The 288358-nt window shown below is 45.2% G+C and overlaps 1 protein-coding gene across 3 annotated transcripts; it reads left to right on the forward strand.

The window, feature by feature from the left end:
- Nucleotides 1-17127: 17127 nt before the first annotated feature.
- MDM4 (MDM4 regulator of p53) lies at nt 17128-224946 on the forward strand. 3 transcript variants are annotated; one of them, XM_077481258.1, is made up of 12 exons: nt 17138-17287; nt 28520-28602; nt 46746-46853; nt 93542-93616; nt 108055-108188; nt 142038-142087; nt 164736-164797; nt 166513-166588; nt 166785-166936; nt 206286-206438; nt 219450-219533; nt 224070-224946. In XM_077481258.1, the coding sequence occupies exons 3-12, from the start codon at nt 46776-46778 to the stop codon at nt 224598-224600; spliced, it is 1395 nt and encodes a 464-aa protein (XP_077337384.1). In that variant the 5' UTR covers nt 17138-17287; nt 28520-28602; nt 46746-46775; the 3' UTR covers nt 224601-224946. The 3 variants fall into 3 exon arrangements, with proteins under 3 accessions (XP_077337383.1, XP_077337385.1, XP_077337384.1); XM_077481257.1 differs by lacking the exon at nt 28520-28602 and having other exon boundaries at nt 17128-17287; XM_077481259.1 differs by lacking the exons at nt 28520-28602; nt 46746-46853 and having other exon boundaries at nt 17128-17287.
- Nucleotides 224947-288358: the final 63412 nt, after the last annotated feature.

The raw sequence follows: 288358 nt of genomic DNA on the forward strand, positions 1-288358 counted from the left end.
GCTCACTGATATCTGGCGGTGGAAACATCCTACTGACAGGCAATACACATGTCACTCAGCCACTTATGCCTCATTTTCGAGGATTGACCTGCTGTTTGCTGCTACCCCGCACTGTAGGTGTGGAGATTCTGCCCAGAGGCATATCCGATCACGCTCCTATGCTGCTGCGGTTCGAGGTGGGCCCCAACCTGGGGCCCGCCTTGTGGCGGCTCTCAGGATACTGGGTGGCGGATGAACGGGTTGCCCCGGGAGTGGAGGCGGAGCTAGGGTCCTATTGGGGGTTGAACAGAGGTACCGCGGCTTCCACGGTGCTCTGGGATGCCTTCAAAGCTTATGCCAGAGGTCAGTACCAGATTTACATTTCTAGGGCCAGGAAGAATTCTAGGCTGGCATTAGAAGAAGCGGAACAAAAGGCGCAGGAGCTGGAGAGGGCTTACACGCTGGGGGGCGACGGAGCGACCTATGCTGCCTTACAATCGGCTCATTGGGAGATCTCCTTGCTTAGGGCGGAGGATAGCAGGAAGATATTGCTGGCCCAAACACAGCGCATTTTCGAACAGGGGGAGAAGACGGGCAGACTTCTGGCCTGGTTGGCCAAAGAGAGGGCTTCAGTAGCGCATATAGCCAGAATTAAGGGGGAGCGGGGTGAGATGTTATCGGACCCCTTTCAAATTAATGATAGATTTGTGCAATATTACAAGGCCCTGTATGCCCCCAGAGAGGTCTTTACCCCGGAGGCACTTGGTAAATTTTTGGACCGGGTGGACTTCCCGATGCTCTCTGATGTCGACCGCAGCCGCCTGGAGGCTCCGATCTCTCTTGAGGAGGTCCAGGTGGCTATCGCCTCCCTCAAAGTGTCAAAAACTCCGGGTCCTGATGGCCTACCAGCGGAGTTTTATAAAACCCATGCTGAAGTGCTTGCACCACAGTTTCACAACTTGCTTTGCATGTTGATGGAGGGGAACCTCCCACCCACTATGTCCGAGGCGGTGATCGTCGTTATCCCCAAACCGAATAGAGACCCTGAATGTTGCTCCTCCTACCGCCCGATTTCGCTGCTTAACCACTTGCCGACCGCCTAACGCCGATGTACGTCGGCAGAATGGCACGGGCAGGCATAAGCACGTACATGTACGTGATTTGCCTCCCGCGGGTCGGGGGCCCGATCGGGCCCCCGCCCGGTGCCTGCGGCGGTCGGTTTTCGTTCGGGAGCGATCCCGGACGAGGGGACGGCCATTCATTCATGGCCACCCCCTCGCGATCGCTCCCGACGAATAGAAATCCCCGGTGACATCACTTCCTCTCCTGTAATGTAAACACAGGAGAGGAAGTGATGTATTCTCTCCTCCGTGTCGGTATTTTTCGTTCCGACACGGAGGAGAGCGGATCAGTGAGTTGCACCAACACATCCCACACACAGTAGAACATGCCAGGCACACTCACACCCCCCCTTTACCCCCCGATCACCCCCCCAATTACCCCTGCCCCCCAGTCACAGTGACACCAATGTCATTTTTTTTTTTTTTTTTTTTTTTTTTGCATTGGTGTCATTTGTGACTGTAATAACTGTTAGGGCAGTTAGAGTTAGCCCCCTTTAGTTCTAATGTACCCCCCTAACCCCCCCAATAAAGGTTTAACCCCGTGATCACCCCCCGTCGCCAGTGTCACTAAGGCTGGGTTCACATTGCAGCGGTTTATGAGAACGAATGTGATTCGCACCGCACTGCAGTGCAAATCACATCCGATCTCTGTGCGATTCGAGTTCAGCCATTCGCCGCACCCGCCGCACCCGCCACACCCGCCGCACCCGCCGCAAATTCGCACGGGACCCTTTTTTTGGCCCGCAGCAGAATCGGATCGCATGGGTGTTCACACCATGCGATCCGAGTTTGCAGATCGCACTGCGATATGCGAACTGATCTGGGGGTGTCAGTAACATTTCACTGACACTCCCAGCAGTTCGCATAGGGCAGTGTGAACTGCCGCCGGGAGGCATGCGATGCGGGAACCCGCCGCGGATTCGCGGCGTTTCCGCATCGCTCCAGTGTGAACCCAGCCTAATAAGCGATCATTTTTCTGATCGCCGTATTAGTGTCCCAGGTGACGCTAGTTAGGCAGGTAGGTATTTAGGTTCGCCGCAGCTTTTTATAGCGCCAGGGACCCCCATATACTACCGCATAAAGCCCCCTGATTGCCCCCTAGTTAACCCTTTCACCAGTGATCACCATATAACTGTTACAGGTGACGCTGGTTGGTTAGTTATTTTTTTATAGTTTCAGGGCACCCGCCATTTATTACCTAATAAAGGTTTAACCCCCTGATCACCCGGCGGGTGTCATTTGTGACTAATAACTGTTAGGGCAGTTAGGGTTAGCCCCCTTTAGTTCTAAGGTACCCCCCTAACCCCCCCAATAAAGGTTTAACCCCGTGATCACCCCCCGTCGCCAGTGTCACTAAGGCTGGGTTCAGATTGCAGCGGTTTGAGAACGGATGTGATTCGCACTGCAGTGCAAATCACATCCGATCTCTGTGCGATTCGAGTTCAGCCATTCGCCGCACCCGCCACACCCGCCGCACCCGCCGCAAATTCGCACGGGACCCTTTTTTTGGCCCGCAGCAGAATCGGATCGCATGGGTGTTCACACCATGCGATCCGAGTTTGCAGATCGCACTGCGATATGCGAACTGATCTGGGGGTGTCAGTAACATTTCACTGACACTCCCAGCAGTTCGCATAGGGCAGTGTGAACTGCCGCCGGGAGGCATGCGATGCGGGAACCCGCCGCGCATTCGTGGCGTTCCCGCATCGCTCCAGTGTGAACCCAGCCTAATAAGCGATCGTTTTTCTGATCGCTGTATTAGTGTCACAGGTGACGCTAGTTAGGCAAGTAGGTATTTAGGTTCGCCGCAGCTTTTTATAGCGCCAGGGACCCCCATATACTACCGCATAAAGCCCCCTGATTGCCCCCTAGTTAACCCTTTCACCAGTGATCACCATATAACTGTTACAGGTGACGCTGGTTGGTTAGTTATTTTTTTATAGTTTCAGGGCACCCGCCATTTATTACCTAGTCTCACTAGTGTACCCCTAAATTTAGGGGTGTCTACTTTCCAAAATGGGGTCATTTGGGGGGGGTTTGTGCCATCTTGGCATTTTATGGCCTTCAAAACTGTAACGCCCTTAGAAAGCCTGAAGGCGGTGCTTGGTTTTCGGGGCCCCGTACGCGGCTAGGCTCCCAAAAAGTCCCACATATGTGGTATCCCCGTACTCAGGAGAAGCAGCAGAATTTATTTTGGGGTGTCATTTCACATATGCCCATGGCATGCGTGAGCAATATATCATTTAGTGACAACTTTGTGAAAAAAAAAAAAAAAAAAAAAAAGTTTGTAATTTTCCCGCAACTTGTGGCAAAATATAAAATATTCCATGGACTCAACATGCCTCTCAGCAAATAGCTTGGGGTGTCTACTTTCTAAAATGGGGTCATTTGTGGGGGTTTTGTGCCATCTTGGCATTTTATGGCCTTCAAAACTGTAATAGGTAGTGAGGAGTGAAGTCAAATATTTACGCCCTTAGAAAGCCTGAAGGCGGTGCTTGGTTTTCGGGGCCCCGTACGCGGCTAGGCTCCCAAAAAGTCCCACATATGTGGTATCCCCGTACTCAGGAGAAGCAGCAGAATTTATTTTGGGGTGTCATTTCACATATGCCCATGGCATGTGTGAGCAATATATCATTTAGTGACAACTTTGTGAAAAAAAAAAAAAAAAAAAAAAAGTTTGTAATTTTCCCGCAACTTGTGGCAAAATATAAAATATTCCATGAACTCAACATGCCTCTCAGCAAATAGCTTGGGGTGTCTACTTTCTAAAATGGGGTCATTTGTGGGGGTTTTGTGCCATCTTGGCATTTTATGGCCTTCAAAACTGTAATAGGTAGTGAGAAGTGAACTCAAAAATTTACGCCCTTAGAAAGCCTGAAGGCGGTGCTTGGTTTTCGGGGCCCCGTACGCGGCTAGGCTCCCAAAAAGTCCCACATATGTGGTATCCCCGTACTCAGGAGAAGCAGCAGAATTTATTTTGGGGTGTCATTTCACATACGCCCATAGCATGTGTGAGCAATATATCATTTAGTGACAACTTTGTGTAAAAAAAAAAAAAAAATTTTTTTTTTGTCATTATTCAATCGCTTGAGGCAAAAAAATAAAATATTCAATGGGCTCAACATGCCTCTTATCAATTTCCTTAGGGGGTCTACTTTCCAAAATGGGGTCATTTGGGGGGGTTTTGTACTGCCCTGCCATTTTAGCACCTCAAGAAATGAGATAGGCAGTCGTAAACTAAAAGCTGCGTAAATTCCAGAAAACGTACCTTAGTTTGTAGATGTGACAACTTTTGCGCAAACCAATAAATATACAATTATTGACTTTTTTTTTACCAAAGACATGTGGCTGAATACATTTTGGCCTAAATGTATGACTAAAATTGAGTTTATTGGATTTTTCTAATAACAAAAAGTAGAAAATATCATTTTTTTTCAAAATTTGCGGTCTTTTTACGTTTATATCGCAAAAAATAAAAATCGCAGAGGCAATCAAATACCATCAAAAGAAAGCTCTATTTGTGGGAAGAAAAGGACGCAAATTTTGTTTGGGTACAACATTGCATGACCGCGCAATTACCAGTTAAAGCAGCGCAGTGCCAAAGTGTAAAAAGACCTCTGGTCATTTACCAGCAAAATGGTCCGGTCTGAAAGTGGTTAATGTCGACGCAAAAATCGTGACAAAGATTTTGGCAAATAGGCTTAATTCTGTGATCTTGACCCTAGTCCACGGTGATCAAACTGGCTTTATGCCGGGCAAAGGCACTGACATTAACATAAGGCGCTTGTATACTCACATCTCCAGGGCAAGGACTGGGCAAGGACAGGGAGTCGTTGTGTCGCTCGGCGCGGAAAAGGCGTTTGACTCTGTCGAATGGCAATTCCTCTGGGGGGTTTTAGAACGCTTTCACTTTGGCCCTAAATTTATATCCTGGATTAGGTTGCTTTATAACAGCCCCGTAGCCAGAATTCACACCAATGGTATGGTGTCTGAGGAGTTTTCGCTGGGCAGGGGCACGAGGCAGGGATGCCCTCTGTCCCCTGGCCTATTTGCGCTGGCAGTGGAACCCCTGGCCATACTTTTAAGGGCATCGGAGGAGTTTGAAGGGCTACGGGTGGGCCCCCTAAGGGAAAAAATATCTTTATATGCGGGTGGCGCCCTCCTATACCTCCCTGACGCATCCTCCTCATTACAACAGGCCCTGTGTATCATGGACGAGTTTGCTTCCTTCTCAGGGATTAGGATCAATTGGGATAAATCCTTGCTATTCTCACTCTCTCAGAACCCCCGGGATATGAGCATGCCGACGCCCCTGAAATTTGTTCAACAATTCCGATACCTAGGGATAGTAGTGCGAGGGGACCCTAAACAATATTTGGACGATAATGTATACCCAATCCTAGATGACCTGATTGCCAAATGCCAAATGTGGAAGTCTTTGCCTTTATCACCGGTGGGTAGAATCAACCTTTTAAAAATGACCTTCTTGCCAAAGTTCTTGTATGTCTTTCGGAACACCCCTACCCCGATCCCGAACTCCTTCTTTCTAAAGGTAGATAGGGTGACCACTGCGTTTATATGGGCCGGAGCGGTGCCCAGGGTGGCGAAGACTGCCCTCCAGCTACCCCTGTCTGCTGGGGGGCTGGCCTTGCCGTGCCTGAAACAATACTACTGGGCGGCGGTGCTAGTGACGGTGCGGTGGTGGTTTGTGCAATCGCGGTCCAACCCGTCGGTCAACTTAGAGGCGGCAATTCTGGGGTCTTATGCCGCACTTAGTAATCTGGTCTTTAGAGGCCCTAAAGCCCATCCAGCCATCACGTCCACTATGACAACGACGGTGCGTGTGTGGATGCAGGTGTCGACAAAACTTAGTGGCCCCTTAGATGTCTCACCCCATATGCCGTTGTGGGGCAATCCGCAGTTGCAACACTTAAACTCTGTTCCGGACCCTGCACTGTGGGCTAAATATGGCATTACGACCCTACAGCATGTTATGCCTAGGGGGGTTCTCCTCAATTTTGACACCCTAAAAGCGGAATTCGGGCTACCGAATAAAATGTTTTTTCGATACCTGCAGCTGCGCCATGCGACACGGGCCCAATTCCCTGACCGGATCTCCATATGTTCACACCAGATTGAGAAGTTCCTAATTTCCAAGCAGGCGGATTGTATTCTTTCCTCCCTGTACCTTAGGCTCTCCACTTCAAAACCCGTAGAGGAGACTGAGCTTTTCTGCAAGTGGAGGTCTGACCTCCCGTCTCTGAGGGGGGAGGATTGGATGGAGGGGATTCAGAATTATATCCCCCTGATGATCTCGGCGCGGGATAGGTTTATTCAACTGAAGTTTATCCATAAGGCCTACTACACTCCACAGAGACTATCGAGAATATACCCATTGTGCTCCGATAGGTGTCCGAAATGTTGCACGGCAGTTGGGACATTTATGCATGTAGTGTGGGAATGCCCAGTTATTCAGACCTTCTGGACGGAGGTGGTGGGGGTCCTGAACTCGGTGGGGGGTCTCTCGTTGGGGCTGGATCCTATGGTCCTGCTTTTGGGGGTGTGTGACGGAGTGGCAGTGGGTACACACAAGCAACTCTTTGTATTTTATGCGGCATTCTATGCCAGGAAGACCATCCTGCTTAACTGGAAGAAGGCTGACCCCCCTGGGATCTCTCAATGGAAGGGGTTGATTGACTCTTCCTCTATACAAATTGACGTATATGAGTCGGAAATGTCCATCCAAATTCGATAAGATTTGGGGATGCTGGGTGGGAGTGTAACTATTGTATTCTGATGGTGGTTTGGTAGTAGGGTTTGCGGTACTTTCTTATAATCACCTGCTAGAATGTGGTTACTGGGGGAAGAATGATGTATTGCTGAAGAATGCTTTCTACTATAAGCCGTATCCGGGCTCCTGACTTCTGTTCTCCCCTCCCCCCCCCCCCCCTCTCTCCTCCTCTTTTTTCTCTTTTGTTTCATCTCCTATCCTCTTCTTTTGACCTGATCCTGTTGATATGTAATGACTGAAAAACTGATTGTACACTAAACACTGTGCTTTGTTTGTATTGTACGATGCGCTGTTGTATTGTACCAATGATTTTCTCCTAAATGGAGACAAATAAAAACGTACCTGTTAAAAAAAAAAAAAAGTTTATGCAGTGCCGAAATTGGCACTCGCTTTACCCTCTCCAGTGCCAGTCCCATCATTTGCTTCCCCCTCTCCAGTGCCGATCCCATCATTTGCTGCACCCTCTCCAGTGCAGATCCCATCATGTGCTGCACCCTCTCCAGTTTCGATCCCATCATCCACTGCACCCTCTTTAGTGTTGATCCCATCATCCGCTGCACCCTCTTTAGTGTTGATCCCATCATCCTCTGCACCCTCTTTAGTGTCGATCCCATCATGCACTGCACCCTCTCCAGTGCCGATCCCATCATGTGCTGCACCCTCTCCAGTGGCAAACGCTGTACCTGCTCCAGTCCTGAGACCGCAACCCACAGCACCCTCTCCAGTGCTGACACCACCACCCGCAGCACCCTCTCCAGTGCTGATACCATCATCTGCTGTACCCTCTCCAGTCCCGATACCACCACCAACAGCACCCTCTCCAGTGCTGACACCACCACCCACAGCACCCTCTCCAGTTCTGATACCACCACCACCCGCAGCACCCTCTCCAGTGCTGATACCACCACCCGCAGCACCCTCTCCAGTGCTGATACCACCACCTGCTGTATCATGTCCAGTGTCAAGTACACTGTCCTCCACATCTTTGCTAGAACACACATATACACTGCCATCTGTACCAGCCACAGTCAAAGTATATGGGAAATTTGTGAAATGCCCTCAGTGTAGCATTTGTCTTCTCTGGAAAAACTTCAAAGTACACATGTTAAGAAAACATGCAGATGTGGCACAAAATATTACCCAGGCCTGTCATTTACAGAGTGTAAATGTCGATTAGACAAATGGCATATTTGCTGTGCAGAGAAGTAAGCATGGATTTTCCATGCCAGTACATGTGCAGAGGAAGAACGAGGGGAAGACTCATGTAGTCCATGTATCATGTAGATTTTTTGTAAAGGTGAACTTACACTTTAAACTTTAAAATCCACCTAACTACCCCTGTAATAAAAAAAAACTTTCTGCTAACAAAAAAAAAATAAAAAATTTGATTCATACATTTTTTCTAAATGTATTCTGCTACATGTTTTTGATACAAAAAAAAACAATAAGTGTGTATCGATTGGTTTGCTTGAAAGTTATAGTGCCTACAAACTATGGAATATGTTTTTTTTTAAATGAAAGAAGTTTTTTTTATTAAAGATTAAAATGTTACATGCCATAGAAAGTCAGAGAATGTCAAAGTACAATAAGGCAGTCAACGTCGGCCATACATGTTACAGTGGTCCACAAAGGACAATTATGGAGTAGATAAACACGTTACTAATGGCAGTATAGCACAAAAACATAGTTAAACAGAAAACTGAAAAAACATTCAGAACACATAACACACCCGGGCTATAGGATTGGGTACGTTCCTTGAACCCCAGACGCCTGCCACTATTTGACAGGGTGTAGCCCCGCCTACTGTCAAACCTATGGATAATCGGTAAGTAATAGTTCTCCAGACCATAGGTCCTGTCACATCTGGATTATCCCTGTAACAATCTATATTTGATCAGCTGATGAGGCGCCAGCCCCGGAACATCCAGCCAATTCTGCCACATTGTGTAAAATTTGTGTGGTGCATTTCTGTGCTGGTAGGCCAACTTTTCGCTGATTAGCATTTTGTTCACCTGATCGATCCACTGTTGCCTGGTGGGGACCCTGGGCGTAATCCATAACTGCGCTATAAGTTTTCTGGCTACATAATGTAGTCGGATTATCGCTGTATGGGCAGCTGGAGTCAACACCTCCTCGTCCAGGGCTCCCAACAGGCAAACCACGGGGTTCTTTGGAATGATGATCGAAAACACTTGAGAAATGACCTCGAGGATCCCATTCTAGTAACGCACCAGTTTTGGACACCTCCAGAACATATGCAGGAGATCGCCATGGTCCCTCATGCACTTAGGGCATAAGGATGTATCACGGAGGCCTCAACTATGTAGTTTGGCAGGTGTTCGGTAAACTCTGTGCAGTAAATAGAGATGGGACAGTTTTTGGGAGGCCGATACTGAGACCAAGGGGGCAGAGGCTAGGCAAAGATTCCACGTCTCTTCATCCATCGGTCCCAGATCACCCTCCCATTTTCGCTTACACGGTAGACCGGCAGAGTCCTGGAGTGCATTAAGAATAATCCCATACCCTCTAGAGATCATACCATTAGGATCAATTGCACAATGACATGGTCAGTCAGTCGGAGTGGCATGAGTCGGGACTGCAATTGTAATGCATGTCTCAGTTGGAGGTATTTTGAAAAAATCGTTGCGTGGTATGCCAAATTCCGCCTGCATTTCCAAAAGATTTTAACACATGTCCACTGTACAATTGTGGCAGGTATTGGATACCTTTCTCCCTCCAGGTGTTAAACCCCTTAATTTTAAGAAGTTTGCTATAACTAAGGCCGCGTACACACGGGCGGACTATCCGTCCAACTAAGTCCGTCAGACAATCTGACAGATAGTCCGTCCTACTTTTGAATGAACGGACTTGACCACAAACGACGAACAGACAGTCCGCTGAAAGCTTGCGTGATGACGTGTACAGCACGTACAACGGGACTAGAAATACGACGTCCAATACACTGCAATGCAACCTTCGGCCGTGTAAATCCTTTCTGAGCATGCGCCATACTTAGTCCGTCGAACTAGCCTACTCACGAGCGGACTGTCCGCTGAAACCAAGTTTGGACGGACAATATTACGGAAATTCCGAAAGACTTAGTCCGCCAGACTGTCCGCTGAAAAAGCCCACACGTTTCAGCGGACCAAGTCCGTCAGACAGTCCGCCCGTGTGTACGCGGCCTAAGATTCCCCCAGATAGGAGTGAGTGTTAGAAAACCGCGCACCTGTAGTAAATGTTTAACATGTGACCATAGGGTATTTAATAGGTTTATGGTTGGGGAGCCTCTGTCTAGGTGTGTATATCCTGCCTCCAGATTAGAGAGTGCTATACCTGCATCTGTAGAGCTGCCCAATATTCTACCTATTGGGTCCAGGGGATTTTCCAATCAACTTTGGAATATGTACTTGAATTTTTTTTATACTACAAATGGTAGAGATCAACGACTTATTGTGGGACTGTAACACTAACTGCCACCGGTGCCTGTGGCAGTCGGTATTCGTTCGGGAGCGATCCGGGATGAGGGGGCGGCCATTCATTCATGGCCACCCCCTCGCGATCGCTCCCGACGAATAGAAATCCTTCGTCACATCACTTCCTCTCCTGTAATGTAAACACAGGAGAGGAAGTGATGTAATCTCTCCTCCGTGTCGGTATTTTTCGTTCTGACACCGAGGAGAGAGGATCGGTGAGTTGCACCAACACGACACTACACAGTAGAACATGCCAGGCACATTCACACCCCCCCGATCACCCCCCCCAATTACCCCTGCCCCCCAGTCACAGTGACACCAATGTCATTTTTTTTTTTTTGCATTGGTGTCATTTGTGACTGTAATAACTGTTAGGGCAGTTAGGGTTAGCCCCCTTTAGTTCTAATGTACCCCCCTAACCCCCCCAATAAAGGTTTAACCCCGTGATCACCCCCCGTCGCCAGTGTCACTAAGGCTGGGTTCACATTGCAGCGGTTTATGAGAACGAATGTGATTCGCACCGCACTGCAGTGCAAATCACATCCGATCTCTGTGCGATTCGAGTTCAGCCATACAGATAGTATGGCTGAATTCGCATCGCACCCGCCGCACCCGCCGCAAATTCGCACGGGACCCTTTTTTTGGCGCGCAGCAGAATCGGATCGCATTGGGTGTTCACACCATGCGATCCGAGTTTGCAGATCGCACTGCGATATGTGAACTGATCTGGGGGTGTCATTAACATTTCACTGACACTCCCAGCAGTTCGCATAGGGCAGTGTGAACTGCCGCCGGGAGGCATGCGATGCGGGAACCCGCCGCGGATTCGTGGCGTTCCCGCATCGCTCCAGTGTGAACCCAGCCTAATAAGCGATCGTTTTTCTGATCGCTGTATTAGTGTCACAGGTGACGCTAGTTAGGCAGGTAGGTATTTAGGTTCGCCGCAGCTTTTTATAGCGCCAGGGACCCCCATATACTACCGCATAAAGCCCCCTGATTGCCCCCTAGTTAACCCTTTCACCAGTGATCACCATATAACTGTTACAGGTGACGCTGGTTGGTTAGTTATTTTTTTATAGTTTCAGGGCACCCGCCATTTATTACCTAATAAAGGTTTAACCCCCTGATCACCCGGCGGGTGTCATTTGTGACTGTAATAACTGTTAGGGCAGTTAGGGTTAGCCCCCTTTAGTTCTAAGGTACCCCCCTAACCCCCCAATAAAGGTTTAACCCCATGATCACCCCCCGTCGCCAGTGTCACTAAGGCTGGGTTCACATTGCAGCGGTTTATGAGAACGGATGTGATTCGCACCGCACTGCAGTGCAAATCACATCCGATCTCTGTGCGATTCGAGTTCAGCCATACAGATAGTATGGCTGAATTCGTGTCGCACCCGCCGCAAACTCGCACGGGACCCTTTTTTTGGTCCGCAGCAGAATCGGATCGCATGGGTGTTCACACCATGCGATCCGAGTTTGCAGATCGCACTGCGATATGCGAACTGATCTGGGGGTGTCATTAACATTTCACTGACACTCCCAGCAGTTCGCATAGGGCAGTGTGAACTGCCGCCGGGAGGCATGTGATGCGGGAACCCGCCGCGGATTCGTGGCATTCCCGCATCGCTCCAGTGTGAACCCAGCCTAATAAGCGATCGTTTTTCTGATCGCTGTATTAGTGTCACAGGTGACGCTAGTTAGGCAGGTAGGTATTTAGGTTCGCCGCAGCTTTTTATAGCGCCAGGGACCCCCATATACTACCGCATAAAGCCCCCTGATTGTCCCCTAGTTAACCCTTTCACCGTGATCACCATATAACTGTTACAGGTGACGCTGGTTGGTTAGTTATTTTTTTATAGTTTCAGGGCACCCGCCATTTATTACCTAGTCTCACTAGTGTACCCCTAAATTTAGGGGTGTCTACTTTCCAAAATGGGGTCATTTGGGGGGGGGGGGGGTTTGTGCCATCTTGGCATTTTATGGCCTTCAAAACTGTAACGCCCTTAGAAAGCCTGAAGGCGGTGCTTGGTTTTCGGGGCCCCGTACGCGGCTAGGCTCCCAAAAAGTCCCACATATGTGGTATCCCCGTACTCAGGAGAAGCATCGCATCGCACCCGCCGCACCCGCCGCAAATTCGCACGGGACCCTTTTTTTGGCGCAGCAGAATCGGATCGCATGGGTGTTCACACCATGCGATCCGAGTTTGCAGATCGCACTGCGATATGCGAACTGATCTGGGGGTGTCATTAACATTTCACTGACACTCCCAGCAGTTCGCATAGGGCAGTGTGAACTGCCGCCGGGAGGCATGCGATGCGGGAACCCGCCGCGGATTCGTGGCGTTCCCGCATCGCTCCAGTGTGAACCCAGCCTAATAAGCGATCGTTTTTCTGATCGCTGTATTAGTGTCACAGGTGACGCTAGTTAGGCAGGTAGGTATTTAGGTTCGCCGCAGCTTTTTATAGCGCCAGGGACCCCCATATACTACCGCATAAAGCCCCCTGATTGCCCCCTAGTTAACCCTTTCACCAGTGATCACCATATAACTGTTACAGGTGACGCTGGTTGGTTAGTTATTTTTTTATAGTTTCAGGGCACCCGCCATTTATTACCTAATAAAGGTTTAACCCCCTGATCACCCGGCGGGTGTCATTTGTGACTGTAATAATTGTTAGGGCAGTTAGGGTTAGCCCCCTTTAGTTCTAAGGTACCCCCCTAACCCCCCAATAAAGGTTTAACCCCGTGATCACCCCCCGTCGCCAGTGTCACTAAGGCTGGGTTCACATTGCAGCGGTTTATGAGAACGGATGTGATTCGCACCGCACTGCAGTGCAAATCACATCCGATCTCTGTGCGATTCGAGTTCAGCCATACAGATAGTATGGCTGAATTCGTGTCGCACCCGCCGCAAACTCGCACGGGACCCTTTTTTTGGTCCGCAGCAGAATCGGATCGCATGGGTGTTCACACCATGCGATCCGAGTTTGCAGATCGCACTGCGATATGCGAACTGATCTGGGGGTGTCATTAACATTTCACTGACACTCCCAGCAGTTCGCATAGGGCAGTGTGAACTGCCGCCGGGAGGCATGTGATGCGGGAACCCGCCGCGGATTCGTGGCATTCCCGCATCGCTCCAGTGTGAACCCAGCCTAATAAGCGATCGTTTTTCTGATCGCTGTATTAGTGTCACAGGTGACGCTAGTTAGGCAGGTAGGTATTTAGGTTCGCCGCAGCTTTTTATAGCGCCAGGGACCCCCATATACTACCGCATAAAGCCCCCTGATTGTCCCCTAGTTAACCCTTTCACCGTGATCACCATATAACTGTTACAGGTGACGCTGGTTGGTTAGTTATTTTTTTATAGTTTCAGGGCACCCGCCATTTATTACCTAGTCTCACTAGTGTACCCCTAAATTTAGGGGTGTCTACTTTCCAAAATGGGGTCATTTGGGGGGGGGGGGGTTTGTGCCATCTTGGCATTTTATGGCCTTCAAAACTGTAACGCCCTTAGAAAGCCTGAAGGCGGTGCTTGGTTTTCGGGGCCCCGTACGCGGCTAGGCTCCCAAAAAGTCCCACATATGTGGTATCCCCGTACTCAGGAGAAGCAGCAGAATTTATTTTGGGGTGTCATTTCACATATGCCCATAGCATGTGTGAGCAATATATCATTTAGTGACAACTTTGTGAAAAAAAAATAAAAAAAAATTAAAGTTTGTAATTTTCCCGCAACTTGTGGCAAAATATAAAATATTCCATGGACTCAAAATGCCTCTCAGCAAATAGCTTGGGGTGTCTACTTTCTAAAATGGGGTCATTTGTGGGGGTTTTGTGCCATCTTGGCATTTTATGGCCTTCAAAACTGTAATAGGTAGTGAGAAGTGAAATAAAAAATTTACGCCCTTAGAAAGCCTGAAGGCGGTGCTTGGTTTTCGGGGCCCCGTACGCGGCTAGGCTCCCAAAAAGTCCCACATATGTGGTATCCCCGTACTCAGGAGAAGCAGCAGAATTTATTTTGGGGTGTCATTTCACATATGCCCATAGCATGTGTGAGCAATATATCATTTAGTGACAACTTTGTGTAAAAAAAAAAAAAAAAATTTTTTTGCCATTATTCAATCGCTTGAGGCAAAAAAATAAAATATTCAATGGGCTCAACATGCCACTTATCAATTTCCTTAGGGGGTCGACTTTCCAAAATGGGGTCATTTGGGGGGGTTTTGTACTGCCCTGCCATTTTAGCACCTCAAGAAATGAGATAGGCAGTCGTAAACTAAAAGCTGCGTAAATTCCAGAAAACTACCTTAGTTTGTAGATGTGACAACTTTTGCGCAAACCAATAAATATACAATTATTGACTTTTTTTTTACCAAAGACATGTGGCTGAATACATTTTGGCCTAAATGTATGACTAAAATTGAGTTTATTGGATTTTTCTAATAACAAAAAGTAGAAAATATCATTTTTTTTCAAAATTTGCGGTCTTTTTACATTTATATCGCAAAAAATAAAAATCGCAGAGGCAATCAAATACCATCAAAAGAAAGCTCTATTTGTGGGAAGAAAAGGACGCAAATTTTGTTTGGGTACAACATTGCATGACCGCGCAATTACCAGTTAAAGCAGCGCAGTGCCAAATTGTAAAAAGACCTCTGGTCATTGACCAGCAAAATGGTCCGGTCTGAAAGTGGTTAATTGCCGGATAAGCAGCAGTAGAAAATAATATTTATAAAAGTGGAGTAAACAGTTCTCTTGTTAGCACTGTCAGGGCTGGCTTAGTTCTTCCTCCCCTGGGCTGGCCGCTCAGCTGTCGGCTAATTGCCAGCTCTCTTCTCTTTCCACAGTTACCAGCTGTTCACGATGATGCTCGTCTGACCTACCTATTTAAAGCCTTCCTGCTCACTTTTTCATTTGCCTTTGCGTTGGTCACATCACTAGGAACCATCTCCTGCTGTTTGTTTCAAGACTGGCTTGCTGAAATTCCACCTGGCTTCTTATCCTGCTTGCGGTTGCTCTCCTTGGATCCCTGACTACCGGCCTGGCTGATTACCCGATCTGGTTAATGAACTTTGGACTGGCTGACTACCCGATCTAGCTACAAGACTCTGGCTATGCTTGACTATGCTTTTTTCTATTTACCTTTTATTTTTTATTTAAGTGTGATTTGATTGTACTTCTGTCTCAGTCTGTTTCATGGTTCCTGACAAGCACATAAGGCAAATATTCAGTCCATTTACCAAAGTTATAGAATGCAGCTCAGTAAACTGGCACTATAGTTACTATTCCTCTCTTCAGGCACATCAGTGGTATGCAATGCACATTTTGATTACTTGCCATAGGCTGGAGTCAATAAGCAGGTTCCACAGATGCAGCAGAGAACAGGAAAATACACTGTCTGCAATGATTTTCTATCACAAGCACCGCAGCAGTGCTGATAGGCAGGTCTCCTGAGGATCCCTGGTTCTGTCCCTGCAGGCTGGAATACTCTCTCACAGGCAGTATAACCTTTCCCTCACTCATTTCACACATGTCTGTCAAAATGGTGGCTGGGCCTTCTTTTATATGGAAGCTAACAGAAAAGCATGGACAAAATCTTGAGAGAACCAGTACCAATCAGAACATGAGCCTTCTCCAAGATGGCTGCTGGAGTCAAGTTCAGAGAATGTTACGGACTCAACAGGATTTCACAAAACAGCAGGAAAACCCAAACATGTTCTGAATATAATATGACATTTCTGCATAAGAAAGTAAGTATGATACAATTGTAGTCCCACTTCTCCTCACAGCCAGCAAGACTGTCCTGTCACAATGTGCGGAGGCCAACTAGAAGTGTGCATTTTTATACTAATGTAGCATGTCGATTTTGCTTGGGTACAATGTTGCACGACTGCGCAATTCTCAGTTAGAGCGAAACAGTGTCGTATCAGAGAAAATGCTCTGGTCATTAAAGAGGGATTCCAACTACAAAAAAAAAAAAAAAAGCCAGCAGCTATAAATACTACAGCTGCTGACTTTTAATAAATGAACACTCACCTGTCCCGGGTTCCAGAGATGCTGGCAGCCGAGGCCGATCGATCGCTCGGCTCTCGGCTGCTGCCGCCACCATTCTAAGTGAGAGAATCAGGAAGTGAAGCGAATCGGCTTCACTTCCCGGTTCCCTACTGCGCATGCGCGAGTCGCGTCGCGCAATAGGAAATCTCCGCGCTGTCACTGGGACCCGTGTGTGTCCCAGCAGACAGCGCGGCAGGGCAGGAAATGGCGTAGACTCCCACGGGACTCTATGCCCGGAAGTGGGTGTAAATACCTGTCTTTGACAGGTATCTCCACCCCCTCCCCCCTGAAAGGTGTCAATTGTGACACCGGAGGGGGGGAGGGATCCGATCAGCGGAGGTTCCACTTTAGGGTGGAATCCCGCTTTAAGGGGCAAATCCTTCCAGGGCTGAAGTGGTTAAACAATTGATTTTACAAACAAATCCAGTTTACAAAACCTCCCAAAAATATCTTGTATTTGTGCAAATCCCAGGCTCCAGTTCAAGACTCCACTTCCTGTAATATTGTCTATTTGTTGTTTGTTACATTAAAATTAATTTAAAAATAAAAAAGTGTGGAGTTCATATGTTTCTTGTGACAGCGGAGCTCCAACTGCAGAGTTTTACAATAAAGTTCAGTAAAAAAAAAAAAAAAAAAAAAGAAGTGGAGGACACATGCTTCCTGTCATCAGTGGAGCTCCATTTTGCAGCCCGACCCCCTTGCTTATCCCCGCCCAGTGTGTAACGGTTGGTTTGAACGTTTCCCCTTTACGGGCGGAAGTACACAGGACGGTGGTAATGTTCCGGCCCGTGTGGTTCAGGCATCTCTAGTTGAGGGAAGAGGCGTCAGTGGAATAATGCGGTGGTTAGGGGATGTTGTTGGACACGTTTAGGGTAAGACCAAACATGATATTTAAACTTTGACCTGGGATGTGAATCTGACTTGTAAAACCTGGGCTGATTGCGAGAAAAGGTGAATAGTGGCTGCTGGGTCAGAAAGATTTGAAGAAAGTCGTAAAGTGAAATTGTCGGTATTGCTTACCAGCACGTGGTTTTCTTTACCATGTGAGCGCAGGTGTGTGCTGTGACAGGGCGTTCTGTTCACCACAACCAGCATAAAGCTAGAGTTACACTAGTAGTGTCCAAGGCAGGTGTGGTTTGTGAAGCCTCGTGAACTGTCAGTGCTCATTTCTTTGCATTGCAGCGGATGGTGTTCACATGCTTGTGTTTGCATTGCGTCAAAATGAATCTGGCGTGTAATCTTCAGCTGGCTTCCTTGCTACCCAAATGGACCCATTCGTGTCAATGTAAATACACGGCAGACATGCCACAGAAGCCCTTGTGGTGTTTACAGTGTGTTTCAGATGAAACTGTTACTAGCCGAGATGATAGAACATGAATCCATACAATAGGACACTAACACAGAGCAGGCATCTGGAAAGTGTTATTTAATGTAATACAAATGCATCAAAAATGCACCAGTCATGCATCTTAAAGCGTAATTCCACCAAAAAGTCAAACTTCTGCTCATCTGTCACCCCCCCCCCCCCCCCCACGGTGCCGCATTTTGCACCTTTCAGGGGGGAGCGGGTACCTGTGTTTGACAGGTCCCCACTCTTGCCAGACTTCGTGTGGCGAGGTACAGCAGAGGTCGCACTCCCTCCTCTTCCTCCTTTCCCTGCTGCTGGGCCAGCAAGAGCGTGCTTCGTGCATGCGCAGTAGGGACTCGGCCATAAAGCTGCAGTGCTTTGTTGCCAGGTTCCCTTATTGACAATGGTGGTGGCAGCACCCAACAGGTGATGGATACAGCTGTGATGCCGACGTTGCTGGGCCCCAGAACAGGTACGTTTCCTAATGTTAAAGGTCAACTGCTACATTGTGTGTAGTTGCTGGCTTTTAATTTTTGGAGGAGGGGGGCGGAACTCCGCTTTGATGCTAGAGCACTTTCCTGGACATCCATGGTATCTAAAATTTCAAAGCTTGTTTAAGGGCAGATTCACACTACCCACGGATAAAAAAAAATCAGTTTTTCTCTTTGGGTAGTTATCACAGCTGCTGGCAAAAGGGACATTGGGGGAGAAGCGCAGTGCCTTGTGTTTTTAAAAGTAAGGCACGGTTTCCTCCCCCCCCTTTTTTTTTTCCTAAATTTTAATTCAATGTCACATTCCATTTATCTGTATGCATGGCAGCTCAGCTGCTGTGCAAAAAACGCAGTGTCATACGTGCTAAAAAAATGTGGACAGCTGTAAGAAAGTGAGAACGGGTCATGGGAAAACCACTGTTTTCTTTCTGCCCTTGAAGAGAATTGTGGGAAAATGCAGCTCTTCACTGAAGTGTGAACCAGCCCCGAAGGATCCCAAATTTTATGACAGTGAGCATGTAAGGGCAGGTTCACACTTGTGTGCGCACATAAAAATGCAGATAAATGCTTTCACTTAGGTTTTAAATGCTGCATGTTTTTTATGTTCATTTTCAGGAAGCTGTCTCTGTACAGGTCATTTATCTGCCAGTTATTTTTTATTTTTATTTTTTTGCAGATCTCTGCACCCACAGCTGACAACTGTGTTGAAGTGTGACCTGAACAGATTAAAAACCATTGTTTTCTGTGTTCCCTTGGGGAGAGCTGCTTTTTTTTTTTATGCAGAAAAATGCAGCTCTCCTCACAAGTTTGATCCTGCCCTTAAGCATAGTACACATGGGCCAAATGTCGCCCGACATTCAGACCGTATATACTGAAGTCAGGCCGGCTTCTGTTGAAAGAGCATGACCAGAAATGATCTGCCGATCAGTACTCTCAGCCATTGGTTGTCTCTTCTTTCAAAACACAATAGCACAGTAGGGGAGATAATTGTACTAACATTGGGTAGTTAGTACAGCGGCTCCTCCCGAACTGTTAACTTATAAAAATGTTTTATTTTGGTCAGCCCTTCCGTGTTAAACAATAAAATCTATTAGTGTGTACTAGGCTTTAGGCTATGTTCACACCTGTGCAGGTGGGTGCTGCTGCGGGATCCACACAAATTCCCTGCAGCTGCACCTACCCACTCAGTAAAACCTGTAATCCTAATCATACGCTGTCTACACTGGAAATTGCACCTGTACTGGGAACTGCGCTGTACTTTTGGTTCCTGTGCGGGCTGCGATTTCCAAACTATTGCAGGGAACGCTTTCCTGCAGTTCATGGGGCCATGGCAGCCCATTCAAATGATTGGCCTGTCATGCCCGAGCCAATGCTGGCTATGTGAGTTTGAACCTAGCTTTAGGGCTTGTTCACACAGTGCGGTGACTGGCAGTGCAGAAAAACACCAGTCACCACTAGGGCACATAGCAAACAGTTGTTTTTTTATGTGCTCCATACACACTGCAACCTGGGGTTGCTGTGCATTTAGCCATGGTAAAATACAGAAATACTGCATTTTACAGCAGTGCACAGGTAAACACTGCATGTTGCTATGTGGAGACATGAATGAAGTGTCACTTTGTGCACTTCAAATAAGCATAAAGAAAAGTAAACTGTGAATGCTGAAACGCCCTCCTAATGTGACTCACTGCAGTCCAAAACTCATAGCTGTCTGCAGGCTATAAAGGAGGGCATAGCATGTAGGCAGTGTGAAAGGTCTCAAAATGAACACAGTAATGGCACATTCACACTGTGTGTGGTGACCTGCCTTTGAATGTTTTTGTGTGATGTGCAGTGTAGGAAAAAAAGCAGCATGTCTGCATTTTTTTTTTTTTCAAAATGTTACCACACTGAAGCACAATGCATCGTGCCATTGAGCGGAATTCACACTGATAGATGCCTTCATCCTAAAACGCTGCATTTTACCTCGTGGTCAATTTGCTGTCTAAGAATAAAGGATCATTCACACTGGCCATGCATTAAAGCAGAACTAAGCCCATTGATTTAACGATTTCCAGAAAAAACTTTATATTCAAGGCTTGCCATGAATAAGTATATGTACAAAACAATAGCAGCTGCAGATCAGAGGCAAAGATGGCAGCTTCTTTGGCTATGAAGGATAAGAGAGTTCTGCTTTAAGACCATATTCTCACCTATGCAATCGTATAAGGCAGCCCAATAGCTTGAATCGTCTCCCCTAAACATGACGAATTCACCTGAGATGCTCATGTACTTTTTTTTTTGGCAAGGAGCTAAATGCATTTTCCCCCTTCATCTTCCAGGACGGCTTACTTGGAAGAGATGATTGGCTCTGCCCTCTACAGGAAGCACAAGTCAGAAAAGGTTTAAAAGTTCTCTCCCCTCCCTTGTACCTCCGTTGTTTTGTGTTTCCAGACCCTCCAGGAATACACACAGCAATGTTTGTTTTGCTACTCTGATGCTCAGACTAGGTTTACCTATGCTCTGTACATTTATGCTGGAAGGCTCCCCCTATTTTGTGTGGCATTTGCCTTCATTAGATTTTGAAGCCAACTACCACAGCTAGTCTGGTAGCCTTGACCCCTGGATGTGCTTCTGTCGTGTTTCTACTGTTTTTTTTTTTTTTTTTTTTTTTTAGGTGGGGCACTTATAACCCAGCTAGTGGCCAAGGAAGGGGTTAAATGCACCTGTGAAGCGCTGCTGCCAAATCACATTGCAGGCGCTTCAGCAGCGGTGCCCATTCATTTCAGTGGGCAGGAGTGGTGGAGGAGCGGTATACACCGCTCCAAGGAACACCCTGCCAGCGCATCGCCTCAGTGTGAAAGCAATCGAGCTTTCGCACAGAATGCAGGGAAGCCGTTTTGAAGGCAATTTACAGGCACTATTTTTAGCCCAAAAGCGCCTGAAAAACGCCCCAGTGGGAAAGGTGTCTAACTTAGATTTTATGAGATGAAGGGAAAAAAATCGGCATCATATATTGGCCACCGGCTGCTGCGATTTCGAAATATCGGCATTGGCCAGAGAAAAACCCATATCGGTCGACCTCTACATTCCTCCCCTCTCCTTAAGTGAAAATGGAGTCTTGCAAAAACACGCTTGGGGAGTCTTGGACCAAAGTGTTATGCAGGACCTGTATAGCGGATTTAGTTGAAGAGATGTCCTCAGCTACATCCGCTACCCAGCCTGGAGAACTACTCGGCTGTTCCTGGACATGTTTGAAACTTTCTGTTCTTATATGGACAAAGGCCCAGGTTCCACAGCCTAACAGTAGAGGGTTGTTAGCCATCCTGTTCTCATCTAAATATTTCTGCACCCAGAGGGGTCAGCGATTCAAAGGATGAAGGGGGGAAGTATTTCTCTAGGTTCTGAGGAAGAAGATGACCTGGAAAAAGAAGCTTTTTCTTTACACTACAGATTATCTCTAGAAGGTGGTTGATCCATTAAAGACCCTCTATACGACTTTGAGCAAAGCCCAGTTATCTTTACATGACAAAATGTTTCAGGGCTGGGGGGGGGAAGTTAAACCTTGTGTATTCCCAGTTCATAAATTTCTGTTGGAAACCGTGAAGAGAGAGGTGTCATGGTATACAGACCTGTCATTTGAAGATATGGGTGTCCAGAGTGGATTTGATTTAAATCAACTTGGTTAAAAAAATATTTTTAAAGAGAAACTGTCATCTCTGTCCCATAGCGGCTCCTCTCACCCGCTGTTGACTTACCGACAGTCCCATTCACTTTAATAGTAAGGCTGGTGATGCGACAGTGACACAAGGTGAAGGATGTGGCTGCAGCAGGTGAGTGGAATTCCCGCTAACAGGTGCTGCAATAAAGCATGGCTTGACAAATTTGGTTAGAATCTAGGAGCCAGCTGAAAAAGTTAGGAGCCAGTTATTTAAATCCTCTGCTCAGCAACCAGAACTGCATGTCTGGGGCATCGGGCAAAAATAATTGCTCATGCCTGATGCCTAGAGAAAAAAGGATTATATAAGAAATATAAAAACAAAAAACAAAAAAAAAACTTTTGTTTTTGTTATAAGATTTTGCAAATATGTTTTCTCCTTCACTGATGTGCTCTGATGGGCTGCACTGATGGGGTGGCATTGAGTTGGCACCGATGGTCAGCACTGACAGGTGACACTGGCAGTTGGCACTAGCAGATGGCATTGGCACTAATTGGCATTGGCAGGTGCCACTAATTGACACTGTCAGGTGGCACCGGATGGTACTGCTTGGCACTGGCAGGTGGCAATGGTTAGCACTGGCAGGTGGCACTGGTTGGAACTAACTGATATTGGCAGGTGGCACTAACTGGCAGGTGGCACTGGATGGCACTTGCAGGTGGCACTGGTTTGCGCTGGCAGGTGGCAATGGTTGGCAGGTGGCACTGGCAAATGGTATACAGGTTGGCACGAATTGGCAAGTGGCACTGGATTGCAGTGGTTGGCGCTGGCAGGTGGCACTAACTGGCACTGGAAGGTGGCACTGGTTGGTACTGGCAGATGGCATTGGCAGGTGGCACTAACTGGCATTGGCAGGTGGCACTAACTGGCATTGGCAGGTGGCACTGGATGGCACTAATTGGCAGGTGGCACTGGATGGCACTAATTGGCAGGTGGCACTGGGTTGCAATGGCAGGTTTCACAGCCAATCGTGTAACTGTGGAACTGAATGCTCTCTGCAGTGCTGCAGAGCGTGAAACTGTATGGAGAGGAGCAGCTGACAAATTCAGCGTGATGTCAGGTGGGCGGGACCCAGCAGCTCTCCAGCCAGTGATTGGGCTGTTTAAGAAGGGGGCGGAGCCACATATATCGGCACGCCCAGATCCCATCTGATTGGCTGATTTTGGATAGCTGGGTCCCTGCCCACCCCAACATCCAGCCTCAATTTTGACAGCTCCTCTCTACTTAGTTTCACACACTGCAGCGCTGCTCTGCCAACAGTGTGTGGAGAAGGGAGGAGGATGTCAGTAGCTGCTGAGCCGCTCTCTTCCTGCTCCATCCCGACTACCAGACAGTGCTTTGTGTCTGGAGGGCCTCCACTCTCCCGGCCAAGACCCCACAACCGGCCCTGTAGCAGAGGCACCTGTCAGTGACAAAAACCCAGGCAATTTTTAGTTGCAATGGCAACCTAGTGCCTGGGATTTGTCGAGCCCATAAGGGTCTGAAATGACAGGTGCTCTTTAAAAGTAAGCACTTGTTCTTGCTGGTGGTTAGGCTGTCGGGTTAGTAAAACGGCAATCTCAGAAGCGATCAAATCATAGAGTCTTTAGTGTACATAGATTTGCAAAAAAAATGGAATAAAGGAATATTTCCTTTTTTTTTTTTTTTTTTACAGTACAAGTTTATTCAAGAACTGAATAAAAGAAAAACAATACAATAGGTACAGACATAGATCCCTCTATAAATGCAGGGTATTAGCAGGTCATACATTAGAAATCTGACAAACTTGACTACAACTCCTGCTCAATTTACTCCACACACGTTTCCAAACTCTCTGCCCATCTGTCCCAGACTTTGTGATATTTGGCTGGGCAACCACGATGCCTATAGACCATTTTAATATAGGGTAACTTGTGATTAATATCTATTATCCACTCACGAGCGGTGCGTGTAGCAGGATGCATCCAGTGTTTGGCCACCAACTTTCTTGCGCTGAATAGTGTTGAGCGCAAGAATGTGTCTAAGAATTTATCTACATTTAGTATCAGGAAGTATGTTGAGTATATAGATTTTAGGATCCAGTTGTAGGGGTGAGCCCATGTGATCGTGCAAAAACTTAATAATCTGACCCCAGTACTCCTGGATCCTTGGGCATTGCCACTTTAAGTGGTAGAACGTACCCTCAGGGCTGGAGCATCTGGTACATCCTGGGTTGTAATCAGGGTGGTATCTAGCGATTCTGACAGGGGTGAGATATAACTTGTGTATAATGTATACCTGTGTTAAGCGGTCAGGTAGGCTAAGTGATACCTGTTTAATATTCTCTAATGCGTCGTCCCATTCCTCCCCGTCCAAGGGGCCCAAATCTTCTTCCCACCTTATCTTAGCTCGTTTGGTGATTTGCGCCACCGATCGGGCTCGCAGCAGATTATACAGGGTCGAGATTAATTTAACCGGGTCATCGCCCACTATCGGATCTAATAAGGCTAGTGGTTGTACACCTGGGAGGCCTTCAGCAAACTGCGATCGGAGCACATGTCAAATTCCGCCTGCAGGGAAAGAAACTCCCGAATTCCCAGAGGGGACAAAACTTGATGTAGATAAATAAGGGCGACACAGTGGTGTAGTGGTAAGCGCTCTCACCTAGCAGTAAGAAGGGTTGCTGGTTCGAATCCCAACCACGACACTACCTGCCTGGAGTTTGCGTGTTTTCCCTGTGCCTGCGTGGGTTTCTTCCGGGTACTCCGGTTTCCCCCCACAGTCCAAAGACATGCAGGTAGGTTAATTGGCTTCTGTCCAAAATTGGCCTTAGTATATGAATGGGGACCTTGGATTGTGGGCTCCTTGAGGGTAGGGACCGATGTGAGTGTGCAATGTACAGGGACACTCACTTAGGTTGAACTGGATGGACTGGTGTTTAACCTTACTAACTATGAAACTATGAAACGCCCCTGGAGGCCAACAATTCTGCAGCAGGTAGACGGTTCAACTCGTGCAATAAGGGGTTGTGCCATAGCGGGGTATGTGAGTGGTAATAGTCCGCTCCCACTAATCTAAGGGCTAGTCTCCAGATACCCCGGTGATGTGGTAGGATCCGGGCCCGGGCATCCCCCACCCCACTGCCACAGAAAATCATTTTAAGGGGGGTATGCGTATGGAGTTCAGCACCCCTACCCACCAAGGCCTGATATCTGTGTCCGTCTAACTTGTGCAGATGGTAGAAATGAGAAAGTTGCGCCGCAATGTAATATGTGCTAAAATCAGGGAGGGCCAACCCCCCCCATAGAGGCCGGGTTTTTGAGAATGTTCCACGCCAATTTATGCCTAGATGGGCCCCATATAAAGGTGTTTAGAATACTGTCTAGTGTTTTGAAGAACTTCAGGGGGATCATAACAGGGGAATGCCAGAGTACATACAGGAGTTTTGGCAGCAGAATCATTTTTAGTAAGGTTGACCCGTCCCATAACCCCAATGGAGAGACGGACAAAGCCTGCGTCCTTGTTTTCACATAAAGAAGCAACGGTTCGATGTTGCGTAGAACATAATCTCGAGTCTCTCGGGAAGGGATCCGACACCCAGCCAGTAACTGCAACTCTAGCCATCGGGCGGTAATACAAAAGGGTGATCCATTTAACAAAATTGGGGCCAAAGCCAAATTTACCTAAGCACTCCCAAAGGTAATTCCATTCAATGGAATCGAAAGCCTTAGCAGCGTCTAGTGACACCACTGCCCTCGACACCACTGTCTCATGCCCGGCCTGAATGTTCATATATAGGCGACGGATATTCATGGCCATGTTTTTCCCGGGAATGAATCCCGTTTGGTCTGGGTGAATAAGAGATAGAATGATACCACTCAAGTGGGTGGCAAGTACTTTAATAAAGGAATATTTCTGAACTTTGTCTGATCACTTGGTAACTGTAAAATTGTGTGAATGCCTCAATGCAGTAAATGTCATCTCAGCTTGCAGAGCTTAGATTCATTGAATGAGTTTACCAAAAAATTTAATATTGCAGAATATACAGCCTCATGCTACATAACCAAGCTCCATTTTGTGCTGAATAAACTCCATTATTAATGTATATTAAATGGAAAACTCTTTAGATTTTTACTTAAAAAGCATTTTATTAAAATAAATTTGATAAAAATCATACCCGATTTTTATTTTTTTATTTTATTTTATCCACCCTGTGGGTGTCCTGAAAGGTGCCACAAATAAAAGGGCAGATTCCCTGTTGAAAACAGCCTTGGATACGACCTTAGCCAATTTTAAAACCAGCTGTGGCTTCAACTGTGAGGGCCAGGAACCTAGAGCACTGGCTTGAGCAGTTGAAAAGCTATATTGAAGCAGGAACCTCCTGCAAAGACCTGTTGGACACTGCCAGTATTACAGAAAGTAAGAGGGTTCATGGCAGACACCCCTGCAGAATCTACGAAGATGTCTTCAAGATCCTTAGCCCTGACAAACTCGGCGTGTAGAGCACTATGGGTTAAAACATGGTCAGAAGATACTGCCTCAAAGACCAAGTTATGTGGTCTTCCGTTCAAAGGGGATTTAGTGTTTGGCTTGGATCTTGAAGCAGTGTTTGATAGGATGGCAGATAAAAAAGGCCTTCCCATTAAAAAAGAAGTTAACCCCTCAGGCTAAGAGAAATTTTCGCCAATTGCTATACACGAAGGAGACGGATGCAAGAGACCCTGGAGGTCCCAGAGAGGGCCGCGCAAGTCGGGGGTGCTATTCCATCCTAACCAAACCACTAAAAATCAATGACAGTCTGGCTGTGGGAGGAAGGCTGCAGTCCTTTTTCCCACAGTGAAAGACAGCAACAACCAGTCCGTTTATCCTCAAGACAATATCAGAGGACTACAGACTAGAGTCCTCAGTCCCCACCTAGTCGGTTTTACATAACTACGACTCCCGAGACCACGAAACGTCCCTAGGAATTGGTCCTATGGGGGGGGGGGGGGGGGGGGTCATTGGTGAAGTTGTATCGAGATTCCCTCCTGGGTTCAGAGTAAGTTATGATGGAGGAGACAGTCAAACTTGTTCAAAGGTCTGCTCTGGACATTGCCAGTAGACAAGAGGTTGATAACAGATGTGCGTTCTTGGGGTTGGGGCGTCCATCTGGAAAGACAGCTGGCCCAAGGGACAAATGGAGGCCTAGATATCCTCCAGTTGGAGGGAACTAAAAGCCATTCTGGGACTGTGGGCCTTCAAGGATTGGGTCAAAGGCCACCACATTCAAGTGTTGTCCGACCAATGCCACGGAAGTGGCCTACATAACAAAACAGGGAGGCACGAGAAGCAAAGTGTTGCAGTCCTCGCCTCTTCAGATTCTGTTTTGGGCACAAGGCAGCTTAGCATCCCTAACGGCGGTACACCTGAAGGGTGACCTATATCTAGTAGCAGATTTCTTAAGCAGGGAAAACGTACTAGAATCAGAGTGGAGTCTGAATACAGAAGTATTCCAGATGCTAATAGGTCAATCTGCGGAGTTCCCCATTTTTCTATTTGTATCTCAGGCCAATGGAAAAGGTGGTGGTTTATTTCTCCCTGAAGAAGCGAGATCAAACGGACGGCCTGGACGCACTAGCTCAGCAGTGGACCTCCTGCTTTGTGCTACGCTTTTCCCCTTTTCAGTTTATCCCATTGGTACTTAAAAAGCTTCAAAAGGAGGCTACAAGCATGATCTTAGTGGCTCTGTTTTTGCCCAAGGGGGCATGGTTTTCAACCTTGCAGAAGATGGCAGTGGAAGCCCACTGGCTCCTTCCATTGCGAAAAGACTTTAACTCAGGTGCTCATTCAATATCCCAATGTCCAGCATCTCAGATTGACAGCCTGACTACTGAGGAGCAAATCCTAAAGAGAAAGGGTTTTTCCAACAAACTAGTAAACTATTAAATAGCAAGAAAATGGTCACTAGAGCCATTCATTTTAAAACATGGAAGTTCCTGGTGTACGACTAAAGTTTTTTCACTACAGGAAGTTATTTCTGTTCTTGAATTCCTCCATAAAGGACTGGAGAAATAGTTGGCGGCTAGTACTTTAAAGGTCCAAGTGGCGGCTTTATTGGTATTCCTGGAGAGACAGTTATCTCAGGATCCGCTGATCTTAAATTTTTTTTTTTTTTTAAGGCATTGGCCAGAGCTAGGCAAGAACCATTTTTTAAGTTTTTTTCCCAAGTGGGATTTATCAGTGGTATTACAGGGTTTGACAAAAACACCCTTTTGAACCTCTGAAAGAAGCGACAACCAAGTTTTGGTCGCTAAAAATTAGCATTATTAGCGGCGGTTATGTCCGCTAGGAGGGTGAGCGAACTGCAAGCTTTGTCTATCATTGAACGTTTTTTTTTTTTTTTTTGTCTTTCTGGATTGGGTAGTGCTAAGAACTGACACAGATAAAACCTTTGGTAGAAAACCTGGGTTTCACAGGTCGCACGAAAAGTTTTTCCAACCTTTTTGCCCTATACCATCCGGCACTAAGGTAAGATCTTTTCATAGCCTGGATGTAAGAAGATGTCTATTGCACATCTTGAGGTCACAAGAGAATTCCTAAGATTGAATCCTTTCTTCATATTATTTTCAGGTCTTCGTAAAGGGTACAGTGCCTATAGGAACACTATAGGAAGATGGCTGCGAATGGCCATCAATGAAACCTACAAGGCTTAGGTAAGATAAGATCCTCCTGCGGGGGTAGATAACCATTTAAACCCAGGCAGTGGCCACACTTCCAGGGCGGAACAAGCGGGGGCTTCACTGGGATGAATCTGCTAGGTGGCTATGTGGAGGAGTTTTTCCACCTTTACCCACCCCTAAAGGTTGGACTTCCTCTCAGCATCAGGGCATTTGTTTGGCAGGAAAGGACTACAGGTGGTGGTCCCACCCTAGTGTAAGTACTCTTATCTCTAGGTGCTGTCCTGAAAGACTGTGAGAAAACCTTAGTTTGGTATTTCTATGAGTCTTTCAGGACAGCACCGATGATGATGGTGTTATTGCTATATTCTGTTGCTTATCTATCTAATTTCAGCATGGCTGGTGGTACACTATAAACTGAGGCCATGGTGGAAGTGACCAGTCTTTAACCACTTGACCACTGGGCACTTAAACACCGTTAATAACCAGACCAATTTTCAGCTTTCGGTGCTCTTACATTTTGAATGACAATTACTCAGTCATGCAACAATGGACCTATATGAAATTTTTGTCCTTTTTTTCCCAAGTGTTCTTCCAGGACAGCCCTTGAGAGATGGAGCTCCTCCCATCGACACAGGAAACACATTGCCACAGTTCAAAAGGCGGTCCCTCAGGTCCCTGGTCAGTCATTTGTGTTTCCTCCGTCGGAGGAACATGTTGCCAGGAACCTGGAGGCCCCTCTCAGGGGCTGCCTGAGAACCTGCAAGCCTAAGGGACCGGGTCCTGGTTTATGGCTGCAGTTTGGGTCCATACCTTTTTTTTCTTTGGCTCGGGTACCGTCCAGCTGAACCGGAGCAGACCCGTTACCCTCCTCTTTCCAGTGCCGAGGTGGCCAGGGGCAGAATGACGCCGGTTTCCCCCAGGAGTGGTGAGTGGAACCTTCCATCTTCCCTCCTCGTTGCAGGGGGTCGGAGACGCCGAGCGTTCACTTCCGGCGGAACCGCGTCATCACTGCGTGCCGAGACTTCCGGTTCCGGGTCTCTAAGGGTACAAGGAGGAGAGGGAGAGCCAGTGCTGTGCCTGTAAAGCCCGACCAGCGTCCAGCTATACCGGATTAGCGGCGGGATTCGGAGCGTCAGAGGGGGACCATGGAGGCTATTCCCCAGGATACTCCGGCGGAGACAGGCACCAGCCAAACCCAGGTAGGCTGCTGGGCATGCTATTACTCTGGTGGAGTGGTGGTGTTTGTAGGCTGGGCCCTGTAGTACCCCACGGTGGCGGTTTACTCACAGTGAGGTTGTTTGTTAGTGGTGATTCTAAGAGGGACATGGTGCTGACGCTAAGAAATCCTTTGTCTTCTTATTTTCAGGCTAAAGAGATGCCAAGGGAAGACAAGACAGGCCGCAAAAAGTGTCCTTATTGTGGGAATAGGTTGTCCTCTGGCTCTAACAAAGCCCTATGCAAGCAATGCATTGCAAGCTTGCTTAAATCTGAGGCAGATTCCCCTTTAGCAAAGTTTTTGGGCTCCTTTAAAGAGGAAATGGCGTCGACCTTTAAGTCCCTCCGGGAGTTAATCACTGACGTGGGATCAGCTGCAGCTGCCTCCACGAGTAAAACAACTATAATCTCATCACCATGCCTTACAACACCCAGCTCAGGGGAGCCCCGTATGGTCAGGGAGCCTAGCCCCACGTTGATTAGCCCCGAATCCTCTGACACTGACTCGGGTCAGGAAGAGGATCAAGCAGCATCTAAAGCCTCAAAATATAGATTATCTCTCGAGGAAGTAGATGAGCTAATGGGGGCTATCTATGATACGCTGGAAATTGAGGAGGAAGAAACTCAGTTATCCAGACATGATCAAATGTATGAGGCTCTGGGGAAAAAGAAAGCAAGGGTTTTTCCTATACATAAGGTGCTTTCTGACCTTGTCCTTAAGGAGTGGTCTGAACCAGACAAGAAGGTTTTCTTTCCTAAATCCCTTAAGAGAAGGTTCCCTTTTGATGAGAGCCCAGAGGCGGTCTGGAATAAAAATCCAAAACTAGACGCCCCTCTGTCCAAAATCTCAAAGCAGGCTGATCTGGCCTTTGAGGATATGGGCCACCTGAAAGATCCCATGGACAGGAGAACAGACATTGTCTTAAAGAGGGCCTGGGATGCCTCTATGGCAGGCTTAAAACCAGCTCTAGCCACTTCCTGTGTAGCTAGAAACCTGGAGTTCTGGTTATCGCAACTACAAGAACACTTAAAGGCAGGCACTCCTAGGGGGGAGCTTTTGAAATCTTTCCCTATGCTTTTTAAGGCCACCAGTTTCATCTCTGACGCCTCCACGGACTCCGTTAAATTTACGGCTAAATCTGCAGCACTTTCAGTGGCAGCAAGGAGGTCAGTATGGATGAAAACCTGGGGGGGAGACACGGCGTCTAAAACCCGCCTGTGCAGCGTCCCTTTTACAGGAGACTTAGTCTTCGGGCCTGAATTAGACTCCGCCTTAGAAAGGACGGCGGACAAAAAGAAAACCTTTCCTGCAAAAAAGAAAAATTTTCAAAGAAAAATTTTTCGTCCCTTTAAGGAACCCTCTAAATCAGAGAAGAGTTCAACCCCCAAAAAACATTGGTCGGGACATAAAGGGAAAGGAAAAGGGGGCATACTGTTTAGCCGCCCCAATCAGGATCCCAACCCCCAGTGACGTCAGGGTTCCTGTGGGAGGAAGATTAAGCAAATTTCTTCCTCAATGGGAAGAGACAACCTCGAACGAGTTTGTCTTAAACATAATAAAAAGGGGTCATGCGCTGGAATTTCACAGCAACCCTCCTTCCAAGTTTCTGGTGACAAAGCTTCCAAGTCACTCAGAAAAGGCCAGGGCCTTACCTTTACTAATAGGGGAAATGGTAGATCAAGAAGTATTGACACCAGTCCCTATTCAGGAACAAGGGGACGGTTTTTACTCGCACATCTTTGTGGTAAGAAAACCGTCAGGGAGATTCAGACTAATTATGAACCTCCGTCCACTGAATCGCTCCATCCGTTACAAGAGATTTCGGATGGAGTCCATTTATTCCATAAAGAATCTCCTGCAGAAAGAGACATTTATGGCAACCCTGGACCTAAGGGATGCTTATCTGCACATTCCAATAAGGGAGGAATGCCAGAAATTCCTTCGGATGGCAGTGCAGATAGACACAAAGGTTTACCACTTTCAGTGCAGAGCACTTCCCTTCGGTCTATCATCCTCTCCGAGAATCTTTACCAAGGTTCTCGGAGAGGCTTTAGTTCCTCTGAGGCTTCAATCAGTCTCAATTATCCCCTACCTAGACGATCTGCTCCTAACAGCCCACTCAGAGAGTCGTCTTTCTCAGGACCTAGAATTGACTCAACTCAGTCTGAGTCGATTAGGGTGGATTGTCAGTCAGGAGAAATCAAAGACAACCCCAACACAGGAGATCCTGTATCTGGGGTACTGGATCAAGTCTGTAGATCAGAAAATTATACTGCCGGAAGAAAAGATTTTGAATCTGTGGCAGAGAATATCTTTTCTTCAATGCAGCCCCAAGTGTACGGTGAGGGAAGTAATGTCGGTCTTAGGTCTTATGACGGCAGCCATTCCAGCCGTACAATGGGCCAGGTTCCATCAAAGAGAACTTCAGGGTTTTCTGTTAGAACAATTAAAAGGCAGAGATCTGGAGGAGGAGGTATCGATCCCCTCAAGGGTAAAACGCTCCCTCTGGTGGTGGAAGGACAGGGAGAACCTAAACAAAGGGGTTCATTGGGTCCTTCCTATCACTTCAACACTAACAACGGATGCGAGCAGTTGGGGCTGGGGAGCCCACCTAGGCTCAAGCTGGGTCCAGGACAAGTGGACCCCGGAGGAGAAATGTTTCTCTTCCAATTGGAAAGAACTAACAGCAATCCTGAGAGCTGTTCTAGCTTTCCACCCCGCAATACAGGGTCACCATCTACAAGTCCGTTCAGACAATACGACGGCTGTAGCATACATAAACAAACAAGGAGGAACCAGAAGTCCTCGTTTGATGTTGGTAGCCAGACGCATTCTCCAGTGGGCAGAAGCCAATCTGGAATCCATTTCTGCAGTTCACCTGAAAGGGGAGTTGAACAACAAGGCGGACTTCTTGAGTCGACAGAGGATTTCGAACCAAGAATGGTCCTTACACCCAGAGGCATTCAATCTCATAACAGCTCACTGGGGAGAACCAGAGGTAGACCTTTTTGCGAGCAGGAAAAATGCAAAGGTTCCCAATTTTTTCTCGCTAAACCCAGGAGATCAACCCCTGGCGGTAGATGCCTTGCAAACTCCATGGACTTTCAGTCTGGCGTATGCATTTCCCCCTCTTCATCTCATTCCGAGGGTCCTAGCAAGATTCCTCAAGGAAAAAACCTGTTTGATTCTAGTAGCACCTTTTTGGCCCAGGAGACCGTGGTTCACAACGTTGCTACAATTGACAGACTGTCCGCCTCTAAGACTTCCCTACAGACAGGACCTCCTGTCGCAGGGACCTCTTTACCATCCGCAGGTCGCCACACTGAAGCTGTCAGCGTGGTTACTGAGGAGGAAATCTTAAGGAGTAAGGGCCTGTCAGACGAGGTAATTGCGACCTTACTACAGAGTTGCAAACCAGTCACGAGAGCTATTTACAAAAAAGTCTGGAAAAAATTCAATAGCTGGCTGAATGGCCGGGACATAAATACGGCTAATATTCTACAGTTTTTACAGGAAGGTGTAAACAAGGGTTTAACCCTAAGTACTATTAAAGTACAGATAGCTGCCTTAAGTGTATACCTAGATGAACGCTTACAGGAAAATCCTTTTGTCGCTAGATTCTGTAAGGCAGTCGCTAGACGCAAGCCAGTCAGAATCACAAAAGTCCCATCCTGGGATTTAGCAGTTGTGCTAAAAGCTTTCTTGGGGTCACCCTTTGAGCCTATCTCAGAGGCCTCCCTAAGGCTTATTACCTTTAAGACAGTTCTCCTGGTGGCAATCACTTCAGCCCGTAGGGTCAGTGAAATCCAAGCACTTTCCATCAGGGAACCATTCCTACAGATCCTAGAAGACAGAGTCATTCTAAAGACAGACCCTGGGTTCTTACCAAAGGTAGCATCTAGTTTCCATAGGTCCCAAGATATTGTCCTCCCTTCATTTTGTCAAAATGCAGCAAATGAGAAAGAGGAACGTTTTCATTTATTGGATGTGAGGAGGTGTATTCTAGAATATCTTAAAATAACAAATCCATTCAGAATCTCAGACTCCCTTTTTGTCCTTTTTTCCGGACAGCGTAGGGGACAGAAAGCTTCAAAAGTAACCATAGCTAGATGGATTAGGCTAGCTATAACAGAGGGGTATAAGGCCTTGAATAGAGATCCTCCTGAGGGTGTTAAAGCTCACTCAACAAGAGCGTTGTCTGCATCCTGGGCAGAAAGAGCTGGTGCCACCCCGGAGCAGGTATGTAAAGCAGCCACATGGTCAAGCTTTTCCACCTTTACAAGGCATTACCGACTGGACTTAATGTCTAGTCAGGATCAGGCCTTTGGGAGGAAAGTCCTCCAGGCCGTGGTCCCCCCCTAATCTGGTAAGTACTTGGGGATCCTCTCAAGGGCTGTCCTGGAAGAACACTTGGGAAAACTGGAGTTAGTACTTACCGGTAACTCCTTTTCCGGTGGTCTTCCAGGACAGCACGATCCCACCCTTTATTTGATTGTAGTGATGTACTAATGTTATTACCTGTTATGGTTTATATGTTTTTCAGTTCCATCCTTCGGTTCTTGGTGAATGACTGACCAGGGACCTGAGGGACCGCCTTTTGAACTGTGGCAATGTGTTTCCTGTGTCGATGGGAGGAGCTCCATCTCTCAAGGGCTGTCCTGGAAGACCACCGGAAAAGGAGTTACCGGTAAGTACTAACTCCAGTTTTCACACAAATAGAGCTTTCTTTTGGTGGTATTTAATCACCGCTGGTTTTTTTATTTTTTGTGCTATAAAAGAAAAAATACAGAAAATTCTGTAAAAAAAAAAATGATTTTTTCTTTGTTTCTGTTATAAAATTTAGCAGATTAGTAATTTTTTTTCTTCATAAATTTTGGCCAAAATTTATACTACTAAATATCTTTGGTAAAAATAAGTACAAATTGGTGGATATTATTTGGTTTTTGTGAAAGTTATAAGAAGACATTCCAAGGTATTTAGTAAGAGGCATGATGAGTTTTTTGAAGTTGTCATTTTTTCCCACAATTCTTTGCAAAATCAAGATTTTTTTTTCCACAAAATTGTCATATCAGTTTCTCACACACAGCATATGCATACCACAAATTGCACTCCAAAACACATTCTGCTATTACTCCCGAGTACGGCGATACCACGTGTGAGACTTTTACACAGCGTGGCCACATACAGAGGCCCAACATGCAGGGAGCGCCATCAGGCGTTCTGGAGCACCCAGGACAATTCTGACATTTCTCTCCTACATGTAAAAATCATCATTTATTTGCTAGAAAATTACATAGAATCCCAAAACATTATATATATATATATATATATATATATATATATATATATATATATATATATATATATATATATATATATATATATATATATATATATATATATATATATTTTTAGCAAACACCCTAGAGAATACAATGGTGGTCGTTGCAACTTTTTATCTCGCACGGTATTTGAGCAGCAATTTTTCGAATGCCTTTTTTTTGGAAAAAAAACTGTTTTTTGTGCTTAAAAAAAAAAAAAAAAAAACACAGTAAAGTTAGCCCAATGTTTTTGCATAATGTGAAAGATGAAGTTATGCTGAGTAAATAGATATCTAACATGTCACTCTTCAAAATTGCACACGCTCATGGAATGGCGCCAAACGTCGCTACTTAAAAATCCCCATAGGCAACGCTTTAATTTTTTTACTGATTATATGTTTTGAGTTACAGAGGAGGTCTAGGGCTAGAATTATTGCTCTCACTCTAACGTTCACAGCGATACCTCACGTGTGGTTTGAACACCGTTTTTATATGTGGGCGGGACTTACGTATGCGTTCGCTTCTGCATGCATGGGGACAGGGGCGCTTTTAAACATTTTGACATTTTGACATTTTTTTTCCCCAAAAATAAATTTTTTGATCACTTTTTTATTCCTATTACAAGGAATGTAAACATCCCTTGTAATAGGAATATGGCATGACAGGTCCTCTTTACAGTGAGATATGGGGTCAATAAGACCCTTACATCTCACCTCCTAGTGTGTAGAAACAGAACGAAACTCTGGATAGCCGCACTTCGGATTGTGTAAAAATTAGATGCCTTTATTTCTTCAAAATGCAAGTGCAAAACTTCATTGAACAAAACGTCACAGCAAAAATGGAACAAAAAAGGATTTTTGAATAAAATAGCTAACGCGTTTCACGCTACAAACAGCGCTTACTCATAGCTAGCTTATGTTCTGAATAACAAACAAATATATACTGTTCATGTATAAGCACACCACAGTGAAATCAGAGGTAAAACCATGACAGCTGATAAGGCTATCATCATAGATTCTCCACACATGCATTCCACACCCAGTTGTTGGTTGGTGAAAATAACTGGGAAAGGAAAAAAGGTGAACATGTCTGTGTGTTGAAACGTGATTAGATGAAAAGTATAAATATGTAAAAAAAAAAAAAAAAAAAAAAAAAAAAATATATATATATATATATATATATATATATATATATATATATATATATATATATATATATATATATATATATATATATATATATATATATATATATATATATATATATATATATATATATATATATATATATATATACACATACACATATATACACATACACACATACACATACATATATACGTACACATACACATACATATATATATATATATATATATACGTACACATACATACATATACACATACATACATATAGAGGTGAAAATAAAAATGTATATAGGCGTGTATAAATGTGTGTATATAAATATATTGGTGTAAAGGTGATAATAATACATGTAATTGTGCACTAGTGCAGAGTAACCTTTTAATGCATAGATAAAGAATATGAATAAATGTCATAAGATTCAAAGTAAAACAGTATTGAATGTTTATATGTATGTAAATAAACTCAAATATTTAGAGAATGAACTGTTATAACAGTGACAGGGATGAACCTGCACTAAACAAAATCACATCAGATCGATGGCCATATTTATGTGAACTGTTGGTGAAAAAAGAAAGGAATAATAATGAAAGAACCAATATGAAACCATACAATTGATGGACTTATTTCGATGACAAGTAGTATGCATGCATGGAAAATCCAAGATTCAGAAGCAGATCACAATTGCCAAATATTTCTAAAGTTGTACATACACCAACCAATCTCGTGTTTTTATCGATGTGTAAATGAATGTAAATACACCAATCAATGCATAAAATAAAGTATGTACCTGCAACTACCACTACAAAAACACACAAATATACAAATATAACATGTAAAATAGTTGAATAAAAACAGAAACAAAAAAGAAAAACAAAAAACCTTTTAGAACCCTCACGGACACTAGAATAAGCCTAGACGCCTCAATCAAGTGCCTAAAACAGTAAATGCACCCAAATCAGGCGTATGCTTTAGGCAATCAACCATCTACTTGAATATTCCATAGATATTACGATTAATGGGCAAGAAAAGGAACAAACATTTTGACCCCTTCCTTCCTAAACTATAATTAACTCATGTTGTTCACACGGGTCGCCCATATAAAAACACCAATACAGCGACGTGCAGAAATGTCTGTAATACAATAAATGCAACTAGTGTACAGACACCAACTGTTCTACATAGAATAGTGATATATAGTGTGTAATCGCAGTGTATATAAAGTCACTTAGACATTTTTATATAGGTTGTGTAATATGAAAAGGAAATATCTCACTATAATGCTGTGAAACATCTCCTTTTCTTTGAAGACCAATGACCTGAGTGAATAGTATAAGAGAGTCTATGATGGAATAGAGGCAAGGATGCAATGGCTATAACGGGTGATTGAACATGATCAATTCCGCATAAGATAAAATGGTGATATATATAACCACAATATGTATAAACTCATGTGAACACGGTTTGTGGACTATATATATGCAGAAGGGATCACGCTACAATGCTATGAGATCTCTTGATTTCTATTTCTTATTTTTATTATTATTTATTTAACCTAATGTAAATGACACCTCTCTAGATTATGTAAAGTGAAAAAATATATAAAGATTTACTTGTTAAAAGACTATAGTCGCGGAAAAAGAATATTTCCAGATCTGTACAATGGTTAAATGTGAAATGTGCTGTGTATAAACCGCATCAATAAATTGCATAAACCGCAAAGTGTGTAATGCGGTATATACAAAATCCCCAATATCTGGGTTATATCAGTAAACCACATACATGTAAAATAGTGAGTGTGTCCCATATCTATGAGACTATACCCATATAATATATACTGTATCTGAAAATATCTATATATGGGTGAAATTCACAAACTAGACAAAAACCCCCCTCTATAATCTTAGTAAATATGGGGAAGAGATGTCAATTACCACCCACTTGGTGTGTCTGACTAGCGCACACATGTATAATTTTAGACATTCACATGGATGTTATCATTTTGATCCCATGTGACAAGCTTGTAGAGGGTGTTATTGTGAATGAACCTATGACTATTATAACGTTAGATTTTGGGATGGCTGAAAAAGCTGATGGAAAATAAGAAACAGAACTGCAACACTAGTATATCATAAAAGGTAACATTAAATTGGGGTAATCTTAATCCTGAAGGGGAATTGCAGTGTTTCAAAAGATTTCTCAATCATAATAATATGAAACATCGCAATCAAAGTTTAACCCTGTCGGAATTCTGGTTTCTAAAAAGAATATCCAGAAAACCTCACGTTTACAGAGTATGAGAAATCTGTCACCTCCTCGCTTGGGGGTCACCACCTTCTCAATCCCCTGTATGAATAGATTTGAAACATCCTTCTGATGTACAGTGTTCCAGTGTCTAGCCACATTAGTGGATTTGTTCTTTTCAATGTCATATAAATGATCATATAAGCGCTCTTTAAGTCTGCGTGTGGTGCGTCCTACATATTGTATATGGCAAAGATTGCATGTGATGACATAAATTAAATTCTTAGTGTTGCAATTCATGAAAGATTTAATGTCAGCAATTTTATTATTAACACAAGAAGTAATCTGTGTACCTCTCATAATATGGCAACAGTAAGCACAACCTGTTCCACCGCATTTAAAGTTACCTGTAAATCTTAACCAATGTTGGTCGGATTTGCTACTTGTAAATAAACTGGGGGATAAGGTATGTCCTAAAGTAGGTGCTCTACAAGAAACCGTTTTTATACCTCTGGAAAGGATTTGATTGTATGCAAAATCGCTAAATAAAATAGGGAGATATTTAGTCACTATTTTCCTCACGTCATTAAATTCTGAACTATAAGATGTGGAGAACACAGGGATGTTTGTCCCTAAAGAAGAAAATTTGCTTTTATTGCTATTTCTACTGGAGGAACGTTTATTTTGTAACAAAGTATCTCTTGGGATGGTACTAGCTGAAACCAGGGCTTTTTGTATATTGGCGGGTGTATATCCTCTTTCCTTGAATCTATTGGCCATCTCTTTGGCTTCCAGCTGAAAAATTTCTGGGGTGCTGCATAAACGCCTCAACCTCAAAAATTGTCCATATGGTATCCCTCTGATAGTATGACCAGGATGGGCTGAGTCTGCTCTTAAAAGTGTGTTACCTGCGATTGATTTTCTATGTAGACCAGAGACTATGTTTTCTTCTGAACCAGTCAGATTGACATCTAAAAATTCTATGGTGCTTATTCTCATGACTCCAGTAAATTGTAAATTTAAATTGTTGTCATTGAAATAGGTAAGCCAATTTTCCAAACTGGCACACTCATCAGATGAAATAAATAACAGATCGTCTATGAAGCGCCCAAAAAATATGGTATCTTTGCGGCGGGGGCTATCATGTCCAAAGATGCGGGACCTCTCCCACCAACCTATGTACAGGTTGGCTAATGAGGGTGAAAATTTCGCTCCCATGGAGGCCCCGCATCTCTGGAGGTAATAGGCCCCATCAAACATAAAGAAATTATGTGTAAGTAAATATTCTAAAGATGACAATATAAATTCTTGAAGTGTTAGAGAAAACCTCCCAGATGTTTGTAAAAAGTGAGCTACTGCTCTTAAACCCAGTCGGTGTGGAATGCTGGAATACAGACTGGTAACAGCACAGCTGATCCATCTGTATGTAGAGTGCCACTTTAGATTCTGTAATTTACTCAGCAAATCACCAGTATCTCTGAGATATCCAGGTAAACTTAGGACTAAAGGCTGGAGTAAATTATCCACCCACTCTCCTAATCGTTCGTTAAGAGAGCCTATTCCTGCCACTATCGGTCGACCCACAAGGGGATTTAACCCCTTGTGGACCTTAGGAAGATAGTGAAAAATAGGCATGACTGGATTCTCAGGAATAAAAGAGATTTTGTCATTTTCAGACAGAAGACCAGCCCTGACAGCTCTATTCAACAAATTAGAAAGTTCAAGTTTAAAGGAGGCAGTGGGGTTAGATCGCAGTAATTGATAAGTGTTGGTATCTGAAAGTTGACGCAGTGCTTCTGCTTTATAATCACATGAATTCAGGACCACCACACTGCCTCCCTTATCCGCATTCTTGATAACTATGTTTTTATCTGTTGACAATGATTTGAAAGCATTTCTTTCAGCATTTGTTAAATTATCAAGAAATGGTTTTTTATGACAAGTGCGAGCAAGGCGGGTCAAGTCTCTCTCCACCATTTTTTGGAATAAATCCAGATCCTTGCCCCTTGACTCGATAGGGTAAAAATTGGATCTAGTCTTAAATGACATTTTTAGGGAAACATCGATAGGGTCAAGGGGGAAGGAATCCGATTCCATAGCAAGATCCTGTAAATCTAATAATGCACAAGTATCACAAAACTTGACAGGTGAAGGAAGATCAGGAGACTGATTTTGTTTAGTGCAGGTTCATCCCTGTCACTGTTATAACACAGTTCATTCTCTAAATATTTGAGTTTATTTACATACATATAAACATTCAATACTGTTTTACTTTGAATCTTATGACATTTATTCATATTCTTTATCTATGCAGTAAAAGGTTACTCTGCACTAGTGCACAATTACATGTATTATTATCACCTTTACACCAATATATTTATATACACACATTTATACACGCCTATATACATATATACATTTTTCTTTTTATTTTCACACTTTGTTATTTTCACCTCTATATGTATGTGTATATATATTTTTTTTTACATATTTATACTTTTCATCTAATCATGTTTCAACACACAGACATGTTCACCTTTTTTTCCCCTTTTTTCCTTTCCCAGTTATTTTCACCAACCAACAACTGGGTGTGGAATGCATGTGTGGAGAATCTATGATGATAGCCTTATCAGCTGTCATGGTTTTACCTCTGATTTCACTGTGCTGTGCTTATACATGAATAGTATATATTTGTTTGTTATTCAGAACATAAGCTAGCTATGAGTAAGCACTGTTTGTAGCGTGAAACGCGTTGGCTATTTTATTAAAAAATCCTTTTTTGTTCCATTTTTGCTGTGACGTTTTGTTCAATGAAGTTTTGCACTTGCATTTTGAAGAAATAAAGGCATCTAATTTTTACACAATCCGGAGTGCGGCTATCCAGAGTTTCGTTCTGTTTCTACACATTTGGCTTATGCAATCAGCCTGCACCTGGAACCCCATTTGGAGAGCTAGCAGCCTGTCAGTGGTTTTGATTTGGAGCGGTGACATCTTTGTTTGTTTTGTCGACTTTCTGGATCTTTTTGCATCTCACCTCCTAGGATGGGAAGCCTGAAATAAAAAAAAAAAAAAAAAGATTCTGGCTTTGATCGTATTGGCGAGTCGGTAGAAGCACCGGAGGGGGGGGGGGGATGTCTATGGCTGGGTATTGCAGGGTACCTCCGAGTATGGCTGGGTATCTCAGAGTATGGCAATTTATGGCAGGGTAATGCAGAGTATTGGCTGGAATTTTACTGCAGAGTATTGGCGGGGAGTTGAGGGGTTAAATTTTCGGTGAGCAGCGATGTGGGCACTGCAGATGCAGCCCACAGCGCTGCTGACACCGATCTCTTCCCCCTCCGCTGTACCGATCGGTACAGAGAGGGGGAGGGAGGAACCGGCGTCATAACATGGGGGAGGGAGGAACCGGCGTCCTAACATGGGGGAGGGAGGAACCGGCGTCCTAACATGGGGGAGGGAGGAACCGGCGTCCTAACATGGGGGAGGGAGGAACCGGCGTCATAACATGACGCCAGTTTGTTTACAAGTGATCACTCCGTCATTTGACGGAGCGATCACGTGGTAAACGGCTGCAATGAGCGGCCGTTTACTGTGATCCGTGATGCGCTGGGTCCTGTGGACCCGGCAGTCATGGATGCTCTCGAGTGCGCACCCCAGGGGGCGCGCGAGAGCGGAATTCTGGGAGGACGTCATATGACGGCCTCCCAGAGTTAAACAACCGCCGTGTAGCAGTCATTCGGCTATGGGCCGGTTGTTAAGTGGTTAAAGAAACTGATTGCACTGTTTCCTGGAAAAAAGGGTGGAGCTGCCCTGAAAGACTCCTAGACATAGTGTTACAGGTAAATCTAACTAAGGTGTTTTTCTTTTTTTGCTAAAAAAATGACTTGGATCCCCCTAACATAATACGTGTGTGTGTGTGTGTGTGTGTGTGTATATGTGTGTATATATATATATATATAATATGTGTGTGTTATTGCAATACTTTGTCACACAGTATTTGTGCAGTGGTCTTAAAAACACAATTTTTCTTTCTTGATAAAAGTGCACTATTTTATATTGTTTTCCCTGTAAAAATAACAAACATGTTTATACTTGCCTGCTCTTTGCAGTGGTTTTGCAGATAACTTGTGTCTGGCCACTCTACCATACAGACCTGATTGGTGGAGTGCTGCAGAGATGTTGTTCTTATGGAAGGTTCTCCTCTCTCTACAGAGAAACACAGGAGCTCTGTCAAAGTGACCGGTTCATGGTCACCTTCCCGACTAAGGCCATTCTCCCCTGATCGCTCAGTTTGGCCAGGCGGCCCGCTCTAAGAGTCCTGGTTTTCCCAAACTTCAATTTACGGATGATGGAGATCACTGTGATCTGTGCCTCTATACAATCCTGTCTGAGGTCTACAGACAACTCCTTGGACTTAAAGCGGGGTTCCACCCTAAAGTGGAACTTCCGCTGATCGGAACCCTCCCCCCCTCCGGTGTCACAATTGGCACCTTTCAGGGGGGAGGGGGTGGAGATACCTGTCAAAGACAGGTATTTACACCCACTTCCGGGCATAGACTCCCGTGGGAGTCTATGCCTCTTCCTGTCCTGCCGCGCTGTCTGCTGGGACACACACGGGTCCCAGAGACAGCGTGGACAATTCCTATTGCGCTGCGTGACTCACGCATGCGCAGTAGGGAACCGGGAAGTTCAGCTGATTCGCTTCACTTCCTGATTCCCTCACCTAGAATGGTGGCGGCAGCAGCCGAGAGCCGAGCGATCGATCGACCTCGGCTGCCGGCATCGCTGGAACCCGGGACAGGTGAGTGTCCATTTATTAAAAGTCAGCAGCTGTAGTATTTATAGCTGCTGGCTTTTAATATTTTTTTTTTTTGTAGGTGGAATCCCTCTTTAATGGCTTGGTTTGTGCTCTGACTTGCGCTGTTAATTGTGGGACTTTATAAAGACGTATGCCTTTCCAAATTATGCCCAATAAGCAGAATTATCCACAGGTGAACTACAATCAAGCTTTGTATACATTAGGGCTAAAACAACTAATCGGTCGACAACTTATCGATTTTGAAAATCGATTACTATTTTTATAATCTATTAATCGGCCAGTAACCTAATGGGGTTAAAAGAAAAACTAAAGAGCCCTTTATAGTACAAAAGAGCAAATAATCGCTACTGTAAATATTACAGTTCTACAGTAAAAAAATGTAGTGATCATCTGATTTTTTTTTTTTTTTCTACTATAAAGGGCTCGTTTTTGTTAACCCCATTATGTTACTAAACGTCTTAGACCTGGTACACATTTATGTGTTTATTGGTGCTTTTTGCAGAAACGCACTACAGTTCATTTACATGGTTTCCTATGGGACACATTCACATGTGAAAGGGTCAGGGACTTTTAACGCACAATGGTGCTTTTATTAGTTAGTTCAATATAGTTCAATATACTTCAATGGAGAAGCTGCAGAAAAGCACGTAATGCGTTTTTGCAGCAATTTTTGTTTTTTAATCTGCCCCAAAAAAATGCAAAAAATGCAAATTGCAGTAAAATCATGTGCACAAAAATCAAAACGTACAGCAAAAAGCACTGCAGAAACAGATCAAAAGCAAACTGCATAGGTGTACCGAGCCTTATGCTGGCCACATGGATCAATTTTCAGATGAGAATATTCAGACGAAAAATCTTTGTACATTTGCTGAGTGAAAGAATTTTGTTTGAAATTTTCACTTGTTTTTAAAATGAATGTAATATCTGAACAAAAACCACATCCACTGTCTGAAAATACCTTTGACTAAGAAGTTTTCTATTTCCAAATTTTCCCATCACTGTGGTTGAAAATGAACGTCAATTTGACCCGCTTTTTTTATTTTATTTTATTTTTTAAGGTTATTAATCGATTAATTGAAACAATAATCGGCCAACTAATCGATTATGAAAATAACCGTTAGTTGCAGCCCTAGTATACATTTCAAGGATGATCAGTGTAAACAGAATACGCCTGAGCTCAATTTTGAGTGCCGTAGCTGTGAATCCTTATGTGCATTATAATAATTTTTTTTTTTTTTTTTTTTTTATTTGTAAAAATTTCAAACATCTTTCATGCTGTCATTATGTTTTTTTTTTTTTTTTTTTCTTCTTCTAATGTTGAGTAAAATAATCCATTTTAATCCATTTTGGAATAAGGCTGTAACATAAAATGTGGAAAAGGCTGAGCTATGTGAATACTTTCCGGATGCATTGTGTAACTAGTTTGAGACAGCCTAGTGTGGTACCTGGTTTGTACTGTTGTGTTTCTATGAATGAAATTGCTCTTCTCCTGCTGCAGTTATGCACAGTACAAGCTGGCAGTTTTCAATTTCTTCCTGCCCCGAATAGCAGGCTGCAGGTTCAGACTCTGTGTAAACTACTGAGGAGAGGTGAGGAGACATATGTCTGTCAGCTTAGGAGGATAGTAATGGGTTTTGTGTGTACACTGTCTGGTCACACCCCCTCTCCTTTTAACCACTTTCAGACCGGACCAATTTGCTGGTCAAAGACCAGACCACTTTTTGCGATTCGGCACTGCGTCGCTTTAACTGACAATTGCGCGGTCGTGCGACGTGGCTCCCAAACAAAATTGACGTCCTTTTTTTCCCACAAATAGAGCTTTCTTTTGGTGGTATTTGATCACCCCTGCGGTTTTTATTTTTTGCGCTATAAACAAAAATAGAGCGACAATTTTGAAAAAAACGCATTATTTTTTACTTTTTGTTATAATAAATATCCCCCAAAAATATATAAAAAAACATTTTTTTCCCTCAGTTTAGGCCGATACGTATTCTTCTGCATATTTTTGGTAAAAAAAATCGCAATAAGCGATTATTGATTGGTTTGCGCAAAAGTTATAGCGTTTACAAAATAGGGATAGTTTTATAGCATTTTTATTATTTTTTATTATTTTTTTTTTTTTTTTTACTAGTAATGGCGGTGATCTGCGATTTTTATTGTGAGTGCGACATTGTGGGGGACCCATCGGACATTTTTGACCCATTTTTGGGACCATTGTCATTTATACAGTAATCACTGCTATATAAATGCAGTGATTCCTGTGTAAATGACACTGGCAGTGAAAGGGTTAACCAGTGGGTGGCAGTGTAGGGGTTAAGTGTTCCTAGGGGTGTGTTACTAACTGTGGGGGGGTTAGGCTTTCATTTAGTGTACACTGATCTCTGCTCCAATCACATGGAGCAGAGATCAGCGTCACTAGTTGCTAGGCAGAATGGAAAAATGTTGTTTACACAGCATTTCCTCCATTCGGCCGCTCCGTGAGACGATCGCGGGGACGTACAGACGCATATGCGCGCGCGCACACGTACAGACGCATATGCGCGCGCGCACACATACAGACGTACACACACATACAGACACATGAATAAGCCCAAGTTAACACTTATCTAGCTTTTAGAATAGTACTGTACCTTTCCAGCTTCCTCATTCAGCCGGGTACTGCACTGTAGGGGGAAGCGGAGAGCACAGCACAATCCTCTGCACTTTACTTTCACTTTTGAAGCTGATGGAGCTTCTCACAGTGCCGGGAATGGGCTCCTCTGACAGCCCTGGTCCCGCGGCACACTGGTTGAGAGAGGGATAACTGCCCTAGGTATTTTAACAAGTTCATTCTTTTTCTGTTGATGTATTTTATTTAAAGTAATACTTCATGTACCTACCCATTAGAGCTGCACGATTAATCGTTAAATTGCGATCTCCCATCAACAACATTCCTTAGCCTCAAAGAGATGTGTATATATGTGTAATATAAATAAATATATATATATATATATATATATATATATATATATATATATATATATATATGTGTATATATATAATGTATCATTCTGTTCATTTACCAGATCAAAGGGATGCACTTCAGTCTGTAAATGAGGTCATTTTAACTACATAAGGGGTTTAAATCAGTATATTTTTTGCTAGAAAAATTACTTGGAGCCTAATTTTTTTTTTTTAGCAGAGACCCTAGAGAATAAAAAGGCGGTTGTTTCAATATTTTGTCACACTATATTTGCGCAGCAGTTTTATAAACATAATTTTTTCAGTGAAAGAAATGCACTTCAGTGAATAAAAAAAATAGTTATTTTATTTTTTTATTAGCAAATTGGGATTCTCATTTTATCTCGAATCCTGCAGTAGTTACACATAATTATATTTGAATTTGTTGGTTGTAAGTCATGGTAATAAACTTTATTTATTTTTTTCCTTGTAGGTATTGTTACTATCAGTTATCACTGCCACAATGTCAACTTCTACCTCTTCGCAGCAGTTTCTAGGGTGTCATTCTTCTCATAGCAGGATAGACAGCGATGGGAATGCGGTATGTTACCTAATCTCTCTCTTTTTTTTTTTTTTTTGTAAAACCCTGCAGTATGTTATGTCTGTTCTCTGTAATCGTTACTAGGTGTGCAACGGATCGTCACCGAACCGTGATCCGAACGGGTCACCCTGTTCGGATCGGCACACGGCCGCGATCCGCAGAGTGTGCCTCGGCCTTAGGAAAAGCTGCAGCTTGGGCCTAGCTCCGCAGCGGCGGTCATCTTGGTGCACCCATTGGCTGTTTATAATGTGATCCTTTAAATTACAGAGCGATCACTTTAAACAAACTGGCGTCCTCTCTCCCGTCTGTGTACAGATCTGTACAGTGGAGGGGAGAGATTGGATGGCGGCAGCGTTGTGGGCTGGATCTGTAGTGCCCACAGCGCTGCTCTGTCACAGCCATCGCTCCATACCATGCCAATACTCTGCCATACCCGGTGATACCCAGCCATGCTCAGCCATACTAAGCCAATATTAGAGTGGGGGAGATATATATTACAGTGGGGAGATTGTGGATATTACAATGGGGACTATATGGTGATGGAATTTTGACTCTGATCCGTGAGTTTTTTTGATCCGTTGCACCCCTAATAGTTACTATGATTAAAATTGTGCAATCTTGTGTAGAAGATTGTAAGAGTCAGAAGGTCCTACATAATGCTAACCAGGAAACACTGCAACAGTGCTAAGGTCTGCTTGTTTACAGTATGTCATCTCTCTGCAATTTACTGCAGCCACAGTACAAACCCATTTACTGAGTTAATAGGAGTATACTTTTTAAAGGCCTGTGCTCTGTATAGTTAAAATCACTTTCTATATATAAACATTCACATTAAGGCCTCATGCACAGGGTTTAATCGGTTCCCTAGCAGTTCACCTTTGTTTACTGGGACACAGTGGCACCCCTGCGTGAAACCCCGTACGGGGTTCCCTTTAAGAGCCGCCGGAGAGTGCGCGTGGCCGGTGATCGCCAGCACTGGGATTTGTCTGTGTGTGTAAACGCACAAGTCCCTGTGCTGTCAGAGGAGAAGAGACATGTAATTTGTTCCTCGAAAGTAGAAACAACACTATGTCTTCTTTCCTACTCAGTCCTATCCCCCATACAGTTAGAACACACATTTAGCCCCTTGATCGCCCCTTAGTATTAACCCCTTCCCTACCAATGACATTTACACGGTATTCTAGTGCATTTTTATAGCATTGTTCGCTGTATAAATGTCATTGGTCCCAAAAATGTGTCAAGTGTCCGAACTGTCCGTCACAATACCGCTAAAAATCGCAGATCACCGCTATTACTAGTAATAATAAAAAAAAAAAATAATGCCAATAAATCTTTCCCATAGTTTGTAGACGCTATAACTTTTGCACAAACCAATCAATATATGCTTATTGCAATTCATTATTTTTTGAAGAAAAGGAAAATGTCGAAGAATATATATTGACCTAAACTGATGAAGACATTTTTTTTTTTTTTTTTAATTGTTGGGGATATTTATTAAAGCAAAAAGTAAATGTTTTTTTTTTCATATTTGTTGCTTTTTTTTGTTTATAGCGCAAAAAATAAAAACCACAGAGGTTATCAAATAGCACCAAAACAAAGCTCTATTTGTGGGGAAAAATGACACAAATTTATTTTGGGTACAAGCAGTCCCCTAGTCAGGAAATCAATAAGGACTGTAGGTTTGTTCGTAAGTAGGAACAATGCATTTGTAATTGTAACTTCCACCTGTGCATGGATGAGGGATGTTCCGGGCACTTATGTGATCTTGGACTCAAATGGCCATGTAGTACTGCAGTGTGGTATGTGTCCGGAGGTGCTTGGAGGTATCCAGGACCACCGTGCAGCACAAGCGGCCGGCATTTGAGGCCATTCGTAAGTCGGGGACTGCCTGTACTTACTAGAGTTTGAACTGTGGCTGTATCCCATTGTGCTATTGTTTGTGTCTGCCTGCCTTGGGAGCAACCTATTATGAGATGTGTATGTTGATACATCTGTGGGATGGGGGGGGTTGATTTCTCCAGCAGCCCCTCCAAAAAATGTCTACCATTGGAGAGATGAATACACCTGTCTCATGCTACTGGTGGAGGTAAAGTTTACCCCACCCTTTGCATAATGACAAAGAAGAACTTGCATATTTATTTTTACTAGTAAAGGCGCTGATCGTCACCATATAGCGGGACTGCAACCTTGCGGTGGACAAATAAGAGAATTTTGCATTTGATTTGGAAAGCAAAGTCCCAGAGTCTGGAGAAAGAGTGAAGAGGCACAGAATCAAAGTCACATGAGGTCCAGTGTGACGTTTCCAGTGTCAGCGATGGTTTAGAAAGCAATGTCATCTGCTGGTGTTGGTTCACTGTCTTTTATCAAGTCCAAAGTCAACGCAGACCTCCTACCAGGAGATTTCTGGAGCACTTCATGCTTCCCTCTGTTGACCAGCTTTCATGGAGATGCTGTTTCATTTTCCAGCAGGTCTTGGCACCTACCCACACTGCCAAATGTACCAATACCTGGTTTAATGATCAGAGTATCACTGTGCTTGATAGGCCAGAAAACTTGCCTGACCTAAACCACTTAGAGAATTCATGGGGTATTGTCAACAAGAAGATGAAAGACACCAGACCCAACAATGAGGATGAGCTAAAGTCCGCTATCAAAGCAACGTGGGCTTCTATAACACCTCCGCAGTGCTTCAGGCTGATCGCCTCCATGTCACGCCGTATTGATGCAGTAATTAATGCAAAAGGCACTCTGACCAAATAGTGAGTGCATACTATACATGGACTTGGTTTTCAATAAGCCAACATTTCTGTATTAACACCCCCCCCCCCCTTCTTCCTTTTTTTTTTTTTTTTTTTTTTTTTATTGATCTTGTATAATAATCCAATTTTCTGAGATACTGAATTTTGGGTTTTCACTAGCTGTATGCCTCAATCAAAATTAAATATCACTCTGTGTCTAATGCCTATACAGTATCTCACAAAAGTGAGTACACCCCTCCCCATTTTTTGTGAATATTTTATTATATATTTTCATGTGACAGCACTGAATAAATTACTTTGCTACAATGTAAAGTAGTGAATGTACAGCTTGTATAACTTTGTACATTTCCTGTCCCCTCAAAATAACTCTACTCAGCCATTAATGTCTAAACTGCAGGGAAAAAAAGCGAGTAACCCCCTAAGTGAAAATGTCCAAATTGCACCCAAAGTGTCAATATTTAGTTTGGCCACTATAATTTTCCAGCACTGCCTTAACCCTCTTGGGCATGGAGTTTACCAGAGCTTCACAGGTTGCCACTGGAGTCCTCTTCCACTCCTCCATGACGACATGACAGAGCTTTGCGCTCCTCCACCTTCCATTTTTAGTATGCCCCACAGATATTTAACTAGGGTTCCGCTCAGCTTCTTTAGCATGGCAGTGGTTGACTTGGAGGTGTGTTTGGGGTCATGTTGGAATACTGCCCTGTAGGCCAGTCTCTGGAGGGAGGGGATCATGCTCTGCTTCAGTATGTGATGGTACATGTTGGCTTTCATGGTTTCCTCAATGAACTGTAACTCCCCAGACCAATGCAATCCCACCAGCATGCTTGACTGTAGGTAAGACACACTTGTCTTTGTACTCCTCCCCTGGTTACCACTACACACGCTTGACATCATCTGAGCCAAATAAGTTTATCTTGGTCTCATCAGACCACAGGACATGGTTCCAGTAATCCATGTCTTTAGTCTGCTTGCCTTCAGCAAGCTGTTTGCAGGCTTTCTTGTGCATCATCTTTAGAAGAGGCTTTCTTCTGGGATGACAGCTATGCAGACCAATTTGATGCAGTGTGCGGCCTATGGTGTGACACACCTTCAATCTCTGCAGCAATGCTGGCAGCACTCATACGTCTGTTTGCCAAAAACAACTTCTGAATATGATGCTGAGCATGTGCACTCAACTTCTTTGGTTGCCCATGGTGAGGCCTGTTCTGAGTGGAACCTGTCCGTTTTAATCTCTGGTCTTGGCCACTGTGCTGCAGTTCAGGTTCAGGGTCTTGGCAATTTTCTTATAGCCTAGGCCTGTGATGGCAAACCTTGGCACCCTAGATGTTTTGTAACTACGTTTCCCATGATGCTCTACTACACTGCTGAGTGCATGAGCTTCATGGGAAATGTAGTTCCAAAACAGCTGGGGCTGCCAAGGTTCCCCATTATTGGCCTAGGCAATCTTTATATAGCACAACAATTCTTTTTTTCTTATTGTACATCACGGGACACAGAGCCATGATAGTTACTATGTGGGTTATAGGCCACCTTCAGGTGATGGACACTGGCACTCCCTAAGACAGAAAGTGTACTCCCTATATAGCCCCTCCCGCTACTGGGAGTACCTCAGCTTTTTCGCCAGTGTCTAAGGTCTTGGTCACGAGTAAAGATGTGCTTTGCTGAGCTCCACTGGAGCAATCTTTGCTGGGGCTAGCCATGCTGCTGGATCCCAAGTGTCTTTTAGGCCAAACTGAATGGTATCCAGGCCTCAAATCCGAAGAAACTAGGTTTTGCCTGTAAACGCTTCTCTTTTTAGAGAGCTTGACCCCAGGATCCATTACAGTTTGGTAGTAAGGCCATAAAGTTTTACTGGCGGTGGTGCTATTATAGGTCCAGGATTGGGGGTTTTCTCGAGGATCCCCAGCTCCTGAAGGTTTAATGGAATCCACAGTGAAGGTTGAAGATTGGGTCTGTTGATTTACCACAGAAAACCCTGTGGCGGGTAAGGTAAGTGGAGTTTTCTAAGAATTTTTTTTTTTTTACGAATGTCTCATTTAAAATTGGTAAATGCTGTCATGCCACCACTGGGGGCTGTATTGAGCATTCACTGCCTCACACTTAGAGGGCCATGCTGTGTCTGGAAAGCATGCCTCCGTGCTGATTTTCTTCCCCTCTACTTGGGTGCAGGTTTAAAAAAAAAAAAACGTTAACAGCATGCCGCTTGGTGGCTTCATGATCCATCTCAAAAAAATAATGGCATCTTCCTCTGAGATTGATATGGTTGGTCAGAGTGAGCCATCAGGAGGGGCAGATATTGCAGCTCCTGTGTATATCACCTAAGGAGGTTTTTTCTTCTACCATTTTAAGTTTGGAGCAAAAGATTAATGCTTTCATCACGTCTAGAGTGGACCTAAGCGTAGCAGATCCCCTTCCACTGCTCAGGACCATCATATTGAGGAACAAGGGGCAAGAGATCATGAATTTCTCAAAGATAAGGAAGCGGCTGATGACTCCTCTGCCAAAGATCCTAATATGACAGGATCAGCTTCAGAGGGAAGACTGTTAGTACGGTCTTTCACTGAATTGGTCAGCTCGACTTTTTTACTGCCCATAACGCAGTCAGTCGATGAGCCCACCTCTGGTTTGGGTTCACTGAAGCCTCCCAAATCTGTTGATACCTTTCTGTTAAAAAGTTTTCTATACTTTATCCTATGGAGGAAGAATTCTATAAGAAATGGGGGATTCCAGCAATTGACGCTGCTATATCCTCTGTAAACAAAAACCTGACTTGTCCTGTAGACAATGCTCAAATGCTGAAGGATCCAACAGATGTTGGAATTTCTATTTAAAAACATATTTCTCTCGCAGGTTCAGTTGTTCACCCTGCATTGGCAGTGTTTGAGGTATCTCAGTCCTTAACTACTTAAGGACCGCCTCCTGTATATATACGTCTGTACTTTGAAGTGGGATATCTCGGTAAGGGCAGCAGTTGCTGCCACAACCGAGATGTCCCTCTTTACAGGAGGCGGTCCTGTTTACGATAATGGTGGTCACCGTTATCGGAGGAGGGAGAGTGAGGCTAAGATGGCCCCCACTCTTCTCTATACCATAGGAGGGCAGAAGTGACGTCAAAACGTTACTTCCGCCCAATACCGCTTAAAAGAAAAAAAATTTCAATGTCATTTTTTTTTCAAATTCCTTTTTTTATAAATTTTTTATTGCATTTAAGTCCAAATATGAGATCTGAGGACGTTTTGACCCCAGATCGCATATTTAAGAGGACCTGTCATGCTTTTTTTCTATTACAAGGGATGTTTATATTCCTTGTAATAGGAATAAAAGTGATCTCTTTAACCACTTAAGGACCGCCGTATTGCCATTGTACGTCATCACAATGGCACAGGCAGGCACAAGCACGTACATGTACGTGCCTGCCTTCCAGCGGGTGGGGGGTCCGATCGGACCCCCTACGGCTGGATACGGTGGTCCGGTTCGCTGCAGAAGCGATCCGTGATGAGGGGATGGCCGTTGGCCACCCCCTCTGGATCGCTCCTGGCCAATGACAAACTTCCTCCCACTGTGTATTGTTTACACAGGAAGGAGGAAGTGATGTCATTCTCCTCGGGGCGGTCTTTTTGACCGGACTACGAGGAGAAGACTAAAAGTAAGTGTGCACCAACACTACACTGACATGTAGGTAGACACAGGCACACAAACCCCCCCGCCCCCCCCCCCCCCCCCCCAGTCACAGTGTCACTGATTGCATTGATCATTTCTTTACTGATCAATGCATTCAGTGTCAGTTGTAACAGTTAAAACTGTCAGGGCAGTTGGTGTTAGGTCCAGGGTAGCCCCCTGTCACCCCCCAATAAAGATTTAACCCCCTGATTGCCCCTAGAGTTAACCCTTTCACCCCCTTTTTCCAGTGTCACTAAGCGATCATTTTTCTGATCGCTGCATCAGTGTCGCTAGGTAGCTAGTTATTTTTTTAGGTTCACCGCCAGGTTTTTATATCGCTAGGTACCCCGATATACTACCCAATAATGGTTTTAACCCCCTGATTGCCCCTAGTTAACCCTTTCACCCCCTTTTGCCACTGTCACTAAGCGATCATTTTTCTGATCGCTGCATTAGTGTCGCTAGTGTCGCTAGGTAGCTAGTTATTTTTTTAGGTTCACCGCCAGGTTTTTATAGCGCTAGGTACCCCGATATACTACCCAATAATGGTTTTAACCCCCTGATTGCCCCTAGTTAACCCTTTCACCCCCTTTTGCCAGTGTCTCTAAGCGATCGTTTTTCTGATCGCTGCATTAGTGTCACTAGTGTCGTTAGGTAGCTAGTTATTTTTTTAGGTTCACCGCCAGGTTTTTATAGCGTTAGGTACCCCCATATACTACCCAATAATGGTTTTAACCCCCTGATTGCCCCTAGTTAACCCTTTCACCAGCGATCACAGTATAAGTGTCACTGGTGACGCTGGTTAGCCAGTTAGTTATTTAGGTTCCCCATCAGGTTTTTATATAGCGCCAGGGACCCCCATATACTACCTAATAAAAATTTGAACCCCCTGATTGCCCCTAGTTAACCCTTTCACCACTGATCACCGTATAAGTGTTACGGGTGACTCTGGTTAGTTTGCTTTTTATAGCATCAGGGCACCCACCATTTATTACCCAATAAAGGTTTAACCCCCTGATCACCCGGCGGGTGTTATCAATTAGGTTTTAGGGTCAGGGTCTGCGTCGCCCCAGGCAGCGCTAGGTTAGTGCCAGTACCGCTAACACCCACACGCAAAGCATAAACCTCCTGTAGTGGTATAGAATCTGAACAGATCAATATTTGATCTGATCAGATCTATACTAGCGTCCCCAGCAGTTCAGGGTTCCAAAAAAACGCATTGTTAGCGGGATCAGCCCAGATACCTGCTGGCACCTGCGTTTTGCCCCTCTGCCCAGCCCACCCAAGTGCAGTATCGATCGATTACTGTAACTTACAAAACACTAAACACATAACTGCAGCGATCGCAGAGTCAGGCCTGATCCCTGCGATCACTAACAGTTTTTTTGGTAGCATTTTATATTTAAATCCGGAAGGCAGTACTTGGTTTTCGGGGTCCCGTACATGGCTAGGCTCCCAAAAAGTCCCCCATATGTGGTATCCCCGTACTCGGGAGAAGCAGCAGAATTTATTTTGGGGTGTAATTTGACTTCTGCCCATAACATGTGTGAGCAATATATCATTTAGTGACAACTTTGTGCAAAAAAAAAAAAGTTTGTAATATTCCCGCAACTTGTGGCAAAATATAAAATATTCCATGGACTCAACATGCCTCTCAGTAAATAGCTTGGGGTGTCTACTTTCCAAAATGGGGTCATTTTGGGGGGTTTTGTGCTATTTTGGCATTTTATGGCCTTCGAAACTGTGATAGGTAGTGAGGAGTGAAATCAAAAATTTGCACCCTTAGAAATCCTGAAGGTGGGGATTGGTTTTCGGGGTGCCGTACGCGACTAGACTCCCAAAAAGTCCCACACATGTGGTATCCCCATACTCGGGAGAAGTAGCGGAATATATTTTGGGGTGCAATTCCACATATAACCATGGCATGTGTGAGCAATATATCATTTAGTGACAACTTTTTGTAAAAAAAAAAATTTTTTTTTTGTCATTATTCAATCCCTTGGGACAAAAAATAAATATTCAATGGTCTCAACATGGCCCTCAGCAAATAGCTTGGGGTGTCTACTTTCCAAAATGGGGTCATTTGGGGGGGGTTTTGTGCTATCTTGGCATTTTATGGCCTTCAAAACTGTGATAGGTAGTGATAGGTAGTGAGGAGTAAAATAAAAAATGTATGCCCTTAGAAATCCTGAAGGCGGTGCTTGGATTTCGGGGTCCCTTACGCGGCTAGGCTCCCAAAAAGTCCCACACATGTGGTATCCCTGTACTCAGGAGAAGCAGCAGAATGTATTTTGGGGTGTCATTTCACATATGCCCATAGCATGTGTGAGCAATATATCATTAAGTGACAACTTTGTGCAAAAAAAAAAAGTTTGTAATATTCCCGCAACTTGTGGCAAAATATAAAATATTCCATGGACTCTACATGCCTCTCCGTAAATGGCTTGGGGTGCCTACTTTCCAAAATGGGGTCATTTTGGGGGGTTTTGTGCTATTTTGGCATTTTATGGCCTTCGAAACTGTGATAGGTAGTGAGGAGTGAAATCAAAAATTTGCACCCTTAGAAATCCTGAAGGTGGTGATTGGTTTTCGGGGTAATGTGCGCGACTAGACTCCCAAAAAGTCCCACACATGTGGTATCCCCATACTCAGAAGTACGGAATATATTTTGGGGTGCAATTCCACATATAACCATGGCATGTGTGAGCAATATATTATTTAGTGACAACTTTTTGTAAATTTTTATTTTTTATTTTTTTGTCATTATTCAATCCCTTAGGACAAAAAAAAAAATATTCAATGGGCTCAACATACCCATCAGCAATTTCCTTGGGGTGTCTACTTTCCAAAATGGGGTCATTTGGGGGGGGGGGGTTTGTACTGTCCTGCCATTTTAGCACCTCAAGAAATGAGATAGGCAGTCATAAATTAAAAGCTGTGTAAATTCCAGAAAATGTACTCTAGTTTGTAGACGCTATAACTTTTGCGCAAACCAAAAAATATACGCTTATTGACATTTTTTTTATTAAAGACGTGGCTGAATAAATTTTGCCCTCAATGTATGACTAAAATTTAGTTTATTCGATTTTTCTTATAACAAAAAGAAGAAAATATCTTTTTTTTTTTTCAAAATTTTCGCTCTTTTTCCATTTATATTGCAAAAAATAAAAATTGCAGAGGCAATCAAATACCATCAAAAGAAAGCTCTATTTGTGGGAAGAAAAGGACGCAAATTTCGTTTGGGTGCAATATTGCATGACCGCGCAATTACCAGTTAAAGCAGCGCAGTGCGAAATTGGAAAAAGACCTCTGGTCCTTAAGGTGTTTATTGGTCCGGGGCTGTAGTGGTAAAAAAAAAAAAAAAAAAAAAATGTAAAAATAAATAAAATCAAGTTAAATTAGAAAAAAAGTTTTTTTTTTTTTTTTTTTTTTTTTTTTTTGTAAAAACACCCCGTCCCGACAAGCTTGTGCGCAGAAGCGAACACATACGTGAGTAGCGCCCGCATATGAAAACGGTAGTCAAACCACACATGTGAGGTATTGCTGCGATTGGTAGAGCAAGAACAATAATTCTAGCTATAGACCTCCTCTGCAACGCAAAACATGCAACCTGTAGAATTTTTTTAAATGTCGATTATGCAGGTTTTTTTGAGGTTTTTTTTCCAAAAAGTGCATTTTTTCAAAAAAAAAGTGCTATTGTAAGACTGCTGCGCAAATACGGTGTGAAAAGTATTGCAATGACCGCCATTTTTTTCTCTAGGGTGTTAGAGAAAAATAAATATATAATGTTTGGGGGTTCTAAGTAATTTTCTATCAAAAAAAAACTAAACACCGAGTCTGAAAAAGAGGCCTGGTCCTTAAGTGGTTAAAGGACCAATTTGTAGAGGTATGTGTCAGAAACCATGAACCAGACCGAGACAGAAGTACAATTAAATCACACTTGTTTATTAATAAAAAGGTAAATGGAGTAAGTATAGTTAAAGCATAGCCAGAGTCCAGTAACCGGATCGAGTAGTCAGCCAGGCCAGAGTTCAATAACCAGATGGGGTAATCAGCCAGGCCAAAAGTCGGGGATCCAAGTGTAGGAAGAGAAAGCATAAGGAGCCAGAAGGAATGTCAGCAAGCCAGTCTTTAACCACTTGCTTACTGGGCACTTAAACCCCCCTCCTGCCCAGACCAATTTTCAGCTTTCAGCGCTGATGCACTTTAAATGACAATTGCGCGGGCATACAACACTGTACCCAAATTAAATTTTTTTTCTTTTTTTCCCACAAATAGAGCTTTCTTTTGGTGGTATTTAATTACAGCTGGGAGTTTTATTTTTTGCTAAACAAACAAAAAAAGATGCAAAATAAAAAAACCGGAGTTAGACTTACCGGTAACTCTTTTTCTAGGAGTCTTCCAGGACAGCCTTTGAGATATAGGGCTCCTCCCTCCGGGACAGGAAACACGTCAAGCCAATTAAATAAAAGGTGTGGTCCTCCAGGCCCTCCTCAGTTTTACTCCAAGAACCGCCGGGAGGCTCTGAAAGACATAACACACTAACAATCACGTTAATACACATCCTCACCACTTAGTCCAATTTAAACAACTTTGGGTGGGAAGCCAGGCTGTCCTGGAAGACTCCTAGAAAAAGAGTTACCGGTAAGTCTAACTCCGGTTTTCTCATATCGTCTTCCAGGACAGCCTTTGAGATAAGCAAGGAGCTCACCTTGTCAGGGCGGGACCACTGCCTGGAGGACCTTACGTCCAAAAGTCTGCTCTTTATCAGACCATAAATCCAGACGGTAATGTCTTGCGAACGTTGAGTAGCTGGACCACGTTGCTGCTTTGCAGATCTCCTCCGGAGAGGCTCCAGCCCTCTCTGCCCATGATGCGGAAACCGCCCTTGTAGAGTGTGCCTTAACTAAGGGTGCCTGCTTCCCCTCTAACTCATAGGCTTTAACTATCGCCATTCGTATCCACCTGGCGATAGACGCTTTGGACGCCTTGCAGCCCTTGCGGGCGCCCGAAAAATGAACAAAAAGTGAGTCTGACTTCCTGAAGACCTTAGTGGCTTCTAAAAAAATTAATAGACTTCTCCTGACGTCTAACAAACTTAAAGATCTCGCCTCATCCTTGTCTGAGGTTGAGAAAAAAGTTGGCAAAATAATATCCTGTGTCCTATGAAAAGTGGACACCACTTTAGGAAGAAAACTAGGATCAGTCTTAAGTACTACCCTGTCCTCTAAGATTAACAGAAATGGCTCTCTGACCGAGAGCGCTTGTAGATCACTGACCCTTCTAGCTGACGTGATCGCTATCAAAAATACAGTCTTTAGTACAATCCACTTAAGTGAAGCTCCCTCTAATGGTTCAAATGGATCTTGGGTCAGAGCCCTAAGAACCAAGGCCAAATCCCAAGTAGGACACGACTTCATTCTCACAGGCCTGGATCTAGATAGAGCCTTGAAGAAGTTCCTGACAAATGGATTCTGCTGAAGGGAGGACTGAAGGAAAACACTTAAGGCCGCCACCTGTACCTTTAGAGTGCTGATAGATAGGCCCAGTTCTACCCCTGCTTGTAGAAAATCTAGGACTGCCGGGACCCCGGGACTTGCAATCCCCTGTTCTCGCAACCAGGAATTAAACCTCTTTCCTACCTTGGCGTAAATTGCCCTAGTAACAGGTTTACGGCATTCTAACAAGGTCTTAATCACTCTCTCTGAGAAACCCTGTGACCTTAAGATTTGTTCCTCAGATACCAGGCCGCAAGCTTGAGCCTCTCTATCTGAGGGCACAGGATCGGCCCCTGGGAAAGTAAGTCCTCCCTGACTGGTAGAAACAGCGGAGGATGTACGGCCAATCTCTTTATGCTGGCAAACCAGGGTCTCCTTGGCCAAAAAGGAGCTACTAAAATGAGGTCCGTAGTTTCCGAACGGAACTTCTGCAGAACCTCCGCCACCATCCTTACGGGAGGAAAGGCGTAACACAGACCAAACAGCCATGGATTGGCAAGGGCGTCTATCCCCCTGGCCCGATCCTGTGGGTGAACCGAGAAAAATTGTGTCACCTTCCTGTTGCCTTCTGTTGCAAATAGGTCTATTTCTGGCCTTCCCCAGCATGACACGATCTCCTCGAACACTTCCTTGTTGAGGGCCCACTCGTCCTGACCTATCTTCTGGCGACTGAGAAAGTCGGCCAGGAAATTCTGGGTTCCCTTTAGGTGAATGGCTGATATTGAGGACAAATTCTTCTCTGCCCAGCAGAAGATTTTGTCCGCAATTACCTGTAGTGCAGGGCTTCTTGTTCCCCCTTGCTTGTTCAGGTAGGCTACTGCTGTCACATTGTCTGAGCGAACTTGCAGATCCCTGCCATGTAACCGGGACTGGAAGGTTTCTATAGCTTTCCAGACTGCCAGAAGTTCCTTCTGGTTTGAGGAACGACCTGTCTCTAGGTTCGACCAGGAACCCTGGGCTAAGGTTCCCTCTAGGTGAGCACCCCAACCCAGCGCACTGGCATCGGTCGTGACCACCACCGTAGCTTGTGGGGACCAGGGAAGGCCCCTGTCTAGGTTGACCTGGGCCCGCCACCACCAAAGAGACCTCCTGACTGCCGAGGATAGGGGCATAACCTGATCCAGGCTCTCCTGCCTGCCATCCCAATAACGGAGCATGAGTCTTTGTAAAGGACGCTGATGATGTCTTGCCCAGGCCACCGCTGGAAAGCATGATGTCATCAACCCTAGGACTCTCATCACCTCCCTGATCTGGGCTTCCCGACCAGATTGAAGCTGGGCTACCGCCTGCTCTAGCTTGCCGATCTTCTCCTCCGGAAGAAATACCCTCATTTCCACTGAAGAAATCCTGTATCCTAAATACAGGACCTCCTGTGAGGGGGTCAGCTGGGATTTTTCCTGGTTTATCAGCCACCCCAGTGAGCGCAGAAACCCCAAAGCCTCCTGTATGTCCCTCTGCAGCTGTTGGGCCGACTGGGCTATGAACAGTAGATCGTCCAGATATGGGATCACTGTTATAGCCTTGAGCCTTAATGGGGCCAGTGCCTCTGCCAGAACTTTTGTAAAGACTCTTGGTGAGGCTGAAAGCCCGAAGGGGAGAGCGCGAAACTGGAGGTGTAACACACCCGTGTTCAACCTCACCGCCAACCTGAGAAATCTCTGAGATTCCGGATGAATCGGGATATGCAAATATGCATCCCTGAGATCCACTGTGGCCATGTGACAGCCCTGAAACAGGAATTTGGTTACCGAGAAGATTGACTCCATCCGGAACCGCTTGTATTTTATAAATCTGTTCAGGGGACGGAGATTCAGTATTAACCTGAACTTCCCCGAAGGTTTCTTTACCACGAATACGTGGGAGTAAACCCCCAAGCCTCGCTCCTCCTGAGGTACCTGCACCATTACTTCTTGGTCCACCAGATCCCCCAGAAGAAGAGCCAAAGCCTCTGCTTTCTCTTGGTCCCTTGGTAACCTTGTTACTTGAAAGTTTGGGAGGGGAACTGAACCAAACTCCAACCTGTAGCCGTTCCTTACAAGATCTCGAATGAACGGACTTTCGGTTGAAGCTTCCCACTGTGGGAGGAACTTCCCCAGTCTTCCTCCCACCGGGACGCAGGAGTCACTGGGTTTTAGGGGAGGGTTGAGGAGGATTGAATAAGATACCTCCTCTGCCTCTTCCCTTGTGACCCGTCCAATGCTTTTTGGGGCGAACCTCCCTTTCCTGCAGGTTTTGCTGCCTGGGGCTTCGAAAAAGGCGTTTCCCTTCAGGTCTCTTTTTCCTTTCTGGGAAAGCTTTCTTCCTATCCTGCGTGCGCTCTAACGCCTCTTGCAGGCCGGGCCCAAACAAATGGTCCCCTGAAAAGGGTAATTCACACAACTTTAGTTTTGAAGCTGTGTCTCCTGACCAGGTTTTAAGCCAAACGGCCCTTCTGGCAGCGTTCACTAGTGCTGCTGATCTAGCAGCCAGTTTGACTGATTCTGCAGAGGCATCCGCTAAAAAGCCCACAGCCTTAAACAGTAGCGGAAAGGACTTCAACAGCTGTTGCCTAGAAGTACCTGCAGAAATATGTGATTGTAACTGTGTAAGCCAACACTCCAAGTTTCTGGCCACACAGGTAGCTGCTAGGGCCGGTTTAAGCCCAATGGAAGAGGCATCCCAGGCTCTCTTGAGCAGCAGATCTCCCCTCTTATCCATAGGGTCCCTGAGTGAACCCATATCATCAAAGGCCAAATCTGTCTTCTTAGAGACCTTAGCCAAGGGAGCGTCTAATTTGGGAACCTTGTTCCAGGGATGCACCGCATCCGATTCAAAAGGGAACCTCCTTCTAAGGCTACCTGAAAAAAATGGCCTTTTTTCCGGTTGTTCCCACTCCAGCAGAATCGCCTCCACTAGCGACTTATGGACGGGTAATACCCTGTCTTTCATTACACTCGACCCTTGATACATCATGTCGTGTTTTGAAAGCTGGACCTGTTCTTCTCTGATCTCCAAGGTGTCATATATAGCCTTGAGGAGGTCACCCACATCCAAAGACAGCTTGTATCTGGCTGATCTAATGGCCTCTTCCTCCCCCTCAGATTCTGAAGTAGACTCTGTCCTAGAGGAGGCTAATGACCTGGGTAACCTCTCCCTATCCACCTCCTCCTCCTGACTTGGTTCGGATAAGGAAGGCATACTCACGGCTCTGGGTAAAGAGACAGAGGGACCCTGCATCCTATCCATCATGTTTTTAAAAGATTGGAAGGTGGATGCAATCTCATCCTTTACGGATGTTAAAACATTGTGACAAGCTGCCACCGAGTCCTCTTTTACCAGGCTACTGACACAATCTGGGCAAAGCGGCTTCTCCCAACCGGTGCCTAACTTAGCCCCACACACGGCACATTTCCTTCTGGGTAAAGGTATCTGGGCTCTGTCCTGTTTAACCTAAAAACAAAGAAAAACAGGGTCCCATTAAAATACCACCCCTGACCACACCACTGTGCTTCTAGGGTCTGTTTAGGAAGTGCCCCCCTTCACCAGCAGGTTCTCCACCCCGGGAAGGTACTACGGGTCAGAGTGACCCCCAGTTCCAGACGTGCTCCTTCCCGTCCGGCAGGAAACACAAAAACTGAGGAGGGCCTGGAGGACCACACCTTTTATTTAATTGGCTTGACGTGTTTCCTGTCCCGGAGGGAGGAGCCCTATATCTCAAAGGCTGTCCTGGAAGACGATATGAGAAATAATGTTAATAGTTTGTTATAAAATTTTGCAAACATGTCATTTTTCCATGGCAACCAGATTATCCCACGTTATTCAGAAGTTAGTGCACTATGACCAGGCAGGCTTCATACCCACGAGATCCACGGCACACAACATACGACGTCTCTATTTAAATATTCAAATCCCTGTACTGAATCCTGGTAACCGAGCCATCCTCTCACTGGACGCAGCTAAGGCCTTCGACAGTGTCGAGTGGCCTTACCTGTGGAAGGTCTTGGAAAGGGTGGGCCTAGGCAGACGGTTTATTAGTTGGGTCAGATTACTTTACGCTAACCCTGTAGCTAGGATTCGGGTTAACTCTGCAACGTCAGAGCCCTTTCCCTTGTTTCGTGGTACCAGGCAGGGATGCCCTTTATCTCCCTTGCTCTTTGCCCTGGCTCTAGAGCCTCTTGCCGCTAGGATAAGGGGAGATGCTGGTATTAAAGGATTTATTCGTGACACAGGTGTGGATGTGGTATCGCTCTATGCAGACGACACTTTATTATACCTAGGTGACACACAGGGCTCCCTGACGGCCGTTATGACTCTAATTATGGACTTTGGCGCTCTTTCTGGCTTTTCTATTAACTGGAAAAAGTCAGTACTCTTACCCCTAGACCCCATACCGACTCCCCTCCCTGACTGTGCAGCTATGATTCAAGTAGTGTCCACTTTTAGATATCTGGGGGTGCAGGTCTCCCGAGAGGTCGCACATTATGTTCAATTAAATCTGGTCCCCCTACTGGCTAAATTTAGGGAAAAATGCCATGCTTGGTGCAAACTACCGTTATCAGTGGTGGGGCGGGCCAATCTTATAAAAATGGTCTGGGCTCCCCAATTACTATACGTTTGCCACAACTCCCCGGTGTGGATACCCAAATACTGGTTTGACAATATAGATTCCCATTTCAGGGAGTTAATTTGGCGTAAAAAAGCTGCCAGGATTAGTCTGAGAATACTACAGTATGGTAAAGAGGCAGGGTGCTTGGCCGTCCCACATGCCAGGGCCTATTTTTTTGGCTTCCCAACTACAGCAGCTTGGTGGATGGGGACTGGAAGATTCGCTGGACCCTATTCGCAGGTTGCTGAGCCATACGGCTCACCACCGTGTAGCATTCTCAAACTTAGAAGCGGGCTTCCCCTGTCTTCCTAGGGGGGCTCCGACTGTGGTCTTATTGAACACACTCTGGAAATATGTTAAGCGGCTGTTGAAAATCCAGGGCTTTTTTTCTCTTACCCCTATTTGGGACAATGGTTCTTATCAGCTGCTGAGGCTCAAGGGTTTCCGCAGCTGGCAGGTGAAAGGTCTGGAATATTTGACCCAATTATACAGTGGCCCTACACTTAAGTCCTTTTTGGAGCTGCAGGGGGAGTCCGCACTACCACGCACTGATTTCTTCAAATACCTTCAATTGAGACACTCTTTACAGTCTCAGTCCAGAGCTACCCCACTTGCCTTGGTTGACCATGCGATCGTGCACTCTATCATGATGACAGCCAGTAGGAAGGGTATGATTTCTAAGGGATATGCCATTATTACTGGGGCGCTCCAAGACTCGGCTATGTTGCCAAGCAGGCGTAAATGGGAAGGGGACCTAGGACCTCTAGATGGTGAGACCTGGGATCTCTGTCTCATCTCTGCCCACCGGGTATCGGTGTCGGCCTCCCAGAGACTTTCACATCTTTATTTGCTACATAGAGCCTATAAGACACCGGCTAAACTGTATGACTGGGGCCTCCGGGACTCCCCCTTGTGCCCTAAATGTAAAAGAGACCACAGAGACCTTCTCCATATGTTCTGGAAGTGCCCTAAACTGATTCGTTATTGGACTGCGATTTTGGAGACTATTCATCAGGTGTTCAGAATCATGATTCCCACAAGCCCGGTGATCTGCCTGCTGGGGGCCCTGGACGAGGAGTCCCTTACCCCAGCCGTCCACACGGCAATTCTCAGGTTGTTTTATGTGGCTCGTAAATTGATAGCCCAGATGTGGATCACGCCCAGGGTACCCAGCAGGCAACAGTGGATTGATCAGGTCAATAGGATGCTGATACGTGAGAGGCTGGCATACCAACATAGGAACACCCCCCAAAAGTTTTATAATATGTGGCAGGACTGGCTGGACTTACCAGGCCTGGCACCGCACCAGTTGATTCAAAATAGGTTGCTGCAGGGATAATCTGACCTCGACATCTGCCATGGGTTCTAACTTACCTGTTTAGAGTGTTTGTATACAACTGTTGAAGCATGCTATCGGATGCTGATAGCTGTGGGTATTATGCACGGTACTACTTCCAAGTATTCTGTCTCTCAGGGATCTCTGACTATCTTTCCCTCCCCCTAGTCTATTCTGCTTTCTTCTCTCTTTTACTCTTTTATTTTGTTTCTTTTGCATAGAAAATGAAAAATTTGAGTACTGTGACTGCACGGAAGATTTCTCCTTCTTCCCTCTTGCTTATTATGTTGATGTCATGTTTGCTGACACCCTGTCTATTTTGTTTGTACAACAACGCTCCGGTCTTACTTATTCTCATTTAATGTACCTCCTTGATTTGCTACTTATGGGAAAAATATGATTGTTAATCTGATTTCATAATATGTGCGTTGATATTGTGTGTGGCCATCGTCATGGATGTCTTGTACCATTATGTTTTCTAATAAAAACTTTTTCTGATAAAAAACATGTCATTTTTCTCCTTCATTGAAGTGCGCTGATGAGGCTGCACTGGTGGGCACTGATAGACTGCACTGGTGGGCAAAGATGGGCACAGATAAGATGACAAGGATGGGTGGCACTAAGGGTCACTGATAGATGGGACTAATGGGCACTGCTGGGCGGCACTGTTGGGCACTGTGGCACTGGGGTGCAGCACCGTTGTTGAGGCAGATTGTGGGGACTGACGGGGGCCACTGTGGGGACTGACGGGGGCCACTGTGGGGACTGACGGGGGCCACTGTGGGGACTGACGGGGGCCACTTATTTATTAATGAGGTGGCACTGGCAGGGGGCAGTTGGGCACTGGCAGGGCTGGCCGTGATCGGGACTTTTTTTTTTTTTGCATTGGTGTCATTTGTGACTGTAATAACTGTTAGGGCAGTTAGGGTTAGCCCCCTTTAGTTCTAATGTACCCCCCTAACCCCCCCCCAATAAAGGTTTAACCCCGTGATCACCCCCCGTCGCCAGTGTCACTAAGGCTGGGTTCACATTGCAGCGGTTTATGAGAACGGATGTGATTCGCACCGCACTGCAGTGCAAATCACATCCGATCTCTGCGATTCGAGTTCAGCCATTCGCCGCACCCGCCGCAAATTCGCACGGGATCCTTTTTTTGGTCCGCAGCAGAATCAGCATGGTGTTCGCACCATGCGATCCGAGTTTGCAGATCGCTCTGCGATATGCGAACTTATCTGGGGGTGTCATTAACATTTCACTGACACTCCCAGCAGTAAGCATAGGGCAGTGTGAACTGCCGCCAGGAGGTATGCGATGCGGGAACCCGCCGCGGATTCGTGGCGTTCCCGCATCTCTCCAGTGTGAACCCAGCCTAATAAGCGATCGTTTTTCTGATCGCTGTATTAGTGTCACAGGTGACGCTAGTTAGGCAGGTAGGTATTTAGGTTCGCCGCAGCTTTTTATAGCGCCAGGGACCCCCATATACTACCGCATAAAGCCCCCTGATTGCCCCCTAGTTAACCCTTTCACCAGTGATCACCATATAACTGTTACAGGTGACGCTGGTTGGTTAGTTATTTTTTTATAGTTTCAGGGCACCCGCCATTTATTACCTAGTCTCACTAGTGTACCCGTAAATTTAGGGGTGTCTACTTTCCAAAATGGGGTCATTTGGGGGGGGTTTGTGCCATCTTGGCATTTTATGGCCTTCAAAACTGTAACGCCCTTAGAAAGCCTGAAGGCGGTGCTTGGTTTTCGGGGCCCCGTACACGGCTAGGCTCCCAAAAAGTCCCACATATGTGGTATCCCCATACTCAGGAGAAGCAGCAGAATTTATTTTGGGGTGTCATTTCACATATGCCCATGGCATGCGTGAGCAATATATCATTTAGTGACAACTTTGTGAAAAAATAAAATAAAATAAAAAAGTTTGTAATTTTCCCGCAACTTGTGGCAAAATATAAAATATTCCATGGACTCAACATGCCTCTCAGCAAATAGCTTGGGGTGTCTACTTTCTAAAATTGGGTCATTTGTGGGGGTTTTGTGCCATCTTGGCATTTTATGGCCTTCAAAACTGTAATAGGTAGTGAGAAGTGAAATCAAAAATTTACGCCCTTAGAAAGCCTGAAGGCGGTGCTTGGTTTTCGGGGCCCCGTACGCGGCTAGGCTCCCAAAAAGTCCCACACATGTGGTATCCCCGTACTCAGGAGAAGCAGCAGAATTTATTTTGGGGTGTCATTTCACATATGCCCATAGCATGTGTGAGCAATATATCATTTAATGACAACTTTGTGTAAAAAAATAAAATTAAATATTCAATGGGCTCAACATGCCACTTATCAATTTCCTTAGGGGGTCTACTTTCCAAAATGGGGTCATTTGGGGGGGTTTTGTACTGCCCTGCCATTTTAGCACCTCAAGAAATGAGATAGGCAGTCGTAAACTAAAAGCTGCGTAAATTCCAGAAAACGTACCTTATTTTGTAGATGTGACAACTTTTGCGCAAACCAATAAATATACAGTTATTGACTTTTTTTTTACCAAAGACATGTGGCTGAATACATTTTGGCCTAAATGTATGACTAAAATTGAGTTTATTGGATTTTTCTAATAACAAAAAGTAGAAAATATCATTTTTTTTCAAAATTTGCGGTCTTTTTACGTTTATATCGCAAAAAATAAAAATCGCAGTGTCAGTCAAATACCTTTTAAAAGAAAGCTCTATTTGTGGGAAGAATAGGACGCAAATTTCATTGGGTACAACATTGCATGACCGCGCAATTACCAGTTAAAGCAGCGCAGTGCCAAAGTGTAAAAAGACCTCTGGTCATTTACCAGCAAAATGGTCCGGTCTGAAAGTGGTTAAACGGGAATGCAGGAGATGGATTCTTGTGATGTGACCAAGGCGAAGGCAGAGATGAAGTGAGCTGGACAGCTTTAACTAGGCAGGTCAGACGAGCAGGAACAGCTGGTAACTGTGGAGAGAGATGAAAGCTGGCAATTAGCCGACAGCTGAGCAGCCAGCCCAGAGAAGGAAGGGCTAAGCCAGCCCTGACAGTATGCAAGGTTATTCCTCATCAGCAGGCCCAGGATTTGGCCGGTATATCAGAAGCGTTGGGTTTCACAGTAGACTGTCTAGGAAAGATTATATTCACCAGGCCTCACGGCTCATGCTGGGGCTTGTGTGTAGAATCCTATGGTTAAAAAATTGGTCAGTCGAAGCGCCATGTAAAAAGCTTTTGGCCAGTTTCGCATTTCATGGTGTACAGTTATTTGAAGTATATCCAAAGAATGAAAGAATGCGTTGAAAAAACTGCGCTAAAACATAAATCAATCGAGGGGAAAAAAAAAGGGGAAAACTGCTAATGCTCAAACAAAGTCTAGCATGAATAGTAAAACAGTGTAGCGCTAATGTACACAATAAAGTATAACAATACATGTGCCTGAATTCAGTATGTTTGTGTATATAGAAAACAAAATATATGTGAAAAACAATAATAAATGTGCTTGAACACAATCCATGCATAAATCAAACACAAGGCAACAGTCCACAGAAACGTGAAGAAAAGGACTCTTGCTGTTGAAGTGATACCAAACCAATGGGGGCAGGAAACAGATTGTCTGTAGTCACTCTAATGCCGTGTACACATGACCGAATTGTCCGGTGGACTTAGTCTGGCAAACAATCCGCCGGACTTTCTAACTAACGCACTTGGCCACACACGGACACTCCGAAAGTCCGGCGATTTCTAACGCGATGACGTACAGCATGTACAACGGGACTAGAAAAAGGAAGTTCAATATCCAGTAGCCAATAGCTTCCTTCTCGTACTTGCTTCGGAGCATGCGTCATTCTTAGTCCGCCAGTTTTGAGTCAAAAATACTTGAAGTCCGCCAGACTTTACGATAAAGTCCCCTGGAGCCCACACACGATCGAATTGTCCGGAATAATGCGGTCCGGCGGACTTCCGCCGGACAATTAAGTCGCGTGTACACGGCATAAGCCACACTTCAAAGGTAAGTAAATAAATACTCTTACCAACTGGGATGGCCAAAATATCGTACGACAGTGGGTTAAAAAGGCTCAAGATCCTATAAGGTCTGGATCAGGTGTACACGGGAGTTGGTCAACAAAATCTGATGCAGGATCCCCGACTCTTGGTCCCAAGGCTCCACAGACACTATAAAGTCAAAATGGACAAATGAACGAACGAGCTGCGAGCTTGCCCACATCACTTCCGATGCCTTGTGTTCTTGCACGCGTTCGTCACTGTCACATGACTTCATCAGGGAATCCAGTTGGTAAGGGTATTTTTTTTTTTTTTTTTTATTTTTTTTTTTATATATAATCTTTATTTTGAAAAAAATGATTTTAAACATTAGACAGATGAACATATAACATAACATACATGTTTTGCCAAGAGAAAAATAGGACAATATAAAAAAAAATAAAAAAAATAAAAAAAAATAATCAACTTTCTCCCTTCGTCTTTTAGGACAGCACCTGGAGAGAGCGCAGCTCCACCCACTTTCCCAGGAAACACTGCAGTCAGTTTTCTTTAAAGACCGGATGCTTCCACCATGGCCTCAGTTGTAGTGTTTCCTCCGCCATGGTGGAAGCACTGCAGGGAACCAGGGGTGTGCTGCGCTCTCTCCAGGTGGTGAGTATTGAGGCATACCGGTGTTAGGTGTTTTTTTTTTCTCCAGGACCAGCCCAGCTTCCTCCCTTATGCGTGGTGGATGCTCCGGTGTCCCCTCCTCTTCATACTCGGCGAGGGTCAGGCTACCGGGAGTTCTTTCTGTCCTCATAGACCGGAGGCATAGGCTTGGAAGCTTGGGTTGTTTGTATTGCGCGCCTCCTTCCCCAAAGCCTCATGCCTTCCAGGCCCCATGGGCGAGTGCGTCATTACGGCCAAGGGCGGAACTTCCGGTAGCGCTACGCGGCTTCCGGTTCCGGCCGTTGGAACGCAGGAGGAAGGGGCGGTCTTCCTTTCTTGGCTGACATCATTTCCGGCGCTCGCAGTAGCGAGCGACCCGGGAAAATTTGAAATAAATGTGCGGAACGCTGTTCAGACCTCGTGCAATGGAGGAGGAACAAACGGCCGTGGCGGGAGCAGGAGCTACCCAAGTCAGCCAGCCTCAGGTAAGCAGAGACAGTGGTCTCTGTTCATTACTGTATGGGCAAAGCACTGTTTTCTCCCTTCCTTGAACTTGGGCAGTTTTTTTTTTTGGGAAGCCTGTTTGATGTATCAGTAAGATTGTACCTATGTTTTATTATGGTGAATCTGTGGGGGGATTTACTGGCCCTAACAGCGGTGCACCTAAAAGGCGATCTGAATTCAGTGGCAGACTTTCTGAGCACAGAAAGGATACTGGAATCAGAGTGGAGACTAAACTCAGAGGTATTCCAAGAGCTAAGAGAAAGGTGGGGTACTCCTCAGGTAGATCTGTTCGCATCCCAGAGCAATGCAAAAGTGAAGAACTACCTTTCTCTAAACAGACAGGATCAAGCCAGAGGTCTAGATGCGCTAGCACAACCGTAGAACTTCCACTTGTGCTATGCCTTTCCCCCTTTTCAGCTGATACCCTTGGTATTAAAGAAACTACAGAGGGGGACCACAAGCATTATTCTGGTGGCTCCCTTTTGGCCCAAAAGGGCCTGGTTTGCAACCGTTCAGAGGATGGCGATAGAGCCTCACTGGGTTCTTCCTCTTCGCAGAGATCTCCTAACCCAGGGACCCCTTCAACATCCAAACATAGAACACCTCAGATTTGCAGGGTGGTTACTGAGAAACAGATCCTAGAGTGGAAGGGTTTGTCAGATAAACTGGTCTCAACCCTTTTAAGTAGCCGTAAAAAGATCACTGGAGCAATTTATTTTAAAACGTGGAAATGCTTTAATTCTTGGTGTATAACAAAGAAGTTTTCACCGATGGAAATCCCTTCGGTTTTAGAATTTATCCATGAGGGAATGGAGTTGGGATTGGCGTCCAGCACCTTTTAAAGGCCCAAGTGGCCGCCTTATCGGTTTTCCTGGAGAGACGTCTATCTCAGGAGCCGCTTATTATTAGGTTTTTTAAGGCACTGTCCAGAGCTAGGCCAGTGCCTTTTTAAGTTTTTTTTCCAAAATGGGACCTATCCCTGGTACTGCAGGGTTTGACTAAAAAAAACCTTTGAACCTCCAGAGAAGGCGACGCTCAAATTATTGTCGCTCAAACTGGCCCTTTTAGTGGCAGTTACTTCAGCTAGAAGGGTAAGCGAATTGCAAGCCCTATCTATTGTAGAACCTTTCTGTTATATTTTCCCAGATCGGGTAGTGTTGAAAACTGACCCGAGTTTCCTGCCAAAAGTTCCGACAGCTTTTCATAGGACGCAGGAAATAATCCTTCCTACCTTTTGCCCTACACCATCCAGCTCTAGGGAGAAGTCTTTCCATAGCTTGGACGTGAGAAGGTGTTTACTACACTACCTGGAAATCACAAGAGAATTCAGAAAGTCAAATTCGCTCTTCATTTTGTTTTCAGGACCACGTAAAGGTTATGGTGCTTCTAAAAACACTATAGGTAGATGGCTGCGGACAGCTATCAGTGAAGCGTATAGAGCCTTAGGGGCTGATCCTCCCACAGGGGTAGTGGCCCATTTAACAAGGGCAGTAGCAACGTCCTGGACGGAAAGAGCAGGTGCTTCTCCAGGTCGGATTTGTAAAGCGGCCACGTGGACGAGTTTCTCCACCTTCACCCGCCACTACAGATTGGACTTGCTATCAGCAGCAGAACAATCGGTGGTCCCACCCAAGAGTAAGTACTCTCTTATCTCCAGGTGCTGTCCTGAAAGAAGGGAGAAAACCCTAGTTAGACTTTCCGGTAACGGTATTTCTACGAGTCTTTCAGGACAGCGCCGATGACCCGCCCTAATTGTGTTCTAAAATGTAGTGTTATTTGCTATGTTCTGCTTAACAATTTTTCAGCATGGCTGGAGGTACTCTTTGAACAACTGAGGCCATGGTGGAAGCATCCGGTCTTTAACCACTTGACCACTGGGCACTTAAACACCCTTAATAACCAGACCAATTTTCAGCTTTCGGTGCTCTCACATTTTGAATGACAATTACTCAGTCATGCATCACTGGACCTATATGAAATTTTTGTCCTTTTTTTCACACAAATGGAGCTTTCTTTTGGTGGTATTTAATCACCGCTGGGTTTTTTATTTTTTGTGCTATAAAAGAAAAAAGACAGAAAATTCTGTAAAAAAATTAATTTTTCTTTGTTTCTGTTAAAAAATTTAGCAGATTAGTAATTTTTTCTTCATAAATTTTGGCCAAAATTTATACCACTACATATCTTTGGTAAAAATAAGTACAAATTGGTGGATATTTGGTCTTTGTGAAAGTTATAGAGTCCACAAGCTATGGTGCCAATATCTGAAAATTGATCACACCTGAAGTACTGACGGCCTATTTCAATTCTTGAGACCCCAACATGCCAGAAAAGTACAAATACCCCCCAAATGACCCCTTTTTGGAAAGAAGACATTCCAAGGTATTTAGTAAGAGGCATGATTAGTTTTTTGAAGTTGTCATTTTTTCCCACAATTCTTTGAAAAATCAAGATTTTTTTTTTTTTTACTTTTTTTTTTTTTTCCACAAAATTGTCATCTTATCAGTTTATTTCTCACACACAGCATATGCATACCACAAATTACACCCCAAAACACATTCTGCTATTACTCCCGAGTACGGTGATACCACATGATACCACATGTGTGAGACTTTTACACAGTGTGGCCACATACAGAGGCCCAAAATGCAGGGAGCGCCATCAGGCGTTCTGGAGCACCCAGGAGGATTGACATTTCTCTCCTACATGTAAAAATCATCATTTATTTGCTAGAAAATTACATTGAATCCCAAAACATTATATATGTTTTTTTAGCAAACACCCTGGAGAATACAATGGTGGTTGTTGCAACTTTTTATCTCGCACGGTATTTGCGCAGCAATTTTTCGAATGCTTTTTTTTTTTGGAAAAAAAACTGTTTTGTTCTTTAAAAAAAAAAAAAAAAACACAGTAAAGTTAGCCCAATTTTTGCCTAATGTGAAAGATGAAGTTACACCGAGTAAACGATACCTAACATGTCACTCTTCAAAATTGCACAGGCTCGTGGATTGGCGCCAAACGTCGCTACTTAAAAATCCCCATAGGTGACGATTTTTTTTTTTTTACTGGTTATATGTTTTGAGTTACAGAGGAGGTCTAGGGCTAGAATTATTGCTCTCGCTCTAACGTTCGCAGCGATACCTCACATGTGTGGTTTGAACACCGTTTTCATATGTGGGTGGGACTTGCGTATGCGTTCGCTTCTGCATGCGAGCACATGGGGACAGGGGCGCTTTAAAAAAAAAAAAAAAAATTGATTGTTCATTTTACTTTATTTATTTTAGTTTGACATTTTTTTACCCAAAAATACATTTTTTGATCACTTTTATTCCTATTACAAGGGATGTCCTCTTTACAGTGAGATATGGGGTCAACAAGACCCCGCATCTCACCTCTAAGCTGGGAAGCCTGAAAAAAAAAAAAAAAAAGATTCTGGATTTGATCGTATTGGCGAGTCGGTAGAAGCATCGGAGGGCGGCGGGAGGGGGGGTGTCTATGGCTGGGTATGGCTGGGTATCTCAGAGTATGGCTGGGTATCTCAGAGTATGGCTGGGTATCTCAGAGTATGGCTGGGTATCTCAGAGTATTGCGTTGCAGAGTATTGCGGGGTTAATTTTCAGTGAGCAGCGATGTGGGCACTGCAGATGCAGCCCACATCGCTGCTGACACCGATCTCTTCCCCCTCCGCTGTTCCGATCGGTACAGAGAGGGGGAGGGAGGAACCGGCGTCATAACATGACGCCGGTTTGTTTACAAGTGATCACTCCGTCATTTGACGGAGCGATCACGTGGTAAACGGCCGCTATGAGCGGCCATTTACCGTGATCCGTGATGCGCCGGGTCCTGTGGACCCGGCGGTCACGGATGCTCTCGAGTGCGCGCCCCAGGGGACGCGCGAGAGCGGAATTCTGGGAGGACGTCATATGACGGCCTCCCAGAGTTAAGAAACCGCCCTGTAGCCGTCATTCGGCTATAGGGTGGTTATTAAGTGGTTAAAGAAAACTGACTGCAGTGTTTCCTGGGAAAGTGGGTTTAGCTGCGCTCTCTCCAGGTGCTGTCCTGAAAGACTTATCGGTAACGGTATTTCTACGAGTCTAACTAGGGTTTTTGTTTTAAGATTTTGCAAATACGTTTTTTTTCTCTACTGATGTGCTCTGATAGGCTGAACTGATGAGGCGGCATTGAGGTAGGAACTGATGGGCACTGACAGGTGGCACTGATGGGCACCAATATGCGACACTGGCAAGTGGCTCTAATTTGGCACTGGCAGGTGGCACTAACTGACATTGGCAGGTGGCACTGGCATATGGCACTGGATTGCAATGGTTGGCATTGGCAGATGGCACTGGCAGGTGGCACTGGTCACTGGCAAGTGGCACTGGCAGGTGGCACTGGATTGTACTGGTTGGCACTGACAGGTGGCACTGTTGGCACTAACTGGCAGGTGGCATTAATTGGCAGTTGGCACTAACTGGCATTGGCAGGTGGCACTGGATGGTGGCACTAACTGGCATTGGCAGGTGGCACTGGATGGCACCGGCAGGTGACACTGGATTGCACTGCTTGGCACTGGCAGGTGGCACTGCCAGATGGCATTGGCAGGTGGCATTGGATGGTGGCACTGGCAGGTGGCACTGGTTGGTGGTTGGCACTGATTGGCAAGTGGCACTGGCAGGTGTAACTGGTTGGCATTGGCAGGTGGCACTAACTGGCAGGTGGCACTGATAGGCAAGTGGCACTGGATTGGATGGTGGCACTGGCAGGTGGCACTGGTTGGTGGTTGGCACTGATTGGCAAGTGGCACTGGCAGGTGTAACTGGTTGGCATTGGCAGGTGGCACTAACTGGCAGGTGGCACTGATAGGCAAGTGGCACTGGATTGTACTGGTTGGCATGACAGGTGGCACTGGATGGCACTGGCAGGTGGCACTAACTGGCATTGGCAGGTACCACAGCCGATCGTATAACTGTGGAACAGAATGCTCTCTGTAGTGCTGAAGCATGTGAATCTGTATGGAGAGAGAGAAGAGCTGACAAATTCAGCGTGATTTCAGAGGTGGGCGGGGCCTGGGGTGGGCGGACCCAGCAGCTATCCAGCCAATGATTGGGCAGCTTAAGAAAGGGCGGGGCCGCATACACGTATCGGCCCACCCAGATCCCAAACCCATTGGCTGGTGTTGGATAGCTGGGTCCCGTCCACCCCGACATTCAGCCTCAATTTTGACAGCTCCTCTCAACACACAGTTTCACACACTGCAGCGCTGCTCTGCCAACAGTGTGTGGAGAAGGGAGGAGGATGTCAGCAGCTGCTTTCTTCCTGCTCCATCCTGACTACCAGACAGTGCTCTGTGTCTGGAGGGCCTCCACTTTCCCAAGAACCCACAGCCAGCCCTGTAGCAGAGGCACCTGTCGGTGACAAAAACCCAGGCGCCAGGGCACAATTTCTAGTCGCAACAGCGACCTGGCGCCTGGGATTTGTCGAGCCCTGCCTTATGCGCAGCTTCATTCAAGACTGCGGCAAAACAGTGTTCTTTCAACTTGGAACAAGAAGATCCGAGCTTTGGACTTCCCAATGGGTTTATGCCCCAAAGTGCGTCAGGGCCTCAATTGGTGGTTGATATCCAGTAATCTTCAACAAGGGAAATCCTTTCTACCAGTCACCTGGAAGGTGGTAATGACAGATGCCAGCCTTCTGGGCTGGGGAGCAGTCCTGGAAGAACATCTTTCCAAGGGAAATGGTCCAAATCGGAGAGCACCTTGCCTATCAATATTCTAGAGATTTGGCAGTACGTCTGGACCTGGAGGCGTGTACACTCAGACTATGGAATTGTCCTGTCAGCATCCAACCTGACAGTGCCACTGCAGTGGCCTATATCAATCACCAAGGGGTCACGAGAAGTCATGCAGCCCAAAGAGGGGAATCGTGTTCTATCTTGGGCAAAAAACAATATTCCTTCCCTATTGGCGTTTTTTTTTTTTTTTTTTCTCCATTTCAGGGATAGAAAATTGGCAGGCGGACTACTTGAGTCTCCAACAATTGTTTCTGGGAGAATTATCTCTTCACCACGACCTTTCTGTCGATATGTCAAAGATGGGGTGTTCCGGATGTGGATCTGTTTGCATCCAGGTTCAATAACAAGGTCGACTACTTTGTGTCAAGGACAAAGGATCCGTTGGTATATGGAACAGACGCCTTGGTTTTTCCATGGGATCAGTTTTCACTGATCTATGCTTTCCCTCCTGTTCTGCTTCCGTACCTTCTTTGCAGGATCAAGCAGGAAGGGAAGGAGGTGATTCTTGTGGCCCAGGAGATCTTGGTTTGCCGAGATCATAAAGATGGCGGTAGAGGACCCTTGGACCCTACCACTATGGCCAGACCTTCTCTCGCAAGGTGCGCTGTTAAATCGTACTTTACAAACGCTAAATGTAATGCTTTGGATGCTGAGTCCCACATTCTAAAAAATTAATGCTAGGAAGCCAGCTTCCAGAATCATATCCTATAGAGTCTGGAATGCATATGTCTCCTGGTGTGAATCCAAGGGTTGGCACACCAGTAAATGTCATAGCTAGGATCCTTGAATTCCCACAGATGGGATTAGAAATTAAGCTGGCCCAGAGTACTATCAAAGGCCAGGTATCGGCCTTATCAGTTTTTTTTTATTTTTTATTATTTTTTTTTTTTTTTTTTTACGACCACTTCTCACTATCTAGTTTGTAACTTTATTCAGGGACTAATGCAGATTAATCCTCCAGTTAGGACACCCCTGAACCCTTGGGACTTAAATTTAGTCTTGGCATTACAGAAACAGCCTTTTGAGCCTATACAGATATTCCCTTAGTCCTCTTTTTGATTTCTAAAAAAAAAAAAATACATTCCAGAAAGAAACAAAAAAATATATAGATAGGGGTGCGCTACTCTAATCCTAAATCCCCAATAACATAATTAATTGGTACTTCATCGGTTTTTAGACAAAGTACTTATTAATTCTCTTTTTGGGGATTTAGGATTAGAGTACAGCGTCCTTACTATCTATATTTTTTTTGTTGTATATTGTTCCAACTTATAGTTGTGAACCTTGGATAGTGGTAGTGGCAGCCCTCTTGCCTTTATGGTATTTTTCTGTTACTTATCCATAGCGCAAACCCACTACTTTTTGTCTTTTGACATTCCAGAATGAAACGCATTACATGTATAATATTATTATTTTTTTTCCATGTTCCTTCAATGGTTAGTCATTAACAATCAAACTGTATGCATTTACCATGGTCCCTTCAAAACTGCCACCATCTGTACCCCACGTCGAATCATACCTTCTATCCCAAGCCACCCGCACCCCATAGCTAACTTCCGGATCTGTTTCATTCCAACTGTAACTATGGCTTCCACTACTCCTACATCCCCCCCAATCAGCCTCGCCTGCACCAGTTCCATAGGACTCAGCCCCGGCACATTGAGCCATGCGCCTCATAGTTTATTAAACTGGTCAGTATTCCCTTTATGCTGGTAAATGCACTTCTCCATTAGAAGTGTTTTACCCACATGTTGTATCCACACTTTAGTTTTGGGTGGTGTAGCTGATTTCCAGTTTAGTAATATCATTTTTCTGACCTGAAATAGTGCTCTAGCAAAAGGAGTTCTCTTCCCCTCCTCCTCTATCACCCCCTCCAGCACCCCCCAGTAAGCAATGTAGTGGTTCAAACAGTAGTCTGAAACACCTGATTCAGTGTAGCCAGAACCTCCGTCCAATACCTGTGTAATTTTGGGCAGTGCCAAAGGAGGTGAATCCGATCTCCAGGTGCCGCTTTGCACCTTTCACATAGTGGTTCAGGTTTTCTGCCCTTTTTATTTAGTTTTACAGGTGTGTAGTGGACTCTCAACAGGATGTATAGTTGGGATATCTTTTGTGCGACATTAAGGGAACAGGTGTTGACTGCCTCTAATGCTTCTTCCCACAGCTCCCCCTCAACGGGACCCAAATCCACCTCCCAATGTGTCACCACCTGCATGGGATGTCCCTCCTGGTGTGATGACAGTAGCATGTTGTAACATTGGGAAATTATGCCTTTTGTGTCTGATGCATCCTGTAATATGTGGAAGACTGGGGTGGGAGAAAATTCCATTCCATAGCCTACCCATATGCCCTAACGGCGTGTTGGACTTGCATGTAATAGAAGAGCATGTGTTGGTGAAGGCCGTATTTGGATTGCAGATCTTCAAAGGGAAGTAAAGCCCCATTGTGGAAAATTTGCCTCATGTGGGTAATACCAATTGGAAACCATCTAGGTCCCTGCTGAATTTTGGTTAGTTCTGAATACGCTTTGTTTCCCCAGATAGGACTGAATGCCATGAAACCCGTTACCTTTTGCAGTTGTTTAACCTTGTTCCACACCACCTGAAGGAGTGCGTAAGTGGGCATTGATGTGTAACATCTTGATGAGATTTGTCTTTCCCGCAAGGATTCTAAGTTTGTTCCCTATGTTTGTTTTATCTCTAAAACTAGTTAGTATAGGATATACATTTAAATTGCAGAATTCCGTCAGCGCAGGGGAGACATGTATGCCCAGGTATTTAAACTCAGTTACTATGGGTACGGGGCACGAGCGCCCCCCACCTGGTTCAGGGACCTCATCAAGGAACATTAGGGCACATATAGACCAATTTATGGTGAGGCCTGAAAAGTGGCCAAATTCCTTGATCAGGGACATTTCCCCAGTCAACGAATCATTTATGTCTTCTAAAAAGAGAAGCATGTCATCAGTGTAAAGCATGATTTTATTTTATTTTTTCATGCAATTCTCCGTACCTGAATCTCCTAATTTGAGGGCAGCTCCTCACCCGAGCCGCAAGCGGCTCAATGGCCAAAGCAAAGAGCAGGGGCGACAGTGAACAGCCCTGCCTCGTCCCCCTGCCCAGTGCGAACGTGTGTGACAGCCTATCCGACCTACCCTGAGCTGAGATCCATGCCTCCCTTGCACAATCTGTTGGGTTGGTAACATAAGCAAGCTCCAGCTGCCGCACCTGGTCTTCCACCTGTATCAATAGCTCTGAGGAGTTTAGTTTGATAGCTGCAATTTCAGCTATAAATGTGCCTCTCAAGCAAGCCTTAACGGCGTCCCATCTCAACTGCAGATTGTCATGTGTTTGGTTATCTTGGAAGTATTGTTATATTTGTTGCGCCACCCTGTCGTGTGAGGTAAACAATTTTAACTGGAATGCGTTTAGCTTCCACGGTGCCTTAGGTAGGCACGCCACAGGGTGGGTGATGAGATGTGTGACCAGCGGAGAGTGGTCAGACACCCCCCTCGGAAAGTACTCCACCTTGGCAATTACTGTCACAAGTTGGGGGGACCCCACACACAAATGCATGACAGCGATCCATGTGTCTTGGAGAAGCATGAGAATTGCTTAACGGTGGGATGTTTTGCTCTCCATATATCTGTCCAGCCCACCACCATCAGCAGCCGGCTCAAAGTAGTGCCTTGGCTCCCTAAGGGTGACTGGGCCGGAGGATGCCTGTCTAATTTAGGATCCAGGTAACCATTAAAGTCTCCCTTGATCAGTGTGGGAACCTCAAGCTTGTCGACCAGGTATGACAGGAGAAGCTGCAATACCTCCCTCGAGAATGAGGGTGGTATGTACACAAACGCAAGTTTCGCAGTCGGAGTAAACACTTTACAATACAAGAAAACATATCTGCCCATAGGGTCTATGGCTGCGTCTAGTTCCTGGTAGGCCAAGGATTTGTGCACCAATACACTTACCCCGAGCGAATACGAGGAATTAGTGGAATGGTATGCCTTACCCACCAAGGCATACTGCAAAAAAGTCTGTCCTCTGTCCTACTGTCCTTTGTGAGGTGAGTCTCCTGGAGACCGGGTGAAATTTTTCAAACCAGAACTTATGGTGCTTTTCAAAGGGTCATGAACGCCACAGACGTTCCAGCTTACAAGTGGTGTAGTAGCCATGCTAAATGTTGTAGGCAAGTGTACTCAAGGCCCCCATGTCCCAATGCCCCAGTTCTGGGGGACAGTGGGGCAGTGTACCCGCTGCGAACGCTCAGTTCGGTTATCAAGTGACCTGCACCGGTTAATTGTGGCATTGTCCTTTTTGTTGACGGCAATAAAGGATTGATGATTGAAGCACAAACCGTGCCAGTGTGACCAACAAACTTGAAAAGAACTGTCCTGAACTGTTCTGGCGGGTGCGCTCAGCAAACCTGCATGAGGTGAGGGTAGGCTCCCCCTTCCAATCTTATGCCAACAGTCGTTCAGGAAACATGTAGCAACAGGGCACCAAGAAACCTGCCCTTTTAACTGGGTCAGACTGTTGAGTCGGGAGTCACTGTGGGTCTGCTGTTCCCAACCTATGGAGGAAACTTATACTAAGATGTGGGGTATACCGGCAGTTGACGCTGCCATTTCCTCCGTAAACAAAAGCCTGACTTGTCCTGTTGACAACGCTCAGATGCTAAGGGATCCAACTGATAAAAAAATGGAATTCCTATTAAAAAATGTTTTCTCCTTGGCAGGTTCAGTAGCACAACCTGCAGTGGCAGCAATTGGAGTCTGTCAATATTTGAGAGACCATGTTAAACAGGTGCTTAAAGCCCGGGGGTTAGCTAACCTTCCAGCGGCTCTGTGTTTTGCTGTTGATGCTATCAGAGATTTTATCCTTCAGACCTTCAGACCTCTCGCCTTACGCTTGGATTGGTACACATGCCTAGAATCTTGTGACTGAAAAATTGGTCAGCCAAATCGCCATGTAAGAAACTCCTGGCGGGATTTCCCTTTCATGGTGCAAAACTGTTTGGAGAGGACTTGGACAATTATATCCAAAGGATCTCTAGTGGGAAAAGCACCCTTTTACCAGTCAAGAAAAGGAGTAAATGTCCATCCTTTAAATGGGCGCTTTCTCCAGTGCCAAGGGCATCAGCCTCCAGGCAGTCACGACGGCCTCCTCCTTCAGGCTCCAAGATTAAAACTCAGTCAACCCCAGGGACAAAAGAAGTCCTGGGGGAGAAGGTCTTCAAGACAAAACGCTAAGACCTCCTTATGAAGGCGGCGCCCCCGCTCACTTGAGTGGGGGGAAGACTACTAAAGTTCTCAGGGCTCTGGCAGGAGGAATTTCGCAACAAATGGGTGGTCTCAACAATAACTCTAGGTTACAAACTAGAATTCAGAGAATTCCTTTCTCCTCGTTTACTCAGATCAAATGTACCTAGAGTACCTAAAGAAGTCTCTCCTTCTAGCGTTGGAGCGAATATTGTTGCAAAAAGTTATCATGGTAGTTCCCATGCAAGAGCAGGGAATGGGGTTTTATTCAAACCTTTTCACGGTACCAAAGCCAAACGGAGAGGTCAGACTCAATCTCAAAGATCTAAACCGATTTCTAGAGATACGGTCCTTTCGCATGGAATCGATCCGATCGGTAGTCTCCATCCTACAAGGAGGAGAACTACTGGCATCAATAGACATCAAGGATGCATACCTGCATGTACCTATTTTCCCTGCTCATCAAAAGTTCCCGTGTTTCGAAGTAGAAAAACACAATTTTCAGTTCGTAGCTACTGCACCTCGGTGTTTACAAAGATCATGGCCCCTCCTCTGGCCAGATTAGGGGCCCAGGGTATAACGATAATAGCATATCTAGACGACTTGCTCTTGATAGACCGGTCGGTAGCCCGCCTGGACCAAAATTTGGGTCCTCAACTTAGAGAAGTCTTCTTTAAAACCAGTAAGAAGACTAGAGTATTTGGATCTGGTCATAGATACAGCCCAGCAGAGGGTATTCCTACCCCAAGCAAAGGTCATTGCTATAAGAGAACTGATTCAGGTAGTCAGGGCAAAGAAGGGTCCTTCTATTTGTCTTTGTATGAGGTTGTTGGGAAAGATGGTGGCTTCATTCAATGCAGTTCCCTACGCTTAGTCTCATTCAAGGCTCCTGAAAAACAGTATCTTATCGGCCTGGAACAAGAATGTTCAGGCGTTAGATTTTCCGATGCATCTGTCCCCTACAATGCATCGGAGCCTCAGCTGGTGGTTGATACCCGAAAAACTGCAGAAAGGAAAATCCTTTTTACCAGTTGTCTGGACAGTGGTAACAACAGATGCCAGTCTTTCGGGTTGGGGCACAGTCCTGGAACAGTCAAATGTCCAAGGGAAGATGGTCCAGGACCGAGAGGGCCTTACCCATCAACATTTTGGAGATCTGTGCGGCTTATCTAGCCTTAAAAGCCTGGACACTCAGGTTGCAGGGTTGCCCTGTCAGGATCCAGTCCAACAATGCCACAGCAATGGCTTATATCAATCACCAAGGGGGCACCAAGAGTCATGCAGCTCAGGAAGAAGTAAACCAGATCTTAATCTGGGCAGAAAGACATGTGTCATGCATATCGGCGGTCTTCATTCCGGGGGTAGAGAACTGGCAGGCGGACTACTTGAGCCGCCAGCAGTTAGTGCAAGGGGAATGGTCTCTCCACCCCAACGTCTTTTTGGCCACATGCCGAAGATGGTGGGTTCCGGATGTAGATCTCTTTGCGTTCAGGTTCAACAACAAGGTCGACAACTTTGTGTCAAGAATGAGGGATCCTCTTGCATGCAGGACAGATGCGTTGGTTACTCCATGGCATCAGTTCTCTCTGATTTATGCGTTCCCTTCTATTCTGCTATTGCCAAGACTGCTTTGCAGGATCAGGCAGGAAAAGAAGTCGGTGCTTCTGGTGGCCCCAGCGTGGCCCAGAAGAGCTTGGTATGCAGAAATAGTGAAGACGGCGGTAGGCTCTCCTTGGACCCCACCGTCCTGTCCAGACCTGCTATCTCAGGGACCGGTATTCCATCCTACCTTGCAAACCCTAAATTTTAACAGTTTGGTTATTAAAACCCACATTCTGAAGAATCGTGGGCTTTCGGGCCCTGTGATATCTACCTTGATTAATGCAAGAAAGCCAGCTTCCAGACTGATCTATCATAGTTTGGAAAGCATATGTCTCCTGGTGTGAATCCAGGGGTTGGCACCCCAGTAAATATGTCATAGGCAGAATCCTTGAATTTCTGCAAAATGGGTTAGAGATGAAACTGGCCTTGAGTACCATCAAGGGCCAAGTCTTGACATTATCGGTTCTGTTTCAACGTCCACTTGCTTCACATTCTTCAGTCCGAAGCTTTATACAAGGGGTAACACGCCTTAATCCTCCAGTTAAGGCGCCTCTGAACCCCTGGGATTTGAATTTGGTTCTGTCAGCTTTACAGAAGTAGCCTTTTCAACCGATACATCTGATTCCCTTAGTTCTGTTGACAAGCAAATTTATTTTTCTGGTGGCCATCTCTTCTGCCAGAAGAGTATCAGAATTAGCGGCCCTCTCTTGTAAAGAACCGTATCTGTTAATGCACAAGGATAGAGTGGTATTACGCCCTCATCCTAGTTTTCTCCCGAAGGTGGTCTCAGGTTTTCATCTAAACCAAGATATTGTTCTGCCTTCCTTTTTTTCCAAATCCCTGTTCTACGAAAGAGAAGTCTCTACTATCTTTGGATGTAGTGAGAGCAATCAAAGCCTATCTGGAAGCGACGGCCCAAGTTTGCAAAACGGATGTTTTGTTCGTATTGCCAGAGGGTCCTAAGAGAGGTCAGGCAGCATTAAAATCTCCCATTGCTAGGTGGATTCGACAAGTAATTGTTCAAACTTATGGTTCAAAGCAAAAGATTCCGCCTTTTCAGATCAAGGCGCACTCCACTAGGGCTATTAGTGCTTCGTGGGCGGTGCATCACCAGGTCTCCATGGCTCAAATCTGCAAGGCCGCAACCTGGTCATCAATCCATACATTCACCAAATTTTATCAGGTGGATGTGAGAAGGCATGAGGACTTCACCTTTGGGCGTAGTGTGCTGCAGGCAGCGGTACAGGGTCCTCAGGTCTGAGTACACCCTATGTTGTGTGGTTCCCCTCCCCTCAGATAGCATTGCTCTGGGACATCCCACCAGTAATTACTGAGTCTCTGTGTCCTGTTTTGTACGAGAAACAAAATAGGATTTTTATAACAGCTTACCTAATAAAATCATTTTCTTTTGAGGTACATCACGGGACACAGAGGTCCCTCCCATCTTCTAATAAACTTATATTGCTTTGCTACAAAACTGAGGTACCTCCAGTCGGCGGAGGAGTTATATGGGGTATTGAACTTCCTGTCTAGGGTGTCCCAGTGTCCAATCACCTAGTGATACCCTATAACCCACCAGTAATTACTGAGTCTCTGTGTCCCGTGATGTACCTCAAAAGAAAAGGATTTTACAGGTAAGCTGTTATAAAAATCCTATTTTTGCTGTAGTTCGGCCATTTTCTCTGTAATTATGTCCCTTATACTGGGGGGCCGACGGCCATTTTGTTGTCGCCCAGCGCAGTTTTTATGCTCACTGTTGGTCCCTGCTGCTCAGAACAGCGTGTTTTCTCCCTCAGGACACCTGGGAACTGAGACCGGACACAGGCACTTGTAGCTGAACGGCGCAGAACCCGGTCGGGGTGGTGAGTCCTGCGGTGGGGGCCCCTCAGTCTGCAGCAGCTAGGAGGTTGGGACTGTACACCTGTCCTAAGTCTCCAAGGGTGGCAGACAGGGTGTGCCAGCATGGCTTCAGAAACTGGGGTTTCTTCTCCAGAACTCCTTGCAATTGCAAACAGTGCAGTGCCTTTGGACGCTTTGTCAGCGGTCCTTGAAACGTTTGTTGCCAGGGTGGAGGTGATGTGCGGGCGCAAAGGTGGTAAAAAGCGGCGCCTGCCCCCTCTGACCTGGGGAGAGCTCTGACACAGACTCGGGCCCTGCTGAGGCTGGTGGCCCCTGCTCTGTTTGAGATGACGCTGACCAGGACCGAACGGACTGTGAGGATGAGTCCCCATATGGGTCCGTGCAAGACAAAGTGCTAGCTGGAGCACTTATCACAATTGTGCGCGATACCCTGAAAATTCAGGATACAGCAGATCCCCCTGCTGAAGTAGCGGTGCCTTTTGTGTCCCGTAAGCCAGCCCGTACACCTAAGGTGTTTCCTTTATATTATTTCAATAATTTCATATACAAGGAATGGGGAAGACCGCAAAGTAACTTTTCGGTCCCAAAAAGTATGGCGGTGCGTTACCCCTTTTGAGGAGAGCCTTCTTAAAAAATGGTTGGCTCCTCCGTTTGTGGACCCCCCAGTATCCAGGTTAAGTAAAGTAACCACGATCCTGATAGAGGGGCCTTCTGCATTTCACCACTTCACGCCCGCTCTATAGCCAAAAGACTGCTACAGAGTAGACGCTATCTGCCGGGAGGGCATCCCTGAACGTCCTCCCATTTACTTCCCCTCTGCGCGCCGCCGCGTGCGCGCATTGGGGAAGTTCTGTGTTGGCCGTGTCCCTCGGACACAGCCAATCACAGATCGTGCTAATTTGCCAATCACAGCGGCCGTTTAGCACTCGACCGGCCTGTCCAAAGAGAGGTGATCTCATATGTAAACATGAGATCATCTCTCATCGCCGGCTCCCCTCCTCACACTGACGGCGTGTGAGGAGGGAGAGCTGCTGTGCTGCTGTGCTGCAGCATCAGTGAGTACACACACACAGTGAAACACACACACACATGCCAATCTGTCCCCTGTGCCACCTATCAGTGCCATGTGTCCCCAGTGCCACGTATCAGTGCCACCTGTCATCAGTGTCATGTATTAGTGCCATCTGTCATCAGTGCCACATATTGGTGCCATCTGCCATCAGCGCCACGTCAGTGTCACGTATCATCAGTGCCACGTATTAGTGCCATCAGTGCCACGTCAGTGTCGCGTGTCATTGTCCTGGTGCTCCAGGGCCTTCAAAAGTGTAATAGGTAGTCAACAAGTTAGATGTGTAATTTATGCTCCTAGAATATGTGATGGCGCTCCCTGCATGTTGGGTCTCTCTAAAGCCCCATACACACTATCAGTTTTTCTGCTAAGTTATTCCTTCAGATTTACCAAAACCATATAATATGAGGTAAAACCTTAGGAGTTTCAATGTGTATGCAATCAGGCACGCCCTTGTACTACAAGGTTTTGGTAAACCTGAAGGAAAAACTGATAGTATGTATGGGGCTTTAGTGTCCAGGCTGTGAAAAAGTCCCACACATGTGGTATCGTAATACTCAGGAGGAGTAGCAGAATGTATTTTGGTTAATTTGTGGTACACACATGCCATGTGAGAGAAATAACCTATTGCAATGACAATTTTGTGGGAAATTTTTTTTGCAAAGAATTGTGGGAAAAAATTACAACACAAAAACCTTACTATGCCACTTACTAAATACCTTGGAATGTCTACTTTCCAAAAAGCGGTAATTTGGGGGGTAGTTGTACTTTCCTGGCTTGTTCGGGTCGCAAGAAATGAGATGGCTACCAGTACATCAGATGTGATCATTTTTTTATGATTTGCACCACAGCTTGTGGACTCTCTAACTTTCACAAAGACCAAATAATATCCACTAATTTGGGTTATTTTTAGCAAAGATATGTAGCAGTATAAATTGTGGCCAAAATGTATGAAGAAAAGTTAATAATTTGTATAATTTGATCACAGAAACAAAGAAAAATGTGTTTGTTTTTTTTCAAAATTTTCGGTCTTTTTTCATTTATAGCGCAAAAAATAAACACTGAGGTGATCAAATACCACCAAAAGATAGCTCTATTTGTGGGAAAAAAAGGACAAAAAATTCATTTGGGTACAGTGTTGCATGACTGAGTAATTGTCATTCAAAGTATGAGAGCACCGAAAGCTGAAAATTGGTCTGGGCAGGAGGGGTGTTTAAGTGCCCAGTAGGCAAGTGGTTAAGGACCCTACAGACAGGAAGGCCGAGGCAGTGGCCCTTTCCTTGTTTACGGTCGTGGGGTCTGCAATGCGACCAGTACTGGCCACAGCACTTGTGTCACAGACACTGAGTGGACAAAACTTTTCCACCGCGAATTGGAGAAGCAGCAGGCTATTCCCGTCTGCGTGGAACTACCAGACCAGTTAGTGCAAGGCCTTAAAGAGGAAGTAAACCCTGATGGGTTAACTTCCTCTTTCATTCCCTGCAAAGGTAAAGCATAATGGACTACTATGCATCGCATAGTAGTCCATTATGTGTCACTTACCTGACACAGGAGCCAGCGATGTCACCGCTGTCTCCTGTAGTCCGGCGCATCCATCTTCTCGGTGGGGTCTCGCAGCTCCGCCGCTGTCATTCGGCGGAGCTGCGATGACGTCACTCCTGCGCATGCGCACGGGAGCCGACACGCGCGGCAGCTCCATTGTTGGAAATGCTGCGCTCAGTGCGCCTGCGCACCGCTGTCTACGGCGCAGCCTTGGCTGCAACCTGAAGGGATGGCCAGGGAGGAGCTGGGTGTTGTCAACACGTTCGTTTGGTTTCGCTACTCATCATTTTTATATGTAAGTTTATGTACTGGAATAAAAAATTAATAAAAAAAAGTATTGAATTACTACACACTGGAGCCCACCATCCCTTCCTTTCTTATTTCATAGTTTGTTTGGGATAACGCTCAAGCTTGGAGATCAGAGGGCTTGATTGAACCCTGCTGAATGGTGTGACCCCATACAGATCGATCGTTTGAGTGGATTGATTGCTGACTTAAAGTTCTATCAGGCCTGTGGGGGCCGCTACTAGAGGTGATAGGCTGGGGGAAGCAGGCGGCGCACCGCAGATTGGACAGATCAGACATTGCCTGTTGGTCTGTATTCACCAATCGATTGCTGCATTTGCACCTGGTTATTGCACCTTATTTCACGGATGAACTATAGCAAGGATCTTTGGATCATCTACACAGAGACTAGGGCTGCAACTAAAGATTATTTTCATAATCGATTAGTTGGACGATTGTTTCGATTAATCGGTTAATAACCTTAAAAAAAAAAAAAAAAGTGGGTCAATTGGACGTTCATTTTCAACTACAGTGACGGGAAAGTTTGGAAATAGAAAACTTCTTAGTCAAAGGAATTTTCAGACAATGTATGTGGTTTTTGTTCAGAAATAACATTCATTTTAGAAATTTCCAACAAAATTCTCTCATGCGGATGTACAAATTTTTTTTCCGTGTGGCCGGCATAAGGCTCAGTACACACCTGGGCAGTTTGCTTTTGATCTATTTCTGCAGTGCCTTTTGCTGTGTGTTTTTGATTTTTGTGCACGTAATTTTACTGCAATTTGCGTTTTTTGCATTTTTTTGGGCAGTTTAAGCATGTAATGCGTTTTTGCAGCAATTTGTGTTTTTTTTTTTAATCGGCCCAAAAAATGCAAAAAACGCAACTTGCTGCAAAAACGCATTAGATGCTTTTCTGCAGCTTCTCCATTGAAGTACATTGAACCAATAAAGCACCATTTTGCGTTAAAGGTCCCTGACCCTTTCAGATGTGAACGTGTCCCATAGGAAACCATGTAAATGAACTGTAGGGCATTTCTGCAAAAAGCACCAATAAACACATAGATGTGAACCAGGTCTGAGACGTCAAGTAACATAGTGGGGTTAAAAAAACTAAAATTAGCCCTTTACAGTAGGAAAAAAGCAGATAATCACTACTGTAAGGGGTTCATTTTTTTTTTTTTTTTTTTTTTTTTTTAACTGTAGAACTGTGAAAGCAATATTTACAGCACCGATTTATTTGCTGCTCTTGTACTATAAAGGGCTCTTTTTTTTGTTTTTCTTTAGTTTTTGTTTTTAACCCTGTTTGTTACTGGCAGATTAATCGATTTATGAAAATAGTAATCGATTTATTAATTTCATAATCGATTAGTTGTCTATTAATCGATTAGTTGTTTCTGCCCTAACAGAGACTATTCAATATAAGTTCAGACTATTCATTTATTGCACTTTTTGCACTTACTGTACTATTTGCACATTGCATTTTTTGCACTTTGTATTGATTTGTGGGTTGCAATTTTTGCATTTGTGAGATCTTTTCATTTTTTGCAATTTTTGCCTACATTGTTTTTGCACTTTAAAGGAATGTGCATGTTTAAGAGGAATCTACACTGGGAGATAAAATATTGTTAATACAGTATCCATTGCGACTTATGCATGCACTTTGTAGTTTGTTCGAGATTAAGTATTTTTTTGAAGTTTATTATTTAAATGTATAGCAATAGGGATTAGCATTACAGTTGGGTTGGGTAGCGCCACATATTTAATACTTGTTTACTGATATTGGGTGAGAGCACTATGTTGGCAGCTTCCTACCAGTCCCAGTGTGGTTTTGTTCATTAGTTACTACTTGTGATTTATAGCTTGACAATTCTTTTGCTTTCCTCATGACTCAGAATGCAGAAACGTCAGCGCAGCACTGGATGAACGATGCAAGGGTCTGTCACGAGTCCAGAAATGCATCTCCCTTTTATACACACACTAATTACAAGCAAACCGATCACAGTGGAGGATGGTTACCTTTTTAATAGCCATTCAAACAGCTTTGTGTCAACTTTTGTATTTATGTTATCAGGCCAAAATCACCAGGGTATGTTCTCTTTTGATCAGTGTCATTTGGGTAGTTTCTGTTGTGATTATGATTTAAAAAGAGTAAACAGTTGATAGATAATAAATGGCTTCAGCCAAACACTAACCATGAGTGAAAGAAATGTTTGTGTTATCATTCATATTCCCTGTTAACCACTTCAGCCCGGAAGATTTTACTCCTTTCCTGACTAGAGCACTTTTTGCAATTTGACACTGCCTCAAATTTTTCCTAAAAATAGTTTTATTTTGGTGTTATTTGATCACCTCAGGTTTTTTTATTTTTTGGCGCTATACACCAAAAAAAATTAATAAATATGCCCAATTACTATTCTTTTTTTTTTTTTTTTTTTTTTTTTTAAACCAAAAAAATTCTTTATCAGTTTAGGCCAATATGTATTCTTCTACATAAGCGTATATTGATTGGTTTGCTACTAGTAGTGGCGGTGATCTGCGACATTGTAACCGACAGAGCGGATGCGTTTGACAAATTTTTGGAACCATTGAGGTTTATATAGCGAACAGTGCTATAAGTATACACTGATTACGATATTAATGTCACTGGCAGGGAAGGGGTTAAATGTGTGTTCTAGCTGTATATAGGACTGACTAAGGGAGCAGACATATGTGTTCCTACTTAGTAGGAACAAACGACTTGTCTCCTCCCCTGACAGAACAGTGATTTGAGTGTTTACACAAACAAATCCACGTGCTGGCTCTCGTGCACGCTATCACCGGAAACATGAATCAGGTCCTCCGCTGTGCAGTGGGCGCACGAGTGTACCCTCTTTCGGCTCTTGAAGGGAACCCCGTACAGGATTTCGGGCAGGGATGCCGTTCTGCCCCCGAAAAAAATAAATACTTGAGCTGGTCAGGAACTGGTTATAATAGTCAAGAAATCCATAGATTCTGCCAGGGTATGTAAACTTATGAGCACAAGTGTGTATGTGTGTGTGTGTATATATATGTGTGTGTGTGTATACATACATAAACAGTGCCTTGCGAAAGTATTCGGCCCCCTTGAACTTTTCAACCTTTTGCCACATTTCAGGCTTCAAACATAAAGATATAACAACATTTTAATTTTTTGTGAAGAATCACCAACAAGTGGGACACAATTGTGAAGTGGAACGAAATCTATTGGATATTTTAAAATTTTTTAGCAAATAAAAAACTGAAAAGTGATGCGTGCAAAATTATTCGGCCCCTTTACTTTCAGTGCAGCAAACTCACTCCAGAAGTTCAGTGAGGATCTCTGAATGATCCAATGTTGTCCTAAATGACTGATGGTGATAAATAGAATCTACCTGTGTGTAATCAAGTCTCTGTATAAATGCACCTGCTCTGTGATAGTCTCAGGGTTCTGTTGAAAGCGCAGAGAGCATCATGAAGACCAAGGAACACACCAGGCAGTTCCGTAATACCGTTGTGAAGAAGTTTAAAGCCGCATTTGGATACAAAAAGATTTCCCAAGCTTTAAACATCCCAAGGAGCACTGTGCAAGCGATCATTTTGAAATGGAAGGAGAATCAGACCAATGCAAATCTACCAAGACCTGGCCGTCCCTCTAAACTTTAAGCTCAGACAAGGAGAAGACTGATCAGAGATGCAGCCAAGAGGCCCATGATCACTCTGGATGAACTGCAGAGAACTACAGCTGAGGTGGGAGAGTCTGTCCATAGGACAACAATCAGTCGTACACTGCACAAATCTGGCCTTTATGGAAGAGTGGCAAGAAGAAAGCCATTTCTCAAAGATATCCATAAAAAGTCTCGTCTAAATTTTGCCACAAGCCACCTGGGAGACACACCAAACATGTGGAAGAAGGTGCTCTGGTCAGATTAAAACCAAAATCGAACTTTTTGCCCACAATTTAAAACGATATGTTTGGCGTAAAAGCAACATAGCTCATCACCCTCAACACACCATCCCCACTGTCATGGTGGCAGCATCATGGTTTGGGCCTGCTTTTCTTCAGCAGGGACAGGGAAGATGGTTAAAATTGAGGGGAAGATGGATGCAGCCAAATACAGGACCATTCTGGATGAAAACCTGTTGGAGTCTGCAAAAGACCTGAAACTGGGACGGAGATTTATCTTCCAACAAGACAATGATCCCAAACATACAGCAAAATCTACAAAGGAATGGTTCACAAATAAACGTATCCAGGTGTTAGAATGACCAAGTCAAAGTCCAGACCTGAATCCAATCGAGAATCTGTGGAAAGAGCTGAAAACTGCTGTTCACAAACGCTCTCCATCCAACCTCACTGAGCTCGAGCTGTTTTGCAAGGATGAATGAGCAAGAATTCAGTCTCTCGATGTGCAAAACTGATAGAGACATACCCCAAGCGACTTGCAGCTGTAATTGCTTTAAAATAGCGCCTGTAAAGTGCCTGCAAAACGGATCCCCTGCAGTCTGTGTGGAAGCCCCGAGTGCTTTCACACTGAGGAGATGCGCTGGCAGGACGTTAAAAAAAGGTCCTGCAAGCAGCATCTTTCGAGTGGTGTATACCGCTCCTCCACCACTCCTGCCCATTGAAATGAATGGGCACCGCTGCCGAAGCACCTGCAATCCGATTTGGCAGCGGCGCTTCACGGGCACATTTAACCCCTTCCTGGGCCGCTAGCTGGATTATAAGTGCCCAGCTAAAATGACGGTAAAGCGCCGCTAAAACTGGCAGTGTTTTACCGTCAACGCCTGCTCGCTCCAGTGTGAAAGCAGCCTTGAGGCTCGGTTCACACAGGGGCAACACGACTTTTGGAGGCAACTTGGACGTGACGTGACTTGACGTGATGTGACGTGACTTACAACACTACTTTAAGTCGCCCTAGGCCAGGTGACTTGCCGTGGCCAATCAGAGAATGAGCTCTCAGGGGGGAACTCCTTTTGAGAGCTGATAATTCTCTGAGAGTCGCCTCTGTATAGACGGAGATCTGACTTGGAGGCGACCTCCATTGAAATCAATGGGTACCAGTCGCCTACAAGTCGGATTGAAGTAGTACAGGAACCTTTTCTGAAGTCGGAGCGACTTCAGTAGTGTGCATTAAGACAGCTCTCATTCACTTACATTGGTTTCTACATGTTGTGCGACCTGAGGTGACTTGGGGCGACTTGAAGTCTGATCTGAGTCGCTCCTGTGTGAACCGGCACTGAGTGATAAAGAAAATTTCTTACATTTATTAAACAAAACAAACATCCAAACAGTTCACTTGTATGTATAATTTAGAATGAGATTTTATATAATATATATATATATATATATATATATATATAATATATATATATTACACATATTACACAAAAACAGGTAATCAAAACTTTGAAAAAAAATGGGCTAACTTTACTGTTTTTTTTTTTAATCAGTTTTTTTTCCCCCCAAAAAATTGAGTTTGAAAGACCGCTGTGCAAATACCGTGTGACATAAAATATTGCAACAACCGCTATTTTATTCCCTGGGATCTCTGCTAAAAAAGATATATATAAGTTTTGGAGGGTTCTAAGTGAATTTCTAGCAGAAAATACAGGATTTTTATTTGTAAGCATCAAGTGTCAAAAAAGATTTAGTCTTTAAATGGTTAAACTGAGAACTCTACACACTGAGTTGAGTTCATTCATTCAAGTGTAAACATTGTATCTTTTTGATCTTTTCTTGGCAGACTGCCCAGAGAGGAGACAAGTCGCTAAGTCTCCAGGCAACTTGCACTGACTTCTATTACTGAAGTGATTTGCAAGTTGCGCTGAATATATCATCAGCCTTTTTTAACAGCACAATCTGCCGATGCCGATTAATTAAAAAATGCCAAATATCGGCCGATATATCGGCCGACCGACATATCGGTCGACCTCTACTACAAAGTATTAATGCAAGGGGGCCGAATAATTTTGCACGCCCCACTTTTCATTTTTTTATTAGTTAAAAAAGTTTCAAAAATCCAATAGATTTAGTTCCACTTGACAATTGTGTCCCACTTGTTGGTGATTCTTCACAAAAAATAAAAATTTTATATCTTTGTTTGAAGCCTGAAATGTGGCAAAAGGTTGAAAAGTTCAAGGGGACCGAATACTTTTGCAAGGCACTGTATGTATGTGTGTATGTATATAATCCATCTATATCTAATCTCATCTGTATTTATGGATATAATTGTATTATTATTTAAAATAATCTTATTTATATTTTTTTTAACTATCCACCAGGTACGACCTTTGCCTGCATTACTGAAGCTCCTTCACACAGCAGGTGCAAAAGGAGACACGTTTACCATAAAACAGGTAAAGTCTTTATCAAGTTGTTTTGAGTGTCCTTGTCATTTCTTTAACTGTATATGCACCTGTGGGATAAGATCAATATTTCTGTGTAGTGGGTGTTCCCCCCCCCCCCCCCCCCCCCCGACCGACACAGCTACTCTCTGTAACTACATGGGTTGTATAGCCTGCCATTAGGAGAAACTAGGCAAAATTGTTACACAATACACAGAACTTTAATTCCACCCCAGGGGGGCGGGCCCTGTGCTATCAACCCTCCTCCTGCTGCTAGCAGCTTCAGCTTCAGTTTTTATTTTGCATTGCAAGGAGATTGAACTAGGAAATCCTGCGGGCCTCTCGGTCCATATTTTTACTGCAGGTTTGCTGCTTTTTGCGCAAGATGAGAGATCCCAAGATGTTCTATCAACTGCCGGCTGGGTGACAGACTGGTTAATGACATCCTTGTAGTCTCCCCAGTCCGGCCATCGAGCGCGAGCAGGCCGCAGCTAAGGCTCGGGAGGCCATGACATGCCTCGGCTCCAGAGGTGGTCGTGAGTTTCAATGCTCCGGGGTATACATATGACCCGGCTACTGATGTCTGGATCACAGTATACCGAGGCCAACAGCTTCCCTGTAACTGCGCAGGAGTAGGTCTGTGATGGAATGTCTCTCAGCTCTTCAGGACTGGTAAGTACGTCTCTCCCTGCTTCGGTTGGGGGAGCAGCTGGGCAATCCCTGGGGGGTCGATTCAGGGGCCACCTCACCTCCTTATCTTCTCTCCCCAAGTCCCTATCACCCCTCCCTTCCCCCTCTGAAGGGGATGTCTGCATGCGCTGCGGGCGGTGTGTGGGGTCGCTGTTTCTCACCTGTGGGGGCTCTGTGCGGTTGCTGTTCAGTCCTGGTCCAGGTCTGGGGTCCCAAAAAGCAGTTTTTGTGGAGTTTGTCTGTCAGCAGGCAGCTCGTTTTTATTTTTGCTCTCTTCACTGCATGGCGCTGTTCCGGCGGCCATCTCGGATTTGGGAAAGCTATAGATCAGGGATATGCAATTAGCAGACCTCCAGCTGTTGCTAAACTACAAGTCCCATCATTCCTCTGCCTCTAGCTGTCATGCTTATGGCTCTAAGTCTTGCTATGCCTCATGGGAATTGTAGTTCTGTAACATCTGGAGGTCCACTAATTGCCTATCCTTGCTATAGATTCCCCTGGGGAGCTTCAGCAGCCATTTTCCTTAGGATTCCTATTGATTACATTGGCGGCTAATTTGTGAAAGCCTGAATGCTTTCTTCACTGCTGGCCTCTTGTGACAGCATGACATGTGCTTTCTCTAGTTACTTCCTGTATCCACTGTGTGTGTGGGACACAGAATGGCTCTGTGCTGAACGCTGAAGCTGTTCTGCAGATCGTGGCACCGCTGTTGGAGCTGCTGCTGACAGTTTTTTCGCCTCTCTGCATCTGGGAACCTCCTAGGGACTACAGGCCCTGTTTTCGGCATTCACAGAACGCCCCAGGGTGGTGAGTCTAGCGCTAAGTACCCCCCCACGGGGCATCAGCAGGAGGGTGGGACCTTCACTGTCCTAAGTCCCCTTGCAGGTGGCAGACAGGATAGGGTCAGCATGGCTTCAGAAACTGGTGTTTCTTCCCCCGAAATCCAGGCTATAGCAACCGGGTCACCTGTGGTTAGTGTGGTGCACATGGACACCCTGACGGCATTTCTTGACCCCTATGTTGCTAAGATAGAGGCGGCACGTGGCAGGAAAGGTGCACGTAAGAGGCCCTTGCCCCCTGCCCCCCCGTCCTCTGGGGAGAGCTCTGATGCAGACTCGGGCCCTGCTGCGGCCCGAGACCCCTGCTCTGACCTATCAGACGTGGCTGACCAGGACCATTCGGACAGTGAGGATGATTGCGGGTCCAGGCGCGATAAGGCGCCTGTTGGAGCACTTATCACAGCTGTGCATGATACCCTGAAGATTTAGGAGCCAGCGGATTCCTCTGCTGATATACCGGCCCCTTTTGGGTCCCACAAGCCAGCACATTCACCTAAGGTGTTCGCGTATTTGACTTATTTTCACAAATTCATCTACAGGGAATGGGGTCGCCTACAATGGACCTTTTTGGTCCCCAAAAACTTGGCAGTGCGTTACCCCTTTGAGGAAAGCCTTCTTAAGATATGGTCGGCTCCTCCGGTCGTAAACCCCTCAGTATCTAGGTTAAATAAACTAACCACGATCCCGCTTGAGGGGACTCCTGCATTCAAGAATCCCACGGATAGGAAGGCCGAGGCGGTGGCTCGTTCCTTGTTTACGGTTGTGGAGTCAGCCATGCGACCAGTACTGGCATCCGCACTGGTGTCGCAGACACTGACTGAGTGTGGAAAACGTTTGCACCGCAAATTGGGAGAGCAAAAGGCCTCCCCTGTCTGCGTGGAACTAGCAGACCAACTATTGCAAGGCCTTAAGTACGTTTGTGACGTGGCCCTGGATACTCTCCCTCTGTTATCCAGGGCTTCAGTGTCAGCAATGGTGCTGAGGTGCCACGGGTGGTAAGAGTACACTACTCCCACAGGCCAGGAAGGCTAAGGAGCCACGCCGCAGGCAAGGGCCCTCTTTTTCCGCTCACAATCGGCTTTTTCGTCCGCCCGGAGCTTCGGCTAAATGTCCCCAGGACAACCACGGAAGGACAAAAACGTCCCTGGAACCGCAAGCCTAACAAGCCTGCGAACAAAAGTGCTACCGCATGAAGGTTGGCCCCCACCCATGCCTCGAGTGGGGGGTCGCCTTTGGGAGTTTGCATGTGTCTGCGATCTGATTTCCTCTGGCTATAAGATAGTGTTTCTCTCTTGGCTGCTAAACAGATTCTTCCCCTCCAGCATGCCTGTATCCCCGGCTCGCTGGGAGCCCCCTTGGTGGCAGTAAGGGACCTGCTGAGTCGCGGGGTGGTTGTACCGGTTCCGCAATCGAACGTTTCCTGAGGGCATCTTCCACCTCCTAATTGGAGGAGAATCTGGCGATCACCATGCAGACCCTGCAAGAATTTGGGTGGCTGTTGCACCCAAAGAAGTTGTTGATTGTACCAACCCAACGTCTGTACTACTTAGGCTTGCTGCTGGACTCCAGGGAAGCGAGATTTTTTTCTCCCTTCAGACAAACTGCAGACCTCTCAGATCTGTGGTAAAACTGCTGAGGAACCCAAAGTTGTCTTCGCTCCGCTTCTGTATGCGAGTCCTGGGACTCATGGTAGCCTCCTTCGAGGCAGTACCATATGCCCAGTTCCACACCAGAGTCCTGCAGAAGGAGATTTTGTTAAATGGGACAAATCTCAGTTGTCCCTGGATCAACAGATACAGGTGAGCCAGTCAGTCAGAGATTCACTGATCTGGTGGCTGTGGTCCCCGGTGATTCAGGCCGGGAAGTTGTTCCTACCTCTGAACTGGACAGTGATCACAACGGATGCCAGCCTATCCAGCTGGGGTGGAGTGATGGAGGTTCAGTCGGCTCAGGGCCTCTGGTCGGTGGAAGAATCAAAGTTGCTGATCAATCTGCTCGAAATCAGAGTGATCAGGCTGTGCCTCTCCACATGGTCGATAAGACTACAGGGGCATCCGATCGGGATCCAGTCAAACAAGGCCACGGCTGTGGCATACGTCAATCACCAAGGGGGAACAAGAAGCTCAACTGCCGCATGGAAGGTCGCTCACATACTTCGGTGGGCAGATCGACACGTACTGACCCTGTCGGCCATTTACATCCCGGGAGTGGAGAACTGGCAGGCGGATTATCTGAGTCGCCAGATGCTGGACCCAGGAGAATGGGCGTTGCATCCGGAGGTTTTCAGGCTACTGTGCCTGAGGTGGGGTACACCAGACGTGGAACTTCTGGCCTCCTGTCTCAATCGGAAGGTGCCGAGGTTCGTGTCCAGGGCAAGAGATCCATGGGCAGATGCTCTGGTGGCTCCGTGGGATCAGTACCAGCTGATCAAGGCCTTCCTCCACTGAAACTGTTGCCATGTCTGCTTCGCAGAGTGGTAGTCGAGGGGATCCCAGTAATACTTTTTGCCCCAGATTGGCCTCAGCGTGCTTGGTACGCAGACCTAGTGCGCCTGGTGACGGACGCCCCATGGCGACTGCCATTACGAGAGGATCTTCTGTCTCAAGGTCTGATTCTACATCCTGCTTTACCATTGCTGGCTTTAACGGCATGGCTATTGAGAGCCAGGTGTTGAGGTACTGAGGTTTGTCGGACTCAGTGACCTTAACTATGTAGAGGGAGCGGAAATCATCTTCTCGGAAGATATATCAGCTCACCTGGAAGGCTTACATCTCCATGTGAGAGGAGAAAGGCTGGCATTCTCGCTCCTTTTCTATATCCACGATCTTGCTGTTTCTTCAGCGAGGAGTAGACCAGAAATTGGCGTTAAGCACCATTAAGGGGCAATTATCAGCCTTGGCTGTTTTTTTTTCTTTTGTTTTTTTTTGTTTTTTCCAGCGACCCCTGGTGGCTCACTCATTAGTGAGTACCTTTGTTCAGGGGGTGCGACATGTAGTCCCTCCAGTGCTTCCACTGTTACCCCCATGGGATTTTAACCTGGTGTTATCGGCGATTTAAACACCACCGTTTGAGAATATCAGTGTGGACTCTTTCGTAGAAAGTGGTCTTTCTAGTGGCCATCACATCGGCCAGGAGGGTTTCGGACCTGGCGGCTTTGTCCTGCAAGTCGCCTTATCAATGAGTACATTGTATTACCATCTCTGTTTCCTAAGCCGAAGCACCCTAAGGAAGTGGCCCTTCACGCTCTGGACATGGTTCGTGCTCTAAAGGTGTATTTGTCTGCCCCTGCTCCCTTTTCTGAAGTCAGACTCAGTTTGTTTCGGTGGCTGGTCCCAATTAAGTCATGGTGGTCTCGTAGGCCACCATTTCCAAGTGGATCAGATAGATTGTCGTACAAGGCTATGCCTTGAAGGGGCAGGTGCCCCCTTTCCAGTCACGGCCCACTTTACAAGAGCAAGAGTCTTGGGCCTTCCGACACCAATCGCCTGTCGCTCAGGTGTGTAAAGCGACGACCTGGTCTTCTGTCCACACGTTTACCAAGTTCTACAAAGTAGACGTCGGTGCATCCGCTCATGCCGCTCATGCATGTTTTGGCCACAAATTTTTGCATGCGGCCGTTTAGTTGCAATTGAAGATGCAATATATTTTTTTCCTAGTTTTTCGATAAAAACGCAGTACCGTTTAGTCACTGTGCTGTTGAATTACTTTCCGCAGTTTTGGTGCGGTTGTGGGTAGTCACTCCTGTTGAGGTTACCCTGGTTTTGTGGTGGATTCCTCCATGCACTGTTGTTTTTTTGTGGGTAAAGTTTCACTAGTTCCCACTTGCCTTGGTGGATGAAGTTTTTATGCTGTTTTCCCACCCCTCGTTTGGCACTGCTTGGGGACATCCCAATGGCTATTGAGCTTTGTCGGTCGGTGAATATAAGAGTAAATAGGATTTTTTGTACTCATTGTAAAATCCTTTTCTCTGTAATTCACCACCCGACACAGCACCCGCCTCTCCCCTTTTCTCTTTGTTATACTGCTTGTTGACGTACTGATGACTGCATGGCAGGCTGGAGGGTTGTTGCCCAAGGGACCGCCCCCTTGGCAGAACTAGAGTTCTGAGTGTTGTATTACAACTAATGCCTAGTATTCTCCTGGTAATGGGCATAACAACCCAGTGGCTAAGAGAGGAGCTGTGTCGGTCAGTAAATTACAGAGAAAAGGATTTTTGTAAAATTGAAAGAAGCTTAATGCTATAAGGTCTCTCCATATTGGGGCTAAACATAGTAGATTCCCATCTAGCCCTCAGGACACTCTTATTGAGTTGCAGGAGATTGGGGATCAGGTAGATCTTCCCAAATATTTGGAAGATACTTATTTATCCTCTTCTGAGGATCCTAATATGGAAGGAGTAGCATCATGAGACAGGTTGCTTGTGTACTCTATTACTCAACCTTTTTTGTTGCCTGCAGCACAGGGTCTTGAGGAACTTACCTCTAATTGGGTTCATTAGAACCTCCCCCATCTGGGGATGTTTTTTCCTATTCAGGCATGGCGAAAAAAGCTTATGTATTCTGAATGGAAACATCTGGATAAACAATATTTTCCTCCCAAGAAATTCTCCACACTTTATCTACGAAAGAGGATTTCTATGAAGAAAATGGTGGGGGGTTCCAGGAATTGATGCTGCAATCGCCTCAGTGAGCAGAGTTTCACATATCTGATGGATAATGCACTGATGTTAAAGGATCCAACAGATAAAACGTTGGAACTTCTTTTTAAAGACAATAAGTCTTTAAAGGCAATTGGTGTATCGCAGTCCATTCAGGAACAGTTTGTGGATATACCTGAAATTCTGCCTGATTAGATGGCCCACAATGGGCTGGTGTATCTGATTTACTTTTTCTCACAGATGCTTTGAAAGACTATCATTTTAGTCTTATGGCTTATGCTTGCACTAGTGCATTCTCGCAGAGTTCTGTGACTGAAAAATTGATCAGCCGAAGCACTGTGTAAAAAGCTCTTAGCCAGTTTTTTCCCCTTCATGGGTACGGCTATTTAGAGACAATCTGGATAAGTACATCCAAAGGACCTCTAATGGAGAAAGCTCACTTTTACCAGTTAAGAAGAGGTTCAAACATTTCTCCTTTAATCGTGCTGCCTCTCCTATGCCAGGGGCATCTGCCACTAGGCAGTCTCGACAGCCTCAACCGGTCCTGTTCAAGGGAAAGTCCCCAAGGGCAGCACCAGGGTCAGAAGAGATCCTGGGGCAGAAAGCCCACAACGCAGAATGCCTAAAGCCTTCTCATGAAGGGGTACCCCCACTCGTTTGAGTGAGGGGAAAGGTCCTGTGATTCTCAAGACCTGGCAGGAACAATGTCAAGTCAGATGGATTTTTGCAGTTTTTTTCCTCTAGGTTACGACTAGAGTTCTCAGCGTTTCCGTCTCCTCTTTTTTCTAAGGGAAAATGTTCACAAGGATCCAGAGAAAAGGAAGTCTTTCTGGCCTCTGGATCAGCTATTATCCCAGTCGGTGATATCAGAGGTTCCCTTACTTAGTGGAACAGAGCACCGGATTTGTCTCAAACCTTTTTTACCAGAAAGTTAAGACCCATTCTAGATCTCTAAGATCTGAATCAGCACGTGAACATCCGATCCTTTCGTAATCCGATCGGTTGTGCCCATCCTGCAAGGAGTGGAGTTTTTTTGGCTTTGAGATCAAAAATGCATATCTCCATGTGCCAAATTTTTCCCACTCACCAGAAATTTCTGCATTTTTGAAATCTAAAATTATAATTTCAGTTGTGGCTCTGCCATTCGGGTTAGCACCACGGTGTTCTGAAAGATTCTGGCACCTCCTTTAGCCAGATTAAGGGCTCAAGGCATAACAGTCCTAGCCTATTTAGAAGATCTACTTTTCATCATTCAGTATCGGGCCTAAAACCAGAGTCTGATCACAGCCATAACTACCTGAAGTCTCTGGATTGGATACTCAACCTAGGAAGATTCTTCTTAAAACCATCAAGGAAATTATAGTACTTTTATTATTATTATTATTATTATTCACGATTTATATAGCGCAACAGTTTACGCAGCGCTTTACAATTTGTAGGGGGGGGGCGGGCGGCAACACAATTACAGTACAGTTCAATACAAAAGGTACAGGAGGGCTTGGGGCTGGTTATAGATACCATACATAAGGTTTTCTTACCCCAGACAAGAATCGTTTAGGACTGGATCCTGGATCCTGTAGGACTAATTCAACTCATCAAATCAAAGGAAAATTCCTTCCAATCGGCTGTGCATGAGATTGTTAGGGGAAATCGTGGCCTCCTTCAAGGCCACCCCTTATGTGCAGTTTTTACTCAAAAACTGCTTCAAAATACCATCCTGTTGGTCTGGAATAAAAAGATTCAGGTCTTGTTTGTTTACAATACACTTGGCTCCTGGCGTAAGTCAGAGCCTGAATTGGTGGTTATCCAGCAAAAGGGAAAATCCTTTATCCTGGAAGGTGTTAACAGATGCCAGCCTTCTAAGCTGGGGCGCAGCCATGGAATAAGATTTTGTCCAGGGCAGATTGTCCAGGTTTGAGGACCTTGCCTATCAACTTTTTGGAATATTCAGGCAGTACGTCTGGCCCTAGAATCTGGGACGGTCAGACTACGGGACTGTCCTGTCGGGATTCATTCTGACAAGACTACCGCGGTGGCTTACATCAATCACCAGGGGGGCACGAGAGGTCGTGCAGCCCAATAAGAGGTGAATAATGTTCTAGCTTGGGTAGAACACAACATTCCTTGCCTATTGGCAATTTTCATTTCCGGAATAGAGTATTGGCCGGCGGACTACTTGAGTCTCCAACAATTATTTCCGGGATAATGATCTCTTCACCCCGACATCTTTCTAGCTATATGTCAGAGATGGGGTATCCCTGACATGGACCTAATCGCGTCCAGATTCAACAATAAAATCGAGAACTTTGTGCCGAACAAGGGATCCGCTAGCAGGCGGAACAGACGCATTAGTCTTCCTATGGGATCATTTTTCAGTAAATTATTTCCTCCAGTTCTGCTACTTCTGCGCCTTCTCTGGAGGATTAAGCAGAAACAAAATGAGGTGATTCTGGCGGTCCCAGTGGGTCCCAGAAGATCTTGATTTACCGAGATAGTAAAGATGGCAGTAGGAGTCCTTAAGACAAGGTCTGGTATTTCATCCTACCTTAGGGATAGAAAGTTAACAGGTTTGACAGTTGAATCCCACTTTATAAAATTGTGGGTGATCTCCTTTGGTATTGTCTTCTTTGATTAATGCCAGGAAGCCCGCTTCCAGAAACACTTACTATAAAGCCTGGAAGGCATATGTTTCTTGGTGTGGATCCAGGGGCTGGCACCCCAGGAAGTATGTCATAGGCAGGTTCCCTGATTTCCTGCATATGGGATCTGAAGTGAAGCTGTCCTTGACTTCTATCAAGAGCCAGATCCCAGCCTCGTCAGTGTTTTTTCTATGGCCTCTTGCTTCCCACTCTTGGTGCGAGAGCGTAGCCCCCTATCAAGGCACTTCTAAATCCTTGGGATTTAAAAATTTGCCTTATCTGCTTTGCGTAATCAGCCGTTTGAACCTCCTATGAGAAATTCCCTTGGTTCTTTTTGACAAGAAAGATAATCTTTCTGGTTGCCATTCTTCTGCTAGAAGAGTATCCGAACCAGCGGCTCTGTCTTGTAAAGAGCCATATTTGATCATGCATAAGGATGAGGTGGTTCTATGTCCTCATCCTGAATTCCTACAAAAGGTGGTAAAAGGTTTTCAGTTAAACCAAGATATTCTTCTTTCTCCCAGAGCCTCAATCTAGGGAAGAGAAGGCACTACAATCCCTTGATGTAGTAAGAGCTATCAGAGTCTATTTAAAGGCGACCGTTCGGTTTTGCAAAACAATCTTTTGTTTGTACTGCCAGAGGGTACAAAAAGTGGACAGGCAGAGTCAAAATACACTTTTTTTCGGAATGGATTTGTCAAGTGTTTTTTTTTCTTTAAGCTTTAAACAAATTCTTCCTTCCTTCTTATGTTAGAGCACACTCATCCAGGGCGACTAGTGCCTCTTGAGTGGTGCATCATTAGGCCTCTATGGCTCAGATCTGTAAGGCTGCGACTTGGTCTTCGGTTAATACGTTTACCAGATTTTATCAAATCGATATTAAAGGTCATGAGGATATTGTCTTTGGGCGCAGTATACCACAGGCTGCAGTATGAGTTTTCTCCTGTTTTTTTTGGTTATCTCCCTCCAGTTGCCGTTACTATGGGACATCCCTCATAGTAACTATGTGTCCCCTGATGTAAGAAGAGAAAACGGGATTTTTAAAATGGCTTACCTGTAAAACACTTTTCTTTGATGTACATCAGGGGACACAGAGGTCCCTCCCTTCACTTCTTGCCTTAGGGTATGCCAGTGTCAAACACCTATCAGTGGCCCTATAACCCACATAGTACCTACTATGGCTCTGTGTCCCCTGATGTACATCAAAGTATAACATTTTACAGGTAAGCTGTTTTAAAAATCAATTTTTTTCCTAAATGTACACAATATAACTGGGTACTAACATTTATACAGTGGGGCAAAAATGAAAGTATTTAGGCAGCCAATAATTGTGCAAGTTCTTCCACTTGAAAAGATGGAGGCCTGTAATTGTCATCATAGGTATACCTCAACTATGAGAGACAAAATGTGGAAACAAATCCAGACATCACATTGTCTGTTTTTTGAGAGAATTTATGTGCAAATTCTGGTGGAAAATAATTATTTGGTCACCTACAAACAAGTAACATTTCTGGCTCTCGCAGACCTGTATCTAACTCTTTAAGATGCTCCTCTGCCCTCCACTCATTACCTGTATTAATGACACCTGTTTGAACTTATCAGTATAAAAGACACCTGTCCACAACCTCAATCAGTCAAACTCCACTATGGCGAAGACCAAAGAGCTGTTGAAGGACACCAGTAACGAAATTGTAGACCTGCACCAATCTGGGAAGACTGAATCTGCAATAGGCAAGCCGCTTGGTGTGAAGAAATCGACTGGGAGTGGGAACAATAATTAGAAATTGGAAGACATACAAGATCACTGATAATCTCCCTCGATCTGAGGCTCCATGCAAGATCTCACCCTGTGGGGTGAAAATGATCACAAGAATGATGAGCAAAAATCCCATAACCACACGGGGGGACCGCCAGGGACTCAGATCCTGCAGTGCGACGTGTCCCCCTGCTTAAGCCAGTACATCTCCGGGCCCGTCTGAGGTTTGCTAGAGAGCATTTGGATGATCCAGAAGAGGATTGGGAGAATGTCATATGGTCAGATGAAACCAAAGTAGAACTGTTTGGTAGAAACACCACAACTCGTTCTGTTTGGACGAGAGAGAATGCTGATTTGCAACCAAAGAACACTATACCTACTGTGAAGAATGGGGGTGGCAACATCATGCTTTGGGGCTGTTTCTCTGCAAAAGGAACAGGACGACTGATGCGTTTACATGAAAGAATGAATGGGGCCATGTATGGGTGCGATTTTGAGTGCAAACTTCCTCCCATCAGCAAGGGCATTGAAGATGAAACGTGGCTGGGTCTTTCAGCATGACAATGATCCCAAACACACCGCCTAGGCAACGAAGGTGTGGCGCAGCATTTCAAGGTACTGGAGTGGCCTAGCAAGTCTCCAGATCTCAACCCCATAGAAAATCTTTGGAATTGCATCACTGCTCTAGAGGAGATCTGCATGGAGGAATGGGCCAACATACCAGCAACAGTGTGTGACATCCTTGTGAAGACATATGCCGCGTACACACGATCAAACTATCCGGTGGAAAAGTCCGCCGGACAATCCGCCCGTGTGTGGGCTCCGGCAGACTTTTTTTTTTACCCAAAAGTCCGGCAGACTTAGCAGTTATGACTCAAAAACTGTCTGGCGGACAATACGCCGCGTGTGTGCTAGTCCCACATACTTTTGAAATGAACGGACTTTCTTACACAGAGAAAAGTCCGTTCAATTTGAGCGCAGCTCCAGGTAGACTGGACTAGCGAAGGAAGTCAATGTTGCCGCCTTCGAGTGCGCCCCCCCCCCCTGAGCCATACCAAGCCGGGTGCCCTCAACATGGGGGGTTGCTTTGGGGAAGGGGGGCCTGCACCTTGTCCCCATGTTGAGCACCCCAAAGCACCTCATCCCCATGTTGATGAGGACAAGGGCCTCTTCCTGACAACCCTGGCCGTTGTTTGTCGGGGTCTGCTGGAGGGGGTCTTATCGGAATCTGGGGGCTCCCCAGATCCCGGCCCCTCACCCTATGTGAATGAGTATGGGGTACAGTGTACCCCCTACCCATTCACCTGTGAAAAAAATGTAAATAAAACACAACACACAAGGGTTTAAAATTTATTGCACAGCTCCGGGGGTCTTCTTCCGTCTTGGGGGGTCTTCTCGCCGGACTCCTCCGCTATCTTCTGCTCTTTTACTAGCTCTTTTGCTAGTGGAGGAGCACGGCTTTCTTATTCGTCACCGCCACCCTGGGGTTTTCTCCCGACTTCAGGGGTCTTGTCCCCCTCTTCGGTTCTTCTTGCCGGGCCTCCGCGCCTTCTTCCAGCTCTTTTAGAAGCGGTGGCCGGTCTTCTATCACCGCCTTCTCTTCTTCTTGTTCTTCTTCCTTGAGATGTTGACTCGACGCGCTCTCTGGCCACAATGACAGGTGCGGCGATTTTATATAGGGACATCGCCGGGTGATGTCCCCGCCCATTATGATGTCACAGTCCAAGAAGAACCGAAGAGGGGGACAAGACCCCTGAAGTCGGAAGAAGACCCCCGGGTGGCGAAGAAGAAAGCTGGGCTCCTCCGCTAGTAAGAGCTAGAAGAAGATAGTGGAGGAGTCCGGCGAGAAGACCCCCGGAGCTGTGCAATAAATTATTTTTAACCCTTGTGTGTGGTGTTTTATTTAAATTTTTTCACAGGTGAATGGGTAGGGGTACATTGTACCCCATACTCATTCACATAAGGTGGAGGGCCGGCATCTGGGGGCCCCCTTATTAAAGGGGGCTTTCGGGTTCTGATAAGCCCCCCACCCGCAGCCCCCCAATGGCCAGGGTTGTTGGGAAGAGGCCCTTGTCCTCATCAACATGGGGACAAGGTGCTCTTGCTCCCCCCTCTCTCGCTCCCTCTCTCTGAGACCGTTTTTTACATGTATTTTGAAGTTGTAAAAACATTACACCCATTTTTGGAAAAAGCTTACTTCTATGGAATTGGTTAGTCTCCCTAAGAGTTATTTACATGTTAAAAGTCCCCACCTACCGTTGACCAGGGCCTGCATTCCAGCCTTATGGAAGCAACCCTTTTACTCTAAGTCAACAATATTGAAAACTGTCAGGAAAGCCTTAAAGCGGTAGTGAACCCGCTCATTATGAAATTCTTACCTTAGAACGAGGCCCCGACATCTGGCCCGATCCACGCCGAGGGAGCTGACATGCTCCCTCGGCGTTTCTTCCGGGTATCGCGGCTCCAGCGCTGTGAGTGGCCGGAGCCGCGATATCGTCACTGGAGATATGCGCGCGGGAGATTTCATTCCGGCCGGCCGGCCACTGCCGGATTTTCAGGCCGAGAATCCCCTTGTGCGCATGCGCCGCTGCAGTCAGTGGCGCATACCGAGGGGAATATCTCCTAAACTGTACAGATTTAGGAGATATTTTTTTTACCTACAGGTAAGCCTTATTATAGGCTTTCCTGTAGGTAAAAGTAAAAAAATTTAGTATACAACCACTTTAAAGAGGAACTGCAGTCTGCTCACATAATTTTTAATTGAAACATCTTTGCCATTCTGAAGCTTCCCTCCCACCACTTTGCATATTATTTTATATATACTGTGATTCTGTACTTGCAAAATATGCTAAAGAAATCTCCCTCCACTCAGTCTGGCTGCAATTATTTTAACTGGGCAGATGAAGATGCTGCCTGTTCACTTCCTGGATGCACACACACACACACACACCTCCAGCTCTACAGGTTTCATTGGCTCTCTTATGACTCATTCCTCCTCCCTTCCTGGCAAACTCTCACAAGAGAAAGAGCTGTGCATGATGTCCTAAGCCTAGGCTTTTTTCCAGACAAGAAACTGGAAGTGGGCCGTATAAGGCATTTACTGGTAGAAAAAAACTATTTACTATTGAAAGTTAAACAGGGAGAGTAGATTTAATAGATGACAAGATGAGAAAAATGATTGCCGTTCCACTTTAAGCTACGTTCACAGCAGCAATAGGTTGTCATGTCTAGTCTCTAAATGTAACCCCGAGGTGTTGTGGGCCCTCTGCTGCAGGTTGGGCACACCAAACATCGACTTCCTGGCTTCCAACTTCAACTTGTATATCTTGTTTAACTGTCCTGAAGCGCTGAATAAAACTTTTTCGATAGCTTTATGTGCTGTGGTTGCTCTGTATATCAGTGGAAAAACACTGTAGTTAATAGTGGTGTGCTGCTAATTACAGGCGTTGGTTCAATCTACCTAAATATTTACCTTTTGTCTGTAATGTACAATTAAATTTTTAGCCTGTTGTAAAAATGATTTTCTGTGAGAACATTACGTTAATACATGTCCCTCTTTTCCTTTTATTGCTTGTTGCTAGACTGAGGCAGGCTGGGAATTTGGAGGTGTTATGTTGGGCAGTTCTTTCAGCTTTGTTTTGCCAGTGTCTAATCTCCTAAAGGCAGCCATTGGCAACCTAGTGTACCTGAATACTCATTCTGTGGCTCATAATGTACTCTCAAGAAGGCAAAAATTGTATGTTTCTTTTTAGGTAAATACTATGGCTGCTTCTGCTTTAGCATTTTTATATTTTGGAAGTTATGTATACTGAATGAGTTGGTCTCCTTGCTCTATATGCATTACATGTAAACCTTTAACTTCTTTTTAGGTAATGCATTATTTGGGACAGTATATTATGGTTAAACAACTGTATGACAAGCAGCAGCAGCACATTGTTCACTGTGGCACCGATGAACTTGGAAAGTTATTAGGCATTACAAACTTTTCGGTAAAGGACCCAAGGTAAGGGGTTTCTGAATAAACACATTTTTATCAACGTATATAAACATAAGTATGCTATCACTGAAATGTAAACATGAATAAGCATTGTGGTAGAACAGCAGAATTTTTTCAAGTTTAGATTCCCAGACCAAGCCTAACATCACTGTGGGTCAATGACACATTTCTCTGACTTCACACAGTTGCCCATTTTTAATTCTTTGCTGCAGGGTTAATTAACATTCTCACTGAAAAGTTTTTTTTTTCCCCATGAAATAAAAAGGTGTATGTTCTTAAATTATGCAAGTATTCCAGAGGCCGATATTTTTTGATTAACCATAGCAACAATAGAGGCTGCAGTACAGTGGAGATTTTGAATTTGTAAATTATTATTATTTTTTTTTTTATATAGATAAAATGACAAAAACAAACCCTTTCTCTTTTATTCATCGATGGACACGGCGCCTCCTTAATCTTGACCATTGGGTTATATTGCCTCTGCAGGAGTAGGATGAGGCAGAATAAAAAATTCTGGCTATGCCCATGAGCTGTCCTCAGTCAGTACATAACCCCCTCCCTGCTCTAGGTATTCATTTTTTTTTCTGTCTAGTCAGAAGTAAGGACCTAGCTCCTTGCTGGTATCTTTTGGTCCTAGCAAATTTTACTTTTTGTCTCATTTTTCCATGCATTTTTTTTTTCCCTGGGAGATCAGCAATTAACTGCTGGGCGACAGGCTGGATAAACTAGATCTCCCCAGTCCAGTCAGTGAGTGCGTGCAGACCACAGCTACACGCTAGGCCAGCCACAACATAGCCTCAATGGACGGAGGCTGGCCCGCGAGTTCAACGTCTCGCAGGGTCGCCGCATACGAACGGGCTCTGGTCCGAGTCACAGCAGTCCCTTGGCCGACAGCCCCCACCTCGGTGACGAGGAGTTCTGTCTGGAGGGACATCTGCACCATGAATCGGTACATACAGTTCCCCCCTTCTCTCCGTGGGACCCTCCAGGAATGGTCTGGGACCCTCCAGGGATGGTCTGACCTGCCTGCAGGATCCCTCCTCTCATCCTAAAGTCCCTGGTTAAACTGGGCTTCCCCTTCCCCCATGGATTGGTGGAAGTCCCAGGGCAGGCAGCAGAGACCTCTCGGAGTCTCCCCTGTCATTTCCCTTCTGGGTGATGTGTTTCCTGCCCTGGTGGTATGGGGGGGGGGGGGCTTCTGGTGCACCGGAGACCCCTAGGTGCATGCCCTGCTGTTTGTGAGGTAGTGTGCAGTTTGAGGGTCCCAGTGCAGAGGACATTGTGGTGTCCCCTTAAATGTTCACCCTGCCTGGTGGTATAGTACCTTTTTGGTAGAGGGTCACCTTGCAGAGAATGCAGTAATGTGGAAGGCACAGAGGATCCTGGCAGCATACTTCAGCATGTCAAACGACCAACAGCTATTTTTGGGTGGTCTGAGGACATCACGTTTTGGTCTGCCTGGTCTCTGTCTGTCGGCCATCTTTGTGTAACCGATGATATCACGCTGGCCATTTTTCTTTTCATACATCAGGGGACATAGAGCCATAGTAGTTACTATGTGGGTTATAGGCCACCTTCAGGTGATGGACACTGGCATGCCCCAAGACAAAAAGTGCACTCCCTATGTGGTATAACCCCTCCTACTACTGGAAGTACCTCAGTTTTTTCGCCAGTGTCTAAGGTGTTGGTCACGAGTAAAGATGTGCTGTGCTGAGCTCCTCTGGAGCAATCCTTGTTGGAGCTAGCCATGCTGACCGGATCCATTCAAAGTGTCCTTTTTGGCCAGATTGAATGGTACCCAGGCATCAAATCTGAAGAAACAAGTTTTTTTGCATGTGAATGCTTCTCTTTTTAGAATGCTGGACCCTGGGATCCAGTACTTTTTGGTAGTAAGGCCATTTACTGGCAGGGTGCAGTTGCAGGTCCAGGATTGTGGGTTTCCTCTAGGGTCCCCTGCTCCTGATGGTTTAACGGAATGTGAAGATTGGGTCTGTTGGTTTACCACAGAAAATCCTGTGGCGGGAAAGGCAAGTGAATTTTTCTAAGAAATCTTTTAGAATTTTCTTATGAATGTCTCCTTTAACCACTTCAGATCCGCGCTATTGCCAAATGACGGCATTAGCGCGGACCTACATTTTCAGGACTACGTCTATTGACGTCGTCCTGGTTACGAGCGGCCTGCGCGCCCCCTGAGGGGCGCGCGCGGCGCGCTCTGTGATCGGCGAGTCCGTGAGACTCGCCTGATCACCGATCCGTGTAAGGGGTCGATCCCGACCCCTTATCACGTGATCAGCTGTCAGCCAATGACAGCTGATCATGTGATAGAACGGAGCCGGTAATCGGCTATTATTCCTCCTCGCGCTGACAGCGCGAGGAGAGAAAAAAAAAGCCGATCACCGGCGGCCGTGATCGGGACATCAGTCCTGATCACGGCCATCAATACAAGGGGCCACCTGCCACCTGCCTGTGCCCACCTGCCTCCCGCAGTGCCATCCTGAAGTAAAATAAAAGAAAAAGTAAGTGCCCCCCGTCAGTGCCCCCTGTCAGTGCCCACAGTGCCACCCACAGTGCCACCCACAGTGCCACCCCACAGTGCCACCCACAGTGCCACCCAATCTGCCTCAAAGGTGCTGCACCCCAGTGCCGCCCATCAGTGCCCAGCAGTGCCGCCCATCAGTGCCCAGCAGTGCCGCCCATCAGTGCCCAGCAGTGCCGCCCATCAGTGCCCAGCAGTGCCACCTATCAGAGCCACCTATCAGTGCCACCTATCAGTGCCCATCAGTCCCATCTATCTGTGGTACCTATCAGTGCCCATCCGTGCCACCCATCCGTGCCATCTTATCTGTGCCCATCTTTGCCCATCAGTGCCGCCTTATCTGTGCCCATCGGTGCCGCCTTATCTGTGCCTATTAGTGCCGCCTTAACTATGCCTATCAGTGCCCACCAGTGCAGCCCATCAGTGCCCACCAATGCAGCCCATCAGTGCCCACCAATGCAGCCCATCAGTGCCCACCAATGCAGCCTATCAGTGCCGCCTAATCAGCGCACTTCAATGAAGGAGAAAAATGACCCGTTTGCAAAATTTTATAACAAACTATTAAAACATGATTTTTTTTTTTTTTTTTTTTTGCATCTTTTTTTGTTTGTTTAGCAAAAAATAAAACTCCGAGCTGTAACTAAATACCACCAAAAGAAAGCTCTATTTGTGGGAAAAAAATGATAAAAATTTCATTTGGGTACAGTGTTGTATGCCCGCGCAATTGTCACTCAAAGTGCATCAGCGCTGAAAGCTGAAAATTGGTCTGGGACTGAGGGGGGTTTAAGTGCCCAGTAAGCAAGTGGTTAACCACTTTCAGACCGGACCAATTTGCTGGTCAAAGACCAGACCACTTTTTGCGATTCGGCACTGCGTCGCTTTAACTGACAATTGCGCGGTCGTGCGACGTGGCTCCCAAACAAAATTGACGTCCTTTTTTTCCCACAAATAGAGATTTCTTTTGGTGGTATTTGATCACCCCTGCGGTTTTTATTTTTTGCGCTATAAACAAAAATAGAGTGACAATTTTGAAAAAAACGCATTATTTTTTACTTTTTGTTATAATAAATATCCCCCAAAAATAAATAAAAAAAACATTTTTTTCCCTCAGTTTAGGCCGATACGTATTCTTCTACATATTTTTGGTAAAAAAAAATCGCAATAAGCGATTATTGATTGGTTTGCGCAAAAGTTATAGCGTTTACAAAATAGGGATAGTTTTATAGCATTTTTATTAATAATTTTTTATTATTTTTTTTTTTTACTAGTAATGGCGGCGATCAGCGATTTTTATTGTGAATGCGACATTATGGCAGACACATCGGACATTTTTGACACATTTTTGGGACCATTGTCATTTATACAGTAATCACTGCTATTTAAATGCAGTGATTCCTGTGTAAATGACACTGGCAGTGAAGGGGTTAACCAGTGGGTGGCAGTGTAGGGGTTAAGTGTTCCTAGGGGAGTGTTACTAACTGTGGGGGGGTTGGGCTTTCATTTAGTGTACACTGATCTCTGCTCCAATCACATGGAGCAGAGATCAGCGTCACTAGTTGCTAGGCAGAATAGACAAATGTTGTTTACACAGCATTTGCTCTATTCGACCGCTCCGTGAGACGATCGCGGGGATGCCCGCGGCGATCGAGTCCGCGGGTCCCGCGACCGGACTCACGGGGGTCTCGACCAGCGCGGGAGCGTGCAGCCGGCGGCGCGCTCCCGATGGCAGGGCGGCATCGAATATTGGACGTACCTGTACACCAATATGCCTGCCCGTGCCATTCTGTCGACGTACATCGTCGTGCGCTGGTCGGGAAGTGGTTAACATGAAAATGTTGTCATTCCTATATGTCACCACTGGCGGCTGAATTGATCACTCACCGCCTCATGCTGGAAACAGCACTGTGTCAAGAGCCAAAATGCTTCCTCCACCTCCAGCCGAACAGCAGATCCTCCGGTAAGATTAAGGGGTGGTTTGTCTCACTGCTTATCGCCCCACTATGCTAATACTCCCACCCTCGTGGGGTAGACGCGCTCAGATTAGTTTTTTTGAAAAAAAAAGTGACAGGAAGCTCAATCAGCGTGCGGCTCTGTGGCTTCTAACTATGCTATGCTTCTCTCTGTAGATCTGAGAGGACCTGTAGTCTGCCGCTCGTGCGGGAAAACCCTTTTTAAAATAGGGGGTGGAGCCATAGGCAAAGAGGTGGCATTATCAGGTTTGGTGACACGGACATTTCCTTTCACACATTGTTACTGCTGCATCAGGCTGGGCATTAATAGCAATTTTGCTCGACTAGACCTAGCAGTGTATGCATTCCTTCTGGTAGTGCCTCTACTTTGTGCATCAGGCTATGAGCGGAAGGGGGAACACCTAAAAGGGTTCTAGAGGATTGATTGTTTTACGGCAACCTAAATCCATGTCTAAAAAAAGTTATCCTCCTCTGAGAGTGATGCGGCCGGTCAGAGTGAGCCGTCGGGGGATTGGTGTTGCAGCAGCTCTGGACACTTAAGCCCCTTTATTTATTATTCAGGAGGTTTTTTCTAATACCATTTTAAGTTTGGAACAGAAGATTGATGCTATGTTTGCTTCCCATAGTGGGTCCTAGCGTAGCAGATCCCCATCCATTGCTCAGGACCCTAGTACTGAGGAGCAAGGGACAGAAGATCATGAAGTTCTTTTAAAGGATCTGGAAGACGCTGATGTCTCCTCTTCCGAAGATCCTAATATGGAGGAAGCAGTCTCACAAGAAAAACTGTTGGTACACTGCCTTACTAAAAGTTGGTTCGCTCAACATTTTTACTGCCTGCAGTCTATTGATGAGCCTACCTTTTTGGTTTCGAATCACTAAAGCCTCCCTAATCTGTGGATGCCTATCCTATCCATTCATGGCTAAAAAAGCTGATGTATTCTGAGTGGGAGCACCCAGATAAACAATTTTTCCTCCAAAAAAGTTTTCTATACTTTATCCTATGGGGAGGAATTCTATAAGAAATAGGGGATTCCAGCAATTGATGCTGTTCTATCCTCCAGTAAATAAAAACCTCACTTGTCCTGTAGACAATGCGCAAATTTTGAAGGATCCAACAGATTAAAAGATGTAATTTCTTTTTAGGAACAACATTGCTCTTGCAGGTTCCGTTGTGCTGACGGCTCTTGTGTCAATTTAAGCATCTCAGTCCATAAAGGACCAGTTTGTGGAGATACTCAATATTATTCCTGATCAGCAAGTCCAGCAATGGGCTGGCATATCAGAAGCACTGTGTTGTACAGTGGATGCTATGAAAGATTCTATTAAAGCTTCACGGCTTATGCTAGGGCTGGTACATATGCGCAGAGTCCTATGGTTGAAGTATTGGTCACCCAAAGCACCATGTAAAAAGCTCTTGGTTAGTTTCCCATTTCATGGTCAACGGTTGTTTGGAGACCATCTGGATAAGTATATCTAAAGGATTTTTTATGTTTCAATATTTTTATTAAAGGTTTTCAGTACAATACAAACAATAGTCTCATTAATGCTTCAACGTGTTACATCAAGAACAATGCATAATGGGCTAACACACCGGTCAGTTCCATAAACATGCTGGCGGCAGCGAAATAGGTGCCTTATCTAATAACCCCGGACCACATAGGATCCCAGCTGCCGGAGCTTTTACCTCTTGAGTGATATAAATATCCAATCATTTAGCTAGCACTGCTAAATGAGAGATATAAAGAATTCAACAGAGAACAGTAAAGAAAAGAGGAAAGACCCTATAGCAGGGAAAGAGAAAAGAGTAGCGAGTAGAAAAAGGTGGAAAAAAGAGGGAAAGGGGGAGAACTGGGTGGGAGGGGGGAGAACTGGGTGGGAGGGGGGGGGGGGGCGTAGTCCTGGATTCTCAAACTCATGTTACCGTGACAACGTTAAACAGCATGTGTCCCGGAACCATTAGTTAGATAGACAATCCATGGATCCCAAATTCTATAAAACATTTTCATCCTGTCTTGTGACATCTAAAGGATTTTTAATGGGAAAAGTTCTTTTTTTAACCAGTAAAGAAGTTTAAACATTTTTCCTTTTAAACGTGCACCTTCTCTGGTTCCAGAAGCATCTGCCCCCCAGGCAGTCTCGCGGCCGCCACCGTCGAGCTCAAGAGGAAGACCTCAGGGGCAGTCCCAGGGCCAAAAGAGGACTTGGAGCAGGAAGCCCACAAAGCAAAATACTAAAGCCTCCATATGAAGGGGTGCCCCCGCTCACTCGGGTGGGGGGAAGGCTTCTACAATTTTCAAAGGTCTGCCAGGAACATATACTTCCCATCTCCTGGTCAGATCATGCCCCATCACGTTATCCTTGAACCTTGGCACCCCCTCCGCCGGCCATATAACTGGAAGCTGAATAACTTCCTTCCACAACATACCCCTTCCAAAACAGAATTAGAATCCGCACTACAACGTTATTTTATAGAAAACGACACCCCTGACATTTCGCCCTCGACTCTGTGGTCCGCCATAAGGCAGTCCTTGGAGGCAGATGCATTGCTCGCTCTTCAGCCATGAAGAGGGATGCCAAAAAAACCGCTGGATGCCAAAACCGCTGGACAGCTAACTGTAAAAAAGCTAAAGACCCTAGAAGTGAAACTTCAAGTCCAACCGTCTATCTCATTACTCAGACAAATCGTCTGTGTGCGGATGACGTTTCGGGATATAGCCATGGGCCAGGTGGAAAAAGCACTGATTCGCCTCAAACAAGTATGCTATGACAAGGGCAACAAAGTGCAATCACTCTTAGCCAGGAAACTGGCAGAGCAGACCCACACATCCACACCACACCAGATTAAGAATAAAAAGGGCAACACATTAACCCACCCACAGGACATTGTTAACAACTTCGCTGACTACTATACGGACCTCTACAACAAAGCAGAAATTCCACATAACCCCCCACCGTCCGACTTAGCTGACCGAATGACCCAATATCTCAAACGTGCAGCGCTACCACGATTCTGGGATGACGACCTACAAGGTCTGAACGCCCCTATCACCGGAAAGGAACTGGCATCGACTGTAAAGGACCTCCCCGCTCACAAATCCCCCAGACCGGACGGGCTACCATACAAATATTAGTAGACCTTTCTCCCCATAGTGAGCCCACATATGACCAAATTATTCAATGCTTTTCTCCACCAAATACCGGTCTCAAGTGATATGCAGGGCTCCTTTCTATCCCTGATCCCAAAACCGGACTAAGACCCAGCCTTATGCGCCAGCTGCAGACCCATTGCCTTGCTCAACTCTGACCTGAATAGTTACTAAAATCCCAGCGACCAGACTGAACGCACCCCTCCCCACTTTGATACACAAGGACCAAGTGGGTTTCATCCCCCTACGTCAAGCAGGAGACGACACTAGGAAAGTCATAGATCTAATAGAATTGGCTAACAGAGAAGGGGCGAAATCGGTGATCCTAAACTTAGACGCAGAAAAGGCGTTTGATCACCTAAGCTGGCCCTTATGATGGCCACGCTGAACTATAGGGGATTCGGGGGACCCTTTTTGCATGCAGTAAAAAAAACTCTAGACTAACCACTCTTCCCAGGTAAAGACCCCATTTGCCACCTCACCCACTTTTCTATTTGCACTCTGTGTGGAGCCTCTGGCGGCGGTCATTAGGGGCAACCCAGACATCAGGGGGATCTTGTCAGGGGTAGAGAGTTTAAAATATCACTGTTTGCAGATGACATCATCCTGACACTGACCCAGCCTCGGATCTCCTTGCCTAACCTTCATGCGGAGCTAGATAAATACGGGGCGCTCTCGGGGTTTAAAACGAATACAACAAAATCCACGGCCCTCCTGCTGAACACCCCGTTTGAAGAGGTCAAACACCCGCAGTCCACCTTCCCCTACAGATGGGAACGTACCTCCCTTAAATACCCAGGGGTCCACATAACCCCCTCTTTCGGTACTCTGTGCCAAGCCAACTGCCCCCTTATGTTTAAGTCGATTAGAGAGCTTATTCAAAAGTGGAAGCCCCATAAGATCTCCCTTTTGGGACGGATCACGTCCATTAAGATGGTCATTCTCCCAAAGCTCCTTTACCTGTTCCAGACACGGCCCATCTCCACAAATTCCAAAGCGACAGACTGAGATATGTTTGGAACTACAAAAAACACAGGATACTAAGCTCCGTCTTGACAGCATTGCGCGCAGACTGGGGCCTGGCACTCCCAAACTTTGTAAAGTATTACTAAGCGACCCAATTAAAGGCGCTACTCTCATGGTTCCCCAGAGGTCCTATAACAAATGGACGGAAAAAGAGATAATATGGTTGGCCCCGGTGCACCGTAATAGCCTTCTATGGAATATGAATGTGGAGGTGTCTCCCGACTGAATGCTGGGACCAATAGCTCAGTTACGGCATCTCTGGCGTAAATTATCCTGCCCTGGTGTTCTTCAATCTGAATGCTCAGTGATTAACTCCTTCCTCTGTAACCCCAAAATACCATCCAGTCTCACTCACCAGATGTCCTGGCCTTGGGCTTCACGGAATTTATTCCATTTTGGTCACCTGGTCAGTCTCGGCGCTCCAAACCAAACACGATCTGCCACGACAGATGTTCTTCAGCTACCTAGATTAGGCACTTTGCCCAGACTATAGCCCCAAACTTACAATTCTTCCCACCCTCTCCATTTGAACAGATCCTACTAGAGGGGCGATATCACAGGGGACTGATAGCTTCTAAATGCATACCCTATAAGTACAAATGGCAAACAACTCCCATTGGAGGCATGGCAGGCATTTTGTAGGCAGGCAGCCAAGAGTTCCATATGAACTCTTTATAAAGAGAGCTCATATAGGATCCTCTACTTTTGGTACCAAACCCCAGCAGTACTCCACAAAATTTACCTCTCCACCTCTGACAGATGCTGGCGATGCCATTGTGACAGAGGCTCTCTCTTTCACATTTTTTGGACATGTCCCCTAATAACCCCATACTGGACTTCCATCCAACAATTACTGACCTGTCTCTTTGAGACTCCTATACACTTCACACCAAAATTCTTCTTATTCAGCCTTTCTCAACTGAAAATAGCCAAACCATACAAGAAATTGCTTAAACATATACTCACAGCAGCTCGCTGTCAAATTACCCTCAAGTGGAAAAAAATGTCCCCCCCCCATCCCAAGAAGCTCTGTATACCAGGATCAAGGACGTTGAACTCATGAAAAAAATGAAGGCCAGAATTAGGGATAAGCTGGACCAACACAATGCGCTCTGGGAGCAGTGGCATCTACGAGAGGACATGCGGTGTGCCAGGAGCTGGGACGGCAGTCTACCACTTTATCTATACTTCATTCTTCTCCCCCCCTTTTTTTTTTTGCTCTTTTTTCTCTTCTCTCCCCTCGACTCTTGTTTCCATCTTTCTCATGCTGCAGACTATCTCTGCAAGGTTATATGTGACGTTCGTTTGAACATTGTCCTCTGATTTTTCCTTTTAAGATACAGAATATAAATGACAAAACTTACACGCATGGTTCACCATGCTATTACATAGAATACAGAATGTGTACAATGTTCATTTTCAAACTTAGTACTGTTGCTCTTTGTGCAACTCTGTAACCTTTTGATATTATTAATAAAAATTGTTAATTTGGGGGATATATATATATATATATATAATGTGTCAGAAAGGGCTTTGTCTTCATGTGGTTACAGTGGGTGATGGACCTTCAGGCTTTCTAAGGGTGTAAATTTTTTATTTCACTCCTCACCGCCTATCGCTTTTTTGGAGGCCATGGAATGCCCAGATGGCAAAACCCCCCAAATGACCCCATTTTGGAAAGTAGACACCCCAAGCTATTTGCCGAGAGGCATCATGAGTATTTTGAAGACCACACTTTTTGTCACAAAGTTTTGAAAAAAGAAAAAAAAATGTATTTTCTTTCTTAATTTTCAAAAACAAATGAGAGCTGCAAAATACTCACCATGCATCTCAGCAAATAGCTTGGGGTGTCTACTTATCAAAATGAGGTTATTTGGGGGGCTTTTGTTCCATCTTAGCATTTTATGACCTTCAAAACTGTGATAGGTAGTGAGGAGTGAAATTCTAAAGGTGGTGCTTGGTTTTCGGGGCTAGAGATGGCTTTGCGGTTCGCCCGGCGGTCGGTTTGCGGCTAACTTTGCTCGTTCGCGATTCGCCAAACCGGCGGACTTCTGGCACTGTTCGCGACGGCCATATTTGTTTACATTGTGAAGAACTTTGACTCATGACACATCCATCATGGGGTACAGGACAGGCAATTGAGACATTTCAGCACATGGTCATACCCCCTACCTTATAAATAGACCTGATCTGGCAGCCATTTTACATTCTGTCTTTTGTCAGTGTAGGGAAAGGACGCTGTGTGGAGCAGGGCAGTCAGTCTAATCACTAGCTAGCTAATTAGCTATTACTATTAGGTCCACAAAAGTCCTTTTAAGGACTGGTATAGGTGTACAGTATATAAGGTTGTAATACACTTATAATAGACTTTCTTTCAAATATAGAAAAGCGTTGTAAAGCGCTGCATAAACTGTTGGCGCTATATAAATCGATAATAATAATAAATATTATGGTGCACTGCTGACTGCTGTGCTGCTAAGTGCTGACTGATTCTGCTGCTGTCTTTTATCAGTGTAGGGACTGAGGGACAGTTTGATGTTTGGAGCAGGGACAGTCTGCAAATCACTAGCTACTAGGTTCACAAAGGTCCTTGCAATCAGTAAGCAGGTTACCAAGCAATAGATTTGCCCAGGGTGGATAAAAATCATTGATTTAAAAAACAAAAACAAAAAAAAACATTTGGATTTGTTTTTTTGTCTCTTTTAATTAAAATGGTTTTGGAGTAAAAATGTATATAAAGATGGTTTTCTTTTTTTTAAGATACATTAATGTAGTTCATTTAGCATGAAATTGAGTTTATTTTTGTAGCATGAGGCTGTATATTCTGCAATATTTAAATTTTTGGTAAACTCGTTAAATGAATTTGAACTCTGCTAGCCGAGAGGACATGCACTGCATTGATATATCCACACAAATTCACAGTAACCACAAGCTAAAACAAAGTTCATGAATATTCCTTTTTCCCATTGTTTTTCAAACCTATGAACACTACAAACTGTATGATTGAATCCGTTTTGATATCACTATTTTACTAACCTGACAGCTTATTATTCTAAATAGGAAGCCTTAATTTTATTTGCAAATATTAAAGATTCTAACTACCAGCAAGAATGAATCCTTACATTTAGGGTCAGTTCACACTAGGGCGACTTGTCAGGCGACTTAGACGCCTGACAAGTAGCGTCCCGTTCTGTACAACGGAACCGTTCTAATTGGAGCGACACAAGTCTTTGGGGGCGACTTTGGGGGCGACTTGCATTAACTTCTATACAGAAGTCGTTTTGCAAGTCGCCGCAGCGGTCGTGACTGGGTCGCCTGAGGCAGTCGCGCTGTAAGTCATGCTGCCTCAGTGTGAACCAGACCTTAAAGAGCACCTGTCATTTCGGATCCATCATGGCAGCATCTGTTAGCGGGCATGTCAACAGCGGGTCAGTGGAGGAGCTGCTGGGGGACAGAGATGACAGTTGCTCTATAAACATTATGATTTAAATTGACTTGATTTAAATCAAATCCACCCTGGATTTGCCACATATGTCCATCTTTTATGTCACCCAGGCAGACTGACTAAAGGCTCCTAAAGGGTGTTAGGTTTGTTACAGCGTAATTGTGGTGTTTTTTGTGATTCTGAGCCACTGCAAATACAGTTAATTGTCAAAAACTCACATAGCAATTTTTTTTATATTGGTAGTCAGCATGTACTCCTTAATAGTGTGGTGGGCACATGCTAGGGTCCAGGCCCTAGCAGGTGCCCAGCTATCAATTGGGGCTTGAATAGTAATGAATAAATGTAGCACTGTGAATATAGATAAACACAAGTTCCTAATCACAATAAATGATAGTCCCTTCAAAAAAAAAGTGAATATAACTCTTCTTATGCTCAGTGTCTCCACACAATTCAACCTCTGTGATTATTCGTCCTCAAAAGGAGTGCATACCACCACCAGTAAAATTGCGCACTCACCTCCCCAGATGAATACAAAAACACAGGCGGATCTCCCCACGAGTCCTTTGCTTTCTTTTCCTCTTCTCAATCAGTGGTGGATACTTCAAATAGCTCTTTCTTAATGGCAACCCAGCACGCTTGCAGCCAAAGAAAACAAATCACCTCCCAGCTTTCCTCAAGATTCTATGAGTTCAGGACATAAAAATAGCAAGTATAGAGACCATAGTGTACTCTGTATACCAATTTATTCCAAGCCCCCAAATAGATAAGTTACATTTACAAGTTAAAACATTTAAAATTCACATATAAACCTCCAGAGTAGCGCCTCCGTGTACACACTCACAGTGCCTGGCTGAACATCACTATCGGCACCTCACTTCCACCATAGTTGACATACTAAAATAATAATCATATATATATTAGTTACATACATTTATATGATAACTGGAACATGAAAATATTTTAGTTAAAATTATTCTTGCTACAAAACTTTATTAATACAAAATTATATACCGCTAAATAAAATGAAAAAATAAAAATAAAATCGCAATTATAATGTGGAAATCTAAATACTTTTATCACCATTCTTCATATGTTTATGTACATGTGGGGTCGCCACTCCCATATTAAGTACTCAAAGTACTATGAAGATGGAATCGAAAATTAAAAACTCATTTAAAATGTTATGTTACCTACTGTACATTTTTGGAGGTTTATCTAAAATCACCCATTGAAAATAAAACAGTTGAGATCAAAATCTATATTGAGCCCCCTGGGCGTTAAAACCTTTGTCTCATATATCCAGGCTGATTCATGTTGGCTTAGTTGTCTTCCCCACTCTCCAGTGATGATTTACCTTCTCTATGGCCCAAAATTTTAACTGACTGGGATTTCTACCGTGAACATCCCAGAAATGTTTAGAAACAGTATTGTGTTTTTTTTTCCTTTTTTTTTTTTTAATCGTGTTGATGTGCTCACGCACCCTTACCAGCAATGGTCTGGATGTTCGATCCACATACTGCAGTTTGTCTATACACTCCAACATATACTGTATACAACCCCTTCAGTAGAACAGATAATGAAATCCTTTATCTTGTGTAACTTTCCAGTGGCCGTGGCCAAAAATTCACTTTTCTTTTTTGTGTTACTTCCTTTAGTTGTTATGCAGGCCAAACACTTCCCACAAGCATAAAAAACATTTATAAACATATTATGTGTATTAGTGGGGCTCTAAGGCTCCCGTGGCTGAAGTGTCCCTCAAGTTGGGTGCTTTTTTTTATACACAAATGAGGGGGTGCTCAGGAAGAACACCACCTAATAGTTTATCTTGTAATAACACACTCCAGTGTCTTTTAATGAGATTTTGAACCTTTTTTTGAACATTATAACTAAGAACTATCATATACTTATGTCCCTTCTTAACCACTTCCCGACCAGCGCACGACGATGTACGTCGACAGAATGGCACGGGCAGGCATATTGGCGTACAGGTACGTCCAATATTCAATGCCGCGCTGGTCGGGACCCCCGTGAGTCCGGTCGCGGGACCCGCGGACTCGATCGCCACGGGCATCCCCGCGATCGTCTCACGGAGCGGCCGAATGGAGCAAATGCCGAGTAAACAGCATTTCTCCATTCTGCCTAGCAACTAGTGACGCTGATCTCTGCTCCATGTGATTGGAGCAGAGATCAGTGTTCACTAAATGAAAGCCCAACCCCCCCACAGTTAGTAACACACCCCTAGGAACACTTAACCCCTACACTGCCACCCCCTGGTTAACTCCTTCACTGCCAGTGTCATTTACACAGGAATCACTGCATTTATATAGCAGTGATTACTGTATAAATGACAATGGTCCCAAAAATGTGTCAAAAATGTCCGATGGGTCCCCCACAATGTCGCAGTTACAATAAAAATCGCTGATCGCCGCCATTACTAGTAAAAAAAAAAATAATAAAAAATTATTAATAAAAATGCTATAAAACTATCCCTATATTGTAAACGCTATAACTTTTGCGCAAACCAATGAATAATCGCTTATTGCGATTTTTTTTTTTACCAAAAATATGTAGAAGAATACGTATCGGCCTAAACTGAGGGAAAAAATGTTTTTTTATATATTTTTGGGGGATATTTATTATAACAAAAAGTAAAAAATAATGCGTTTTTTTTCAAAATTGTCGCTCTATTTTTGTTTATAGCGCAAAAAAACCGCAGGGGTGATCAAATACCACCAAAAGAAAGCTCTATTTGTGGGAAAAAAAGGACGTCAATTTTGTTTGGGAGCCACGTCGCACGTCCGCGCAAATGTCAGTTAAAGCGACGGAGTGCCGAATCGCAAAAAGTGGTCTGGTCTTTGACCAGCAAATTGGTCCGGTCTGAAAGTGGTTAAGTGCCTTTTCTTTAATCATTAATAGCTACTTTCTTTCCATATTTGTCACCTCCTCTCGTTGTCTCCTCACCAGTTCACTATCATAACCTTTTTGTAAAAACTTCTTCTCAAAAATAGCAGCTTGTTCTCCAAAATCCCCCGCCTTGGAGCAGTTTCTTTTAAGGCCCCTTTCACACATGCAGACATTGTCTGTATTTCATCCATCCGTTTGCAGATGAAATACGGACATACATGCATCCCTATGGCATAGCAGGTGTCTGCTGATAAACATCCGCAGACACCCGCTATCGTCCGTCGCCGCTATTGTCCGATTCTGCAGACAGAGGAAAATCCTATTTTTCTATATGTATGCAGAGCGGATCAGATGAACACGGACAGACGGTCCGTGTTCATCCGATCCCCCATAGAGAAGAGCGGAGAGCTGACAGGGCGGTCCTTGCACAATGTGCTGGGACCGCCCTGTTATGCGCCGGCTTAGCGGGGACAACGGAGCGATCCCCGCTGAGCAAGTGGATCATCACAGGGCGGATCATTACTGATCCGTCCCGTATGAAAGGGGCCTTAGTCTGACAAATTGACCCCTGGGTATATTCAATAACCAAGGACGATGATGACAGCTGTCCATGGCTATATAGCCTTTTCTATCAGTGGGCTTACTGACATTTTTTTGTGAAGATCTTTCCCTCTTGTACATATATTTTCTCATCTAGGAACACCATTTTACTCCTGTCATAATAGTATAGTAACCAATAAGCTCATCAGGTTTATTATCAAAAACTACTAATGACTCCCATTGTGCCAAAAACAAGTTTGCCACACTGGGAGCAAAACGGGCACCCATGGCTACACAGGTCTTCTGTAAATAATTGTAAAAATACACTAAAGTACTGATGTGAATAAATATTAAAATATGTGAGAAGTATTTAAAAGATAACTAATATAGCTGCAATTATATATGTGAACTGGTGCATAAAAATAAAATGCTTTAAATGAATAATTGCTGTAATATTAACCTACTAATATTGCACAGTGTACCACCAAATTAAGTGAATAATTATGAAAATATAGTGAACCATACAAAATATAATATATGAAATTCCTTCTGTGTAATGGAAACAATAAAGCAAACCTTTACCACAAGTAAAATAATATCACATTCCACTGTGTACAAACCAAAGTCTCTGCCAATAAATTCACATAAGTGGGACTAGATAATTAAGCCTTTAATGAGTCTTCTGAGTGAGAGCCGGTTTCACACAGGGGCGACACGACTTCCAGGACGACTTTGTGAGGCAACTTGGAGACGACTTAGACACGACCTGGGGCGACTTACAACACGACTTTAAGTCGCCCCAGGCCAGGCGACTTTTGCCATGGTCAATCAGAGAATGAGCTCCGAAGGGGGAACTCCATGCCAAATTTATGAAAAAATATATATTTTTTTGCGTGACCCCCCCCTTCCCCAAGGCACCCCCCCCATGTTGAGGGCACGCGGCCTGGTACGGCTCAGGAGGGGGGGGGGTGCTCGCTCGTCCCCACCCCCTTTCCTGGCCGGCCGGGTAGCGTGCTCGGAGAAGGGTCTGGTATGGATCTGGGGGGGACCCCCATGCCGTTTTTTCGGCGTAGGGGGTTCCCCTTAGAATCCATAACAGAAATTTGGCGTGGAGTTCCCCCTTCAGAGCTGTTAATTCCATGAGAGTCGCCTCCGTATAGACGGAGATCCGACTTGTAGGCGACCTCCATTGAAATCAACGGGTACCAGTCGCCTACAAGTCGGATTGAAGTAGTACAGGAACCTTTTCTGAAGTCGGAGCGACTTTAGTAGTGTGCATTAAGACGGCTCTCATTCACTTACATTGATTTATACATGTTGTCCGACCTGAGGTGACTAGGGGTGACCTGAAGTCAGATCTGAGTCGCTCCTGTGTGAACCGGCTCTAACAGATGGTTCAGTCAGAGATTGCACTGCTGATTTCCAATGCTGGAACTTCCAAATTTTAGCAGGCTTCCATAACATGAAAAACAAGGAACAACCCTGTCCAACACATTGGCTGAGGAAAGTGGAGGAGGTGAAGATATTTGAGGACCTGATCCTCACAGCATAACACAAACAAGAGGCTCACAAGAAAACTTGGGATATATGGAATGCCTTTATTTTCTCTGACGAGGAACAGCGCCTACTGAGGCAATGACTAGTCCCCTCTCCCCCCTTGCTCAATTAATACACGCTGACTTCCGCCATGTCTCTGCCCTTCCTATACCCCTATCTGTCCCCTTCCCCTCTCCTTCTCCCCTCTTCCCCATTCTCCTTCTGTCTTTTCCCTCCCTACCCCCCTTATTCTATCCCCTTAGTAACCACTGACCCCCTACCCTCTTAAGGAAAGCTGGGGTATTTGGAGCAGTGAACCCTGCAATTATATTCCCCCAAGTGAACACAGCGATTTGACGGTATACACCTGATTTAAGAGAACCTTTTCATCATATGGTTTCCTGTCCACAGCTATACTGTACATTGTATTATATGTCCCTTTCCGTGATATTCTGTTGTAACCTTAGTGTTTTTTACCTACTTTTGTTTGTACTGCGGGTCCTCCGCCCCATGTTTGGAGTTTAATAAAATGTATTTTATTTGGAAAACAAGGAACAAACAAGATCATTGCGCAGATAATATAACGGTGATAAGTGATCCCCATTTAGTTAGGGTGGCCCTCGCTCACGCTTCCCTGCAGGATAGATCGCATATGAAATGATCAGTTGCATACAGCATAACGATGTCATCGCCTCATACGTTGACAGTGCACATAAACCACTGCTGGTAACCTCACAGGCTTCTCCTCCTGGGGAGACCCCCAGTCCTGTTATGTCATCATGGAGGAGTGGTAGAGGACTCCAGTGCTAACCTGTGAACTTCGCGCCCAAGAGAATTAAGGCAGCGCTGGAAAAAGTGACTGCACAAAATATTGACACTTTGAGCCCAATTTGGACATTTTAACTTAGGGGTGTACTCACTTTTGCCAGCGGTTTAGACATTAATGGCTGTGTGTTTTTATTTTGAGGGGGACACCAAATTTACGCTTTTATACAAGCTGTACACTCACTACTTTACATTGTAACAAAGTGTAATTTCTTCAGTGTTGTCACATGAAAAGATATAAAATATTTACAAAAATGTGAGGGGTGTACTTACTTTTGCGAGGCACTGTGTGGGAATGGAGACCGCTATTGGTGACTTACACTAAGCTATATTGCTTGACCACTCGTACAAAGGCGACCATTACAGTACATTGGTTTCCATGCAGTGTTCGTTGATTTTTGTGATAAGCAAGATACAATGTCCAGTATATAATCAGTCCAAACATTGAAAAGATCTCACACATGTGGTTTATCCAGAAACTTAAGAGGAGCAGCAGAATGCATTTTGGGGTGGAATTTTTAAATATATCCATTGTGTGTGTGTGTGTGTGTGTGTGTGTGTGAAAAATCTTGTGGAAAACTGACAACTTAATGCAAAAAATATTCTTTACGAATTTTCCAAAACTTATGGCAAAAAACACGATCTTCAAAAGACTCTCCATGCCGCTAAATAAAAATGTTGTGAGGGGGGTCTAACATTGCTATTGTTACAATAGCAATTACTATGTTATTTATTTGGGCTTTCTTTTTTTTAACTAAAGAAATGTAGCACAATACATTACCATCAGAAACTAAGGGAAACTTTAATGCTCACTTACATCTAGGGGACTTGGAAAATCAAATTTACCCATTCTTCCCCTACACTCCATTGGTGCAGTGTTCCTCAGTATCCTTATGACCAATGCACGGTTATGGGCTCTGCATTGGAACTAATGACGTCAGAGGGCATCCGATCAGAGCATAGGGCAGTGATGGTGAACCTTGGCACCCCAGATGTTTTGGAACTACATTTCCCATGATGCTCATCTACACTGCAGAAGTGCATGAGCATCATGGGAAATGTAGTTCCAAAACATCTGGGGTGCCAAGGTTCGCCATCACTGGCATAGGCTATGTAAAACTAAGGAATGCTACACTGCAAAAAAATATATAAACGCTTTGAAAAGGAGTATACTTTTTTTTTATTTTATTTTTTTTTTTTTTTTAGGTCTTGGGAGGCTTTTTGTTTCACAAAACTGAAATTGCAGTTCTAGGTAGACACCAGGAAAATAAACTACTTGATAGTAATAACTTTGCAGGACTCCAGAGGATGACCTTCCCACCAGAAATCATGCTACAGCAAACCCAAAGTCACACCTGTACTTTGTTTTGAGTGAACATACTCTTTTAACCACTTGCTTACTGGGCACCTAACCACTTCAGCCTCGAACCAATTGGCAGCCTAAGGACTAGAGGTCTTTTTACAGTTTCGCACTGCTTTAACTGGTAATTGCGCGGTCATGCAATGTTGTACCCAAACGAAAATTGCGTCCTTTTCTTCCCACAAATAGAGCTTTCTTTTGATGGTATTTGATTGCCTCTGCGATATTTATTTATTTTTTACGATATAAAAGGAAAAAGACTGAAAATTTTGAGAAAAAAAGATATTTTCTACTTTTTGTTATAAGAAAAATCGAATAAACTCAATTTTAGTCATACATTTAGGGCAAAATTTATTCAGCCACATGTCTTTAGTAAAAAAAATGTCAGTAAGCCTATATTTATTGGTTTTCGCAAAAGTTAGATTGAGACTGCCTATCTAATTTCTTAAGGTGCTAAAATGGCAGGGCAGTACAAACCCCCCCCCCCCCCCCAAATGACCCCATTTTGGAAAGTAGACACCCTAAGGAAATTGCTAAGAGGCATGTTGAGCCCGTTGAATATTTTTTTTTGTCCCAAGTGATTGCATAATGACACAAAAAAAAGTTTACAAAAAGTTATCACTAAATGATATATTGCTCACACATGCCATAGTTATATGTGGAATTGCACCCCAAAATATATTCTGCTGCTTCTCCTGAGTACGGGGATACCACATATGTGGGACTTTTTGGGAGTCTAGCCGCGTACGGCACCCCGAAAACCAATCACTGCCTTCAGGATTTCTAAGGGTGCAAATTTTTGATTTCACTCCTCACTACCTATCACAGTTTCGAAGGCCATAAAATGCCAAAATAGCACAAAACCCCCCCCAAATGACCTCATTTTGAAAAGTAGACACCCAAGCTATTTACTGAGAGGCATGTTGAGTCCATGAAATATTTTATATTTTGCCACAAGTTGCAGGAATATTACAATTTTATTTTTTATTTTTTTGCACAAAGTTGTCACTAAATGATATATTGCTCACACATGCTATGGGCATAAGTGAAATTACACCCCAAAATCAATTCTGCTCCTTCTCCCGAGTACGGGGATACCACATGTGGGGGGCTTTTTGGGAGCCTAGCCACGTACGGGACCCCAAAACCAAGCACTGACTTCCGGATTTAAATATAAAACGCTACAAAAAAAAAACTGTTAGCGATCGCAGGGATCAGGCCTGACTCTGCGAACGCTGCAGTTATGTGTTTAGTGTTTTGTAAGTGACAGTGATTGATCGATACTGCACTTGGGTGGGCTGGGCGGAGGGGCAAAACGCAGGTGCTAGCAGGTACCTGGGCTGATCCTGCTAACAATGCGTTTTTTTGGAACCCTAAACTGCTGGGGACGCTAGTATAGATCTGATCAGTCAGATATTGATCTGTTCAGATTCTATACCACTACGGGAGGTTTATGCTTTGCGCGTGGGTGTTAGCGGTACTGGCACTAACCTAGCGCTGCCTGAGACCCTGACCCTAAAACCTAATTGATATCACCCGCCGGGTGATCAGGGGGTTAAACCTTTATTTGGTAATACAGGGTGGGTGCCCTGATGCTATAAAAAGCAAACTAACTAACCAGAGTCACCCGTAACACTTATACGGTAATCACTGGTGAAAGGGTTAACTAGGGGCAATCAGGGGTTAAAATCTTTATTAGGTAGTATATGGGGGTCCCTGGCGCTATATAAAAACCTGACGGGGAACCTAAATAACTAACTGGCTAACCAGTGACACTTATACGGTAATCGCTGGTGAAAGGGTTAACTAAGGGAAATCAGGGGGTTAAAACCATTATTGGGTAGTATATCGGGGTACCTAGCGCTATAAAAACCTGGCGGTGAACCTAAAAAAATAACTAGCTACTTAGCGCCACCAGTGACACTAATGCAGCGATCAGAAAAACGATCGCTTAGTGACACTGGCAAAAGGGGGTGAAAGGGTTAACTCTAGGGGCAGTCAGGAGGTTAAACCTTTATTGGGGGGGGGGGGTAGGGGGCTACCCTGGACCTAACATTAACTGCCCTGACCGTTTTTAATGTCACAACTGACACTAAATGCAGTGATCAATAAATGATCATTGCAATCAGTGACACTGTGACGGGGAGGGGGGGGGGGGGTTGTGTGCCTATGTGTGCCTACATGTCAGTGTAGTGTTGGTGCACACTTACTTTCACTGTTCTCGTAGTCCGGTCCATAAGACCGCCCCGAGGAGAATGACATGACGGGGGAAGCTTCTCATTCGCCAGGAGCGATCAAGAGGGGATGGCCAGAAACCAACGGCCATCTCCTCATCCCAGATCGCTCCTGCAGCGAAACGGACCGCCGCATCCAGCTCGGACCCCCCCACCCGCTGGAAGGGAGCACGTACATGTACGGGCTTGTGCCGGTCGGTGCCATTGCACCGACGCACATTGCCATGCGGCGGTCCTTAAGTGGTTAAACACCCTTCCTGCCCAGACCAATTTTCAGCTTTTGGTGCTCTCACACTTTGAATGACAATTACTCAGTCATGCAACACTGTACCCAAATGATTTTTTTGTCCCTTTTTTCCCCACAAATAGAGCTTTCTTTTGGTGGTATTTGATCACCTCTAGGGTTTTTATTTTTTGTGCTATAAATGAAAGACCGAAAATTTTGAAAAAAAAACGTATATTTCTTTGTTTCTGTGACAGAATTATGCAAATTATAAATTTTTCTTCATAAATTTTGGCCACAATTTATACTGCTACATATCTTTGGTAAAAAATAACCCAAATTAGTGGTGCGAATCGCACAAAATTGATCACATCTGATGTACTGGTGGACTATCTCGCTTCTTGTGACCGGAACAAGTCAGGAAAGTACAAATACCCCCCAAATGACCCCTTTTTGGAAAGTAGACATTCCAAGGTGAGCTTTTTGATGTTGTCATTTTTTTCCCCACAATTCTTTGCAAAATTAAGATTTTTCATTTTTTTTCCCACAAAATTGTCATTGTAATAGGTTATTTCTCTCACATGGCATGTGTATACCACAAATGACACCCCCAAAAAATTCTGCTACTCCTCCTGAGTATTACAATACCACATGTGTGGGACTTTTTCACAGCCTGGCCACATAGAGAGGCCCAACATGCAGGGAGCGCCATCAGGTGTTGTAGGAGCATAAATTACACCTCTGACTTGTTGACTACCTATTACACTTTTGAAGGCCCTGGAGCACCAGGACAATGACAAGTGACACTGATGACAGATGGCACTTATACGTGGCACTGATGACACGTGGCACCAATACGTGGCACTGATGACAGATGGCACTAATACGTGGCACCGATGACGCGTGACACTGATGACAGATGGCACTGATAAGTGGCATTGATGACATGTGACACTGACAACAGGTGGCACTGATGACAGGTGGCACTAATATGTGGCACTGATGACAGATGGCACTATGTTACACTGATGACACGTGACACTGATGACAGATGGCACTTATACGTGGCACTGATGACAGATGGCACTGGGGACAAATGGCACTGACAACAGGTGGCACTGGGGACAGATAGCACTAACGGGTGACACTGAGGACAGATAGCACTAACAGGAGGCACTGGGGGCAGGTGGCACTGGGGGAGCATGGCACTGGGGCGGATGGCACTTTTATTTTATTTTTTATTTTCCCACTTACGGCATTGGACACGCCGATCGTGCTGTAAACGGCCGCTGTGATTGGCCGTTTACAGTGATCTGTGTTTGCCTGTCTCTGGGGGACACGGCAAACGCAAAACTTCCCCGATGAGCGCCCGTGGCGGCGCGCATTGCGGAAGTAAACACCAGGACGTCCAGGGACGGCCTCCCGGACAAAAGCGCCTGCTCTATAGCCGTCATTCGGCTATAGAGCGGGCAGGAAGAGGTTAAAAAGCATACTTTTACTGTTAAGTAAACATGGTAATTACAAGCGACATACTGTCTAAGCAATTTTATTAACTCCCCCACACCTTAAGCCTGTTTAAATCAAGTCCCACCAATTTAACCACTACAATACAGGGCATTTTCGCCCCCTTACTTCCCAGCCCAATTTTCAGCTTTTATCGCTCTCTCACTTTCAATGACAATTGCGCGGTCATGCTACACTGTACCCAAATGAAATTTTTCTCATTTTGTTCGCACAAATAGAGCTTTATTTTGGTGGTATTTATTCACGACTCCTTTTTTTTATGTTTTGCGATATAAGCGCAAAAAAAGTGGAAATTTGGAAAAAAAACTATTTTCTTTTTTCTATTTTAACCACTTTCAGACCGGACCATTTTGCTGGTAAATGACCAGAGGTCTTTTTACAATTTGGCACTGCGCTGCTTTAACTGGTAATTGCGCGGTCATGCAATGTTGTACCCAAACAAAATTTGCGTCCTTTTCTTCCCACAAATAGAGCTTTCTTTTGATGGTATTTGATTGCCTCTGCGATTTTTATTTTTTGCGATATAAACGTAAAAAGACCGCAAATTTTGAAAAAAAATGATATTTTCTACTTTTTGTTATTAGAAAAATCCAATAAACTCAATTTTAGTCATACATTTAGGCCAAAATGTATTCAGCCACATGTCTTTGGTAAAAAAAAAGTCAATAATTGTATATTTATTGGTTTGCGCAAAAGTTGTCACATCTACAAACTAAGGTACGTTTTCTGGAATTTACGCAGCTTTTAGTTTACGACTGCCTATCTCATTTCTTGAGGTGCTAAAATGGCAGGGCAGTACAAAACCCCCCCAAATGACCCCATTTTGGAAAGTAGACACCCTAAGGAAATTGATAAGAGGCATGTTGAGCCCATTGAATATTTTATTTTTTTGCCTCAAGCGATTGAATAATGACAAAAGATAATTTTTTTATTTTTTTTTACACAAAGTTGTCACTAAATGATATATTGCTCACACATGCTATGGGCATATGTGAAATGACACCCCAAAATAAATTCTGCTGCTTCTCCTGAGTACGGGGATACCACATATGTGGGACTTTTTGGGAGCCTAGCCACGTACGGGGCCCCGAAAACCAAGAACCGCCTTCAGGTTTTCTAAGGGCGTAAATATTTGACTTCACTCCTCACTACCTATTACAGTTTTGAAGGCCATAAAATGCCAAGATGGCACAAAACCCCCACAAATGACCCCATTTTAGAAAGTAGACACCCCAAGCTATTTGCTGAGAGGCATGTTGAGTCCATGGAATATTTTATATTTTGCCACAAGTTGCGGGAAAATTACAAACTTTTTTTTTTTTTTTTTTTTCACAAAGTTGTCACTAAATGATATATTGCTCACGCATGCCATGGGCATATGTGAAATGACACCCCAAAATAAATTCTGCTGCTTCTCCTGAGTACGGGGATACCACATATGTGGGACTTTTTGGGAGCCTAGCCGCGTACGGGGCCCCGAAAACCAAGCACCGCCTTCAGGCTTTCTAAGGGCGTTACAGTTTTGAAGGCCATAAAATGCCAAGATGGCACAAACCCCCCCCAAATGACCCCATTTTGGAAAGTAGACACCCCTAAATTTAGGGGTACACTAGTGAGACTAGGTAATAAATGGCGGGTGCCCTGAAACTATAAAAAAAATAACTAACCAACCAGCGTCACCTGTAACAGTTATATGGTGATCACTGGTGAAAGGGTTAACTAGGGGGCAATCAGGGGGCTTTATGCGGTAGTATATGGGGGTCCCTGGCGCTATAAAAAGCTGCGGCGAACCTAAATACCTACCTGCCTAACTAGCGTCACCTGTGACACTAATACAGTGATCAGAAAAACGATCGCTTATTAGGCTGGGTTCACACTGGAGCGATGCGGGAACGCCACGAATGCGCGGCGGGTTCCCGCATCACATGCCTCCCGGCGGCAGTTCACACTGCCCTATGCGAACTGCTGGGAGTGTCAGTGAAATGTTAATGACACCCCCAGATCAGTTCGCATATCGCAGTGCGATCTGCAAACTCGGATCGCATGGTGTGAACACCCATGCGATCCGATTCTGCTGCGGACCAAAAAAAGGGTCCCGTGCGAGTTTGCGGCGGGTGCGACACAAATTCAGCCATACTATCTGTATGGCTGAACTCGAATCGCACAGAGATCGGATGTGATTTGCACTGCAGTGCGGTGCAAATCACATCCGTTCTCATAAACCGCTGCAATGTGAACCCAGCCTTAGTGACACTGGCGACGGGGGTGATCACGGGGTTAAACCTTTATTGGGGGGGGTTAGGGGGGTACCTTAGAACTAAAGGGGGCTAACCCTAACTGCCCTAACAGTTATTACAGTCACAAATGACACCCGCCGGGTGATCAGGGGGTTAAACCTTTATTAGGTAATAAATGGCGGGTGCCCTGAAACTATAAAAAAATAACTAACCAACCAGCGTCACCTGTAACAGTTATATGGTGATCACTGGTGAAAGGGTTAACTAGGGGGAAATCAGGGGGCTTTATGCGGTAGTATATGGGGGTCCCTGGCGCTATAAAAAGCTGCGGCGAACCTAAATACCTACCTGCCTAACTAGCGTCACCTGTGATACTAATACAGCGATCAGAAAAATGATTGCTTATTAGGCTGGGTTCACACTGGAGCGATGCGGGAACGCCACGAATCCGCGGCGGGTTCCCGCATCGCATGCCTCCCGGCGGCAGTTCACACTGCCCTATGCGAACTGCTGGGAGTGTCAGTGAAATGTTAATGACACCCCCAGATCAGTTCGCATATCGCAGTGCGATCTGCAAACTCGGATCGCATGGTGTGAACACCCATGCGATCCGATTCTGCTGCGGGCCAAAGAAAGGGTCCCGTGTCAATTTGCGGCGGGTGCGACACGAATTCAGCCATACTATCTGTATGGCTGAACTCGAATCGCACAGAGATCGGATGTGATTTGCACTGCAGTGCGGTGCGAATCACATTCGTTCTCATAAACCGCTGCAATGTGAACCCAGCCTTAGTGACACTGGCGAGGGGGGGGGTGATCACGGGGTTAAACCTTTATTGGGGGGGTTAGGGGGGCACATTAGAACTAAAGGGGGCTAACCCTAACTGCCCTAACAGTTATTACAGTCACAAATGACACCAATGCAAAAAAAAAAAAAAAAAAAAAAGCAATTGGTGTCACTGTGACTGGGGGGGGCAGGGGTAATTGGGGGGTGATCGGGGGGTAAAGGGGGGGGTGTGAGTGTGCCTGGCATGTTCTATTGTGTAGTGTAGTGCTCTCTCCTCGGTGCCGGAATGAAAAATACCGACACGGAGGAGAGAATACATCACTTCCTCTCCTGTGTTTACATTACAGGAGAGGAAGTGATGTCACCGGACATTTTCATTCGTCGGGAGCGATCGCGAGGGGGTGGCCATGAATGAATGGCCGTCCCCTCGTCCGGGATCGCTCCCGAACGAATACCGACCGCCGCAGGCACCGGGCGGGGGCCCGATCGGGCCCCCGACCCGCGGGCAGGCAAGGACGTACATGTAAGCCCTTATGCCTGCCCGTGCCATTCTGTCGACGTACATCGTCGTGTGGCGGTCGGCAAGTGGTTAAAAGAAATCCAATAAAATCAAATTTTGTCATACATTTAAGCCAAAATTTATTCTGCTACATGTTTTTGGTAAAAAAAAATTCTGTTACGTGTATAATAATTGGTTTGTGTGATCAGACATATGTACGCAAATGATCATGTACATATGTGTGCAGATAATCATTGGAACATGTGATTTTAGTGGGACATATGTGGGGGACATGTGTTTTTTTTTTATTTAGGGACATGTCTTTTTATTATTTGGGGACATGTGTGATGACGTGTATTGTGGTGACGTGTTTACACTGTAGGTTTATACTAGACTAGTGATCAGTGAGTAAATAGCTGTAAAAACAGCTCATACTCACTGATCACCAGCCAGCTGCAGCTATCTGCTCTCCTCTCCTCAGCGACGACTTCCGTGTGAGGAGAGCCGATTGCCTAGCAACCGGCTGTTTACATCACATGACGGCCGTGATTGGACGTGGCCGTTATGTGATCAGGAGGGCCAATCACAGAGCCCTCCTGCCGATCTGAGATGCGCCGTGTCCGGGTGACACAAGCGCATTGGGATCGCGCCGCTGCATGGGATCCCCCTCCTTCTGACAGACGTTCCTGAATGTCCAGTCAGAAGGAGGCGGCTCCCACCCGGCCGTATGTGTACATTGGCCTGGTGGGACGTGGTTAACAATGGCTGGCCTTTGCAGTCAACCTAGCCAATTTTGATACAGCTCAGACCGATATTGCCCATTTGATACCATAATCCAAATTATACTTATGCGTATCTTTAACGCTTTTCAGCTGCCTTAGGTGCACTCATTTAAGCCAATTAACCTACCAGCATATCTTTAGCATGTGAGAGAAAAACAGATTGCCCAAAGGACAGATGCTCAATAGGGTTTAGGTCTGGAGACTTGCTTGGCCAGTCCATCACCTTTACCCTCAGCTTCTTTAGGAAGGCAGTGATCATCTTGGAGGTGTGTTTGGGGTCGTTATGTTGAAATACTACCCTGCGGTCCAGTCTCTGAAGGGGACTGTTTGCAGGCTTTCTTGAGCATCTTTTAGAAGAGGTTTCCTTCTGGGATGACAGCCATGCAGACCAACTTGATGTAGTGTGCAGCGTATGGTCTGAGCACTGACAGGCTGACCCCCCCCAATCCCTTCAACCTCTGCAGCAATGCTGGCAGCACTCATAATGTCTTTTTCCCAAAGACAACCTCTGGATATGATGCTAAGCATGTACTTTGGTCGACCATGGCGAAGCCTGTTCTGAGTGGAATCTATCCTGTTAACTGTTGTATGGTTTTGGCCACTGTGCTGCAGCTCAGTTTCAGGGTCATAGTTACATAGTTAGTAAGGTTGAATAAAGACACCAGTTCAACCTGATCGGGTCTTGGCAATCTTGGTCATAGCAAGTTCTTTGTCATGAGGTGCTATGTTGAACTTCCACTGACCAATTTCAGAGAGGGAGAGCAATAATACTAAATTTACCACACCTGCTTCTCATTCACACCTGAGACCTTGTAACACTGAGTCACATGACACTGGGAGGGAAAATGGCTAATTGGGTACAGTTTGGACTTGGGGATATACTCCCTTTTGTTGCCAGCAGTTTAGACATGGCTATGTGTTGAGATATTTTGAGGGGACAGCAAATTTACACTCGCTACCTTATATTTCAGCATTGTAGCAAAGTGTAAGGGTCCTTTCACACGGGGCGGATCAGTTCTGATCCGCCCCGTGGATGTCCGTTTGCTCAGCGGGGATCACTCCGCCGATCCCCGCTGAGCAGGGAGATGACAGGTCTGTCTCCGCACACTGCGCAGGGACGGACCTGTCACAGCGCCGCTCTCCCCTATGGGAGATCGGATGACGACGGACCGCAGTGCCCGTCGTCATCCGATCCGATCCGCAGACGGATGGAAAAATAGCTTTTTCCTCCGTCACACTTTTTCGGATCGGAGCGGGTCGGATGTCAGCGGACATGTCACCGCTGACATCCGACGCTCCATAGAGCTCTATGGAGCACCCGTTCAGGTCCGCCTGAAAAACTGACAGGCGGGCCTGAACGGGACGTCAGTGTGAAAGGGGCCTAATTTCTTCATTGTTGTCACATGAAAAGATATAATAAAATATTTACAAAAATGTGAAGGGTGTACTCACTTCTGTGAGATGCTGTAAGCCAAACAAGCCTAGCCTGCTGGTATGTGTCTGCCCCAGAAAATGCTATGTTCACTGGCCAGGAAGTATATAAGGATAAACAAAATCACTCCCAAATCACAGGGCGCTTGAGAGTGGGAGGACAACAAATTATTGGTTTTCCTGCATGCTTTATGGTGTCTTTTTTTTCAGCTGCATCATGTGCTTGAGTTTTGATTTCAGAGCACTACTGTATATATCCTATATAACGGGGCTGCTTGCAAGCAGTGATAATGTAACATGAGGGGCTTTCCTGTACTGTCTGCGTGCTTCCTAAAACTCCTCTTATACAGCACCTGTGCAGTATAATTGTAGTACAGACGGCAAGCTCTGTGAAATGGGTGACACATATAAAAAAAAAAATGGAAATGATTTTGCTTGCTTACCATAGGTAGACTTGAATACCTTGCAATCTTGCCTTTGGATGTCAGCCATCTCCCAATTTTACTCCTGGGGCATGCATTGTATAGGCATGGTCCACCATTGTCACAACCTGGAAGACTGAGTAATGATTTGTAGTCAACAAGTGTACGTAAACAGCAAATGGCCAAAAGAGGTTGAGAGTTCAGCGGAACTGAAATACAAGAAGGATGAAAAATGCTGTGTGATGGGAGTCACTTTGGACGGGTGGGCCCGTGGAACCCAGAATCCCTTGGGGAGGTTGTCTAAGTCACCCTGTGTCTCTAATAGGGGCATATATATATATATATATATATATAGATATAGATATAGATATAGATATAGATATATATATAGATATATATATAGATATATATATAGATATTTTACACACACACACTATGGCGTGCTATATGTTGGATCATTTGGGGTGTGGCTGTATTCCATTATTCTATCGTATGTCTGCCTTGGGTATTATGGGATGTGTATGTAGATGAGCTGGGGGGGGGGGGGGGGTGTTGATTCCTCTAACAGCTCTTCCTGCTGATCAGACAGTCTACTGATGAGAAGTTTGAATATCTCTGTGTACCTGTGTTTCAGTAAAGGGTACCATGTTCAAACTTTGTAACTGAGCTAGTCTCGCCTGGTTCTTAGTTACACAGCTTGAACATGGAACTCTTTATTGAGACACAGGTACACAGATATTCAAACTTCTCATAGCACAGAACATAGCTTTTAAAACTGATAACATTTCACGGATAGTGGACATCTGCAGTGGGGACAGAAAGTATTCAGACCCCCTTACATTTTTCACTCTTTGTTATATTGCAGCCATTTGATAAAATCATTTAAGTTAATTTTTTACCTGATTAATGTACATACAGCACCCCATATTTACAGAAAAGCACAGAATTGTTGACATTTTGCAGATTTATTAACCACTGCAGCCCAGGAGGATTTGTATGGCTATAGACCAGAGCACTTTTTGCGATTCGGCACTGTATCGCTTTAACTGATAGTTGCGTGGTCGTGCGACGTGTCTCCCAAACAAAATGGACACATTTTTTCCCCACAAATAGAGCTTTCTTCGGTGGTATTTGATCACCTCTGCGGTTTTTATTTTTTACTTTTTGCTATAATATCCCCAAAAAATATATACATTTTTTTTCCCCCTCAGTTTAGGCTGACACGTATTGTGCTACATATTTTTGGTTAACTAAAAACACAATAAGTATTTATTGGTTTGCGCAAAAGTTATAGCGTTTACAAAATAGGGGATAGTTTTATGCCATTTTTTTATTATTTATTTTTTACTAGTAATGGCGGTGATCAGTGATGCTTATCCTGACTGCAACATTGTGGCTGACAGATCGGACACTTTTGGCACTATTTTGGGACTATTCACATTTTATACAGGGATCCGTGCTATTAAAAATGCACTGATTACTGTGTACATGTGACTGGCAGTGAAGGGGATAACACTAAGTGGCGCTGTAGGGGTTACGTGTGCCCTGGGGAGTGATTCTAACGGGGGGGGCTGGGCTGTTTGTGACACATCACTGATCAGCGTTCCCGATCACAGGCAGAGCAGGTCAATGACACCACTAGGCAGAAACGGGAGATGCTTGTTTACATTAGCATCTCCCTGTTCTTCCTCTGCGTGAGGCTATCGTGGGTATGCCCGTGGACATTGAGTCTGTGGCACCCGCTGTCGGACTCGCGGAGCTCGCGAGATCACCTACAATAACGTGATTTCGCAGAGCCAGCCTGCTGCAGTAAAACTGTGGCAGCTGGTCTGTAAGCAGTTAAAAAAGAAAAATGTAAATATCACATGGTCCTAAGTATTCAGACCCTTTGCTCAGTATTAAGTAGAAGCACCCTTTTGCTTTTGATATAATACAGCCATGAGTCTTTTTGGGAAAGATGCAAAAAGTTTTTCACACCTGGATTTGGGGGTTTTCTGCCATTCCTCCTTGCAGATCCTCTCCAGTTCTGTTAGGTTTGATGGTAAACGTTGGTGGACAGCCAATTTTAGGTCTCTCCAGAGATGCTCAGTTGGGTTTAAGTCAGGGCTCTGGCTGGGCCATTCAAGAATAGTCATGGAGTTGTTGTGAAGCCACTCCTCCGTTATTTTAACTGTGTGCTTAGGATCATTGTCTTGTTGGAAGGTAAACCTTCAGCCCTGTCTGAGGTCCTGAGCACTCTGGAGAAGCTTTTTGTCCAGAATATCCCTGTACTTGGCTGCGTTCCTCTTTCCCTTGATTGCAACCAGTCGTCCTGTCCCTGCAGCTGCAAAACACCCCCACAGCATGATGCTGCCACCCCCATGCTTCACTGTTGGGACTGTATTGGACAGGTGATGAGCAGTGCCTGGTTTTCTCCAAACATACTGCTTAGAATTAAGGCCAAAAAGTTCTGTCTTGGTATCCTTAGACCAGAGAATTTTATTTCTCTCCATCTTGGAATCCTTCAGGTGTTTGCTTTAAAAAAAAAAAAAAAAACTCCATGTGGGCTTTCATGTGCCTTGCACTCAGGAGAGGCTTCCGTCTGGCCACTCTGCTATAAAGCCCTGATTGGTGGAAGGCTGCTGTGATAGTTGACTTTCTACACCTTTCTCCCATCGCCGGACTGCATCTCTGGAGCTCAGCCACAGTGATCTTTTGGGTTCTTCTTTACCTCTCACCAAGGCTTTTCTCCCCTGATAACTCAGTTTAACCGGACGGCCAGCTCTAGGAAGGGTTCTGGTCATTCCAAACATCTTCCATTTAAGGATTATGGGGGCCACTGTGCTCTTAGGAACCTTAAAGCTGGGTTCCACCCTAAAGTGGAACTTGCGCTCATCGAAACCCTCTCCCCCTCCGGTGTCAGTCGGCACCTTTCAGGGGGGAGGGGGGTGCAGATACCTGTCTAAGACAGGTATTTGCACCCACTTCCGGGCATTGACTCCCACGGGAGTCTATGCAGTTTCCTGTCCCGGTGCTCTGTCTGCTGGGACTCACACCGGTCCCAGAGACAGCGCTGACCATTCTTATTGAGCTGCGTGACTCGCGCATGTGCATTAGGGAACCAGGAAGTGAAGCCGCAACGCTTCACTTCCTGATTCCCTCACCTAGAACGGTGGCAGCAGCCGAGAGCCGAGCGATCTATCAGTCTCAGCTGCCGACATCGCTGGACCCTGGGACAGGCCAGTATCCATTTATTAAAAGTCAGCAGCTGTAGTATTTATAGCTGCTGGCTTTTAATGTCTTTCTTTTGTATGTGGAATCCCTCTTTAAGTGCAGTAGAAATGTTTTGTAACCTTTGCCAGATCTTGCCACAATTCTGACTTTGAGCTTTTAAGGCAGTTCCTTTTGAGCTCATGATTCTCGTTTGCTCTGACATGCACTGTGAGCTGTAAGATCTCGTATAGACAGGTTTGTGGCTTTACTAATCAAGTCCAATCAGTGTAATCAAACACAGCTGGACTCAAATCAAGGTGTAGAACCATCTCAAGGATGATCAAAAGAAATGGACAGCACCTGAGTTAGGCTGCATTCACACCTGAGCGTAGCGTTTTTCAAGCGTTTTTTACCACGATTCGCAACGGTTTTTACCGCGATTTGCCGCGAATTTGTGCAGGGCAAAAGGTCACCAATGTTAAAAGAAGAAAAACGCCCAAATCAGCCCGATTCGTCTGACAAAAAAGGGTCCGGAACTTGTTTGAGCTTCAGGCGTAGGGCTTCAGGCGACTTGGAGTAGAGATGTGAACCATCTCCATTGAGAATAATGGATTTTTTCCCCTCCAGCGTTTTGTAGCTTCAGGCGTCAAGCTACAAAACGTTCAGGTGTGAATGGGGTCTTAAATATGAGTGTCACAGCAAAGGGTCTGAATACTTGGGACCATGTGATATTTCAGTTTTTCTTTTTTAATCTACAAAAATGTCAACAATTCTGTGTTTGTTTTTTTGCCAACATGGGGTGCTGTGTGTACATTGAGGAAATAAAATTAACTTAAATGATTTTTAGCAGATGGCTGCAATATAACAATGAGTGAAAATTAAGGGGGTCTGAATACTTTCTGTCCCCACTGTATGTCCTTTTACTTACAATGTCCAAATGAAGCATAGTGGGATCTTATGAAAGGTATAAAAGTTTATGCTTCTGTGGATAGAAGTTATGCGAGTTTACTTTTCTCTGTCTGAATGCATAGTTCTGCATAGGGCATACATTGCTTACTTCAAATTCTTGTCGAGAACACAACCACAGAATAATTACATTTGGTCCTATCCAGTATTTTTATTGTATGCGATAATAGGAGCATAATCTTTTGAAACATGATCACTCTACTGAACTATAAAGCAATAAGACATTTCTTGAGTAACTTTCCTTTTTAATTTTTATTTTGTCTTTTGCAGTCCTTTGTATGAAATGTTGAAGACGAACTTGTATAGAGTGTCTTACACAGGTAAATCTCTCTGATACTTCTCATAATAGAACACATTTTATTAATATTTTCAACCCTGTTTCATTTGTGAGCTACAAACTAAAAATGTGTTTTTTTTTTTTTGTTTTTTAAATGTTTTTGTCTGGAAATTCTATCCATTTCTTCATATGGGTAAAAATGTTCAGCTTTTATTAAGTTACAAAGAATGTGAATTGATATTAAAGGTTTTAAGGGGGCAGCTTATGTATTTCACTAAAGTTTTCTTTATTTTTTGCAAATACCACTCTAGAGTCTTAAGATTCTTCCTAATGCTGAATTGACCAGTACTTGAGGTGTGGGTGGCCCTGTAGGCACCAGCTGAAGAGTGACTGCATCCAGTCAGATGAAGTCATTGCTTAGGTATTCAGACAGCTGCGGGTTGCGGCTCACTATAATAGCGAGAGGGGAAGATTTTTCCAGTTGCACAGATTTTGGCATACATGGAGAAATCAAGTGCCTTCTCTCGTTCAGCCTGTGGGGCTGAAGAAAAAAAATGCGTAACTAACCTAAGATTTTTATCAGGGCATTCAAAATAAACAAGTCCCTTTTTAAAGCGGAGGTCCACCCTAAAGTGGACCTTCCGCTCATTGGAACCCTCCCCCCCTCCGGCGCCACAATTGGCACCTTTCAGGGGGGAGGGGGGTGCAGGCACCTGTACAGTACAGGTATCTGCACCCACTTCCGGCGTAGATTCTGCAGAAAGTACGCCCCTTTCCGAAGGTCCACCGCTGCCTGCTGGGAAACACACGGATCCCAGAGACAGCGGGGACCATCCTTATTGCGCAGCGCGACACGCGCATGCGCAGTAGGGAACCGGGAAATGAAGCCGAAAGGCTCCACTTCCTGATTCCCATACCCAAGATGGCGGCGGCAGCACCCAAGAGACGATCGAGAGATCGGCTTCGGGTGCCGACATCGCGGGCGCGCTGGTCGGTTAACTGCCATTATTTTAAAAGTCAGCAGCTGCAGTATTTGTAGCTGCTGGCTTTTAAAAAAACAAATGGCGGACTCCCGCTTTAATTGTTTAAAGTAATGGGATTTTGGTGCCGCTATGGTTTGAAGCATCCATGTTTGTGGTTGCCCAAGTAAAAATGCTATGGATTTTAACGTGAATGTACTTGTAAAGTTAATGTTTGTTTTTTCTTTAATCGTACATCACAGGACACAGAGCCATAGTAATTACTATGTGGATTATAGTCCACTTTTAGGTACTGGACACGGCACACTCTAAACAGGTAGTTGCCTCCCTATATAGCCCCTCCCATTACTGGGAGCATCTCAGTTTTTTTTGCCAGTGTCTAAGGTGTGAAGATGTGCTGTTCTCCTCTGGAGCAATCCTTGCTGGGGCTAGCTATGCAGCCGGATCCATTCAAAGTGTCTTTTAGGCCAAATTGAATGGTATCCGAGCTTCTTGTCCAAAGAAACAAGGTCTTTGCTTGTAAACACTTCTCTTTTTAGAGAGCTGGACCCCGGAATCCAGTACTTTTGGTATTAAGACCATAAAGTTTTACTGGCGGGGTGCTATTACAGGTCCAGGATTGTGGGTTCCCCAAGGGTCCTCCCGATTCTTGAAGGTTTGTTAATGGAATCCACCGTGAAGGGTGACGATGAAGTCTGTTGGTTTTACCACAGAAAACTCTGCGGCGGGAAAGGTAAGTTGAGTTTTCTAAGGAATTTTTACATTTTCTTATAAAATGTCTCCTTTAAAGTAAATGTCATGCCTAACTGCCACCACTGGGGGCTGTATGGAGCACGTACCTTCTCATGCTTTGCTCAGATATCAAGCTGTGTTACAGAAGCAGCAGACTTTTTTCGTCCGACTAGCAGGCAGACCCTCCGGTAAGTTTGGGGAGTTTTGCTTCCTCTAGACACCCTCCCCTGGGCTGAACTCTAACCCTCTTCATGAGGCTGAGTTTAAGGGAGGACTGAAAACAATCAGTTTTTTCACTGCCCCTACTCGGCTGTGGCTTCCAGGTCTCCTCCATGAATCCCTCACTCACAAGCCGATCCCGTCTGATCGGAGGCCCACACTTACACGGGGAAAACTTTTTTTTTTTTTTTAAGAGAAAAGGGGGAGGCGATGCGAGGTGGGGTGGCGGGGCTTAGCGTGGTGTTGGCGTCCTCCAACGCCGGATTGTGTTTAAATAAAACAAAAAATCCATTTGTGCTGGCTGCAAAATTGTCAGAGACATAAGAGCAAAGAGGAGCGTGAAAGAGGTTTTGGTGACACAGGCATTTCCTGTTTGACACATTTACTGTTTGCATCAGGCTGAGCATTAGTGGCAGTGGCTGGACTATTGCTCAAGCAGTGGATGCGATTTCTTCTGGTAGTACATCTGCTTTGTGCATGGGGCTAAAGTCAGAAGGGGGGGTTGAAACACCCCCAAAAAAGAGCTAAAGGGTTCTCCCCCAAGCTCTGGAAAGCTTACTCTTTTCTACAAATGGCATCCTCCCCTGAGAGGGTGGTTGGTCCAGAGTGAGTATCGGGGCCACAAAATGTTTGCAACTGTTTTCAACACAGCAGCCCCTGTTTATTTTACTAAAAAGATATTTTTTCCTCCAGCCATGATAGGTTTAAAAAAAAAAAAGGTTTAGCGACTTTAATCGCATCCCAGTATGGGTCATAATGCGACAGGTTCTCTTCCATTGCTCTGGACCATCAAACTGAGGAACTCGGGGTGGGAGAAGACGAATTCCCTCTTCTGAGGTGTCTTATGCGGGAGGATCAGCTGTTTCAATCTTAAGATTGATGGTGCAATTTCTTGATGAATGATCGCTTCTCAATTGTGTACCCTTAATTGAGTGTTTGGGTTCGCTAAAGCCTCCTCGAGCTGTGCATGCCTTTTTCTGTCAGTTTATTGTTGGAAAAGCTTTTTTGCATCTGAGAGGATCACCCAGATAAGCATTATTTTCCCTCCTAAAAAGTTTTCACACTTTATCCTATAGTGGATTAAATTCACTAAGTCGGGTATAACAGCAATTAATGCTGTTATCTCCTCTGTGAATAAGAGTTTCACTGTCCAGCAGACAATGCTAAAATGCTTAGGGATCCAACGATGTCTGAAATTGAGGGAACAATTCATGAGCCAACAAATATGTCGTCTCATGACTTGTTCCCTCAATTTCAGACGCAACTTTACAGTGATATTTCCAATCAGATACCCCTGAAGAATAGTGCAACTCTAAACGCGTTGGATACTCTCCGTACACGTGTCTCATATGTCTAGCGGAGTGTAACAATTGTGAACCTCTCATATTGTATTGCATGCTTGTCCTATTATTCATCCTGTAGATATATTTTGTGTGTAACTATGTCTGTACACTTGTTTTTGATACCTACACGCTTCTATTTTTGCTTGAATAAAACATACGCATTACTATTATCCTAAAGTAGAATTTTTCCCTTTTGAAATTCCCATTTTCTCAGATTTAGCTGGTCGAAGCAAGATGAATTCTTCTATTCAACTTTGCATGAGGTGGTTGGGAAAGATGGTGGCTTCATTCGAGGCCGTTCCTTATGCTCAGTTTCATTTGAGACTGCTGCAAAACATTATTCTGTAGAGCTTGAACCCTTTGTTCCAAGCCGAGATTCCCAATGTGTCTGACTCCAAAGCTTACGACCATATAACCCTGAAAGTGCCCGATCTTGGAGGCTAAGCGGGGTCGGGCCTGGTTAGCATCCGGATGGACCACCTGGAAATGCCTGGTACTGTAGGCTGGGTACGCTGGAGCCTCAGGTTATGGTTAATATCCAAAAATCTGGGGGAAAATCCATCAGTTACAACGGAAGTGGCCCAGATCAGAAATGACCTTGCCCATTATCCTAGAAATTCAGGCAGAGCACTTGGTTCTGAGGGCCTGAACGTTCAGTTTAAGGTATTGTCCTGCCAGGATTCAATCCGACTATGCCACAGCAATGGCCTATATTACTCACCAAGGGGGCACAAGAAGTTGTGTGGCCCAGAGAAATGTGAGTCATATCCTAACTTGGGCAGAAAACAATGTACTTTGCCTATCTGCGGTCTTCATTCTAGGAATAGGTGGACTACGTGAGTCGTCAGCAGTTGTTCCCGGGAAAATGGTTACTTTACCCCAATATCTTCCTGTCAGTATGTCAAAGATGGGGGATCCCCGACATAGATATGTTAACGTCCAGGTCCAACTTAGAAATTGACAACTTTGTGTCAAAAACAAAGGATCCACTAGCATGCGGAACAGATGCCTTGCTATTCCCGTGGAATCGGTTCTCACTGATTTATGTATTCCCTCCTATTCTGCCTGTGTCCACGACTTCTTCGCAGGATCAAGCAGGAAGGGATGTCGGTGATTCTTGTGGTCTCCAGCAGGGCCCAGGAAATCTTAGTATGCAGGGATCGTAAAGATGACAGTAGGGGACCCATAGACACTACCGCCACGGCCAGACCTTCTTTTGCAAGGTCCTGTTTTCCATCCTACTTTACAAATGCAAAATGTAACGGTTTGGCTATTGAGACCCACACTCTGAAGAAACGTGGCCTGTCAGGTTCAGTGGTTTCTATCTTGATTAATGCAAGGGAGCCGGCCTCCATAATTATATTTTATGGAGTCTGGGAAGCATATGTCTCCTGATGTGAAACCAGGGGTTGCACCCCAGGAAATAGGTCCAAGGTAGAATCCTTAACTTTCTGCAGATGGGGTGAGACATAAAGCTGGCCTTGAGTGCTTTCTAATGACAGGTCTTGGCCTTATCGGTGTTATTTCAACAACCACTTGCTTCGCTTTCTTTGATTCGTAACTTTATTCAGGGTTAACACTGCTTAATCCCCAGTTAGGTCACCACTGAACCCTTGGGACTTTAATTTTAGTTTTTGGCGGCATTACATAACATTTGGACCGATACAACATATTCCCTTTTTCCTTTTTTTTGACAAGGAAACTATTTTTTCTGGTAGCCATATCTGCTGCAAGAAGGGTATCATAATTGGCTGCTTTTTCTTTTAAAGAGCCGTATTATTATTGTTCACAAGGATAAAGTAGTATGGCGTCCTCATCCTAACTTTTTACCAAAGGTAGTATCAGGTTTTTATCTAAAGCAGGATGTTATTCTATCTAAAAAAATTTTCCAGAACCCTGTTCTCTGCAAGAAAAATCACTACGTTCTCTTGATGTGGCGAGAGCAGTCTACTTAAAGACTACTGCTCAGATTCAGAAAACTGATGTTTTGTTCCTATTGCCTGAAGGTCCTAAAAGGGGACAGGCAGCATGGAAATCCTACTATTCTAAATGGTTTTGACAAGTTCTAGCTTATGGTTTAAAGAGGTAGTTTCTACCCTCTCAAATCAAAACGCACTCCTCTAGGGCTATTAGTGCTTCGTGGGCAGTGCACCACCAAGCCTCCATGGCTCAAATCTGCAAGTCCGCAACTCGGTCTTCAATCCATACATTTACCAGAGTCTATCAGGTGGATGTAAAAAGACACGAGGATGACACCTTTGGGTGTAGTATACTGCAGGTAGCAGTATAAGTCCTCTGATCTCATGGTGCCCTAAGTTTGTTGTCTACCTCCCCTCAGTTGGCATTGCTCTGGGACATTCCACAGGAATTATTATGGTTCTGTGTCCCGTGATGTACGATTAAAGAAAATAGGATTTTTATAACAGCTTACCTGTAAAATCCTTTTCTTTTGAAGTATATCATGGGACACAGGGGTCCTGCCCCTCTTTCTAGTATACATGTGTATTGCTTTGCTACCAAACTGAGATGCTCCCGGTAATGGGATGGGGTTATATAGGGAGGTAACATCCTGTTTAAGGTGTGCCAGTGTCCAGTACCTGAAGGTGGACTATAACCCACATAGTAATTACTAATGGCTCTGTGTCCCGTGGATGTACTTAAAAAGAAAATTATTTTGCAGGTAAGCTTATATAAAAATCCTATTTTTCAATAAATGTCACATGTCAATGTGCAATGTAATGGTTTCGCACAGTGCAGCCCCTATCCTCATCTTGACAGAGCTCCAGCCCCCCCAACCAAAAAATTTATTCAGCAGCTGCAAATACTGTAGCGGCTGACTTTTAATAGCACCCTTACCTGTCCAGGGATCTCATGATGACGTATCTCAGGTGCTGCTGCCGTCCGCATTCCTTTTAAGGGAAACCAGCAGTGACACCTCATAGCCAGTTCCCTACTGCACATGTGCGCTGTGGTTTGTGAGTGGCCTGGCAGCAGGGGAAGGAGGGGTGCTGGACTTCCAAGGGAACTCAGTGCATCGAGGTCATCCGGAAGTGGGAACAGGTACCTTTCAACCCCCGAAAGGTGCCAAATGTGGCAGTGGAGGGTGGAGGGAGCAAACATGTAGACCTTCCCCTTTTGGTTGGAGCTCCGCTTTAAGTGCTTTTTTGAGCCTATGAGGAATAGCTCCTATATCACTGGATTGAGATTGGGCTCACGTAAGTATTTAGGGGGGCAGCTGCTGCAACACAGTTTACCGTAATGCATAGAATGCATTTAACCACTTCGCGCCGAGAGGTCGTCCAGGGACATCCGTGACTTTGCGGGGGCTATGTCTGAATAATGCACGCAGCTACAGACATCATTCAGATATCGGCTTTTTCAGCCGGCAATTCCCTACACCATAAGAACAATCATAGCGGCTATTCAGCCGCTTGATCGTTCTTACGGGTGGCGGGAGGTAACTCCTCCCGCCGCCCTCCGGTGCTTCTACTAACTCACCACTTCAATCGGTGAGTTGGAGACAGGATCCACTGGCCCCACATGTCCACCATAGAGATTTCCGGTGGACCAGATGGTTGCCAGAGTCTCTATGATCGTTCGGAGGCCATGCGTGATGTTATGTCACCCATGGCCTCTGCATTCAAAAAAAGGGAAGCCTTGATTTTTTTGTTTTTTTTGTTGTTGCTTTTTAGGCTTCCCAGCCTAGAGGTGAGCTATGGGGTCTTATTGACCCTATATCTCACAGTAAACAGGACCAATCGTGCCATATTCCTAGTAAAAGGGATGTTTACATTCATGACATGTACCGGTAATCGTAATAAGTGATCATTATTTTAATTTTTTTTCTTTAGTGTCAAACTAAAAAAAGAAAAGTCAAATTAACAATAAAAAAATTTAAAGCGCCCCTGTTCCCGTGAGCTCGCACGCAGAAGCGAACACATACGTATGCCCCACCCAAATATGAAAACGGTGTTCAAACCACACATGTGAGGTATCGCCTTGAACATTTGAGCAAGAGAAATAATTCTAGCCTTAGAAGACCTCTTTAACGCAAAACATGTAACCAGTAAAAAAAAAATTGAAATCAACTTCCAAGAAGTCTTTCTTCATGTCTCAGTTTTTCAGTCACCAGCATTTTTTCTAGTTTGCTGTGAGAGACCATCATTACCAATTTGTGGCGCTTCTTTTCAGCTGCGCCTCTCCTTTTTCATTATTTACAAAGATCTTACAAAGTTTTTTGCGCTTCTTCATCTCAAGGGTATCCCAGTTGTCGCTTATTTTTATAATCTTCTCTTGCGAGCAGGCTCCTGCTAGAAAAAGGAGGAGTTAATGGACTTTAAAGGTAACCATTATGAGCCCAAGTTGGGAAAAAGTGATTATAAATGTATAAAATTCACATTTTATTTAGGACAAATATAAAAATCATCATTAAAACATTTGCATGTTTCAAAGTATGTGCATACGCTCAAACTAGGGATGCACCGAAATTTCGGCCGCCGAAATATATCGGCCGAAAATGCCCTTTTTGGAAATTTGCTGAAAGAGAAAAACGGCCGATAATGGAGCCGAAAATGGGGCGTGGTCTGGGTGGGGGCGGGTCTCCGCCCCCTGGTGCCGCCCATCATGGGGGGTGTATAGTGCAGGAGAGCCGCCTCCGCCGCCGGTCTGATCACAGCGCAGGGAACATCACAGATTTAATTTCAATAGCTGTGTGTTCCCGGCCGCGTGCCGTCACACACAGCCCCTCCCCCTTGTCCGGGCACTTTGATAGACAGATCACCCGCAGGATTGGACGGGTGATCTGTCTATCAAAGTACCCGGACAAGGGGGAGGGGCTGTGATGTTCCCGGTGCTGTGATCAAACAGGCGGCGGAGGCGGCTCTCTTCCCTGCACAGGCTGCAAAATGTGACACAGGCACACTGGCTGCAAAATGGGACACACTGGCCTGCAATGGGGGCACTGGCCTGCAATGGGGGACGCCTCCTGTACCACGTCCTCTGTCTCTGACCATCTCCTGTACCACGTCCCCAGTCTCTGACCATCTCCTGTACCACGTCCCCTGTCTCTGACCATCTCCTGTACCACGTCCCCTGTCTCTGACCATCTCCTGTACCACGTCCCCTGTCTCTGACCATCTCCTGTACCACGTCCCCTGTCTCTGACCATCTCCTGTACCACGTCCCCTGTCTCTGACCATCTCCTGTACCACGTCCCCTGTCTCTGACCATCTCCTGTACCACGTCCCCTGTCTCTGACCATCTCCTGTACCACGTCCCCTGTCTCTGACCATCTCCTGTACCACGTCCCCTGTCTCTGACCATCTCCTGTACCACGTCCCCTGTCTCTGACCATCTCCTGTACCACGTCCCCTGTCTCTGACCATCTCCTGTACCACGTCCCCTGTCTCTGACCATCTCCTGTACCACGTCCCCTGTCTCTGACCATCTCCTGTACCACGTCCCCTGTCTCTGACCACCTCCTGTACCATGTCTCCAGTCTCTGACCATCTCCTGTATAAAAAAAAATTTTTTTAAATAGGTTTCGGTTTCGGTTTTCGGCCTAGTGTATTTTTCATTTTCGGTATCGGTTTCGGCACCAAAAGACCCATTCGGACAGATAAGTGTTATAATATTACGAGTCAGCAGCTACAGTTTTTGTAGCTGCTGACTTTTCATTTTTTCTGCAGTAGCCTGCAGCTAATCTTTAACTTTATTGTTTTCACAATGTGGCTGACAAATGTGAAGGTACATTTTTGGTAATGAATGTTCTTTATGGCAGAATCAGGGGTCTAATGCTGTTGCCTGTCCAAAGACAGTCAGATTCTGACTGCTTTGGAACTGTTAGTGCTCAGAGCAAAGTGCTTCCAAGTTCAGGCATTGGATTACTGGATTACTGGATTACTTGCCATTACTTGGCATTCTGAATCATTTATTTTTTTAGATGTTTTCGGCTCCAAGGAGTTTAAGGTAAACCTGGGAGATATGGGGAAAGGAGTCCAGAGAAATTGGGATGCACCATGCATAAAGTGTATGTCTGTAAAATAAATAAAGTACATCTCTGAAATATATTCACATCCCCCATATTTTATCCCACCAATGGTACACATATCTATATGGCCTCACTGAACTGAGCTCTTTTCCATGGGGCCGCATGTTTTACAGTCATTGGGCTGGGAGCACACTTCACAGCTTGCTCCCAGCACACAGACCAGGAGCTCTGGGTCCTTTACGAACGATCGGGGGGTCCAGAGCGCTTAGTTCTGGGTCAGCTGATCTCTGTGATGGCCTCTGATTGACTATCACAGTGATGAGTCAGTGTGCAGCCTGCCCCTGTGTTTTATTTCTCTCTGAATGGAGGAAGAGATGCCCTCTCGCTTTTTCTCTTTCTCTTTCAGGGAGAAAGAAACGTGTGTATAAAAATTGCCAGATCAAGGTTTGATCTAGATTAGTGTTTGGGTCAGGGTCAAAGCTTATGGTCAGTCTTATGGGTGAGTGGTGGTACGGTTGGTCTCAGCAGGCATTGTCTTGACAATTTTATGAATATGAAGTATTAACAACATATCCTAAATATATTTTATTCTATATTTAGCGATTTGTATCGTGTTACTTTAATATATTCCCTGAGGAAGCCCACAGTGGTCTAACATGTTGGAATAAATCCATACCATCTACACAAGATATCTTCCTCTTTCTTATTGTATATCATGGGACACAGAACCATAGTAGTTACTATGTGGGTTATATACCACCTTCAGTTGATGGACACTTGCACGCCCTAAGACAAAAAGTGCACTCCCTATATAACCCCTCCCACTAATGGAAGTAACTCTGTTTTTTCATTTGTCACAAGTAAAGATGTGCTGTGCCACTGCAGCAAGTCTTTTTGGCCAAATCGAATGGTACTCGGCCCTCGTATTCAAAGAAACTAGGTCTTGTCTGTAACGCTTCTCTTTTTAAAGAGCTGGACTCTGGGATACGGTACTTTTTGGTAATAAGGCCATAAAGTTTTACTGGCGGGATGCTATTACAGGTCCAGGATAGTGGGTTTCCCCGTGGATTCTCAGCTCCTTAAGGTTTAATGGAACCCACCGTGAAGGGTGAAGGTTGGGTCTGTTGGTTTACCACAGAAAACCCTGCGGCACGAAAGTAAGTAGCGTTTTCTAAGAAATTTTTTTAAATGTTCTTATGAATGTCTACTTTAAATTTGTAATTGTTGTCACCACTGAGGGCTGTATTGAGCACTTACGTCTCGTGCTTCTCAGAAAGCCACAATGTGATCCAGGAAGCAGAAGACCCTCCTCCTCCAGCCAGGAGCAAAACGTCCAGTAAGCCAGGGGGGGGGGGGGGTATCCCTCTCGCCACCAGATGCCCCATGTGCAGTTTTTTTCCCCTTATCCTCGGGCGAGGGGGGGGGGGGGCTTGGCGGAGAGCACACGAACAGATGCTGCTTGGTGGTTTCCAGCTCCCTCTCGCCTTTCCTTCCTGGGATCCCCATAGGATCAGGGGTGCAGGAAAAGCAAATTTTTAAAGGGTACAGGGGAAGGGCTGTAGACGGGGGGCGGGGCTTAGCTCTGAACTGGCATCCTCCAACATTCAGCGTGGGAAGTGAGGATTTAAAGGGCACCATTTGTGCTGTTTCAGGCTGCTGGAGGGACACAAGAGCAAAGGTGGGTTTTGGTGTCACGGGCATTCCTTTTTGACACATTTACAACAGGCTGAGCATTAATAGCAGCGATAGAGCTGGACTATTGCTCATGCAGTGGATTCAATCCTTCTGATAGTACCTCCGCTCATAGCTGATGCACAAAGCAGAAGGGGGTTAAAAAAACACTCAAAAGGGGCTCTATTAAGACTACTATAGTCGCATGGCAGCTTAGAACCATCTCAAAAAAGATGGCATCCTCCCCTGAGAGTGATATGGCTAATCGGTGTGAGCCATCAGGAGGGGCAAGTGTTACAGCTATGTATATTACCCAGGATGTTTTTTCTTCAACCATTTTATTCAAAAAATGTATGCTTTATTTGCATTCCAGACTGGGGCTAAACGTGGCAGGTCCCTATTCATTGCTCAGGACCCTCATTCTGAGGAACAAGGAGCAAGAGAGGAAGATTTGCCTTCTAAGGACCAGGAAGAGGCTAATGTCTCTCCTTGTGAAGAACCTGATCCTGAGATAACGGGTTCACATGAAAGATTGCTGGTACAATCTCTCACTGGGTTGGTCCGCTCTACGTTTTTACTGCCAGCAGCGCAGTCAGTCAATGAGCCCACTTCTGGTTTGGGTTCACTAAAGCCTCCCCAATCTGATCATTCTTTTCCTATCTATTCATGGCTAAGGAAGCTTATGTATTCTGAATTGGAGCACCCAGGTAAACAATTTTTCCTTCCAAAAAATGTTTCAATACTTTATCCTATGGAGGAAGACTTGTCCAGTTGGCAATGCTCATGATAAAGCATTCACCAGATAAGAAATCTGAGTTTCTTTTTAAGAACTATATTTCACTCGCAGGTTCAGTTGTTCAACCTGCGCTGTCAGCGATCGGAGTATCTCAGTCCTTAAAGGACCAGTTTACAGATGTACTCAGTTATGCCTAATCATCAGGCCCAGGATTTGGCCGGTATATCAGCATTGTGTTTCACAGTAGACTCTATGATAGATGCTATTCTGCAGGCCTCACGGCTCATGCTTGGGCTGGTACATGTGCATAGAATCTTATGGTTGAAAAATTAGTCAGCTGAAGCGCCATGCAAGAAGCTCTTGGCCAGTTTCCCTTTTGATGGTGAACGGTTGTTCAGAGACTATCTGGATAAGTATATTCATAGAATTTCTAATGGGGAAAGTAACCTTTTACCGATTTTAAGAAGTTTAAGCATTTTTACTTTTAAAAGTACTTCTCCAGTGCCAGGGGCAGCAGCCTCCAGGCAGTCACAGCGGTCTCCACCATCAGATTCAAGAGGTAAACCTCAGAGTCAGTCCCAGGGCCAAAAGAGGACCTGGGGGAGGAAACCCACAAAACAAAATCTAATACAGTTTTCAAGGGTCTGGCAGGAACAATGTCAAGGTAGATGGGTGGCTTCCTCAATTTCTCTAGGTTATAAACTAGAGTTCCGAGAATTCCCATCTCGTTTTCTCAGATCAAATGTTCCCAGAGATCCAATAAAAAGTCTCTCCTTCTAGCTCTGGATCATCTCTTATCTCAAGGAATGATATCGGAGGTCCCCTTGGAAGAGCCAGGTTTAGGCTTTTATTCAAACCTGTTCATGGTTCTAAAATCAAACGGGGATGTCAGACCCATTTTAGGTCTCAAACACCTAAAGCGATTTTTAATTATCCATTCCTTTTGCATGGAGTCAATACGATCAGTAGTCTCCATCCTACAAGGGGGAGAACTTCTGGCATCAATCGACATCAAGGATGCTTATCTCCATGTGCCAATTTTCCCCACTCATCAGAAATTTCTACACTTCGAGGTAGAAAATCTTCATTTTAAGTTTGTAGCTCTACGTTTTGGTCTGGCTACTGCACCTTGAGTGTTCACAAAGGTCCTGGCTCCTCCTTTAGCCAGGTTAAGCGCCAAAGGTATAACAATACTAGCCTTCTTAGACAATCTACGCTTGATAGATCAATCAGTAACCCGCTTAAACCAAACTTTGTCACCGCAGTCAGCTACCTAGAAGACCTAGGTTGGATTCTCAACCTAGAGAACTCCCTAAAACCATCAAGGAGATTGCAGTACTTGGGGCTTATCATAGATACAGCTCAGAAGAGGGTGTTTCTGCCCCAGGAAAGGATCAGTTCCATAATGGAACTAGTTCAGTTGGTCAAAACAAAGAAGAATCCTTCAGTTCAACTTTGCATGAAATTGTTGGGAAAGATGGTGACTTCTTTTGAGGCCATTCCTTATGCGCAGTTTCGTTCAAGACTGCTACAAAACAGTATCCTGTCTACTTGGAACAAGAAGGTCCAAGCTCTGGACTTTCCAATGCATTTATTCCCCAATGTGTGTCAGAGCCTCAATTGGTTGATATCCAAGAATCCTCAGGGAAATCCTTTCTGCCAGTCATCTGGAAGCTGGTAACAGATGCCAGCCTTCTGGGCTGGGGAGCAGTCCTGGAAGAAGCATCTATCCAGGGGAAATGGTTCAACTCAGAGAGAACCTTGCCCATCAATATTCTAGGCAGTACGTCTGGCCCTGGAGGCCTGGAAGCTCAGACTACAGAATTATCCTGTCGGGATTCAATCAGACAATGCCACAGCAGTTGCCTACATCAATCACCAAGGGGGCACGAGAAGTTGTGCCGCCCAAAGAGAGGTGAATCATAGTCTTCCTTAGGCAGAAAGCAACATTCCTTGCCTATCAGCAATTCTCATTCCAGGGATAGAAAATTGCCAGGCAGACTACTTGAGTTCACGGGAGAATGGTCCCTTCAGCCCGACATTTTTCTGTCATTACGTCAAAAATGGGGAGCTCCGAACGTGGATCTGTTTGCGTCAAGGTTCAACAAGATCGACAACTTTGTGTCAAGGACAGGGGATCCAATCGCATGCGGAACAGATGCCTTGGTCATTCTGTGGGGTCAGTTCTCACTGATCTATGTGTTTATCCTGTTCTGCTTCCGTGGCTTCTTCGCATTATCAAGCAAGAAGGCAAGGAGGTGATTCTTATGGCCCAGGAGAACTTTACTCCTTTTACTGAGATCATAAAAATGGCGGTAGAGGACCCTTGGACCCTACCACTGGGGCCCGACCTTCTTTCGCAAGGTTCGGTATGCCATCCTACCTTACAAACGCTGAATTTAACGGTTTTGGTTATTGAGACACACATTCTAAGGGCTGTCATCTTCAGTAGTTTCTACTGTGGTTAATGCTAGGAAGCTGTCCTTCAGAATCATATGCTTTAGAGTCTGGAAGGCATATGTCTCCTGGTGTGAATTCAGGGGTTGACACCCCAGAAAATATGTCATGAATCATTGAATTCCCACAGATAGGATTAGAGATGAAGCTGGCCTTGATTACTATCAAGGGCCAGGTGTCGGCCTTATCTGTATTTTTTCTACTTTTTCTACTTTTTCTACTTTGTCTACTTGCTTCACACTCTCTGGTTCGTAATTTTATTCAGGGGGTAACGTGGTTTAATCCCCCAGTTAGGTCACCCCTGAACCCTTGGGACTTAAATTTAGTCCTGTTGACTTTACAAAAACAGCTTTTTGAGCCAATTCGAGATATTCCCTTGGTCCTATTGACGAGGAAAATTGTTTTTTTGTTTGCCATATGTTCTGCAAGAAGAGTATCGGAGTTGGCTTCTTTCTTGTAAAGAGCCATATTTGATTATTCATAAGGATAAGGTTGCATTATGACCTCATCCCAATTTACTACCAAAGGTGGTATCCGGTTTTCCTTTAAACCAGGATATTGTTCTGCCTTCATTTTTTTTCCAGAACCCACGTTTCTTTTGGAAGAAAGGACACTACATTCTCTTTATGTGGTGAGGGCAGTCAAGGTCTATTTGAAAGTGACCGTTCAGATTCGTGAAACAGATGTTTTGTTTATGTTGCCAGAAGTTCCGAAGAGAGGACAGGCAGCATTGAAGTCTACTATTTCTAAATGGATTTGTCAAGTGATTGTTCAAGCTTATGGTTTCAAGGGGAAAATTCCTCCTTTTCATGTTAAAGCGCACTCCACCAGGGCTGTTAGAGGCTTGGTGATGCACTGCCCAAGAAGCACTATGGCTCAGATCTGCAAAGCCGCAACTTGGTCTTCAGTCCATACATTTACCAGATTCTATAAAGTAGATGTAATTGGTGATGAGGATATCGCCTTGTGGGCGCAGTGTGCTGCAGTATAAGTCCTCTAGTCTCTTGGAGCCCTACTTTGGTTCTTTCTCCCTCCCTTCAGTTGCCATGGCTATGGGACATCCCACATAGTAACTACTATAGCTCTGTGTCCCGTGATGTATGATAAGAAAAGAGGATTTTTATAACAGCTTTCCTTTTCTTTGAAGTACATCACGGGACACGGAGATCCCTCCCTTCTTTGGTATACACATGTATTGCTTGGCTACAAAACTGAGGTACTCCCTGTAGTGGGTGGGGTTATGGGTTATGGGGAGTGCACGCTTTTTCTTAGGGCGTGCCAGTGTCCATCATCTGAAGGTGGCCTATAACCCACATAGTAACTACTATGGCTCTGTGTCCCATGATGTACTTCAAAGAAAATGGTTTTACAGGTAAGCTGTTATAAAAATCCTATTTTCTCATGGTCAGTATATTTTTTTGCAGAATTAAAAAAAAAAAATTAAGTAGGAATGGACTTTGTAGGTATAATTAAAAGACATTTATAAAATTTATTGTAGCAAAATAATTTTTTTTTTTTTAATATGGACAAGTATCAATGCACATATACCATACAGCTAAAAAATTCCACAGACCATCTAGTGGCCAATTGATCCTCAATATAGAGCTGAGGTATATATCATAACATCCCTGAGACTAAGTTGTCCAATATAATGACACAGTAGGTAACCTGAACAGGTACTATCCTGGTGAGAATATTGAAGGGTGTCAGTATAGCCAACTCAGGGTATGTCCGTTCTGCTTGTTATTTGTTCAGCCTAAGCTTGACTAGTTTTGCGCACCAGTGCGCTTCTTCTGGAGATAATCATATAGAACTAGCGGTAATAACACTTATTGCCAATGAAACAGAGCAGCTGGATGGGTGTGGGGATATCAAGGAACTATGCAGGACTTAATGACCTATATGGGGGCGCAATATAGCAAAGTGTATATATGTCTGTATAATCCTATATACCTGGAAATCATATTTAAATGATTTCATGGAGGATACGACCATATAGACACTTTGTTTTATTGCCTTAGTAGTCGCTTCCTGTAGATTGCGCCCCCATATCTGCCTTTAACACCTGCACGGTTCCTTGATATCTCCGCACCTGTCCATCTGCTCTGTTTTATTGGCAATAACCCTCTACCACTATTAAATATCACTATTTCTATATGATTATCTCCTGAACAAGCACATTGGTGCACAAAACTAGTAAAGCTTAGACCGAACAAATATCGAGCAGAACTGATGTTATATTCTTAATATCTAAAATTTTATTTGGCTTTATTATACTTTATTTAGAATATGAATTCTCCATAATTGTGTGTATGATAACTTCGGATTAATATCTCCAGATGACATGCTGAAACTGAAAAAGTAAACATTTAAAACCTGTCAGGATTTTGATGAATATTGTAAATCTTCTATATGTTTTTAAAGACATATTCCTATGTAACTGATATTTTGTTTAAAGTCTAAAGCTCTCCTTCCCCCACTTCCTGTGATTAGGAGAAGGTCTGTATGTCTGAGTGATACCAGATGTTTAATAGCTATGGTAACCACTCCTTGGCCCACACCCTTGTGAGGGAGTGTTTAATTAGAAGGAGGGTTTATTCTTTTGGCACGAATTTAGAAGCTTTGAGTTCATATAAGCAAAAGCTAGTTGGAAGACGTCCCTTCTGCATCTACACTCAGCTCTGAATACATCCATGTATTTCAGCACACAGACTTTCAGCTATTCTTCAGCATACAAAGGGTTATTCCGCCAATTTAGATTCCATGAGCACATGTTTTAATGTTAAGAATTCTACTATCTTTGAAACAAATGAACAATACTAGAATTTTATCATTGTACTATTTAAGTATTATTTTTCTACTTTAGTGTGTACAATAAAACACACATTTTGATTTACGCTGAAATTAGTCTCACAATCGTAAGTTTGTCTTACTAACTATCTATCTATCTATCTATCTATCTATCTATATATATATATATATATATATATATATATATATATATATATCTCTCTCTCTCTCTCTCTCTCTCTCTCTCTCTCTCTCTCTCTCTCTCTCTCTCTCTCTCTCTCTCTCTCTCTCTCTCTCTCTCTCTCTCTCTATATCTATATCTATATCTATATATATATATATATATATATATATATATATATATTTACAACTGACAGACCCCAGGTTGTCTATATTGACCCCCTTCAATATTCTCGCCGGGATAGTACCTGTTCAGATTACCTACTGTGTCATTATATTGAGCTATTGTTCTTACCATTCTCAGGGATGTTATGATCCTTTATAGCTTAGCTCTATATTTGTTGAAGATCAGTTGGACCACTAGATGGTCAGTGGATTTTTTTAGCTCACAATGTATGGTATATGTTCTTTTCTACATGTCTATGTTAAAATATATTATTTTGCTACATAAAAAATTATGTAAACTTTTAGGCCGCTTTCACACTACCGCAATTTTTCTGCCATTTCAGGGAATGCCTGTGTAAACTTGAGATCTATGGACCTCAACTCCATCAAAGTCGAACCAAAGTAGTACAGGGACTACTTTGAAGTTGCACAGATATGAATGGTACTCATTGGAAATTATGGGATACGACTTGTCATGCGACTTTGCAGTCTCAAGTTACACAAGTGTGATAGGGGCCTTAATTATGCCTACAAAGTCTATTACTACTTCATTTTCAATTTTTCTTTATACACTATGCCACGTCCTAATAGTTATCTTTTTGGTGTCCACAGTATGCACATTAGGACATCGCTATTTTGACCATTAGAATTAAAAACACAACACACATTTTTAATTGGTATCAGTATTCGTATCCGTGTCAGTATGTTTTATGTAGGGGGGAAGCAAAATGTGGACTATTGTTTCTGTGCTGTACTACAGGTACAAACACCATTACGTGTGGTATGCTTTTTTTTTTTTTCTCATCTCATCAGTACAAAAGTATAGAAGGGTTTAGTTATGTTTTAACAGCTTGCCGTCTAGCGCACAATGATATACGTTGGTACAATGACACATCTGCGCAAATGGGCTTACCTGTAAGCCCCATTTAAATAGTGGGCTAGTGTGTGCATGCATGCTCATGGGTCAGCTATCTGCCAGTGGCCCACGATCTTGACACCGAAGCAGAACGGGGAGATGTCTATGTGAACAAGGCATTTCCCTGTTCTGCCTAGCAACATGACAGGGATCTACTCCTCCCTGTAATCAGTGGCAGTGATCTCTGTCATGGTCTCGTGAGCCCATCCCCCTACAGTTGGAACATGCTGAGGGAACACATTTAACTTCTTGATCGCTCCCTGGTGTTAAACCCCTTCCCTGCCAGTGACGTTTACACAGTAAGTGCATTTTTATAGCAATGATCGCTGTTTAAATGTCACTGGTCCCAAAATAGTGTCAAAAGTGTCCAATCTGTCCGCCGCAATGTCACAGTCACAATACAAATTGCAGATTGCCACCAGTACTAATTAAAAAAAAAAAAAAATTATAATAAAAATGGCATAAATCTATCCCCTATTTTGTAGATGCTATAACTTTTGCATAAACTTATCAATATACACTTATTGCAAATATTTTTGGTAAAAAAAAAAAAATGTAGAATACACATTGGCCTAAACTGAGGAAGAAATGTTTTTTTTTTTTTTTTTTTTTTTTTTGGGGGGGGGGGGGGGGATATTTATTATAGCAAAAAGTAAAAATTATTATTTTTTTTTTTTTTTTCAAAATTGTCCCTCTTTTTTGTTAATAGCACAAAAAATAAATACCCTTAGAGTTGATAAAATACCATCAAAAGAAAGCTCTATTTGTGGGGAAAAAAGGACGTCAATTTTGTTTGTGTGCAACGTCGCACGGCCGCGCCATTGTTAGTTAAATCGACGCAGTGCTGTATCGCAAAAAATGCTATGGTCAGAAAGTGGGTAAATCCTTCCTGGGCTGAAGTGGTTAACGTGTATTGTGTAGGTTATCTTTGCTCACTTCTCTTTTGAGACTGGTATTTGCCTAGCTGTCATGCTGATGCTTTGACTTGCTGGTGCTTTGACAACATGTTTTGAGTCGCTGAACCAGCCTTTTCTAACCCACCCAAGGATACTAAATAAAAAAAGTGTGTGTGTGTGTGTATGTCAATGCATTAAACTTTGACACTAATACATCCCTCACCCACACGTTGCCTTTAACAGTAATAAGATGTTAATAAAACCCCAAAAAAACACAGTTTATGCAAGTTTTGTATATATGTGGGCACCTTTTACCCATTTTGTGGTCCTTTTGTAGGTAATTTATATTTTTTTGTGCTATTTTTATACATTCAGTTTTGCTTGTTTTGTGTAAGTAAAGTCAATTTATTAAATATTAGATATTGAAAAATGCAGTAAATGTATTGTACTGTTAGGTTGTCACAGTAATATGGTTTGTTATTTATATATATATATATATATATATATATATATATATATATATATATATATATATATATACAGTATCACATTTTTGTAAATATTATTTTATTATATCTTTTCATGTGACAACACTGAAGAAATTGCACTTTGCTACAATGTAAAGTAGTGAGTGTACAGCTTGTATAGCTGTAAATCTGCTGTCCTCTCAAAAAAAACTTGACACACAAGTTGTAAACCCTTGTGTTTTTTTGACCTTAATGCATCTTATGCATTAAGGTGAAAAAACTTCTGACACTGACCGGCTCCCTGGCGCCCCCCCCCCCCCCCCCCGGGAGTTCTTGGCTCTTGATTGGATAGATTGATAGCAGCGCATCCATTGGCTCCGGCTATTAATTAAATTAAATAATGCGGGCATCGGAGGTTGAGTCTAAGTCTGGCATTCTGTGTCTGCCGCAAATGCTGGCCTTGGGAGCATGCCCACAAGGTAACCCCCAGGTATAGCACTTCTATGGGGTTTACCGATGCAAGGAGGAGCTGCGAGCACAATTGGGGGACCCCAGAAGACTATGATCGAGGTTACACTGTGCAAAACCAACTGGAGGCAAATCTATATATATATATATTTTTTTTTTATAAAAGAGGGTTTACAACCCCTTTAATGTCTAAACTGCTGGCAACAAAAGTGAGTACACCCCTATGTGAAAATGTCCAAATTGGGCACAATTAACCATTTCCCCCTCCCCGGTGTAATGCGACTCGTTAGTGTTACAAGGTCTCGGGTGTGAATGGGCAGCAGGTGTGTTAAATTTGGTGTTATTGCTCTCACTCTCTCCTACTAGTCACTGGAAGTTCAAAAAGGGACCTCATGGCAAAGAACTCTGGGGATCTGAAAAAATGAATTATTGCGCTACATTAAGATGGCCTAGGCTATAACAAGATTGCCAAGGCCCTGAAACTGAGCTGCAGCATGGTGGCCAAGACCATATAGCGGTTTAACAGGACAGGTTCCACTCAGAACAGGCCTCATCATGGTCGACCAAAGAAGTTAAGTGCACATGCTCAGCGTCATATGCAGAGGTTGTCTTTGGGAAATAGATAAACGAGTGCTGCCAGCATTGCTGCAGAGGGTGAAGGGGTGGGGGGGTTAGTCTGTCAGTGCTCAGACCATACGCTGCACACTGCATTTAATTTGTCTGCATCACTGTTGTCCCGGAAGGAATCCTCTTCTAAAGATGATTCATAGGAAAGCTCGTCAACAGTTTGCTGAGGACAAGCAGACTAAGGACATGGATTACTGGAACCATGTCCTGTTGTCTGATGAGACCAAGATAAACTTATTTGGTTCAGATGGTGTCATCAGGTGAGGATTACAAATACAAGTGTGTTTTGCCCTTAGTCAAACATGGTGGTGGGAGTTCATTGAGGGAACCATGAATGCCAACATGTACGGTGACATATTGAAGTAGAGCATGATTTCTTTCCTTTGGAGACTGGACCGCAGGGCAGTATTCCAACATAACCCCAAACACACCTCCAAGACGACCACTGCCTTGCTAAAGAAGCTGAGGGTAAAGTTGATGGACTGGCCAAGCATGTTTCCAGACCTAAACCCTATTGAGCATCTGTTGGGCATCCTTAAATAAAAGGTGGAGAAGCGCAAGGTCTCTAACATCCATCAGCTCCGAGATGTTGGCATGTAGGAGTGGAAGAGGACTCCAGTGGCAACCTGTGAAGCTCTGGTTAACTCCATGCCCAAGAAGGTCAAGGCAGTGCTAGAAAATAATGGTGGTGACACAAAATATTGGCACTTTGCGCCCAATTTGGTCATTTTCACTTAGGGGTGTACTCATTTTTGTTGCCAGCGGTTTAGACATTAATGGCTGTGTGAGTTATTTTGAGGTGACAGCAAATGTACACTGTTATACAAGCTGTACACTCACTACTTTCTATTGTAGCAAAGTGTAATTTCTTCAGTGTTGTCACATGAAAAGATATAATAAAATATTTATAAAAATGTGAGGGGTGTACTAATTTTTGGGAAATACTGTATATGTATGTAGCTGCTCTATATAGCTGAATGTGTGGGTGCTTTGTGGCAGTGCTTGTTCTTCCTTGCAGCAACGTGCTGTTTTGAGTAGGGCTGCAACTAACGATTATTTTCATAATCGATTAGTTGGCCGATTGTTTCGATTAATCGGTTAATAACCTTAAAAAAAAAAAAAAAAAAGTGGGTCAAATTGACGTTCATTTTCAACCACAGTGAGGGGAAAATTTGGAAATAATAGAAAACTTCTTGTTCAAAGGAATTTTCAGACAGTGTATGTGTTTTTTGTTCAGAAATTAAATGAAAATTTCAGACAAAATTCTTTCATTCAGCGAATGTACACAGAGTTTTCATCTGAATATTCTCACCTGAAAATTGATCCGTGTGGCCAGCATAAGGCTCGGTACAAACCTATGCAGTTTTTGCTTTCGATCTCTGCAGTACTTTTTGCTGTGCGTTTTTATTTTTGTGCATGTGATCTTACTGCAATTTGCGTTTTTTGGGCAGATTAAAAAACACAAATTGCTGCAAAAAAAAAAAAACGAATTACATTCTTTTCTGCAGCTTCTCCATTGGAGTATATTGAACCAAAAAAGCACCGTTTTGCGTTAAGTCTCTGACCCTTTCCAAATATGCAGCGGCTGAAAAAAGCACAGATATGAACGTATCCCATAGGAAACCATGTAAATGAACTGTAGTGCGTTTCTGCAAAAAGCACCAATAAACTTATAGATGTGAACCAGGTCTAAGATGTTTAGTAACATAATGGGGTTAAAAAGACTAAAATTAGCCCTTTATAGTACAAAAAAGCAGATAATCACTACTGGAAGGGGTTCATTTTTTTTACTGTAAAAAAGTGAAAGTATTTACAGTAGTGATATTTTTGTACTATAAAGGGCTCGCTTTAGTTTTTTTTCATTTTTACCCCATTATGTTACTGGCCGATTAATCAATTATGAATATAGTAATCGATTAATTTCATAATCGATTAGTTGTTTCAGCCCTAGTTTTGAGCTTGGTAGTTTCAGTCCTGAGGGTTAAAATTTACATCACATGGATTAAACACATGTTACTAGGGGAGGGGTTGTTTCTTTTTTCATCCAATCCACAGATGCTGCTCAGAGTCCCTCAAGAGACCAAAGGCAAGATTCGAGCGGTTTGGAGCATCAGAAGGTAAAACCTGGTATTTATTGACCTTGTACAGAGCCCCCCTTCTCTGTACCTGCCAATGTTGGATCTCCAGGCTGTGTTTTCAAACCGTTGAGGTTCCAGTGGAGTCCATCGAGCAGGGACAGAGTTACCCATCTCTGTTCCTTAATACACGCAGCTTTTTTCAGAGCTGTATAAATGATGCAGTAGTTTTGTACCGGCCACCAGCATAGCAACGTTTTTTATTACCCTCTTTTCAGTAGTTCATACTTGCATTTTGTATGCCAAAGTCATCTACTCGAATGTTTCTCATGTATTTAGATTGCTGTGGGCAGACATTATAGTTGATGATGTGCTGGGGGGCGGGTTTGTGGATGAGTACAGTGAATGCATTTTGGATGTAAACATCTCTCTTGTATTTACCATTTGGATAAAATGTGGTTATTAATTTCAAATGGCAAAGAAAGAGCAGTTAGTGATTGTAAAGACTTGTGTGTTTTTTTTTATTTTTTTAAATAACATACCTATTCTACTTGCCTCCTCTGTGCAGTTGGTTTTGCACATAGCAGCTTAGATCCTCTTCTTATCGGGTCCTTCTTTGCTGCTCCTAGCCCTCCCTCCTTTGAGTGTCCCTCAGCCAGCAGCTTGCTACAGGGGGGCACCCAGGCCGAGTCAGAGCTCTGTGTATCCATTCAGACACTGAGCCCCGACACCACTCTCTCCTGATTGGCTGACTGACTTTGACAGCCGCGGTAGCCAATGGCGCCGCTGCTCTCACGGCCAATCAGGAGTGTCCTGGATGGCTGAGGGGATTGTGGACATTGCTGGAGAGAGAAGGGGCTCAGGTAGGTAATTGGGGAGCCCTGCTACACACAGAATGTTTTTTATCTTAATGCATAGAATGAATTAAGTTAAAAAACCTTCTGCCTTTACAACTCTAAGGCTAGGTATCCACTAGAGCGACTTTTCATGTGATTTGGAACTATAAAGTCGCATAACAAGTCGTACTCCATGATTTCCAATGAGTACTATTCATATCTGTGTGACTTCAAGACGCGACTTCTTCAAAGTAGTCCCTGCACTACTTTGGTCCCACTTTGATGCGACTTGAGATCCATAGACCTCAAGAATACACAGGCATTTCTTCAAGTCGCTGCAAAATTTAGCGACTTCTGGGACGCAATAGTGGAAACATAGCCTAAGGGAAATGTAGGCCAGGCTGTCATAAGCTTGGTGCCAAGGAGTTTTAATATACCTATGATTTGCTTACATGGTAAGCATTTCATCTAATTCACACCGCTCACATGGTTTCATTATGGAATTTTTCATATACATTATGGTTATTGGCATTTCAGAAGTTTCTTTTAATGTTGCCGTATTGATATTGCTGATGTTTAAAAACACTGAAATGATTATGTCTGAAAATCTATCGTCTTTTTTTTTTTTTTTCTAATAATGATGCTCATCTTCTTAAAAGTGCCAATATACTGTGCTTTTTTTAAAGGAGATGTGTAATAGAGCAGTGTTGCTGTGTACCAGAAATTAATTAGAACTTGTGTATGCTCGAATGCTACGTACAGCTGCAAATAATCTAATATCTTCTTCCAAGCTGTGTTTCATTTGCAAAGTGAATTTAGAATTGCATAGCGAGGTGGTCGGTACGGAATTGCTGCATCTTTTTTGTCTATCTCCATTATAGCAGTGCTAATTTTTTCTTCTATAATTTTCTGTTCTCTCAGAATCCTGACGAAAATAAATTACAGGAGATAGATGAAACAATTTTGGCTTCTTCACTTTGCAAGCGCCTTGCAGAAGGTATGTTCTGTTTAGAGCTTCTAGTGTGAATTATTTGTAATATGTCAATACTTTGCAAGTACATTTATTTCAGATAATGTTGCTTCTTCACTGCAAAATAAGATTTGGGTTCTATAACTGTATTAAATATAAAATCACAAGTTTACCTTTATTCTTCTGTATTGAATGGATATCCTATTTTCTTTTTTTTTGTTAGATGGTGAAGATTCTGCGGTTTGCAAGCAAGCTCGTCTGGACCTCCCATTTGAAGAATGGGATGGTGCTGGACTACCTTGGTGGTTTTTGGGAAATCTCAGATCAAACTATGACCCTCGAAGTCACGGATCTACGGATATTCCATCAAATCAGGTGACATACACATCTTCTTCACATCTTTGTGATTGTCTTTAAAGTGGAATTCCAGCCAAAATTTAAAAATCGAACCTTTGTTTACATAACAAATATAGTATACTTTTGTATTAGACACTATTTGAATTGCTAAATGAATGATTAGAAATTACTAATCTAGACTTTTGACAACCTTCTGGTCTCTTTTACTGACAGGCACTTCCTGGTACCGTTGTCAGTATCTGTTTATGCAGCTATGTTAAAGTCCTGCCCAGCCCTGCTTCCATCCAGACATCAGTCTCTCACACAAATGAGAATGTAAATAATAAGAGACTGGTGGATTTACAAATAATACAAATCATTTACACAAAGAAGTCAGAAGGTCCGGTCCACATATGCAGTTTGCAGAGCTTTGAATCAAAACTGACAGAGGTTGAAGGGAGCTGGATGTCGGGAGAGCTGTCAGTGTAGCCTGGAGTGCTCTGGGGTTCAGCACAAATCACAGTCCGCACAGCCCACTGCTTTACCTTTTTTATGATTCAGGAGTCCAGTCCAGGTGAAGAAAGTAACTACATGTAAGGTTTTAGGCAGAGTACGGAGAAAACCTTACCAAGCTGTCTGAAGGGTCTGAGAGCCGAGAAAGCCAAGCAGCCAATCACATCCTGCCTGGTGCAGGGTGCTACAGAATGTATAAAACAAAGGCACAGTGCTGTCACAGACAGCTCTCCCTGCTTTCAGATTCCAGAGCACAGCCAGCAAGGATCCACTAATTCTTGTTTTCCAACTCCTGGACCGGACCTTGTACATGTGGGTACCCAGCCTGTGGTTTTCTTCTTTCGTTTTAGTAACACTTTGTACAACAGGTAGGATGTAATAGTCTGCTCAGCTTCTCCTCCCCCAAAGCCTCCATGCTAGTATAAGCTAGAATGTCTCACTTCCTACTGTCTCACCTGCCAATGATTAGCAGACCACCATGCTGCCTTGCAGAAAGCCTCTCTCAAAGTGTCTCTGGTCCTTTCTTAGAGCAAGAATGTTTGTTTTTTTACTCCCAATTTTTTCACTGCACCAAAAGCAAAAATGGGCATCTACTTTATTTTTGACCTAAAATTCTCAACAATTTTTTATTTTTTGTATAAAGATTCTGTATAGAATCTACCCAACCTTTGCTTCCCTCGTTCCAGGAGACTTTTTGAACTCGAACATCAAGGCTGTCTACATGCATGCCCCATCTTTGCAGTACATCAACGCTTCCTGAAGTTTGCAGTGAAACCAATACCAGTTAATTATAATATGCACAAGGTTAACCCTTATTAACCATTTCAATACTGGACACGTTTACACCCTTTCTACCCAGGCAAATTTTCTGCTTTCAGCACTGTTGCACTTTGTGCGGTCATGCAAAACTACCCACATGAAAGTTTTTCTTCTTTTTTTTACATAGTTCTTTTGGACTGGACCATTTTGCTGGTCAATGACCAGAGGTCTTTTTACAATTTGGCACTGCGCTGCTTTAACTGGTAATTGCGCGGTCATGCAATGTTGTACCCAAACAAAATTTGCGTCCTTTTTTTCCCACAAATAGAGCTTTCTTTTAAAGGTATTTGACTGACTCTGCGATTTTTATTTTTTGCGATATAAACGTAAAAAGACCGCAAATTTTGAAAAAAAATTATATTTTCTAATTTTTGTTATTAGAAAAATCCAATAAACTCAACTTTAGTCATACATTTAGGCCAAAATGTATTCAGCCACATGTCTTTGGTAAAAAAAAAGTCAATAACTGTATATTTATTGGTTTGCGCAAAAGTTGTCACATCTACAAACTAAGGTACGTTTTCTGGAATTTACGCAGCTTTTAGTTTGACTGCCTATCTCATTTCTTGAGGTGCTAAAATGGCAGGGCAGTACAAAACCCCCCCAAATGACCCCATTTTGGAAAGTAGATACCCTAAGGAAATTGATAAGAGGCATGTTGAGCCCATTGAATATTTTATTTTTTTGCCTCAAGCGATTGAATAATGACAAAAAAAAATTTTTTTTTTTTTTACACAAAGTTGTCACTAAATGATATATTGCTCACAAATGCCATGGTTATATGTGGAATTGTACCCCAAAATACATTCTGCTGCTTCTCCTGAGTACGGGGATACCGCATGTGGTTGACTTTTTGGAAGCCTAGCCGCGTACGGGGCCCCGAAAGCCAAGAACCGCCTTCAGGATTTCTAAGGGCATACATTTGTAATTTCACTCCTCACTACCTATCACAGTTTTGAAGGCCATAAAATGCCAATATGGCACAAAACCCCCACAAATGACCCCATTTTAGAAAGTAGACACCCCAAGCTATTTGCTGAGAGGCATGTTGAGTCCATGGAATCTTTTATATTTGGCACAAGTTGTGGGAAAATTACAAACTTTTTTATTTTTTTTTATTTTTTTTTCACAAAGTTGTCACTAAATGATATATTGCTCACACATGCTATGGGCATATGTGAAATGACACCCCAAAATAAGTTCTGCTGCTTCTTCTGAGTACGGGGATACCACATATGTGGGACTTTTTGGGAGCCTAGCCGCGTACGGGGCCCCGAAAACCAAGCACCGCCTTCAGGCTTTCTAAGGGTGTAAATTTTTGACTTCACTCTAAACTACCTATTACAATTTTGAAGGCCATAAAATGCCAAGATGGCACAAAACCCCCACAAATGACCCCATTTTAGAAAGTAGACACCCCAAGCTATTTGCTGAGAGGCATGTGGAGTCCATGGAATATTTTATATTTTGCCACAAGTTGCGGGAAAATTACAAACTTTTTTTTTTTATTTTTTTTTTTCACAAAGTTGTCACTAAATGATATATTGCTCACGCATGCCATGGGCATATGTGAAATGACACCCCAAAATAAATTCTGCTGCTACTCCTGAGTACGGGGATACCACATATGTGGGACTTTTTGGGAGCCTAGCCGCGTACGGGGCCCCGAAAACCAAGCACCGCCTTCAGGCTTTCTAAGGGCGTTACAGTTTTGAAGGCCATAAAATGCCAAGATGGCACAAACCCCCCCAAATGACCCCATTTTGGAAAGTAGACACCCCTAAATTTAGGGGTACACTAGTGAGACTAGGTAATAAATGGCGGGTGCCCTGAAACTATAACTAACCAACCAGCGTCACCTGTAACAGTTATATGGTGATCACTGGTGAAAGGGTTAACTAGGGGGCAATCAGGGGGCTTTATGCGGTAGTATATGGGGGTCCCTGGCGCTATAAAAAGCTGCGGCGAATCTAAATACCTACCTGCCTAACTAGCGTCACCTGTGACACTAATACAGCGATCAGAAAAACGATCGCTTATTAGGCTGGGTTCACACTGGAGCGATGCGGGAACGCCACGAATCCGCGGCGGGTTCCCGCATCGCATGCCTCCCGGCGGCAGTTCACACTGCCCTATGCGAACTGCTGGGAGTGTCAGTGAAATGTTAATGACACCCCCAGATCAGTTCGCATATCGCAGTGCGATCTGCAAACTCGGATCGCATGGTGTGAACACCCATGCGATCCGATTCTGCTGCGGACCAAAAAAAGGGTCCTGTGCGAGTTTGCGGCGGGTGCGGCGCGAATTCAGCCATACTATCTGTATGGCTGAACTCGAATCGCACAGAGATCGGATGTGATTTGCAGTGCGGTGCGAATCACATCCGTTCTCATAAAACGCTGCAATGTGAACCCAGCCTTAGTGACACTGGCGACGGGAGGTGATCACGGGGTTAAACCTTTATTGGGGGGGTTAGGGGGGTACCTTAGAACCAAAGGGGGCTAACCCTAACTGCCCTAACAGTTATTACAGTCACAAATGACACCAATGCAAAAAATAAAAAATGCAATTGGTGTCACTGTGACTGGGGGGGGGGGGTGATCGGGGGGTGTGAGTGTGCCTGGCATGTTCTACTGTGTAGTGTCGTGTTGGTGCAACTCACCGATCCTCTCTCCTCGGTGCCGGAACGAAAAATACCGACACGGAGGAGAGATTACATCACTTCCTCTGCCTGTGTTTACATTACAGGAGAGGAAGTGATGCAATGCTTCACTTCCATTCGTCAGGAGCGATCGCGAGGGGGTGGCCATGAATGAATGGCCGCCCCCTCATCCCGGATCGCTCCTGCACGGATACCGACCGCCGCTGGCACCGGGGGGGGGGGCCCGCTCGGGCCCCCCACCCGCGGGAAGGCATATGTACGCCCATATGCCTGCCCATGCCATTCTGTCGACGTATATCGTCGTGCGGCGGTCGGCAAGTGGTTAATCCCCACTTTTTTTTATTTTTTTTTATTTTTTTATTGGCTTCTAAGTCAACTAAAGACTGAAAACTATGGAAAAAACTGTTTTTCTTGCTTTGTTTTATATTTTGCAAATAAATAGGCCTTCATAAATGTAGTTCAAAATGTATACTGCTACATTTCTTTGATGAAAATAACCCAAATCGGTGTATATTAGTCTGTAGAAAAGTCCACAAACTATGGTGTATATACAGTATATCTGAAAACTGACCAATCCTGATCTAAATTCTTCAGGCCCAAAAATGCCAGGACAGTACAAATATCCCCCAAATTAGCCCTTTTTGAAAAGTAGACAGTCCAATGTATTAAGAGGCATGGTGAGTTTCTTGACGTTGTATTTTTTCTTTTCCACAATTTTATATAGTCACCAGTGCAGTAAAGAAACATAACAAAAAATAAAAATTATGCAATGTATCCGTCCCCTAAAAAAAACAATAAAAAAAACTGTCCTTCAGTACAAACAAATTGGCACTTTGGTAAACATATAACAAAGTGTGTCCATTAGTGAAAGTAGTCAACATTCTCTTTAACCCCTGGTTAGCAGACGCTGTGACTTTAATCACCATGGTGCAGCCCACTACCAGCTCTTGGGCATACACCAGGCAATGTCCCAAAAAATCTTAAAAACTATAGTATAAGACTGTAAAATTAACTTGCTGCTTTTATTAAAAATATGCACTCATAAAAACAATTGGCTTAGTCAGATTGCATTGTAGTGATCCTCGCTCCTCCTGGCAGCGTTACCATGTGAATGCAGCCACTTTCACAACATACCCTGCTGTCCATCTGCATTGCTCATTTCCACTGACACACACATTGGACAGCCAGGGCACTAACGTGTTTTGTTGGTTTATCGACGGTCTCAAAGGTTGAGGCCAGTTTACTTGTGTTCTATTTATCCCCCCCCCCCCAGAATAGCAGAGCACCGACGTCTTAAAGCAGTATATTGATGGATGACATGTATCCACAAGTGCTAAATTGACTCGAAATTCTACATATCAACCCTAATGTTTTTAGAACCATACAATAAAATGAATACCAAAAAAATGCATTAGGGCGTGGCTTTCCTACATATGCGTGTTAGCGGGGATGAGCAGTGTGGATGGGTAGCAGGCTGTGTTGTAAGATTGGATGCATTTAAATAGAAAAAAACATTGTCAGCCAACAGGAAACCTGAGGGTCACTATATTGCTATCTGATGTCTGATTAAGGCGATTGTTTTTATGAGTGGATATTTTTAATAAAAGAAGCAAGTTAATTTCACAGTATTATACTGGTGTGGTTTTTAAAATCTTTTGAGGCATAACATTCTCTCACAATGTGTTGTAAGATATTTGGAGAGAACCCTGAACTCGATGCATCTATCCGTTGATCTAATCTCTCATGCTGTTTGAGCCCAGTTTCTTCAATTTTGGGAAATTCTAGCTGGCAAGTGTATGTCTGAGAGCTGGTGATAGGTTGCCCTCTCTTTAGTCACAATGGTGGAAATGAGAAGCTTTGCAGTCTGACAAGGGATTAAAGCGATTTGGACTCATTTTAACGAATGGACACTTTGTTTTTCATGTTTACCACAGAGACATTTGTTTAAGTATTGAAGCACAATTTCTTAGGGATTGATGCGTTGTATAATTTATTTTTATATTTTATTAGCCACTGTATTTAATGAGGGTTAACCTTATGCACAATCAAATTGAGTTTTTTTTTTATTATGGCTGCCTGTATTCATTGATTGGGCTTCTGGTTTCACCATTGAGTGCAGACTGGGAATAGTTTTGATGTATTTCAAGTTAATTGCCCTTCCCTTTGGGCTGTTTTCTGCACCTCACATTTCTAAGAAGGTGCTGGCTCCTGTTCTAGCCTTGCTATGCTCTCAGGGCTTTCTCAAGCTAGGATACGTGGACAACCTCTTACAAAGGGAACAGTTGGCACAGATTTTATCAACGTCCACTGCACCGTTCAGACGTTACAAAATTTCTGTTGGCTCCTGAACCTTGAGAAGTCATTGCTAAAGTCAAACTATCACTTGGTGTTAGGTCTCTAGGTCTCTTTTCTATAGATAATTAGTCCCAGAGAAACTATTGACCCTTTCATTCCCAGGTTCAGAGCTTGCATTTAAAGATGCTCTACTCTGCTTTTGCGTTCTGCATTTGGTGATCTCCGTTAAGGCAGTCTCTTTTACGGTTTAACTCCATATCATTTTGCAGATCGACATTATGGCTATGTGGAACAAGAATGCACACTCTATATGACCATATGTACTTAACTCTCAATTAGAAGACGACCGATATATCGGCCGATATTTGGTGTTTTTTAATTAATCGTCATCGACCGATTGTGTTGATAAAAAAGGCAGATTAGCGTGACTTGCAAAAGACTTCTGTAATATAAGTCAATGCAAGTTGCCTGAAGTCAGTGGAGCGACTTGTTTACTCTCTGGGCAGTCTGCCAAGAAAAGATCAGAGATACAATGTTTATAGTTATCAATGAACTGAACTCCCTGTGTAGAGTTCTCCGTTTAACCATTTAAAGACTAAATCTTTTCTGACACTTGTTGCCTACAAGTAAAAATCCTGTATTTTCTGCTAGAAAATCACTTAGAACCCCCAAAAATTATATATATTTTTTAAGCAGAAACCCTAGGGAATAAAATAGCGGTTGTTGCAATATTTTATGTCACACGGTATTTGCGCAGCTGTCTTTCAAATGCAATTTTCTCTTATATTCACCGACCGACACAGCTCCTCTCTTAGCCGTTGGGTTGTTATGCCCTATTATTAGGAGATACTAGGCATTAGTTGTAACACAACACTCAGAACTCTTAGTTCCACCCAGGGGGAGGTCCCTTGGGCTACAACCCTCCAGTTTGCCATGCAGTCATCAGTTTTATTTTGCCTAGTGAATGAGAAGGACCGAGGAACCCTGCGGGCCCCATTGGTCCATGCTTTTTTTAATGCAGAAGTTTGGCTTTTTGCGCAAGATGAATGATCCTGTGATCTACTATCAACAGCCGGCTGGGTGACAGGCTGGATACCCTTATCCTTGTAGTCTCCCCAGTCCGGTCATCGAGTGTGCAGACCAGAGCTCAGCACTGGTTCGGCCACGATGAAACCTCAGCTCCAGAGGTGGTCGTGAGCTTTTATGCTCCGGGCCACACATATGACCGGGCTACTGATGTCTGTGTCAGTGTGCTGAGGCCAGCAGCCACCCTGTACTGATCAGTGAGTGGGTCTGTAATGGAATGTCTCCCAGTTCTTCAGGACTGGTACATACAGCTCTCCCTGCCCCGGTGGGGCTGAGCAGCTGGGCATTTCCTGGTAGATCAATTCGGGGGTCCCTCACCTCCCTCACTTCTGTCCCCGGGTACTGCTGAAGCTGATGACTCCTGCTCTGACGTTTCAGATGACGCTGACCAGGACAGTAAGGATGAGTCCCCACTCAGGTCCATGCGCGACAAATCGCTTTTTGGAGCACTTATAACAGCTGTGCGTGATACCCTGAAAATTCAGGAGCCAGCAGATCCCTCTGCTGATGTAGTGGTCCCTTTTGGGTCCCGTAAGCCAGCCCATACACCTAAGGTATTCCCGTATCTGACTTATTTCTATAAGTTAATTTACAAGGGATGGGGTCGACCGCAACGGACCTTTTCGGTCCCCAAATGCATGGCGGTGCGTTGCACCTTTTGAGGAGAGTCTTCTGAAAAAGTGGTCGGCTCCTCTGGTGGTGGACACCCCAGTATCCAGGTTAAACAAAGTAACCACGATCCCAGTAAGGGGACTCCTTCATTTAGCGATACCACGGACAGGAAGGCAGAGGCAGTGGCTCGTTCCTTGTTTACTGTTGTGGGGTCAACCATGTGACCAGTACTGGCATCCGCACTTTTGTCGCAGACACTGAGTGGGCAAAACTGTTGCACCACGAATTGGGAGAACAGGCTTCTCCTGTCTGCATGGAACTAGCAGACCAACTAGTGCAAGGCCTGAAGTACATTTGTGACGTGGCCCTGGATACCCTCCCTCTGTTATCCAGGGCTTCAGTGTCAGCAGTGGTGCTGAGGCACCTGATTTGGTTAAAATGCTGTTCGGCTGACCAGGCATCTAAAAAAGCCGGGGGGTGAGGGGATCTCAGTAATACTGATTGCCTCAGATTGGCCTCAGCGTCCTTGGTACGCAGACCTAGTGCGCACGGTGGCAGACGCCCCCTGACGACTGCCATTGCAAGAAGACCTTCTGTCTCAAGGTCCGATTCTCCATTCTGCTTTAGCATTGCTGGTTTTAATGGCATTATCTATTGAGAGCCAGGTGTTGAGGAACCGGGGTCTGTCGGACTCGGTGATCCCAACTATGTTGAGAGTACGGAAATCTTCTTGGAAGATATATCATCATACCTGGAAGGCTTACATCTCCATGTGTGAGGAGAAAGGATGGCATCCGCGTGCCTTTTCTAAATTGGCCTTGAGCACCATTGAAGGACAAATATCAGCTTTGGCTGTCTTTTTCTCTTATATTCACCGACCGACACAGCTCCTCTCTGTAACCAAATGGGTTGTTAGCCCTATCGTTGGAGATACTAGGCAAGTTGTAATACAACACTTCAGAACTTTTAGTTCTGCCCATGGAGCGGTCCTTAGGCTACAACCCACAGCCAGCTCAGGCAGAAAGTTTTTTTCTTGCCTAGTGAAGGAGATAGACCTAGGAACCCGGCTTTGTTTTTTTTGATGCAGAAGCCTGGCATTTTGCGCAAGATGAATGATCCTGTGATCTTCTATCAACAGCCGGCTGGGTGACAGGCTGGTTCACTTATCCTTGTAGTTTCCCCAGTCCGGCCAGCGAGTGTGTGCAAGCCACTACATACCTCAGCTCCAGAGGTGGTCGGTGAGCTTTATGCTCTGGGGCATACATATGACCGGGCTACTTATGTCTGCATCACAGTATGCCGAGGCCAGTAGTGTTCCCTGTACTGATCAGGAGCTGACTACCGTGGAATGTCTCCCAGCTTCAGGACTGGTAAGTACAGCTCTCCCTGCCTGGCAGGGTGGAGCAGCTGGGCATTCCCTGGGAGGCAGATTCGGGGGCCCCCCTCACCCCCTTCTCTTCTCTCCCTGGTCCCCAACTCCCTCCTTTCCCACCCTCACGGGGGGGGGGGCTGTACATGTACTGAGTGGTATGTGTGTGTCTGGGCTCTCACCTGGGGGATTTAGCTGTACTGGGTGCCTGGGTCCTGAGGCTTAGTCCCGCTGGATGCCTGTGTAGTCGTGCCCCTGTGTTGGTGCAGCGCTGGGCCTGCCACATGTTCTCTCTAGTCCCTCATAGCGCTGTTCGGTGGCCATTTTAAGTATGGGCAAGGTGTAGACTGGCTTCTGGCTTCAGTCTGCCATTTTCCTGGTGATTTCATATTAAGAACACAATGGCGGCCATTTTCTTGTAGCCGGTCCACGTTTTTGTGCTCTAGCAGCTGCCCCTGTTCCCTTCTGCTTCCTGTTTGGTCATCACAGGATGCTGGGAAGGTTTTCCTGTATTCTGAACATGTGTGTTTGATTGCCCACAGATCGTTCACCGATTGCACGGCTGGCCGCCGACAGTTTTCTGCTATCTCTGCATCTGGGAGCGCTGGGGACCTTCAGGCATTGCGGTAATACAGTGCGCAACGGCCCAGGGTGGTGAGTCCAGCGGGTTAGAGCCCCTCAGTCAGCGGCAGCAGGAGAGTGGGACTGTCACTGTCCCAAGTCCTCTTCGGGTGGCAGACAGGGTGTCAGCTGAGGGTGTCAGCATGGCTTCAGAAACTGGTATTCCTTCCCCCAAAATCCAGGCAATTGCAACCGGGTTACCTGCGGACTGCGCGTTCCCTATGGACACCCTTACGGTGGTCCTCAATTCGTTCATTGCCAAGATAGAGGTGGTGCATGGGATGAAAGGTGCTAAAAAGCGTTCCCTGCCCCCCGACTCTGGGGAGAGCTCTGATGCAGACTCGGGTCCTGCTGAGGCCGGTGACCCCTGCTCTGTCTTGTCAGATGACGCTGACCAGGACCGTTCGGACAGTGAGGATGTGTCCCTGTCCGGGTCTGTGCACGACAAATCGCTAGTTGGAGCACTTATCACAGCTGTGCGTGATACCATGAAGATTCGGGAGCCAGCGGATCCCTCTGCTGATGTACCGGTCCCTTTTGGTCCCGCAAACCGGCATGTTCACCTAAGCTGTTCCCGTATCTGACTTATTTTGACATGTTCATTTACAAGGAATGGGGTCGCCCGCAACGGACATTTTCGGTCCCCAAATACATGGCGGTGCGTTATCCCCTTTGAGGAAAGCCTTCTCGGGAAATGGTCGGCTCCTCCGGTCGTGGACCCCCCAGTATCCAGGTTAAATAAAGTAGCCACGATCCCGGTTGAGGGGACTCTCTTGCATTCAAGAATCCCACGGATAGGAAGGCCGAGGTGGTGGCTCATTCCTTGTTTACAGTTGTGGGGTCAGCCGTGCAACCTGTACTGGCATCCGCACTGGTGTCGCAGACAGACTGAGTGGGCAAAAGTTTTGCACCGTGAATTGGGAGAGCAACAGGCCTCCCCTGTCTGCGTGGAACTAGCACATCAACTAGTGCAAGGCCTTAAGTACGTATGTGACGCGGCCTTGGATACTCTCCCTCTGTTATCCAGGGCTTCAGTGTCAGCTGTGGTACTGAGGCGCCTGATTTGGTTGAAATGCTGGTCTGCTGACCAGGCAGCCAAGAAAGCCCTGACGGATCTTCCCTTCCTTGGCGACCGGCTATTTGGAGCCTAGTTAGATGACCTCATTAAAAATGCCACTGGTGGTAAGAGTATTCTACTCCCACAGGCTAGGAAGGCTAAGCAGTCACGCCGCAGCCAAGGGCCCTCTCTTTCCGCTCATAAGCGGCTTTTTCGTCCGCAGCTTCGACAAAATGTTCCTAACCCGACAGGACGCCCACGGATGGTCAAAAGCGTCCCTGGAACCGCAAGCCTGCGAGCAAAAGTGCTACCGCATGAAGGTTTACCCCCACCCATGTCTCAGGGTCGCCTACGGGAGTTTGTCAGCCCGGTGGTCCTCCCGGTTATCCGACCAATGTGTCTGCGATCTGATTTCCACAGGCTACAAGATAGTTTCTCTCTTGGCCGCCAATCAGATTCTTCCCCTCCAGCATACCCATATCCCCGGTTCGCCGGGAGGCCCTGTTGGGGGCAGTAAGGGACTTTCTGAATCAGGGGTTGATTGTACCAGTTCCGGAATTGGAACGCTTCCAGGGATTCTACTCAAATCTGTTTGTAGTTCCCAATAAGGAAGGGGTACGTCCGATCTTGGACTTGAAAGCCCTCAATCACTTTGTAAAAGTGCAGAGGTTCAGAGTGGAATCAGTTCGCTCAGTAGTCGCTGCATCAAGGGGACTCCCTGGCATCCTTAGACATCCAGGATGCGTACCTGCACATACCCATATGCCTTCGGCATCAAAAATGTCTCCGTTTGGCAGTCGGGGAAGCCCATTACCAATTTGTGGCTCTTCCCTTTGGCCTGGCATCAGTCCCCGAGTCTTTACCAAGGTACTGGCTCCAGTATTGGCGTTGCTGCGACAACGCGGGATCGCGATCGTGGGGCTACCTGGACGATCTCCTCCTGAGAGCATCTTCCACCTCAGAATTAGAGGAGGATGTGGCGATCACCATGCAGACCCTGCAAGAATTTGGGTGGCTGTTGAACCTAAAGAAGTCAGTGATTTTGCCGACCCAGCGTCTGGAGTACCTATGTTTGCTATTGGACTCCAGGGAAGTGAGAGTCTCTCCCTTCAGACAAACTGCAGACTCTCAGATCTGCGGTCAAACTATTGTTGTACCACAAGTGGTCGTCGCTCTGCTTTTTGCGTGCGAGTACTGGGACTCATGGTAGCCTCCTTCGAGGCAGTACCTTATGCCCAATTCCACACCAGAGTCCTGCAGAAGGAGATCTTGTTGAAATGGGACAAATCTCAGTTGTCCCTGGATCGACAGATCCAGGTGAGCCAACCAGTCAGGGACTCTCTGATCTGGTGGTTGAGGTCCCCGGTGATTCAGTCCCGAAAATCGTTGCTTCCTCTGAAGTGGACAGTGATCACTACGGACGCCAGTCTATCCGGCTGGGTGGAGTGATGGGGATTCAGTCGGCTCAGGGTCTCTGGTCGATGGAAGAATCCAAGTTACCGATCAATCTGCTCGAGAGAGCGATCATGCTGTGCCTCCACAGATGGTCGTTGAGTCTTCAAGGGTGTCCGATCAGGATACAGTCAGACAACGCCACGGCTGTGGTATACGTAAATCGCCAAGGGGGAACAAGAAGCTCAGCTGCTGCTCGGGAGGTCGCTCACATACTTCAGTGGGCAGAGCGACACGTACTGACCTTGTCGGCCATTTACATCCCAGGGGCGGACTATCTGAGCCGCCAGATGCTGGACCCAGGAGAATGGGCATTGCACCCGGAGATATTCAGGCAGCTGTGCCTGAAGTGGAGAACACCAGATGTGGATCTATTGGCCTCCCGTCTCAATCGGAAGGTGACAAGATTCATGTCCAGGACAAGAGATCCATGGGTGGACGCGGCAGGCGTGCTGGTGGCTCCGTGGGATCAGTACCAGCTCATGTACGCTTTTCCTCCACTGAAACTGTTGCCACATCTGCTTCGCAGAGTGGAAGCCTAGGGGATTCCAGTAATCCTGGTTGCCCCAAATTGGCCTCAGCAGGCTTGATACGCGGACCTGGTGCGTCTGGTGGCAGATGCTCCCTGGCGACTGCCGTTGCGAGAGGACCTTCTATCTCTAGGTCCAATCTTTCATCCTGCTTTACCATCACTGGCTTTAACGGCATGGCTATTGAGAACCAGCTGTTGAGGTACCGGGGTCTGTTGGACTCTGTGATTCCAACTATGTTGAGGGCGAGGAAGTCCTCTTCTCGGAAAGATATTCCATCATACCTGGAAGGCCTACATCTCCATTTGTGAGGAGAACGAATGGCATCCGTGCTCCTTTTCCATATCCAGGATCCTGCTGTTTCTCCAGCAAGGAGTTGACCATAGATTGGCATTAAGCACCATCAAAGGGCAAATTTCAGCTTTGGCTGTCTTTTTTCAAGGACCCCTCGCATCGCACTCCTTAGTGAGAACCTTCGTTCAGGGGGTACGACATGTAGTCCCTCCGGTGCGTCCACCGTTGCCCCCATGGGATTTGAACCTGTTGTTGTCTGCGCTTCAAAAACCGCTGTTTGGCTCTTTCCCAGAAAGTGGAATTTCTAGTGGCCAAACATCGGCCAGGAGGGTTTCGGAATTGTCAGCTTTGTCTTGCAAGTTGCCTTATCTGGTCATCCACAGGGATTAGGTGTTGTTGCGTCCGCAACCATCCTTTCTACCGAAGGTGGTCTCGGCTTTTCATATCAATGAGGATGTTGTATTTCAATCGTTTGTGTCCTAAGCCGAAGCACCCCAAAGAGGTGGCCCTTCACGCTCTCGACGTGGTTAGGGCTCTGAAGTTGTATTTGTCTGCCACGGCTCCCTTTCGGTAGTCAGACTCACGGTTTGTTTCGTTGGCTGGTCCAAAGAAGGGTATGGCGGTCTCGTCGGCCACCATTTCCAGGTTGTTCAGACAGATTGTAGTACAAGCCTATGCCTTGAAGGGGCAGGTGCCCCCCTTTCCGGTCACGGCCCACTCTACAAGGGCAATCGAAACGTCTTGTGCCTTCCGTAAGGTGGCGACCTGGTCGTCTGTCCATACGTTTGCCAGGTTCTACAAGGTAGACGTCAGTGCATCGGCTGATGCCTGTTTTGGTCGCAAAGTTTTGCAGGCGGCCGTGTAGTTGCAATTAAATATGCAATCTGTATTTTTTCCTGGTTTTTCGATAAAAACGCAGCTGTTAGGTTAATGCACTGTTGCATTACTTCCACATATGGTTGCGATCTTGGGGATCCCTCCTGTTGAGGATACCCAGTTATATGGTGGTGTTTTCCACACACAGCTGTTTTTTGTGGGTTTAGTTTCACTAGTTCCCACTTGCCATGGTGGATGAAGTTTTTATGCTGTTTTTTCCCACCCCTCGTTTGGCACTGCTTGGGGACGTCCCATTTGGTTACATAGTTAATAAGGTTGAATAAAGACACCAGGCCATCCAGTTCAACCTGAGTGAGTGTCTACAATTGTCCCTATCCCTGTACATTGCACACTCACATCGGTCCCTACCCTCAAGGAGCCCACAATCCAAGCTCCCCATTCATATACTAGGGCAATTTTGGACAGAAGCCAATTAGCTTTCCTGCATGTCTTTGGAGTGTGGGAGGAAACCAGAGTACCTGGAGGAAACCCACGCAGGCACAGGGAGAACATGCAAACTCCAGGCAGGTAGTGTCGTGATTGGGATTCGAACCAGCGACCCTTATTACTGCTAGGCAAGAGTGCTAACTACTACACCACTATGCCGCCCTGGTTACAGAGAGGAGCTGTGTCAGTCGGTGAATATAAGAGAAAATAGGTCTTTTGTACTCACCTTAAAATCCTTTTCTCTGTAATTCACCGACTGGTACCCGCCCCTCCTTCTTCTATTTACGTTATACTGCTTGTTGACGTACTGAGTTCTGCCTGAGCTGCCTGTGGGGTGTAGCCTAAGGACCGCCCCGTGGGCGGAACTAAAAGTTATGAAGTATTGTATTACAACTTGCCTAATATCTCCAGTGATAGGGCTAACAACCTATTTAGTTACAGAGAGGAGCTGTGTCGGTCGGTGAATTACAGAGAAAAGGATTTTACGGTGAATACAAAAATCCTATTTTTTCAGCGACCCCCTGGCATCTCACTCTCTAGTGAGTACCTTTGTCCAAGAGGTGCGGCATGTTGTTCCTCCGGTGCGTCCACCGTTACTTCCATGGGATCTGAATCTGGCGTTGGCACAGCGAAAACCGCCTTTTGACTCTTTCCCAGAAAGTGGTCTTTCTAGTGGCCATCACATCGGCCAGGAGGGTTTCGTAACTAGCGGCCTTGTCCTGCAAGTCGACGTATCTGGTTACCCACAAAGATAAGGTGGTGTTGCGTCCGCATCCTTCTTTTCTGCCAAAGGTGGTCTTCACATCAATGAGGACATTGTGTTACCCTCTCTGTGTCCTAAGCCGACACATCCTAAGGAGGTGGCCCTCCATTCCGTGGACGTGGTTCGGGCTCTGAGGGTGTATTTGTCTGCCATGGCTCCCTTCCGGAAGTCGGACTCGCTGTTTGTTTCGGTGGCTGGTCCAAAGAAAGGCATGGCAGTCGTGACGGCCACCATTTCCAGGTGGATCAGGCAGATTGTAGTGCAAACCTACGCCTTGAAAAGGCAAGTGCCCCTCTTTCCGGTCACCGCCCACTCCACAAGGCAATCGGAACGTCTTGGGCCTTCCGACATCAAGCGTCTGTCCAAGTGTGTAAAGAGGATATAATTAAGAGCCAGAATCTTTGCCTGTTTTGGCCGCAAAGTTTTGCAGGCGGCCGTATAGTTTCAATTACATTTGCAAATTTTTTTTTCCCTGTTTTTTTGTTAAAAACGCAGTACCTTTTAAGTTAATGCACTGTTGCATTTGTTACCGCAGTTTTGGTGCGGTTTGAATGTAGGGTCTCTGTTGAGGAGCACCCTGTTTTTTTTGTGGTGTTTTTGCCATACACTATCGTTTTGTGGGTCAAGTTCATATTAGTTCCCATTTGGATGGATGGTGGATGAAGTTTTTATACTGTTTTTCCCACCCCTCGTTTTGGCACTGCTTTGGGACGTCCCAATGGCTAAGAGAAGAGCTGTGTCAGTCAGTGAATATAAGAGAAAATCATTTTTTTTTGTACTCACTGTAAAATCCTTTTCTCTGTAATTCACTGACTGACACAGCACCCGCCCCTCCTAATTTTCTTTACGTTATACTGCTTGTTGACGTACTGAGGGCTGCATGGCAGGCTGGGGGGATGATACCTAAGGGACCACCCATTGGGCGGAACTAAAAGTTCTGTGTGTTTCATAACATGTAATGCCTAGTCTTCTCCTAAAGGTGGCGTAACAACCCAATGGCTAAGAGAGGAGCTGCGTCAGTCGGTAAATTAGACAAAAGTATTTTAAGATGAGTACAAAAAAAATCCTATTTTTCAGGCACTCACCTGCCTTCCATAATGCTATGTGCCCAGTGCATCTGTTTTATTAAAAAATGCCATTCTATACTGTATTTCCGAGCGTCTCTCGGCACTAGCGTGTCTGACCGCCTCTCTCCTCCCGTCTAACATCAGCAGGGGACTCTAGGCCCCTCCCGCTGTAGCTGTCAGATCGGGAGAGGGAGTAGCTGCTGATCACGTGAGCGGCGCTGGGAATTACAGTATAGAACGGCATTTTTTTAAAAATACAAACCTACACTGTGCACATATTATTAAGGAAGACAGCGGGGAGTGCCTGAAAATAATAAAGTGAGGTTATGACCACTTTTTTTTTTTTTGAAAAAACAAGTTTATTGGGCAATGGTACAGGTTACAGGGAAAGAAAAAGGAAAGAATAAACAATCAATCAATGGTACATTCAGCGGTCAACAGCAAAAAACATCTAAATGCCGTATTAGCACAACAAGATATCCAGAGCATAGCTATATAAACAAAGTCAGATATACAGACATCAATATTGGAGTTGCAAAGTTCATTGAACTAAATAGCAGAAGGTGAAACATGATAGCACATAAGATCTAATCAAACCCAACCCTGACATGGACTCAGCTCCCACAAGTATCCGGGTCATTAAGCCAGCGATCCCAAATCTTATTAAATTTGCCAGGGCACCCCCTGTGTGTGTAGATAACTTTTTTCAGCGGTAAATTAGAGTTAACCTCAGCCACCCATGCCCCGAATGTCGGAGTCTCAGGCCGCATCCACAACCTGGCAATCAGTTTCCTCGCACTGAACAATGTTTCTTGGGTAAAGGTCGCATCGGAGGGTGCCTCCGGGCGCCCAGCTCCAGGCCTAACAAACAAGCCTTAGGATCCATCAGAAGGGGGGAGCCCATTTGATCGTGCAGAAACCGTACCACCTGTAACCAGAAGGCCTGAATATCGGGGCAGGACCACAGTAGATGGTAAAAGGAGCACGGGAGGCTCCCACATCGCGGACACCCCTGCCCCAGGGAGGGCCTGTATCTACAGATCCGGGCCGGCGTAAGATATGACTTATGGAGGATATATAATTGAGTTAACCTATCTGGCACCCTAGGGGACACTCTCTTAACTGTAGTCATGATCTCCTCCCACTCCTCCCCCGAGATCGGGCCCACATCCTCCTCCCATCGGTATCTCGTATTCTCCGTAATTGCAGCTACCGATCTTCTTCTAAGGGAGTTGTATAGGGTCGAAATTAATTTTGTGGGCTCCTCTCCCACTATAACACCCACTACCGATAATTCCTGTGGATCCGGGAATCCCTCCCCGAATTGAGCCCGAAGGGCATGGGATAATTGTGCATAACGAAATAGCATATAGGCGGGGAGCTCAAACTCTCTTTGCAGCGCCTGGAAACCACGCACCCCTCGTGGGGAGACGACCTGGTATAGGTACATCACTCCCCGGGAGGCCCAGAGGTCCGCTCCCGGCAGCCCCTTGAGCTCCTTCAATTGGGAGTTGTACCATAGGGGTGTATGTGAGTGTATCCAGTCCGCTCCCAGCATCTTTTGTGCGATACCCCAGATCCGCCTGTGCTGTAGCAGTAATGGAGCAGATTTCCTCCTCCTCTCATTAGACTCTCTCCCCCTAAACAAAACCTGCAGGGGGGAATGGGCGCTACCAGAAGACCCCCCACAGAGTAGCGACTGGTATCTGGAAGCGTCCATCTTGTGGAGGTGAAAAAAGTGGGAGAGCTGAGCAGCTACGTAGTAGGCACGAAAGTCGGGGAGCGCAGCTCCTCCCATATCCGTAGGGTTTTTAAGAGTATTCCAGGCTAATTTATGTCTACCAGAGCCCCAGATAAAAGAATTTAGAATTGTGTCTATAGTTTTAAAATATTTAAGGGGGATAAGGGTAGGGGCCTGCCAGAGTTTGTAGAGGAATTTGGGGAGGAGGATCATCTTGATTAAATTTATCCGTCCCATGACACCTAGAGGGAGCCTAGCCCAAGATTGAGTTTTGGATTTTAAATATAAGATCAGTGGTTCTATATTAAGGGTTATATAATCGGAGGGATCCCTGGTGATCTGAACCCCCAGATACTGAATAGTGGCCACTCTACGCAGCGGAAGGGACGAAGTGTCCCTCTCCGGCGGAGAGAGGTCAATGGGAAGAATCAATGATTTTGCCCAATTTATAGTGAGGCCCGAGTGCCTACCGAACTCTTCAATAATACCCAGGGCCGCTCTCAGGGAGGGTCCCTCATCCGCAAGGTACAGAAGCATGTCGTCCGCGTACATGCTTACCGTTTCCGTTAGGGGCCCTGCTCTAAGACCCCCAACTTGGACGCTGGACCTAAGGGAGATAGCCAGTGGTTCTACTGCTAGGGCGTACAGGAGCGGCGACAAGGGACACCCCTGTCTGGTCCCGCGCCCCAGAGGAAAGGGCTCGGACAGGCAACCATTCACCGCCACGCGCGCCTCCGGGGAAAAATATAATATCTTGACCCATTGCAGAAACTTAGGCCCAAATCCAAAGCGCCGAAGGCACTCCCACAGATATCCCCACTCCACCGAATCAAACGCCTTGGCCGCGTCCAACGCCACCACGGCCCTGGTACCACCATTGTCGTGCGTGGCTTGTAAATTCATGTGGAGTCTACGAATATTCATGGCCGTATTTTTGCCAGGCATGAAACCGGTTTGATCCGGGTGGATAAGGGACAAAACGTGGGAGCACAATCGGGATGCCAGGATCTTGGCTAAGATCTTTATGTCCACCTGTAACAGGGAAATCGGACGAAATGAATCTAGGCAATGTGGGTCTTTGCCCGGTTTTGGAATGACTATGATCGTCGCTTGGCGCAGCGTTTCCGGAAGGGAAGCGGACTCAAATAAGTAATTATATAAATTCAGCAGCTCAGGGGCCAGAACGTCGGAGTATGTCGCGTAAAAATCCAGCGGTAGACCGTCGTGTCCCGGAGCCTTGGCCGCTGCCAGGGAAGATAACGCCACCACTACCTCGTCTAGTGAGATCGGAGCCTCCAGATCAGCTATCTGAGCTACCGATAATTGAGGGAAAGGAACATCTCGTAGAAAAGTTTGGGTCTCCTGAGCCGTGACCCCCACACGAGAGGCGTAGAGGTCAGCAAAGTAAGACCGGAACATCTCGGTCACCGCTCCCGGTTCAGACACAAGAGCGCCGCTCCCATCCATCAGCGACACCACTACAGGTGGCCTCGCATCCTGATGGGCGAGGTAAGCCAAAAGCCTACCCGCTCTCTCGCCTTGTTCAAAAATCCGCTGCCGTGTAAAAAAATGCTTGCGTTTAGCCTGCTCAAAGTGTAGTTGGTCAAGAACACGGGTCTGAAGCCTGAGGGCCGAGGCATTCGCCTCAGTGGGATGTGACGTAAACTCCCGAGTGATAACCTCCAACTGCTCCTCCGCCTGACGGAGGATCAGTTTAGAGGAACATTTTAATCTATTTATCCGCCTGATCAACAAGGACCGTGCATGCAGTTTAAAAGCCTCCCAAACATGTCCACCCGTAGCCGTCCCCCTATTAGCTGCAAAAAAATTACTCCATTCCCCAGACAGGTCGTCTCTCTCCTCCAGCGCTTTCAGCCAGAAGGGATTCAGGCGCCAGCCCCTAGGCCCCAGTTGTTGCATCAGAGACAGGGTAGCCCAACAGGGGGCGTGATCTGAGAGGGACCGCGCATGAAACCCTGCATCCTCCAGCTGAGGGAGTAGGACATTTGACGTCAAAATATAGTCTATGCGGGACATAGTAGAGTGCGTAGCCGAAAAACAGGAGTATACCCGGGATGTGGGGTTTCTATAGCGCCATACATCTGTCAATGCAAATTCCCGAAGGGTGCGACTCAGCCTAGACCCCATATGGATCGCAGGGGCAGAGCCACCCCGAAGTCTATCCATGCTTGGGTCAAGGGCAAGGTTGAAGTCCCCTAGCCAGATGGCCGGGGTATCAGGGTATCGGGCCATATATGACATGCCCTCAGACACGACAGCAGCCGAGTATGGGGGCGGTATGTATACTGCCAGAATCAGAAACCTCCTGCCCTGAATAGTGCAATTAAGAAATATAAACCTGCCCTGGGGATCAGTCCGCAAATCAAGGAGGTGAAAGGGCACTGTCTTGGCTATTAATAAGGAAACTCCTCTGGAATATGGAGTGTGGGTAGCGTGGTAAGTCCAGCCAACCCACGGCCTCCGAAGCGCCAGCTGTAGCTGGCCCGTTACATGCGTTTCCACCAGCACTATAATGTCTGCTCTGTAGGATTTGAGGCATGCAAAGACAGCCGTACGCTTTAGCTTATCTCTAATCCCACGGACATTCCACGTCAAAAATTTAACTGGGGCCATTTACTAGTGGCGTTTAAATGATACAACTCGCTAGGCGGACTGACCCCCAGTGCAGAGCCCAGCATAACTCTCGATTTTCCCACCCACCATCTCATCATCAGACATTGAAGTATTTCCCTTTGTACCATAACCCCAAAAAACAACAACCAAGAAAATAACATGAACTCAAACCCCCAAACCACCCCCCCACCCCCCACCCAGCTCTCAGTCCTTCCAACTGAACTGGAGCACACGTCCCCAAACATCCAAACCTTCGCCCTCATCCCCCGTAGCGAATGCAGCCAGCAGAACCTCCCTCCACTGCTCGGACTGCACACAGCCACACGGGGATAGGTCGGGCGTTTAACTACACAGGGGGCGACTACTCGCTGCATAAGGCGCATAGAGTAGCCCATCGGGCTAAGCCGTAAAACAAGGGTCACAGCCTCCGCCCCCGGTGCCAACAAAAACAAAGGGGTGATCCCATCAGCGACACATGTGGAATAGGCAAATCAATATTGGGGTCAATAACAGAGAAGACAGAAGAACTGAGGTAAGGCGATCAGAAACAGAGCAAAAGAAGAGGAGGAAAAGAGAAGAGGAGAGGAAAAAGAAGGGAAGAAAGAGGGGGGCACACGTCCCAGCACGGAATACCCACGGTAAAGGGCAGCCCGAGGAAAACTCGGGGCCACGCTGTAAAAAGTTTCAAGTCCATTTCAGGTAGAATGAGGAGAAGCAAAAGCCGTAAGCAGTCCGGCAGGGCACTCCAGAATAGGTGCAGGTCATCTACTGCCCTCGCAACAGTCTAATGGGAACAAAACAGGCACGGGCCGCCTTGGGGAAGGCCCACAGTGGTAGCAGTCATCATCAGTATGATGTTCGGTAATAGGTAGGCCATTCCAAGATAAGTACCTCTTCACCGGTGATAGGTAAGTATATCGGGGAGGTGAAACTCTAGGACAACAGCCCAAATTAGGGGGACCGGGCCAGTCACTGCACCCGGCGGTTCCTATCAGCCTCCCTCCTTTCCAACCAGTCCATCGCCTGCGCCGGGTCATCAAAGAAATGAGCTCGGTCTTCGCCCAGAACTCGCAGCCGCGCTGGGTACATCATAGCATATTTCAAATGTTGGATTCTCAGCCTCTTCTTAACTTCCATGAAGCGGGCGCGCTGTTTTTGCACTTCTGCAGAGAAGTCTGGAAACGCCATAACATGGCCTGCTTGAAACGGAATGTTGCCCTTCTCCCTGCTAAGGCGCAGAATTGCATCTCTGTCCCGAAAGTTGAGCAGTTTGGCGATAAACGTACGTGGTGGTGCGCCTTCCGGCGGGCGCCTCGCTGGCATGCGATGCGCTCGTTCCACAACGAAGGTATTAGAAAATGCTTCCCGACCGTAGGTGTTGGTCAAAAGAGTCTCTAGAAAAGTAGACGGATCGTGGCCCTCTGCTCCCTCCGGTAGGCCGATAAACCGAACGTTCGACCTGCGCGCCCTGTTTTCTAGATCATCTTGCTTTTGAGCTAGAAGATGGAGTTGGCGCCTCACCTCCTCGTGGGATTGCTGGAGCGGATGTAGCTCGTCTTCCACCCGACCAAGCCTGTCCTCGGCCTCCTTTACACGATCCCTGATCTTGGACATGTCCTGCCGCATGAGAGAGATGTCGACTTTGATCTCCTCAATCTTGGTTGTAAGGGAAGATTGGCAGGCAGATATAGCTTCAAGCACCTTGTCCGTGTCGTTTGCCGCCGGAGGGGTTGCGGAAGGCGAGGAAGCGCCATCTTGGGCCGGCTCTCTATCCTGCCTGCGGAATTTCTCCAAGGAAGCCGCCGCCGAGCTGTGCTTCTTTGACGGAGACATGTCTGGAAGGATGACCGGACCCCTATCCGCCGATTCTCCGCGCTAAAAAGGCAGTCGCTGAGGGCAGGATAAGCGTACAGGATATACCGGGAGCGGAGCGCAACTCACTTGCGACCTACTCCATCGCCGTCCAAGAGGTTATGACCACTTTAGCTGAGAAACTATCAAGCCAAAATGAGTTGTAGTGATAGATTGAGACGGGAAACCCACAAAGTGAGACAAAACGATACAATGTATAAATAACCATTCAATGTGTAATAACATTCAAGCGGGTAGCCTTAAGCTGGATACGTACTATTTAATTTTATTTATTTATATATATATATATATATATATATATATATATATATATATTGTGTGTGTGTAATATATATATATATATATATATATATATATAATATAATTTTTTTTTTAGATTTACCAAAATCATATAATATGAGATCAAACCTTTAACAGTTTTAATTTGTATGCAATCGGGCAGGCCCTTACACTACATGGTTTTGGTAAATCTGACAAGTTGTATAGTGTGTATCCAGCTTTAGGCTAGACAGAGAAAACTATCACTGAATATGCTGTTGTCAGAGGAGGACGGTGTCCACCTCTGCAAAAAACAGAGGAAAAATACATCATGTTCGCTCTGGTGTGGTAAAACCATGACAAGCCTTTATTACATAAAATTAACAAATCCTATTCACAAAGGTGGAAGCCACTGTCAGTTTACTAGCCCAGTGTGCAGGAACAAGACCGTTACAAACTCAGCGTCCAGATCGCAGAGTGTATGTCGGCTCCACAATGCAGCTAAATATCCGCTCTAACCCCTGGCATGTAACTGGGGTGTTAAAATTCATAGCAAATAACTCAAACTGATAAAATATTTGATCACTGTCTCATAAAAACAACACATGTAAAACCTTATTAGTCTTTAAAAGATTGTTACTGGCAACTATACTCTTCATACCCTATGCTACCTCTCTGCCCATTGGATCTATTTCCAAAAAAAAACTTTGGACATAAAGATATATGAATAATAATGTAAATATCGGGGATAAGGGTCCCCACATGCATAAACCTCTTCATGCAACATATATGAAAAATATATTGCCCACTAAAATGAATGTGGGACTATAATAGTGATGGTATTAGAGAAGTACAGCTAAAGCTTGTTTGGTTGTACTTCTGTGGATCACAGGAGTGCAGTTTGTTCTACTCCTGTGAACTGTTTTCTGCAGGCTGAAGCCCACTGTCAGCTGATGTCAGAGTTGGTCCAGACTCTGGCAAGATTGCTGCAGTGGAGTCAGGATCCACCCACATGCCTGGACCTGCACCCTGGGCCGACCACTCCCTCCCTCTCCATTGCCCAGCGCTCCATTGAGCGTGGGAGGGAGCAGACAGAACAGGGCGGGGGGGAAGATGCACCATTGGACAGATGCTGAATCCATTCTGGGACAACAAAAAAACATGTCTCTTAAGTGTCTTCAAAGTCTACCTGAAGAATGAGTGTAATAAAAAGTAATCAAAACATATACACCTTCTAAACAATGCTCGTACACACACCTATGTGTATACATACACACATATATATGTGTATGTGTGTATATATATATGTGAGTGTCACGCTATTAATCGCAAACAACTTGTGATTACCTAAGACTGATAAACTTTAAAAAAAAATCATATGATATATATGTGCAAAATCCTTATACATAAAAACATATGCAACTCCTAAAAAGGGCTTGTGCATCTGTAAATTTCAAACAAAGTTCTAAAATGTGTGTGTGTGTGTGTGTGTGTGTGTGTGTATATATGTATGTATATATATATATATATAGTCCATATATTCAACAAAAAAGTCAGGTTTAACAGATAAAGTGACAGGTGCCTTCATGCATCAGTGCTCTCCTCCCCCATCAGATGTACCCTCACCTTAAGGGCTTCTGATTTAAGCCTGAATTGTTAACAGTGGCTGATCTGGATCTCTCCTTATCCCCGGCTGCTGGACATGGATCCTTCTCACTTTGACTCTTTCCACCATAGACTCTGGCTCTTAATTATATCCACCAAGCCTCCTCAGTTTCACATATAAAAAGCAATGAGGCATACCATAGTGTAATACTGCTTTAAAACTTTAATCCTTTAAAACCTGTTATACGTTCAACTCACATTTCCACGAATAAAAACACTCATGTAGTACATGTAGCGGTAAGGGGGGGATAGGAAAAATCTATTCCCCGGATCTGCAGCCCCGGTGTATGCGGTGTGCAGACTCTCCTATTCCTCCTCACTGCCAAACTCCTCGTCAGTCCGATTCCGTAGATCACCTGGAATCCCCCACTGTGGCTGCTCCGGTACAACCTGAGTTGCAGGCCATCCCTGCTGCTGCGCTAATCTTTGAGCAGGCACCCGCCTCGAGTATTACCTTTAGGTATGTCTGGTTCCGCTTCCCCAGCGATTTTGGGAGCGATCCAGTTCAATGCAGAGGGTTTCTCAACCAGGTTGAGATTTACTTTGAGATGCTGTCCCAGGAATTTCCCATGGACAGAAGCAAAGTATTTTTCATGATATTTTTGCTTTCTGAGAGTGACTTGGCCTGGGCAAACCCTCTATGGGAGACGCAAAAACCTGTTGTCTTGAGTTACCCTGACTTTGTGGCCTCCTTTAAAAGGGTATTTGACATTCCCGCATGCTTCGCTTCTGCTGCCAAGTGCCTCATGTCCAGTGTACGAGAACTGTTGCTGACTACGCTATTGAATTCCGTACTCTGTCAGCAGAGGTTGATTGGAACAATGAGGCCCCCGGTGGCTGCTTTTTCTCATGGTCTTTAGGATTCCATAAAAGATGAGATAGCAGCCCGATATATACCCACTGAGCTGGAGAGCTTGATCTTGTTTGCCATCCTCTTTGACTCGAGACTCAGACTTTCTTTGAAAGAGCGCTTGCCACCTTGCCGCCTCCTGCCACCTCCCATGCCTTCTGGTACCGAGTCGGTCAGTGAAGATGAACCCATGCACTTGGGCTTCACAAGTCTCTCTGCGGATGAGAAAACCTTTAGGGGGGGAGAGATTGCACCTTTTTTTGTGGCCAGGCAGGTCACTTTTTGAAGTCTTGTCCTACCCGTCTAGGGAACGCCCGACCCTTGAGGCCCTGTCATGGACAGACTCTAGGTGGCGTTGTTTCATCTCCAGTTATGCAGAAGGATAAGCCCCTGGTTTCGGTCACCCTTTCTTGGGCTGAGTCGTCCATTGAGATACAGGCTCTAATCAACTCTGGGGCTACAGGCCGGTTCATTGATGCTGCCTTTGTATCGCAGCACTCGATTCTGCTGCAGCATCGTGGCACTTCACTTGCCATTGAGGCTCTTAACGGATGCACTTTCTCGAGGTTTCATCCGCAAATCCTGCTCTCCTGCTGGTGCTGGTTTCTTCTTTGTGAAGAAGAGCGGTGAACTGAGACCTTGTATTGATCATAGGGGTCTCAATCGTGTCACGATTTAAGAATGCCTAACCGATTCTGTTGATTAGAGTTATTTGACCGCCTCAAAGGAGCAACGGTTTTCACAAAGCTTCATTTGAAAGGGGCATACAATCTCATGCGGATTAAGGAGGGCGACGTGTGGAAAACTGCGTTTTAATACCAGAACAGGTCATTATGACTACCTGGTAATGCCTTTTGGCCTTTGTAATGCCCCGCCAGTTTTCCAGGAATTAACGATATCCTCCATGATTTGTTGCGGTTGTGTGGTGGTTTATCTTTATGACATCCTCATATTTTCCAATTCCCTGGAGAGCCACCACACAGATGTCTGTCGTGTGTTTCAGAAACTAAGAGAACAATCTCTATTGTAAACTAGAGAAGTACGAGTTCCATCGTGAACAGGTTATATTCCTGTGCTATGTCCTTTCCACTGCTGGTTTTTCGATGGACCCAGAGAAACTTTCAGCAGTCCTACAGTGGCCTCGACCCGTGGGTTTACGACCTCTGCAGCGTTTCCTGGGCTTTGCCAGCCACTATCGGAAGTTTGTTAGTAACTTCTCGTCTCTGGTCAAGCCCCTGACTGATATGAACTGAAAGGATGGTGACCCACAGAGTTTGTCTCCGGAGTCCATTAAGGCCTTTGAGACTCTCAAGGCTGCCTTTGTTTCTGCTTCTGTGTTGGCACACCCTGATCCTACGTTGCCTTTTATCTTATAAGTTGATGCTTCTGAGACTGGAGTTGGCGCCCTTCTGTCTCAACGTCCTAATTCTGAGAGCGCTATGCATCCGTGTGGCTACTTTTCCAAGAAATAGTCACCTGCTGAGTGCAATTACGAGATTGGTGTCAGAGAGCTGTTGGCAATCATTTTAGCCCTGAAAGATTGGAGACATCTCCTTGAAGGTACCAATGTGCCGGTTCTCATTCTTACTGACCATAAGAATCTCACATTCTTGTCTGACGCTAAGCGCCTCTCTCCCAGTAGGGTGCGATTGGCTCTTTTCTTGTCAAGTTTTAATTACATTGTCTCATTCCTACCCGGTACTAAGAATGTAAGGGCTGGGCTCCTGGTTTCGACATGGCCAAGTAGACATGCTTTTGCACTGAGCTCCCGGCCATCTCCCACTTATCCTGGCAAAAATTGCCCTTATTCTCAGAATGCGCTCAGCTAAGAAGCGGACTTACAAGCGGACTACAAAGAGAACCAACCCGACCAGCAATACTTCTGCCGCAGGTGATATTCAGAGACTTTCGGCAGGCACGTTCCGGCTCCCCGGATCCCAAGATGGCGGATCCTCGTGGCTCACGCTCACCCACCCATGACCTCTTGGCTGGTCTGACATCCCTGGAGAGATCAGAGCCCAGTGCTTCACCCTAATTCTCCGGAGGCTCCATCCACAGACCTGGGGTACCTTGGGCCTTGGGCCCCCGCTCATCCGATCCATCCAGACCTCCAGGATGTGATCTGCCGGCTCCACCACTACATTCACAAGGAGGCAATCAACTGCAGAGCCTGGGAGTTGGGTCAGCTGGAATTCGACAACGTGAGAGTGAAGATATTCCCTGACTTATCCATAGCTACGTTGCACCGTAAAGCCCTCCTGAAACCGGTCCTGGACCTAGCCAGAAGAGGCAATGTTTTACAGATGGGGATTCCCTCTATCGGTCACTTTCCACAGGGGCCAAGGATCCTTCCAGCTATGGTCTCTGGAGGCACTACCTGCTCTCTTTGCCTTCCTTGAAGCGGATCTGATTGTTCTCCCTAACTGGCTTGGCTATCTTCCATGCTACCAGGGATGCCCAAGCATGCAGAGATCCAACGCACCAAGACTGCAGAGACCCCAAAGAGTCGAGCGCCGTGCGCATAATCTATCACAGGAGGAGTCTCCGGAATCATGAGTAATCCATGCAGACACAATTGCCCCACGGCTCTGACTTTTATTGGCCAGTTCACCCGCACACCCCTCCACCCCAGCCGCCCCTGATACATTGCCCGGGGAGCTAAATTATTCCTCCCTTTCACCTGCCCATCGGCTGTGAGTGCCACAGTAACACACCTGAGACTAGACCGACTGGCCATTTGGGTCCCGGGTTGTTTTTTTTTAACCCCTCCCCCCTCCGCGTCCTGAACTCTGTGGTTCCCTCCTGGACCAGCACTCGGGCCTTCATCCACATGGCTGTGTGGCCCTCGCTCTTATCCGGGCTCTTTGTCCGGAACCTCCCTGCAGGAATCCCTGGTCCCCCCGTGATACAGCTAAGCTGGAGGTCCACTGTGGGCCTGAACACTGGATAGGAGAACTAGAGGGCGTATGGCGTGTACCAATTATGCCCTTCATTGTTGTCATATGAAATTTGGGTTCCTGTTTTTTCGAATCCTGCTCTGATGAGCTGTCGGGGGCGGGAGGGCAGTCACACAGATTGAGAAAACAGTTGCTCACTACAACCTACATACTGCCTTCTCCCCCGAGAGACCCCAGGAATATAATATGCTGCAAGTTCCAACAGTCCCATTGGGTTGCGGAGGGGAGATCTGTGGGCACCGTTGGGAGAGCTCTGGAGCAACGCTGCCCTGAAGCTTTCGGGCACATGACTGGGTAGGATACTGGTTAATACACTGAGCCGGAGCATGATCTCTGAAGGGTGGGAATACCCCCCACCTGTGCCCTTTTTTTCTTTGGACTTTGTTTTACTGCTGGGGCAGGGAGGAGGGAGGCGTTTCTCTGCTTTTCATAGTTGGTGGGGATGTTGATCGCCTCACTGCGCCCTCGGAGTGTTACCCGTGGGTCTAGTGGGGCGCACCTAGTTAGTCTTCTGTTGACCCCTTTCTTCAGATGAATGCTTATAAATGTTTAGCTGAATTACACCTGACCATCAAGTAATGTTATAAAGTTTTGAGTAACAAATGAACATTTTAGTATTGCCGGGGTGGGTGGGAGACCCGGGTCCTCGGCTACCGGCTGTTGACTGCTCATGCCCCCAGTAGGCCATTGTATGCTCCTGGGTTTGTATGCACCACAAGTTCTTATACTTGTACATTTAGTCAAAAAATGAGCATATTACCCAAATTCATCTACCTCATCCAAGCCCTGCCGATACAGATCCCACCCTCCTACTTCAGTCACAGGCCCTGTTCAGCCGATTAATTTGGGCTCATAAAAAACCCAGGCTTAACCGCAAATGTTGCTTCCCAAACACTACGGAGGGTTGGCGCTGCCAGACATACGACAGTACTATCTAGCCTCTCATTTGGGGCAGATACTTGATTGGAGACATAATAGGACATCTGAACTCTGGGTACAAATTGAACAATCCCAAACCCACATACCTTTAAAAGGCGCACTCTGGTGTTACAGTGCCTTACCTCCAGGATTGAAGTCATACCCGCTGATGGGTACTACACTGAGACATAGTCACCTAGCCTCCAACCGGGCATCCCTTACGTCCAAAAACTCCCCACTGCTCCCAATACTCGGCCACCCAAACTTTGAGCCGGGTCTACGCAGAATACGCCGCCCTCAGAGACTCTATGATCATGCAGCTAAATTTGTAATCAATGGGAAATGGCCAACCATGCTTGAACTGACCGATCCCACAGGAGCCTTCCAACTTCCTTTTTGGAGAGCGGCACAATTACACCACTTCCTCCACTCCATACCTAGACCCCAGGACTTTGTACGCCAGCAGACATCTTTTGAAGACATCTATTCAGGTATGGACTCATTGGCTCATACTCTTTCCCAAACATATACCCTGCTGAATATACCAAAAGATCTGCCGCAACTGTCATGCCTGGCCAGATGGGATAGAGACCTAAATTATACATTCTCAACGGTACAAAGACAACGCATTATTACTTTTGCTCTTAAAACCTCCATGTGTACTAAAATGCAAGAGACAAATTTTAAGTTGCTTTCCCGTTGGTACCTTACACCTACCAGATGGCATAGATACTTTCCCCTTTACCTCAAATCATTCAATCAAGAGTCCAACATATTACACAGAAGTTTACAGAATACCCGATCCCAGAGGAAGCTGCATTCTTCCTATTCCACCATTAAAATATGCCTACCAAAACATACAAAAAGTCAATAATACGCCACTTGTTCAATGCAGCAAAGGCGTGCATACCCCTCTTTTGGAAGCAGCTCTCCCCTCCAACCATCGCACAATGGTTATGCAAGGTAGAAGAGGAGGAAAATGGAGGATTTAATCCTCACAGAGCAAAATAGGCAAGAGACCTACAAGAAGACCTGGTACACATGGAGTATCTTTTTCTATTCAGATGAGGGACAGCGTCTCCTAGGGACACAAAGCACCTGAAGACCATCATATCTTAACCCGCCCTTACGCCCCCCCCCCCTTTCTGCTACATTGCCTTTTCGTTTACCCTTAAGAAATGGTGGAGGAAGTTTGGGGAGAGAGGCCCTACTATGTTATCTATAAGTGTATGGTTGTCGGAGGGTGTATACCCAACCAAAGACAAATCCTTGACCCATCTTTCAATGTTATGTGCTGTGATGTACATTGTAAGGTAATAGCTTACAAAACATATGGACTGCATAACCTAGACTCTGTATACCCCCTTTATTTGTACTGTGGGGACCTCTTCCCCTTTTTTTCTCTGGAGTTGAATAAAATATATATTTGAAAAAAACAAAAGAATGTAAGGGCTGATGCCTTGTCAAACAATTTTCCTCCACTTCCAAGTGGAAGTCGGTTCCAGTTCCCGTGATTCCTCCTGATTGTATCTTGGCTACGGTTCGCACCAGTCTTCTCCTTTGGGTGACAATTCTTGCTGCTCAGGTCCATGCTCTGCCTGAGAAACCTTGTGACCGCTGCTTTGTCCCAGAGCGTCTCCATACTGCCATGCTTCAGACTTACCGTTCTCCCAAGGCAGCTTACCATCCTGGGAAGAATCAACTTATTTGAGCAATTTCCCAACAATTCTGGTGGCCTAGTCTACTGGCTGATGTAACTGCCTTCGTAGCTGCCTGTTCCGTGTGTGCTCAGAGTAAGACTCCACGACACCTTCCAGTGGGCCGCCAACAACCCATACCCAATTGAGAGAGGCCCTGGACCCACCTGTCTATGGATTGGAGTTGCCCAATTCCCAAGGCAACACTGTTATCCTTATGGTGGTTGACCGCTTCTCAAAGATGTGTCATTGTATTCCACTTAAGAAGTTGCCTACTTCTAAGGAACTGGCTTTCATTTTTGCTTACATGGGCTACCCAAGGTGATTGTCTCGGACAGGGAAAGTCAGTTTGTCTCCCGGTTTTGGCGAGCCTTTTGTGTACAGTTGGGAATTCAGCTTTCTTTCTCTTCTTCGTATCCCCCGCAGTCTGAGGCTGCAGAGTAAGCCAATCAGTCCTTGGAGAAATTTCTACGTTGCTATATTTCTGAGCACCATAACTGGTCTAACCTATTACCATGGGCAGAGTTTGCACACAACAGTGCCTTGAATTCTGCCTCCCGATTGTCTCCATTTATGGCGTATCATGGTTTCCAACCTTCCATGTTGCCTGGCTCGTTTGTTCCACAGAGTATTCCTGTGTTAGAGGAGCATCTCCATGTTCTTTGTTACACTTGGGTACAAGTCCAGGAGGCTTTGCATCATCATGCTAATGATAGGTACAGACTCCATCTGACCGCAGACGCATGCCTGCGCCTTCCTACCAGGTTGGGGACAGGGTCTGGCTGTCATTTTGCAACCTCCGACTTGTTCCCTCACTGAAGTTTGCACCTTGGTTTATTGGGCCTTTCCGTATCATTCGCAGGATTAACCCAGTGACCTTCCTCATGGTATGCGCATCTCAAATGTGTTTCATGTCTCCTTATTGAAACCGTTGGTCTGCAACCGATTTACCACCTCTGTGCCATATCCTCACCCTATACAGGTTGAGGAGCATGAGGTACAATCCATTGTTGACTTCCATAGGTTCCGTGGGCACATACAGTACCTAGTGCATTGGAAGGGGTACGGTCCGGAGGAACGCTCCTGGGTTTCATCCTCAGACATACATGCCCCTGTCCTCCTCCTGCGATTTTCATAGACGTGTTCCCTTCTTGGTGGCTCTCCGAGGGAGAGGGGTCATTGAGGAGGTGCTACTGTCAGGGCTGGCTTAGTCCTTCCTTCTCTGGGCTGGCTGCTCAGCTGTCGGCTAATTGCCAGCTCTCATCTCTCTCCACAGTTACCCATCTGTTCCTGATCCTGCCCGTCTGACCTGCCTACTTAAGGCTGTCCAGCTCTGCCTTCGCCTTGGTCACATCACAAGAAACCATCTCCTGCGTTCCTGTTTAAAGACTGGCTTACTGACGTCCCTTCTGGCTCCTTATCCTGCTTGCTGTTCCTCCACTTGGATCCCCGACTTCTGGCCTGGCTGATTACCCAATATGGTTATTGAACTCTGGCCTGGCTGACTACATTCGATTATTGGACTCTGGCTATGCTTTGACTACGCTTACTCTATTTACCTTTTTATTTTTTACTAATAAACAAGTGTGATTTAATTGTACTTCTGTCTCGGTCTGGTTAATGGTTTCTGACACTTTTCTTCTTACATTCAAGGCTTACTTTCTTGCCAAAGAGTATTTTTGTTTCATCATAAAGTGGAGCTGAACTATAGGGAACATTTAGAAAAGGCTATTTGTGCCTAAGCCGTGCTTAGGCACAAAAAGATTTTTATTTTTCGCCTAAATTTCTCATGACAAATAGCAGAGCACTCTTGGTAATGTAAAGGTGCCAAGTCACTCCTGTACCTACAGCTTCTAAGCCACATACAATGGCGAAAATAAATAGTTATTTGATCCCAGCAGATTTTGTAAGTTTGCCCACTTACAAAGAAATAAAGGATCTATAATTATCATAGGTGTATTTGAAGGGATAGAGACAGAATTTCAACCAAAAATCCAGAAAAAACACAATACAAATGTTATGAATTGAGTTGCAGTTCCGTGCGTAAAATAAGTATGTGACCCCCCTACCAACCAACAATAATTCTGGCTCCCACAGACCAGCAACAGTGCTCCTAACAACTTTTGTATAAAAGACACTGGTTCACAGAATCTCTCTCTTCCATTCAAACCTCGCCAACGTGGGCAAGACCAGAGAGCTGTCAAAGGACATCAGGGGCTCGATTGTAAACCTGCACAAGGCTGGAATGGGCTACAAGACCATCAAAGAAGCTTGGTGAGGAGGCAACTGCTGGAGTGATTATGGAAGAAATACAAATTTACCATCAATCGCCCTTAAATGGCGCTCCATACAAGTTTTTGCCTTATGGGGTAAGGATGATCATGAGAATAGTGTGGGAACAGCTCAGAACTGCACGGGGGGAGCTTGTGAATGAGCTCAGCGGCAGTTGGCTACAAGTTGGTGCATACCTTTTGTTCAAGGGGTTCGGCACATGGCTCCCCCGGCATGCTCGCCACTGTCTCCGTGTGCTCTAAACCTGGTGCTCTCTGTACTTCAGAAGCCACTGTTCGAGTACATTAGGGAGATCCTCTTACTCATGCTCTCTCAGAAGGTGGTCTTTCTAGTGGCTATATTATGTCCACTCGGCAAATTTCTGAGCTGGTGGCCTTGTCGTGTAAGTCTCCCTATTTGGTTCTCTACAAGGATAAGGTGGTGCTGCGTCCACATCCCTCGATTCTCCTGAAGGTGACATCTGTCTTTCATCTAAATGATATTGTTCGTTCCTTCCGTCCTCGACCGTCTCACCCCGATGAGGTTGCCTTACACTCTTTGGATGTGGTTCGGACTCTCCTTGTGTATCTGTCCGTTATGGCTCCTTTTCAGAAGTCGGATTCGCTGTTTGTAATTTTGGCTGGCCCGAGGAAGAGCCTGTCGGCCACTATTTCTCATTGGATCAGACAGACTATTGTCCAGGCTTATGCCATTAGGGACTATCACACCAGGGCGATTTAGTGCTTTCTTGGCTTACCAACATCGAGCGTCTGTTTCTCAAGTGTGTAGTGCGGCTAACTGGTCGTCTCATCTGTGCACACTTTCACCAAGTTTTACAGGGTTGCTGTTTGGGCATTTTTGAAATGCATGTTTTGGCCGCAAAATTTTCCTGGCGGCCCTCTGAGGTTTTTGGCCCCCATTACCAGGGGTTTTGTTTGGGTGGAAGTTTTTTCCTTTTTTCAGTGTTCCCACCCCTCGTTGTGGCACTACTTTGGGACGTCCCTAAGGTCACGAATGAAAGTGCTGTGTCAGTCAGTGAACGAAAGAGAAAACAGTTTTTTTTCTTTTCTTCTATTTGCCGTAAAATCCCTTTTTCTGAGTTCATTGACTGACATGGCACCCACCCCTCCTGTTTGTGTTTTGTACTGCTTTGTAGTGAAATGAGATGCCTGTAGCAGAATGGGGGGGTCACTACCATCAAGTGCTGTGCTTGTTCTTTTTTTTTTTTTTTTTTTCTGCCTGGTCCTACTCCTGAAGGTGGTGATATAACCCTAAGGTCAAGAATTGAAGTGCTGTGTCCGTCAATGAACTCAGAGAAAGGGATTTTACTGTGAGTAGAAAAATTCCCCCCCTACAAATCGTTTTCTTTTGGTAGTATGTGATCCCCACTGTGTTTGTTTTTTTTTTTTTTGTTTTTTTGTTTTTTTTTTGTTTTTTTGTTCTATAAACAAAGATCGACCAAAACAATATTTTTTACTTTCTGCTATAAAACATAACTGAATGTCATAAAACTGAAAGTCTAGTCTCGAACGTGGAACCGTGCGGTATGCTGTATGTAGCCTGAGCTACATACAGTTTATACCGTGGGACATGGTTCAGGACAAGAGACCCATATTTATATAAAGTGTATCCAAAGCTCAGCTTTAATGATACTTAAGGCCACCTTGATCTTTACTCCCAGTTGGAGCAGATTCTCCCGTATATCCCCACAGAAGTCAATTACTAACTTCACACCAGGATATAGTATGGTTGTGTAGTAAATACACCTTGCAGCCAGCTTCCTGGCACTCAGCAGCATGAAGATAACTGGACCAATGACCCCCCAATCTTTCAAGGCTTGGGCTTCAATAGCCAAGTTGTCAAACTTGGTGATCATAAAACAGGGTGCAGTATTGGTCCCTGAGACAGTAGGTCTGGCTGGACCGGAAGAGTCCAAGGACTGTCCACTGCCAGATTGACTATGTTGGCTTACCAAGCCCTGGGCCATGCCAGGGCTATCAAGATTACTGGTGTTATCTCCTCCCAGATCCTGCACACGAGGCAGCAGTAGTTGAATTGGGGGTGAAAGATTAGGAAGAACTGGTCCAAAGGTGTTACCAGGGCACATACCCCTATTGCTAGTGGGTGTCTTGTACTAGACACAAAACTGTCCAATTTGTTTTTGAACCTGGATGCAAACCGATCTACATCTGGAGTTTTTCTGACAGATTGCAGAGAATATCTTGGGCTACAGAGACCACTCCCCCGGCAACTGTTGATGACTGAGAAAATTCGATTGCCAGTTCTCTACCCCTGGAATGTGTACTGACATCAGAGATAGCACATGATGTTCCGCCCAAGACAGAATGTGGTTCATCTCTTTCTGGATCACATGACTCCTAGTACTGCCATGGTGATTGATATGCCACTGCCATGGCATTCAGACTGAACCCTGATTGTAAACCCGTGCAACTGGTTCGTCCAAGATATTGATGGGCAGTACTGACTTCTGCAATGAGCAAGTCCCCTGGACTGCGGCCATCTCCAGCACAGCACCCCACCCAGAGAGCCTGGCATCAGTGGTTGGTATCCTCCATACCACCAGAAGAAATTACCTTCCCCTCTCCAGATTCCGAGCAATCAACCACCCATTCACCCTGTGGGACAGCGACATATGGCCATCTAATTTTTAGACTTATTTAAATAGACAGACTGTTCCTCTGCAATGGTCTGGAGTGATGTTGCCTTGAACGTAGATACCATCTTCCTCAGCAACCTCATGCAGAGACATATTGAAGGGTGCCTTTTGGCTTCTGATATTTTGCACCTGATCTCCCAGTGCCAAGCTCTTTTCCAGAGGCAGAAAAACTCTAATCTGAACTGCATCTCTGACTGACCTCAAATACTCCAAGCACTGCGTGGGCCCCAGAGCTGACTTCTCAAAGTTGAGGATCTAGTTTAGGCGTTGGTATATGCACTGCAAGAGCCACATTTTTAAAGTCAAATGTACCCACAAATCCGCTAAAGAGAGAATTGAAATTTTAGTTTGTACCCCTGAGAAACCATGGAAATGACTAATTTGTACAGGACCACACCTCCCTTCAAACACTTGAATGTTCCAGTAGTCTCCCCCCCGCCCCCCCCCCCCCCCCCCCCCGGTATGAGTGGGGGCACCCCTTCATAAAGAAGGACTTTGCACCCAGCACTTCCTCTGCCCTTGGCCTTACGACTTGCCTCTCTTGACTCGGGCACCAAAACGGCTGTCTCGAAAATGGGGACCTAGCTGCCTGAAGCCCCAGACAGACCCCTTATAGGTTGGATGCTTACTTTTCCTCTTAAGTGGCTGGAGAGAATTCTTTCCACCCGAGATTTTCTGGATGTATTTATCCAAATCCTTGCTAAACAAGAATTCCCCATGAAAGGGAAAACCTGCCCGCAACTTCTGGCAAGGCAGTGTAGCTGACAAACCCTTTAAAGTGGGAGTTCCGCCGTTTTTTGTTTTTAAGTCAGCAGCTACAAATACTACAGCTGCTGACTTTTAAAATATGGACACTTACCCGCCCAGCGGGCCCGCAATGTCGACACCCGAAGCCGATCTCTCGATCGGCTCTCGGGTGCTGCCACTGCCATCTTCGGTATGGGAATCAGGAAGTGAAGCCTTGTGGCTTCACTTCCCGGTTCCCTACTGCGCATGCGCGAGTCGCTTTTTTTTATATTCGAGTAAAGCAAAGAAAGTGTAAAAAGACAAACGAATTACTCTACAAAGATGATTTAAATTGGCCATTGATGCAGTTCGTAACCTCTTGCTCTGGCATGACGCATTGGCAAGCACAGATCACAGGGTCCTGACTTGCCATCCCAGAGCAACAGTGTTCCAAATGGAGCCAGCGCTAGAAGAAGCATGGCATTGCAGGGAGCTGCACTGCATAAGCCGATGCTTCCTGTATATCTCTGCCTTCTGTCACAGGTATAGTAATACCAATTGCACTCCATCTAGAATAGCAACAGCCAGCAATCTTGGTAGCAAGGGAGATTCCTGAATGGTAGATCATTATTAAAGGTAAGTTTACATGCTAAAATCTGTATACGTAGTCCTTACTGGGCTGCTTTTAAACTGATGCACCTGCGGGTTACCTGGCATAGACTTTTTTTTTTTTTACTACCTGCTGGTTTGGTGCACTTTATGAAAGCTCACCAAAACTCATAAATGCAGGAGTCTTGAGCGGTTTCAGAAAATGCACCACACTTGCAGGATATAATCTAGTTCAACAATGCCACAGGTGCACTGCGCTGCACCCACGGTGCAGGTAAACCTCAGCGCATCAGTGTGAAAGCAGCTTTAAGCCCCTTTCACACAATCGGTCCTGATTACAGTCGGACCCTCCATTCACCTCTATGGAGCAGCAGATGTAAATGGATTTGTGTCCTTTTGCTCCCTCCTACCTCCAATCCGATCTGCTAAAAAAAAAAAAAAAAAACTGTAGGGATCTGTCCTCTTTCGTCTGGGTGGATCAGATTGGAGGGCCCATAGAGTGGAGCAGAGTAGACATGGACCTGTCTTCCGCTTTCTTCTGTATCCTGGAACAAGATACCAGTGGGCTTCAGCTGCCCACACTGAAGATGAGGGAGCGCTCAGGGAGACTGCTTTTTTAGAAATGCATAACATTTACAAAACCTAAACACTGAGGTGTGTAAAATAAATAAACACTGGAACACCACTTTAAAGAGCTGGAAGTTTAGTTTACCTCTTTGAATGTGGCCACAGTAGTAAAAGTGATACCAGACCAGAAGGAAGAGAAAATGGCAGGCGCACAGCCAGGGAAAACTTCCAAACATATAAACTGAATTTCTAGGTCAATATGCACTCATTGGTCACATTATTATGTAACCTTTTCAAGTACTTGGTAACACAAATTACTAATCAACCTATCAAATGGCAGCAACGACTTTCTGAAGTTCAAACCGAGCATCAGAATGGGGAAGAAAGGGTATTTAAGTGACTTTGAACTGGTTGTTGGTGCCAGACGGGCTGGTCTGAGTATTTCAAAAACTGCTGATCTATTGGGATTTTTATGAACAACCATCTCTAAGGCCGACACATCTGCAGCAACTGCATGATGATGTCATGTCAATTTGGACCAAAATCATTGAAGAATGTTTTGAATTTATGCCACGAAAGAATGAAGGCAGTTCTGAAGGCAAAAGGGTGTCCAACCCAGTACTAGCAAGGTGTAACAAACAAAGTGGCTGGTGAGTGTATATCCATGACTGATCACACCATCCATTGCTTTTTGAGTGACTGTGCCCCAGAAACAGAACAAGTAGAGGTAATCTTTCAAAGTAATATTTTTTCCCAGAACAGGTATTTCCATTGGAAGATTTCCCCTTACCATTTTATTCTTGGTACAACTGTAACATTTTTGTTTTTCCCTTGCTTTCTTTTTCGGTGACAGTGGTCATTGGTACATGTAGAGGGATGAACCTCCTCTCTAAGGACACTTAAAGCATTAAAAACTTGACCTTCGGCCTAACCCACCCCCACCTTTTTCCAAAACTTAAAAGAAAAAAGTCTCTTGCCTATAGATACTTAAATACCTGCCATATCCAGTTTTGTAACCCAGAGGCTATCTAGACTTTTTGTGCATGTCTAAAAGGCAATCTTCTAATTTAGTCATATCAAACTCACTTGGTGCAACATATCTTTTTCTTCCCACATAAGGACACCTTTTACACATCCACTTATTCTTGCTTATTTACTTCTACAAGTTGAAAGAATTCAAGCAAAGACACCAGCAAGTCTATAGCCTGGCTGACGACATATTCGTAATTCCCCAACAGAACTGATTACTTCTGATTTACTTTAAGGAAACCAGTGCTCTCCAATTCTTGCTACTGACAAACATCACTAGCATTTTCCACCCCAAGGTATTATTGCACAAGGTCTACCCAATACAGCCTAAAGTGAGGATGTCTACTATGAGTAATACATATCTCAACATTTTGGAAAACATCTTATTTTGTTCTAGTATGCGTTATTAAGCATATGACCTTTTTAGCCTAACAAGAACCCTCTTATGTTGCAGGATATAGATACAGCCCTTGTTTCAGACACAACAGATGATTTGTGGTTCTTAAATGAAAATCGGTCAGATCAGATTAATGTAGAGGTGAAAATGGAACATACAGACTCCCAAGATAGTGAAGATGCGGATGTAACAGAAGAAGAGAGTAAAAAAGTGAGTACTTTCCTCCAAACCAAAATGCCATATATGTATTCAGTAAACAATATTTGTTTTTTTTGTTTGTTGTTTTTTTTTGTCCATTGATTTAAACAGGAGTTATTATTATAATGTTTACCTATATAAATGTGGATGGTCTTTTCCAACTTCAACTAGAAGTTAATTTCCCAACACAATGGAGAGGTCCCTGAAAATATTTATGCCAGGGTGAATAGTACTCCTTACATTCAAATACTGTATTTATTGGTGTATAACACGCAACATAATTTTAAGAAGGAAGTTTCCGGAAAAACGCTTTCCACAGCCCCCTGAGTGCAGCCCTGCCCAGCACACGGAACCCCTGCGCGCATTTGGCAGTTTATTAGAACTACACTTGTTATATAACCTAGAAACTAGAATTTCAAACCAAACTGTGTATTAAATAGGACTACTTTCTGCGGGTGCAGTGGTCAATGAATAATGCTTTCAGATTTCAGGCAATCACTATATTATAGCTGACTTGTTTGACACCCTGATTGGTTACTGATCATTTGTGAGGCCTGGAGCTGTTAGGGACAGGGGGTTTGAAAGCTTTTCAGCTGTGTAGTGTCAGCTGCTAGCTATCAAAAGGAAACATAAACGATCAAGTCTTCATGGTGGGGCACCATGCAAAAGGAATGTTTGATGTAAAAAATTGTGGCAGGAAGGAGTTTATTAGAACTGCACTTGTTATAACCTAGAAAATAGAATTTCAAACCAAACTTGAATAACTTTTGGGCAGAATATAGAAATGTTGTTAGTTTAAAATATTTTCTTATAATTGTCTAGAATCATTGAAACACAATCATCCAAATACAAACGTTTAAAATATCATTTAAATATTGCATCTCAAACAAAAATTTATTTCATAGAACCAGTGTCTCCTATTTTCTTCACTTGAATAAATCGGTATATTTTATATATATAGGTACAGAAGTATAATATATAAATGGGGAATTTTATGTGACATTTATTTCAACAGTTATATTTTATAAACATTTAAAACACAAAAAATATCAATAATTGTTGTTTGAGAAAACAGATATAGGCTAGCCTAGAATATTATATAAAATGCGTAGTTGAAACAAGTGACGCAAAGGTGTCGGCAGTCAACAATTTACAGGTAACGACATCCTATAGAGGGAAAATGCTTCACGTATTAGACTGAAGCTGTTCTCAAGCAGCCATAAACAAAATAGAGTTTAACCACGTCAGCCCTGGAAGGATTTGCCCCCTCAAAGACAGGCCATTTTTTGTGATACGGCACTGTGTCGCTTTAACTGACAATTGCGCATTTGTGCGATGCTGTACCCAAACAAAATTTATGTCCTTTTTTTCCTCATAAATCGAGCCTTCTTTTGGTGGTATTTGATCACCTCTGCGGTTTTTATTTTATGCGCTATAAACAAAAAAGTCAGTCAATTTGGGGGGAAAAAAAATTCTTTATCGTACATCATGGCACAAAGAGCACCATAGTAATCACTATGTGGCTATATAGGCACCTTCACATGATGGACACTGGTATACCAAATACAGGAAGTTCACTCCCTATATAACCCCTCCGCCTACCAGGCGTACCTCAGGTTTTTTTGCCAGTGTCTAAGATGTTGGTCACGAGTGAAGGTGTGCTCTGAAGAGCTCCACTGGAGGGATCCTTGCTGCATTTAAACAGTTTCCATAGATCGGATCCATCCAAAGTGCTACTGCGGTCAAGGAGGATGGTACCCGGATCTCATATACGAAGCACAAGGTTTTGCCTTTAACGCCTCTCCTTGCAGGGCTGGACCCCGGGACCCAGAGATTTTTGATCATGCTTACATTACCTAAAACTTCTCCTGGTGGGGTGCTAATACAGGTCCAAGGGAGTGGAACCCCGATAAAAAGGGACCCGCTCCTTTAAGGTTTGCTAATGCAGCCTGCCGTGATGGGTGAAATTTGGATCTGTCTGTTACAGCAGTATCCTGCAGCGAGGAAAAGGTAAGGGAACAAGCCTAGGAACTGTAAAAAGTTCACCAATGTTTTTTTCTTCCATGAGTGAAATGTCATGCCTTCACTAGGGGGGAGTAAAAGCACATACCTTAGTACGTTGCTTCTCAGTCAGCTCAGTGTCTCAGAAGCTAGGGGGGATTCCTCATTTAGAACAGTTTTTTTTTTTCAAACAGCATGTTCATTAGCCCCCCGGGGGTTGAAGTGGCTTTCCTATTTTTGTCTTTTCCCCACAGAAGCTTTTTTTAAACTTCCCGCCTCAGCCCTCCCTTCCCTCTCTCTGGGTCTGCACAAACAGCTGACCAAGGACCATGTTAACTAATGCCGTCTGCGTGGACTATGCCTAGGTTAAACCAAAGGGAGGGACATGTTTCATAATGGAGGGGTGTGGCTTAAGGCAGGCGCGGTGTGCGGGCCGTAAATCCACAAGGAGCACACAACGCAGGCACTGGGGACAACAGAGATAGATGCTTCACAGCTAAATCGTCTGGAGTCTGGTAGCGCTAGGGGCATGTAAGGTGGCATGCGGGCATTTCCAGTACAGGAAATAACATACTCGGCACCAAAGCTGAAGTTTATTAGCGGCATTGTTTCTTTTCTTACATCAGGGGACACAGAGCCATAGTAATTACTACATGGGTTATATCAGCGTATCAGGTGCTGGACACTGGCACACCCCTTAAGGCATGAACTTCCCCCATAGAACCCCTCCCACTACTGGGAGTCCTCCGTTTTTTCGCCAGTGTCTAAGGTGTTGGGCACGTGTAAGGATTTCTATACTGAGCTCCATGGGCAGTAATCCTTTGAGAGCCAGCCATCCTGACCGGATCCGTTCTGATGTCTCCGTAATGGACTAAATTAATGGTACCAGGGCCTCGCCATCCGAAGACAGTTTTGCTTGCAATTGCTTTAAGAGCTGGGCCCTGGGCTCCAGTATTTTTGGTAGTAAGGCCAAAAAAAGTTTACTGGCAGGGTCTTCTCACAGGTCTAGGATTGTGGGATTACCTGAGTGTTGCCCTGTTCCTGAAGGTTTCCTTTTAGGGTCTCAGCGCCTACTGTGAAGATTTTTTTTTTTTTAATCTCCAATAAACCCTGCTGCGAAGAAAGGTAGGGGAGATTTTCTCAGGAATTTCTCCTTCCATGTATTGTTTTGTCATGTCTGTGTCACCACTGGAGGCTGTATTGAGCACTCACCATTCTGATACTGGAAACGGCAGAAGCTCCACTCTCCTCTCCAATCAAGCCAGCTCAGACCCTCAGGTATGAAGGGGGTTCTGATCTCTTCCTGGGCCCCCAGATTGGCAATTTTTGATCTATTGAATGCCAGCCAGCTGCCTCTTCTCTGTTGAAAGAGCAAGGGGGCGTGGCTAAACTGCGTCTGATGCCGGCCACACGTGGAGCAAATATTTTAAGCTATACAGGCGGTGGAGGGACAAAGCAGTGGTTGCTGGTCAGGTTTGGTGACACAGGCATTCCCCTTTTGTTGACAACATTGTACTGTATAGCTAGGACTAATAACAGCTTTTTTACTGTACTATAGCCTAGCATGTGTAACATTCTTTTTCTGGTAGTGCCTCTGCTTTGTACTGTAAGCTATGAGTGGCAAGGGGGCCAGGAACTCCTCTAAGGGTTCTAAGGGGTCACAACAAACTAAGACCCTGTCCAAAAGAATGTCATCCTTCTCTGAGAGTGTTACAGCCGGTCAGATTGAGCCATCAGGGGAAGCGGTTATTGCAGTCACTCAAGATGCTTCAGCCCCTGAGGGCTGAATTACATGTGAGGTATTGTCCTCTACCATCGCTGGCTTAGAGAAAAAGCTTGATGCGATTTATTTATTTATTTTTCCCTTCAGAGCGGGGTTAAACGCAGTAGATCCCCATAGAGTGCTCAAGATCCTCCTCTGGAGGTTCAGGATGCCCGAGATCAGGCAGATTTTACTAGAGATGTGGAAGATACTGGCTTATCCTCTTCTGAGGATCCTAACACGGAAGGAGTATCACCGCAGGAGAGCTTGCTTGTGCACGCTCTCACCAAGTTGGTTCGTTCAACTTTTTTGCTGATGATCCCATCTCTAAGTTCGGATCATTAAAACCTCCTCTGGCGGGGGATGCCTTTCCTATCCACGCGTGGCTAAGAAAGCTTATGTAGGTAGTGGGAGTGTCCAGATAAACAGTTTTATCCTCCTAAGAGATTCGCCAAACTGTATCCTATGAAAGAGGATTTCTATAAGAAATGGGGGATTCCAGCGGTTGATGCTGCGATTACCTCTGTAAATAAGAACCTCATATGTCCGGTTGATAATGCGCTCATGTTAAAGGATTCAGCAGATAAGAAGCTGGAGCACCTTTCTAACAACCAGATGGCTCTAGCAGGTTCAGAAGTGCAGCCGGTTCTGGCCACAATGGGAGTATCCCAGGCCATTAAGGAACAGTTTGAGGAGATGCTTAAATTTTTACCTGTTGAACAGGTTCAGCAGTACGCTGATTTAAGACGCACTGTGTTTCAAAGTAGATGCTATGAGAGATGTGTCCATTCAGATCTCTCGTCTGATGTTGGGACTAGTGCATTCTCACAAAGTTCTTTGGCTTAAAGAGGAAGTAAACCCTGATGAGTTTACTTCCCCTTTCATTCCCTGCAAAGGTAAAGCATAATGGACTACTATGCATCGCATAGTAGTCCATTATGTGTCACTTAACTGACACAGGAGCCAGCGAAGTCACAGCTGTCCCCTGTAGTCTGGCGCATCCATCTTCTCTGTGGGTCTCGCCACTCCGGCGCTGTCATTCGGCGAAGCCGCGATGACGTCACTCCCGCACATGCGCACGGGAGCCGCCACGCGTGGCATATCGCCGTTGATCGCGGCGCGCTCAGTGCGCTGCTGTCTACGGCGCATGCGCCGTAGACAGTGGTGCCTGTCTTTCGGCAAATATCTCCTAAACCGTGTAGCTTTAGGAGATATTTCTTGGACCTACAAGTAAACCTTAATCTAGGCTTACCTGTAAGTCAAAGTGTGTTGTAAGGGTTTACAACCACTTTAAGAGTTGGTCAGCCGAAGCACTGTGTAGCCAGTTTCCCTTTTCATGGTGAACGGCTATTTGGAGAAGATTTGGATAAATACCTACAGAAATTTTCCAATGGCAAAAGCTCTCTGGTGCCAGTAAAGAAGAAATTAAAAAAAAATTTCATTTAAGCGGGCCTCTTCTCCTGTATCGGGGACATCAGCCTCTAGCAGGTTCAAGGGGGAAACCCCAGGGACAGCACCAAGGTCAGAAAAGATCTCTGGGAAAGAAGCCCACCGAGCAGAGTACTAAAGCCTCCTTCTGAAGGGGCACCCGTGCTCGCTCGGGTGGGGGGAAGGCTCCTGCAATTTTCAAAGATTTGGCAAGAGCAATGTCAGGCCAAGTGGGTGGCTTCTGCGGTTTCTCTAGGTTACAAACTAGAATTCCGAGTTTTACTGGGTTCCCACAGACCCAGAAAAAAGCTCTCCTAGCACTAGACCATCTGCTAGCCAAGGCACTCATATCAGAGGTTCACTTAAGAGGAACAGGGCACAGGTTTTTATTAAAACCTCTTCACAGTCCCGAAAACAAACTGGGATGTAAGAACTATTTTAGAGCTCAGAGATCTAAATCGGCACTTGAGCATCGGATCCTTCCGCATGGAGTCAATTCGGTCGGTAGTAGCCATCCTCCAAGGAAGGGAATTTTTGGCTTCAATCGATATCAAGGATGCCTATCTAAATGTGCCAGTATTAACCGCTCACCAGACGTTTCTACGCTTCGAAGTAGAAAACAGACATTTTCAGTTTGTGGCCTGCCATTCGGTCTAGCCACAACTCCTCAAGTATTTTCAAAGATTCTGGCTCTTGCTTTAGACAGAGTAAGGGCGCAGGGCATAATGGTCCTAGCCTATTTGGACAACTACTCTTAGTAGACCATTTGGTTTCCAGGTTAGACCACGGTCTGGTGACAACGGTAAACTACCTGGAATCTCTAGAATGGGTTCTCAACCTAGAAAAATCATCCTTGAGGCCATCAAGGAGAGTACAGTACCTGGGACTAATCATCGATACCAGGCAGGGAAAGATATTTCTACCTCCAATGATTCTATTGTATCAAAGGTTCTATTGTAGAACTAATCCATCTCATCAAGGCAAAGAAAAAGCCTTCCATTCGGTTGTTCATGAGATTATTGGGGAAGCTGGTGGCCTCCTTCGAGGCCATCACTTAGGCACAGTTTCATTCAAGATTGCTACAAAGTGCAATCCTGTCAGCCTGGAACAAAGGGGTTCAGGCCTAGATTTTCCAATTTAGCTTGCTCCCAACATACGTCAGAGCCTAAATTGGTGGCTGATATCCAGCAACCTTCAAAAGGTAAGGTCATTTCTACCTGCCACCTGAAAGGTAGTAACCACGGATGCCAGTCTTTTAGGCTGGGGAGCGGTCCTGGAAGAAGATTCTGTCCAGGGAATGTGGTCCAGGTTAGAAAGGCTTAGTACCTTGCCTATCAATATCTTGTCTTTAAGAGCCTGGATGGTCAGACTGAAGGGCTGTCCTGTCAGGATTCAGTCCGAAAATGCCATGGCTGTGGCTTACGTCAATCACCAGGGGGCACGAGCAGTCATGCAGCCCAGAGAGAGGTGAATCACGTTCTGTCTTGGGCAGAACACAACGTCCCTTGCCTATCGGCAATTTTCAATCCCGGGATAGAGAATTGGCAGGCGGACTATTTGAGCCGTCAACAATTATTTCCAGGAGAGTGGCCTCTTCACCCCGACATCTTTCTTGCGATATGTCAGAGATGAGGTACTCTGGACGTGGACCTGTTCGCATCCAGATTCAACAACAAAGTCAACAACTTTGTGTCAAGGACAAGGGATCCGCTAGCTTGCGGAACAGATGCATTAGTCTTCCCATGGGATCAGTTTTCTCTGATCTATGCATTTCCTCCAGTTCTGCTACTTTCCACGTCTTCTTCGCAGGATCAGGCAGGAACAAAGGAGGTGATTCTTGTGGCCCAGAAGGCCTTGGTTCGCCGAGATCATAAGGATGGCAGTAGGAGTTCCCTGGAGTCTGCCATTAAGACCGGACCTTCTTTTGCAGGGTCCAGTATTCCATCCTACCTCACAGATGCTAAATTTGACGGTCTGGCTGTTGAGACCCACATCCTAAGGGATCGTGGTTTATCTCCTTCAGTCATATCTACCTTGAATAATGCCAGGAAGCCAGCTTCCAGGATCATTTACTATAGAGTCTAGAAGGCATATGTTGCCTGTTGCGGGTCCAAGGGTTGGCAACCCAGGAAATATGTTATAGGTAGAATCCTTGATTTCCTACAGATGGGATTAGAGATGAATCTGGCCTTGAATACCATCAAGGCCCAGATCTCGGCCTCCTCAGTGTTCTTTCAATGGCCTTTAGCTTCTCACTCTTTAGTGCGTAGCTTTGTGCAGGGGACAACACGGATCAGTCCTCTGAGCAGGACACCCCTAAATCCTTGGGATTTGAATTTGGTCCTGTCAGCTTTGCAAAAGCAGACTTTTGAACCCTTACAGGTTTTAAAAATCCTATTTTTTTGCCAGACTATTTGCTCAGCGAGTTGTGCATTTACTTTTAGTACCTCTGCTTTTTGTACTCGGCACTATGGCTTCCAAAAAAGACACCACAAAGATACCAAAAATCCCACCCCCGGGCGCTGGGAACGGCAGTCGTGCCTCCACACTGTCATCCTCTCCTGAGATACCACCTATGGCAAGCCAGGGTGAGTCATTGGAACCACTTGGTGGTGCAGCTGCTTCTCACATCTCAGCCCTTGTATATGTGACTAAAGATGCATTTTCCTACGCCATGCAGGGCCTAGAAGGAAGATTAGCGGCTTTAATCGCATCCTCCATCCAAAAGGATAGGAAGAGTGTTAGATTGCCCTCCCCCACCTCAGACCCTTTACCAAGGCAACAGTGGATACGGGATGAGGTGTTACCCTCAGGAGATTCAGGAGGAAAGACAAACTGATTATTTCTCTGCAGTGGAGATAACGGTGGATGAACCTTTCAGCCTCGCAATCTGAAAAATTTCTGGTACAATCTCTTACGGAGATGGTTCATTCCACGTTCAAGCTACCCCTAACGCAGTTAGCTGAAAGTTCTGTTTCTTCTTTAGGTTCCTTGAAACCTTCAGAGCCTTTGCATGCGTTTCCTGTCCATGCATTACTAGAACAGCTTATTTATGCTGAATCGGATCACCTGGATGAGCATTTTCTCCCTCCAAAGAGATTCACAGCACTCTATCCCATGGAGGAGAAATTCACCGAAAACATGGAATGTACCAGCAGCTGACGCTGCGATTTCCAGTGTGAATAAAAGTCTAACTTGTCCAGTAGACAATGCACAAATGCTTAAGGATCCAACAGATAAAAGGTTGGAATTCCTGTTAAAATCCTCACTTTCCTTGTCAGGTGCTGTTACTCAGCCCGCAGCCACTGCAATAGGCATCTGTCAGACCCTAAAGGACCAGTTTAGACAGGCCCTTAAGGAGGTTCCTGCACAACAAGCCCAGGATTTGGCCAAACTGCCAAGGGCACTATGTTTTGCCATGGACGCCATGAAAGATTCTGTTCACCAGATGTCCGTCCCGCCTTGTGCTTGTGCTAGTACACATGCATGTACTAGCACAAGGCTCCTGACTGGTTTTCCTTTTCATGGGGATTGGCTATTTGGGGATGATTTGGACAAATACATTCAAATGATTTCTAGTGAGAAAAGTACTCTTTTGCCAGTCAAAAGAAAGTATAAACCCTCCTTCATTTAAGCGCACTCTTTCTCCTGCGCCAGGGGCATCCGCCTCTGTGACAGCCTCAGCTATCAGACTCTAGAGGAAAGCCTCCGGTTCAGGCCCAGGCACAAAAGAAGTCCTGGGGCGGAAACCTGCAAAGCAGAATTCCGAAGCCTCATAATGAAGGCCCCCCCCCATCAGAGTAGGGGGGAATACTTTTGCAATACAATAAAAGTCTGGCAAAAGGAAATTCAGGACAGATGGGTCATCTCTACGGTGTCTCTAAGGTACAAACTAGAATTTCAGGAGTTAATGCCATCTTGTTTTGAGGTCAAACGTTCCCAAAAATCCAGGGGAAAGAGCAACCACTGTTTTGGGCACTAGACCGTTTACTGGCTCAGGGGGTGATCGTACAAATCCCCATAGAAGATGTCCCTATGTCCCTATATTTCCTGCTCGCCAAAGGTTTCTGCGGTTCAAGGTAGAAGAGCAGCATTTCCAGTTCGTAGCCTCGCCCTTTGGGCTAGCTACAGCACCCCAGGTGTTTACAAAGTCCTGGTCCCACCTCTAACCAGGTTAAGGGCATAGGGCATAACAGTCTTGGCGTACCTAGACAATCTATTGCTAATAGACAAGTCAGTGGCTTGTTTGGAGCAAAGCGTGCGCACTACAACCAGTTATCTGGAAAGTCTGGGTTGGACTCTCAACCTAGAGAAGTCTTACTTAAAACCGCTAAAAAGGCTGGACTACTTGGGTCTGATCATAGACACAGCCCAGAAAAAGGTGTTCTTGCCTCAGGCAAAGATCAACTCCATATGAGAGCTGGTGCGGATGGTCAGGTCAAAGGGAGATCCCTCCATTCGCCTTTGTATGAGGTTGTTAGGAAAGATGGTGGCTTCAAGCAGTTCCCTATGCCCAGTTCCATTCGAGACTGTTGCAAAACAGTATCCTGTCTGCTTGGAACTAAATGATTCAAGCTCTAGACTTGCCAATGAGGCTGTCCCCAAGGGTGTCCCAAAGCCTCAGTTGATGGTTACTAACCAGAATCTTCTGAAAGGAAAGTGGTAACAGATGCCAGGCTTTTAGGCTGGGGAGCAGTACTAGAGAAGACAATTGTCCAGGGACTGTGGTCAAGAACCAAAAGAGCCTTGCCCATCAACATCCTAGAGATTTGGTCAGTGTGTCTGGTTCTAAGGGCCTGGAATTTCAGGTTATGGGATTGTCCTGTCAGAATCAAATCTGACAATGCCACAGCTGTGGCCTATATCAATCACCAAGGGGGCACCAAGATTCTTGCAGCACAGACAGAGGTGAATCATATTCTAACTTGGGCAGAAAGGAATGTTCCGTGCCTGTCGGCAGTCTTCATTCCGGGTATAGCGAATTGGAAAGCGGCCTACCTGAGTCGCCAGCAGTTATTATCGGGGAAATGGTCCCTTCACCCTGACATTTTTCATGCTGTTTTCCAAAGATGGTTAACTCCGGACGTAGATCTTCTGGCGTCCAGATTCAACGTTTGTAAACTTTGTGTCCAAGCCAAGGGATCCACTTGCGTGCAGAGCAGATGCGTTGGTGACCCCGTGGGTTCAGTTCTCACTAATTTATGCATTCCCCCTATTCAGTTGCTGCCACGACTTTGCAAGATCAAGCTGGAAAGAGAGCCAATAACTCTGGTAGCCCCAGAATGTCCTGGTATGCAGAGATCGTAAAGATGGCGGTGGAGGATCCATGTTCCCTTCCACTACGGTCATACCTACTCTCACAGGGGCTGCTATTCCATCCTACCTTACGAATGCTAAATTTAACAGCTTGGCTATTGAAACCCACATTTTCCAGAACTATAATATTATTGAGTTTGGAGGGCTTATGTTTCCTGGTTTGGATCCAAGGGTTGGCACCCTCGGAGGTATATCATAGGCAGAATTCTTGCCTTTCGGCAATTTGTGGTAGAGATGAAATTGGCCTTGAGTACTATTAAGGGCCAAGTCTCAGCTTCATCGATCTTATTTTAAAGACTGCTTGCTTCACATTTCCGGAGTTTTATGCAAGGGGTGATATGGCTTAATCCACCAGTTATATCAGCTTTTGAGCCCTTGGGACTTGGACTTAGTTTTGTCATAGTTACAAAAAACACTATTTGAACCGATACAGCATATTCCCTTCCGACAAGAAAGTTGGTGTTCTTGGTTGCTATATCCTCAGCAAGGAGGGTTTCCAAATTGGCTGCTCTTTCTTGTAAAGAGCCATACTTAATTATTCATGAGGACAGAGTGGTGTTGCACCCTCGTTGAGGTTTTCTACCAAAAGCGGTCTCAGGTTTTCACCTGAATCAAGATATTGTCCTGCCATCATTTTTTTCCCCAAAACCATGTTCCAGGGAAGAGAAGTCACTACATTGTCTTGATGTGGTGAGAGCAGTCAAGGTCTATTTGACGACCGCTCAGATCAGGAAGACTGATGTCTTATTTGTACTGCCAGAGGGTCCTTAGAAAGGACAGGCAGCGTTGAAATCCACTGACGAGAAGTATATTCCGCAAGTTATAATTCAGACTTATGATTTAAGGGGTAAGATTCCACCTTTTCAAGTCAAAGTGCACTCTATCAGGGCAGTTAGTGCTGATTGGGCAGTGTGTCACCAGGCCTCCATGGCTCAGACCTGTAAGGCCGCAACTTGGTCTTCAGTACATACATTCACCAAGTTTTCATGTGGATACAAGAAGACATGAGGATATCTCCTTTGGACGCAGTGTGCTGCATGCAGCAGTATAGATTCTCAAGTCTGGAGGTGCACTACGGGTTGTCTCCCTCCCCTCAAATAGTATTGCTATGGAACATCCCACATAGTGATTACTATGGTGCTCTGTGTCCCGTGATGTACGATAAAAAAAAAAATAGGATCTTTATAACGACTTATCTGTAAAATCCTTTGCTTAGAGTACATAGCGGGACACAGAGGTCCTGCCCCTCTTTCTGGGGTTTAAGTATATTGCTTTGCTGCAAAAATTGAGGTACTCCTGGTAGACAGAGGGGTCATATAGGGAGTGAACTCCCTGTATTGGGTATACCAGTGCCCATCACCTGAAGGTGCCTATATACCCACATAGTGATTACTATGGTGCTCTGTGTCCCGTGATGTACTCCAAGAAAAGGATTTTACAAGTAAGCTGTTATAAAAATCCTATTTTTTTTCTTTCTTTTTGCTATAATACATATCCAAAAAAAAAATATTCATTAGTTTAGGCTGATATATATTGTACATCTTTTTGGATAAAAAAAATTGCAATAGGCGTATATTGATTGGTTTGACTTTGTGCAAAAGTTATTGTGTCTACAAACTATGGGATAGATTTAAGTACTTTTTTTTTTTTTTTTTTTTTTGTGGGATTGTGGCAGACAAAAAAAAATATATATATATATATATATATATATATATATATGTACACATAGATATAGATCAGTGCTATAAAAATGCATTGATCAATGTAATAATGACACTGGCAGGGAAGGGGGTAACACTAAGGGCCAATCAAGGGGTTGTGTTCCCTAGGTGTGTTCTAACTGTAGGGGGGGGGGGGGGTTACCAGGGACATGAGAGATCACTGTTAACAATCACTGGGAGCAAAAGATCTCTGACATGTCATCTGACAGAATGGGAAACTGCCTTGTTCTGCCTCTGTTCACAGCGATCGAGTCTGCCGGGCCCGTGTGCGTGCCCGCTATCTCCTATGCAAAGACCAATGTACACCTACGGCGGTTTGCGCAGGAGAGCCGACCTGCCACAGTGTAATGATGGCAGCTAGTTGGCAAGAGGGTAAAGTGGTAATAAACGCAAAACCAAAAATGTAATATTACAGCTTACCAATTCTTAGATGTTGGCTGCATTCATTTTCTTTTTTAGGCTCTTTCCCCTCTGTTTTCACCTGGGGATCTGGCCAATAAAACACATCCTATATTAGAGTGTCCCCCCACTCTGGATTAAGGAGTACAGTGGTCACCTTTGAACAGCAGCATTGTCAGTGTGGAGGGAGGGGAGTGTTAGATGTACTAGCAGGTTTAAATACACTATCAGATTGAATTGTTCCAAGATGGCAATGCCGCTTCTTCATACAGTACAGGAAGTGCATTGTTACTCTAGGGTTGGACATGTGTTACCAACCAAAAGCCATCTATTTACTGTTAAGCTCTAACAAATAGTTTTTACAAATTTCTAAAACTTTGTTTTCCTGGTTAATAGGTATTTGAGGTGACTATTTACAAAGAGGATTTAGAGGACACACAAAGCCTGAGTGATGATACAGATACAGATATTGGATCAGAGGTTTGTTGTAGTCATGTTATTACATATTGTTTCTGACATACGGTAGTTGGATCTTTGTTTCCTGAAATTTTTGCAAAAACCTTTCAACCGGATAGTGATTAATGGGTGTTTAATTTTGTTTTGAAGTCATGAACCTGGGGCAAAAGCTCAAAGTTTGCTCTTATACTTTCTTTGGCTTGCAAATTATTTTTTTTTATATTTTTGTTCTTTTTTTGGAAGTGCATTAGGCTTTACATTTTACAACTTCATGTGGTTTACTACTTTTTAATAATATATTAAATAATAATTACTGAGTAAATTGAAAATGGTTCTGAATTATTAACTCTGTTTTGATCTCTAATATGGCACTCCTCCACAGCCAGAGTGAGACTGGAACAGCTTCAGCGGCCTAAGGAAGCAGGCAGATTGGCACTACCAGATCCATGGCTGTACTACCTGGCCTCCCAGCTACAACACATAGCCAGAGCGATTAACTCAGACCCTGCCCCAGAGATCAACTTAGCGGATTCCACTACTAAACTCCTTAGGCTCACGATTGGAACAGGGGTCACTAAGGGATTGGAAGCTTTGCAGTTCGGTAAATCAAATAAATTATGCCCCACATACAGTGCCTTGCGAAAGTATTCGGCCCCCTTGAACTTTTCAACCTTTTGCCACATTTCAGGCTTCAAACATAAAGATATAAAATTGTAATTTTTTGTGAAGAATCACCAACAAGTGGGACACAATTGTGAAGTGGAATGAAATCTATTGGATATTTTAAACTTTTTTAGCAAATAAAAAACTGAAAAGTGGTGCGTGCAAAATTATTCGGCCCCTTTACTTTCAGTGCAGCAAACTCACTCCAGAAGTTCAGCGAGGATCTCTGAATGATCCAATGTTGTCCTAAATGACTGATGGTGATAAATAGAATCCACCTGTGTGTAATTAAGTCTCTGTATAAATGCACCTGCTCTGTGATAGTCTCAGGGTTCTGTTGAAAGCGCAGAGAGCATCATGAAGACCAAGGAACACACCAGGCAGGTCCGTAATACTGTTGTGGAGAAGTTTAAAGCCGGATTTGGATACAAAAAGATTTCCCAAGCTTTAAACATCCCAAGGAGCACTGTGCAAGCGGTCATTTTGAAATGGAAGGAGTATCAGACCACTGCAAATCTACCAAGACCTGGCTGTCCCTCTAAACTTTCAGCTCAGACAAGGAGAAGACTGATCAGAGATGCAGCCAAGAGGCCCATGATCACTCTGGATGAACTGCAGAGAACTACAGCTGAGGTGGGAGAGTCTGTCCATAGGACAACAATCAGTCGTACACTGCACAAATCTGGCCTTTATGGAAGAGTGGCAAAAAGAAAGCCATTTCTCAAAGATATCCATAAAAAGTCTCATCTAAAGTTTGCCACAAGCCACCAGGGAGACACACCAAACATGTGAAAGAAGGTGCTCTGGTCAGATGAAACCAAAATCAAACTTTTTGCCCACAATGCAAAACTATATGTTTGTCGTAAAAGCAACACAGCTCATTACCCTCAACACACCATCCCCACTGTCAAACATGGTGGTGGCAGCATCATGGTTTGGGTCTGCTTTTCTTCAGCAGGGACAGGGAAGATGGTTAAAATTGAGGGGAAGATGGATGCAGCCAAATACAGGACCATTCTGGATGAAAACCTGTTGGAGTCTGCAAAAGACCTGAAACTGGGAGGGAGATTTATCTTCCAACAAGACAATGATCCCAAATATACAGCAAAATCTACAAAGGAATGGTTCACAAATAAACGTATCCAGCTGTTAGAATGGCCAAGTCAAAGTCCAGACCTGAATCCAATCGAGAATCTGTGGAAAGAGCTGAAAACTGCTGTTCACAAACGCTCTCCATCCAACCTCACTGAGCTAGAGCTGTTTTGCAAGGAAGAATGGGCAAGAATTTCAGTCTCTCGATGTGCAAAACTGATAGAGACATACCCCAAGCGACTTGCAGCTGTAATCGCAGCAAAAGGTGGCTCTACAAAGTATTAACGCAAGGGGGCCGAATAATTTTTCACGCCCCACTTTTCATTTTTTTATTAGTTAAAAAAGTTTCAAAAATCCAATAGATTTCGTTCCACTTCACAATTGTGTCCCACTTGTTGGTGATTCTTCACAAAAAATAAAAATTGTATATCTTTATGTTTGAAGCCTGAAATGTGGCAAAAGGTTGAAAAGTTCAAGGGGGCCGAATACTTTCACAAGGCACTGTATAACCTAATGCAATAATTTTGGAATAAGGTCAGAACACTACAACAAGTCACTGGGTTTACTAAATGTATCCCTGTATGGCAAAATGACCAGTACACTGAGATAGGGCAATTGCAATGTGGTAAAAAATGGCAGCAATACAGGATTAACTACTTAAATTAAATATTGTGTAATGGAGCGATGTGCGCCTTTGCAGCTTTTCAGGCAGTATATCAGTTCCCCATGTCCATTCAGTTCTACTACTTCCAACTCCAGTACGTGATAAAAGCCCAAAATGATGTGGATTAATGGGTACAAAACACTCCTATCTTTAATTATAGATCAGTGGTATCATCTTATAAGGGCTTCAAATCATGCAGTTACACTATGCTACTTAATCTGTTCTTACCAGATTCTACCCAAAAGGTGATATCCCAGTGAGAGCGGGATTTTGGGAACAATGGGAGGAGGCGTGATTGGGAGTTTCACAGTGCTCTTTAACCACTTCCCATCCAGGCATTCTGACATTTCTCTCCTTCCATGTAAAATTCATAATTTTTTTGCTAGAAAATTACATAGAACCCCTCCAAACATTATATATATATTTTTTAGCAAAGACCCTAGAGAATACAATGGCGGTCGTTGCAACTTTTTATCTCGCACGGTATTTGTGCAGCAATTTTTCGAACACGTCTTTTTTGGGAGAAAAAAGTTTCATGCTTTGAAAAGAAACAAAAAAGTTAGCCCTATTGTTTTGCATAATGTGAAAGATGAAGTTACGCAGAGTAAATAGATACCTAACATGTCGCGCTTCAAAATTGCCCACGCTCGTGGAATGGCGCCAAACTTCGGTACATAAAAATCCCCATAGGCGACGCTTTCAATTTTTTTACTGGTTACATATTTTGAGTTAGAGGAGGTCTAGGTCTAGAATTATTGCTCTCGTGCTAACGTTCAAGTGTGAGGTTCGCATGTGTGGTTTGAACACAGTTTTCATATGTGGGGGGACTTGCACATGCATTCACTTCTGCGTGCGCGCACATGGGGACAGGGCCGGTTTAATTTTTTTTGTTTTTTTTGCTAATTTTATTTTGACATTTAAATTAAAAAAAAACTACCGGTATATATATATTTATATATTTCTATATCTATATCTATATATATATATATATATATATATATATATATATATATATATATATAATATATATATATTTTTTTTTTTGATCACTTTTATTCCTATTACAAGGAATGTAAGCATCCCTTGTAATAGGAATATGGCATGATCGGTCCTCTTTACAGTGAGATATGGGGTCAGTAAGACCCCACATCTCACCTCTAGGCTGGGAAGCCTAAAATAAAAAACTTGCTATCTTGGCTTCCCAGCCGAGGCGCCGCCATTCGTTTGAATGCAGAGGCCGGGAGTGACATCATAACGTCGCGCCCAGCCTCCAAACGATCATAGAGACTCCGGCGACCATCTGGTCGGCCGGAAATCTCTGATCACCAGCTGTGTCCGGCAGATCATATCGCTGACTCACCGATTGAAGCAGTGAGTCGGTAGAAGTCCTGGGGGGGTGGGGGTGGGTCGTCCCCTCCTGCCGCCAGTAAGAAAGCGATCAAGCGGTGGAACAGCCGCTATGATCATTCTTATGGTGTAAGGAATCGTCAGTACTAAAAGAAGATACCCCCGCAAATTCAAGGACGTCCCTGGATGTACTTTGGGTGGCAAGTGGTTAAATGTTGCTCAACACCTGTTCCAGTTGAGTATATATTTTTGCGTGGCCATTATACTCCTGCCAAGTTGGTTAACGTGGGAGTGTGTGATGATCCCTCATGTACTAGCTGTATGTGGGACTTCGGCAGGATCCCAAACAATGTCTGTCTGGGTATTATAGATGATGGCTTGATGGAGGAGGCCCCTAGCCAGGGCCCCTTTCCAGGCCCGGAAGCTGTGCCTCGATATCTGTACAACTTTTATATGGATCCAAATTGGATCTCTGCACATATGTCACATGAGGCTGTCTATTGCTTCTAATGTGTAGATGTATACACTGTACATGTTCATTTAAAAATTTCAGTATCCTGTGTGGAACTAAGGTCTGTAAATGTATAACAAAGTGTATTGCTCTGAAGCCAGTAATGGATGTACTATGCTTGTTTAATAAAAACTTGTTTTGAGATATAAAAAAAAAAGAGTAGTGAAAGTGAAAAAATTACCTCAGTGTGAAAATTATGTACAAGTAGCACATTCTATTTTTGTCATTTATTTTACACATTACATTTTAATGGTCTAAAGCATTTTTCTGCATCTCTTTTCAGGACTGTTGGCAGTGTACAAATTGCCATAAATTTAACTCACCAGGCAAACGTTACTGCTTCCGCTGCTGGGCTTTACGAAAGGACTGGTATGCAGATTGGCCCCGTCTTGTACATACCCACTCCACACCAGCACTTCCTGCCAAGGCCAGTTCCCAAGAAATCAACAGTGCTGTTGACATTCCTGACTGCCGTAGATCAGTGTCTGCCCCCATGGTTAGAGTTCGAGGACCTGAAAGTGTGTCGCACTTCTTGGAGCCACTAGACCTGGCATCTAATATTGGAAGCCTTTCAGAAAGTACTGACACGCTTTTCAGCTATCAGTCAGAGGAAACCTCACTGCAGTCTACCCGTCCTCTTTTGGAGCCCTGCAAGCTCTGCCAGCAACGTCCACGAAATGGCAATGTGGTACATGGGCGTACAGCTCACCTGGTGACATGTTTTCACTGTGCACGTAGTCTGCAGAAGACTCATAGTGGATGTCCAGTGTGCAAAAAACCCATACAGATGGTGATAAAAACATATGTGGCGTAACTAATGTATTCCCCCTTTTTTTTTTTTTTTTTTTTTTCACTGCGTTTGATGAGGCTCTTGGAGCCTATCACTAAATGGCTTTCTAATCTTTCGCAATATACATGTTTGTCTTTTTCTTTTTAAAGCACCTTTCTTCTTGAAAAGAAGCAGGAGAGTGAGTGATGATGTGAAATCTTTGTAGTGTTTACTTGGGTTAGTGGAATGTTGCTTATCCCACAGTCTCCAATTTTTTTGACAATGCCTTATCACTGCCATAAATAATTTTGTTTTTTTATTGCATTGTTTTACTTTGTGATCATCAAAATATTTTGCGATATTTATAAAAATTTGACACCATTGCAGAGAATATTTTATTTGTCTAGTCTTTGTTCTATACTGTACATCTCAGATTTTTTATTTTTTTTGTATGTGTGCCAGTGGCTACAGCTTTCTGACAAGTCTAACCCACGCTTGTCATGACAGCTAAAAATGTTTTAGTACTAACTGCTCAGGTGTTTTTTTTTGTTTTGTTTTTTCACTTCACTTTTCATCTGTATTGTAAAAAAAAAATGCTGACAGCCACATTTCCTGGAATAAATTTAATGGGCAAAATATTTAGCATAATTTTTTTTTTAAAGTTTGAAGAGTTCACTTTGTGGCGAGAAGGATCTTTCTAGCATGGTTTAATAGAAATTGTATAATACAGAAGCTAAACAGCCAAAACCAGACGCAAGTAGATATTTATTTTTAAGAGACTTCCTTTCTTTTCTTACATCAGGGGACACAGAGCCATAGTAGTTACTATGTGGGTTATAGGGCCACTAGGGATGAGCTCAGGCGTGTTCGCTGTAAAGAGGTCCGATCATGCCATATGCTCATTACAAGGGATGTTTACATTCCTTGTAACAGGAATACAAGTGATCACATGTGTCAAACTAAAAAAATCAAAGTAAAATTAACAATAAAAAAATTAAATAATTTAAAGTGCCCCTGTCCCCGTGAGCTCGTACACAGAAGTGAATGCATACGTGCAAAAAAATTGCTGCGCTAATACCGTGCAAGATAAAAAGCTGCAACGACCGCCATTGTATTATCTAGGGTCTTTGCAAAAAAAAAAATATAATGTTTGGGGGTTCTATGTAATTTTCTAGAAAAAAAATTGACTTTTACATGTAGGAGAGAAATGTCAGAATTGGCGCAGGTGTGAAGTGGTTAATACGTTTTTTGTAAAGCATAGGCATGACCTTTTTTAAATAAACATGATATGGTATACTTGTGCTGCCTCAACAAAGCCTTTGAGAGTAGGGAAAGAGGCTACAGGCAGGCACAACACTGGATCGAGTGAGGCTTCGTATAAGTTTGAGGGGTGGGTTGGGGCAGGGGGTGTAAGTGAGCGATACTAATGCATTAAGGTAAAAAAAATGTTTTTAGGTTTTACAACCACTTTAACCTCTTGAGATCCGCGCTATAGCCGAATGACGGCAACAGCGCGGACCTGCTTTGCCGGGACTACCTCTATTGACGTCGTCCCGTGCACGAGCGTCCTGCGCGAGGAGAGAAAAAAAAAAGCAGATCACCGGCGGCCGTGATCGGGATATTAGTCCCGATCACTGCCAGCGTATCAGTGCCCACCTGCCTCCTGCCAGTAACCCCCAGATGATTAAAAAAGTGCCACACAGCAGTGCCACCCATCAGTGCCATACATCAGTGCCCACAGTGCCACCTATCAGTGCCCACAATCTGCCTCAAAAACATTGCTGCACCTCAGTGCCACATATCCGTGCCCATCAGTGTCATCTATCAGTGCCCAGCAGTGCCACCTATCAGTGGTACCCATCCGTGCCACCCATCCGTGCCACCCATCCGTGCCACCCATCCGTGCCGCCTTATCCGTGCCGCCTTATCTGTGCCGCCTTATCTGTGCCCATCAGTACTGTCTTATCTGTGCCCATCAGTACTGTCTTATCTGTGCCCATCAGTACTGTCTTATCTGTGCCCATCAGTACTGTCTTATCTGTGCCTATCGGTGCCACCTTATCTGTGCCTATCAGTGCCCACCAGTGTCGCCTCATCAGCGCATTTCAATGAAGGAGAAAAATTACCTGTTTGCCAAATTTTATAACAAACTATTAAACATGATTTTATTTTGCCTAGTGTAGGAGAAGGACCTAGGAGCCCTGTGGGCCCATTGGTCTGTGCTTTTTTTATGCAGAAGCTTGGCTTTTTGCGCAAGATGAATGATCCTGTGATCAGCTATCAACAGCCGGCTGGGTGACAGGCTGGATCCCCCTTATCCTTGTAGTCTCCCTAGTCTGGCCATCAAGCATGTGCAGGTCGCAGCTACGGCTCGGCAGGCCGCGACGAAACCTCAGCTCCACAGTTGGTCGATGAGCTTTTATGCTCTGGGGCGTACATATGACCGGGCTACTAATGTCTGTCACAGTATGCCAAGGCCAGCAGCTACCCTGTACTGATCAATGAGTAGTTCTGCAATGGAATGTCTCCCAGCTCTTCAGGACTGGTAAGTACAGCTCTCCCTTCCTCGGCGGGGCTGAGCATTCCCTGAGAGGTAGATTCGGTGGTCCCTCACCGCCCTCTCTTCTCTCCCCTGTCCCTATGTCCCCCCCTCCCTGGGGGGGATGCTGCATGTGGCTGCTGAGCGGTGTATGTGTGCATGTACAGGGATCTCTGTGGGCTCTCACCTGAGATGGGCTGGCTGGCTAGAGGTGTCCTGGGCCCTGTGTGTTAAGCTCCCGGACGGTGCCTGTGAGGGTCTGGTGTGGTGCTGTGTCTTTGTCACATTCTTTCTGTACCTCATTAAGCCATTTTAGGTGTGGGCGAGGGCAGTATGCCTTCCTGGGCTTCAGTGGCCATTTTCCAAGTGATCTCCTATTCAGGACACTGGCGGCCATTTTCTGGAAGCCTGAACACATTTTTTTCAGTGTTCTCTAGCAGCAGCATGGCTCATGTGCTCTTACAGGCATTTTCCCTGTTTCCTTTCTATGTACTGGAGGCTGGGCGGCCATTTTATTGAAGCCTGAGCATTTTTTTTTTTTTTTTTAGAAAATGTTAGTGCTCATTCTGGCGGCTGCCACGACACAGCTGGGGACACTAAGGTCCCTCCCTTCTTGGTATACACTTGTTTTGCTTGGCTACAAAACTGAGGACTCCCAGTAGTGGGAGGGGTTATACAGGGAGTACTCTTCTTGCCTTAGGGCATGCCAGTGTCCATTACCTATCAGTGGCCCTATAACCCACATAGTAACTACTATGGCCCTGTGTCCCCTAATGTACATCAAAGAAAATGAAAAGGATTTTTACAGGTAAGCGGTTTTAAAAATCCTGTTTTTAACATACATGTCAAGCAATTTACAGATATTTTTGCTCTTACAAAGATCATATTACTGTCCCTGATGATGACTTGAACTGCTTATTAGTAAGTTGGAGATCACAGGACCCCCATGACAACATTTCTGACAGTCCCCTCACCAAACACAAAGAAATGCCAGTGGAAAACACCCTAATTACTGCACTCTTGTAGCACAGTGCCTGAACTACACGTGTTAAAGCATATTTTCTTTTTAACCAGATAAAGAAAAAAAAAAGTGTACTACAGTCTTTTTAACCACTTTGCGGCGGTGGGCCGTTGTGGGACGTCCTTGACTTTCCAGGGTTATATCTGAATTATGGCTGCAGCTACAGACATTATTCAGATATTGCCTTTTTCAGCCGGCGATTCCCTACACCATAAGAACGATCATGGTGGCTGTTCCACCCCTTGATCCGTCTTACAAGTGGTGGGAAGGGATGCCACCCTCCGGTGCTTCTACTGACTCGCCACTTCCATTGGTGAGTCGGACACGGGATCCGCCGGCCCCGCATGGTGATCATAGAGATTTCCGGCAAACCAGATGGTCGCCGGAGTATCTATGATCGGAGGCCGGGCACGATGTTATGACGTCACGCCCCGGCCTCTGCATTAAAAAAAAAAACAGCGCCAACTCGGCTGCAAAGCCGTGGTCGTTTATTTTAGGCTTCCCAGCCTGGAGGTGAGATCTTATTGACCCCATATCTCGCTGTAAAGAGGTCCGATCATGCCATATGCCCATTACAAGGGATGTTTACATTCCTTGCAACAGGAATACAAGTGATCACATGTGTCAAACTAAAAAAATAAAAGTAAAATTAACAATAAAAAAAATAAAATAATTTAAAGTGCCCCTGTCCCCGTGAGCTCGTACACAGAAGCGAATGCATACGTGCAAAAAAATTGCTGCGCTAATACCGTGCAAGATAAAAAGCTGCAACGACCGCCATTGTATTCTCTAGGGTCTTTGCAAAAAAAAAAATATATAATGTTTGGGGGTTCTATGTAATTTTCTAGAAAAAAAATTATGACTTTTACATGTAGGAGAGAAATGTCAGAATTGGCGCAGGTGTGAAGTGGTTAATACGTTTTTTGTAAAGCATAGGCATGACCTTTTTTAAATAAACATGATATGGTATACTTGTGCTGCCTCAACAAAGCCTTTGAGAGTAGGGAAAGAGGCTACAGGCAGGCACAACACTGGATCGAGTGAGGCTTCGTATAAGTTTGAGGGGTGGGTTGGGGCAGGGGGTGTAAGTGAGCGATACTAATGCATTTAGGTAAAAAAAATGTTTTTAGGTTTTACAACGACTTTAACCTCTTGAGATCCGCGCTATAGCCGAATGACGGCTACAGCGCGGACCTGCTTTGCCGGGACTACCTCTATTGACGTTGTCCCGTGCACGAGTGTCCTGCACGAGCGTCCTGCGCGCCCCCTGAGGGGCGCGCATGGTGCGCTCTGTAATCGGCGAGTCTGAGACTCGCCTGATCACGGATCCGAGCAAGGGGTCGATCCCGACCCCTTACCACGTGATCAGCTGTCAGCCAATGACAGCTGATCATGTGATACAACGGAGCCGGTAATCGGCTATTTTTCCTCCTCGCGTGACAGCGCGAGGAGAGAAAAAAAATAGCAGATCACCGGCGGCCGTGATCGGGACATTAGTCCTGATCACGGCCAGCGTATCAGTGCCCACCTGCCTCCTGCCAGTAACCCCCAGATGATTAAAAAAGTGCCACACAGTGCCACCCATCAGTGCCATACCTCAGTGCCCACAGTGCCACCTATCAGTGCCCACAATCTGCCTCAAAAACATTGCTGCACCTCAGTGCCACATATCCGTGCCCATCAGTGTCATCTATCAGTGCCCAGCAGTGCCACCTATCAGTGGTACCCATCAGTGCCCCTTAGTGCCACCCATCAGTGCCGCCTTATCTGTGCCCATCAGTACTGTCTTATCTGTGCCCATCAGTACTGTCTTATCTGTGCCCATCAGTACTGTCTTATCTGTGCCTATCGGTGCCACCTTATTTGTGCCTATCGGTGCCCACCAGTGTCGCCTCATCAGCGCATTTCAATGAAGGAGAAAAATTACCTGTTTGCCAAATTTTATAACAAACTATTAAACATGATTTTTTTTTTTTTTTTTTTTATTATTTTGCATCTTTTTTTGTTTGTTTAGCAAAAAATAAAACTCTCAGCTGTAATTAAATACCACCAAAAGAAAGCTCTATTTGTGGGAAAAAATGCTAAAAATTTCATTTGGGTACGGTGTTGTATGGCCGCACAATTGTCATTCAAAGTGCATCAGTGCTGAAAGCTGAAAATTGGTCTGGGCAGGAGGGGGGTTTAAGTGCCCAGTAAGCAAGTGGTTAAGCTTTGAAAATGAAGGCTTGAAGCTGGTTGCCATTCACATCCACTTCAGTTTCTGACTGCACCTGTCTTGGAATATTTCACCTAAGTTTGAATCAAAACAAATTTGCCTTGCTGCAACATTTCATTAATTCTGGCTTTCTCACAATGACTTCTGAAATTGGATAGGTCTTCCACTGCTGTCTGAAAACGAGCAGCTTTTGACATGTCCATGCTCTTAGACTGGTGGAGCTTGGACAGAGAATTTACATTGCTGAATATTTTAGTTGGAGTTGAAAAGGTTCAGTCTTTTTCAATCCAGCTGCCTCTTTTCTTTTTAACATTTTATTTATTTTATTATTTTTTTGCTACAAGGCTTATTTTTGACAGCTGTACATCTTGGTAATGAAAGTGACCTTTAGTGAGATGACCACCATTTTGGACCCATTTTTCTCAGGGTAACAAAAGATTTGCTGGTAAATTAGACTGGGTCTTCCTATGCTTTTCACTGTCTCCGAAAAAGTGTTTTATGCTGTAGCACACCTATGGCGTTTGAAACCATGGTAATATCTGCCACAGCTTCTTGATTAACTAAATGTATATTGTGTGCTGCATAACAAGAATTTTCCTCTGCCTCCAAACATTGAGCCTGCACACCAACAATAGTACTCGCTGTGGTTCTTTCACCATAACCCTGATGATGCCACTTGGTCCCAAAATTCCTTTATGATCAAAACACATGTATTTTAATGACATGAAATCTAAGTAAGTTAACGGAGCTGGGTCAATACAGGTCATCAGAAGGCAGGTAGAGATCTTCAGGACACACTAGCTGCAGATCAAACAGCACTGCACTTGTGCAGCTGCTGTCCTTTTAAAGGCCCATTGGAGCGAAGAAGCGTCTATTGCTCACACACATCCGACGCAGGCACACACACATGGGTCCGGTGCATGCACACGTCGCCGTCTGGTTTGTTGTACTGGCACCTATGTGCGCACGTTCCTCTGCCGCAGCAGGTCCCTGAAATTGCACCCCCCCCAAAAGCGAAGCCTCCAGCTCCCTCACTGGCCTATCTTCTCTGGATGGGCAAGGGGAAAAAAATTGTCTTCCAGGCTGTACCCTTTTCAATTGGGAACCGTGCTTGATTTCACCTTCTCCTACAATCTAGGATGGCCTTTACCTCATACTCCTCACTTCCATCAACCACAACAGGTTCTGGTGGTTTGGATCCTCTGTCAGGAAGGAGGTCAGGTACTGCAGGCTTTAACAATGATACATGAAAGACAGGATAAACTCTTAATGAGTCAGGTAAGGATAGTTCATATACGATATTACCTCCTCTCCTCTTGCTGTCCGCTTGGGCCTTGGTCACTGCTTCCTGCAACATCCGGTTATTGCGACTGAGGAAGTCCACCGTGCCCTGGACTGCTGCGACTGAAGTTTCTGGAAGAAAGTCAGGTAAAAATGACAAGTGAAAGCCATAGTTAGTGTAGAAAGGGGACTGCACCATAGCAGAATGACTGGAGTTGTATGTCAGGGGCAGTAAGGACACCCAATTGTCCTGGACAAAGGTTGTGAAACATCTGATATATTGCTTGAGGATCTGATTAGTCCTCTTGGTCTGCCTGTTAGCTTTAGCCTCAGCCTATCACTCCCAAACTAATTCAATTTTCAGAGTTTCACACAAGGCCCTCCAGCAATAGGTAAATATAAGTAGTCTCATTAATTCAAACTACATTGAGCCAAAAATAACTTGTATGAAGTGAATAGATTAGTATTCTCACCTTGCAATATTCATAATTGGCGCAAGGTAAAATGCCAAAAGGAAACAACGGTGTCACCACATCTGACAGCTAAACAGGACTTTCATGGATGTTAGGCCCCTTTCACACTGAGACAATAGACAAAACAATGCGGGATATCACAGCATCATTTAGTGGTAAAAAGTGGGTATCCCAATATAGTCCTTAGTAAAGAAGTGCCATCGTCCGTAATGAATGTATACAAGAAACGAGACTACTGGAGGGACTTACGGACTTTACAGGCACCAGTACAAGACCAAAATGTCTTTTCATTAAACTATTTTTATTATTCCAAAAATATATACAAAGGCGATTAAAAAACAGAAATGGATGGTACATGCATTTACAGAGGCCTCAATCAGCAAAACATATACTACAACTAATATGCTAATCAAGTTCAGTAGTATAGCCAAAAATGAGCCATTGGGAATTAGAGTGTAGATATATATTCACAGTGATGACATGCTGATGAGGGTCCCATGTTTATGCCCGATATGTTTCGCGTCCCATTGACGCTTCTTCTGGGACGCAATGAGGTTCTTAAAAGCAAAAAAGGTACATGCGTCACAAATAAAAAAAAAATACAACTACATTTGGTTCGTAATACTTAGCAAATAGCTAAACATATAACAAGGTGTTGTCAAAGAGACGATATGGATGTGCAACACAATGACAGTCATATTAGGGCACTGCGGGGGCACACAACAATATAGTGTTGGAAAAGAGTCAAGATAAAAATAGATTGATTAGTTTAACAAAATTACACTCTGAAATTGGCGCTAGTGATAAATTAATATGGCATCTGGATCGCAGAAAGAATAGAGAGTCTGAAAAACGACAGCTAGGGATAAAATGTATAAGAGAGAGGTTTGTATAAATGTGTTTGATACCAATATATTATATAATATATATATATATGTGTCTATAATCTATATAATAAATATAATAATGGCAATTAGGAAAGGCTCACCCAAGCCTAAAAATCCATTTCATAGATTCCAGAATGGTCAAATGTAAGAGAGTAGATATAAATATAGCGTCTCGGTTCCAGACAGCAGGTATATAAGGCCAGCTCACAGACACTTCCAGCAAACAGAACCACATAGGGCTGAATGTCTGGAAAATATAAATCGATATAAAGGTATGTCAGTAACGAAAGAAACAAGGGATAAATGGTAGATAAGGATAGTGAGGTCGGATGTCTTGTCCGCAAGGATAAATTACCTATATTGAAGACAGAAGCAGAGCGCGAGCATCCGATGATTCAGAGGGTTGTACGGCGTCTCCATAAATGTGTTTGCCCCACCCCCCGTCGTCCAATAGGCAGGCAGCCAGTGATGATGGGTGGACCGGCCGAATGTTCCGACGTTTGTCACATCCCGCCACTCATTCACTAACGCGCCTGCGCAAGACTCTGCCAGACGCAGGGGATGAGGGGGAGTGACAAACACCGTCGGAACAAGGATCTCAAAGACCAGTAGAATAGAAAATACATCGGCCACATGGGAGATCTGTGAGTGTCAACAGAAACAGATCTGTGACGCTAACCAGCCGCACGGCACCCAGGACCGGCACAGCACGGCCACCCACATCGCCTCTTAAAGACCAGCACCACAAATAAATAAAAAAATCTATTACAATTGACACCGTAACAATTACTAATATCAGAAAGACTGTATCATACAAAAATAATAATAGTATACAATGGGGAGTACAGATCAAGTGGACAAACAGAAAAGGCATGAAAGAATATATATAACTAAGTGGGTACCAACTATATCAATATGGTTTATTATTATTAATCTGCCAAAGTACAAATATACAAAGAGGTAAAGGGAGAGACTACGGAACACAGTGTGATTTATAAAAAGGGTTTGTAAGAGTGGGATTCATTGATGCTGGGGGGAAATATAGCGTTTAATTTCTCAATCCATAGTTTTTTTTTTTAAAGATGGATTTGTCCCAGTCACCACCACGTGGGTTGTGAGGGACTACATCTAGTGCAATGAATGAAATAACTGAAGTGTCAAATTTATGATATAAATCAAGGTGTCTACTAATGGATGTCACCATTTTGCCACCTGACAAAAAATATACGTGATCTTTTTTCCGAGCCCGGAAGTGTCTGATAGTCTTTCCTACATAGAAAACGGAACATTTACAGACCATAAGGTAAATGACTCCACGAGTCTCGCAATCTGCAAAGAATTTGGGGACGAAACGTTCCCCATTGGGTAATATAAAAGACTGACCTGCTCGAATCAGAGGGCAGAAATAGTAATATTGGGTTTAGTGTTAATATATTGGGCCAAAATAGGGTCCTCACGTAGGAGGGGCCAATGTGTAGCCAATACTTCATGTAATTCGGAATGATGATTAGAATACCTCGTTATAAACCTCACGGTAGGAATTTGTGCAGGGTTTTTTTGTTTATACAAAAGGGAGCTGCGGGATTGACGCAGTGCCCTGTTGTATGCTTTGCATAAAATGGACATCCCGTAGCCCCTTAATTTTAATCGGTCTCGTAATGAATTGGCTTGAATTTTTAATTCTGCGGTATGTGTACAGTTCCGTCGTAGCCTGATATACTGAGCACACAGGATGCTACATATTAGGGGATCTGGATGCGCGCTTGTTGCATGTAGCAGTGTGTTGCCTGCAGTCTCTTTACGATAGAGAGTGGAGGCAACATCCCTGGTCATCCTTGATTACTGTGAGATCAAGAAAAGTGATTTTGGATATGTGGCTAGCAACAGTAAATTTAAGATTAAAATGATTATTATTGAGTTTTGCCACAAAAGTTTCCAATTCAGCGTTGGTACCTGTCCAAATGATGAACACGTCGTCGATGTACCTCAGACAGCAAATCGCGTGGCTGGTGTACATCGACAAGGCGTCATCAGAAAATATATATCGTTCCCACCCCCCCAGGTACAGGTTGGCATAGGCCAGGGCACAAACAGTGGATTTATGGATTGAGAAATTAAACGCTATATTTCCCCCGGGCATCAATGAATCCTAAACCCTTTTTATAAATCACACTGTGCTCCGTAGTCTCTCCCTTTACCTCTTTGTATATTTGTACTTTGGCAGAATTATTAATAATAATAAACCATATTGATATAGTTGGTACCCACTATATATATTCATTCATGCCTTTTCTGTCTTTTGTTTGTCCACTTGATCTGTACTCCCCATTGTATACTATTATTATTTTTGTATAATACAGTCTTTCTGATATTAGTAATTGTTACTGTGTCAATTGTAATAGATATTTTTATTTATTTGTGGTGCTGGTCTTTAACCACTTATTAACCGGCCTATAGCCAAACAACGGCTACAGGTCAGTTTGTTATCTCTAGGAGGCCGTCATATGACGTCCTCCCAGAGGATCGTTCCTGCGCGCCCCCTCGGGCGCGCACACCGGAACATCCGTGCTCGCCGTGTTCATGGGACCCGGCGCAACACGGATCGTGGTAAAGGGCCAATAGCAGCGGCCCTTTACCACGTCCAATGACGGAGCGATCACAAATGTAAACAAAAACGTCATATGGGGTCATCAGAAGTTTATCTCTCTCCTCTCCTCACACCGATGCAGCGTGAGAGGAGAGGAGAGCTATCGAGTGAACAGTGAGTGCCCAGCAGTGCCATCTCTCACCTCTGTGCCACACCAGATCCACACCAGTGCCACTACAGTGCACACCAGTGTCACCTGTGCCCATCAGTGCCGCCTGTGCCCACCAGTGCCATCTGTGTGCTAATCAGTGCCACCAGAGCCACACCAGTGCAACCAAAGCCACTATAGTGACATCAGTGCCATCTGTGTGCCCACCAGTGCCATCTGTGTGCTAATCAGTGCCACCAAAGCCACACCAGTGCAACCAAAGCCACTATAGTGCCCAGTGCCGCCTGTGTCCACCAGTGCTCTCCAGTGCAGCCTCACCAGCCACCAGTATGGCAAAAAAATATTTTACTAGCGAGGAGGCCTACCAGCTTCTAAGTATAACCGATGAGAGCAGCGGGGAGCTCTGATTCTCAGTCCGATTCGGATTCTGCCTATGAACCCATTACAAGCAGCGGGTCTGATACTGAATCAGAAGAGAAATATGTGCCCGTGAAAAGAATGCGTTCTGGCGTGGAGCAGCAGCCTACTACCAGCAGCGCAGAGCCGTCCACCTCTAGAGCAGTGCCGTCCACCCCCAGAGCAGTGCCGTCCACCCCCAGAGCAGTGCCGTCCACCCCAAGAGCATTCCCGAGAGCAGTGCCGTCCACCTTGAATAGGGGCCATGCCAGCCTTCCCTATGTCCTTCAACACCCCCTGTGGCTGCCCTCTAATTCCGGAGAAGCAAATATCCCCCCCTTCACCGCCCAGCCAGGTGTCCAGGTGAACACAGATGATTTTTCAATGCTAGATTTTTTTCATTTGGCTTTCACCGAAGACTTACTATCGTCCATTGTGGCCCAGTGCAACCTCTACGCACAGCAGCACATAGTAAGCAACCCTGGCTCTAGTTATGCCCGTCCCTTTCAGTGGAGAGAACTAACTGTAGAGGAATTCAAAATTTTCTTAGGCCTAACTTTTTCTATGGGACGTTAAAAAAAAAAAATTGTACTCCTATTGGTCTACCGAACCTGTCCACCACATGCCACTCTTCTCATCCCTTATGCCAAGATCACGATACCTAATGATTATGCGGTTCCTCCACTACAATGACAACACCCAGTGCCTTCCCCGAAATGACCCAGCTTTTGACAAACTATTTAAAATTCGGTCACTCCTAAATTATTTCTTAGAAAAATTTCCCCAATTATATACCCCCGAACAGAATATTTCCGTGGATGAGTCCCTTGTAAAATTCTCAGGCAGGCTTGGCATCAAACAGTTTATCCCCAGCAAAAGGGCCCGATATGGGGTTAAAATGTACAAACTTTGTGACCGAGCCACGGGATACATCTACTCCTTCCTGGTGTACGAAGGGAATGACTCCCAACTGCACCCCCCTGAATGCCCAGAGCACATTGGAGCCAGCGGAAGAGTGGTCTGGCAGCTTGTCTATCCACTCCTTGGAAAGGGATACCATCTTTATGTGGATACTTTTTATACGAGCTTGCCCCTCTTCCGCAATCTTCACCGGAGAGACACCCCAGCATGTGGTACAGTGAGAGCCAATAGAAAGGGCTTCCCGCAAAAACTCGTCAATGAAAGGCTACAACGAGGGGAGACGGCATCTTTGCGGAACCAGGAGCTATTGGCTGTCAAGTGGAGGGACAAACGAAACGTTCACATGCTGACGACAATCCATAATGACACCTACATAGAAGTCTTCAGAAGAAATGGCCCAATCCAGAAACCAGCCTGCATCTATGATTACAATTTGTTTATGGGAGGAGTGGACTTTAACGATCAGATGATTGAACCCTACCTTCCCACAAGAAAATCCCGCCACTGGTATAAAAGTGTCCATTTATCTTTTCAGTTTGGCCATGTATAACACTTATGTTCTTTACCAAAAATCTACAGAGAACCCCATATCCTATTTGTACTACCAAGAAGAAGTTATTTCCGCCCTTTTGTACCCTGAAGGCCCACCAGAAACTATTCGCTCTGATTGTGTGAGCAGACACCACGAGCGCCACTTTCCTGACAAAATTCCCCCCCCCCCCGTGAAACAGGCTGCAGACGTCAGAAAAAATGCTGGGTGTGCTCCAGAGGAGGAATTAGAAGAGACACCACATTTTATTGTCCCGATTGTCCTTCCCAACCAGGCCTCTGTATAGGTGAATGCTTCCGCCGTTACCATACTTCTCTACATTATTAGGGAAGTATGGTAAACGTAATTCTCATTTCCTGTCATTTTCCTCCACACCCCTTATGCCACTGCACTGAACTGTACATACCTCTGCCTTCTCCAGAACCGACCCTGGCCTGTTATACGACCAAGCTTTTGCCTAACGCTAAACGGTACCTGCCTCTGCCTTCTCTGGAACTGACCATGGACTGTTTGACCACGTTTTTTTGCCTGCCTCTTGGATTGATCTTTTACCCTGCTATGCTAGTGGGAACAAAAGGGGTCTCACATATGTAAGGGGCTCCAGAATAGTTTTTCTGGATGAAGAAAACTAATTTTTTAGTTTTCTTATTCCCGAATTCATAGCCTGCTACTTGGACCATGCTCCTGCTTACTACCAGGATGGACAATATTCCTGCCTGCTGCCTGGACAATTCCATTCACTGTCACTGACCACGTCCCTGCCTGCTGCCTGGATCAGGGCTCTCCTCCTGTGGACAATTGGACTACTAAAACCACAGGTAATTTTTTGTTTACCCCTTACTTGGTATGTACGTGCTATGTTGGAAATATGAAGGGCCTTCAAAAATGTGATAGATTGTAAGGAAATTGGATGTGCAAGTTATGTTCCTAGAACACCTGATGATGCTTCTTAGATGTTGGGCCTCTATGTGGCCAGGCTGTGTAAAAGTCTCACACATGTGGTATCGCCATACTCAGGAGGAGTAGCAGAATATATTTTGGGGTGTCATTTTTGCTATGTACATGCTATGTGTTGGAAATATCTTATAAATGGACAACTTTTTGTAAAAAACATGCATTTTCATTTTTTTTTTCCACATTTTCCAAAAACTTTGGGAAAAAAATGAACCATTCAAAGAACTCATTATGCCTCATAGATTATATGTTGGGGTGTTTGCTTTCCAAAATGGGGTCACTTTGTGGGCGTTTCCATTGTCCTGGTTCTCCAGGGCCTTCAAAAGTGTAATAGGTGGTTGAGAGATTAGATGGGTAATTTATGCTCCTAGAACGCCTGAAGTTGCTACTTCAATGTTGGGTGTGTGTATGTGGCCAGGCTGTGTAAAATTCTCACACATGTGGTATTGCCGTACTCAGGAGGAGCAGCAGAATATATTTTGGGGTTTCATTTGTTGAATGTACATGCTGTGTGAGAGAAATAACAATTTGGTGTGGAAAAAAATTTAATTTAAAAAAATCTTCATTTTGCAAAGAATTGTGGGAAAAAATGACAAGTTCAAAAAACTAATTGTGCCATGTACTAAATACCTTGGAATGTCTGCTTTCCAAAATGGGGTCATTTGTTTTGTTTTTTTGTACTTTACTGGCTTGTTAGGGTCTCAAGAAATGAGATAGGCTGCCAGTACATCAGATGTGATCAAATTGATACATTTTCAGCGATTGGCACCATAGCTTGTACACCCTATAACTTTCACAGAGAATAAAAAATTTCCACTAATTTGGGTTATTTTTACTAAAGATATTTAGCAGTATACATTTTTGGCCAAATTTATGAAGAAAAATTACTTATTTACAAAAAAATAATAGAAATTAAGAAAAAAGCATTTTTTTACAAAATTTTCAGTATTTTTTCATTTATAGCACAAAAAATAAAAAACCCAGAGGCGATCAAATACCACCAAAAGAAAGCTCTATTTGTGTGAAAAAAAGGACGAAAATTTCATATGGGTACAGTGTTGCATGACTGAGTAACTGTCATTCAAATTGTGAGAGCACTGAAAGCTGAAAATTGGTCTGGTTATTAAGGGTGTTTAAGTGCCCAGTTGTCAAGTGGTTAAGAGGCGATATGGGTGGCCGTGCTGTGCCGGTCCTGGGTGCTTTAGCGTCACAGATCTGTTTCTGTTGACGTGCACGGATCTCCCCTGTGGCCGATGTATTTTCTATTCTACCGGCCTTTGAGATCCTTGTTCCGACAGTGTTTGTCACTCCCCCTCATCCCCTGCGTCTGGCAGAGTCTTGCGCAGGCGCGTTAGGGAATGAGCGGCGGAACATGACACACGTCGGAACCTATGGCCGGCCCACCCGACGTCATCACTGGCTGCCTGCCTATTGGACGACGGGGGGTGGGGCACACACATTTATGGAGACACTGTACAAGCGTCTCCTTTAGATGATACACTTATTACTTTTCCCTCTGAATCATTGGATGCTCGCACTCTGCTTCTGTCTAAAATGTAGGTAATTTATCCTTGCGGACAATACATCCGACCTCGCTATCCTTATCTACTATTTATCCCTTGTATCTTTCGTTACTGACATACCTTTATATCGATTTATATTTTCCAGACATTCAGCCCTATGTGGTTCTGTTTGCTGGAAGTGTCTGTGAGCTGGCCTTATATACTTGCTGTCTGGAACCGAGACGCTATATTTATATCTACTCTCTTACATTTGACCATTCTGGAATCTATGAAATGAATTTTTAGGCGTTGGTGAGCCTTTCCTAATTGCCATTATTATATTTATTATATAGATTATAGATACATGCCAATATATATTATATGAGATATATATATATGTGTATGTATATATATATATATATATATATATATCAAACACATTTATACAAACCTTTCTTCTTATACATTTTATCCCTAGCTGTCGTTTTTCAGACTCTCTATTCTTTATGCGATCCAGATGCCATATTAATTGGTCACTAGTGCCAATTTCAAAGTGTAATTTTGTTAAACTAATCAATCTATTTTTATCTTGACTCTTTTCCAACACTATATTGTGTGCCCCAACAGTGCCCTAATATGACTGTCATTGTGTTGCACATCCATATCGTCTCTTTGACAGCACCTTGCTATTTGCTAAGTATTACGAACCAAATGTAGTTGTATTTTTTAATTTATTTCATTTGTGATGCATGTTCCTTTTTTGCTTTTAAGAACCTCATTGCGCCCCAGAAGAAGCGTCAATGGGACGCGAAACATATCGGGCATAAACATGGGACCCTCATCAGCATATCATCACTGTGAATATATATCTACACTCTAATTCCCAATGGCTCATTTTTGGCTATACTACTGAACTTGATTAGCATATGAGTTGTAGTATGATATGTTTTGCTGATTGAGGCCTCTGTAAATGAATGTACCATCCATTTCTGTTTTTTAATCGCCTTTGTATATATTTTTGGAATAATACAATTTGTTTAATGAAAAGACATTTTGGTTTTGTACTGGTGCCTGTAAAGTCCATAAGTCCCTCCAGTAGTCTCGTTTCTTGTACCTTTTCACACTGAGGCGTTTTTCGGGTGCTACAGCGCTAAAAATAGCGCCTGCATAAAATTTTTTAAAAAAGTCCTGCTAGCAGCATCTTTGGAGCTGTGTATTCACTGCTCCTAAACTGCTCATACCCATTGAAATCAATGGGGCAGCACGGCTACACCACCGGCACAGCGCCGCTGCATCAGTGCTTTGCGGGCAGTTTTAACCCTTTTTCGGCAACTAGCGGCCGAATACTACCGCTAAAAATGTTAAAGCGGCGCTAAAAATAGCACTGCTTTACCGCCAACGCCGCTCCCGCCCCAGTGTGAAAGGGGCCTTGGTGAGCAGGCAGCACAATCTGTAAGCTGGTAACGGTTTCAGACCATCTAGGAAGTAAAAGGCAGACAGCTGAGACTAAAAACAGACAAAGATACCACAGCAGGGGTATAGCAAATTTAATTTCACAATTAGAACTCAAAAAGTTAAGTGCATATACCTTTCCAGGATAGATGTAGAGGTATGCAATCTGCAAAAGAGTCCAGACACACACCACCCCTTTTGAGAGGTACCATGGTGTAGGGCTGAATGAAAAGCCCTATATGCACGTCCCAAAATCAGCATGTCACCTGACTCGGCCGGGTGGGATTGTGCGCACATCCTCGCCATGGATGCCCATGTGCAGTAGGCAAAAACCACCTGCAATAGACGCAACCATAAGGGAGGGACGCAGCTTTCAAGTTTCAGGTCGGGAAGCACCCCCCCCCCAGTGGTCAAACCTAGAACGACAACATGTAAAAACACTGAGGAGGCAGATGGAAATAGCCTTATAATAGATGTTAAAAAAAAAAAGGTGAAGCCACAGAGGAAATGAAAAAGAGAAAAGGGGGAGGGAAGGAGGGGAAGAAAAGGGAGTGGAGAGAGGGGGAAGAGAGAAAAGGGGAGGAGGGGAAGAAAGAAAAAGGGAGGGAATGATGCCTGTAGACGTAAACAATAGCCACAAAAAACAGTCTGAGGACTGGATTGCGACTACCTGGCCGCACGCATACCTGTAACACCTAACGCCAATGGGTTCCACAAAATAATACCTAAAGGGTTTCCGCTGCTGGCTTCCCAAACATATAGCCAGAAACAAAACACTTAAAGCAGATAAAATCTGAAAAAGAAAAACACGCCACTTGAGAGTCCTCTTTGATCACCTTCTGGTAACGCCTGCAAAAGAAAATGTGAGTCTTTCTATCAATTTGTTATTGTTTATTATTATTGATTACTTGTACTTGTTAGAGAGATTCAGTTAGCTGTTTGCATTTTATCTGCAAGATTTTTATAAAAAAGTGTTTTGTAATATTTGTTAACCACTACAATACAGGGCACTTTCGCCCCCTTCCTTCCCAGCCCAATTTTCAGCTTTCATCGCTCTAGCGCTTTCAGTGACAATTGCGCGGTCATGCTACACTGTACCCAAATTAAATTTTTATCATTTTGTTCGCACAAATCGAGCTTTATTTTGGTGGTATTTATTCACGACTCCGTTTTTTATTTTTTGCGATATAAGCGCAAAAAAGCGGAAATTTGGAAAAAAAACAATATTTTCTTTTTTCTATTTTAAAAGAAATCCAATAAAATCAAATTTTGTCATAAATTTAAGCCAAAATGTATTCTGCTACATGTTTTTGGTAAAAAAAATTCCGTTAAGTGTATAATAATTGGTTTGTGTGATCACGGACATATGTACGCAAATGATCATGTACATATGTGTGCAGGTGATCACGTACATATGTGTGCACATAATCATTGGGACAAGTGATTTTAGTGGGACATATGTGGGGGACATGTTTTTATTATTAGGGACATGTGTTTTTATTTTATGGGGACATGTATGTTTTGGGGACATGTGTGTTATGGGGACATATGTGGGGACTGTGTTTACACTGTGTGGTGTGTTGTGTGTTTACACTAGACTGAAGATCAGTGAGTAAAAAAGCTGTAAAAAACAGCTCATACTCACTGATCATCAGCCGGCTGCAGCAATCTGCTCTCCTCTCCTCAGCGATGACTTCTGTGTGAGGAGAGGAGGAGCCGATTGCCTAGCAACCGGCTGTTTGTTTACATCACATGACGGCCGTGATTGGACACGGCCGTCATGTGATCAGGAGGGCCAATCACAGAGCCCTCCTGCCGATCTGAGATGCGCCGTATCCCGGTGACACGGGCGCATCGGGATCGCGCCGCTGCGCGCGCGATCCCGCTCCTCCTGATGGACGTTCCTGAACGTCCTATCAGGAGTAGACGGCTCCCACCCGGCCGTATATGTGCATTGGCCGGGTGGGAAGTGGTTAAATAAAAACTTTGCATATTTTTTTTATAATTGGTGCCTGTAAAGTCAATTTTTGTTGTCCCTTTATTTAAAAAAGGTTTTAACAAGTCCCCAGGCCTGACTTCTTGCCGTTTTAATCCTAAGCGCAGACAGGGCATGCGTTTACATATTTCTTACAGAACTCCGCCAGGCCACCAGAATGTGCATCGCACCAGTTCAAGGGTCTTATGGACACAGACGTGACCTGCCAGTGGATGATCGTTAAGAAGTCTCAATATCCCGACTCGCTCATCCTCGGGAGCGAAGATTTGACTTCCCTTCCAAAGTAGACCATCCCTAGATGTCAGGGTGACCCCGGGGGGTTAGAAATGTTCATGGAAGCTTCCTCGAATGGGGAGAGAAGATCTGTTTGTAGAAGCAGAAAGTTGCCTGCGGGCAAGATAGTGTTTGGAACAGATGGATTCTTTGGGTTATCGTACATTCGAGATAAAGTGTCTCGTTTAACATTCTTTGATCCAGGTCGATCAGTGAAAGGAAAAGTGTGAAAAGAACAGAGCCCATCGAGCTTGGCATGGTTTTAAATGTCTGGCAGTTCTTAGGTATTCGAGATTCTTGTGGTCAGTGTATATTTAGTACTGGTTGGACAGCACCTTCCAATCTCCACTCCACTCTCAGTATCTCCACTCCTCCCATGCTACCTTGATGGCAAGTAATTCCTGATCTCCAACATCATAATTCTCTGCAGGGGAAAGTTTTTCCATGAGAAAAAGGCTACAAGATGCGTTGTTTTGCACTGCCGTTGAGAAATAACCACCCCTACTGCTATTTCAGATGCATCCACTTCAAGAATGTAGGGCACTGATGGATGAAGACTACTGAGAATCGGGGCTAAGGTAAAAAGTATCTTAAGTGTCTCAAAGGCTTCTGAATTCCAGCAGAATCTCAAGTTCTGCTTGGTCAGCTGAGTAATGGGAGAGATTATGGTAGAGAACCCTTTAATAAACTTCCTGTAACAATTTGCAAAGCCTACAAAACGTTGCACTTCCTTTTTGTCCATAGGCACAGGCCAATCTAATAAGGCAGACACCTTGTGGGAATCCATCTTGATTCCAGTTGTGGCAATCACTATTCCTAGGACCTGAATGCTCTACTGCTAAAACTCACATTGTTCTGGAGAAAATTAAGATATCGTCCAAGTAGACAATTACAAAAATGGCCATTTCCCAACCAGCGCACGCCAATGTACATTGGCAGAATGGCACGGGCAGGCATATTGGCGTACAGGTACGTCCAATCTTTAATTCCGCCCTGCCATCGCGAGCACGCCGCCCACGATCGTTTCACGGGGCGGCTGAACGGAGAGATGCCGTTGTAAACAGCATCTCCCCATTCTGCCTAGTAACAAGTGACTCTGATCTCTGCTCCATGTGATTGGAGCAGAGATCAGTGTTCACTAAATGAAAGCCCAGCCCCCAACAGTTAGTAATACACCCCTAGGAAGACTTAACCCCTACACTGCCACCCACTGGTTAACCCCTTTACTGCCAGTGTCATTTACACAGGATTCGCTGCATTTCTATAGCAGTGATTGCTGTATAAATGACAATGGTCCCAAAAATGTCTAATGTGTCTGCCATAATGTCGCAGTCACAATAAAAATCGCTGATCGCCGCTATTACTAGTAAAAAAAAAATTATTAATAAAAATACCATAAAACTATCCCCTATTTTGTAAACGCTATAACTTTTGCGCAAACCAATCAATAAACGCTTATTGCACTTTTTTTTGTTTACCAAAAATATGTAGAAGAATACATATCGGCCTAAACTGACGGAAAAAAAAATATTTTTATATATTTTTGGGGGATATTTATTATAACAAAAAGTAAAAAATAATGCGTTTTTTCAAAATTGGCGCTCTATTTTTGTTTATAGCACAAAAAATGAAAACCACAGGGGTAATCAAATACCACCAAAAGAAAGCTCTATTTGTGGGGAAAAAAGGACGTCAATTTTGTTTGGGAGCCACGTCGCATGACCGCGCAATTGTCAAAGCGAAGAAGTGCCGAATCGCAAAAAGTGGTCTGGTCTTTGGCCAGAAAAATGGTCCGGGGCTGAAGTGGTTAAACATATCGATTATTGATGGAAGGTGGCAGGGGCATTGCAGAGCCCAAATGGCTTGACTAAGTATTCGTAGTGGCTGAACCGGGTACGGAAGGCTGTCTTCCACACATCCCCTGCTCGGATGAGGATCAGATTATAGGCTCCCCTCAGATCTAATTTGGTAAAGATGGTGGCAGATCATAACTTCTGAAACAGCTCAGGCATTAAGGGTGAAGGATAGCGTTTTTTGAACATAATTTTATTTAACGCACAGTAGTCCACATATGGACGCAGAGTTTGGTCTTTCTTTGCTATGAAAAGTATTCCGGCACCTGCTGGAACTACTTGCTGACCAGCGCACGCCAATGTTTGTTGGCAGAATGGCACGGACAGGCAAATGAGCGTACAGGTACGTCCCTTTTAAATTTGCCTCTGCCATCGTGTGCACACCAGTCAGGTCCTCTGTGAGTCCGATTGCGGGTCCCGCGGACTCTATCGCCGCGAGGATACCCGCGATCGTCTCACGGGGAGGAAGAATGGGAAGATGCTAAATAAATAATTAATAAAAATGCCATAAAACTATCCCCTATTTTGTAAACGCTATAACTTTTGTGCAAACCAATCAATCGCTTATTGGGTTTTTATTTTTTATTTTATTTTTTTACTATAATATGTAGAAGAATACATATTGGCCTAAACTGAGGAAAAAATGTGTGTTTTTATATATTTTTGGGGGATATTTATTATAGCAAAATGTAAAAAAATAATGCGTTTTTTTCAAAATTGTCGCTCTTAAAAAAAAAAAACACAGGGGTGATCAAATACTACCAAAAGAAAGCTCTATTTGTGGGAATAAAAGGACGTCAATTTTGTTTGGGAACCACATCGCACGACCACACATTTGTCAGTTAAAGCAACGCAGCGCTGAATCACAAAAAGTGCTCTGGTCTTTGGCCTGCAAAATGGTCCGGGTCTTAAGTGGTTAAGTACTTCCTCCCGTTCTGATAGTGGAAAGATGCAGCCAAAGGGAATCTCTGCTCCACGGAGGACCTTGATTGGACAGTCATAGGGGAGATGAGATGGGAGGGTATCTCTGCTCCTCGTTTACTGAAAACATCAATACATTTGTGGTATGGGGCGGGTACTGTCTGGAGAGTGTCCCGATCAGAGTCCATACACAGCAGTGTGGTTGGTGGCTTGGGAGATCTTGGTATACAGTGTGCCTGACAGTAGGAAGATAAGAACTTGATCTCACCTGATATTCAATTGATTTGGGGGTTGTGAGCCTGGAGCCAGGGTAGGCCCAAGATCACAGGGAATAATGAAGAGGAAATGGCATCCAGGGCCAGTAGCTCCCTATGTTGGGAGAGGGTGGTGACAGGCAGTGGAGGAGTCTCCTGGGTCATCCATCCTGACTTAATGCATGAGCCGTGAGCCAGGTAAAGTGAAAGTCCATGTGATTTTTGTCGCAGAGGAATGTGTTGTTGAATGGCAAAGGTTGAGTCAATAAAGCAGCTGCATGCTCCAGAGTCAATGATGGCGTTGACCAAAATTGTCCTTTTCGGGAGCTGGAAAGAAAGAGAGAGGGAGGGAAAGATGCATTGCATTGGCTGATGATGTTGATAGGTGGGCAGGACTATGAGATACACTTACGCTTTTTTTATTTTTATTTTTTATTGTTTATAACAGGAAAGAGGCCCACATGAACTAACATAATACAGAGAGTTATACATAGGACAATGTATCCTCACATTAACAGTATTCTTGACACAATGTCATGTCTTAGTGAACAGTGCTGTTGATATTAATTTACATCATGGTAGGCACAATTGGAATATTGAATCTAAACATTGTTTCTCACTCATCTTGTGGGTGGATCCGGGTCATTGTTCATGTGGTGCCTGCAGTATTCCCAAGTGTATAAAAGGGCCTGCGTTTGTTTCAGTTAAGAGTCTGATTCCTATTTCCCTCTCCGTACAGAGCCTCGTCTTGTACTTGGGGGGGATTATTCGTATGGGTTTCTTGTTCGGCTGATTGAAGTGTTCGGTAGCTGCCTTTGTGTTTGGAAATGGAATGTCCTAAACGCTTTTAACCCCTTTCATACTTGGGGTGTCGTTACAATTGGTAGCAAGCAGCAGGATGATTCCCACAGCCCAGAAGGACAGCTACAAGAGGACACAGGCCAATGGAAGCACAGTATGAACAGCTAAAGCGTTCTACCCTCAAGGACTTACTGGAGAATCGGGGCTGACCAACCAACAACCATAAGAAGAGTGACATTATCACAGAACTAGTCAAAATGAATAGAGCAAAAAAGCCCAGCGTAACAGAGAGGAACCCGAAGAGGCAAGTTTTGATCGGGCTGCTAACTTAAGACTGGCGCATTATGTGTATATATTCACAGACCGACACAGCTTCTCTCTGTAACAAATGGGTTGTTAGCCTTATCACTAGGAGAATGCTAGGCATAGTTGTAACACAACACTCAGAACTCTTAGTACCACCCAGTGGGGCGGTCCCTTGGGCTACAACCCTCCAGTCTGCCAGACAGACCTCAATTTTATTTTGCCTAGTGAAGGAGAAAGACCTAGGGACCCTGCAGGCCCATCGGTCCGTGCTTTTTTATGCAGAAACTTGGCTTTTTGCGCAAGATGAATGATCCTGTGATCAGCTATCAACAGCCAGCTGGGTGACAGGCTGGATACCCTTAACCTTGTAGTCTCCCCAGTCCGACCATCGAGCGTGTGCAGGTTGCAGCTACGGCTCGGCAGGCCACGACGAAACCTCAGCTCCAGAGGTGGTCATTGAGCTTTTATGCTCCAGAGTGTACATATGACCAGGCTACTGATGTCTGCGTCACAGTATGCCGAGGCCAGCAGCTACCCTGTACTGATCAGTGAGTAGTTCTGCAGTGGAATGTCTCCCAGCTCTTCAGGAATGGTAAGTACAGCTCTCCCTTCCTTGGTGGGTCTGAGCAGCTGGGCATTCCCTGGGAGGTCGATTTGGGGGTCCCTCACCTCCCTCTCTTCTCTGCCCTGTCCCCTCCTTGGGGGATGCTGCATGTGGCTGCTAAGTGGTGTATGTGTGCTCTCTGTGGGCTCTCATCTGAGATGGGGGGACTGGCTGGCTAGCGGTGTCTGGGGATCTCTGTTAAGCTCCCGGAAGATGCCTGTGAGGGTCTGCTGTGGTCGGGTGAGGCACTGTCTGTCACATTGCTTTCTTTCTGTACCTCACAGAGCTGCTGGTGGCCATTTTAGGTGTGGGCAAGGCCACATGCCTTCCTGGGCTTCAGTGGCCATTTTCCTAGTGATCTCCTATTCAGGACACTGGCGGTTGTTTTCTGGAAGCCTGAACACATTCTTTCAGTGTTCTCTAGCAGCATTGCTTAGGTGCTCTGGGTTTCCTGTCTGTGTACTGGTCACTTTTTTTAGAACGTTTAGCGCTGATTCTGGCGGCTGCCACCGACACAGCATTTGTTTTCTCTTCACTTGGGAGCACTCAGGGTCTACATGCACTGCTTGTGAACAGCGCAGAACTCCTCAGGGTGTTGAGTCCGGTGGGAAAGAGCCCCCCAGTCAGCGGCATCGAGGAGGGTTGGACTGTCACTGTCCTAAGTCCCCTTCGTTTGACAGACAGGGTAGGGTCAGCATGGCTTCAGAAACTGGTGTTTCTTCCCCCGAAATCCAGGCAATTGCAACCGGGTCACCTGCGGACTGCTCAGTGCCCATGGACACCCTGACGGTCCTCAATTCGTTCGTTGCCAAGATGGAGGTGGTGCGTGGGAAGAAAGGTGTGTTGAAGAGTCCCTTGCCCCCCCCCCCCCTTCTCTGGGGAGAGCTCTGATGCAGACTCGGGTCCTGCTGAGGCTGGTGACCCCTGCTCTGTCTTGTCAGACAACGCTGACCAGGAGCGTTTGGACAGTGAGGATGAGTCCCCGTCTGGGTCCGGGCACGACAAAGCGCTTGTTGGAGCACTTATCACAGCTGTGTGTGATACCCTGAAGATTCAGGAGCCAGCAAATCCCTCTGCTGATGTACCGGTCCCTAAGGTGTTCCCGTATCTGATTTTGACAAGTTCATTTACAAGGAATGGGGTCGCCCGCAATGGACCTTTTCTGTTCCCAAATACATGGCAGTGCATTACCCTTTTGAGGAGAGCCTTCTCAAAAAATGGTCGGCTCCTCCAGTCGTGGACCCCCAGTATCCAGTTTAAATAAAGTAACCACGATCCCGGTTGAGGGGACTCCTGCATTCAAGGATACCACGGACAGGAAGGCCGAGGCAGTGGCTCGTTCCTTGTTTACAGTTGTGGGGTCAGCCGTGCGACCAGTACTGGCATCCGCACTTGTGTCGCAGACACTGACTGAGTGGGCAAAACTTTTGCACCACAAATTGGGAGAGCAACAGGCTTCCCCTGTCTGCGTGTAAATAGCAGACCAACTAGTCCAAGACCTTAAGTACGTCTGTGACGCAGCCCTGGATAATCTCCCTCTGCTATCCAGGGCTTCAGTGTCAGCTGTGTTACTGAGGCCCCTAATTTGGCTAAAATGCTGGTCTGCTGACCAGGCATCCAAAAAAGCCCTGACGGATCTTCCCTTCCTTGGCGACCGGCTCTTTGGAGCCTCATTAGATGAGATGACATTATTAAAAATGCCACCGGTGGTAAGAGTACCCTACTCCCACAGGCCAGGAAGGCTAAGGATCCACGCCATAGGCAAGGGCCCTTTTTCCGCTCACAAACGGCTTTTTCGTCCACCCGGAGCTCCGACAAAACGTCCCCAGCCCGACAGGACGGACAAAAATGTCCCTGGAACCGCAAGCCTAACATGCCTACCACATTACGGTTTGCCCCCACCTATGTGTCGGGTGGGGGGTTGCCTTCGGGAGTTTGCAACCCGGTGGTCCTCCCGGTTATCCGACCAATGGGTCTGCTATCTGATTTCCACAGGCTACAAGATAGTTTCTCTCTTGGCTGCAAAACCGATTCTTCCCCTCCAGCATCCCCGGCTCGCTGGGAGGCCCTCTTGGGGGCGGTAAGAGATTTGCTGAATCGCGGGGTGATTGTACCGGTTCTGAAATCGGATAGACATGTGCAAAAGGAAAAAATTTGTTTCGTTTTGTTTCGTTTTAATTCGTTAATTTATTAATTTCGTTTAGTTATATTCGTTAACTTCCTTAAATTCGTTTTCGGATTTCGTTTAGTTTTCTACCGAATTCGAAAAATCGGCCACATTCGAAAATATTTCAACCAAATTCGAAAATATTTCTACTGGATTTGAAATGATTTCAACATGATTCGACATTATTTCAACTGCATTCGAAATGATTTCAACATGATTCGACATTATTTCAACCACATTCGAAAATATTTTGTGACCCGACTTTAGGGCCATGTATCTCGGGGTCTCTTGGTGCTAGAAACTCCAAATTTGGATATGTTGTAGTGCTAGTACTATTGTGTGTGCATACCAAATTTGGGGTTTCTAGCTATATGTGGCCCCAAAATCGGGTCGCAAAATGTCATTCTCTGCTCTAATAACTAACAACATTTTGCGACCCGATTTTGGGGCCACATATCTCGGGGTCACTTATAGCTAGAAACCCCAAATTTGGTATGCCAACACAATTATACTAGCACTACAACATATCCAAATTTGAAGTGTCTAGCACCTAGTGACCCCGAGATACATGGCCCTAAAGTCGTGTCACAAAATATTTTCGAATGCGGTTGAAATAATGTCGAATCATGTTAAAATCATTTCGAATGCAGTTGAAATAATGTCGAATCATGTTCAAATAATTTCGAATGCATTCGAAATTATTTCAACATGATTCTACATTATTTCAACCACATTCGAAAATCTTTGTGACCCGACTTTAGGGCCATGTATCTCGGGGTCACTTGGTGCTAGAAACTCCAAATTTGGATATGTTGTAGTGCTAGTACTATTGTGTTTGCATACCAAATTATGGCCCTAAAGTCGGGTCACAAAATATTTTCGAATGCGGTTGAAATAATGTCGAATCATGTTGAAATCATTTTGAATGCAGTTGAAATAATGTCGAATCATGTTGAAATAATTTAGAATGCGGTTGAAATAATTTCGAATCATGTCGAATTCATTCTTTATATTTCTTTCGTATTTGTTGTAATTTGTTATTTTTTTATTCGGACATTCGGATGCATCGGCCGAATTTCGATTTGTTACGAAACGAATTGCACAAGCCTAAAATCGGAACGCTTCCAGGTATTCTACTCAAATCTGTTTCTGGTTCCCAAGAAGGAAGGGGTACGTCCAATCTTGGGCCTAAAGGCCCTCAATCACTTTGTGAAAGTGCAGAGGTTCAGAATGGAATCAGTTCACTCAGTAGTCGCTGCACTCCATCAAGGGGACTCCCTGGTGTCCTTAGACATCCAGGATGTGTACCTGCACATACCCTTATGCTTCCGGCATCAAAAGTTTCTGCGGTTTGCAATCGGAGAAGCTCACTACCAGTTTGTGGCTCTTCCCTTTTGGTCTGGTTTCAGCCCCCCAAGTCTTTACCAAGGTATTGGCTCCAGTTTTAGTGCTGCTACGGCAACGTGGGATCGCATTCGTGGGATACCTAGACGATCTCCTCCTGAGGGCATCTTCTGCCTCAGAGTTAGAGGAGGATGTGGTGATCACCATGAAGACCCTGCAAGAATTTGGGTGGCTGTTGAACCTAAAGAAGTCGGTGCTTGTGCCTACCCAGTGTCTGGAATACCTAGGCTTGCTGCTGGACTCCAGGGAAGCGAGATTGTTTCTCCCTTCAGACAAGCTGCAGACTCTGAGATCCGCGGTAAAACTTCTGATGAACCGCAAGTGGTCATCGCTTCACTTTTGCAAGCGAGTACTGAGACTCATGGTAGCCTCCTTCGAGGCAGTACCTTATGCCCAGTTCCACACCAGAGACCCGCAGAAGGAGTTTCTGACAAATTGGGACAAATCTCAGTTGTCCCTGGATCGATAGATCCAGGTGAGCCAGTCAGTCAGAGACTCCCTGATCTGGTGGTTGAGGTCCCCGGTGATTCAGTCCAGGAAATCGTTCCTTCCTCTGAAATGGACGGTGATCACAACGGACACCAGTCTATCCGGCTGGGGTGGAGTGATGGGGGTTCAGTCGGCTCAGGGCCTCTGGTCGACGGAAGAATCCAAGTTGCCGATCAGTCTCCTCAAATTGAGAGCGATCAGGCTGTGCCTCTCCACATGGTCGATGAGACTTTAAGGGCGTCCGATCAGGATTCAGTAAGACAAAGCCACGGCCCTGGCATACGTCAATCACCAAGGGGGAACAAGAAGCTCAGGTCGCTCACATACTTCGGTGGGCAGAGCGACACGTACCGGCCCTGTTGGCCATTTACATCCTGGGAGTGGCAGGCGGACTATTTGAGTCGAAAGATGCTGGACCCAGGAGAATGGGTATTGCATCTGGAGACATTCAGGTTGCTGTGCCTGAGGTGGGGCACACCAGATGTGGATATACTGGCCTCCCATCTTAATCGGAAGGTGCCAAGATTTGTGTCCAGGAAAAGAGATCATTGGGCCGACGCATCAGACGCGCTGGTGGCTCCGTGGGATCAGTACCAGCTGATCTACGCTTTTCCTCCACTGAAACTGTTACCACGTCTGCTTTGCAGAGTGGAAGCCGAGGAGATCCTAGTAATACTGGTTTCCCCAGATTGGCCTCAGCGTCCTTGGTACACAGACCTGGTGCGTCTGATGCCAGACACTCCCTGGCAACTGCCGTTGCGAGAGGACCTTCTGTCTCGAGGTCCCATTCTCCATCCTGCTTTAACGGCATGGCTATTGAGAGCCAGGTGTTGAGGAACCGGCGTCTGTCAGACTCGCTGATCCCAACTATGTTGAGAGAACAGAAATATTCTTCTCGGAAGATATACCATCGTACCTGGAAGGCCTACATCTCCATGTGTGAGGAGAAAGGATGGCATCCGTGCTCTTTTTCCATATCCAGGATCCTGCTGTTTCTTCAGAAATTGGCATTAAGCACCATCAAAGGGCAGATTTCAGCCTTGGCTGTATTTTTTCAGTGACCCCTGGCATCATACTCCTTAGTGAGTAGCTTCGTTCAGGGGGTACAACATGTAGTCCCTCCGGTGTGTCCACCGTTACCCCCATGGGATTTGAACCCGGTGTTGTCGGCGCTTCAAAAACCGCCGTTTGAAAATATTAGGGAGATTCCCCTGTTGACTCTTTTCCAGAAAGTGGTCTTTCTAGAGGCCATCACATCAGCCAGGAGGGTTTTGGAACTGGCGGCCTTGTCCTGCAAGTCGCTGTCAGAAACCATGAAACAGACTGAGACAGAAGTCCAATCAAATCATACTTGTTTATTAATAAAAATAAAAAGGTAAATAGAAAAAAGCGTAGTCAAGCATAGCCAGAGTCCAGTAGCCAGATCGGGTAGTCAGCCAGTCCAAAGTTTATTAACCAGATCGGTTAATCAGCCAGGCCAGAAGTCAGGGATCCAAGGAGAACAACCGCAAGCAGGATAAGAAGCCAGGAGGGATGTCAGCAAGCCAGTCTTGAAACAAACAGCAGGAGATGGTTCCTTGTAATGTGACCAAGGCAAAGGAAAAAGTGAGCTGGAAGCCTTTAAATAGGCAGGTCAGACGAGCATCATCGGGAACAGCTGGTATCTGTGGAAAGGGAAGAGAGCTGGCAATTAGGCAACAGCTGAGAGGCCAGCCCAGAGGAGGAAGGGCTAAGCCAGCCCTGACAGTCGCCCTATCTGGTTATCCACAAGAATAAGGTGGTGTTGCGTCTGCAACCGTCTTTTCTACCGAAAGTGGTCTCGGCTTTTCATATCAATGAGGACATTGTATTACCACTGTTGTGTCCTAAGCCGAAGCACCCTAAGGTGGTGGCCCTTCACGCTCTGGATGTGGTTCAAGCTCTGAAGGTGTATTTGTCTGCCACGGCTCCTTTTCGGAAGTCAGACTCACTGTTTGTTTCGGTGGCTGGTCCCAAGGAAGGCATGGCGGTCTCGTCGGCCACCATTTCCAGGTGGATCAGACAGATTGTAGTACAAGCCTACGCCTTGAAGGGGCACATGCCCCCCTTTCCAGTTACGGCCCACTCCACAAGGGCAATCGGAACGTCTTTTTTTGTGGGTAAAGTTTCACTAGTTCCCACTAGCCATGGTGGATGAAGTTTCTATGCTGTTTTCCCACCCCTCGTTTGGCACTGCTTGGGGACGTCCCATTTGTCACAGAGAGAAGCTGTGTCGGTCGGTGAATATAAGAGAAAATAGGATTTTTTTTGTACTAAAATCCTTTTCTCTGTAATTCACCGACCGACACAGCACCCGCCCCTCCTTTTTAGCTTTACATTATACTGCTTGTTGTCTGTTGGTGGGTTGTAGCCCAAGGGACTGCCCCTGGGTGGAACTAAGAGTTCTGAGTGTTGTGTTACAACTATGCCTAGTAGTCTCCTAGTGATAAGGCTAACAACCCATTTGTTACAGATAGGAGCTGAGTCGGTCAGTGAATTACAGAGAAAAGGATTTTACGAAAAATCCTATTTTTGCTGCTTTTAAAAATGTAATCGAAACAGAAGGGGAGATTGATGGGTACCTTGCTGATGTTGCACGGCAATATGCTCTACACTGGGTACCCACAGAGGAATGGGTTACCATTTTGTCTGAGACATTGTCCGGCCGGCCAGTGAAGCATTCAGGAACATCCCAGATGAGGAGATTATGAACTATGGGCTAGTAAAAGAAGCACTTTTGGCCAGGTGTGCCATCACACCGGAGGCGGTTCCGAGAGACAAGCAAGCAGACTGGAGACTCATGTACCGAGTGGGCATGCCGCCTACACCGCACGGCATCCCACTGGGTTGCTGGATGTCGAGCAGTATCCAGGGAAGAGGTGCTGCAGCTGGTCCTGCTGGAGCGCTTCTTTGACAAGCTGTCCCCAGAAGTCAGAGTGTGGGTCCAGGACCGAAAACCTTTCACCTTGCCTGCAGAAGCTCGCCTGGCGGACGAATACACAGACGCCCGCAAACTGGATAACACTGTGGTCAATACAACAGCTTGGGTGTATTAGTGATCAGTGGCAACCCCTCCAGCTGGCGCCTACCAACCAGTCGTACCGCCCTACAGCACCACCTCCAGTGGTCACTTATTCTCAGTAGTCCAGGTTCAACTCCCAGGACTACTCACAACCCATCAGGTGTTTCTGGTGTAAACAGCTAGGGCACAAAAAGCCAGACTGTCCGTTGAATCCAGCCAGGCAGTCCCAGTCATGGAGAAAGCCAGCAGGGGGGAATCCTCACACATCCATGCCTGTGGCTCACTGCATTGAGGCGGAAGAACATTGGGGCGTCCTGCATGAGGCTGATCCAGTGCAAGCAGCTAACCAGGACAACAGGCAGCAACATAGGCAAACTGTTACGGTTAATGGAAAGGTAGCCAATGGCCTATGTGATACTGGCGCCACCATGACCCTACTACAGAAGAACCTCATCCCAGAGAGCCAACATACTGGAGACACAGTAGCCGTAAGGGTAGCAGGAGGCACTGTTTTCCGGCTACCCGTTGCCCGTGTTCACCTGGATTGGGGGGTTGGTTCGGGACATATGTATGTGGGGGTGATGAAGGATTTGCCAGCGGATTTACTACTGGGGAATGATTTGGCCCCCCCTCACTTCTGCTTATGCGCGGATGGGCACAACTGAAACCAACCCAGTGACTACCCGTGCCCAGACCCATGCTGTTGAAACTGGCCCGCTTGCTACTGAGACTCGGGTAAAACTATCTTCCCCGTCATGTACCTTAGATCGGGCTCCCCTAGGCTGGGATACCCTGGAGGCATTTTGGAAGGAAACCTGGGAGGACCCGGCCTTACACAAGTATAGGGCTAAGGCAGATACTCAGGAAAAGGTAATAGATGGGGAGCTTTATGAATGGGTGGGGGATAGACTGTATAGGATCCCTAAGCCATCCCAGAAAAGTAAAGCCCATTCACAGAAATGACAGCTGGTGGTACCTAAGAGATACCAGCTGGAGATTCTGCGAATCGGGCATGACGTACCACTAGCAAGACATCTAGGGTCCCGACGCACAGCCCATAGAATTACACAGAATTTCTTCTGGCCCAATTTTAACCAGGATGTGCGACAGTACTGCAAAACGTGTGACACATGTCAATGGGTAGGTAAGCAGGGGGACCACCCTAAGGCCAGACTTATGTTCATGCCTATTATTGGGGAGCCCTTTTACCGCATAGACATTGACATTGTGGGTCCCTTGGCTGGGCCTAGTCCACCCGGGAAGAAGTATATTCTCAACGTGGTGGACTACGCCACCTGTTACCCTGATGCCCTGGTTAAGATATTTACTAGAGAGGGGCGTGGCCTGGACATGGCGGAGTAAGGCTGTATTCTCTGTGAGCTTCCAGCCCCGGCCTTCCACCCACGGTAATCCGCTGTTAATTCCGGCATGCAATCATCCAGAGGATGCAGGACAAGGGCTTCTGCTAAAGGGGAATGAGCCAGCGCTTCCTCCGTGGCTATTCAACGCTATTTTAACCCCGCACAGAGACGCTCCACAGGCGCAGAGATATTCAGGAGGTGAGGGAGGATGTGTCAGCTTTGACTGAGAGAGTGACTGTGGGGAAGTCTCCTTTTCAACACTAGAGCACCAGGTGTCAGAACTAGAGAGATCCCGGGACCAGCATCGAGACAACGCCATCGCCCTCCAGCTCCACCTGGAGGATGTTGAAGACCGGAGCCGCAGGAACAACTTGCAGCTCCGCGTTTACCCGAATCTTTAGAAGGGGAAACCATGGAGGCCGCTGTGCAAGAAATTTTCCGCACCCTCTTAGAAGACCCTACCGGTGTCGTGGAAATTGAACGAACACATCGAACATTGGGGCCCAGAAATGCTACCCGCAAAAAGATGAAATCCTGAGAAGGGCATGGGAACAAGGCGAGGTGGATCTGGACGGAGCACCCATCACCATTCTCCCGGATCTATCCAGGGCTACGCTGCGACGCAGGGCCATGCTTCGACCCATCTTGGACTTGAAGGAAGGAAGGAAACATATACACCCTGCAGTCACCAGCAGACCTGCCCAGGCCTATTCAGGTTTCTTGACGCGGACCAGATCCCTGTTCCTGACTGGCTTCAAATACTCCCATGCCCGGTGGGCAGATCGGGGCTTTCCACATATCGGGGCCCGCTACAGCCTAGACTACAGCGGAACAGGAGAAGACCGCGGATGGCCTTGAGGGAAGATCCACAGTATCGTGAGTAGATCTCTCACAATGGCACCTGATCCCTGACCTAATTCTGACCCCTCAAACTGGCCTACTCACCGCCACCCGATGGCTCGGCTCCCCTGGCCAGATGATTCCTATCCTGAAATTCATAGGATGGAACGTTTCCTCCCCCCCCCCGCCCCGGGTGACCCCCCCTTCTGTTACTCTTCCTTAGCCTCCTCCAGGAATACCCTTACACGGAGGACTGAGACATACTGGCACCTTCAGGACACCGGGGTTTATGCTGCTGAGGGGCTGGGAGTGCACCGCTAGCTGCTGCGTCCCTGCGGGCCGCTCTGTATGACATCATGGGGGTCCACGAGCAAAATGGGTGGCGGGGACCCCACAGGATCTGGGGTCCTCCTGCAGTACCGTAAGATTCCTTTCAGCCCTGGCCCTTTCTCGCATGAAGATAGGGCCACTGATGTTTTGGACGGTGGTGAGACACGATGCCTATTTTTGCCGGGTGCTGGGGGAGGCCGCGGTCCGCAGGGGAAACCCAGGCTTTCATGGACAAACTTTGACACTTGGCCGGCTTGCACTCTCCCCCCGACCGCAGTGGAATTGGGGTGGGGTGAATTTACCAAGCGGTGGAGTTTCATGCCAGCTTGACCACATGTGACAGTACTGCTAAACGCCCCACGATTGAAACACTGCAATTTAAACTGGCTGCTGGACACTGGTGGTAGAGGGATGGCAGGTCTTTTTTGTTCCTCGAGGGAGGGTGGGGGGGTGAATTGATGTCTGGGGGATGTTTTGTGATCTGGGGAGCCTGCAGGGCCCCTGCTGGGTTGGGGGGCCGCCACACTTTCATAGAGGGCTATCATCACGGTGAGGACATGAGGGAGGGTACTGAGCACTGTTGTATACATTGTCAGGGATTGGGGCTGAGGTTAAACTGCAAGAACAACGGTTATCTAGATCTACTTACTTTTTTACTTTTTTAGGGTTTTATTTCTCCTAGAATAAGATGTGATTTGCCTCACCAATGTTTTTGTTCTTTACTAGAGGCCCACAAATTGTTGCACGTCTTGTATTGTATCCAATAGACACTTAGATGTAATTGCCGCTATGAGATACTATCACATACCTGATTGCCGGGGGTGGCGGGTGGGACCGGGGGACTCATTTCTCGGCCCTGTCCAATCACTACCCCACTTATGACCGTGCTCAATTCCCGGTGCTTCACTGGGGAACGCTTTAGCTATATTTAGCAACATTAGCCACTCTTCGGCTCTGTTCTCCCTTGTGCCAGGGCCCTAACTCTCTTCCACACTTCTCTTTTTCGGGCCAGCCAAAAGGCCTACCTGCTGACTTTCCTTTTACTTACCCATTCTTCCCCCCTTTTAGCTCAGACCTACCTTATCCCCCCGAACTCACGAACATGGCTGAACTCATTGTGGTCTCATTAAACACAAAGGGACTAAACATCCCGGAGAAGAGACTGATGTTGCTTCATGATATGAGACGTATGAAAGCAGACATTGTACTTCTGCAGGAGACCCATTTCAGAGCTAACTCCCCTACCACTCCTCAAGAATAGATTCTATCCTACGGTCTACCACTCCATGTACACTGAGGCTAAGTCAAGAGGTGTTTCTATCTTGATATCGGCTAAAGTACCATGGACATACATAGACATACAATCTGACAAGGAAGGGCGGTATTTGTTTTTGAAGGGGAAGGTAGGTGAGGCATTGGTGACATTGCCGAACATTTACGCCCCAAACGACCGCCAGGATACCTTCCTAAAAAATAGACTAGCACACCTCACACGGTACGCGGAAGGTAAGCTTATTGTGGGAGGAGATCTTAACGTACCCCTTACACCTACGGAGGATACCTCTACAGGTCTCTCTTCTACCTCTCGAGAGATGCGCAAACGAATCTCTACATCCTTGCATGCAGCACAACTTATCGACACATGGCGACTTCTTCATCCCGGGGAGAGGGACTACACTTTTTACTCCAGACCGCATCAGACATACTCACGCATAGATTATTTCCTAATTCCCCACAGACACTTACATGAAGTAAAAGACACCACGATAGGGACAATCACTTGGTCGGATCACGCCCCAATAACCCTAAGATACGCCGTAACGGATATACATAAAACACAGAGACCGCCCTGGCGACTGAATGATAGTCTACTTCAGGATCCAGAGATCCTCGCAGATGTAATTAGAGAAATAGACTACTATTTCAAGGCTAATTCGAATACCGAGAGCGACCCCAGGGTGGTATGGGAGGCGCACAAGGCCGTGGTTCGCGGGGTACTTATTAAGCATGGATCTAGACTACACAAACAGGGGACGGCACAATTGACGACGTTGCTGCATAAAGTGCAAACTCTTGAATTGCGCCACAAACATGCCCCTTCTGCGCACTTAGGTGCGGAACTTGATGTTGCTCGCAGACAGGTCACCGACCTGCTTCATTTTAAGGCCAAGGCAATGATTCAAATCTGCCGGGAGAAAATTTACGAATCGGGCGATAAATGCGGGAAAATCCTAGCTCGGACCCTAAAAGAACAAAAGTTAGCATCCTATATACCATATTTAACTTCTGCAAGGGGTCAGAAGACCTCCCTGCCCCAAAAAATCTCACGGGAGTTCAGAACATTCTATGTCTCCCTGTATAACCTAAACACGCCCCCACCCTCCCCGAATGTTACCTCTCGATGCATAGCCACCTCACTCATGCCAACCTTACCGGCCGAAGTTATAGAATTGCTGGAAGAACCAATCACATTACTGGAACTCCAGTCGGCGCTAGGCGCCACCAAAACAGGTAAGGTGCCCGGCCCGGACGGACTCACTACCACATATTATAAGACCCTTCTCCCCTCTCTAGGTATCCATATGATTAACCTTTTCAATGTCCTGAGCACGGGCTCACGCTTCCATGATTCCACGGTACAGGCCCAGATATCTGTAATACCGAAAGAAGGTAAGGGCCCATCACAGTGTGGGAGCTACCGTCCCATCTCCTTACTGAATACGGACTTGAAACTATTTACAAAAATTTTAGCTACTAGGCTCCAACAACATTTGCTGTATCTGATTCACTTAGATCAAGTTGGATTCGTACCGACCAGAGAAGTCAGGGACAATACTATCAAGGTCCTGAACTTGCTACACATGGAGAATGCTAAACGCATTCCGTGCGTGCTCCTCGGGACGGACGCTGGAGCTGGCAATTTATGTTCTCCACACTGGAGTATATAGGGCTGGGTGGCAGGATGTTGCATTGAATTTCTGCGGTATATTCCAACCCGACAGCTAGGGTTCGAGCAAACGGCATTCTATTGGACTCATTTAAGATTACCAATGGGACCAGGCAGGGGTGCCCACTCTCCCCCCTGCTGTTTGCTCTGACTCTGGAACCGTTCCTATGCCATATTAGGAACAACCCATATATTACCGGGATCGGAATTGCAGGAACACAATATAAAGTTTCTGCATACGCAGATGATCTGATGTTTACACTTGCCAACCCATCCCTCTCACTCCCTAATTTACTACGTGAATTCGAAACTTATGGCAAACTCTCCAATTTCCGTAAAAACTTCAGCAAATCGGAGGCAATGGGCATAGGAATACCTACACCACAGCTGGCGAACCTACAAACCTGTTTTAATCTGAAATGGACAGCTGTAGCCCTGAAATACCTGTGCACCTATATCCCCTCAAAACTATCCCAGCTCTTTCAGCTTAACTTCCCGCCCCTACTTCACAGAGTCTGAGCCCTGCTGAACCAATGGAACAGCAGTCTACACTCCTGGTTTGGCCGCTGTAACATTCTCAAAATGATGATACTCCCTAAATTCCCCCACCTTCTTCAAGCTCTCCCAATACAGATTACGATGTCCTACTTTACACAAATACGCTCTGCACTTATGTCATTCCTTTGGGCTGGGAAAAAACCCAGACTACATAGGAAGATAATATCACTACCAAAATGACAGGGGGGTCTGGCGATGCCGGATGTGCACACCTATTACAAAGCGATACACCTAGGCAGACTCATAGATTGGTGCCGACACGAGACGGTTAAGCTTTGGACGCAAATAGAGCAAGCCCAAAGCGAGATCCTTTTGCGAGTTATACCATGGTGCTGCGATGATGTAGCACTGGCCCTTAAATGCCATCCGCTCATAGGCAACACCATTAGGATATGTGCGCAGCTGGCATCCCAGGCCCCCTTATTCTCTCGCAACTCGCCACTCCGCCTAATTTTGGACAGCCCCCGCTTCAGTCCGGGCACATATGACATAACATTCCGTGCTCTGAAGGAATCGGGGATTTCCATGGCCTCACATTTTAGCATTGCAGGCAGGTGGAGAACGACTGCGGAACTGACAGACCCCACTGGCCATTGCCGACTAGATTTCTTGAGAGTGGCACAATTTCGCCACTTCCTAGACACCCTGACGCCACCTAGTGTCGTGAACCTACCCCTCACGACCATGGAAGATCTATGCCCAGAGACGGGGACGGTGGCTCATACCTTGTCCTTAACTTACACGATATTGAATGTGCCGCCGGAAGGCTACCAGCTTCCAAGCCTTACCAAATGGGAGAGAGAATTGAACTGCAATTTCACTGATCATCAGAAACAGAAAATTGTCATGTTCACACACAAATCGTCTATCTGTACCAAAATACAGGAGACGAATTACAAACACTGGTACAGAACCCCGGCGGTGCTGAGCAAGTTCTTCCCGGCGGTGGCAGATGTGTGCTGGTCGCTGCCGGGAGGAAAGAGGTACTCTGTTACATATCTTTTGGTCCTGCCCCCGACTTCAGCATTTCTGGGGGGAGGTTCGCCGTATACTACAGAAATTCACTGATCATATAATCCCCAATGAGCCGGCATTCTTCTTACTGCATGCAACCGACATACCCACACGTTCCTACAAAAAATCCTTGATACGGCATTTAGTGGATGCAGCAAAGGCATGTATCCCCCTTGCTTGGAAGTCCCCGCTCCCGCCAACTCTAGATACTTGGATTAGGAAAGTGGAAGATATTAATAAGATGGAAGACCTCATCCTGACAAGTCAACATAGACGAGCTATACTCCAAAATATTGCAGCTTTTGAATATGTTTAAATATTCACAAGGCTCCATTAAATCGCACAAAAATTGCCTCCTTAGATTCCTTCTTTCCGCTGCCCACCATAACATCACCCTTTATTGGAAAAAAGATCGTACCCCGTCTGTAATTGGCTGGGTCCACATTCTTAATGATATGATGGTCATGGAGGAGCTACAGGCGAAGGTTGATGACAGGTATGACAAGTTCGTCACCCTGTGGTCTATATGGCGCCATCACTCAGCCTCGCTAGGCTTCCTAGATGGTTTACGCTCAGGAGGCGATTCGAGCTGAACTTAAGTGTTTATTTTGAAAACCATCTAGAGGGCCACACGGCTCAGATGTCGGCTCTCTTGGTTGCCCATACATACCTATTTTTACTGGCTCTTTCTCTCCTCCCCTCTCCTCCCCTCCCCTTCTTTGTGACAATCTATGCTAGCCGTTAGAACACTGCCCTGAGATTGTTCCGGGGGTTGACAAAGTTTATTGCATTTATTGCAGTTATGCCACAAGACGTATGGTATCTGTTATGTAGTTTTTTTTTTTCTTTTTCACTGTCACAGGGTATTGGGCCCTAAGTTCCCTGATATTATCCCCACCAGTAATTGCAGATGCCACAGGGATACAGGGCCCATGCCTTGTTTCTGTGTTCTCAAGCACTCACCATCTCTAGGGTTCCTGTCTACCTTGCTTTTCCCCTGCTCCCTTCCCACCCCACCCCCCTCCTCCCCGCCCTCCCTGTCAACCTATTCCTCCCTCTGTATGTGTTTGAAATGGATATTAACAAGTTATGTTACACACGAGGTTCTCCATATTTATGTACCTCAGTACTTGTGTATTTTTGTAATTTTGTATTACTGAACTTTCATTGCTCTTGGAAATAAAAATATGTTCAACCTTAAATATTCACAAGAGGGGCAGGCTCTCAGAGAGCCCCTAGGACCCCCATCATGAAGCAAATAGCATGAAAAACTGTAGAGATGCACTGCTTTATCTGTATGGAAACTGGACACCCATGTTCGTGAGTGGCCTGGTTGGTCCTCTTTTCCAGTTATAAAAATAAAATTAAAAAAATAAAAATAAAAGAGGGAGAATCTCTCTGACCAGGGAACCCAGTTTACCGCTGTGCTCACCCAGCAGTTGTGGAAGGTGTGCAATATTAAGCCCTTGCTGAGCTCGCCTAACCACCCCCAGACTAATGTCTCTGCGAGCGATTTAACGTGACCCTCAAGCAAATGCTGAGGAACTTTTTGGATACTTGCAGAGACTGGGAGAGATTCCTGCCTCACCTGCTACAGATAGGTACCCCAGGAATCTACTGGGTTCTCTCCCTTTGAGTTACTCTGAGAGAAGGGTGTGGGAACCAGAGACCAGAGCCTGCCAAGGTAGAGGCAGTAGTTAACTGGCCCACACCCCGTATTAAGACCCAGGTATTGGCCTTCTTGGGGACTGCAGGGTACTACCCATGTTTTTTCCCTGATTATAGTGTTTTCGCCAAGCCCCTGACTGACCTGACTAAAAAGAATTTACCTAGGCAGGTCCTGTGGTCTCCGCTTGTGAAGCCGTGTTTCTAGCCCTCAAGCAAGCACTTGTAAATACCCCAGTCTTGGCTGCCCCAGTACCTAACAAATGTTTCCTTGTTCACACAGACGCTTCCATGTTTGGACTGTGCTGAGCCTAATTGGGGAGGATGGAGGAAAACACTCTGTCGCATACCTGAGCAGAAAGCTATTACCCTGGGAAGTGAGCTATGCGGCAGTGGAGGAGTGCTTGGCCCTGGTCTGGGCCCTTAAAAAGTTGAACCCTTATTTGTACGGACAGGAATTTTCATTGGTCACCGACCACAACCCATTGGTCTGGCTTAACCGGGTCTCAGGAGACAATGACAGGTTGCTGCGGTGGAGCTTAGCCCTGCAACCTTACTATTTCACAATCAGCTACCAACCCGGTAAGCAAAATGGCAATGCTGATGGGTTGTCCTGGCAAACAGATGTCACTCCGGCCTCCTAGTTCTGGACATCCTCAAGTTGACCCAAGAAGGATCAAGCTGGGTCTGCCGGAGTGTCCCACAAGAAGGGAGCCATGTGACAGGAGTCACTTTTTGCCAAGAAAATAATGAACCCTGAGAAAATGATTGGATTACTTCAAATGGGACAGTAATATTGATTAACAATATCTCTCAAGAAATATGATGATTTTATCCCCTGTACACTGTGAGGTCTATGGCCAAGAAGTTTACCTCCTAATATGGACATTCCACGAAGTTCAGAGACCGAACGTCTATTGCTTAACGATTTTGCTTTTGTCTGGATAAGTAAATCGTGTTAATCTTGTCTGAGGCAGTTTTCCCTTCACCTATTAAGTGTGCTAATGAACTCACCAGTTGTCTGCTAGGGGAGGTATTGACACTCAGAATAATGTGTATTGAGGGCTCGTTATATAACCAATGTGTGATGATGTGGGTGGATCCGGGTCATTGTTCATGTGGTGCCTGCAGTATTCCCAAGTGTATAAAAAGTGCCTGTATTTGTAACCACTTTCATACTTGGGGTGTCGTTACATTCACCTTCGGTGATTGGACACTGGTTAACCCCAATTAAGGAGAGTTCCTCTTCTATATTACCCCCTCCCATATGGGGAGCACCTCCTTTTTTTGCCAATGTCTAAGGTGGTTGGTCACATAAAACGTGCTAAGAAGAAAGTTCTGCTTGATGGTCCCTGCGGGGGTCTAGGAGCTATACAACCGGATCCATACCTCAGGCTAATACCAAACGCCTAAGATGGATGGTACCCTGGCCTCGTGACCAAAATAAACTATATTTTGCCTGTAATCTCTTCTTGGAAGACTGGGATCCAGGTTTGGTGTGCTAATACAACACTGGCACGAAAGTCTCTGGCAGAGTCTTTTACAGTTCCAGGGAAGAGGATCCTGTGAGTAGGAACCCATAACTCTGAAGGTTGGTGACGGGACTACGTAAAGGCTAGTAGCCAATAGCTTTGGTCTCGTAATTTAATCTGAGCATGCGTGGCACTTTGTCTGATTGGAATTCTCTACAAATGATCGGAAAAAGGCCGCTCTAATTTTTTTGTCAGAAAATTTTAGATCCTGCTCTCAAATTTTTTCAGACGGAAAAAGGACGATAGAGCCCACACACGATCGGATTTTCCAACAATATAGTCCGTTCGGACATTTTCCGTCGGAATTTCCGACCATGTGTACAGGGCATTACCCTTACCTGGTTTCCGCCACTAGAGGGAGTAAGAGACGAACCTGGTGTATATGTGCATGCCTTCCAGGATACACTCTCAGTGAAGTTGGTCTGTCAAGCCGCTCACCTCCTCCTCTGCAGGCTCTACCACATCTACATATAAAAAGGGGTCTCATGAAGTCACACAGTCCTCAGAGTGGTCCTCTTCTCCCCCCTCGTCCCCGGCCGCAGCCATGACAGTCCTACTTGCACGTGCAGGGGGCGCTCTCTTCCAGCTATCCTGTAATTGGTGAGGCACAGAGCTGTGGGCTGTAAGCATCTCAAGTGATCGGATCCAGGCAAGCCTAAGACATCAGGTTGTACAGTATTTAGCATACATCATATTGTGGGACTATAGCCCAACAGTGATTGCATGTACATATGTACTAGTACCTCTGCTTTGCAGCTTAGGACTATGTCTTCTCGTAAGAGGGCTTCAGGGGGAGGTAAATGAGGCACTAAAAGATCACCACCTAGGGGGTCTGGAAATGCCTGTAGATTACCAAGCAAGACTGGAGCCAGCCTCACAAGATAAGTCAGTGCCCCTGTCAGGTTTTGCAGCCTCTCCCAATGTAGCAGTCCCTGTGTATGTCACAGAAGACAGCCTAAAGATTGCATTGGAGGGTTTGGAAGGTAGGATTACTAATTTTGTCACCGCTTCCTTAAAAGATAGCAGGAAAAGGGGTAGATCCCCTCCCACTGCTCTGGCTTCTTTCTCAGATGATCCTTCTGATAAAGAGGAAAGATCCCTATCGGGGGATAGGAACCAGTAGCAGTCTGACAAATCAGAGGAAGAGGAGAAAATGTCTACCTCTCAGGCCCTCAAGAGGCAGCTTCAGTACTATACTGAATTGGTGCATGCTACATTCAGATTGCCCTCTGCTGAGTCTGCCACATCCTGTTTCCTCCTTGGGGGGCCCGAGAACGGGCAGTGGTCCGAGGCTCCACCCTGGAAGTATTCTATCTCCTTGACGCAAACTAGCTTTGTGGGGTTTCCAAATGCCAGATCAATTCTGGCAGATGACCTGTGTGTAGTAGACAGATGGGAATAGGCCTTAACTGCAGGATGCTTCCAGCTCCATAGCTCAGTGTGACCTATTCCGGACACCCAAGTACCCAGGTCAACAGAGGCCGGTCTACTGGCATTGGATGAATCCAGCACCGGGTCCATAATGGCGTTAAAGTCTCCCATAACTATGGCAGGCAAGTTAAGAAAGGGAGCCATTTTCCCCATAAGGTCATAAAGCACTTGCGATTGCATAGGCGGAGGCAAGTATATATTTATGATTACCATTTTCCTATAGAGCATGTCCAGTACCACAGCCACATATTGACCTCCGGAGTCAGAGAAGATCTGGTGTATGGTGCCAGGAACAGCTTTACTAATCATTATGAAGTTACCTCTGGCATATGTGGAATAAGTAGGGTGAAGCGCCCGTTTGAATCAGGCCTTGCATAGGGTAAGAATTTTGCTTCCATGCAGGTGGTTCTCTTGCAGGAGGATGACATGTGGCTTTACCAGTTTAAGGTACTGAAAGACGGCTGCCCTTTTAAATTTACTATTCAAACCCCTAACATTCCAGGACATTATTTTAAGGCTGCTGTCCATTGGTAGGAAACAAACAGATAATCATATTATATGTGAACCCAGCAGCACACATTTCACAAGATCCATTTGTAGATATAAAACAAAGTTAGGTGCTAAACATCTAAAAGAATAGCTAAGAAATATGCTAGATGGTAAACCCCCCCCCCCCCCCCCCACCTGCTATTATACCAGAAACTCAGAACCAAAAAAATACAAAAATAAAAATCAGTATGCAGCTTGTACCCTATTAACAAAAAATTTGAAGAGGTCCAACCGTTGGTGTCGATAGTTCGTCATTCTTATATGAAAAACTCCAAAAAGTCCATTAAGTGAAAGTGCCAAAATGTAAACTAAATATAAAAGAAAAGGGGATCCCACAACTGCACCTGCAGGTGCTAAATAACTGCACAGTATAGTATAGGAGGCACATCTTTTGTTGCAAATCCTCAGATATGTCAGGAGGTATAGAGAAGGAAACAAAATAAAATAATCCCTCTCGGGGAAAGAAAAACCAAAATGGAACTAAACATAATTGCATGTTATTACCAGGGGAGATTCTACTCTTGTGCGACTTCAAGGGTTGGTATCCAGCCAATCCGATGCATCTTGCAGAGTATCGAAAAACTTGACCAAACCTTTGTACTGTACTCGTAGGCGGCTGGGGTATAACATGCTATACTTATTTCTTTATCTCTGAATCTTCTGCATATTTCAGTAAAGGAGTGACGTTTCCTCTGTGTCTCTGCAGAAAAATCTGGAAACAGCATAATGCAGGCATTTTTAAATCTTAAATCTTGATGTTTCCTTGCTTCAGCCAGGAGCATGTCACGATCTCTGTAATTTAGGAACTTGACCAGGAAAGGCCTAGGTGGGGAACCAGGGGGTCTGACACCTGTAGGAACCCGGTGTGCTCTTTCCACCACATATGTAGGTGGGAAGTCTTCCAGAGAAAGCAGGTTCTTAAAGTATTGCTCAGCAAAGAGGACCGGTTTAGCTCCCTCAGAACCCTTAGGCAAGCCCACCACCCTTACATTGTTCCTCTTTTGTCTTTCTTCAGCGTCGTTGGCACGATGCTGGAGGGATCTTGCCATGTCCTTTAGTTCAGATAACTGGACTCCCTGTGAGTGTGTGGAATCCTCCACCTCAGAGATGCGATCTTCTGCAGTTGTTAGTCTGCCCCTGATCTTGTCCAGGTCGTGTCTGATCAGGTTGCATTCAGAGGCCAGGTAGTCAATGTGCCCCATCAGTTCAGTTTTTGAGGCTGCTATCGCCTCCAGAATCGGGCCCGTGATCACCGCCGTGTTTACCTCCAATTCGGGAGGCAGGGGTGATGGCTGTGGCTCCGATGGATCCGCTCACCCGTCCCAAGCCCGGCTCCTGCTCCATCCTCACGCTCTGCTGTTTGGTGCACTGTGTGGATGACACAGAAGCCAAGATGGTGGGGGCGGGCCAGCTTCTCCACCATGCTGTGAGCGGAGCTGCCTCAGATCCTTTGGCAGCGGGCGGCTTTCCGTGGGCTTTTTCAAGGATGAGGATGGCATCTGCTTGTGCCCGGGAGCTTCCCAAACCCGGTGCTATGTAGCTTAGCGAGGAAGAGTCTGTTTAAAGGGCTCCACTGGAGTATTTGAGTATTTTCAGGAGGATAAACGGAGCCCCCGATCACATCTGGCCACACCCTCAAACGGATTCCCATTTAAAGGAGAACACCTGTTTGGAGATGATCTGGATAAATACATCCAGAAAATTACTGGTGGTAAATCCACATTTCTACCGGTTAAAAAAAAGTAAGCGTCCATTATTTAAATGTTCTCTTTCCCCATCCCCTGGAGCCTCAAACTCCAGGCAGTGGCGACGGCCTCCCCAATCTAGTACTAGAGAAAAGGCCCAAGGCCACGCCCAGGCCTGAAAGAAGTCTTGGGGTTAAAAATCTGGTAAACAGGACCCCAAAGCCTCCCTATGAAGGTGCACCACCCACTCGGCCGAGTTGGGGGGAAGGCTTCTGCACTTTGCGTAGGCCTGGCAGAAAGAGATTCAGGACAGATGGGTAGCCTCCATGGTGTCTCTGGGCTACAAGCTAGAGTTCTGAAAGCTTCCATCTCGTTTCCTAAGGTCAAGGGACTCCAAGGATCCAGTAAAAAAAGACCTCTATTTCTGGCCTTAGATTATCTATTATCCCAGGGGGTGATAGTAGAAATAAACCCGGAAAAGCAGGGCTTAGGGTTCTACTCAAACCTGGTTACGGTTCCTAAACCAAATGGGGATGTCAGACCCATACTAGATCTAAAGGACCTGAATCAATTTCTGCACATGCGCTCCTTCCACATACAGTCAATCCGCTCAGTGGTCTCTACTCTTCAAGGGGGAGAATTCATGGCATCAATAGACATCAAAGATGCATATTTGCATGTGCCAATCTTTCCTGCTCATCAAAAACTTCTAAGGTTTGCGGTGGATCAGCGTCAATTTGTGGCCCTATCTTTTAGGTCTCGCTACAGCTCATCAGGTTTTCACAAAAGTTCTAGCTCCACCCTTGGCGAATCTAAGGGCCCAGGACATAACAGTGACGCCTTATCTGGACGCTTTCCTACTCATAGAGCAATCCGTAGCGTGCCTAAACCACAGTGTACTCGGCACCCTGGGATATTTGGAACACCTAAGTTGGGTTCTCAACCTAGAAAAGTCTTCCTTACAACCTCTAAAAAGGTTGGAATATTTGGGCCTGATCATAGACACCGCTCAAAGCAGAGTGTCTCTATCTGGATCAAAGGCTGAAGCTATAAAGGTTCTTGTCCAGCTAGTCATAGCAAAGGGGAATCCATTCACCTATGTATGAAGCTACTAGGAAAAATGGTCGCCTCTTTCAAAGCCGTTGCTTATGCCAAGTTTCACTCACGGCCTTTACAAAGCATCCTCTCGGCCTGGAACAAGAGAGTTCAAGCCTTGGATCTTCCAATGTGCCTATCCCAGGGGTACCTCAGAGCCTCAGTTGGCTAATACGGATCGAGAATCTCCTAAAGGGAAGATCCTTTCTTCCACTAGCATGGAGCATCATGACCACAGATGCCAGCCTGATTGACTGGGGAGCAGTTCTAGAAGAAGCGTGCACCCAAGGAAGATGGTGCACAGCCGAAAAGCTCTTGCCCATCAACATTCTGGAAATTCAGGCAATTTATCTAGCCCTCGAGGTGTGGTCTTTCAAACTACAGGGTCATCCTGTCCAGATACAATCCGACATTGCCACAGCAGTGGCTTACATCATTCACCAAGGAGGCACCAAAAGTCTGGATGCCCAAAAAGAGATGAATCGCATTTTTTTTTTGTGGGCAGAAAGGCATGTTCTGTGCCTATCCGCGGTCTTTATTCCTGGGGTGGAAAATTGGCAGGCAGATTTTCTAAGCCACCAGCAGCTGTGTCCATGAGACTGGTCTCTGCATCCCAACATATTTCAGAGCCTATGTCAAAAGTGAGGTTCCCTGGATGTAGACCTGTTCGAATAATGGATCTGTTTGCTCAAGAGTCAGATGCCTTAACGGTTCCATGGGATCAGTACACTCTGATCTATGCCTTCCCTCCAATTCCGCTACTTCCACGGTTTATTGGGAGAGTCAAAAGGGAAGCGAAGTTTGTCATTCTAGTGGCTCCGACTTGGCCCAGACGACCTTGGTATGCAGAGATCGTAAAGATTGCAGTAGGGAAGCTTAGGTTCGTCCACTACATCCAGATCTACTCTCACAAGGTCCAATATTTCACCCTGCCTTACAGAGTCTGAATTTGATGGTTTGGCTGCTGAGACTCACATTCTACAAAGTCGTGGGCTCTCGGATTCAGTCCATTCCACTCTGGTTAATGCCAGGAAGCCTCCCTCCAGGCTCATTTACTACAGAATCTGGAAAGCATGTTTCCTGGTGTAAACCCAGGGGGTGGCATCCTAGAAAGTATGTCTTTATCAGGATCCTTACTTTTCTTCAGTTAGGCATAGTATTGAAGTTGGCTTTGAGCACTATCAAGGTCCAAATCTCGGCCTTGTCAGTATTTTTTTCAGAAGCCACTTGCTTCAAATTCCCTAGTCCGGGCCTTTGTTCAGGGGGTGATGCGCTTAAATCCGCCAGTCAAACCTCCTGTGTGCCCATAGGATCTGAATTTGTTTTTGTCCGCTTTACAGGAACAACCTTTTGAACCACTGCACCATGCTTCTTTAATTCTTTTAACAAAGAAGTTGGTCTTTCTGGTAGCCATATCTTGTAAAGAGCCATATTTGACACAGAGTGGTGCTGTGTCCTCACCTGACTTTACCTAAGGTGGTTTCAGGATTCCATTTGAATCAAGATGCGTTCCTACCATCCTTTTTTCCAGATCCGCAGTCCACAGAAGAAGAATCATTACACACTCTGGATGTTGTAAGAGCGGTCAGCATCTATCTGCAGGCAACCGCTCAGATACGAAAGACTGATTGTTTATTTATCCTGCCAGAAGGCCCCAAGAAAGGCCAAGCAGCTTTGAAATCCACTATTTCTAGATGGTTTTGAGAAGTTATTTTACAGGTTTATGGTGTAAAGGGGAAGACTCCTCATTTTCAAGTTAAAGCGCACTCTACTAGGGTTGTTAGTGCCTCTTGGGCAGTGCATCACCAGGCCTCCATGGCTGAGATCTGCAAGGCTGTGACCTGGTCTTCAGTCCATACATTCATTAGATTTTATCAGGTGGATGTAAGAGGGCAAGAGGATGTTGCCTTTGGGTGAAGTGTACTGCAGGCTGCAGTTTAGTTCAGCTGGTCCGTTTGCAGTCTGTTTCTGATCTGTGTCTCCCTCCCCTCAATTTGAGCATTACTTTAGGACATCCCACTACGTAATGAAGGCTCTGTGTCCCATGATGTATGAACAAAAAAATAGGATTTTTTGATACAACTTACCTGTAAAATCCCTTTCTTGGGAATACATCACAGGACACAGAGCTACCACCCCTATACGGGTTTTACATGGAAACTTATTGCTTTGCTACAAAACTGAGGTGCTCCCCATATGGCAGGGGTTATATAGAGGAGGAACTCTCCTTAATTGGGGTTAACCAGCGTTCAATCACGGAAGGTGACTAACCAACTAAGTAATGAAGGCTCTGTGTCCTGTGATGTATTCCCAAGAAAAGGATTTTACAGGTAAGCTGCATCAAAAAAACCCTATTTTTTCCTGTGTAAGTAGGCCCGGGGGCAGAAAATCTGCTCTGGGAGTATTTAAGAGGTTGCAAGTCAGTGTGTGGTAGCACCCCTGAGGTAGTAGAGAGGTCTTCCAAAATGGTGAGCTGTTGGTTACAGTCTGTGGGTGGCTGGATGAAGTTAAGGAAGTGGCTCAACTGAAGTGATCTCAGGAAGTCCCAGGCGGAATGGGCCCGGGAGGGGGGGGGGGTCAGAGTTCTGCGCTTGTTTTCCAACGCCCTCCAGAGCTAAAATGGGAGGCTTGGTGTAGACCCGTGTCGCCTAGGCCCCGAAAGACCACGTCCTGCAAACCTGGTGTAAATTGGGGGTTTCCCAGTACTGGATACAGAAGGGAGTTTGGAGAGGATAGGGATGCCCGAGAGATGAGCCGGACACAGATTTGTGATGTGTTTCCAATCAACGGCGTCTGACTTCTGCAGGTAGGGCCGAGTGGCACCTTGGTGCTCTACGGAAGGGGACTATACTTTGGGTTTGCTCCAGTTGAGTTCAGAGCTTGGTTTCTTGGCAACGACACCAATCTATAAGCCTCCCCAGGTGTACTGCCTGGTGGTAGGCGTGGATATCTGGTAATGCTAGACCACCATATTGTTTAGGGAGGACAAGCAATATGTTTGTGAGCTGGGGCTTTTTTTTTTTTGGACCATACGAATTCTGTGAATACTGATTTCACTTTCTTGAAATAGGCTGTAGGTATGTATATAGGCAGGGCTTGCATGAGGTAGGAGTTTCTGGAATATGGTAATTAGAATGTTGCAGTGGCCTAGCCAGGAATGTAGAACTGTGTGCCATTGGTTTAGTGGTGTTATAATTGTTTTCAGTAGGGGTGGCAAGTTTAGTTCATAGAGTCTTGAGAATGTTTGGGGAATATATGTACCTACATACTTCAAGGTCGTGTTCGTTCATTTCAAATTAAAGCTGGATTGGAGATGTGTAAGCTGTGATTGCGGTATCCCCACACCCATTGCCTCCGACTTGGCCAAATTGATTTTCAGGTTGGAGAGTGCCCCGTACAAAGCAAATTCCCATAGTAAGTTTGGTAGGGATACTGTAGGATTTGTGATTGAGAACATAAGGTCATCCGCATAAGCGGATTTTTGAATTGGGTTTGGTTTGTTGTTACTCCCGAAATTTTTGGGTTTAATCTGACGTGGCACAGAAAGGGTTTGAGGGACAGAACAAAAAGGAGGGGTGAGAGTAGGCACCCCTGACACATCCCATTGGTGATTGGAAATGGGTCTGATGTCACTCCATTGGCTCTGACCCTAGCTGTCGGTGTTGTGTATGCTGCCGATATCCATCCCATCATATTGCTGCCTATGCACACGTGTCGTAGTGTTGTAAACATAAAGGACCAGTTTACCTGATCAAACGCTTTTGCAGCATCAGTGCTTATGAGCTTGGCTGTGTAGAGCAGGTTGAGGACCTTGGTGCTATTATCCCATGCCTCCCTAGTTGTCCCAAAGCCCACTTGATCTAGATGTATCAAGTGGGGTAGGTGCAGTTGCAGACTGGATGCTATTATTTTGGTAAACAATTTAAGGCCAGTGTTGAGTAGAGAGATTGGGTGGTAGCTTCCACAATGGGTCTGGTCTTTCCCTTCCTAACATCACTCGTTTCCTTTTCTCTTATATTCACCGACTGACACAGCTCCTCTCTGTAACTAAATGGGTTGTATAGTCTGCCATTAGGAGAACTAGGCAAAATTGTTACACAATACACAGAACTTTTAGTCCCGCCCAAGGGGGGCGGGCCCTGTGCTATCAACCCTCCCCACTGCTACCAGCAGATTCAGTTTTTATTTTGGCTAGTAAGGAGAATGACCTAGGAATCCTGTTGGCCCTCTCGGTCCATGTTTTTGCTGCAGGTTTGATGTGTTTTGCGCAAGATGAAAGATCCTGGGATCTTCTATCAACTGCCGGCTGGGTGACAGACTGGCAAATGATTATCCTTGTAGTCTCCCTAGTCCAGCCATCGAGCATGAGCAGGCCGCAGTTAAGGCTCGGCAGGCCACGACATGCCTCAGCTCCAGAGGTGGTCGGTGAGCTCCAATGCTCCGGGGTATACATATGACCGGGCTACTGCTGTCTGGATCACAGTATACCGGGCCAGCAGCTACCCTGTAACTGCGCAGGAGTAGGTCTGTGATGGAATGTCTCCCAGCTCTTCAGGACTGGCAAGTACGGCTCTCCCTGCTTCGGTGGGGTGAGCAGCTGGGCATTCCCTGGGGGGTCGATTCGGGGGCCACCTCACCTCACTATCTTCTCTCCCAAGTCCCTATCTCCCCTCCTTCCCCCCTCTGAGGGGGGTGGCTGCATGTGCTGCAGGAGTGTGTGTGGGTTTGCTGGATTCTCACCTGTGGGGGCTCTGTGCGGCTGGCGTTGTCCTGGTCCCAGTCTGGGGGGTCCCAAAAGGGTCTGTGGAGGTTGTCCTAGGTTTGTTCTGTCACTGCATGGTGCTGCCCGGTGGCCATCATGGATGTGGGAAAGCCTGTATTCCCCTTGTGAACTTCAGCAGCTATCTTCTTTAGGATCTCCTATTAGTTACATTGGCGGCCATTTTCTTGAAGCCTGAGCACTCTTTTCACGGCAGTTCTCTTGTGGCAGCATTACATGTGCTCTCGCTTGCTGTTTCCTGTGTCCACTGTGTGTACAGGACGCTGGATGGCTTCTTGCTGAATGCTGAAGCTAGCTCTGCAGAACATTTCACCGCGGCAGCAGGAGGGTGGGACCTTCACTGTCCTAAGTCCCCTTGCAGGTGGCAGACAGGCTAGGGTCAGCATGGCTTCAGAAACTAGTGTTTCTTCCCCTGAAATCCAGGCTATTGCAACCGGGTCACCTGTGGATGGCGCGGTGCACGTGGGCACCCTGACGGCGGTCCTTGATGCTTTTGTTGCAAGGATAGGGGCGGTGCATGGTAGGAAGGGTGCACGTAAGAGGCCCCTGCCCCCGTCCTATCGGGAGAGCTCTGATGCAGACTTGGGCCCTGCTGCGGCTGGTGACCCCTGCTCTGACCTATCAGACGTGGCTGACCAGGATCATTCAGACAGTGAGGATGAGTCCCCGTCTGGGTCTGTGCGTGATAAAGCGCTAGTTGGAGCACTTTTCACAACTGTGCATGATACCCTAAAGATACAGGAGCCAGCGGATCCCTCTGCTGATGTACTGGTCCCTTTTGGGTCCCACAAGCCAGCACGTTCACATAAGGTGTTCCCGTATTTGTCTTACTTTGACAAATTCATCTACAGGGAATGGGGTCACCCGCAACGGACCTTTTCGGTCCCCAAAAATTTGGCGGTGTGTTACCCCTTTGAGGAAAGCCTTCTCAAAAAGTGGTCGGCTCCTCCTCCGGTCGTGGACCCCCCTGTATCCAGGTTAAATAAAGTAACCACGATCCCGGTTGAGGGGACTCCTGCATTCAAGGATCACGTGGACAGGAAGGCCGAGGCGGTGGCTCGTTCCTTGTTTGCGGTTGTGGGGTGAGCCGTGCGACCTGTACTGGCATCCGTACTGGTGTCGCAGACACTGACTGAGTGGGCAAAACTTTTGCACCGTGAATTGGGAGAGCAGACCGCCTCCCCTGTCTGCATGGAGCTAGCAGACCAACTAGTGCAGGGCCTTAAGTACATTTGTGACGTGGCCCTGGATACTCTCCCTCTGTTATCCAAGGCTTCAGTGTCAGCTGTGGTGCTGAGGCGCCTAATTTGGTTGAAATGCTGGTCTGCTGACCAGGCATCCAAGAAAGCCCTGACGGATCTTCCCTTCCTAGGCGAGCGGCTCTTTGGAGCCTCGTTGGATGACATTATTAAGAATGCCACTGGTGGTAAGAGTACCCTACTCCCACAGGCCAGGAAGGCTAAGGAGCCTAGCCGCAGGCAAGGGCCCTCTTTTTCTGCTCACAAGCGGCTTTTTCGTCCGCCCGGTGCTTCGGCAAAACGCCCCCAGCCCAAGAGGACGCCCACGGACTGTCAGAAGCGTCCCTGTATCCGTAAGCCTAACAAGCCTGCGACCAAAAGTGCTACCGCACGAAGGTTTGCCCCCACCCACTTATCGGGTGGGGGGGTCGTCTTCGGGAGTTTGCAGCCCAGTGGACATCCCTGTTATCCGACCAATGGGTCTGCGATCTGATTTCCACAGGCTACAAGATAGTTTCTCTCTTGGCCGCCAAACAGATTCTTCCCCTCCAGCATATCCGTTTCCCCGGTTCGCCTGGAGGCCCTGTTAGGGGCGGTAAGGGACTTGCTGAATCAGGGGGTGATTTACCGGTTCCGGAATCGGAACGCTTCCAGGGGTTCTACTCAAATCTGTTTGTGGTTCCCAAGAAGGAAGGGGTATGTCCAATCTTGGATTTAAAATCCCTCAATCACTTTGTAAAGGTGCAGAGGTTTAGATTGGAATCAGTTCGCTCAGTAGTCGCTGCACTTCATAAAGGGGACTTCCTGGCGTCCTTGGACATCCAGGATGCTTACCTGCACATACCTATTTGCCTTCGGCATCAAACATTTCTGCATTTGGCAGTAGGGAAAGCCCACTACCAGTTTGTGGCTCTTCCTTTTGGCCTGGCATCAGCCCCCCGAGTCTTTACCAAAATACTGGCTCCAGTATTGGCGTTGCTGAGTGAGCGCGGGATCGCGATCGTGGGTTACCTAGATGATCTCCTCCTGAGAGCATCTTCCGCCTCAGAATTAGAGGAGGATGTGGCGATCACCATTCAGACCCTGCAAGAATTTGGGTGGCTGTTGTACCTAAAGAAGTCGTGGTTGTACCAACTCAGCATCTGGAGTACCTGGGGTTGCTGTTAAACTCCAGGGAAGCGAGGGTTTTTCTCCCCTCGGACAAATTGGTGACTCTCAGGTCAGCGGTCAATCTACTGATGAACCGCAAGTGATCGTCGCTCCGCTTTTGCATGCGAGTGCTGGGACTCATGGTGGCCTCCTTCGAGGCAGTACCTTATGCCCAGTTCCACACCAGAGTCCTACAGAAGGAGATATTGACAACATGGGACTAATCTCCGTTGTCCCTGTATCGGCAGATCCAGGTGCACCAACCAGTCAGGGATTCCCTGTTCTGGTGGTTGAGGTCCCCGGTGATTCAGTCCGAAAAAACATTTCTTCCTCTGAACTGGACGGTGATCACTACGGATGCCAGTCTGTCCGGCTGGGGTGGAGTGATGGGGATTCAGTTGGCTCAGGGCCTCTGGTCGAAGAATCCAAGTTGCCGATCAATCTGCTCGAATTGAGATGCTGTGCCTCCACATGTGGTCGACGTGTCTTCAAGAGCGTCCGACCAGAATACAGTCAGACAACGCCACGACTGTGGCGTACGTAAATCAGCAAGGGGAAACAAGAAGCTCTGCCGCTTCTCGGGAGGTCACTCACATACTTTAGTGGGCAGAGCGACACGTTCTGGCCCTGTCAGCCATTTACATTAGGCTTGTACAATTCGTTTCGTAACGAATCGAAATTCGGCCGAATTTTGCATCTTTCGGACATTCGGATGCATCCGAATGTCCGAATAAAAAAATAACAAATTACAACGAATACGAAAGAAATACAACGAATGAATTCGAATGAATTCGACATGATTCGAAATTATTTCAACCACATTTGAAATTATTTCAACATGATTCGACATTATTTCAACTGCATTCCAAATGATTTCAACACGATTCGACATTATTTCAACCGCATTCGAAAATATTTTGTGACCCGACTTTAGGGCCATGTATCTCGGGGTCACTTGGTGCTAGACACTTCAAATTTGGATATGTTGTAGTGCTAGTATTAGTGTGTTTGCATACCAAATTTGGGGTTTCTAGCTATAAGTGACCCCGAGATATGTGGCCCCAAAATCGGGTCGCAAAATGTCATTCTCTGCTCTATTAACTAATAACATTTTCCGACCTGATTTTGGGGCCACATATCTCGGGGTCACTTATAGCTAGAAACCCCAAATGGTATGCAAACACAATGGTACTAGCACTACAACATATCCAAATTTGGAGTTTCTAGCACCAAGTGACCCCGAGATACATGGCTCTAAAGTCGGGTCACAAAATATTTTCGAATGTGGTTGAAATAATGTCGAATCATGTTGAAATCATTTCTAATCAGGTAGAAATATTTTCGAATTTCGTTGAAATATTTTCGAATGTGGCCGATTTTTCGAATTCGGTAGAAAACTAAACGAAATCCGAAAACGAATTTAAGGAAGTTAACGAATATAACTAAACGAAATTAATGAATTAACGAATTAAAACGAAACGAAACTAAACAAATTTTTTCCTTTTGCACATGTCTAATTTACATTCCGGGGGTGGAAAATTGGCAGGCGGACTATCTGAGTCGTCAGATGCTGGACCCAGGAGAATGGGCGTTGCATCCGGAGATATTCCAGCTGCTGTGCCTGAAATGGGGCATGCTAGATGTGGATCTCTTGGCCTCCCATCTCAATCAGAAGGTGCCGAGATTTGCGTCCAGGACGAGAGATCTGTGGGCAGACGCGTCAGACGCGCTGGTGGCTCCGTGGTGGCTCCGTGGGATCAGTACCAGCTGATCTACGCCTTTCCTTCACTAAAACTGTTGCCACGTCTACTTCGCAGAGTGGAAGCCGAGGGGATTCCGGTAATCCTGGTTGCCCCAGATTGGCCTCAGCGGCCCTGGTACGCAGGCCTGGTGTGTCTGGTTGCAGACGCTCCCTGGTGACTGCCACTGCGGGAGGACCTCCTATGTCAAGGTCCAAGCTTTCACCCTGCTTTACCATCGCTGGCTTTAACGGCATGGCTATTGAGAGCCAGGTGCTGAGGAACCGGGGTCTGTCGGACTCGGTGATTCCAACTATGCTGAGGGTGCAGAAATCTTCACGGAAGATATACCATCGTACCTGGAAGGCCTACATCTCCATGTGTGAGGAGAAAGGGTGGCATCCGCTCTCCTTTTCTATATCGTGGATCCTGCTGTTTCTTCAGCATGGAGTGGACTAGTAATTGGTGTTGAGCACCATTAAGGGGCAAATTTCAGCCCTGGCTGTCTTTTTTCAGCAACCCCTGGCGTCTAACTCTTTAGTACCTTTGTTCAGGGGTATGACATATAGTCCCTCCGGTGCATCTTCCGTTACCCCTATGGGATTTGAACCTGGTGTTGTCGGCGCTTCAGAAGCTGCCGTTTGAGAATATCAGGGAGATTCCCCTGTTGACTCTTTCACAGAAGGTGGTCTTTCTTGTGGCCATCACATCGGCCAGGAGGGTTTTGTTATTGGCAGTCTTGTCCTGCAAGGCACCTTATCTGGTCATCCACAGGGAAAAGCTGGTGTTGCGTCTGCAACAGTCCTTTCTACCAAAGGTGGTCTCGGCTTTTCATATGAATGAGGACATTGTATTACCATCATTGTGTCCTAAGCCGAAGCACCCCAAGGAGGTGGCCCTTCACGCTCTCGATGTGGTTAGGGCTCTGAAGGTGTACTTGTCTGCTACAGCACCCTTTTGGAAGTCAGACTCAGTCAGACTCACTGTTTGCTTCGGTGGCTGGTCCTAAGAAAGGCATGGCGGTTTTGTCGGCCACCATTTCCAGGTAGATCATACAGATTGTGGTCCAAGCCTACGCCTTGAAGGGGCAGATGCCCACTCTACAAGAGCAATCGGAACGTCTTGGGCCTTCCGACACCAAGCGTCTGTCGCTCAGGTGTGTAAGGCGGCGACCTGGTTGTCTGTCCATACATTTACCAAGTTCTACAAGGTAGACGTCAGTGCATCGGCTGATGCTTGTTTTGGCCGCAGAGTTTTGCAGGCGACCGTGTAGTTGCAATTGAGTTTTTTCCTGGTTTTTCGATAAAAATGCAGTACTATTATGTTGATGCACTGTTGCATTACTTCCGCTAATGGTTGCGGTCTTGGGGATCACTCCTGTTGAGGATACCCGGTTATATGGTGGAGTTTTTCCACACACACACACACGCTGTTTTTTTGTGGGTTTAGTTTCACTAGTTCCCATTTGCCATGGTGGATGAAGTTTTTATGCTGTTTTTCCCACCCCTCGTTTGGCACTGCTTGGGGACGTCCCATTTAGTTACAGAGAGGAGCTGTGTCGGTCGGTGAATATAAGAGAAAATAGGATTTTTGTACTCCCCTAAAATCCTCTTCTCTGTAATTCACCGACCGACACAGCACCCACCCCTCCTTTTTTCTACGTTATACTGCTTGTTGACATACTGAATCTGCTGGGAGCAGTGGGGAGGGTTGATAGCACAGGGTCCGCCCCCTGGGGCGGAAATAAAAGTTCTGTGTATTGTGTAACAATTTTGCTTAGTTCTCCTAATGGCAGGCTATACAACCCATTTAGTTACAGAGAGGAGTTGTGTCGGTCGGTGAATTACAGAGAAAAGGATTTTACGGCGAGTGCAAAAATCTTATTTTTTCCTAATACCAATAACAAAAGTAAATAAAACTAAATAAACAGCAACAAAATAGACAAAAAAAAAAACATAACAGAAAAAAAAAAAAGGGTGAGGAAGGAGAAAGGGGAATTGGGTATCTCTGGTTCTGGGTAGTCATAACATATAGGGCCTAGCATTCATAGTTACATAGTTAGTCAGGTTGAATAAAGACACCAGTTCATCTAGTTCAACCTGAGTGAGTGTCTACAATTATCCCTATCCCTGTACATTGCACACTCACATCGGTCCCTACCCTCAAGGAGCCCACAATCCAAGGTCCCCATTCATATACTAGGGCCAATTTTTGGACAGAAGCCAATTAACCTACCTGCATGTCTTTGGAGTGTGGAAGAAAACTGGAGTGCCTGTAGGAAACCCATGCAGACACAGGGAAAACCTGCAAACTCCAGGCAGCTAGTGTCGTGGTTGGTATTCAAACTAGCGACCCTTCTTACTGCTAGGTGAGAGTGCTAACCACCACACCAATGTGCCGCCATTCATTTATGACTCTCCTATCCAAGGAGGGCTACCCTCTCCTCTGACAGGATGAAATGTTTCCAGGCATTCCAAGTCCAGGAATATTTGTCCTGTTGATGTTACTCCACCGCTAACAAGTCCTCCATTCTACAAATATCTATTACCTTACTCAGCCAATCAGCCACCGTTGGTGGTATTTGTTTTTTCCTATAAAGTGGGATTCAAGACTTTGCAGGACTGATAATATTTGATAATATTTAACAGGTAAGTGCAGTAAGAAAAAAGCCGGATTACCAGGAATCTTATACTCCGTAAATTTTTGGGTCACTTTTTGAACTATCGTCCAGAAGTGAGTCAATTTAGGGCATGACTAAAATATGTGAAATAACGTACCTCTATCTCCCTGGCATCTCCAGCAGCAATCAATAGTGTCAGGATAGTATTGATGCAAGAGGTGGGGAGTGAGATACCATCTCGTCAATAGTTTATAATTGAAGATTTCTTTTGAAATGTTTTTATTGAGATTTTTAGCAGAGTTAGTTACAACAAGGGTTACAAAACCAAAAAAAATAATATATAGTAATAAAAGTAACATAACACAGTATAATGTAGTGACAGGGTTTTCTCAGCACAATATAGCATATAAACAAATAATCCACAATAATGAATAAAGTAGTATTCCCAAGTATCTAATATTCATAGTCATAAAGGGACTCGAACAAGAGTAAGTCTCTTAGAATTTGTATAATAAAGTCCGTAATATAATTATTGTAAGATTTATAAATAGTGATATGGATAATGGCCACTTCTGGACCCCAAGACACCCCTCACAGGGATCTATCTGTGTCTTGGAGTACCTAGTCCAACATCCTAAAGGAAATTCAAACACAGTAGTTATCTTTTATGAAGGAAAATAAAGATCTATTCTTACTCCGCAGCTCAATTAAGATAAACAAACATGTGATATATTTGTCACTTTGTTATGAAATTATTTTTAAAGCCATCCAAAAAAAAATATTAAAACGCACAGGAGTTCTTTCTTCTATATGATTAAAGAATCAGCATTATCTAAATTGTGGAAGTATAATTTTTGTACCATGTACTCCAAGGTTCCCATAGTTGTTGTTCCTTAATATATAGGGATTTGTCATTAGGAAATAACAATTCGTAGGAGTGGTGGAGTTGGGTTAATTCTATAACTTCTGTCATAGTAGGAAGAGAGTCAGTTTTCCATTTTCTAGTTATTGATAGTCTCGCAGCTAAAAGTATATGTGTTACTACTTTACGATATTGTTTGGGAATCGTATGTAAATTCATATTCAGAATGGCTAGTTCTGGTGAAAGTTGAAGGACAATACCTGTTACGGAAGTGAGTAAATGGGAGATTGCCTGCCAGTAGTTATGTAAGCTTGGGCAGTCCCACATAATATGAAATAGGGTCCCCAATTGGGTACAATTTCTCCAGCAATTAGGTGACGAGTTCCCCTTGAATTTTGCTAGGATATGTGGAGTCAGGTATTGTCTTTGAACAATTTTTTGTGCCAGTTCCCATAGTGTAACACATGCAGTGGCCCTATATATGCTTCGTAGGGAAGCCATCCATTGTTTAATTGAAAAGTCTTGCCCCAAATCTTGTTCCCATTTAAGGAAGGAAGGTAGTTTGCTGGGTATGTTTTTTTCCCCTAGAATTGGGTATATTGTAGCTACTCCTTTCTGTGAGGTGGCATGGTTATTGAGGAAAGACCATATTTTAACCGGGATTGAAGCTCTGAGTTGTGGATTGTGTAGCAGACACTTTTTTATTTGAATATATGTAGATCGCTCAGAATTCGGAAGCTGTAATTCATTACTTAACTGAGAAAAAGACTTCAATGAGCCCTGTTGGAAGAAGGAACCAAGTTTGATATCCCGACCAAAATTCCAGTCGTGTATTTGTACGCCAGGAATTAATGTTGGTATAATTGTTAGAGGAGGGTTTAACACCGTGATTGGAGTTTTATCCCATTTGTATGTGACGATTCTCTGCCAAGAGTGTAGCGTCGCTTTCACCGTTGGTGGGTATTGAGCTGTAATTGTGGACTTAATTTTCCTACTAAGTAACCAGAATTGCATATTAGGCTGTCGTGTGATGTCTTTCTCAATTTGTCCCCATAAAGTTTTAGGAGTAGGCAAGAACCATTCTTGCAATTGGGTCAAAAGAGTTGCGTCATAATAATCCTGTAGATCAGGTACGGTCGCACCACCTATATTTCTATGTTTAATTAGTATATGGTATGCGCAACGGGATTTTTTGCCATTCCATAGATATTTTCCCAAACTGCTTTGTAAGGATTTAAAGTAGTATTTAGGGATACATATTGGAAGGGACCTGAGTTGATATAATAATTTTGGTAAGGTCATCATTTTGAAAGCTGCCAGGCGACCAGCCCATGTAAATTCGAATTTACTAAGTGTTGTCAGATCTGTTTCAAAATGTTTCTTAAATGGTAAAAAGTTTGTTTTAAATAACTGTTTTGTTTTGTTAGTGAGAGTGATTCCTAAGTAAGAAATCCCCTCGTCTTTCCAGTGGTAGGGGTATTTATTAGACAATAACTGCCTGGTTGTGTTATCTAATCCTAGGTCTAAAATATTGGACTTAGTTTCATTGATTTTATAATATGATGCTGCTCCAAATGTCGTTAGTATATTTTGGAGATTCGGGAGAGATAAAATAGGATCAGACACTATAAGCACTATGTCATCTGCGAACAGACTTATTTTATTATCTATTTGCCCAATTTTTATACCAGATAGTTTTGTGTCAGATCGTATACGTTCTGCTAGAGGTTCGATGGCTAAATTAAATATTAAAGGAGATAAGGGGCAACCTTGTCGTGTTCCATTCGAGATGCCAAAGGGCCTAGACATCATATCATTTGTGTATACTCTCGCTGAGGGGCCCTTATACAGTGCAAAAATTGCCGATAAAATATTTCCATGAAAGCCGAATTTTAAAAGCACTGACTGTAAATAGCCCCAATGGACCCTATCAAACGCCTTCTCTGCATCCAAAGAAAGGAGCAGAGAAGGCGTTTGATGTCTCTCAGTGAAGTGTATAATATCAATCAGACGTCTTGTTGCATCTGAAGATTGTCGACCTTTAGTAAAGCCAGATTGATCTTTGTGAATGAGGTCTGGTATGTAGTTCATCAGTCGATTCGCTATTGCTTTGGCGTATATTTTGATGTCAATGTTCAATAATGAAATCGGTCTGAAATTTTGGGGAGCATTGGGATCTTTGCCTGGTTTCGGCAGTGTTATGATCAAGGCCTGAAGCATCTCAGCCGGAAATTCTGATTTGGATGCCGCTTCGTTAAAAAGTGAGCATAAGTGGGGAGCCAGTATATCTCGAAGTAATTTATAGTATTCTCCTATCATTCCGTCTGGGCCCGGAGATTTATTGTTGGGCAGGGAGTCTATAGTTCTAGCAATTTCTTCCACTGAAAATGGGACGTTAAGATCAGAGATTTGATCAGTAGTTAATGATGGGAGACTAATAGTATCTAAGAAATCACTTATTATCTTTGGGGGTAGGTGTGGGAGTTTGAGAATCATCTTTAAGATTGTAAAGGGAGCTATAATAACAGCTAAATGCATTCGCTATGTCTTGGGGGTCTTGCAATTTTTCTCTAGTAATAGGGTGGTATAGATATGGAATCTTTGATTTGGAATATCTGCCTTTGATCCGAAGTGCCATGTTTTTTCCTGCTTTGTTGCTAGTATGGTAATATTTAGCTTTAAGTGTTCTAGTATGTTTTTCAAATGTATCCAATAAAGTCGTTCTGAGTTCCTGTCGTAATATTTGTAGTTTAGTTTTCAGTTGTTGTGATGGGTGAGATTGGTTTTGGGAATCTAATGTTTTAATGTCAGCAATAAGTTTCTCAATGAGTTTCGTTTTATTTTTCCTGAATTGAGCATTCAGTTGCATTAGGATTCCCCTACTAAATGCTTTATGAGCACCCCATAGGGCGGCGGAGTCTGACACCGATCCCACATTATATTTAAAGAATTCAGTTATCTGGTTTTGTATAGCTGTAGCATAGGTAGGCATTTTGATAAGATATGCATTTGTTCTCCATAGAAAATGGGTCGTTTGAGAGTGTTTAGGTAGAATAGTCATACTAATTGGAGCATGATCAGTCCAAGTGATGGGTGCAATGTCAGACTCCCTCACCCGCTGCAATAACCACTTATCTGTAAAAATATAATCGATACAAGTATAGGTATTATGTACCAGGGAATGATATGTGTATTCACGATCTCCAGGATGATGGCATCTCCATACATCATAGAGATCGCTTTTATTCAAAAAAAATTTAAGTGCACAGTTGGTTCTGGTTTTGGGATTAGAAGTCTCTAGTTCTTGTTCATGTATTGTGTTGAAGTCTCCACAAATTATTAAGGCACCTTTTCGGCATTTACCTATTTTTCTCATCAGGCCATTCAGAAAATGGGATTGCCTTTTATTAGGCGCATACACATTTACCAATGTAGTAAGTGTATTATCAATGGTACATATTAATATGAGGTATCGTCCATTGGTATCTACAATAGATTCATGCAATTGAAAATTAACTGAATGATGTATGGCAATAAGTACTCCTCTTTTTTTCTGTTGGCCTGATGCTGTAAATATGTGAGGAAAGTTCTTATGGGTGCAAGTGGGAGTAGCGCCTGTTTTGAAATGGGTTTCTTGTATACACAATATTTGACATCGCTGGGTGTTAGCCATTTGCCACATCGACGCTCTTTTTGCTGGATGGTTAAGACCATTAGTATTTAAAGATATTAACTTTATACTCATAAAAAGATATTAATAAGATGGAAAAAGTAAGTACATACTAGCCTGATAATAGCTTTAAATTCTACTTCCATGTGAACAATCTGTAGTCTGAAATGACTATGAATGTCCAAAAATTTAGTGACTGAAAAGTTTTGATTCAAATTTTGTAGGTTCACAACATACCGTATTTTTCGGACTATAAGGCGCACGTAAAAGCCTAAATTTTCTCATAAAATCGACCGTGCGCCTTATAATCCGGTGCGCCTTATATATGACCTTCGTGGAAAAAGCCACCCGGTCTCTTACCGTAAACTGACGTACCGTAAACCTCTCTTAGGTTGCTCTACTGCGTGACTGATAGCGATGAGTTTGAAATCCGCTTCGTAAGCATGTCTCTTAACAGGAGCCATTTTTGGGGCAGCGGGTATACCGTAGAAAATGAACGAATGAATGCGCACACCTCCTGACTAAGATGGCCGTAATGCCCAATCCAAGCAGTGCAGCTTCATGAGCATTACGGCCATCTTAGTCAGGAGGTGTGCGCATTCATTCGTTCATTTTCTACGGTATACCCGCTGCCCCAAAAATGGCTCCTGTTAAGAGACATGCTTATGATGCGGATTTCAAACTGAAGGCTATCAGTCATGCAGTAGAGCATGGAAATAGAGTAGCTGCGAGAGAATTCAACATTAATGAATCAATGGTACGAAAGTGGAGGAAGCAAGAAGATGCCCTGCGCCAGGTAAAGAAGACCAAACTGAGTTTCCGAGGAAACAAAGCAAGATGGCCACGGTTGGAGGACAAAATTGAACAGTGGGTTATTGAACAGAGAACCGCAGGTAGAAGCGTCTCTACTGTCTCTATTCGACTCAAAGCAACAGCGATCGCACGCGACATGGAGATCAACGACTTTCGAGGAGGTCCCTCTTGGTGCTTCCGTTTCATGAAAAGGCGGAATCTCTCTATCCGCACAAGAACCACTATGTCACAGCAACTGCCAAAGGATTACGAAGAAAAGCTGGCCATTTTCCATACCTACTGCAAGAACAAGATCAATGAACAGAAAATCCGACCAGAGCACATCACCAACATGGACGAGGTCCCCCTTACCTTTGATATCCCTGTAAACCGTACTGTCGAGAGAACAGGGACCAGTACGGTATCTATACGCACTACAGGAAACGAAAAGTCATCCTTCACTGTAGTTCTCGGTTGCCAGGCTAATGGCCAGAAACTACCACCCATGGTAATTTTCAAGAGGAAGACTCTGCCAAAAGAAAAGTTTCCGGTTGGCATCATCATCAAGGCTAACCCGAAGGGCTGGATGGACGAGGAGAAGATGAGTGAGTGGCTGAGAGAGGTTTACGTCAAGAGACCGGGCGGCTTTTTCCACGAATCTCCATCCCTATTGGTCTGTGACTCCATGCGCGCCCATCTGACAGATACTGTCAAAGCCCAAGTGAAGAAAACTAATTCGGTGCTTGCCATCATTCCAGGTGGATTAACCAAAGAACTGCAGCCACTAGATATAGGTGTCAACAGGTCGTTTAAAGTTAAACTGCGAGCTGCGTGGGAGCATTGGATGACAGAAGGCGAACACACATTCACCAACACAGGGAGGCAACGCCG

Source organism: Lithobates pipiens, unplaced genomic scaffold, assembly GCF_037356315.1.
Source record: "Lithobates pipiens isolate NorthernLeopardFrog02 unplaced genomic scaffold, aLitPip1_a1.2 Scaffold_16, whole genome shotgun sequence".
Taxonomy (NCBI): Eukaryota; Metazoa; Chordata; class Amphibia; order Anura; family Ranidae; genus Lithobates; species Lithobates pipiens.

Excerpts from the sequence above, each read along its gene's own strand:
- MDM4 (XM_077481257.1), top strand. The coding sequence starts at position 17,267 with ATGTTGTTGGACACGTTTAGG. Across the intron at positions 93,617-108,054 it reads ACACGTTTACCATAAAACAG|GTAATGCATTATTTGGGACA; the intron begins GTAAAGTCTTTA and ends ACTTCTTTTTAG. Across the intron at positions 142,088-164,735 it reads GTATAGAGTGTCTTACACAG|ATGCTGCTCAGAGTCCCTCA; the intron begins GTAAATCTCTCT and ends TCCAATCCACAG.